General features: G+C 42.1%; 1 protein-coding gene across 3 annotated transcripts; it reads right to left on the bottom strand.

Annotated features, from left to right (window-relative positions):
• Positions 1-50210: 50210 nt before the first annotated feature.
• LOC147428763 (Metallo-hydrolase/oxidoreductase superfamily protein) lies at positions 50211-178926 on the bottom strand. 3 transcript variants are annotated; one of them, XM_086497727.1, is made up of 13 exons: positions 178673-178811; positions 178442-178576; positions 101081-101228; positions 100845-100996; positions 100203-100377; positions 99853-99933; positions 99277-99354; positions 98772-98857; positions 66911-66984; positions 51167-51212; positions 50971-51080; positions 50737-50911; positions 50211-50626 (listed from the first exon to the last, which is right to left on the bottom strand). In XM_086497727.1, the coding sequence occupies exons 3-13, from the start codon at positions 101193-101195 to the stop codon at positions 50438-50440; spliced, it is 1281 nt and encodes a 426-aa protein (XP_086353853.1). In that variant the 5' UTR covers positions 101196-101228; positions 178442-178576; positions 178673-178811; the 3' UTR covers positions 50211-50437. The 3 variants fall into 3 exon arrangements, with proteins under 3 accessions (XP_086353853.1, XP_086353851.1, XP_086353852.1); XM_086497725.1 differs by lacking the exon at positions 178442-178576 and having other exon boundaries at positions 178577-178925; XM_086497726.1 differs by lacking the exons at positions 51167-51212; positions 98772-98857; positions 178442-178576 and having other exon boundaries at positions 178577-178926.
• Positions 178927-288358: the final 109432 nt, after the last annotated feature.

The following is a 288358-nucleotide window of genomic DNA, read 5'->3' as shown; positions in this document are numbered from 1 at the left end:
ATATCCTTAGGCCTCGCTCCCCGAACGAAGAGAACCGAGCCACCATTTGTGTCTTTCTCAAGACCTAGAGGGGCGGCCTCCACTAGCTCAATAAATAAGGGAGATGGCAAGGGAGACCGCAACCACGTAGTAGGGAGCCGCCCAACATTTCACTCCAGAGCCCACCACCTCCATAGACTGAGTAGAAATGATCGCCATTGGCGACCAAAGGCCTTCCACCCTTTTGCAATGCCATCCTTGCGCACCTCCTATGTCATGGCCTTGCAGGCTGCAGATGGCCATCGTACCCTGTTCCCGCTAACCCTAATGCTATGTTGACCCTTAGGGTTGTATTATCTTAAAGAAGAATGTACATTAAGCCTTGAGCATGGCCTGTGTGCCTTGAGGAGCCAGAAGATATAGCTGGTACAAATTTCTCCCTTTTCTTAGTCGTGTAGTTTTTTGTGTTTTCTAACAGAGAGAATTCATTCCCTACGGTCCTGTATAATTTTTTGAAACTTGGATGTCACAAGGTTTCTTTCAAATACTAGAAAGGTGTGGGACGCGTGTCTAACCTCACTATCCTATCTTATTGTAGTTTTAGCGAGAGCCACGATTAAATTGTCAATCCGTGCGATGAAGCTGACTCGACTAGTGCGTAGAGGCTACAAGAGGTTGTCAAACTCTCAGAAAACAACAAACAACTCGCATCTAACTCAAGCTACACTCAAGTGACCGAAACCAACAAAAGTCAATCACTTATCGATAAACAAATCACATCCGTTACAGCATCAAATGACATCCAAATGTAGTGAAACTTCTAGGAAAAATTTATAAGACCTAAGCACACATGCTTATGGTTTCAAACCCCACTTTAGGTCAAGTGTCAAAATCGCAATTATTAACAACAATGGATTTTTTACCTAGTCGTTTTCGACGCAGAATGCATCTAAATGCTTAGCAATGCTGTCCCAATACCCCGCCTATGCTTAGTCTTTGATTTTGAAGTGTAAATTTCTACTTATGATGAAATTAGACCGCGGGTCGACGACGCCAAAAGCTACGAAATACTGTGATGTGGTTACGTCAATGCGTAGAGCTCTTACTTGCGACGGTTGCAATGCAACAAACGTGACTGCAATGTGACAACAAGGGAGGGAGTAGGAAGCGTGAGAAGGAGAGAAGTGAGCATTGTTAGCTCACGCTGTGTATTTCATTTTCCAAGGCTTTTTTAATAACTTACAAAAATTGGCTTTTATACCTTAGCTAAGGTTTTTGGTGGTCAAAACTAATAATTTGGGAGCTCTAACTAAAGATAGGTAATGACAGGTTGATACAATCTGGAAGCTTGTAGCCCCGGCTCATCAATTACAAGGTTTATCCGAAAAATAGGAGTTACAATATTCTCGATTTATAAAAAATAATAAGTGTTTTACAATGAGAGCTCCAAAAAATGGTATTCATGGTATCCGTGTTAGCTTTTTGCTAGCAAAAGGTTTCTTGATTTCCAAGTTTATTTGAAATAACAAAAGCGAATAATTTGTGTGTCTTTTGGTATCTAATTTTTCTTTCTTTATCTGGCACTTGCAAGAACTGCATAGTGACTTTGTTCTTCAGCTCCACTGCTCAGTAGCCTACAAAGCGAGATGTCAGGTTGCTGATCACTGGCCCAACTATTTTCGTTCGCCAAGTGAAGAACCCTGTGTAGAACGCTTCCTTTGCTTGCTTTTGCTGTTCTGCTGCCTCTTTCGCTTTTCTCGCTGCTTCTTGGGCTTCCTTAGCTTCAAAGCTTCTGCTCCTTGGTACATCTTTTCCAGTAATTTGGTAGGATCTTCAGCTTGTTTCCTGGTATGATGCTTTGTTCTTACACCATTAAGCTCAGTGGGTACCCACTTTGTCGGGTCTTTTCCTTGTGCTTGGTGGCTACGTTCGTAAGATTGCTTCTCTCTTTCAAATCTGGCTTGCTTTTGTACGGGTTTCCTCTAGTGTGCTGCCATGGCTTTTCTCTTCATCTCTTCGATCCGCGCTCTCCTTTCCTCGTTATCCGAGCTTTCTTGCTGTGCCGTTTTGGCGAGCTCTCAGCGGACTCTTCATCTGACTTGTATGATCTCTTGGCAGATCTTGTAGCTCAAGGAGAAGGTTGTGCTGACACTGTCCAAGTGTTCTGATCTGGGACAGGTGGCAAGTTGTCGGCCATGCCGATGGCATGGTAAGCAATCCTGGTTAAAACCTCTGGTGCATCCAGATATGTGATTTTTCCTTCTTTCTTTGTCCCTTTCAATGTGGACAAAACATATGGGTGGTCAATTGGTTACTTGGTCATTGATTTGAGGACTTGCGTAAAGGTTATGGCAACCGCATGATTGGGCATTGTATACCTTGGCGGCCTCTTAGCAAGGAAGTGGAAGTGCTGGTGGTACAACCTTGCGGGCTCTTCCACCTGTTTGTGAATGAGGTCTGCAAATGTGGCCGCGACGGTTTCTTTGGTGAAAGTTCCGGCCGTCTTCCTATCTCTTGCCCTCATTGTCATTCCTTCTGTTGGCAGTCTGAGTGCTTCTGCTACTATCTCCTTGGTAATCACAACTTCAACCTTGTTCCCTTGTGTATCAAAGATCTGAGCGGTTCCATCTTCTTTGATTGTGAACAAAAGCTCATAAGCTTTTTGGAAGTCCACTCCACAAGGCTCTTGTTCATAAAAATCTCAGAGTCCTAGCCTTCGGTTGGCCTCTTTGGTTTCGGGTTTTGCGGCGACATCATATACTTCTTTGGGTAGAAGTTGTAGCTCTACCTGATGTCCTTCCTCGCTCTTGAATCGGCCGGTAAACACTATGGTGTTATGATCTTCTAGCTGATCTCTTGAAAGATAGGTTGCCTTGGCGGTTTTGACTGAATCGGGGTCCAGTTGCTATACTGGTAGCTCTTGCAACTTCTCCTTTTGGTTGAGCTTCTTCTTGGCCCTCTTTGCTGCTTGCATGGCTCCTGTTCAGTGAATAGAGTGTCAAAGTTAGCAGATTTGACAGATTTTTCTCTGAAATGTCCTTCAGTCTGAAATACTCACAATTTTGGTCCAATTTGCTTCAAATAAATTTTTGAACAAGCATAGATGCATAAAAACATGTAAGGAACAAAATTATAAAGTCCAAACAAAAAATTGCAACAAAAATAAATAATCGTAATTATTTACAAATGAGTAAATTTTTCAACTTTTTGCAAATTTGGCATTACAGACTTGAAGTATATACCAAATAGATACTTTGAGTGAGATATGGGCTCATTTGGATGCATAGGATGAAAATGGTACCAGATTTTGGCTTTAGGTCTCTGAAACAATTGTAAAAAGGAAATTTAAGATTTTGAGCTCCAAATTTGTTCAAACTTGGCTAGTGGGCTTAGCACATCATGTATTTTAGATGTATGATGGCAAAATAGCAAAAATTTTTCATTTTTGGTATGAAAGCAAATAATCGTGATTATTAACTTTTCTACCAAAATCAACATTTTTGGGCACAACTTGGTTCTAAGCATTGTATAGAACTTGTGACGTGATTTGGATCAAGAAATGTAGTCCATAACTCAGAAATTGGCTTGCAAAGACTTCTTTGCGTTTTTTGACAAATTTTTAAGTTATATGTGATCATTTTGGCTCATACTTGAACTTTGGCATGTATTAGGTGTATACAAGTGATAGGTGATGTGATGATGCAACTTTCAAGCAACAATAGTGCAAAAGTAAATAATTGTAATTATTTACAGCATTCACATTTTTCTTGCAAAACTTAAATTTTTTGACATGAACACATTCTATACACCTAAAACAAACCCTAAATTGATATGGTAAAGTTTGGTCTTGCCGGTATTACTTTGTGCTTTGTCGACTCTGAAATCACCGATCTCTGTGACTACACTGCTTGTTGAGTTGGTTAGTCACCTCCTAGGCTATGGACTCGTCCGCAACATAGTTGTGAAGCAACTCATCCAATTTTGGTCCATTTGGAGTCAGTTTGACCTCGTATGTTGAATTTGACTCTTTGAAGCCTTTGAGCCGTTTTCTGCTTTTCGAGGGCTTTGATTGATTGATTTCACAAAACCAATCATACACATTGTGTATAGACCTCGTAGGTAAGCTGTCTGTGGAGTTAGAACCGAATTTTGGCATTTGTCAAAAAACTAGCTTTTCTACTTGGGACCCCCTCAACCCTTGCCGAATGGTCAACTGATGATATAGAAGGGTTCTATTATGTTAGGACATACTACAATTCAAATCCCATCTGATTTGGTTGAGCTGACATGCCGCTATGGTCAGTTTTTGGTTGTAAGTCTTCGTGCACTGCTCGGATTCTAGGGTTTTTTCTAGGGGTTTAGACTAGCTACCGGCTGTACAAAATGGATCATTAACGAGTAAAGAACTTACCCCCCATGTCTCGTGTGAGGCGGCGCTGAAAACAGGTGACTGTAGACTCCGAAAAAGACGCGCGAAAGAGGTCGAAAAGCTCTCTCTCCAAAGGTAACAAGTGGAAATGAGGTGGTTTTAACCTACCTGGCTTATCTATACCCGGACTTCTCGAACCATTTTTCCCCAGATTCCCCCGTTAGTCCTACTAGGCTATGAAATCTATGTTAGACTTAAAAATTTCCCCGATCGGATTCCTGTAGCTCATTCTGCAAGAATCTTGCAAAAGTAGGTCTGGTCGCCTAATTTAGGCTTCCCGCTTCCATCTTTCGATTTCATTGAAATTTTTTGTGCTTGTGGACGCCTTGTCTTTCTGATCACCACCGTGTCTTCAATTTTTCCATTTGAGCTCCCTTGCCATTTATTATTAATTTTTGACATGTTTATTGAGAAAAATAAAAGAAAATAACAAAATGCGCTAAAAAAGCAAAGTGAAAATCCAATAATTAAGAAAATCCATTGAAAAACACAGCTTTATTGTTTTTTATTGGATTTTTCTATTTTTAAATCTCAATATCAAGAAAAATGATGAAAAATAACCAAAAAGAACTATTTCTTGATATTTTTTGATAGTATATACACTATTTATACTCATCGGGAAGATTTTATTAGTGAATTTTCCCCTCTTGATGAATTATAAGGGTATTATTAGGTAATTGTGCAAAAAATCACACATTAACATCAAACTTTTTTCCTCCCTCTTCAGACATTGCCCTTAATTACTTAGTACTCTTTCACCCCTCCTAAATGGCGTACTCCGGGATGACTGCGTGCATCGGTTGAACAATAGTGTCTATGCATAGCCGTGGTTAGCTCTACCATGCTTTGAAGATCAATACAGTTCAAACCATTATGTTGTGCAAGAGGTGGGTCTTGAGTTATTAACTCAAGGGTTTCTGATGTTGAGGCTTGCTGTTGTTGTCTTCCAAAGAGCAAGTCCTGTAGCTTGTGTGCTCTTTGCTTGATCGTACCATCATGATGCTTTAGCATGCTGATTGCCTGAGATTTTGGTATCAGCAATGGTTGCTGTTGAGCTTTTTCTCGCCATTGGTAGCTTGGTTTGCTTGGTGCAGAATGGTGTGGTGGAGTCTTCGAGACTTAACTCTCCATTGCTTGATTGGTTTTACGGTTTGTGAAGAAGATAAGTGATCTTTTTTCTTCCAAATCCATTTCATGTTAGTTTCCTTTCTTGGAGAAGCTCGTCTCTGTGTTTTGAGCTTTGGAACCACCTTTGGTACTGTCGATGATGTTTTGGGCACCCAGATCTGAATCGGCTTATCCTTAAGCTGTGATTTTGGTACCCAAATTTGCGTGACTCCTTGCATGCTACTTGTAGCATTTGCTTGTTTAGAGGATGGAGAAGATTGATTGCTTCGTGGTTTTCTTTGCTGATAATTACCTTTCCATTCCTCCTTGCTTGTGGAACAATGAGTTGTCCGCCTTTAGGTGATAGACTGAGATGATTCGTATCCCAATCTGGTACTGCCTTGTATGTCCGCATCCAGGAAATTCCAAGAATCATCGTCTCATTCATGTGTTTATCTGGTAAGAATACAAATTGATGAGGACATGAACATCCATGTACTATCACGTTCAAGTTGACTACTCCCAATGTTGGTGTTGGGTTCTTGTTGCATCCTTTGATAGTCGCTATTCCTGCTGTCAATGCTTGACTTGTTGCTTTCTTGTACGTGGAATAATTGACTGCATTTACTCGAGCTCCTGTATCGACCATGCGTTTGTGCTATGATTGTTGAGTTGTACTTTGATGCGCACGTCCATTCCGTCTAACCATTCATCATCTGTTGATACGGAATCTTTTGGCAATTCCCATTGTCGGTCATCTATTTCCAATGTGTTGATGGGAATAGGTATTTGTTGATTCTTCAGAGCAGCTTTCCTTTTGAGCACCCGAATCCGAGCTTCGTCTTGGGCTTCATCAATAACCTGATGTCGTTTAATCTTGCTTTGCTTGGCTGCATGCATTCTTTGTAGCAATTCATTGGTTAGCGGCAAATTGTATTTCTTTAAACGACATCCACTAATCCAATTAGCCATTGGTTCACCATCTAGGTTGGACAACTTAACTGCTCCACTTGGAGATACATCTTTAATGATAAATGGTCCGTTTCCCTTTCTCTTAAACTTGGGAACGTGTTGCTTAAGGGAATAGACTAAACTAAGTCCCCTTTCTTGAAGATTTTTGTGATGAGATGGGAATCAAAAAACTATTTTTGTTTCCACTTTTGTGCATAGATGTGAGCTACAGCAGTTAGCCTTTGCTCATCTAGCTTCTCTAGATCTTCAAGTCTTTCTGACAATTCATGTCAAGTCCACTCAAGATTATTTGCTATCCTTAGTGTCGGTAATAGAAATTCTATTGGCATTATGGCATCCATACCATAAACAAGGTTAAAGGGTGTAGCATTTAAAACTGTTTTGAATGAAACTTGATAAGCCCATAGAGCAGCATGGAGATTCATTTCCCAATCTGTCCTTCCTGAACTGACCACCTTAGTCAATACCGAGCTAAGAATCTTATTCGTATGCTCAGCTTGTCCGTTTTCTTGTGGGTGATAGGGAGCTAACTTGTTATGGATGACCATGAATTCATTAAGCAGATACTTGATTACCTCATTGAGGAAATGAGTTCCCCGATCATTGATAATTTCTATTGGAAGTCCATATCTCGTGAACACATACTCATATAAGAATCAACAGTGGTTCTAGCATCATTCTTTTGAGTTGCTTTATCCTCGGTCCACTTAGTCAGATAATCCGTAGCTACAATAGTATATTGAGCTTGGGTTCTATAAGCAAATGGCTGTATTGGCCCAAAAAAGTCTATACCCCATTTTGCAAAAGCTCTAGCTCCCATCATTGGTCTTACAGGTATGCTATCTACTCGTGTTGGCATTTTTGCTTGTTGACAAGCAACACACCTTTGAATATATTCTTGGTATCTACAAAAAGTGTTGGCCACCATATGCCTATAATTAAGATTGCACTTGTGGTGGTCTCACTAGAAAAGTGACCTCCAACTAATTCGACATGTGCTTGTTCTATAATCGGGATATATTCGTCTTCATTTGCACAAAGACGCAAATGTTGATCTTTACCTCTCTGATACAATTGGTTTCAAATGAGAGCATAGTATCTTGCTTCAGTTTCAATTGCTCTTTGACGCCGTTTACTCATATCCTCAGGAAATGTTCGGCTCGATAAGTAAGTGACTAGACAGTTACTCCACTTAGGAATAGGTGACATTTGAAACAATGTTACGTGAGGTATGGGTATTTGTTTTTGACATTGAGGAAAATCCTTTACATAAGAGCAAACATCACTCCTCATAGTTGGTCAAAATACTCCAAGTCTCAAGTCCTTTACAGGTCTTCCGCAAAGTGAAGTCCTATTATGGTGATATGTGCTTGACTTAGGTATTATTTTTTCTCTTCAAGATTAATGCATAAAAGCAATATTCCATCTTTGTTTCTTTTGTATAGCTTACCAGCTAGTAATTGATACATAGCCGATTGCTCAATTAATCCGATTGTAATAGGAAGTGGTATTTGTGAATCCAATTGAGCTATGATCATCAATGACACCATATTTTCCGACCATCGAGGTATCATTTCCACGGAGAACAATTATGCATCTGGCAGATCATCATCTACTCCTTTAGGTGATTCCCCTGAAACAATCCTTGACAAATGATCTGCTCTTTAATAGTACCCTTTTTTACAACCACAGTGAAATCAAATTCCAGAAGAATGATGAACCATCTCAATTATTCCTGTGCTGCATGGCTTGTTGACCAGGTACAATAAGACTTGGTGGTCCATGAAGAACACAAATTTATTCGCTAATAGGTAATGTCTATACTTTTTTACAGCATAGATCATTCTTAATCCTTCCCTTTCGGTGGTGGTGTAATTCTTTTTTGCCATGTTCAACTGTTGGATAGCATAAGAAATAGGAAAATCGATTTTCTCGTCTCCTGGTTGAGCTAGTATACAACCTATGGCAAAATTGGAAGCATCTACATGTATGTGGAATATCATATTCCAATCTGGTGCTTTCAATACTGGAGCTGAGGTGAGAGCTTGCTTAAGCTTCATGAAGGATTCTTCACATGCCTCTGTCCACTCAAAGTGTGTAATCAAGCTATACATGGGTTTTGCAATTATAACATACATGTAAATAAACCATATGTAATATCCACAATGCTCCATGAAGGCTTGAACCCCCTTGACTGTTGTTGGTCTAGGAAAATCAGCAATAACATGAATTTTATCCATATCAATAGCTATGCCATTTTTAAACACTATATGTCCAAGAATTTTTTCTTGTCTACTGATGAATGTGCACTTCTTAGGATTTAAGCATATCCTATAAAGTCTACATTTTTCGGATACCTTTTTGAGGTGTTCAAAATGATCAACCCGGATTGATGAATATATGCAAGATATTCCATATTGCAAGAATTTCCTAAGATATTCTTTAAAAGCATGGCTCATTAATCTTTGAAAGGTGGCAAGAGCATTAGTTAACCCAAAGGGAATAACCCGATAGGCAAAAATACCCCATTTCGTTGCAAAAGCAGTTTTATGTTGATCTTTTGGGTCAACCCAAAGTTGATGGTATCCCGAAAATCCATCTAAGAAGCTGTAAGCTTCTTTATCTACAACTTGTTCTAACACATGCTCAGTGATTGGAAGAGGAAAGTTGTCTCTAATGGTAGCTGCATTCACTTTCTTGAGGTTGACACACACTCGTAATTTTCCATTCTTCTTGGGTACTACCACAATTGGAGACATCCAATCCGTGTGTTCAATTTCATAAATGAATTCGGCTTCCTTTAGTTTTTTAATTTCTTCTTTAATTTTCTTGGCAAATGTTTCATTATATGTGTATGGCCTTTGTCTACTCGGTTTCGCATCATCTCTCGTGGGTATGGTATGTTGACAAATTTTTGGATCAACACCCTTGAAATCCTTGTAAGACCAAGCAAAGATATCTCAATATTCTTTTGGCAAGATTAGTAAAAGCTCTTCTTCTTCTTTTGTTAGGTCGTTTGCAATGTAGGACGGCCTAGGTTCTCCTCCTGGTTCAACTAAATCTATTTTTTTCGCGTTTTCGGGCCCTTCGTAGGACTCGCCTTGTTTTCGTAGTTCTCTAACAGGTGGTTCGACAATGATTTTTCGATTTTGGAGAGTATGTTTTTTGTAATGGGATGGAACACTCATTACATCTTTACCATCCTCTTCTGTGGTTTCCATTTTGGTTGTATATATCTCCTTAGAGATTTTTTCAATTCTTTATACTTCTTTTTCCGCTCAACTCGTGTCATGGTTGACTTCCTTTTTGAGAAAAAAAGTGCATCCTTTGACCACTCTTACACATCTCTTACACACCCACCATTCTTGCACACATGGCATATACCTATTTGTCAAAATGTTTTTAATCACCTCCATAAGCTCATGGCAAATAAAGAGGCCCTCCTACACCCCATCCTCTTCCTAATGTTGTTGATCAAACACAGGTTGAGGTCTTTCCATACCCATTGGTGGTCTTTGAACTAGTGCGATGTTAGGATGTTATCTATACATGGATTGTTCTTTGTCAAAATGTTTTTAATCACCTCCATAAGCTCATGGCAAATAAAGAGGCCCTCCTACACCCCATCCTCTTCCTAATGTTGTTGATCAAACACAGGTTGAGGTCTTTCCATACCCATTGGTGGTCTTTGAACTGGTGCCATGTTAGGATGTTATCTATACATGGATTGTTCTTGTGGCCTCATGGGCACGTACTGAACATTCCCATCATACTTTGGTCGGAAATAGCACTCATTGGTCTCATGGTTGGTCCATTTACCCTTGATTGCACACCATTTCTACGATCTAATTGGTTGTCCCTATTGAGGTATCCCTTGTCCTGGTCCCCTCATAGGTGCTTTTTGCATTTTGTTCATCATGTCATTCATCCTTTTGAGCATGTCTTCTATGGCTGAAAGTGGTGCTGCAACAACTGTTCCCACTTGTGTTGATTTAGTGGATGCTGTTTTCTCATTTTGGTTATCGTTATGGACATCTTCTTTGTTGAAAATATCACAATTGTCTCCTAAGTCAATAGCATCTGACGCACACTCTTCTAGGGTTGTATTCTTCTTGTCATAGAGTATAGCATGAAGTTCTTTGTTTAGTAGTCCCTCTAGAAACAATGATACTGGTCGTTCTTCTGCAGGTATCTCTAGTCCTGGGCATTTGACAATATATTTCTTATTTGAGTTGCACAATCCCTAACAGACTCACCATGTTTCTGTTTAAAGCTGTAGATTTGAGCTATCGTATTGTGTTTGATCCCCGTTTTGAAATAAGCAGCTAAACAAGCAGCTACAAATCCTTGAGCTAATGTGTTCAAGTCCATGATTGACCTTGCTGGAATGTTTTAGAACCATGTCAATGCTTTTCCTTCTAATGTCATTCCAAACTCCTCGAATTGAGTATGGAAATCGAATATACATTCTGCTCTTAGCACTTGTTTAAAGCTTGCTAAGTGGTCGTATGGATCCCCTGATTCACTGTATTTTTTGATCCATTTCTGGAAATCAGCTGGTCTGACGCATCTATTTGATTCAACTCCCGGTGTTCTAGTGGTTGGTCCTGTTCTGAGTCCTTCAAACTAGTCTGTTGGAAATAGCGACTCATGTAGATCTGGACTGGCTTTCTGGTTTTTTAACATTACTCTTAGATGATCTCTCATGATGTTCATCTCTTGAAATTGTTTCCGGTCCTTGTCCCAATATCCAATCCCTTATGGAATACCCTTGGTATTTGGTTTGTTCTACCTCCTCAGGAGTCATCATAACAAAGTTGTTGTTATAAAAATCCCTAAACAGGTAGGTTGATAGATTTGCTGATCCCTTATCCTTGATCTTGAAGTTATACATGATCTTCATGGCGTTAGTTGTTCTGATTTAGTATGCGAAGTCGATAGGAGATCTTTGATATTTCTATCCTCCTAACAATAGACTCCGATCCTAGGATCATCCGTACTAAGCCGTTTCAAAGGCTTCAAATCTACTTGATCGTATCTCTCGAATTCTAAAGTTGGTGGTCCTTCTTTTGCGGCCATATCTGGAATTATGGTATTTACTTCTAAACCCCATTTGTCTATCACGTCAGGGTCTTCGACTTGTAAATACCGAGTTACGTTTCGATCCATGTACATTTTTCCTTGTTTGTTTGCCCTAATCTCTTCTTTGAACTCAATACCATGGTCATCAATGCGAATGTCATACTCTTCGTTAAGATCCACGTATACCTGAGCTCCATGGCGATTAGTCTTATAGAAAGAGAGTATATGCTTATAGCACATTGTCGTTCCGGATTTTGAGTGAGTCGAATAGGAAGAGATTTTGGACGTCGAATCAAAAAAAGTGTCTGAGACTTCTTCAGGGATAGTGTGCAAGGAATTGCTTTGATTCACACTTTCTTTCAGTGAATACTCTACTAGAGGTTTCTCCAAGTATGCCCTGATTTCCTAGTACATGACCAGATCTAAGGTTCATAAAGACTTATGAAGCCCTAGATAGAGTACTTACATTTGGATTGACTTGTCGTCAATTTCTGCTTGACTCGATTGCAATTTCTGTTAAGCTATCGATTCCTTGGCTGTAGCCTGATTCTTCTGTCAATTTGATAAAGTTACCTATTCTTTCACAAAGACGGTATAATTTTTGCTAGCTGTGGTTGGTCTGTGTGTATCACTTCAAATCGAGCTATGGGAGTCAGCAATTGACTTTTAGATTCGGGTTTGGTAAAAAATCAAAGGATTAATCTACAACCTAGAAACTGAGTGAACATGTATCAATTTGGATCCGATTGAACCCAAAATTGTTCGGTGGCTTTGTATTATGCTGGTCTAACACTGTACAAGTTCAAAAGTAAAAAAAGATGGCTCTGTGTAGCAGTAGTAAATAATCGCAATTATTTACTTTTGCCAGCTTTTTACACTTTCTGGCTTGGTTTTCCAAGTATACAACCTGTTAAGGTCCTTGGGACAAGTCCCAACAAGTTTGGACAAAATCTGTTCAAGTTTATCAACTGTTCGTATCCGCAGACTCTGATTTCAAGAATTTGGCTTAAGTCTCACTTTTGTGATCCAAATTTCACCAAAATTGATTCGTGTGGTCTACTTGATATGCTTGACCTTGTTGTATGCTAAAATATGCAAGATTACCAAATTTTGAAGCAGATGTAAATAATCGCCATTATTCACTCTGGCTATTTTTTTGCAAGTTTTTGTCCCAATCTTGACACATATCTGTTAAGCACTTCAACTTAAAGTCTCTAGCCAAGTTTCATCAAGTTTGGAATATTTTTGGTCAAATGGTCATCAATTTTCTGTCCGTAAACTGACTTTGCAAATTTGGTCACAATTTTCAATCCAATGATCCAAATCTTACCAAATTTGATTTGTGGGCTTATTACAACATGGTAAAACCAGTGGTATGCTAACTTAGTAAAAAAAGTTAAAAAATGAGGCAGATATAAATAATCGTGATTATTGACAACTGTCAACTTTTTGCATCTTTTTGGTCAACTGAGCATGTACACATGTTTATCACATCAATACAAGCCTATGAATCAATTTTCATCAAGTTTGGACTATTTTTTTTCCAATTTACACTCAAGTTTCAGAAACTTTGTACCGACTTTAGTTTTTTCCCAGTGTTTTTGCTAGCTTGGTGAATAAGATCCAATCAGCCTTTACAAAAGTTATTTGTACACATGAAATGAGTCACTGGTATCAACCATGGTCAATTTTGAGCTGAAAGTAAATAATCGTGATTATTTACTTTATGCCCAAAATGAACAATTTTTTGCACTTTTTTCATGGACAATGTTTTCATGAGTTGTTTAAAGCCTATAAATCAAGTCAAAACTTAATTTGGTCTAAAATGTCAAGCAAAAGTAAATAATTTGAGTTTTTGCAAACTCTTGGAATTTTTACCTCAAAGTGTCCTTGAACTTACCCACTGGTGCATACAACTTTTAAGCATACTCTCCAGTCGGATTGAGTGGTTTGGAGTCTTTTCGTGCTATTTCTAGCCGTAGACCTGAAATTCTGCAACTTCAAATACAACTCAACATGATTCTTTTGGAGAGAGCAATGTTCTGAAATCCACCTCGGATCCTACTTACCCTACTCCTAGGTTCTCATGCAATGCGGTTGTGAAAAGTGTTCATAAACACTCATTTTCTTGTTTTTTTATGGTTTCCTGAGCATTGATCTTAAGACTTGTCTCGTCTATCAACCATTCTCAAAATCCTAATCTAATTCTACAATCCTACAATCCTAAAGGAACTTGACAAGTACGATTACTGTTGAGCTACCTCTACACAACAAAAGACGACAACCTTAAGCTATGCGATTTCTAAAAGAAAGTTTTTACTCTAGGAGATCATAGAGGAAATTAAAGGATAACTTCAGAAGACGCTCGTGGTTTTCACTAGTTTAGGTCTCTTCGATCCCCGACAGCGGTGCCAAATGTGGGACGCGTGTCTAACCTCACTATCCTATCTTATTGCAGTTTTAGCAAGAACCACGATTAAATTGTCAATCCATGGGATGAAGCTGACTCGACTAGTACATAGAGGCTACAAGAGGTTGTCAATCTCACGAAAAACAACAAACAACTCGCATCTAACTCAAGCTACACTCAAGTGACTGAAATCACTAAAAGCCAATCGCTCATCGGCAAACAAGTCACATCCGTTACAACATCAAATGATATCCAAACGTAGTGAAACTTCTAGGACAAGTTTATAAGACCTAAGCACGCATGCTTATGGTCTCAAACCCCACTTTAGGTCAAGTGTCAAAAATTTTAGCTATGACCTAAACTCATTTTCTTAGCATCCGTTGTGTTTTTTGTTTGTGTAGATGTTTATGTTGCCATATGCATGTGCTTTCTCTTGCGCTAAAAGAAGTTGTTTTTTGACTTCCCACCTTCTCCTCTTCTTTTGAACAAGTACTTTGTATGTATGTGAACATTCCAAGTAAACTTCCTTGTCTTTGCTTGCATCCAATCTTAGCAAGTGTTTTCGGGCTTGACTACATTCCATGTCAAATCATTTCTTCTTGGTGCTACCCTTCTTAGACCTTTTGAAAGATATGTGTTTCACCGAAAGGCATTCCTTCACACAAGAGAAAATTACTTCTATGAAAACTTTCCACTTGCATTCTAATGTCGGACTCTCTTGATGCTCTATCATGCTTAACATTTGGTCCACCATATCAGCATATATAAGTGCTCGTTTGAAGTCTAGACATAGGTAAAAATGATTCATATCATGATTGGAGGCTACATGCTCGGGCCGTTTACCATACTTGAGGTCAATACATAACATCCTATGATCGGATTCTGGATTCCATTCACCAAGTGTAAAGCATTGTTTGCATTCTAGAGTGGCTTCCGAGAAGAACATATAGTCAATCACGCTATCACCATTGTGCTTTCTATATGTGAAGTCATTGGTGCCTTGCCATAGAGATACACCATTTCCAATGAGCATTCCGATACTATTGCACATATGCAGAAGTGACTTTCCATAGTGATCCACTTCTTTTGCATCATTAGAACTTCGGTTATACATGTATGAGTCATCCATTCTTCTTGAGACATGTGGCATGTTGTCTTGTTGTGTGTCGTGTTGTAACGTATTTGTGCGAGCATTCATGTCTCCAAAAACAATGACTTTACCTTGATCCTTGTAATGAGCAATGTCTTCCTCTAGTTCAACACTGATCTCTATCTACATCCAAGCGAGCATAAAAGTTGGAGTCATAGTGAGGAATGTAGCAACTAGCGACAAACATGACTTGACCATTTGGTGGGCTGATTTTCAGCCATAAGTAGCGTTTATACTTATCTTCTTTGACAATGGAAACATCTTTCAAACCCTTTTTGGTCATACATGCTACGCCTCCTTGGCCTCTTCGATGCTTTGCATTTTTGGCCCAGATCAAAGAATGTACATCGTATTTGTCAAATCCAAGAATTCGATGCGCATCATGCTCCCATGTTTCAACAAGAAGTATCACATTGGAGTCATTGGTAAGCTCATCAATGCCAATTCCCACATTCCATGGATACCCGTTACAATTCCAAAACTTATTCGCAAGCGTGAGTTGGTCTCATAGATCATGTGTCCCTATTTGTTGGGTGGACTTGCATCCTCCTCAAGTGGCTTTTCTTCTTGAGATGACACCTTAACCTTCTTGCTTCTTTCCTCATATGCTTTGCGACGTACATTTTGTTGCATAAGAGTGCGATCCTCATATACATTACAACCCATTCCTTTGAGGTAGATCCAACCATTGTCAAGGATGATCTTTCTCTTTACCTCATCAGCCATGGAACATACAATAGGTCTTTCTCCCGAACGAGGGACTCCTTGTTTTCCAACTTGATGTGCACCATAAGCCATGATTCCTGACATGCCAAAGTGTGGAGCAAAAAACTCTTCAATAGCAACCGCAAGAGATTGGGGTGTTTCCATGCTTTCCTCCTTGATTCCACGAATGACGATGTTCTTTAAGCATTTTTGTCGTTCTTGCAATTCTTGAGTGTCCACATTTTCTACATTCTTTGCTTGGACAAGGGCTTGCATGATAGAAGATGTAAAAACCACATTATCCTTCCATATATCAGCCCATTATTTGGATGCATTTCTCATGTTACATACATCATGTCGTATTGTATCTATCGTTTCCTCTTTCAATACAAGATCACTCTCAACTTTGTTCAAGTGCTCTTTCAATACATTCATGTCAACAAGAGAGCGTTTACATTCTTGAACTTCATTCTCAAGATGCATCAAACGTGTTGTTTGCATTTCAAGAACCTTCTTGAGGTGCTCATTCTCCACAACGAGAACTCTTAAAGTGCCATTCTCCACTGCAAGTGCGTGCAACTCTTCACCTTGCTTGTTGATGGTTTCTTGTAATGAGATCAAGTAAGCCATGGTCATTGCTTTCGTTGTTTTAGACGATGTGGTTGGATTAGCATCCAAATTCCTTGGAGATTTTGCATCATTCTCCATGGCGAGTGTGGATTTTCCACCCTTACGAGTTTTGTCTGACATTGCCTTCAAGTCGGCAAGAAAAATGAAAAGTTTTGACAGTTTTTTCTGTTCTGAGATGCTGAGAGAGAGAGAGAGAGAGAGAGAGAGAGAGAGAGAGAGAGAGAGAGAGAGAGAGAGAGAGAGAGAGAGAGGACCACAATTAAACTTCTTTATTACTGTCTTTTGATTTGTAATTCAAATTTAAGTCATCAAGATAGAGAGAGAGGAAAGGGCAAGGGAGAGAGAGGAAAGGGCAAGGGGGAAGAGAGAGTTATGAGGAGGGGGGGGGGGGGGGAGAGAGAGAGAGAGAGAGAGAGGGAGAGAGGGGGGGGGGGAGATGGAGGGAGGCAGAGCTAGGGAGACATGGAGAGAGGAGGAGGGAAGAGAAATGGGGAGAGAGGGAGGCACAGAATCTTGTGAATTGTAATTCAAGTTTCTCTTAGCAAAATGGAAAGAGAGAGAGAGAGAGAGAGAGAGAGAGAGAGAGAGAGAGAGAGAGAGAGAGAGAGAGAGAGAGAGAGAGAGAGAGAGAGATTTTATTATCGTCCTCGGAGGTCAAATATGACCAATGGGACCAAAGTTACATGTGATGTAGTATGTGTATTTCTGATGAGTGACTCTCGATGCTCCAAGATTGTGGTGATGAGAGTCGCAATGGAGAGCCCCAACTGTGTCTGGGAGAGGAAAGTGTGTAGGTCTAAGTCATGGCTAAAAATGTGAGAGAAGCACGTTCGGATGTGACCAAAAGCTGAGCACTCTAGTAGTGTGTGGTACTCAGACTCTCGAACTTGCAGTGAGCATAATGTGCACAATCAATTTGACTCTTCTTCATTGCCCCAACGCCCTGTCTCGCATCGAAGGGAATGGGAGCTAAGCCAAATGACTGCGATAGTGCGTATCATCGACAAGGGGATAGGCTCAAGCATGTAAGTGTGAGTATGGTTTCCTCTTTCAATGAAGAACATGGTTTTATTGTTGGTGGCAATATGGGTGGTGTAATGTATGAAGCGTGACCCACCACATTTCTCCCAAGCCGTAATACATTGGCGTTGTAGAACACACACACACACACACACACACACACACACACACACACACACACACACACACACACACACACACACACACACAGAGAGAGAGAGAGAGAGAGAGAGAGAGAGAGAGAGAGAGAGAGAGAGAGAGAGAGATTTGGGGAGCGGGGGGGCGGGGGGGGGGGGGGGGGGGGGGGGGGGGCTACTCTTCTGGAAGGAGAGGTGGCAATGGAATGTGGTGGTAGGAGTAGGGGTGGCACATGGTGGAAGCAAGCTAGAACCAACAACAACCAATTGTTGGATAGAGTGGTGGTGGTGATGGGTGCTAAGGGGCGGGATAGGGTGGCAATAGGCAGTAGTGGTGGTGGGATGGAAAAAAAAAAGTTCGCTCCATTGAGCTTGCTCCGTAACTACCCCCTATTAGCAAGGCTATGAGAAGGTCGTAGGCACTCGAGCAAGGCTTGGGATTCAATAGGACAAATTGACATGATCGGGAAATCATGTAGCGGCTTCGAATTCTATGGAGGGATCTTCAAAAGTTAATTTTTGATAAAAGCAAGGCCTATTATTAAATAGACTCCAAGGGAACGGCACAAAGGTAACTTACTTTATTTTGTTTAATCAGCTAATTACAATCATAATTGCTACAAGTTGGCAAGGTTTCCTAGCAATAAAGGCCAACCATTGATGGCCTGTGACTTGTATTATAAGGGAGCAACACTCCGTACAAGGGAGCTTATGGAAAATATAGCCAACGTCATGTGGTTGGGCTACAAAGTCAAGGGCTTATTCCACCCTTTTGACATGCAAAGACAAATGCAGGCAAGGCCTGTGACTTTTAAGGTCAAGAGTTTTGAATTTGGTAGGGCATGGCTCCCAAGCAACTTTAATGCAACCAAGGTAGTAAAAAATGGTCAGAATCAACCCATTGTCGACAAGCGTGATCGGACGAGTTTTCAAAGGTACTTAATAGCCAGTGCATGCAAGCAGTATTGCATATGTATGCTTTGTTTATGCAATTATTATCTATATTTTTATGCTTCTAGTATGGAATCCTACTCAACAAGGTCGACAATCATTGGGGTTGCTTTCCTTTTAGCTCTGTTTAATATGAAAATGTCATAAGATGTACCACAATACATCAGTTTTAACTAGGGAGCAAGCCTCTGTACAGGGATTCTCAAGAATTAGCTTGTCCATTATGTCAGCCAATATCTCTTTGATATGTCCTCTTTGTGCTATCAAGAGGAGGGGAAAATCAAGGCTTAGTGTGAGCAAAATAAGTATATGAAAAACATTAAAAGATTATTGCCATCCACAGCTGTGAGCTGATTCCAATGTTGACAATCACACGATAGGATGCTACGACTTCTGATGCCAAGGATGGCGGTCACAAAAAATCGATAAAGTACCTTAAATTTAAATTTCAATTTTGAACTTGACAAGCAAATGTTGCTTCGATCAAGTGGAGTTTGGCAGCTAGATGACATTTCATAGCTAAGCTTCAAGAGATATCTCTTGTAATATCAAGAAATCTTATGATTCCCAATAAGTTGCATGACTCGGCCGTTCCTTTATGAAAGATCAACATTATCTATTCTCTTTTACTTTGACATTTGTGTGTCAACAAGAGTAATTGTTAGCTATGAGCACTCACATTGTGTTTTGTCTCACCTTGTCAATGAACTTATGCAAAGCAAGGCTTCACTTTAGGGTATATTGCACGTAAGCTTCCAAAGTTTGGAATATGCTATTAGCATACGAATTTGGAAAAACTTGGCAATGCGTCTAGCTATTTTTTTTTGGAGGTCGGTATGAACCAAGCCATGAGGGCGTACATGTTGCTCCGAGCAAGCTCCAAACAAAGGCAAATATTCTCACTGGAGCGACAAGGTTAGCCAATTCCAAGTTTTTCTTGTTTTTTATGTTTAACCTTTATATTGTACATGAATTTTGGGTTGTGCAAAGCAAGTGCTTTGACAGTTTTAATGAGAAGTATGGCTTCCATTTGGTGCCAAGTACTATCCATTGAGTTAAGATCAAGGATAATATCACACAAATTTGGCAAATTGGCAATACCAGTATATAAGCTACAGTTATGTTTGGAAACACAATAAATTGTGATGTATCTTTGCCATTTTAAAGCATGCAAGGCATGTATGCTACAAGCTCCAACTGTTGAGACCGTCATTAAGGCCAAGGTTGTATCACACTATTTTTTTGATATGCATGCATGGCATGCTCGTATTGTTGAATTATTCCCCTAAAGAATGGTTTACACTTCTACTATAACATCAGCTACTCTGTTTAGAAAAGAGTTGAGACTGGTATATTTGCTTGTGATCGTTGTATATGACTACAACGGCGGGCAATTTCCGTGCACAAGGTGCTGGCAATATAGATTATGCTTTATGTGGATAGCAAGTAGCCATGGCCTTGCTATCAAGAAAATAATTCATGGGACGACATGAATAGACTAATAGAGCCTCAAAGTAGGTGATCTCCTGTTTGAACACCCAACAAACTTTAGTATGACTACCTTCTTTGGGGTGTTGACAAGTTTTCTCTTCTGTTCATGGAGAGATATGATTCCTTCCAAATTTAGTTGTGAATAAGATTCTAACTATGAGATGATCTATGCTTAGTTACAACACTGATTGTGTCTCTTGGAGTGATAATTGTAGGGGTATGACCCAACTAATATACAATCACTCCATAGGTGTTAAGGTTCACAATTTGGTCTCATCATAGTTGTACTTTCAAGTAAAAAAGTTCACATTCTACCAAGGGGTAGTGAAAAATTTCAACTTCCCAAATTGATTCCATGTACTATTAGAAATGGTAGAGTGTGTTGGTCATTGTTAGCTGCTAGTTTGAGCAATTTTCATATAGAGTCTAACCAAGGGATTTAACATTCCAAATATTAACCAAGGGGTTTGGATTGCAAAGACAACACCCAGGGTTACTATTACAATACTGCTTGATCTTCACTAATCTTTCAATTAGAGTTACCAGGCCTTTTGAGGTATGACATTTGGTCATGTGCATTTGACTACAAGTAAGTGAACACTACGTTCAACCTCTAGGTACGCATCTAATTTTTGGTTTATTTTCATTTTCCAATATGCTTTGGTTAATTTTTTAAAGTAGGATGTATAAGCTTCAATGCTTTCACCTACTTTGTGCCTCATAGACATGACAAGGTTATGTAGGAGAAAAGAATTTTGGGATGTAGTGTTCTAAATACATTTTTGCATTATGCAGTTAAGGACCTACATGGTAGAGTTTTGATAGGCAATGTTGTCATAAGAGGAGCAACATGGTCTAGGAACTCATGAAATTTGGTTTAGCCAGTGTGGAGCAAGGATAATGAGGGCCCCTCTCACTCATGTCGCAGAGTGTTATCTACACACACAAAAACATCATTGGTGTCTATTATGTGTCACAACAAAGTCCCCCAGTGCTAGTCAAATCTATTTATTAGACCATTTTGAGCATGTTGCATCAGGAACAATTTCAGTGGTTAAAAATTGTCAGATACCTAGTAAGACTTGTTAAGGTTATAAGTACAGCTAAACAACTTTAACGGATGGTTATTTATACACGTAGGAAAATTATGTTTTCTTAATGAATAAGGTCATTTGGTACCTAGATGTGATGGATTTTCAGATTTTATTATGGTCCAAATATGTTAGCACAGTTTTCACGTGAGAAAGTATTTAGTTCTTTCCCAATGAACTGTGAGCATAACATTAGCAATGATCATTTGCAAGTATGGCTATGGATATACAGGTTCAAAACTGTTTTTTGCTATATGCATGCACACTAGGTGTTATGGGCCCTAGTACTTAGCAAAGACTAATTTGGAGCAGCATGCACATTCATGACATTAGTAGCTTCTAAAGCATTTTGCACTATATGTGCAATATCTCTATGCAATTAATTGTAGATCTACCAATCACCAATAGAGGTCATGGCTCGGTTTGGGTGCTTGTAGATCAGTTCATTAAGTTAGCCAAGATGGTTATTCCTAACATTGTTGATTACTCTACAATTTTGCAAGAAATTGTGATCCATGTTTACCAGTCATTCTTGAGGACTCCCTGTAAATGATGGGGAAAGACACCTCAATATTATCAGTTATCCAGATAAGATAGACAGATTACAAGTGTTAATCTTATGCTAAAATATATGCTAAGGGCATACATTAGCACCAAGCAATCCAATTGGAAAGGATATCTCTCTAGTTGGAGTTTGTTTACCATAAGGCAAAGCATGTTTGCAACTAAGTTTAGTATCCTTATGTTTAAATCAGCTTCTCAACCTTGAACACCAGTTATGCTAGGGTTGTCTACTAACAAAGAATGATAACATGTCAATGACTTATCCTTTGCTGATGAGTTTTGTCAGATAGTTACTTTCATGGAAAGTGAGAAGAGATACTCTTTTAGATATGCCTTAGTTGTGATAACTCATTTAGCATATTCAAGTGAGTTCTAAATGGAGTCTATAGGCGAGGTTGGTTGGTTACACAAGACGGTTGCAAAGAGAACAATGCAAAAAGTCAAGATGCTCCTCTTGATTTCATTGAACCTCTTACTAAACCATGGTCCGATCGAATGGACTCAATTTGATGGCATTGCAAATTAGTTGAGTTATAGAAAGCTAGTAAGTTCTTAGGTAAATTCAAAGGCTACTAAGGTGGAGAGAGAGAGAGAGAGAGAGAGAGAGAGAGAGAGAGAGAGAGAGAGAGAGAGAGAGAGAGAGAGAGAGAGAGAGAGAGAGAGAGAGAGAGAGTGGTGGATGAGATCAAGGGAATCTTATAGAAGGCTTGCAAGAGGTGCACTCTAAGGAACAAAATTGTGAGTAGCTCCATCGGCTACATCATTTTTTGCAAGAGTCACAAATCTGATGGCATTCAATGTTGCCAAGGGTGTATGTCAAAAACCACTAAAGATTTGCAAAGTGGATGCCAACAATTTACTAAGTTTAAGTCACATGCATGTATGCTCAAGCTTAGAGTCGCACCCTAATGCATGCATACAACACAATGGGGCTTGCACTACATGCTCCTTGTCTTGGCTCAATCCTTTTTATCTCGCAAGATGTTACAAATGTGGGCATAAGGCACATGAAAGCATATTTTAAGGCTTTTTAATCTTTTTGAGCGGATAGCTAAACAATGCAATTGTAGCACAAATTGTGAAATTGCCTATTGATTGCTTGTACCAGGTGAGATTCTCTTGTGACCTGACAAATAAAGACGTTGCTCTCTAAAAATTGTGTTGAATAAGAATTTATAGTGCATAGCATGCATTGCCTCACACGCTGTATGTGTTGCAAGCATGGAGCTTCTGGTAGCATGACCCTATGATTCATTCATGCACCACATGCATTTTGGGTGCCTAGGGGGACTAAACACTTAGAGAGAGAGAGAGAGAGAGAGAGAGAGAGAGAGAGAGAGAGAGAGAGAGAGAGAGAGAGGGGGGGGGGGGTGTAGAAGAAGAAAAAGGAACAACAACATTAATGGTGGGAGAATTATCTTGTCCATAATAAAAATCTCACAAGCAAAGGCTACCCCACAAAAGCTCCCCAAAAGTAGAACAATAGTTGTGTAGCTATCCTTGCAAAAACAAATGCAAGAAGCTGATCGTTGAGAGCTCTCTTGGCAAGAAACTTCACGGTTGGGGAAAAAAAAAGCTATCCATCCGATTCTTGAAACCAACAAAAACCATTTTCCTCATGACTAAATAACACAATGTGGTTAGGGGACTACATGGACAAGATTGCATCACTCCTCCTAAATGGAGTGACTCGATGATCAAGGTACATGCATCAAAGAAATGCTTGATGAGTTGGAGCTTCAAACAGAATTAATTAGATAGGATATCAAGGCAACACATAGACAAAAAAGCTATGTTGAGCCAAAAAGATCTAAGGGTATCTTTAAAGAGGGTTATGGTTTTCCTCAAAGTAAAATATAACAAAGCTCAATTCCTATGGCTGAACTTGATGGAAAAGCGGGAAGAATAAAACACACATAAAAAAGCACAAAGCTAGTTCCCATTAATATGGTTGGAGACTATTGTGAAGACGAGGATGGAAACACGATCTTGTCAATTGAGTACAATGGTAGAAAAAATTGGCCAGACTTAGGAGAAGTGGGAAAACCTACTTTATGCAAGACATAAATCATAATGCAACTAGCCAATGGCTATGTGGAGACGTTGATAGGAGTCTTAGAACAAGTGGTTGTACCATCACTTGGCATAGAGTACGAAACATATCGTTCCAATAAAGGACTTTTGAAAGATAGATAATTAAAATGTCATTATTGGGAGATAGTAGAAAATGGTCCAAGATTGGGGATATGATTATATTTGATTGTGCCACTTAGAGACAGTCACAACATATAAATCTCAGGAATCATATAACTACCAAGATGTGAATAAGATGCAAGTAGAGGATGTTGATTTAGCAACCATGGTTGATTCCGAACTACATGCATGGTTACAATCCAAGGCCAAACTTTGGTTATGCAGTGCATTGATTACAATATGTTGAAAAAGGAGGATTGTGTTTTGGATAGACCAGTGATGATAGATGATGTTTACATTGCTGAACCCATCCTGATGGAATACCTATTTGAGTCTTTGGAGTGTTCTCAAGCTCTAAAAATAATGGATGTATGTATGAACAATGTGACTCGTACAAGGTTTTATGATGCAGCATGCTTGTGGAAGCACAAGTGGTGTGTGTAGCCTCTACTTCCATGCACTATCTAGTGGGTTGAGAGCTCCATGGGTTGACAATCTACTTGCCTCTAGTATGTGCAGCTTCCTTCTATGTTGGCGGTTGCACAAGGGTTTTGTTTTACTCTCTTTAACCTCATTCACTTTTTTGTCCTCTCCTCGTGCTCTCGTTTTTTATGTTAGTTTCCCACCATTGATCACGATAACTCATGAGCTGTCAAATTTTAATCAAGCTCTTCTTCTATTAGGGCTTAAGAGATAATCTTCAATTTCCCTATCCACCTTCTGAGCACAATTGGTAAGGTATTCAGTCTCAAATCACTTGGAATTATCCTCACTCTCATATTCTTTGCATGGTTCCTTCAATGACATGTAACTTATGGTAGATTCAAATGTAGATACTGATAGCTTTGCTATATCCCTATACTTTTGCATTATTAGCTTCACTCTCATGGTCAGATAGTTAGGCCTTACATAGAGATAAATGTAGTTAGAGTCATTTTCAAAATTGACTATCACAAAAGTGGGGCTATACTCTATGCCACAACTCCTTACATGGATGATTTCAAGCAATGTCTAGTTGGGCTCATTACTTTTCTACCGGCAAGCTCGTTCTTCCCCCTTTTTCCATATTTATGTAGTGGTTGTTATTCTTGGTTTTCTACTTCCATTATTTATTTTGGTTTGGAGTTAACGCTATTAGTTATTTGCTATTCTTTTGTTAGTTTTTGTTTATTATAAATTTGTTTATTCTCCTTTTTCCTTTTTAAATATGTGGTTTTATTTTGTCTTGTAATGTGTGCATGTGCCTTATTCATGTATTTGTGAATTTGGTTTATTTTGTTAATTATTTGCTTAGTTTCTAATTTCAAATCTTTCTAAACTTATGAACATCTATTTTGGTTTTTGCAAATCTACACTTCCTTTTTGCACATCTTGCTAGGTATGGTCGGTGGGAACATCCATTTGCACTAGTCACCAACTCAATGAGTTGATCGTGAATGTAAAAATTGGCTACCATTTTTGATTTTTGTTTTCAATGATTGCTATCATTGTCATTGTCTTGTGCACAATAAAACCACTAGCATGCAAACTAGCTATTTAAGCATAAAACTAACTAAACAAAAGCAAGAAATCACATTTGCAAGGAGTATGTGTGTGTTTTATGAGATGACATAGCTCTAAATATCTCCAAATTAAGACAAAAGACTAAAACCCTACACTAGTTACATCAATCTTGCAATCAATGAGAGTCTAACTAGGTGGCTAATTACACAAAATCGCACTTATGGGTGTATAAGCTCACTAGCCTAGACGGGCGCTCCCTTGGCAATGACGCCATAAAGTTTTTGTGGAGATAGGGCCATAAGTTTGTTGTGTAACACAATTATGTGTACACACACACACACACACACACACACACACACACACACACACACACACACACACACACACACACACACACACACACACACACACAGATAGACATAGGTAAATTTCATGGTTCACCCAATGTGGGTTACATCCATGGGGAAAACTTGTCGCAACAAAGTGCCAATTCTTCACCACACACACAAAATTGTGTCAAACTCTCATACCAATGTGCATACAAGTTCCTCAACCACATGATGTATATTGCCTTATTTTAATATATACAAAACCATATCTCAAAATGCATCTATTTTTGGCTCCCTTTGGATCTTTCGGCGATAGTAATAAAGAGAGGGGATCCAAAGAAGCAATGGTAAAAAAAGGATTAGACTCCACTCCACAACCTAACAAAATTGTGCAACCTTCAAAGCATAGGAAAAGCCAACTAAATTGTCGATGCATGTGCATGAAGATGGAATCTACCTACTTCATTCACAATCATGCTCAAGTCCTCATCTACAAGCCAGTATTCTTGCCATCACCTCAAAAATGTTTCTTGAGAAAACCCTTTAACTTTACATAAAAAAGGGACTGCACTTAGATAAAGTCATGAAAGAAAGCATTGCAACCATTAGGTCTAGATGTACACTAAGCTAGACTCTTGCAACAAAAGGATTTAACACAAGGTTAAAATGTAAACACATGAGAACCCAAGCCAAGACACTATTCAAAGACACAATAGCAAGAAGGTCCATTAGACTAGGGAGCATAGAAAAAGAAGTAGAATATAGAACATGATACAACATGTGTCATTGGGCTCATGCAAACAATCTCTACAAAGAGTTTCATTCATCATCAATAAATAAGTTACACATCGCAAACATGAACATTGAATCGTGTGTCTTGCAGCATTTATTTTTCCATTTCTTTAGCATACATCAATAACAAACTTCCAACAAAGAAAATAAATGTTAACTCATTGCGTTGAAATAAGAATAAGTTGAAAACTACCAAAAGTACAACAAGATTTAACATGAGTTATGCTAGTTAGAATGAGGATCCAAGAGGGACATTTCCACATAAGAGAAAAGTTATGTAATTTTCAAGCAAATGAATCAAAATAAACATCCATGTCAAAGCCAACTAGTCTTACTTGGTGGACGTTCCTATAGAACATCTGTAGAACATAACAAGACATTTAAGCATCTACATTGAGGTAAACAAGTACAAAGTGCATTGGCAATTTTTTTTTAAAAATTGCATGCGTATTTAATAAAAATATATGAAGATTGATTACCTTTATAGCTGTCTATAAAATGGTCTAATTTCATGACTTTCTGGACAACTGTTTGAGTACAGAGACGAAGGCACTACTCTTTGTTGTACATGTTTTGATAGATTTTGGAGCGCAATTGGCTACTTGGTTAGTTGGTTGTGATTGTTGTCACCTCAAATTTTGTTATGGAATTTTGCTTAAACCCTACTCCTTAACCTAATTTGGTAGTTTATTTGTAGATTTTCATTTAGCCTGGTAATATCGACCATTTAGTCAATTTTCTCTTATTTCTCATGGAACCACACACACACACACACACACACACACACACACACAGAGAGAGAGAGAGAGAGAGAGAGAGAGAGAGAGAGAGAGAGAGAGAGAGAGAGAGAGAGAGAGAGAGAGAGAGAGAGATTACGTGTTGTCATAGTCGGAGGGAGCAAGGAGTTTTGGATGTCGATAATTAAACCCAATGCAAAACATATCTGAGGAGGATATTAGGTTGTCATCTTGCTACAAAACAGATATGCGGAGGAGAACATTTGGTTGCAATATATAAGATACATTGCCAAACAAGGACATACGTAGATTGACATCAACCACCTAGGAATAAAGTAAACATGTACAAAGTGCATTGAGAACTATAAAACATAAGATGAATTGTCCAACTATGAGAAAAGAAGTGCGTGCCTATTTGATGTATATATATGATGATTGAGATTGAGCATGTACTAGTGATGAAAACATGTAGTATGACTAAACTTAAGGAAGCATTGACAAACTCAAAAAATGCAGAAAGAATCAATCAACTATGAAAATTAAATTGCACTATTGACCTGATAATGATGTATGGGTGTCATTCAAATGTGCAAGCCAGAGGTTTGTCTTTCAATGAAGTGTCACATAGTGAAAATTCTAAATATATAGTGCACATCATGTAAAAATTCCATACAAAAGTATGTGGAGAGTTGGCACTATGGTCTCTCCAAAAATTACAAGAAATGGAAGCAGTGCCTTGCCCCATAGGCTTGATGTGTTGACCAAGCAAATGCATAGGCATGGGGAATTGGACGCAGATAATGGACCCGGTAGTGCTGTCAAGCTAGAGTCATGGTTGTATAGTCAAAACATCCCATACACACAAAATAGGAGTTAACACATATACAAAAGATGTAGGAGATAGATTAACTTAAAGAGAAGCAGAGGTACCTTTATGTTCTACATCATAGACTGTGTAGGGTCTATTATAGCGATGAGTTCTTAATTCATAAGATCCAATGCAATCACTATAGTAGAATAGCCCAATCAATATAGGGTGCACGGTGCAAATACTAAGCTGGAGGGCACCTCATTTTGTTGTTTTTGACTCTATTGTATAAGTGTGTAAAAAATAGTCATAATAGTTGATGGGTAAATAGGATACTATGGAAATCTTACTCGATTAGGTTTCTCTAAACAAAGAGTATAAGTAAAAGTAAACATAGCAAATTTTATGAAACACACTTATGAAATCAAAACCTCATTTTCTTGTGAAGCATGCATGTAATCTCTCCATCAAGATAGAGCACTAACCTGATGAGTAATGTCTTCACTTGAAGATTGCATGACAAAAATATTGCCTTTGAGGAGCTATGAAAGAAGAAGAAAAACATAAGTTAAACTTTTTGTATCATGAAATTTTTAGAAAATGATAAAAAACGTTGATAGTGCACGGTCTAAGTCAGTGCTATACGGAAGTATGGTGGAGAATTGGCATTGTGTCTCTCCAAAATTTATAAGAAAGAAGAATGTGAGAGGGATGGTGGAATTTGTAGGTTTGAATGAGAGAGAGAGAGAGAGAGAGAGAGAGAGAGAGAGAGAGAGAGAGAGAGAGAGAGAGAGAGAGAGAGAGAGAGAGAGAGAGAGAATGGATGTGTGTGTGGAAGTGAAGAAGGAGGTGAGGAGAGTAGAGGATTTTGTCAAAGCATGAATAGCATAGGCTGGGATCCACCATAAATTTAGTAGAAATTTGTAGGTTTGAATGAGGGATGGAAGGATTGATTTTTGGCACTATTGAGTATTGTCGATACTAACCATGCAGAATCAATTCAAGTGAGTCACATAAACAAGTTATCATACACAGCCTTCATGGGAGCTACCTGTGAGGTATTGGCCTTCCCTTGTTTGTTTTCATCTTCTTCTTTTTTCTCAACTTGCTCCACTCCAGTATCTTCTAGAGTTTTTTCTTGTGTTGGGTCCTCCTGGCCTTGCTCCTCTTTGCTTTGATCTTCCTTGCTTCTATCTTCCAAGATTTCCCTATTACTTTGGGGATGTTTTGCCGAGATGGACTCCCTCTTGAGGATCTTGAGGATAGGTGATTGTGCTTTAGGTTGGGTTGCAAGGCTTGTTCTCTCTTAGCATCACCTCCCTGGGCTATTTCCCTCTCTTCCAATCCATACAAAAACTCCAATCTTGCTAGCATATCTTCTTCTTGATGGAACATTTGGTGCTCCATTTTGAGTTTCCTAGGGGAGGTTGCCATTGGAAATCCCTCTCTTTCAAATGCTTTCCATCCTTTTTTAAGTTGGACAGCTTGCTATGATGGACTCAACTTTGATAGGTGGCAGTATTTTGGCATGCTTGACACTGTCACCTACTTTTTGCTTTTCTTTGGCATCCCTTTTTTTGTCTTCCTCTGTGTCAAAGGGTCCTTGGGAACCTTCATCCGTTTCCACTAGAGCTTGATCCATGAATACCCTCCTCATCTTCATCTTCATCTTTAAAAGGTTCCATTAGCTTTTTTTTAGAGTGCATAGTAGGGGATGTAGCTATCTCAGCCTCTATCTTTTTTTCCTCCTCATTCTTGATACCAACTACTATGAGCCATGCATGTTGGTCGGGTGCCAACAATAGGTTCTTTGCCATGCCTACAACATGGTATGCAATCCTCGTCAAAATTTATTGGGCTCCAAGGTAGGAGAATCCATTTCTTTTCTTTGTGCTCTTTAGGGTGTTGAGCATGTATGAGGCGTGATCAATTTGCCCCGGTTGTTTAGTCTTAAGTGAGGTTGTAAAAGCTGATGCTACGGTGTGATCGGTGGAGGTGTACATTGGTGGCTGTTTTTCTACAAAGTGAAAATGACGATGGTATCAATATCAACAAAGGTGTCTACCATGGTGTTTTTGGTGAACACCCCTATTCTTTTCTTCTATTTAGATCTCATTGAGACACCTTTGGTAGGCAACTTGAAAACTTCTATCACTCTTTCTTTGGTAATACTTACTTTTGTGGCTTGCCTTGCAGAGTCTATGATCTTGGTACTACCATCTTTTTGGATGGTTCTCAAGAGTTCATAGAAACTTTGTAAATCTACCCATCATGGATCCATCTCATCAAATGTGAGTAGTCTGAGCATGTGGCTGGCTTCCCTCATCTCTGGTTCCTTGGCCACATCATATATCTCTTTGGACATAAGTTGTAGCTATTCTGTCTGGTTGTCAATACTTTTGAACCTACCGTGGAAGATAGCCACATGGTGCTCTCTTCGAGTTGTGGTTCGCTCACATAGGTCTTTTGTGCTACTCTGATAGATTTCTCTAGTTGTGTTGGTATGGTGGAAGTTCCTATAGTTTTTGTTTCATTTTTCTCTTCTTTTGAGCAGCCGTTGGTGATGATTGCATTGAGCCTCTTGGTATGGTGGAATTTTCTATAGTTTTTTCTTCATTGTTATTTATTGCTGTTGAGTAGTAGCAACAACTGGTGATGATTGCATCAAGGTACAATTTAACATTTATATATTTCCACTCCACCCTTTGAAGCTAGAAATTCCCAATTCAATGTGTGACTTAAAGATTATCACTAAAACCCATGAAAACATGATGCAACTCGAAAAACCACTTTTGGACGAAAATTTCATAGTAGGATAGTAATCGTGATTATTATCTAGGGCTTGGTCTTGACATGAAAACTAGTTTTTGAGTTTGCATAGGGGTTAACACTAGAATGTAACCTAACAGGACATAAAAGTGTCCTTTCAAGGTTTTGGGAAAAAAATCCAAAACCATAGTAGATCCACTCATTTTGAAAAATCCTTTCATGAGCTTATAGTTCAATAACTACTACATATGGAAAAAATGAGAAACTTGTAATTTTTCTCATCCCTTGGTCACTACAAGCCTCCAAAGTTGATGGACGAGTGCATTTTGCCCAAAACAACAATTTCTTATGGTTGATTGCATATAAATAAGAGTGGGGATTTTTGTAGGACATGAGATAAAATGCCCCATTAACTTCAGTGGCTTGGTGACCAAATCATATGGTTGCTTTTCCCTCACTAATGTTTTTTTGGGCAAAAAAAAAAAAGGTACAAAAAAGTTGCATTTTTGCAATTCTGCGGACCTATCATCAAAGTTTCTATAGTCACGCTCAATACAGATACTATATACATGTTTTCTTAGTTCCCTTTGGGACTTTGGATTCAAAAGGAGCCATGGATCATGTCAAAAGGATAATGGATCTCTTACAATTGGAAATTTGGGGGCAATGATAAAGTGCTAAATACAGCAAACATGAAAAAACTGGGTTTAGCATTATGACCTCTAGAAACCCATAGAAACTACTCAATATCTAGCCAAGTTTGTAGTCTATGATTAGATATGGTTACTACCTACAAAATACACACAATTGGCCTAACAAACTAGCAATATTGAGAAAGTTATACTTGCTACTCTAAAATGTATCGTATTCTTTAGCAATCAAAAAACTCAACCATCATCATATACTATGCTATATAGCATATTAGCTCCCCCAAAACTCAAGGAAGATTAGGTTTATGTTATACATTACACATTCACAATCAAAATTGAATTTGGATATCAAGAAAGCCACCAAAAAAATCATAAAAGTGCTAATTTTGGCCAAAAAAAGGATTATGCAATTCTTGTAAATTGGTCATAACTTTCAATTTTAACACTTAGCTCTCCCTACAAGCATCAAAACATGTTGAGAACTATGAAGGCTTAACCTCTAGCCATCTAAACCTCACAAACATGAAGTTTAGAGTGGTATAGTTGCCAAAAATTGAAAAAAAGCCAAAAACAGGACCCGTTTTTTCACACAGTTTAGGTTCAAAAATGTTGTGCAAGAGTAAGGTTAATGGTGAGATTGATACTCCAAAAAAAATGCTAAGTTTTTTTCAGCTCATAAGGCAACTTTGTGGATATATGGCACCTAGAAATTCATTTTCATACTCTTCAAATAATTCAAGCAAAATGGTCACTTAACACAAAAGTGGCCAAGGACATAAAAGTGTCCTGTTACCATTCTAGTGTTAAGGGTATAAAAAATAGGCAAATTTTGAATTTTAGAAAAAATTGGATGAATTGATGCCAGGATTGGGCCATTCTTTGAACAAAAGGCTTCTAGAAATGACTAATTGTGGAAGGGAGTGATGTGGAAGTCCAAACTCTCCCAAACTTGGTGTGTAGGCTTGTGATGACATGCTAAAGATGTAGGTGACAAGAAATTGTGAAACTGGGTCCATTCTGGCACAAAGGATATTGTGAAATTATTATCTCGTGTTACTTTTTGCAACTTTTTTGTAAGTTTGACCTTACACAGTGTTGGACCAAGATGTAATGAAGCTCTGAATAAGCTTTTGGTAAAATTTGGAAACTCCAAGTCTCCCTTAGGTCAAGTTTTGGAATTTTGATACCTTGGTACAGTTTTTGATACAGAGATAAAGTGAGAATGTATTTTTCTTAGCATATGGGGTCTATTCAACATGTATAAGCAAGGTGTGGTGGGGTTTTGCCAAAATGAATCTTTTTTTGGGCAAATAAATAATAATCACAATTATTATCTAGACTTGAAAATATTTGCAAAAATTGAATTTTTAAATTACAAACATGGTCACCTAGGTATATTACATCAACTTTAGCCCTTTTGAACTTGGTTATGGTGACTTGAGGTGGACTCCCCCACTTTGCTCTTTGATCTCAATGATTTTGTCCTTGACTCTTAATAATGACAACTTTTCCCACTTTGGAGTGCATGGGCTTGTCCCATATGTTGTATAGATCTGTTGTGTCATATTTGGACTTTGGAGTCGATTTGTGCTTGTATGTCAAAAATAATGCTTTGTACACCTCCGAGCAGTTTTCTCATGCCATAGACATGACTTGATGTTTCCACATGCTCCTAATAAGGTACATTGCCTATATAATCTATGTAAACTCCCTTTGTGAAGTCAAAACTCAATTATTACACTTTACAAAAAAATGAAAACTCAAGCACCATGGGCCTAATTTGGGCTTTCTGTCACCAACATTAAAATTCAACAAGATCGGACATGCTAGTCCCTCATATCTTCTCAATCACCATGAAGCCTTTCGTTTCTCAATCTTGCTATTTATTTTTTAATCTTTATCTTTTTATTAGAAAAATTAGAAGAAAATTATAAATCCAAATTAAAAAATAAAAATCCAAGCTAATAATTAACAGTTCACATATAAATAGCATACTTTGCTATATTTTTGTGTATTTGCTCCATTTTGGTTGGTTTTTTCACAAAAAAATAGTAAAAACTATAAAGTTTTTAACTTTTTGACGATATGTATACTATGTACACACATCTAGGGGTTATTATATTGCATGTTTCCTAGTTTCTATTTTTAGAATGGCATATTGAGCGGATTTTGCAAACAAATCGTGCGTTAATCTATAAACACTTGATTGGCTCTTCAAACATTGTCTATTCAATAGCAATTTTTATGTAGTTGGGTCTGTATTTAGAATGCGTCCCCCTAAACTAGTTGGATTTTTCCAAGATGATAATGTGTAGGCTGAGCAGTTCTATGCATGGATAGAAAATTGTGTCTATGCATAATAGCCCAAAGTAGCTCTACCATGCTCTTGATGTCAATGCATTATGAAAAACTATGCGGTGCAAGAGGAGGTTCATGAGAAATTTGCTCAAGGACTTTTGATATTGAGGCCTCTCACTTGTCATTTTTTGTAAACAGAAGATTCTGTAGCATTTGAATACGTTCTTTGATGTCAATTGCAAACAACTTTCTCCGTCTTGCCGATCAATCGATTGAGAAACTGATTGTTGTTTTGACTATGGAATTGGTGGTTGTTTAAGATTTGGCACCCACTTTTAGGTCGACTTGATTGGTGTCCATGCTTCAATTTTTTTTTTTGGCTTTCAGACCCATCTGGCCTTAGGTGGTTGCTCTCTCTGCTTTCTCTTTGAAGTAGGTGGTAGGATTTGAGGCTTATATGTAGCTTGGTTGCTATTGCGAATAAATCTTGGGTACCCAAATCTGCTTAGCGTTGGAATGAAGTTGAACTTTTGGCACCCAATATTGCATGGTTCCTTGGATGTATATTTGATTAAGGTAAATCTTGTGGCAAGCATTGAGATGAGGATAACCATTTGATATTAATGTGGTGTTTTGACATGGTTTTTCTGACTTAGAAACTCATAGTTCAGTCTTCCATTTCTCTTTAGTGTAGGCAAATGAGGTCTACCTTTGACAGAGAGTTTAAATACTTTAGTGTTCCAATCTTGAACTGCTTTGTACTTCTCATCCATGGAACTCCCAATATCATATCTTTGTTCATATGTTTCTCTAGGATGCATATAAAAGCGTGCGGATAGGAAAATCCATGCACGAGAAGGTTGAGGTTGACCATACCCAAATTTGGAGTGAATTCCTTGTGAGGTGCTTTTATTTTGTTGTGGCCTTCTTGTAAGTGGAATAGCTTACCCCATTTATCCTAGCACCTATATCTATAGGGCATTGACTTTAATTCCCTCTTTCAATGTCACCGTGATTTTTGTGTCAAGTCCATCCAACCATTCATTATTTGTTTCTACCTCATCCTCTATTAAGACTTGAGTAAAGTGTAGAGATTAAACTTGTCACATGTTCATTGGCGTAAGTTCTTGAGCCGATCGAATTGCTGCTTTTCTCTTCAATACTCAAATGCGAGCCTCTTCTTGAACTTTGTCATTGACATGTTGATGCTTGATGCTTTGTCAAACAATGACTTGTTGATGCTTGAGCTTGTGTTCTTTTGTTGCTTTTATTTATTCCAGCAATTCATTGGTTAGTGGTAGATTTTATTTGTGTATTCAACATCCACTTGTCCAGTCTCTATGACTTCTTTTTCTGAAGTGGCTTACTTAACAACAACGCTTTTTGGTGAAAACTTTCAACCACAAATGGACCATATCCTTTTTTCTTGAATTTTAGAATATTCTATTTCAAGGAATATACATACCAACACAAGATCTCCTTACTTGAAGATTTTGGTCAATAGATGAGAGTGAAAAAAAAACAAAAAAGACCCATCCACTTTAGTCCTTTTGGACCTCAAAGTGTTGAAAGTAGAAATTCCATGGATAGTATTGCATCAAATCCATGAGCAAATTGAAAGGTATAGCATTCAAAGTTATTTTTTACTAAACACTATAAGGTCAAAGACTTGAATGAAAATTCATTTCCCAAAGAGAGAATTTAAAGATCATAATGTCTATAAGCACTGAGCTAAGGATTTTGTTTGTAAGCTTTGCTTGGCCATTAGCTTGAGGGTGATATGGTGTAGATTTTTAATGGATAATCATAAACTTTGTCACCAAACGTTCTATCACCTCATGGAGAAAATGCGTACCACAATCACTCACCAACATATCTTGTGATTATTCATTCATAAAGCACTGCAACTGTGTTCCATGCATCGTTCTTCCTAGTGGCTCTTGCTTCAACCCACTTGGTCACATAGCTTGTGGCTACAAGAATATATTGTGCCTAAGATTTGTAGGCGGGTGGCTTTCTAGGACCAACAAAGTCAATTCTCCATTTTGAAAATTCCCTTGCTTCCATCATTGTTTGTAATGGCATGCTATCCTTCGTGGTCGGCATTTTAGCCCTTTGGTAAGCATCACAATGTTTTAAAAATTACTTGGTATTAGCAAACAGAGCAGGCAAACTAAATACTATCCACTAGTATTTCTCTATCCATGATTTCATGAAAAAATGACCTCTTGAGTGACCTGCATGAGCTTGTTCTGAGAAAGGAATATATTCATCTTCATTGGCATATAGTCTCAGATGTTGGTCTTTTCCTTGTCGCTATAATTGTAGTCCAATCATTATGTACTTTATTGCATCCATTTTATTGCCTCCATTTTAATTGCCTTTTGATGGTGTTTACTCATATCTTCAAGAAATCTCCGACTTGTCAAGAACTCTACCAAATATTTACTCCATTTTGGTACAATGGATATTTGGAATAAAGTAACATGAGGTATAGCTACCCTCTACACAAAAATGAACATCATGTTTCATAGTTGGCCAGTAAGCCCCCAACAATGTTAATCTCTTCAAGGTTTGGTCTTTCACAAAATGGATCACAACTACTATAATATGGGCCTGATTTAGGTAGTTGGCTTATTCTTCAAGGCTTATGCACAAGAGTAGAATTCCATCTTTTTTTTTGGCACAATCTTCCTTTTAACAGCTGATACATAGCAAATTTTTCAATCAGCTTTGGTGCTATAGGAAGTGGATTTTTGAATCTTCTTATGCTATGGTTGTTAAAGTAACCAAGTTCTCTAACCACCTTGATATGATTTCTATAGAGAACATATAGGCATCTACAAAATCATCATCCATTCCATTGAGAGGTTCCCATGAGGTGATCCTTTATAATTGATCAATTCTCTAATGTGTGGTTCCCTTTTTAACAACAATTGTAAAGTCAAACTCTAGTAGAATGATAACCAGCTCACTACTCTACCTATGTTACAAGGTTTATTGACTAGATACAGTAGTGATGCCTGGTGATCCACAAAGAACATAAACTTATTTGTCAATAAGTAATGCCTAAATTTTTGTGATGTTCTTGTGATTATCTTTGCTCACCCGCACCTACGACCTTCGGTGCAAACTGCATGGACAAGCGAATATGTAAGCTTGTGGTTGTGAAGTACATGGTGGATGAACATGTTTGTGATGTCATTGAGCACCATGGAAAGGAATAAAAAGAAGAAAAGAGGGAGAGAGAGAGGGGGGGGGGGGGGAAGGGAGGGAGAGGAGAGAAAGGGAGGAGAAGGGGGTAAAAGGAGGGAAGGGGGATGGAGGGCAGGGGGGTGAGAGGGAAGAAAGGAGGAGGAGAGAACAAAGGCTTTTTTTTTGGACAGGGTGGGGGAGGAATATTTAAAAAGCGGACTTTAAAGGAGTGTAAGTCAATTTTTTTTCTCCAAAAATGGATTTTTTGATATGCATATATGTTGGGGGGAAGTTTTAGGCAAAAAAATAAGTTTTTTTTAATAAAAAAATGTCATCTTTTGGCCCTTAGTTATGCATGTTTTAAATAATGTGTCAAGAGAAACAAAAAAAAGGGAGCAATTAATATCACACTCCCTTTCCCCCCTTCACTTCAAAAAGCTAGTGAGAGAAAGGGACCTCCTAGATCCAAATCTTACATGGGCCTTAAAAAAAGGCTAGAAAAGCCTATTAAAAACTAGCTTCTTGAACATTCTTGTTCCCTTAACCCTCCACAACCTTAGCTTTAATCCCTTAAAATTAAACTTTCTTACAAGACCCATTCAAAGTCCATATTTTTCCTAATGCAATAGGTTCTAGTTTTGTATTATGATATTCAGAGTGCCATTCCTTTGGCAAGCAATTCTATGTTTCACTCCAAATTGAAGCACATTGAGGTGAGATACCATCTCATTGGGAATGGATTGATGAATAAGCAAATGGAGATTGTCAAGGTTCACATTGATGACAACTTAATGTGGATGTACTTACAATGAGCATGGCTATTCAAAAATTTGCACATTGCATCGAGTTAATGGGTGTAGGGTGAGCATGATTGTACAAGACTAAAGTTGTCGTGCTTCATGGTTATACATACTAAATTTTAGTCATAGCAGCTTATGAACACATTAGCCTTTAAGTGAGAGATTATTGGGATAAGGGTTGTAGTGGTGTCCCATTGTATATGACTAGCCCTACTCACTCTCACTCACATTACTACTATGCTTCATATACTAATAAAGAAATGCACACACCCTTCTTCCCCTTCCCTCTACTCATGCACGCATCATGCACATCGTGCCCTTCATCCTTTGTTTTTTATTGGGAGGAGTACATATCTAAAGAGATCAATGTATTTTTAGTAGTGAGTTGTGGAATACCCCTCAGAAAAATGTCTTTGCATTGCGAAGATGGAAGGTCAAAAGCTTGATGGGAGTGTTCATCGTTATGAGGCTAGACTTAGGAAAGAAGAGCGTTGATTTTGAATGTTGTAAGACTACCATTCATAATATTTGTGCATTGACACCTCATGATGGTTGGAATGTACACCAAATTGGACATAACTAATTTGTTTTTGAATGCTGATTTTCATGAGGAAGTGTATGTAGTGCAGCCTCATGGATTTATTAAAAAATGGAAGGAACACAAGTTTTGTTGGCTTAAGAAGCATTTATATGTCTTGAAGAAAGTTAATGTGCTTGATATAAAAAGATTCATTCTTACTTGGTTGCACATGGTTTTTAGAATAGTCCAATTGAGAGCACTTTGCATGTCAAGTGTGTATATGATGTAGTTTTAATAAGTGTGTTCTAAGTTGATGATATGCTGCTCACCATACCAAATGATTTTAAGAATGACTTGATTGCCTCCTTTGAGCTATCAAAATTGGGGGTTTTGCATCATTATTTGGGCAGAGTGTAAGCACGTTGATGGAAGTATTTCATTGCGTCAGACAAAGTTATAGAGACATTGTTGCATAGAAATGGTCTTGAATACTGCAAGCCTATAACTACTCCTATGAAGACAAGTTTGAAGCTTAGACTTCATGATGTTGGAGACTACTTTGATGTCACTCTCTAAAAGCAAGCTCTTGGGTGTTTAATTTATGTCTAGCTGTTTAATTTATGTCTACCTTAGGGTAGATTTTTCATGTGGAGTCTTGCAAGTGAGCACATTTGTGTATAGCCCAGAATTTATGCATTCAAAGGCATTTTTCTACTTAAGTGGCACCATACATGTTGATAGTTTTATTCCAAGGGAGGATGATTGTGACCACATTTAATGGAGGGAATTCTCTACATCATTTTTTATTTTTTTTAAAAACCCATTCCTCTTTCAGGTTTCCACCAACTTCTAGCTCCTCCCACCATCACCATCGACCAAATTCTCCATTTGTCTCCTTCCTCCCTCTAAAACCTCTTATTGCCACCCCCTCTCCTCCCCCACCTTAATTCCCCCATAGGTGATCTTGAGCACCCTCTAGCCTCCAAAAACTTCTCTTCCTTAGTTGTCCCCCAATGATCCCCCACCAATTCAGTTACAATCTTCACTACTTCCTTATTTTGCACCCCCCATTTGATCAAACTCACTCCCCTTTTGTGCTACTCTCTCAACTAGGTCCCACTTTTCTCCCTCTCCTCATATACCCTCAAGCACCTCGTGTGTCCCCTCCACAATCCTCTAGGTGACTTTTTCCACCCCTCTACTCTCTTATTTTTCCTTTCATTTATAATTTTTCTCTCTCTCTCTCTCTCTCTCTCTCTCTCTCTCTCTCTCTCTCTCTCACACACACACACACACACACACACACACACACACACACACACACACACACACACACACACACACACACACACACACACACACACACACACACACACACACACACTACTAATACTTGTTGTGTTGTCTTCTCAGAGCTATTCTACCTTAAAAGCTTGGATTTTCCATTATCCAACACTTGCTATTCAATGGATTTCCTCTTTGGATATAATTAAAATAGCTATTGCATCCTCACTCTTAGTTTACTTGGAGGACTAATTTGACATAAAAGTCTTCGATCCTCTTTGTTCACATTGATGTCTACATCATTTTCCATTACCTGCTCCATAAAATTTTCATAAGGGTTACACGGACAATACCTTTGTTGGTACCCTCCTTGCCGTGGGGTTACCTTGTGAGCTACCTCCTACTACCCTTTTAAAAAAATACTTAAGGAGTTCCTAGATTAAGGTGTGTGTTGGGTTAAAGGCCCGTGTGCCCGGCTTCCCGTTGTTCAGCCGCCCATGTACAGCCATTCATTTACTCATTCATAATAACTATACTCACAACTACACATTGTAGTGTGAGTACCGCCCCGCCACACACTGTGTCTATCTCCTTCTTCGTGTTGGCTCTCTGTGTGTGTGCTCTCCGATCGCAACAAGTGGTATCAGAGCTTGGTAGTGAGAGCATTGAGAGCTTCATCATCATTGTTGAGTGTGTTGAAACTTGCTGCTGTTTCATTGCCGTTTTTCGGTTTCGCGCACGCGCGCATTTCTAAAGAGCAGAAGGTTTTTCTGAGCTTGGCATTGGAAGGTTCAACACTCCGCGAGTATTTTCAGTAGGTGTCCTGGGGTTTAACCCCCCTTTCGGAGCCATTCGTGCCATTAGAAATCCCATCCGAGCTACAGACTAGGAGCTGCCTTTTTCAGCTCTCTTTGGTAGTTTTCTGCTGCCAGAGCTTCCATAGCCATTACAGGTGCCATTGTTGTAGTGCCTTCCACTTACGTGAGCCCACAGCTCATTTGAGATTGTGTAGCCTCTTCTTGGAGTGGCCTCATACACACAGATAGAGTGGGAGTTTTGGCGACATTGTCTTCTTCGACTACAGGTACAGGTACAGGTACGGGTACAGGTTACAGGTTACAGGGAGCTTTGGATATAGGTTTCTTCTGTGGTTACAAAACATGTATTTTGACTGTGGGACAGCCATGCATATGGTTGTGGTTTGAGTGGGAGCTTCTACTCTTCTGGGCAGTCTGTTTATGCGTGTTCTTGAGCTACAGGTTTACATCATCTATGTATGTTGATGGATGTGGATATGGCAGTTTGACAGACACTCTTTATGCATGATATTGTGGAGATTTGGTTCACTTATACACAGAGCGGGTTTTCTCTATGTGGATATGGCAGTTTGACAGACACTCTTTATGCATGATATTGTGGAGATTTGGTTCACTTATACATAGAGCGGGTTTGCTCTTGCTTGCAGTGTTGCGGTTTGAGTATGGACAGGTACTTGGTTGACAGTAGAGATTGGACTTCGTTGAGCTTGTGCATTGGTTATATGCTCACTTGGATCCATTTATGCTCACGGATTTGTGTAAGCTTGGTCAGCTTATGTCTCTATTGTGGTTATTCAGACATGGAGTATGTTTATGCCTCTATGACAGCTCATTGTTGATGCATTTTGTGGCACAGTTGGCCTAGGCCGGTTGAGTTACAGGTGTCACGGGTTTATGCATTTGTTTGTGGATTTCTACGTACGTTTTTTGACCATATTATGGGCTGATTTATACTCTATGCGTTTGCTCTTTGATTGAGCAGCAGGTGTTGTCAGATTTGCAACACTACTTTGTTGTGGCAGTTTGTTGGTTGGTTACAGGTTTCTCATTGTTGCATTCTTGTTGTAATGGGCACTAAAGAGGACACAGTTTTCAATATTGAGAAATTGGATGGTGCTAATTTCTCATATTGGAAAGATCAGATTTGGGATGTCTTGGTGCAGAAGAAACAGATTCGACCTCTAAAGTTGCAGGGAGTTAAGCCAGAGAACATGGAGAGGGATGATTGGGAGGAGTTGGATGAGATGTGCAGGTCTACCATTAGGCTTTCCCTTTCAAAGTCTGTTTATTACAATGTGAAAGATGCACAGGGTGGAGCTTATGAGCTATGGCAGCGGATTTGCGATATGTATGATAAGCATTCGGCTGCTTCTATGGTGTATTGGATTAAAAAGCTTATTGATTTGCGAATGGAGGAAGGTGCTTCCATGAATGCGCATTTGAATGAGTTCAATACAATTTTCAGCCAACTTGCTACGCAAAAAATTACGTTTGAGGACAATGTAAAAGCTATGTTTTTACTTGTCACGTTGCCTGAGTCATGGGACACATTTAGGACAGCCATAAGTAACTCGGTTCCTGCGGATGAGTTGACAAGTACTAATGTGGAATCTAGTCTTCTCACGGAAGAGATTAATCGAAAGAATAATGCAGGTAGTAAGTCTTCTAGTGCAATGGTTGTCAGAGGCAGGACTATGGACAAGTATAAGTCCAACAGGGGTAAATCTAGAAGCAAGTCCCGTGCAAGCACAAGTAAAAAGGATGTGGAATGTTTTCATTGTGGTAGAAAAGGCCATTTCAAAAAGGATTGCTACAAGTGGAAAAGGGAAAATGGAGATGGTAAGAAGAAAGACCATGATGCTAAGGACAAGCCTAAATCCAATGTCAAGATTGAGGAGTTAAATGCAACACAGGGAGAGTGTAGCTCTCAAGATGACCATGTATGTGCTCCGACTAGTGCTACTAGTGAAGAGCTTGGTGATGTGTTGCTTGCATCCTATTTTGATGACGCTTTTCTTCTCACTCATGAGCGTAGTATGCCTATGGATTGGGTCATTGACAGTGGTGCTTCTTTTCACGTTACGCCTCATAGGTCGTGGTTTCATGACTATGATGCTTCGAGCACAGGTACTGTCAGGATTGCCGATGGGCGTTCTATGCAGATTCATGGCATTAGGGATATTCATTTGGCTATGCCAAACTCTACTACGTTTGTCTTGCAGTGTGTGCGTCATGTGCCGGCTCTTGCAAAAAGCTTGATTAGTGTGGGTCAGTTGGATTCACTTGGTTTCAATGTATCTTTTGGTGATGGAGGTTGGAAGATCACTAAGGGCATCCTTGTTTTGGTTAAAGGTGCTAAGAGGAATACGTTGTATTCCCTTTGTGTCACTAGTGTGGCTGATCACATTGTGGGGATCACTGAGCAACCTCCTGCTTCTTTATGGCATCAGCGTTTGGGGCATATGTCACTAAAAGGTTTGAAGTTGTTGGCACGTGCGGATTACATTCCCGTTTCAGATTTTGGTGGTTTTGAGTTTTGTGAGCATTGCCTTTATGGTCGACATGCTCGGTCTTCTCATAAGAAAAGTGTTCCACACAGATCTTTGGAAAAGCTAGCTTTGGTGCATAGTGATGTATGTGGGCCGATGCCCAATGCTTCTCTTGGAGGTGCTATGTACTTTGTTATGTTCATTGATGATGCTAGCAGGAAGGTATGGGCATACCCCATTCGTAAGAAGGATATGGTGTTTGATATATTTAAGCAATGGTTGGCTCTTGTCGAGAACCAATCAGGTTGTAAGTTGAAGTGCTTACGTACGGACAATGGGGGTGAATTTATGTCTCATGCTTTCACAACATTATGTGTTGAGAAGGGTATATGGCGCGAGCTTAGTGCTCCCTATACACCTCCTCAAAATGGTGTGGCAGAGCGCATGAACAGGACTATACAGGAAAAAATCCGTAGTATGCTTTCTATGGCTGGTTTGTCAAATGGATTTTGGGCTGAAGCTGTTGCCACTTCTGTGCATTTGATAAATCGTTCACCTAGTGTTCCTTTGGGCTTCAAAGTGCCTGAAGAGGTATGGACAGGTTTGCCACCTTCGTATGGTCACCTTCGTGTTTTTGGTTGTGAAGCTTATGTACATGTACCTAAGGCAAAACGCAGCAAATTGGATCCAAAGAGCAAGAGATGTATCTTCTTGGGTTATGGTAGCTCTGGTGAGATGGGTTATCGATTGTGGGATCCTATTGATAGGAAGATTGTGCGCAGCCATGATGTTGTTTTTCATGAGGACTCTATGTATAGAGCATCACCGCGAACGGTTGAGGTTCGGCGTGTGATATTTGAGGAGGATGATCATCGGTATGATGGTCCCATGGCTGCTCGTGGGCAGCCCATTGACCCTCAAGTGGGAGATCAGCCCTTGTTGGGAGATCATGTAGATGTGGGACAGCCAGATGCACCTCCTGCACAGTCTTTGAGGCGTTCAGAGCGGCGTGCAAGACAGCCTCAACGTTTTGTGCCTTCTATGGATTATGTATTGTTGCCTAATTGCGGGGAGCCATCATGTTATGATGAGGCCATGTCTAGTGTTGACAAGCTCAAGTGGGAGCAGGCTATGCAGTCAGAGATAGATTCGTTGATCCAAAATGAAACGTGGGAGCTTACTCCTTTGCCAAAGGGTAAGAAGGCACTACCATGCAAGTGGGTTTACAAGATAAAATTGTGTTCAATGGATGCAAAGCCTAGGTACAAAGCAAGGCTTGTGGCTAAAGGATTCAAGCAACAGAAGGGCATTGATTTTGACGAGATCTTCTCCCCAGTGGTGAAGATGTCTACTTTGCGTATGTTGTTTGCTTTGGTAGCTACAGAAGACATGGAGTTGAAGCAAATGGATGTAAAGACAGCTTTCTTACATCCGGACTTGCACGAGGATTTGTACATGGAGCAACCAAGTGGGTTTGTTATTCATGGTTCAAAGAAGATGGTATGCCGGCTTCTTAAGACCTTGTATGGGCTGAAGCAATCATCTCGTGAATGGTATCGTAAATTTGATGCATTCATGAGTTCATTGGGCTATGTACGCAGTTATGAGGACCCATGCCTCTATACTTGCAAGGCTGCAGATGGTAGTCTTATTGTTTTGGTTTTGTATGTGGATGACATGCTGATCGCAGGGAAGTGTATTTCTGATGTGGGTGCTGTGGGTGCCTTGAAACATAGGCTACATGAGACCTTTTCCATGAAGGATCTTGGGGATGCCAGTCATATTTTGGGTATGCGGATCACTCGTGATCGTTCTCGCAAGATGCTCTTTCTTAGTCAGAAAGAGTACATTGACAGGGTGCTTGAGCGTTTTCATATGGAAGGGGGCAAGGCCATTAGTACCCCGTTGCCTCCATATGTAAAACTCAGCCATGATGACTGCCCTCAGACAGATTTGGAGACTACAGAGATGTCTCAGATTCCCTATGCGTCAGCTGTTGGTTCCTTGATGTATGCCATGGTGGCTACACGTCCAAATCTTGCTGATGCAGTTGGTGTGGTTAGCAGGTACATGTCTAACCCGGGCAAGCGTCATTGGGATGCAGTGAGAGGTATTCTCAGATACTTGAGAGGGACTTCAGAGTTGTCCCTATGTTATGGTGAGAAGGATATGTCTGTTTGCGGATATACAGATTCAGACTATGCAGGGTCAGTGGACTCGAGGAAGTCTACTAGCGGCTATGTGTTCACAGTTGCAGGTGGACCGGTTTCGTGGGCATCACGTTTACAGCCATGCGTTGCTTTGAGCACTACAGAGGTTGAATATATGGCTACCACTGAGGCTGCCAAGGAGGCCGTATGGCTCTCACGACTAGTGGGAGATCTTGGTATGGCTTGTGATGCTCCTATTCTACATTGTGATAGCCAGAGTGCCATAGCGTTGGCACGGAATCCTGTCTTCCATGCGAAGACAAAGCACATTGAGGTGAGGTATCACTTCATACGAGAGGTGCTAGAGGACAAGCGCATAGAGCTTGTCAAGGTACACACTGACGATAACCCTGCTGATCTACTCACGAAGTCGTTAGCCTCACAGCGGTTTGCACACTGTAGATCGCTGATGGGTATGGCTTGACTTCTTTTGCTGTACTTTGGCCACTTTAAAGGTACACTGCCTTTAAGTGGGAGATCGTTGGGTTAAAGGTCCGTGTGCCCGGCTTCCCGTTGTTCAGCCGCCCATGTACAGCCATTCATTTACTCATTCATAATAACTATACTCACAACTACACATTGTAGTGTGAGTACCGCCCCGCCACACACTGTGTCTATCTCCTTCTTCGTGTTGGCTCTCTGTGTGTGTGCTCTCCGATCCCAACAGTGTGACCTTCCCTTTACAAGTCCTTCACCTAACTCTTATTGGGTTTGGTGCAAGGCACTTATTGTGGTTTCCCCCTTGGCCCTTGGTCATATATGTCCCTCTTTCCCATCTCTGTCAAATGCATAATGCAAGGACAATAGATAATCCTTCCCTTTCTTCACTTTGATAGAATTTTCCTTCAAGTCTCCCATGTATGCAGCCAATCATGTGCTCTCTCTTCTTAGTACTCTTGTAGTGTATGCTTCCTTCCTTATTTGATTCTTTCTTTAGAGAAGAATTTGAATCTATACATAAAGGATGATGGACATGTTCTCTCTTACCATGCCTCTTGTATTCTCCTATTGAACACTCTTGCCTTGTTCATCCGATACCCCATGGATGGTGATTGATTCTGGCACTTTGAATTTCTTGCCCTTGGAGCTGGTGTAGGTATACGAGCTTGGAGGATACAAGTGTAGAAGTGCCATAGAGGAAGTAGAAAGAGTAGGGGGTACTAGCTATAAAAAAAATAAAAAATTGAGGCATAAATCAGAGATACCAACTTGGTGATTAAAAATGGAAAGAAGAAAAGCGGGCATGCATGGCATGGATAGTGCACATAGGAGGAAGATGGCATGTGGTGAGGTGGTGGCAGGATACGTCGACAAAGGCACAGGCGGTTCACTTAGTGAAGGGGACCATGAGCAAAGCCATTATTTAAAAAAAAATTAAGGTGAGGTTGTTTGTGCAGCATGGGCATCTTGCTTGCATGGCTTAGTTTATCCCTCAAGATTTGTGTCCATGAATTGATCAAAGTTTGAATTCCAAAAAATAGAATTTTGATAAACTCTCCAGCAAAGCTCCACCAAAGGGGAAATTTTGGTGGATTCAACGTATTAAAGTCGAAAGCTGCCAGTAGGTTTGCATGAAAAAAAGAGACGAGTATTCATTAGGTCTTCATGAATCTTTTAGAGTCTCTTACAACAATATGTTCAAGCCCAAGTTGGGTTGACCCCAACAATCAACCCCTTCACGAAAACTTGGCATATTTTGTCATCTCCCCTTAAACTAGTTCACTGTGGTTTTTAACAACACCTAATCTGACGGACTTTTGATAGATCAAAATCATGGCTTCACTAAAAAGGACTAGGCTAGCATGAATTTCTTGATTGAAATTCTTACTTAAAAATAACTACATATTTCTACTGTAAATCAGGGCACTACTTTGATTGTTATCATTGGTTGTTGATGATTACATATGCTTTGTATATTCATCTATACTCACACAGCTTAGTGAAAAAATCAGAGTTCGCTTAAATAGAAACGTTGTGGTTAGGATACTATAGTGGACGTGTATATTATGGAGTGATGTCCATTTACTAGTCTAACTTTTTGCAAGGTTTTAAAGAAATAACTAGAAGCTTTGGCTTTTGCTACACTATGTGCTTGTGTTTCATTGAAAAGATTATGGTAGGAGTGATGTTTTGTATTCACTAAATATAGATCTCTTGGACTAGTAGACTACTTCCTATCATCCTGAATTTTGCTAAAATTTTGGTAGTCTTTGATCTGCCTTTTGATTCTATCACTATTTTTGGGCTAACTATTAGCATTTGAAGTTTCCCTCTCTTCTTGAACTTTTTGAAATTTCACATCTAGATACTTGCATTACCTTTTTATTTTTTTGATTCCTACTCTAAGCCATGCTATTTTACATCTGGGACTAGTTACCCTCAAGTGGGCTAACACATGGGTTGCCTTTTCCATAGTTTACATCTTTGAACCTCTGAAGGCCGTTCTCCACCTTTGCCTCGACTTCTTTTGATCTCAAAATAAGTAATGATTTTTGTATTTTGCATGCTACTTAGCTTTTTTTTTCCTAAACTTGGCCTCTTGCAGCAATATAGAGACATGCCCATCAAACTTTACATCCGCCGGTTTATTCTCTATCATCAGCCTACACGTGGAGGCAAAAGTCTAATATGAATTTGGAAAACCATCAAGCATTGTCTCCACAAGAGAATTAGCAAGAATGACCTCACCAATGGCAATTAGATGCTCATTCGTATCTTTAATCTCCACATCGTACCCCATGATCCTTTTATATTTGTGCTAGGAAAATGTGTAGAGTAATGGAATGCTTGGTAGAAAGCACAATCATCACATGATCCTTCCCGTCCTTAGTATCCCAACATGCATGTTTGGAAATAGGCAAGAAAACTCTATCAATAGAATTGCTAGAACGTGTATCATCATCCACATACAATGTATCCATAGATTACATGCACCTTTCTGGAGGAAAAATTGCACAAAATAGATGTGCAATCTAGCACAACCCACAAAAGACTATAAAGTTCCTATTTTGCAAAAATCTGCACCGTACAAAGACTTGCACAAAAGGATGAAATTGCCTACACAGTACTACAAGTAGTGGAAATAGATGCCAAAATGAGCCCAAATCAAAATATTATCACGTATCGAGCTTTATGAGTCGTCCAAAGATTATATTGCAATGTACACGCTCTCACCAAAATTCCCTCAATCTGAGATACTAAGCTAGAAAGGTTTTAGCAATGCTTCCTAGGATGCAAAAGACTACTCTAATGCCAATTTTTGGAAATACGGCTACAAGGGGATGCACACAAAGATGAAGAAGTTTTAGTGTGCTTACCACACACTTAATTTCTACTCAATTTCTTTCTCTCTCTTTGCAAAAGCATTTTGGAATAGCACTAATTTAACTTCTAATTGATTTTTGCTTGGACGCATTCATGGCTTATGCCTAGAGCCACTACCCTTACATAAGTAATTAGTACAAAATTATGTGTTTGATTAGTTCAAGCAATAGACTTCTATCAAATGTCTATCCTCACATCTTGATTATTGTAGGTTAATGTACTTTCCTTCAATTTATGGTAAAAAACCATTGATGTGAAGGATTAGTGTTAGCTAAAGCCAATTTTCAAGTCTTCTTTTAGTGCTTTTTGGGTGGTTTTCACTTGACTTATGCTCAAAACTAAATCCATCATTTAAAATATCTAATAGAATGTTTCAATAAAACTCTATACTAGTTTCCTAGTGTTCCTAAGATCTAAAAACAAAGGTATCAAGCATCCCTAATTACACCTCTATAATTAGGTTGTGTGTGTGTGTGTGTCAGTGTCTCTGTCTGTGTAGCTATTTTTACTCGAATAATAAGACATAAATGAACTTTAACATTCAAAAGACAATTGGCTTTAGAGAAAAGACAATAATTAGTACAAAAACAAATCAATCTCAGAAATATCTTTGTACATGGCTTATGAGAAGCCTCATTCAAGTATACAATGATAGTGATCCAATAAAAAAGTACTTTCCCAGTAGTAGGAGCAAGTGTAATCTTCCTACTAGTGTAATCATGGACAAACATTAGCTTTAAGTCAAAAAAAATCCAAGAAAGGATAGAATCCTCACCTTTTATAAGGTTCAACTCTTCAATCTTGCCCAAGGTGGTAGAAAGTCCCATGATCACAATACTTGGTGGTTGCAGGTTTCCAAGAAGCTACTATGGCCGCCCCTGCTTGGGTAGTGGGGGTTGCGAGGGAGAGAGAGTAAGACTTAGCGCCAGGTAGCCTTGAGAGCACGATGAGCTACAATAGGGACAAGGGACAAAAGAGAGAGAGAGAGAGAGAGGGTAAATATCAAGAGGCATAAATGCCACGATCATCCAACATTGTATTATGGGTGGCTACCCCATAGGGGGAAAGAAAAGGAGGAGGGTTCCCGTTCTTTTAAAGCCGATCAATATGATGGTCAGAGTTCGCCTAGGTGGTTTGATCATGGTTTATAGGTATCCCAGAGAAAAGTCAATTTTTTTGTACTGGGTTAAATGCTGGTTATATATGCACTTGTGTGTGTGTGCACGCGCATGTGCACTCACTTTGTGTGTGGGAGCCCACCCCATTCAAAATAAAGTAGTTTTTAGAGAGTCCATTGGATTTTTTGACTAAATTAGAGGATAATTGTGTGAGTCTAAACATGGGGTATGGGTGGACTCCAAGCTTTCAATTAACTAAGTTGAAAAGACTTGGTGGGTCTGATGACTTGATCGAGCAAGCGCTTCCCTTTGTTTGCTTATGGCCAACTGGCTAAGCCTATCATCGCTAATGCACGCGACAGTATTAGGATTCATTTTTGTCTATGATCCATTGCCTTAACAAAAGTGGTTTGCTTAACAAAACAATATTGGGCTAGCTTTTGTAAAATCTCTCCCTTTATTTAAAATAATCACTGACTTAGCTAGAAGTTTCACATTGTTTCCCAGCACCAAAACATTGTCCCTTGAGTGCTTGCTCCCAAGGTGAATGCTAAGCACAATGATTATCGACATCATTTTCCACCTTACAAAAAAAAAGGAGCATCCACAACTCTTGACAACTAGAGGAGGTAGAGAATTTGTTGTAAGAGCATGAGAAATTCATTTGTTGTGAATACCATATAAATAGGGTGTTGTTTCATTTTATTGACTCCCATATCCTGGCATGAAACAACTTGCTGCCATGGTCCTAGAAAAGAGACCAAGAGTGATTTCGCATCTTTTTGAGAAGTATCCCATACCTACTCACATTACAAGGATTAACCATTGCTTGAAATATAGTTATTTACAAATTGGATTAGTTATGTCTATATATTGTGTAAACTAGGATTTGTGGCAAATCATCTTATCCACAAAAACCACACATCCAAGCACTGCAATAGCTATTGGCACTTTCCAGACACCATGGTGGCTTTGAGGCACAGCCTTCAGCATTCTGAAGGAAGAATAGCTCAAGCAGCGCAAGAAAAATCCCACTCCACAGCTTTTTTGGAATAAGGCCTTTGAGAAATCCTGCTACCCAGACACCCACCCACCCATGTGCATGCAAATATACCAAGGCAAACATTTCAGATTGTCATCACAAATGGCTGAAAAAAAAAACTTAGCTCACAAGCAGTTACCAGTGGCAGTTGTTGAAGCTGATTCAAATGGTCCACATGGAGCTTTGCATTGGAAAGGGCAGCTATCCACAAGGCAGGAGGGGTATCAGAGTAAGCTTGAGAAACTACTTGGAACGCCGTGCGAGCTCCCTGGTTAATAGAACTCAGAATCTTTGCCTCTCGTGCTTCCCGATACCTGAGAAGATTGACACTCTTAGCTGTGGCTTGGCAGCAGGATTCCAGGCTGAGTCGTACCTTATGTAACCCCTTAGCATTTGTAGGGGCCAAAGATTTATTTGACCGTGCATGGGTACAATCACACGGGGAGCCAATCCTATGAAGTTTCTGGTTGTTGAAAGATAATCCTGAAGAAAACTTATTCCTGTTCAGTGACAAATTCGTGAAGAAACGTCAACAACAGCAGCCACTTTGTGGCGGCTTTGATTCTTGCCTGCATATTTCCACCACCAGCAGCATCAAGTCGCGAACTTCCTTGTCTACAACAAAAATATTGAGGTCATCAATTCAGTAAACAGAAGCAAGAAAAAAAGTCAACTGCGAGACAGTTGAGAGAGAGATATTCTCTTGTAACATTCTTTAGCAGCTGCAAAAGACTTTGAATGTCAAACCAGCTCCAGGAGTCAAGAAGCAGCCTTTGACAAGAGCACTGAACCTTCAACATCAAACATAGGGCGAGTGCTTTTCCAACCACTACTCTAATGAAAGCTTGATTCATGCTCTCTTGTCTTGACAAAAAACATCTCATTATATACACAACTATGCACAAAAGACGCCTTGGTCCAGAGAGAGCCTCTATGATTAAATTCAGACTGCAGACGCCACATGAGTTCTCCTGGACGGAGGAGACTGTATGTTATATGCCTTGGCAAAGCTGGTCAAAGAGATCTTCATCTTAGTACCTTCCCTTGGCCTTTGTAGTAGTCCATGGAGAACAAATGGATTCCTCCCTCTCATTCAATTTGGTTGTGCAAGAGATCTGAATCCTACTTTGGAATTCCCCATAGAGAGATGATGGAGTGGATGCAGATGATTTTGGTGTGACGGGTTTTAGGGTTAGGGTTTCTATGTCGAGGTCATAAGCGCATCTGATCAACGCATCCATCTGCCTTTCAGAAATTCACTCTCCCTAGAAGGTGGTCCATGCTAATCTCTATGTCAAAGCCAAAATCCTCTGAGCTGTGACAGTTTCTTTGAGTGGTATTTGCACCTGTGTGTGGCACTGGGACATCCGAGCGACCTTCGGGTCTTGGTCTAACGAAGAAGGAACATAAGAAATCCCAAACTTTTGAAGTCTTAACGAGTGGACCAAATTATAAATTGGGTTAGGATTCATATTCCTAACCCCCAACAACTTATAAAGTTTGCCAAGGGGCCCAAATCATTAAAGGACACAGACACACACACACACACACACACACACACACACACACACAAACCTTTGCAAAAGGCTGATGATGTGGCAGTTGTAAGGACGCCCGTGCTTTGTGCTCCACTGATGACGTGGCAATAGGTACGGACCAGCCCTATGGGCGTTTTTGACCAGATGCTTTCAAGACATGATGCTTTTCATGATCAGCTTTTGAATTTGAGGCCAAAGGCCTTAAAATATGTAATACGGGCTCTCTCGAGATTTTCTACATAAAGAACAAAGGAGAGCTGCCAAACTTTGTACCTAAGGAAAACCAAAAGGAGCGCCGCTCTTTAAGGCCAGTGCCATCTAAGGGTGCAACTCTGCCACTCCATGTCTCGCGTGGATTCTCTCTCTCTCTTTCTCTTTTGAAGTTATTTTGAAGTACTAAAAGTGTTGCTAAGTATGTAGATTGCAGGTATCACCGTGTTTCCGTCCAATCACGCTCGCCGGAAGTGATTACAATGATATCTCTACTTTCTTGCCCTTAGCAAACTGAAGCACGATCCTATCAACATGGATGGAGGCCCCGGAGATCACACTGTAGAAGGCAGGAACCCGCACAATCCTTCCACACAAAGGCAACCAGAAGAGACACACGCTCAGTATGTTCTACGACAATTGGTGCAGCTAGCATAGCAACAAAAACGGAATCCAATCGATGATTGAATTGACTTGGAGGCCTCGTATATCTACTTGGGATCTTTGAAGCCTCCTATTGCGCCCGTTGTACCGCAACCACCCCCTCATATCCATGTTTCACTCCCTCCAAATTCTAACGTGGCCTCCTCACATCAGAGTTACAGGGATGTCTCTCAATTTTCGGGGGGCATCTTCAAACAAATGGCCTCAGGAGAACATTCTCGTGCGGTAACGGATTCTTCACCTCCGTTACCCTTAACTACCCCACCCTCCACTCCGGCCCCACCACCGACTGCTCCCCCTCCGGTTGCTTACACTACGGATGGGTAGCACCATCATTATTACTATTACTCCACATCCCCCGACGGCGGAATCCGGGCCAATACCATTCAAGGATGGTGGAGCCACAGTAAAATTTTTCACCTTCTCCGGCATGCAAGATTCTCATAAAGCCCTCAAACTCCTCCAACAGTTTGACGTCATGTTTAGCATGGGAATTTCACGGAAGAATCCAAGTTTTTTAGAGTCACCTCTTTCCTTGAAAATACTGCTTTGACATGGTAGGCTGCCCTCATGAAGAAGCTTGAGAGTCCTAAAACTTGGGTTGATTTTAAACTGGCTTTCTATCCGAGTTTTCTTGATGATACATTTGAAGTCGACATACTTGCAACTTGGTCGGGCGTATCCATCCGACACTCTCGCAACTTATCACCAAAGATTTTGAGACGCATATCTACTGGTATCTACTTTCAAAGACATCACTTTTGCATAACACATTGAGAAGTACACAATGGGCTTGCCTTTTCCATTGAAGGATTACTACATAGGCAAAGTGGTCTCCAATATGAGGCAATTAATGTCCCATGCCAAAGTTGATTATCACATCATGAGAAAGGAATTAGTCTTCCAAACTACACGACCATCACAGAATGCCACTTCCCGCAGTAACACGTCTTCCACTCAACAACAACCTCCTTCAGGCTCTTCCCACTTCCCACACCCCAGACCACCGTTTCAACTAACTCCTCAACAGATGGAACAACAACAAGAGGCCTCGCCCTTCAGTAGGATTGATTCCAGATCTCCTCAAAGAGCCTGGACACGATCCATCCGGGGAACCTTGCAGAGCATGGGGACGAGTTCGAGACAAAGACGGACTTATTTTCTTCGACCCTGGATCAACCAAAACTTCATTTCCACCGACATGGCCGTCCACCTTGGCATTGATAAATACGCGAAGGGAAAATCAATTGAAGCCCAGATAGTGAACGGCACTTATGGTTCAACGACACCTCTGGTGGGCTCTCTCTGAGTCCACGTCCAAGGATTTCTTTTGATAGGTTGCAGGTCTATGGAGGATGCAGTCGATGGGGGTTCATGGCGAGATACAGCAGATTCAGCAGAACGAGAGAGAGAGAGAGAGAGAGAGAGAGAGAGAGAGAGAGAGAGAGAGAGAGAGAGAGAGAGAGAGAGAGAGAGAGAGAGAGAGAGAGAATTTGGTACAGTAAAAACAACAAAAGGACACGCTATGTTGTATTACCATAAAACCTTACATATATATGTAGAGACTTACCATGCAAACTCCACTTTGCACTAATGTTATCTGCATGCCACAAAGCCATATTCCCATGGGCATGACATGCGAGCTGAACCTGGGCTTGAATACCCAACATGTTTATCATGGACTTATCGGGTTGTGATGTTTTGTTAGGGATGCCTTGGTTCCACAAGTATGATGCTCTCCTTCGTGCTCACAATCGAGAGATTCTCTTCACCCATAGAGATAGACAAATAAAACTGTTTTGTTAGGGACGCCCTGGTTCCACAAGTATGATGCCCTCCTTCGTGCTCGCGATCGAGAGGTTCTCTTCACCCATAGAGACAGACAAATAAAACTGGATGTAAAATTTTGGGGCGAGTATGTACCCATAGTATCTGCTTGTTCTATCAAGAAATTAATCAAGAGACCTCTTTTTACTTACATGATCTATGCAAACTCTAACTCTACTCATGAATTTGTTTCTTTATCCTCTCAAGATCAAAGTCATTTACACTTCTTACAGCATTACCCTGATTGTTTTTAAGAACCCCCGCCTGGGGTATTGCCCTCAGTACACCCTGAAGATCATGAAATTTCACTTCTTCCTGAGTCTGGCCCTCCCACTCGCGCACCTTACGGCCATAGTAAAGCACAACAAGATGAAATTTTCAGCCAGATCACTAAGTTATTGAACAAGGGATATGTTCAACCAAGCTCTTCGCCCTTTGTTCCCCAATTCTCGTAGTACAGACAAAGGATGGTTCTTGGCGCATGTGTATTGATTACCGTGCCTTGAACAAGCTCACCATTAAAACCCGTTTCTATATTCCATGCATCAATGATATTTTGATCAACTTTAGGGATCATCTTACTTCAATTGTATAGATATGAAGAGTAGCTACAATCAGATTTGCATCAAGCCAACCAATGCGTACCAAAGACACCTTTCTATATCACTTTCGAGCTCTACGAATTTTTGGTCATGCTTTTTGGATTCACAAATGCCCCCACCACCTTCAATCGCATCATAAAGCGTATTTTCAGGAAGCACCGTGATTTTGTTGGCACTTTCTTCGGCGATTATCTTCTCCAAGAATGAGGACAGCCATCGCAGACATCTCGCTATGGTATTTGAAGAACTCCGCAACCGATTATCAACGGGAAGAAAAGTGATTTCTTTAACACGCAGATCCACTACCTCGACACATCATATCGGCAGAAGGAGTTCGAATGGATCTTGAGAAAGTAAAGGCGCAGATCCACTACCTCAGACACATCATATCAGCAAAAGGAGTTTGAATGGTCCCACCTCACCTCCATTCATGACGTTCGCAGTTTCTTGCACCTTGCCTCTTATTATCAGCAATTTATTGCACACTTTGCCACACCCCTGCTTGACTGAACCAAGAAAAGAGCTATCTTCACATACACTCCTACGGAAATTACGGCTTTCGACACATTGAAGGACAAACTCCGCACTGATCCCGTATTGGTCTTCCAGATTTACAGAAATCTTTCGTAGTAAAATGCGACGCCTGTAGTACTAGTTTGGGAGCAGTACTTGAACAAGATGGGCATGTTGTTCCCTACAAGAGTCGTCGCCTCCGAACTGAGGAGCGGTCCGATAACATCTATAAGAAGGAATTACTTGTTGTTTTGCATGCCCTAGTATCTTGGAAGCATTACCTCATTGGAACAGAATTTGTTGTGGAAACAAACCATCAGAGCCTCCATTATTTTATGGATCTAACCGAGATCTCCGAGAAGCAAATGAGATGGGCAAATTTCTTATCACTCTTCCACTTCATATCAACTTTGTCGAAGGCAAAAATAACAAAGTAGTAGATGCACTTTCACGATGACCCTATGCCGCTTCCGTTAATATCGTTGCTCGCAGAGCTTGATGCCCTAAAGAATTTGTATTCCACGGGTCCCCAATTTGCCCATACCTTTGAAAGACTTATGTCTGGATTCTCTGTCCCAAGCTACAAAGTGAAGGATGGATATCTTCTATACCATGGAAAGCTTTGCATTGCGCGTGCTCTTCAACCCAAGATCTTGTTCGAATCTCATGCCCCACTATAGGCAGGGCATCGCGGTATTCACCCCACAAACCTCACTATTGACGACTTCCTTTATTGGCCTGCTCTCCTCAAAGATGTTGAGAAGTATGTTTTTGAATGCCTCACCTGCCAAAAAGTCAAGTACAACCATCAGATAGCCTTTAGATTGTTACATCCTCTCCCCATTCCTACTCAGCCATGGGAAAGTATTGCAATGGACTTCATTTTCGACTTGCCACTACATTGTCTGGTTGTAATGGCATCTGGACCATTATTGACCGATTCATTATTGATGTTTTTGGCCAATCGAAAAATTATTTCGCTTATGCATAAATGTCATCATTGCACCAGTACGCATATTTGTCTTATGTATGAATGCAAGTTGTTCCTCTTTTACTTTTCGTGCAATCGAGGATGATTGCTTTGATTTTAGAAGGCAATATGTAACCGGTTTTAGGGCTAGGGTTTTTGTGTCGAGGTGATGAACACATCTAATCATCAATGCATCTGTATGGCCAGTCACAAATTCACTCTCCCTAGAAAGGTGGTCCATGCCAATCTCTATGTCAAAGCCAGAATCCTCTGTGTCGTGACAGTTTCTCTACGTGGTATTTGAACCTGTGTGTGGCACTAGGAACAGTTAAGTGACCTTCGGGTCTTGGTCTAACCGCTGAGTTTTGCAGGTTCCGACCGGGGGCCTAAACCCAAGAAGAAGAAGAAGAAGAAGGAACATAAGAAATCCCAAACTTCTGAAGTCTCAACGAGTGGCCCAAATTATAAATTGGGTTAGGAATAAAATTCCTAACCCCAACAACTTATAAAGTTTGCCGAGGGGCCTAAATTATTAAAGGGGACATACACAAAAAAAACTAAAAAAACTAAAAAAAAACTGTGTAAAAGGCTGATGACATGGCAGATGTATGGATGCCCACGATTTGCGCTCGACTGGTGACATGGCAACACGTACGGACCAGCCCTATGGGCCCTTAATTTTGACCAGATTCTTTCAAGACTTGATGCTTTTCATGATCAGCTTTTGAGTTTGAGGCCAAGGGCCTTTAAATATGTAATACGGGCTCTCTCTGGATTTTCTACAAAGGAGAGCTCTCGAACTAAGTACCTTTGCAACATAAGAATAAAGAAATATCAAAAGGGGCAGCTTTTGAGTTTGAGGCCAAGGGCCTTTAAATATGTAATACGGGCTCTCTCTCTGGATTTTCTACAAAGGAGAGCTCTCGAACTAAGTACATTTGCAACATAAGAATAAAGAAATACCGAAAGGGGCGTCAGTCTTTGGGGCCAGTGCCATCTAGGGGTGGAACCCTGCCACTCCGTGTCTTGCGTGGATTCTCTCTCTCTCTCTATCTTTCTCTTTTGAAGTTGTTTTGAAGTACTAAGTGTTACTAAGTGTGTAGATTGCAGTTATCTCTGTGTTTCCGTCCGATCACTCGCCAAAAGTGATTACATTTGGAGTCACACCATAGGGTTTCCAGTACCATGGCGTTTATGAGCTGTTACAGGAGGATTCTTACAGCTAATATCATTTGGTTACTAGCATTGGACCACATGGTTTCGCTGCACCGCTAGAGATGGATATTTCATTTATTGTATCATTTGAGGTCTCATGCGGTTGTATATTAACCTATGGTCGAGTTTTAAGTAATGCAAAAGGTCAAAGCCCCACTTTTGCTAAAAAACACACACACACGCTCACATAGCTTTATTCATCTTTTAGAGGCCAAATTCCACCTATGAGACATATACATGTGTGTGTCCTACGAGTATCTAGAAAACAGGACAAAATTGCAGAAAATAAACCTACTACAAAACAAATCAGACTGACATAGGGCTGTGAGGGATGAGGGGGATGGAGCTCTAACTCTAATGGATGAGGAACTATATGCATAGCGGAGTACAACCATGAAATTCAAAGGGCTAGTTAGCTCCATCCGGTACCAAACAGAGGGTGTAGTACGGCATGCATAGATGTGTAGAACAGTGAAGAGTCCCCGCAGTATAGAGGCAGGGTCTGAGAAGGCCCACTCTATCTCCCTATGTTTGGTTTGTTCATGTCATGGTTTGATCTCTCGGATGCCCTATGATGTCCTCTTTGTGCTTGGTATCCTAGTGCCTAGGGTTGTATATGAGCTCGAACAATCTTTGCCTGTTGTAGTGTGGCCCTTCTCTGAGTGTCGGTGGGTGGAACTGGGGAAACTCTCTGAAAGAAGTCCCTAAGTTGTGATTGTTGCCCTCCACTAGTGTGTGTAGGAAAGTCTCCTATGTCTATGAATCCCTAGTAAGAGGAGACCCAGCTGTCTCTAGTGTCTAGACTCCAACAAGGTGTGGGTGGTCCTATGGAAAGGACTACATATTGGGTTCGTATGCTCTCATATGCTAGACATTTGCATCCATAGTGCTCCTTGTTCTGCATCCCACCTCCACATACCTTGCATGTCCTTCGATCTCTATTCATCTGTATTGTCTGCCCAACCTCAATCTTTAGCTTGTGAGATGAGACCGTTATCAAGAAGTTCGCGAAACAAGTGGGAAGGTGTCGGGCCTCTGGCTGTGAGAGTTCGTAGCTTGACAAATGACAAACACACTTATTTGAAGAAGAAAAACAAAGAGAAATACTCAAACCAGCCATGGAAGCTCTTCTCTCAAACAAACACAAGATCAACAAAAAACTCAATTTTCTTTCATCGAACTAGGTAGCCTTGGATCCAATAGCACAAGTACAGTGCCAATTTGCCAAGCCAAAAACCATAGAGGATTCCTTCGATTCACCATCAACACATAGCCATGGAAGCTTAAGGACTTCCACACACAGTTTAACTCACCTTTTTGAGGAGATTAAACTCTGATTAGGAGCCTCACACGCTCGAAAACAGGAGGGAAGCAAGACGGGACTGCACTAGACCACCATAGAAGAACCCTCTATGTATGATTGATTAGTACACTAAACGTGCAAGTATTTTTTCATGTAAGCTCACCCCCAGCTTTAGCAAAAACTGCACCATCGTTAATGTGGCATTTTGAGCCATTTTCAACCCATTTTTGTGCATTTTTTTGTTAATTTTGACCCAAACTATCTGTTTTTTACATTAAAAATGCCAAATAAGCTTGGAAAATTTCCTAAAATTGTGGGAAAATCCCCCAAAGCCCAATTTTCATTTTAAACTTCATTTTGTTGATGTTTATGAAGTCTGGGCACATTCCCACAGTCACGCATGCCACCTACTATTCCTAAACATTTTCACCTGCATCAAACTTTTTAGATGAGACGAGTGCTCAAGCACGTTGCATTAGGTCCATCAACATTCCCAAAGCATATTAGGAATCATTTACATTAGAAAAGCACTTATAGCATTGCATCCAAGGCCATAACTCCCCGTTATAGTATGCATAAAGCAGCAACCGTTCCCACACATAGCACACTATGTACATGATGGCAATTTTTCCCACTAATCCAAAAGGCATAGAAGTGAGTTTTTAATACATTTTCACATTATCTGCGTGCCACGGCACGACATCATGAGCTGAGAGAGAGAGAGAGAGAGAGAGAGAGACGAGTACAAATCATCAATTGTCGCTTCACCACCTCAATGTATTTTTCATTCTCCTCAACATTGACCTTAGTCTGTTTAGCTACCTCAACAAGATTCTTGATGTCTTTCTCTACAAGAGACTTCCATTGCGTTAATTCATCTTGGAGTCCAAGCATCACAGAGGCTGTGCCTTGCTCCTTACCGTTGGTCTCCAATTTCTCTTTAGATGCTGCTGATTCCTATCTTTCATATGGTTCTTTTTTTTTCCCAAGAAAAAGATCCTTCTATTAGTTAATGAAGCTGCCTATAGGGCTACATCCACCTCTCCGAGAGAGGGCTACAACAACCATGATGGGGAGACTCTCCCAATGACAAAACAGCATATGTACAATGAAACTAAATCAAGAAATGGGAGGAGGGAAAAGCCACACAGGTGGACGGTAGTGCCATTTGAGTACACCCTGGACCATGGCGAAAAAAGGCCAGGACGCCAAAGTCGGAGGAACGCCTCTCTGCGCTCCCTCATGCGGTCGGAGCTGCCCTGAAGTCTCTCAAGTTGTTCTCTGAGAGTGTGGATCAGCTCTAGCCAAATATCACGAGCAGTCTCTGCCGGTGATACAGGGCGAGCCTCAAAGATGCGGAAGCAACGGGCCTGCCAGATGAACCAGAGTGTCAAGCCACTGATGAGCTCCCAGCACTCCTCTCACTGCACCACTCCTGTGGAGTAAGCTCTGTGGCAGGCTGGAGTGTAGGTCGCTCCCCCTACATCACTATCATCCTGCTGGTGGAAGATAGCTCAAGCTGTAGTGCCGGGCCGGTGAGAGTGGACAAGCAGCTACCCCCCAAGTGTACTGCCAAGCCGTGGAGAGAGTAGGCATCAGCCGAAGAACACCAAGCCACACTTGCTGTGCCAAGGGACAGTCCCAAAGACAGTGGCGCTGACTCTGCACAAGATGGTCACAAGCTGCGCATGTGGCCGAGAGACCACTATGCACAAGCGAGCTCCCAACTGCTGTAGCTCTGTGTGCGACTAGCCACTGAAACAAAGTGACTCGCCTCGACTGCCTGGAGTCCCACGACCTCTCCCAGAATGTGACGTCCCAATCGAACAGTGTACTGAAAGAAAGGGACAACTGGGTGGCCTGTAGAAGAGAAAGGGTCCCTCCATAGCCACTCTCCAGGATCCCACTGTACTCGTGCTAGTGGACAGCATTCCCAAGCCCACAGTCTCCAATGTCCAGTCTCAAGAGCAGTTGGGTCAAGATCGATGACACAGGTCCTCCCATAGATGCCCACCACTCGGATCCTCTGAAAACATCACTCAGCCACCTGCGGGGCCTCTACTACAACTCGCTGTAAGTGTCCCTCACCCTATAACTCGAAAAACAGGGATGGAACAGTCTCTGAACAAGCCCGTATTGAGATGAGAACCTCCAGTCGCATGAAGGCTCCCATCCATCTGGGTGCTGCTGACTCGAGAGGTGTGAGCCACTCAACTGGTACTGCCTCTGAGATGTCCAGGCACATGCTCTGCACCCCTCTCATGCCCTGCAACTGAAAGCCTTGCAGCTCCTCTGACAAGCCTGAAAACTGTAGCCAGTCACCTAAAGAGCGTGCTGGACCCGCTGCCATGGGACCCCAGGAAACATGAGGCCGGCTACCAACCACGTGGCCTCTCTGAGTGCTAACCATGGGGTTCCAAACAAGGGGCTGTCAAAGGCGTTCCTCCGTGCAAGTAGGTTGACGCTGCTCCAAGCCTCGCCGCAAGTGCTCCCAAGATCGAAGCAAACCCACAACGAAGCGGTCCTCCAGTCTCCTGCTCAAGCCAACTCTGCGCGTCTGTGTGAAGATCCATCTAGTCGAAGGTTTCCAAGGGCCTCCTGCCTGAGGCACCCTAGCACGAAGCCCCTGCAGCAAGAACTCCTTCCAGGGCTCCTCACCTGGAAGAAGTCCTCGGACGATGAACTTCCCAAGAAGGACTCTGCTCTGCTGTGCTGGGTCTATGATCCCAAGCCCTCCCTGTGAACAAGGAAGAGTGATGACCTGCCAGCCACATTGGCCCGGGCTGTCTGAGTGTCACGCCCTGACCAAAGGAAGTTCCTGATCAGCCTCTCTACCTGGCTGATACAAGAACTTGAGAAGATCCAGCAAGAAGTGATGTACCACATAGTAACCAACAACACCTGGTTGGCCACTACAATTCTGCCAGCCAAAGAAAGTCGTGCGGAGCTCCAATGTAGCAACTTCCTCCTGATAGACAGGAGGAGGGGAGCAATCTGTTGCTCGGGAGACAAGTCTAAACCAACGTGACAGCCCAGGTACTGAACTGTTGTCCCTGGGGGGATCACCTGAAACCCTCCCCTGACATCCAATCGGGTACAGGAGCACTACCAACCAAGAAAGCCCAGTTAGTGTTTTCTCCAGTTGATCAGTGCGCCAGATGCACAACAGGTCTCAAGAGCCTGCTCACAATTGTGAAGGTTGGCCTCCTGGCCATCCAAGTACAAGGCTGAGTCGTCAACAAACTAAGCGTCCAATAGCTCATCTCCGCGAATAGGAAGTGCTAAGCCCCGTAAACCAACCTGCTACGACACCAAAAACCTGCTCATCGCCTCAGCATAGAACAGAAAGAGGAAAGGGGCAAGAGAACAGCCTTGTCTGACCGAACATGTGGGCATGAAATGATCACCTCTACCTCTTGACAAAAGTACTTGACTTTGTGTCTGTCTGTACAAAGCTGACACCCCTCTGATCCAAGCATCTAAGAAGCCTATCCTACGTAGAGTGCCCTCTAGAAAGTCCCAGTCAACTCTGTCGTAAGCCTTCTCAAAATCGAGAAGCCCATCCTACGTAGAGTGCCCTCTAGAAAGTCCCAGTCAACTCTGTCGTAAGCCTTCTCAAAATCGAGAAGAAGAACCACCAGATCCTCACCACGGAGCCGCACTAGGGCAGAGGCCTCCCAAAAAGTAAAGATGTTGTCAAGGATACTGGTTCCTTGACAAAACCTGTCTGAGTCCCATGTATAAGGCTCTCTAGAAGTGGCTGGATCCTCAAACTCAGAGCCTTGGCAAGAATTTTGTAGGCTGAGTTGAGGATGGTGATGGGGCGCCATTGTCGAATCTCATCCAAGGAGCCACCCTCCTTGGGAATGAGGTAGATGAGAACGTCAGTCATGCTGTCGAGCATCTCTCCTGTGTGCAAAATGTACTGAAAAGCACTACAGAGATCTGGGCCAAGCAAGTCCCAGTACTCCAAGAAAAAACTGGGAGTCAAGCCATCCTCACCTAGACAGCTACCACGGGGGAGTGCACTAAGAGCCGTGTGCAACTCCTCAAGCTGAAGTGGAAGCTCAAGCCTTTGACGCATCTCCTCAGTCACAAGGCAAGGCATCTGTGCCCACACCTGCTCCCTGCATGCATCTTGACGCTCTGACTGAGGCTCTGCAGACAATAATTCACGGTAAAAGTCAGTAGCAACTCCACGCATGTCCTCTGGCTCAGAAGCAACTGACCCGTCGGGCCTCCTCAACTGACTGACCTTGGCATGCGTATGTCGAGGTCCCACGGCCTCGAAGAAAGTACCAGTCACTCTGTCACCCACCTGTGTCCACTGAGATGTCCATCGATGGAAAGCAAACTCATGGCGCCGCTCCTCTGTGCTAACAAGCTCCTAGCGAGCCCGCTGTAACTGCTCCTCCAACCAAGGACTGTCTGGATGCTGCTCCTGCATCCTCTGCAAGGAAGCAACGCCCCGTCTGAGACGCTGCTCCTCCTCTCTCACTGCAGCCAGGCGAGCCAAAGACTCTTGGAGAAAAAAGCGACTAAGCTGAGCTAGTCCTGAGGCCACTCTGTCAGCAGGAGAATCCTGCATGTCCAAGCTCTCTGTCCAAAGAGCCTCTACTCGCTCACCGAGTGCAGAGTCTAGCAAGACCCTCTCAGGGATGCGAAGCATCATGCTCCCCCTCCTCTGTCTATCTGCCATTGTGAGGATCACTGGTGCATGGTCCGAGAAGGAAGTCCCTGCCAAAATGCCAACTGTCCCATCCAAGTCACAGAAATGGTCACTAGTGTAGAAGCGATCTATCCGCGATAGATTCACTCCTCCCACTCTGCGGTCCGAACGAGAGAAGGCTAGGCTGTCTGGGCGCCTCACAAAGCTAGAGTTGGATTGGGAGTAATCCGCATCCGAGCATCTTCTAGATAGGTGTGACTGCAGAGAGTGTCTGGCCCAAGCCCAAGTAGCCCGAGCCGTACGTAAAGCAACCTCCTCTATCCAGGAGTCCTTATGTATACATAGCATGGCGAGCACTAAGTATCAACAAAGAAGTGAATCATAATGTGTCTACATATTGCTACATCTGGAGGAGTAACCGCAAACTTGGCCAATGGCCACAGAGTAAAAAGCATGTTTGTAACTCCTAGGTCTCCCATGTGATGAGAGAACTCTAGGGTCTGTGTATGCAGCCACTCCAACACTGAGTCGAGGGTCCACTCAGTCTGGTCCCTGCCGCAAAGGGGAAAAGAGAAGCCAACTGTTGAGTCCAAGGCCTCTAACCCCCTGGCTGCAAGGAACAGAACACGAACCCTGAAGCAAGCTGCCTCAAGGTCTGAAGAGGAGTCGCCGAGAAAGTGTGTAAAGTCGTAGGCAAAGAAGTCCTATCGACGCCGAATGTCAAAGCTCGTCAGACCTCGGGGGACTGCTGCAAAGGGAGACGTCTGTACCTGTAAAGGGGGTCGCAAGAAAGGTTGTCCCTCTCTCGCCAAGGGACTCGTGGCAAAGGCGCTGCCAAGAGATCTCCTAGCAGCTGGAGATGGCCCTGCACCCTGAGTCGACTATGGAACTGGAGCGGGAGGGGGGCTGAAGGAGCAGGGGGAGGAGGGGAGAAGAGGGGCGGGGGGGATCGGCAAAAGTAGAGTGGGGAGGGGGAGAGGCGGCGGGAAAAAGAGGCGGGGAACTCGGGGGGAGGAGGGGCTGTCGAGGTGAAGCTGAGGTGGGGGCTAGAGCAGGGACCTCGTCATGCTCAAGAGGACCGAATCAGTTCCCCGTGGGAACCCATTGCTGTTGGAAGGGCACCTGAGGACCACTCTGGGTGCCAGGCTGTCGTTGTGGTCCCTGTCGACGTCGACCAGGAACCTGCTGCCATCCCTCCTCCGCTAGAGCCCCGGGCTCGAAGGGTGGCTCTGCATGTGTGCTCTGTGTCACTCCCTGTGGCTGCTGGCCAGCCCTTGCAGCCTGGGGCTGAGTCTGTGGTGTAGGTCGGGGCCTCCTCCGTGGACAGGCCTTCGCAAGATGTCCCATCTGTCGACAAATGAAGCACTGGTTCGGGAGGCCCGAATACTTCACGCGCTGTCTAAACCAACCCCCACTCACCCGAGGAAGGAGGATGACCTTCGGGAGAGTGTGAGTATCCCTAACCAGAACGCGAAATGAGGGAATGCCGGCCGCCTTGGCAGCTACCAAGGCTTCCGTGCGAGGTGTCTCCAAGACAGTCCCAATCGCTGAGCCTATCTTGGACAAAAGTGATAGGTACTCCCCTCCGCAAACCAGGAAAGCAGACGGAGATGGGAATGTTTGCCTCCTCTACCAACACATTTGAAGCAAGGTCAAAACCATGTCTCCACTGTCGAAAGTGGGCTCGAACTGCTCGAATGGTCAAAGGACTCATGGCGATGATCTTGGACGCCATCTCGGAGGTCTGAAACTCGATCTGATAGTAGCCTCGTCCGAGGATCTGAACGTCCAAGATCTTGCCAACCTCTGCAAGAAGGTGGGCCTGAGGAAGGTCAAGCAGCTCTCCTCTGCTAGCTTTGGTGCCGAGAATCTTGCAGAGGACAGAAGTTGCCTGCAAGCGCTTTCCTCTGCGGCTAGGCTCACTTGCCCTGTCGGTGAGAGAGCAAGTCGAATGGTGGGCTCAGCGGGGTTGGACGAGGGGGCTTCAGTGGAGTCCCTCTGCAGTGGAGCATGAGCCGCCATCCGTGTCTGCTGCTGTGAAGAAGAAGCGGAGGAACATCGACGAAAGGGGGGAATCCTGCTGGACTGAGCATGTCGATGGTGCTGGCGAAGCCCGTCAAGCAAGAAGGGAGAGAGAGAGGGCTAAAGGCAAAATGCAGGCGAGGGGCGGACAGCGGGAAGGGGTGGACGGGCGGGATGGACAGCGGGCAGTTGGCTGCGGGCTATCTGGGAAGAGGGCAGCGGCGGGGGCAGCGTGATGGGGCGGGGAGATAGCAGGCAAGGCGGGGCAGCCAGCTGTTTTCAGCGCACTGCACAGCAGGGGTGGAGGGGGGCACGCTGAGGGTCAGCGCGCTGTGCAGGGGGGGGGGGGGGGGGGGGGGGGGGGGGGGGGTGGATGATGAGGCGACGGGAGAGAGGGGGGGATTTTCAGCAGCAGCGAGCTCTCCACCGTGGAAAAGCTTTCTTTCATATGGTTCTCCTCAGCCATGCCCTTGTTTAGCTCTACTTGCATTTCTTTACACAGTAGCTCATTGTTCAGATGCACAGATGTTACATCTTCACAAAAGCAGGGCAGTCTTACAACCCCTCTCAACACTATCAGCTTTCTGGATTGAGCTGAATAACACAATGCAACATCTCAAGGCCACATGCAAGCATCTCTAAGGGTGATATTTCACATATATAAAAGCTCTAAGGTCAGCCCCAATTCGCCCCCTCTGGTTGATTGGTTGCTTTTGTATTCAGTTCATTGTATTTCAGCATAATTATTATAAGGCAAGAAGCTTGCTCTTGCACGGTTGTACAAAAATCTCACAGAGATCATGTGGCAAAAAACGCATAAAATGCCTTCTTAATGTGATCTATGCAGCAAAATTTTCACTAAAAGGGTAAAACACAGGCATGGCATCGTTGAGAAACTTTGTCAACAATCGCCCACAAGGACCACCAAAAGAAGACTATCAAGGAAATCAAAACTAGATTATTATCCTGCAACCAAAGGAAAACATAAGCTCTCGATTACCCAACACAATGATCTCCCACTATAAGGGTGTGGCTTGGCACGTGGAGTAAGGCCATGTGTCCATCTGTATGACCCTGTGGCAAAAGAAAATAAGAGCTCTTCATCATGCCAAGCACCAAGCTATTCAAATAAACAATGTTTAAAAGTTTGACCTTTTTCAACAAACGTCTCTAGCCAAGTGTATTTAATCAAGGGAAAATTACCAAAATACCCCTGAAATTTAAGGAAATTCCCAAGATACCCCTCAAATTAATTCAAATATACCCTTGTATCATTTTTGGATGGATTACCATAATCTTTTGCGAAGTCTAATAATTTGACAATAGAGATCTATCTTTTAAGTGGCTTAGATAAAACTATCCACTTGTGAGCTCACAAATAGAGGTATCTACGTATAAAATAATGAACAATTTCATCCTGAGAGCCCAAAATACCATCTTAAATCCTAACTCTATCATCTTCAATTGAGGGAGAACCAATCTTCCCATGAAGATCTGCAAAAAAAAATCACCTTTGGAGATGTTAAAGAGATTATGAGGAACATTTTGGGAATTTTTGGCCAAATATGAGGGGTATAATGGGAATTTCCACAAAGTCCAAGGGTATTTTGGTAACTTTCCCTTAAATCAATGTAGTTACCTTCCCACTTAATACAGGGTGGTGACTCTACAGGGGTACAATTGCTTCATTACAAGTAGTCCTTTTACAGACCATTGCACACCTCAATGTCATGCTTGCACCACTACTGCAGAAAAATTCTTACTCAAGCTATTGCAATTGCCTCCAGTTTGAATGCAAATATGATCACATAGCTCTTAAGGAGTCAGGACGCCCCTCTACACAGAAACACTGGTACTTCAAAACTTGTTAGAAGGAAGGGAGTAGCAACAATAGAAAGTCTTCCGTATTTTCTTTTGTTTTTCTAGTGTCGCTTTTTTCATTTTCATGTTGGAAGAGTGATGCATTGTCCAATGGTGTATACACCCCCGTACCCTTATATTGATTTTTCACCCCTCTCTTGAAGAATCCTCCTAAATTAATCTCTCCTACCATACATGGAGAAGGAGAGACACAGCAGAGAGTTTTTTTCATCAGTTTATCATCGAATAATTTTGTATGTGGCAAAGCGGGTCATATGGTAGTTGGATGCACAAGGAGGATAGAGCCTCCAGAGCAGATACAACTGACACTGCCTCAGAAGAGACGAGGTTTCATTAGGTCTAGAAGATCAAAGGCAAAGAGAGCTAGGAGAAGAGAAGCAATGTCACAAGTTGTTGACGTGGCGTGCCCAACTTGAGGAATTGACTGAGATGACAAGGAGTTCGAAGAACTGATGGAGCCAAAAGATGTGGCTGAGGGGCTTGGGGGGTTAGGGTTTTAAAAAACCTAACCGTACCAACTTATGGACACCGGCCAAGGGGCCTAAACCCTAAAAGACCAGAACGCATAAGAGCTGGCTGAATTCCGTGATTTGCACTGGCTGCTGCCACATGGCAATGTGTGTGGATTTTCACAATTTGCACTAGCTGATTTGCGCCATCCTTTTAGGAGAGCAGATGCTTTTGGTTGGAAGTGCTTCGAATGAGCACTTTTGGGGCTTTGCTTTTGGCAACCCTTGTACTGTTTATAAGTGTCATGAGGCCACTCTTGAGAGAGCATTTGAACAAAGTCTTGGAGAGCTGAACCCTCCAGGAGTTGTGCCTTTGCGAAGCAATAATAAAGAAATACCTAAAGGGGCGCCGATCTCTGGGGCCAGTGCATTTGGGGATGGAACTCCTCCATTTCGTGTCGACTCTCTCTCTCTCTCTCTCTCTCTCTCTCTCTCTCTCTCTCTCCCCAAGAGCCATAACTTTGTCCTAGGTTCTTGGAACTGAACCTGTGAACACATCCTCTCCATTCCTCCCAGAGCCGCACCAGCTCTAGTTAGTCTAGTCTCTGCTGCTCTTCTCAAGGAAAATCTCGGCCCAGTAAAGACTACCCCCAAGTAAGTGTATGCATCTGTATACTCCACAATCTCCTGACCATATTTGAAAGTGGGTACTGATCTCCTGACCCATTGCGGTGTGGTGTTAAACACCATAACCTTGGTTTTACCTAGGTTTACACACAATCCACTATCCTCTGCAAAATTGCGTAGTGCATCCAACTATCGTTGCATACCTTCTGGTGAGTCAGATATCAGCACAATATCATCAGCATATAGCAACAATGGGATCCACGTCCCTGCAAGCTGTGCACCTTTGTCACCCTCTCTATCGATGTAATCAGACACCTCATCAACATACATACCAAATAGAGTAGGAGACAATGGGCATCCCTGTTTCACTCCAATGGTAGAGTGAACTAAATCAGATACCCCTTCCGGAGTGCGTACCCGTCCCATCACTGATCTGTACAAAGCCATAATCCCCCAAATCACCTCTATGGGCACCCCCATCTCCTGTAGTCTGCGCATCAATCGAGCTCTTGGCACCATGTCAAATGCTTTACGAAAGTCCACAAAGCTACAATATATTCGTCTCCCATGTGCTCTGCCCTCCTCAATGATGGCTCTAAGTGTCAGAATATGATCAAGAGTGGAGAAACCCCTCCTGAAGCCGGCTTGACCCTTTGCTCGTACCCCCTCGCCCTCTGCCCAATTACTCAAGTGTTGCTCCAGGATGGATGCATACAACCGTGCCAATGTGTGTCCAACCATGATAGTGCGGTAGTTCCCAGGCTCTGTAGGGTCACCAGCCTTGAAGATGGGCACAATATTAGACAATCTCCAAGTCTCAGGTAATCCCTCACACATGGCACGATTGAACAACACTGCGAGAACCTCCATCAGCATATCCCTGGCATGTATAAAGTGCTCCAATACTAGCCCGTCATGATCATATGCCTTCCCGGTCTTCATTATGTCGATGGCCCTTTGTACCATCTCAGGTGTAAAGAAAGTGCTCGTAGTTGGGCAAGGCTTGGTAGGGTTTGGAAGGGGTTCCTGTCCAGGAACCGTATATAATGATGTCGCATATTGGCCCCACACCTCAGGTGAAGTAATCATTGGGGGAGGGGAGTGCTCATGGAAGAGACGCCATGCCTCTCCTGATTCCCTACTCAAGAACATCTGATACAAGTCTCGCTCCATTTGGGCTAGGTAAGCTCGCTTCTTCTGTCGCACAAGGCGTCGGAAAGCAATCCGAGACTGTCTGTAGGTGGTGATTCCTAAAAGAAGATCCCTCTGAAGCTGGTCTCTCATCTCTCTACACTCTTCATCATACCAACTATTCTGGGGCATGCTCCCAGAATGTCGTCTCTTGCCCGGCTGGGTGTGTGGGTATGCCACTGATGCAGCCCCGTGCAATGTCTCAGTCAGTAGCGTGGTGCACTCCTCCACTGAGAGGCCTGTACCATTTGTGCAAGCTATGCCTTCCAATAGACGGTCCCAGATCTCCTCTGAATAAACGAAATCAGTCTTTGGAGTAAATGTATAGCGGGTGTGTGACCTGCCTCCTGATATCTGGGTTGTACTATACTGAAATTTAACAGATAGTGTCAAGAGAGCATGGTCTACTGCTATGCCCACTGGTCTGGCTCCCACTGTGAAATCTTGAATGCAAGGGATAAAGCTCGATTGTGTCATAACATAATCCACTGTACTGGCCCCATGTCTATGTGGAAAGCATGTGAAACCGGCTGCTCCAGGAAATCGCTGTAAGCCATTAAGTATAGCTAATCCATGTGTAGTCGTCATTTCCATGAGGTATCTCCCATACTCCGTTTGCTCTCTGTCATCTGAGCATCTGTCAAGCCCCAACTCACCCACATTCAGCTCTCTAAGCATCTCATCTGAAGTGTCGTAAAAGACTGTCTGCGAGTTGCCCGTTCGGGCATTGAAGTCCCCCAGGAGAATGATATCACCATCCCTAGAAAACTCCCAAATGTCATCATCTAGGATAGAGAAAGGTGCCTGCCCTCTGGATGCGGCATATATTGATGTACTGGGAGGAAAGTAACATATGGCAATATATAGGAATCGACCTGTGTCAGGTCTCAGTCTCACCCACATATATCTAGCATGATCATCTCTTCGTACAATATGCAGTACTGGTTGTAGTTCCTCTCTGAATAGCACTGCTACTCCTCCTGAACCTCTACTCCCGTGCTTAGATCTCACATTTGTCCTGTGAGCTGTTTCCCATCTGTATCCCACCACATGTGGCATGGGGTGCAAGTTTGGGGACCTTCTATTGGCCAGGATGGGTGGAGGCGTATGGAGAAGCCCCTGGTATCTATGATCTCTCGGCTGATTAGAGCCAAGGTTTCTGTACCGCATGATATCATTCGAGCAGAATTAGCTGCCCCCCCTATGGAGATTGAGGCGCTCACAAGATCAGTCTCCTTTGTACACAGTCTGTGGGATACTACCAGAGACAGATATGCCAGGGTGGCTCTAGAGTCCTCCAGACAATTAGCTCTTAACGGGGATACATCATGCTGGTATGCTCAAATGACATCATGGTTTCAAACACATGGTTTCACCATGGACAGTTTGCCTCCTTTTCAATACTCTCTTCACGCACCCTTGAGGTCTCTGACACAGGTAGAGATTAATAGACTCATCCGTCAGGATTTGATCCAGTTGGACACGAGGAGGACATGGATAGAGCCGGTGCAAGAGTTGGGCACAAAGATGGCTTTCTATAGAGAGCATCTTCTCCACCTCACGGGGGATGGGTTTGTAATTCGACCTAGCTATATGGACACGCATCTTTCGCATGGTTTGCGTTGTACCATTGGCCAGATACGCACGTCCTCACATCAGCTCGAGATTGAGACTGGCAGATTCAGAGGGACACCAGCAAATAACAGAATATGCCGCTTATGCCATCTAGAGCCAGAGACAGAAGTACATTACATATGTCATTGCACAGTGTACTATGAGATACGAGGTCGTTTTCACTGTCTATTCAGAGAAGGTTTTGGGCCTCTATCTAGGGTCATGAGTTATGAGGATCAAAGATGTCTTGGGCTTTATCTACTTGAGTTACACGAGCTAGAGAAACCTTACTGAGGAGAGGTGAAGAGAGACATCCCCAGAGACAGATCACAGATTTCTTTACACTAGATACTGTTCACCCAGAAGGACAGACAGAGGAGCAACCAGCGACGGTGGAGAGGTCTACCCGCACTACTGGCATTCTCATAGACCGAGCATTGGAGCTAGGGAGATCTAGACGACCCCGAGGGAGGAGAGGAGCTACACAATTTCGAAGGAGGCTATGGCAAAAGATTCAAGCCATACTCTTTCGTCGTCCAGAGTGCAGATGAAGATGGATCTCTACTCCCCTCCCATATTGTCTTCACATTGTACTGCTTAGTTTAGGATCCCACAGTATTTATATTTTGTTATCCTAGTTTAATTTATTTTGTTAATCTGACTTCGTATCAGATACACCGCATTGTAACTTTTTGGTCTCATAGGTCACTTTGGCCTTTTGAAGACGTTAATATAACATTTCATTTCATTTCATTTCTCCAAGTTCAGTTCAGTTATTTGCAGTTTATGTTCGTGTGTTGTTGTTTATTTCTCGCTTGGAGTGTCCAAGCTTGTAACAGCGGTATGGGAGCTCAAACGATTCTTCTTCTACGGAGAATCCGATCCTTTTTGCATCACACATGGGTTCTCGCGGAGAATCCGACAAAGACGACACCCCTCTCACTGTTACTCTATGGGGAGATAAGAAAAGCAAAATCCCAACAGCGGAACGGAGAAAACCAACAGAAATTCCAACGGGAACAAACCTTTTTCCGAGGATTTGAGAGATTCATGTAAATTTCCAGTGGAAAATCTCAATAAAGCAGAGTACAAACATCGACTGCAAGTTGAAAAAGATTGATCAAGTACTCCAAGGACCCGAAATATGTGATCACTTGAAGAATTACCCACTTGAGGAGGTTCACTCCAGATGGCAAGAGGGTGTCCATTCTCTTCTCAAGTCGGTAATGACGTAGGAAGCAAAACCGAGCGTGGAAAAGAAGAGATTGTGCTCACAGAAAGAGTTTGATGAAGCTCTTGAAATGAAGACAAACCAATTGATGAAAAGCCTAAAGCACTCTCAGAAGAAGAGCAAAGCAACAGATTTCCCCGAGTATTTGGGTCGGAAATCAACTTTCGAGGTGGCTAGCAGATCCAAGAAGTGTGATCATTTCGAGGATGACCCAAATTTTTCTTCGTCTTCAGAGAGTTCCTACGATTCGCCATCCTCTAATTCCAGTGAGGATGAGAAATAGTGAAAGAAGTGGAGAAAAACCAAGAAAAAGAAGAAAAGCAAGCAAAGTAGATCTAACGAAAAGTTTGCTCTCGCGGTATCGCCGTGGCGGAGGGATCAACGGCAACAAAACGGCCTTTCTTGGCCGCTTCCGCGACCTCTTACACCGCGAGCTTCTCAAGAAGCTCCAACCTCTTCTCGGGAGTAATGCGTGGGCAAAACTTCACCTCGTGGCCGGGTTCATGAAGAAGATGGGCTCACACTTTGTTTGCACCACCCGTTCTCTTGTACGGGCATAGCTTGCATGTCCATGGTCTTGCACCGCCACCTTGACCACGCGCAGTGTCGACTTCATCCCACCACAACCATGTTTGCACAGCGGGCCTCCTTCGAGAAGAGGCGGCTTGAGAAGTGGAGTTAGCTTGAGATGACATGATGGTGGAGAGACAGTAGAGGAGAGCTTGTGTGGAGAGAGAGTAGAGGAGGGAGAGAGTGGGTAGAGAGGAGACTCAAGGGTAGAGGAGGGAGAGAGTGCCAAGTGGGTAGAGAGGAGACTCAAAGGTAGAGCGCCGAGCCTCGAGAAGAGACCGCCACCTTGACCACGCGCGGTAGAGTCGACTTCATCCCACCACGACCATGTTTGCAAGGCGGGCCTCCTTCGAGAAGAGCTAGCTTGAGAAGTGGAGTTAGCTTGATATGACATGATGGTGGAGAGAGAGTAGAGGAGAACTTGTGTGGAGAGAGAGTAGAGGAGAGCTTGAAAGTTGAGATGGTAGAGGAGGGAGAGAGTGCCAAGTGGGTAGAGAGGAGACTCAAAAGTAGAGCTCCGAGCCTCGAGGAGAGGGTAGACCGTAGAGGCAAAGTGCCGAAGGTAGAGAGGAGAGGCTTGAGCAATGAGAACTTGAGGACCGTTGAGGTGGAGAGCTTGAGCCTTGAGACATATGTCAAAGTGACCCAAAGGATTGCTTTTATAGCCACCGGGTTGCTTCAAACTTTCAACATCCAAAAAAAGAGCTATTGGGCTGCCAATTGGCTGTTTGAAACGGCCCAAAGTTCAAATCTTTTTTTTTAAAAGTCCGTTGACCTGCTGGCCGTCCCCGGGAGGTCTGTGTGCGTTCTTGCCTGGACTCACCCATTCGTCTGTTCTCTGCCGTCCGAGCCCCTAGGCCACGTCCCCTGTGACTATGACGAAAGGCCCAAAAAGAACGGGAAGCAATCTAGCATTTCAGAAAAAGAGATCTCGTCCTCTTCTTACAGTTCAAACGGTGAAAAAAAGAGCAAGAAGACCAAGGAGTTCAAGGATGGGGGTCAAGCAAGCAAGTTTGACGTTTTCAAACTCCAAGGACACCCATTGAGCCCTTGAATTCATACAACAGTTTGACATCGCCTTTTCGGGAGGTCGTTTGTCAGAATGCTCCAATAAAACCAAGGGTGGCATCTTATTTGAAAGGAAACGCACAAACATGGTGGTCTACTCTGTTGTTGCACAAAGAAGCACCTAAGAAGTGAGTAAAATTAAAGAGAATTTTCACTTCAGCATGGTTGACGGAAGAATATGAAGAAGATGTCATCACGGCTTGGCATCGTCTCAGAATGAAGAAAGAAGACGCTTTGGATGACTATTGTCAGAGGTTTTGGAATACCTTTCTGCCAATGTCCTCGTTTCAGAGGATCGCTTTGAAGGACCGTATTGAGTGGTTTTGTTGAGGTCTACCAAAAGAGATACGGTGATTTTGCCTGCAAAAGAAGTCTGACTCCATTCAGAGACTGCGCCAAGGAAGGCTTTGAGATGCATGCCCGTTCATTGACCTATCCTATGGACAAGCCAATGTCCACCTCAACGAGGGCGCAAGTCTTCCAAGGAAAAGAAAGAACCAAGGGAACCAGCTGATAGTTTATCAGAGAGTTCCAAAGAGCCAGCTGATAGTTTATCAAAGAGTTCCGAAGAAGCAAGGGGATCAGCTGATAGTTCATCAGAGAATTCCGAAGATTCAGATTGATTCAGGGGAGCAATAAAAGCTAAGCTGGGTCCACCGCAAATTTGATCAAGGACATGATTTTATTTTCTGACTCTCGACGCAAAGTGGATGGGGGAAGAGAACCTCACAGATTCTCTTCATTTTTGAGTTGTACCTTGAGGCTTTGGATTATCCACAGTGTCTATTCCGAAAGTTACCGCTGAATCAGCAGGTTGAATCTAGTGCAGTGCGGACTGCACAAAAGGGGAGCCACAAATTGCCTAGTGTAAGGTGTAGCGGAAGTGAATGAGTGCTCCGAACTGTGCTCAAGGGTTCCTTTTACTTACAAGAGGGAGAGCCTTCCGTTCCTTTTTCGAGTGTTTCATTTGTGACAGTTTCTTGTATTTTCGTCACTGTCATTATGTTTTCTCTTTCCACAGGAATGTCGTATTGTACAATGCACATGATTCACTCATGAATGAGAATGGATGTATGCGGATTACTGTCGAAAAGAAGAAATATTTGCATTCACGGAATTCACATGTAAGGTGCAGCAGAATGAATGTTGTATTTTCTCAAGATTAGTGATCTTTATTGCTCAAGGTTCCTTTTAGTTCTTAGGGAAAGAGAGAGCTTTCCGTCTTATGGAGAGTGCTATGATCACGAACAAAGTGAGTGGATTTGTGCGTGCAAGTGAATGAGTGCTATGGAGAGTGCTATGATCACGAACAAAGTGAGTGGATATTGTGCTTTCCGTCTTATGGAGAGTGCTATGATCACGAACAAAGTGAGTGGATATTGTGCGTGCAAGTGAATGAGACTGAGAGAAGGAGAGAGAAGAGATACGACACCCGAGAGGTTGTAAAACCCTCCTCCGAAGGCCCCACTCTTGTCGGCGAGAGTGGTCTACTTTGATTGCACAAAGGTGTACAATGCGAATGCAATGGGACTATGCCGATGGCGACGACGGTGATGACGACGACGACTTGATGGCTGACATCTGTGGTCTTCTAACTGCTGTTTTTCGGGACTGTTTCGGTGGCTGAAAATGACTGTTTTGGCTGCGTTTTTATGGCTGAAAATGGGGGAGCATCTGCAACCATCTTGGGGCTGATCTTCTACTGTCATAGGCTGAAAACTGCGAGTATTTGCTGCTGGTTTGGGCTGAGAATTAAAAACGCTGATGCTGCCTTTCTCTTGCCAAAAACGCTACTGCTGATCTGCTGCAAAAACGCCACCAAGGCTGATGGCTGCTAGCGTTAGTGCTGGGCTGAAAACGCTGGACAGGGCAGCATTGTCTGGCGTTGGTAAAAACGCTCAGGCTGAGGTTGTGGATCGTGGGAAAAACGCCAGAGAAGGACACTGCTGGCGAGGACTTGCTGTGGAGGATAAAACGCCAGAGAAGTGGAGTGGGTGGCGATGCTAAGGCTTGGAAACGCTAGGGATGTTGTGGGGGGGTACTGCTGAGAAGTTGCCTGTTGAGCGGGAAGCTCTTGCTGCCTCTTCTGCCAGAAAGTGCTAACTTGGGTTTGCTTATATATTAACTTAGCAAAATTGCCCTACCTACTTTTGTTGGAAAGTCACTTAAAAATAATAAGTGAAAATAACCAAAAATAGGAAAATAGGCTGAATGCACTGAAAAATTCCCTTAACTGATACTAATGGATTCTGATGGGAATTTCGATGATCATGCTGTGTGCAACCGGATGATATGCATCTATGCTAAGTGACTGGGCATGCACGGTCTACGAATAGACTCACAAAAGTGCCAGATCACTGCTAATCTAAACTGACTGGACTGACTGAACCCTGCTGTGGTGTAGCTTGTCCACGGACACATAGGGCTGGGATGTGTCACGTAACATCACATTCCATGTCTCTTCCTTGGCATGATGCAGTCTTAGAAAGAGCAGAAGAAAGATTGTCCATCAAGCGTCGGCATTTTCATTGTGATTTGCCACTGATCAGAAAGACAAGTTTTGATTCCATTTTTTGTGTGTGTTTGGTGAACGGTTTGGCACTCCGTCACTTGGTTCATCTCAATTGCATGCACAGTCAATAGGAAGCATACTATTTTTCCAATCACTCTACAACGAATGGGTATGTTCATGATTTTATGTTGGAAGTGGTTTCAGGAATTTTCCTCCTCGGAGATTCTTGAAGAAGATGGACCTACGTCCATAGACGCAGTTGGACCATTGAAGCAGCCACAGATCTCTTTGTGTCGCTTTCAGCGCGGCTCAAAGAAGCAAGCGTTGCAGACCTTTATGAAGTTCGAGTATCCCACGACCCACGCATCAGAGTGGGCCGGCAAAGACAATGCGTGTTGACTAATCATGCGAACACATAATACTTCCTAAGAGATTTCTTTGGACCTCGACTCAAGAGCCAAGATCGGTTCTGCGTGATTGATCGTATCTGCAATGAGGTTAGCTTCACTACACAAATCATCATCTACACCATTATCCTTGTGAACAATCACATCTTTATCATGCAAAACATGTGTGTCGTGCTTTGGAGAAGAAAAGACTGAGAGAGTCTCCTTCTCCTGTTTCTTTTCAAACTTCGTCTGCACATTAGAAATGAGAGTTGAAGAATGAACAACTTCCTCCCCACGAATGACAATGGGAGAGTCACTTTTGGCATTGAAAGTGAGAGTATTATCCGCATAATCAATGAGAGGTTTATGCTCACGAAACCATCGAATGCCTAGAATCAAATCACATCCTGAAAGAGGAGACACTACAAATTTTCTACGGAAGCACGCTTGTTGAACAGTGAATAACACATCAAGGCACTCTCGTGTAATGAGAGAGTCTATATCGGGAGCGAAGCCAGACACCTCGAGAGGAGATGTCTTGCTAACCTCACAAGAGTGTCACCAATCACATCATGCATACACTACCAGAATCAAACAAGACCACGATGTGTTGGCCATTCACATGACCATAACACTTCATAAGAGACTCATCAATGAGAGGATCATGAGAAACTTGGGACACAGTAGTGTGCTCATTTATGGCATTAATAGAGGATGTGGGTTCTATGGGTTCTTTAGATTCGTTCGATTCAATCTTAGGACATGTTTTCTTTATATGACCCTTGACGTGACAGTGATAACATCGACCTTCCTTAGAATAAATGACTTGTTCTTTTGGTGTGATGTATCCTCCTGTAATTCCTTGTGCGGATTTTTCATCTGGGGTGAGCTTAGGTTTAGCAAGTGTGTTAGCTTTACCCTTAGATTCATTTTGAGTGTTCTTTTCCGAAAGACTATTTGACCGTCCTTACCATTCTTAGGGTTTTGAGGAGTCTGAGAGGTACTTTGAGACGACGTGTTCTCGTTAGGCTTTCCCTTGTTGTGCTTCATCTCTTGGGAGAGAGCAATTACTACCACCTTGTTGAAATCCACGGGGTCGAAGACTTCTCATCAAACTTGATATATTCGTCCAACCCAAAAAGGATATGCCTCTTTGCGCTCATCATCCGGTTTGCGTATTTGGGTGCCGAGCTGCAAAACACGGTTAGAAAAAGACATGACTAGCATACCACTTTGCTTGATATTGCGCCAATCTTCTTTCAACCGCGCTAGGTACTGAGGAGGCATAAACCGTGCCTTGAGCTTGTCTTGGAAGTCGGCCCAATTGAAGGAAAGGGGCGCGCCTTCTTCGGCTTCCTCTAGGTGCACGGTCAACTGTGCGTCTTGCCATGCGTGGTACCAATTAATGGCATCACCGGCAAGGTACATGGCTGCCTTCAAAACCTTGCTATTCCCTGTCTTCTTAGTTGTCGCAAAATAAGCATTAAATTGATGCAACCAAGAATGAATAACACTAGCATCCATCTTACCATCATACTTACTGAATGTCAACTTCTCTGTGACGGGGTTGTTGGAGTCCGAATCTCTACTTGTGTTACTGGATGAACTACCAACATCTTTGACCGGCTCGGGCTTCGAGGTAAGTACCTGTAGGACTACCTCTTGCATGCATTGGTCTCTTTGTGCCTCATGCTCTAACTCCAAGGCCGCTCGTTTGTCTTCGGCCGCCAAGCGCGCTTGCTCACGCTCACGCTCCAAGGCTACCCTTCCGCCAAGCGCACTTGCTCGCGCTCATGCTCCAAGGCTAACTGTCTTTCTTCGCGCTCGCGATCCAAAATTGCCTTTCTTTCCTCGGCCGCCAAGCACGCTTGCTCATGCTCGCAATCCAAGGTTGCCTTTCTTTCCTCGGCCACCAAGCACGCTTGCTCACGCTTGCGATTCAAGGTTGCCTTTCTTTCTTCGCGCTCGCGCTCCAAGGTGGCGTGTTGTGCTTCTTGTTATAACATCATGTCCATCATTGTCTTGACCAAAGCCTCCATAGGATTTGGTACAACCCTTAGCGTAGATGGGGAAGGGGGAGGGTCGGAAAAACCTCCTGGTGGGGAAAATTCTTCTTTGCCACCTTCATGCTCATCACCTTCATGCGAAGTATCCATTCCGCTTCGGGTGATGACCATACACTAAGATCTTGAGTACTTAAGTTCACGAGGAACTTGGGGTCTTGTGGTTCTTGGGTTCTTGAGGTTCTTGAGTCCTTGAGGTTCTTGAGTTCTTGAGGTTCTTGAGGTCTTTCTTTAGCTTGCAATCTGTGTTAAAGAAGGATTTTCTCTTACCCGAGCTCGACTCTTCCCTGCAGGTGCACCCCTTGGCGGCCTTGTGCTCACACCAAGGTTGCTTTTTCTCACCTCACGTAGATTGGCCGGCCGCTAAGTGCACGGTCCGCTCTCAATGAGTGAAAAGAGAAACAAGGGGAGGCAAGACAAGCCCTTCTTTCTTGGGTTACCTGTCACTCTTCAAAAACACCAATTGGAATCGACATGCCCAGGTGGACTTCGGTTACGTTCCGCAACAAGCAAAATTTTTTATGTGGTTCTTTCCTTGAGTGATACAGAAACACTGCTAAAGCTTTCATACCAATATAAGGTGCTGCGGAAGTGAATGTTGAAGCTCAAGATGAGTGCTCCAAACTGTGCTCGAGGGTTCCTTTTTACTTACGGAAGGGAGAGCCTTCCGTTCCTTTAGTGAGAGAGTGCAAATGATCACAAACAAAGTGAATAACACTATGAATGAAGGTGCTGAGACTGAGAGAAAGATAGAGAGAACAATACGACACCAGAATGCTGTCAAACCCTCCTCCAAGGGCCCCACTCTCTATGGCGATAGAGGTCTATGCTATTGATTGCACAAATCTGGTACAATGGTCTAGATGCAATGGACTTGCCGACGATGTCAACGACAATGAAGACGGCGACGAGACAAGGGCTAAAATCTGAAAATGCTAGGGACTGAAATCTGCTATCTGTTGAATTCTGACACTGTGTCAGCGAGGACGGTGATAGCACGACGCGACGACGATGCGCTGAAAACGCAGATGCTGAAATCTGCGAACAACAGCTGAAACTGAAAACGCTTGCTGATCTAACCGTGTGGCGAGGATTTGCTGCGGGAAGGTGAAATCTACGAGTTTTGGGACTGTACTTGCGGAGTCTAAGTGCTGAAAATAGAAAACGCTGATGCTAGGGGCTGATCTGACGCCAGGAATCTGCAAAACGCCAAGGCTGATCTGCAACCAAAAACGCCAAGGGATCTGTGTGGCAAAACGCTAGTCCTGTTCTGGAAACTGCAAAAACGCTAGGACTGAATTCTAGAATCTGCTAACGCTAGGGCTGGAATCTGAAAAACGTTGGTTGATCTAGGAAGTACCAAAAACGCCACGCTGTCTTGTGGCTGAAAACGCTGAGTCTCCTGTCGGTTCTTGCTGAGAAGGTGCACTGCTAGTTGCTGGAACTCTGCTGCCTCTCCTGCCAAAAAGTGCTAGCGCTTGCTTCCTTATATATTAACTTACCAAAACTGCCCTACCCCGTTTCCCAACAAAGTCACTTATTAATAATAAGTGAAAAATGGCTATATAGGGAAAATGGGTTTTGTGCCTTGTAAAATGCTCATGATGGCTACTGATTGTACTGCTGATGATCATGTTGTGTGCAACCAGAGGATATGTAACTACTCTAAGTGCCTGGACATGCACGGCATGCACACAGGCTCACAAAGGTGCTAGAACACTTCCTAAGCTGACTTGAAACCTGGACCTGAAGTAGCTTGTCCACATGCACATAGGGTTAGATGTGCATGTGACACCTAGATTGGATAAAATCATGATTTCTTTCGGATTTTAGGGATACTGACAAGCTGATAGTATTTTGCAGAATGAATTTATGAAAAAATGTACATTGAATTGGAAATTTCCTAGATTGAGCATTCTCTTTCATGTGTGTATTGTTAGAGTATGTATTGGAAAGATGAAATGTCTGCAGCATTTTGTCTGATGTATGATGAATGAACGTAGTGCATCGAGACATCTATTGATCAACAAGATCTGCATGTGATGGCTAAGTGAATGTGAATTGAATGTGATTCTTCTACATTAAAATTTCTATGACTGGATAATGTGTGAGTGCACCAAGAGTTCCGGAAGGATGAGATGGCCACATAGGGATCTAGGTACATCAAGAGTTCTTGACTAGATGAGATGGCTAGATTGAACGATATTCAGTGTGAACTAAGTGTGTGCTTTGTGAAATGCATGCTCTATGAAATGTACTATCTTGTGGGGATGGTTATGGGCATGGTTTGTTTGAAATATGAAAAGAAAGGCTATGAATCTCATAGTAACGAGATTTAGTGGATCAAGGCTTTAATGAATAGATCAGCATGGTCTAGATGTGACTGCTTAATTTGTTACAATGATCATGATTTGTATCTAAGACCCTCGACAAAAATGTGATTTGATCAGTGACTGATGTCTTTGTGAAAGTGTTGGATTTGTGGAGTCTCGTATCTGAGTACATAGAGTCAGTGTCTACTAAAGAAACTTTTTGTTCTTTGGCTGTTTTGCAAGCATAATCGAGGGCTATTACAATTCTTTCAAGAGGGGGTTATGTCACAAGTTGCTGACGTGGCATCCCCAACTTGAGGAACTAGCCGAGAGGACAAGGAGTTAGAAGAATTGATGGAACCCAAAAGATGTGGCCGAGGGGCCTAGGGGGTTTAGCGTTTTTAAAAACCTAACCCCTACCAACTTATGGACACCGGCCAAGGGGCCTAAACCCTAAAAAGACCAAAAAGCATAAGGATTGGCTGAAATTCCGTGATTTTCCTGGCTGCTGCCACATGGCACTGTACGGATTTCCACAATTTGCACTAGCTGATTTGGCTGATTTGCGCCATGCTTTTTGAAGAGTAGATGCTTTTCGTTGGAAGTGCTTTTGGATGAGAGCTTTTGGGGCTCTGCTTTTGGCAACCCTTGTACTGTTTATAAGTGTCCTGAGGACCACTCTTTAGAGAGCATCTAGGCGTAGAGTCTCAGAGAGCTGGATGCTCAGGGAGTTGTACCTTTGAGAAGCAATAATAAAGAAAGACCAGAAGGGGCGCCAATCTTTGGGGCCAGTGCATCTGGGGACAAAACTCCGTCGTTCCATGTCGACTCTCTCTCTCTCTCTCTCTCTCTCTCTCTCTCTCTCTCTCTCTCTCTCTCTCCAAGTTCAGCTCAATTATTTTCGTGTGTTGCTATTGATGTCTCACTTGGAGTGTCAAAGCCTCTAACAAGCAAAGAAGACAGAGGCCAAAACGTGATCGCCATATTTTGTACATTTATCTTGAAGAATGTGTCCTTGAGATTTTTGTTTTAATAGAAGATTGAGAAAGCCGACAAAGGAGCAGGAGAGGCAAGAGGCTCTGGTTGAGTCTCCTACTTCTAAAGTTAGATCAGAGGTAGAGAGATCTAGAAGAAGAGAGGCAAAGGAGACGCAGGAATCATAGGCACTCGAAGGTGCCTCCAGCTACAATGGTTTACAAGCGTCGGGATTACACCCCTGGGATTCCACCTCCTCTTCAGGCCTTGTTGAGCCTAGTCACTCTACATGGATACTACCTTTCACCTCCCCTATGGATAGTTATGAGAACAATCAGATTCCTCTTTCAACATGCCCTCTAGATAGTCAACTATCAATCCAATATCATTTTCATGCAATAAAAGAAGAATCGATGTCACTGGACAAGAAGAGTTCTTATTCAAATTAACAAGACTTATTAATTTTCAGATTTTCACATAAAAGAGAGAATGCTTATGAAATCTTGACAACACATTGGGGACCAGAAGATGGGCTGGTCCCCCCCCCCCCTAAAGAGAATCTTTATTAATGGGGAAATCTGTTCATTACAAGCAGATAAACCGGAAAATCTCTCCCCCGTTCTTGATCTTTAATTCTCTCTCTTTCTGAGAGGAAGCACAAGGCTTGCCTCTTGCTTCATTTTATTAGCTGTTGGACCGTAGTCCCTACCGCTCTAAGGGTTTCACAAACCCAGCGGGCTAATCATGCTTAATGAAACCTGAAAATAAAGATTTACTTGCTGTAATTTTCTTACATTCAGCCTATTAGGCTGAAGTGAGAGTTTTTCTGCACTCTTGGTTGATGGAGACTCCTCCCACCTTGTAGTGCATCCACAAATGGGCGATTTAAGGAGGCTTGGTGGCTGAAATTTGCTGATTTAAGATCTTCGATGGACTGTGTTTTCTTGGACAGCAGCTTCTCTTCTCCTCAGCTTCCTCCTTGTGTAAAATAAACGCTCGTTCAAGTCCTTCCTTGCTTCATTGGCGGAAATGGGCTCTCACACAATGCTCTCAATAGGGCAAAAGAGCATGAGAGAGAAAATTATGCACACACACAACGAAGAAGTCTACGTGTGTGAGAGAGAGAGACTCACCACCTTCTTCCTTACCTGTGTGTGTGTGTGCACACAATACTCAAGAAAAGTCTGGTGTGTGAGAGTGGGAGGGGCGGGAGGGGCTCTCACCACTTTCTTGCTTGGGGGTGTGTGTGTGAGAGAAAGTGAGAGAGTGTGCTGAAAATTTCAGCCTGTTTGGGCTTTCTGCTCTGAAAATCGTATATTTCCTGTTGCTCAAAACCGTGAATCTTTAAAGGCTAGAAGAGGGGCGATTTATACTTGCATGAGAAGAGCAGCTCGACTTGGGTCTTTTGCCAGGTGGAAGAAGGCTGGCATTTTCCATAAAAGGCTCCACGTTGGGGCTCGAAATCAGCCCACGCTGGCTGGAAGAAGTGGATCACGTTTTTTGCTTAATTTCTACACTTAAAAGGCCTTAGGCTTGTTCACACTGAAGTGATCATTTATTAAAAATGGTCACTTAAGGCCATTTGACCCCTCCCCCCCCGCATTAAATAGACATTAAACAGGCATTTGAATACTTAAAAATTAACAAATTTTGCAGGGACTTTACGTTCAAAATTCCTGCATAAAATGACGGGAACATGGACAATTAAAACACTAAAAATTTATTACTCAAGCGTCCCCGATAATTAATTAACTGATCTGTTTTCTAACCGAAAATACTTTCGATGCTTAAGAAAACCCATCTTCATTTATGTGCTTGGTCATTCTAACCGAAAATATTTTCGGTGCTTACGAAAACTTATCTTCATTTATGTGCTTGGTCATTCTTGCGCGGTCTTTATTGTGTCCGGTTGTTTACACTGCCCGGACAACGGGAAAATTCTTAACAGTCTTAAATACCGTGGTTCATACCCGTTTTTAAATACAGTGGATCCACAAAATCATACTTGCACATCTTATTCATAAATCATTTTCATAATTCATAAATAGCAATTCTATGCTAGACTAAGTAGTTACATCCCTCTGGCTTCGATACAATTGTCCTCAACTGTAAGGCTTCTAAATAACTAGTAAGGATGTCAGGAAAAGACTGTAAATCCTTTTCAGTCATCCACTGAGCATCAAGAGGGGAATAATTCTTAAACTTAACTAGATACTTTCGATGAATTACTCCATACTTGAGTTGGCGTTCCTGATGATGAATGATTTGCTCTGGGAGGAGAATTTCTTCTTTATCCTCTACTTCAGGAGGTTCTTGAGTAACAGGTTCAACAAGACGTGGAGTAAGCTGACATGGAAAGCATTATGGATATTCCAGTTAACAGGAAGATGTAGTCGAAAAGTCACTTCATTGATCTATTCAGTGATCTTAAATGGACCGTAATAACGATTTAAAGGCTTGACAGCTTTCCCTTTATTTCCTCGTTGCTTCTTTAAGCGAGCTTTCTCAAATTTGAGAAGAACATACTGGCCGACAGACAACTCAAACCGTCGTCGATGCTTATCTGCAGCTCTTTTATGCTTTTCTTGAGAGCATGTAATAGCTCTTTTGACTTGAGCATAAGCTGAATCGAGATCACGGACAAATTCATTTGCAGCAAAAATATTCTCCCTAGTGTGAAGAATAGGTGGAAGATGAGGTTTGCCATAAATAATTCGAAGGGAGCTTTTCCAGTAGAAGAGTGTACCGTATTATTATAGGCAAACTCAAGTAAAGGAAGAAACTTCTCCCAATTTGTCTGGCGATCAGAAACATAGGATTTGAGAAGGTCCAGTACTGTAGAGTTAGCTATTTCACTCTGGCCATCAATCTGGGGATGATAAGCCGAAGAAAAATCCAGCTTAGTCCCCAAATTTTCAAATAAGGCTCACCTGAAAAGGCTAGTTATTTTGGGATCTCTATCGCTAATAATTGTTCGTGGCATTCCATGATGCTTGAGGATTTGAGCAAGGAAAACTTTTGCCATATGATCATCTTTGATAGTTTTTCTTACTGGAAGGAAATGTGCTTGCTTACTGAATCTGTCTATAATAGTCCAGATTGCATCATTTCCTGTCTGAGTTTGTGGGAGATCCATAATAAAATCCATAGTGATACTGGAAGAGGGGTGACTAAACCAAGAATTTTATGGCGATCATACTTAACTTTTTGACAAGTATCACACTCTCTGAAATATTTTTCAATATCAGATCTAAGAGTGGGCCAAAAGAAATATCATTCTAATGCTTGGGTGGTAGGAGTAATACCCCTATCGCCAGCATAAGGTGAAGCATGTGCTTCGTCCATAACTTTTTGTCTAAGGGGCTGTGCCACACAGATCATCTGATGATAATATAAATTTCCATCTTTAATGGAATATGGAAACACAAAATTTCCAGTTTGAAGCTGTTGCCACACGTCTCCAAAATCTGAATCATGAGAGTAGAGTTCGGGAAGAGACTCTAACTCTTGATGATATATTGTAGTAATGGCATTTACTTTGGCTCTTCAGGAAAGAGCATTAGCTACTACGTTTTTACTACCAGATGTATGCAAAATCTGGAAGTGAAACATAGAGATAAAGTTAGCCCAGCGCATTTGTTTCTCAGACAACTTGCGTTGTGAGAGAAAATATCTAAGACTTGGATGATCGAGGACATAGTGTTTCCAGACGGAAAGAGCGTGGATTACAGCCATTAACTCTTTTTCATAGATGGAAGCATGAAGCTCAGCATCTTTAAGTCGTCTACTTTCATAAGCAATTGCATGCCCTTCTTGATTTAATACAGAGCGGATGCATTCGCCAGATGCATCACAATAAACCTCAAAGGGTTTTCGTAAGTCAGGTACAATGAGTACTGGACCATGACTTAAAAGGTACTTAAGCTTCTCAAAAGCTTCCTTTGTCTGAGTCCCGAAGATCTTTTTCTTAGTTAAATCATGAATGGGAGCAGCTACATGGGCAAAATGCCAGATATAGCGCCTGTAATATGAACAAAGGCCTAAAAAACTTCGTACATCATGTACAGAAGGTGGTTGCGGACATTCTTGAATTGCTTGGATTTTAGCTAGATCCATTCTCACTTTATTGTGAGAGACTATAGGGCCTAGATAGTGAATCTCAGTAAGAAAAAATTCACTTTTCTTACAGTTCACTTGCAATTTATGCTTTCGCAATTCTTCAAAGACAGTTTGTAAATGTCTTTCATGCTCATCTTCATTCTGAGAAAACACAAGATGTCCTCAAAGAAGACACCTGTAAATTTTCTATGAGGATGGAAAATTCTATCCATCATGCGATTGAATGTAGCAGGTGCATTTGTCAGACCAAATGGCATGACTAAAAATTCATACAATTCGAAGGTTGTTCGGAATGCAGTCTTATGCACATCTTCAGGAGTAATACGCACCTGATGATAGCCGTTTTTTAGATCTATGCAGCTGAAAATTCGTGCTCCTTGTAACTTATCAAGAATGTCATCAATCCGAGGGATTGGAAAATTCTTGATGGTGATCTTATTCAAAGATCGATAATCTATGTACATTCGAAAAGTGCCATCTTTCTTCTGAACAAGAAGTACTGCGAACAATATGGAAAGGTACTTGGCTGAATCAGCCCTTTCTCCAAAAGTTTGTTGACTTGTTTCATAATCTCTTCTTGCTGCGATAGACTAACCCGATAAGGAGGCTGATTTGGGGGTGAGCTTCCAGGAATGAGTTCTATGTGATGATCTTCAGGTCTTTCAGGTGGAAGCTCATCGGGGAGTGTATCTGTGAAACAATCTTGATATTGTTCCAAGAAAGTTAATCGTTGCTTATCAACTTTGGTTAAAGAATCATCACACACATCTCTCTCTCTTGCAAAAATCAAGTAAGAAGAAACACACTTTTTCATTTCTCTTTTAGCAGTAATATGACTGACCATAGGTTTTGGCCAGTCACCTGCATCTGCAATTACATCATAAAGTTGATCTTTATACTGCAAGGTCAACTTCTTATTTACATAATCTGGTTGTGGATGTATGCGGTAATGCCAAGGCATTCCCAAGATAACATCACAACCTTGTATAGGAGCTAAAAGGAATGACTCCTTATCCATATACTTTTCAATTCTTAAGTTCAGTTCTCCCTGTATCGGAGTAGAGTTCGTCGTTAAGCCTTCAAAGGCTGATCCTGCGTTGATTGGAGTTCCAAGGCGATCAAGGGTGAGATTCAGCCTTTCTGCAGTGTGTAGGGAGATGAAGTTATCAATGGATCCTGGATCATAGAGAATGAGTACTCGCTGTCCATCAGGCTTCCCCATCCTTTCAGAAGCTGCCTCTTTCCTTTGTCTTCACAAGTATTGCCTTGAACATCTGGAACCGAGTTTGATGATGGAGGAGGTTCTTTCTTTAGTTGAGAGCAATCTGGCTTTCTATGGCCTTTTTCACCACAATAAAAGCATTTTCTCTCTTCCATATAAGCCTTTATCTGAGAAGGAGAGAGAAATTTACTTTTCTTAACTCCCTCTGACTTCTTTTCATTCTTACCAGTTGGCTGTTGAGGCCTCTTTCGAGAGAAAGCCTCACCCTGATTGGAGTTGGCTTTCTGCTTTGCATCATAGGTGCTATACTCCTCTTTTCGAGGAGTACCTTTAGAGTGGAGTCCCTCAGCAATCAACGCTCACTCCATCATAATTTGCAGGGTGTCATGTGGGTACACTTTCATGCTTCTCTTGAGAGGAGTCTGGAGACCGGCTTCAAATTCCGCATCTTCTCCTCATCAGAGATTTTCATAAAGGGAGTCACTTTCAAAAGGACTTCCCAGAACTTATCAACATAGGTACTTACAAAATCATGCTCTTTTTGAGAGAGTCAGTCCCATTCCTTCATCACGTCCTTCTGGAAGTCTGGAGGGAGGAATTGGTGATAGAACTGCGTTTTGAATTCCTCCCATGTCTTCAATTGCCATCCTTCTAGGATCATGGTCAGCCACCAATTGCTTGTTGTATCTTTCAAGTACATGCTGACATGACGTAACTTAGATCGTTCTTTGAAGTTACCTTGTGCAAAGGGAACGAAGAATTGCCGAACAAAGGTTCTTAAGAGCTTTGGGGATGTCACGTCGGCGTAGTATTCGAACTTGATGTCCTCATCCCCCGCCTTGAAGGACTTCTGCTTCTTCTTCTTTGAGTGATGGTGCGAGCTCTTTGACTTGGATATTGCATGCGAGTCTTTGCGAAGAGGAATGGCTGGTTTCTCTTTGCGTTGTGAAGATGACTCCTTCGAATGGTGGTTCTTCCTCCTTTCTACTTCTAATCGAATAGTTAGGAGAGGAGAGGTATGGGCCTTCTTGATCGCACATAAAAGAGAACTCTCGATTTTGGGATGTTCCAGTCTGAGTCTCTTTTTCTGGCTCAGGCACATACCGTTCAGGCTCTGTGACCTTCTCCTTTCCCTTTACCAGGGTGGGGAGAAGTTGCTTGACTTCAGGCAATGCAAGTGTTGCTTGCATTTCCGCCATCTGTTTCTTGAGGAGAGCAAGCTCGTCTCTTTGTCTTGCCATGAGGACCTGCCAAGAGTCGTCTCTTTTCTTAAGAGAAAAAAGAGAGGACCTTGCTCTGATACCACTGTCACAGGACAGGAAGCGTTCATATTCAAATTAACAAGACTTATTAATTTTCAGATTTTCACATAAAAGAGAGAATGCTTATGAAATCTTGACAACACATTGGGGACCAAAAGATGGGCTGGTCCCCCCCCCTAAAGAGAATCTGTATTAATGGGGAAATATGTTCATTACAAGCACATAAACAGGAAAATCTCTCCCGTTCTTGATCTTTAAAGTGAGTGAGAGAATCCATTCTCTCTCTTTCTGAGAGAAAGCACAAGGCTTGCCTCTTGCTTCATTTTCTTAGCTGTTGGACCGTAGTTCACAAACCCAGCGGGCTAATCATGATTAATGAAATCTGAAAATAAAGATTTACTTGCTGTAATTTTCTTACATTCAGCCTATTAGGCTGAAGTGAGAGTTTTTCTGCACTCTTGGTTGATGGAGACTCCTCCCACCTTGTAGTGCATCCACAAATGGGCGATTTAAGGAGGCTTGGTGGCTGAAATTTGCTGATTTAAGATCTTCGATGGACTGTGTTTTCTTGGACAGCAGCTTCTCTTCTCCTCAGCTTCCTCCTTGTGTAAAATAAACGCTCGTTCAAGTCCTTCCTTGCTTCATTGGCGGAAATGGGCTCTCACACAATGCTCTCAATAGGGCAAAAGAGCATGAGAGAGAAAATTATGCACACACACAACGAAGAAGTCTACGTGTGTGAGAGAGAGAGACTCACCACCTTCTTCCTTACCTGTGTGTGTGTGTGCACACAATACTCAAGAAAAGTCTGGTGTGTGAGAGTGGGAGGGGCGGGAGGGGCTCTCACCACTTTCTTGCTTGGGGGTGTGTGTGTGAGAGAAAGTGAGAGAGTGTGCTGAAAATTTCAGCCTGTTTGGGCTTTCTGCTCTGAAAATCGTATATTTCCTGTTGCTCAAAACCGTGAATCTTTAAAGGCTAGAAGAGGGGCGATTTATATTTGCATGAGAAGAGCAGCTCGACTTGGGTCTTTTGCCAGGTGGAAGAAGGCTGGCATTTTCCATAAAAGGCTCCACGTTGGGGCTCGAAATCAGCCCACGCTGGCTGGAAGAAGTGGATCACGTTTTTTGCTTAATTTCTACACTTAAAAGGCCTTAGGCCAGTTCACCTGAAGTGGTCACATCAGGCCATTTGAACCCCCCTGCATTAAATGGACATTAAACAAGCATTTGAACACTTATAAATTAACAAATTTTGTAAGAACTTTACCTTCAAAATTCTTGCATAAAATGACGGTGACATGGACACTTAAAACACTATAAATTTATTACTCAGGCGTCCCCGAGAATTAATTAACTGATCTGTTTTCTAACCGAAAATACTTTCGGTGCTTACGAAAACCCATTTTCATTTATGTGCTTGGTCATTCTAATCGAAAATAATTTTGGTGCTTACAAAAACTTATCTTCATTTATATGCTTGATCATTCTTGCGCGCTGTTTACTGTGTTCGACTGTTTACACTGCCCGGACAATGGGAAAATTCTTAACGGTCTTAAATACCGTGGTTCATACCAGTTTTAAAATACAGTGGATCCACAAATTCATACGTCCACATCTTATTCATAAAATCATTTTCAAAATTCATAAATAGCAATTCTGTGCTAGACTAATTAGTTACACCATATGTGTGTGAGGATTCTAAGTACTTATCCTTTATTAAGTACTTAAACTCATGATTAAGACTTAAGAAACTTGAACTGAACTCAGAAACAAGACTTAGAAGACTCTGTGTTTGATTGATTGAATGTGTGATACAAGGGCTCCTTATATAGGAGACGAAGAGGTATAAATGAAACGGCACGTCTCCGGGTGAAGAGACGTGACTTTAGACGTAAAGACACATCCTTTCGGCGAAGAGCTACAACCATTGGGCGAAGAGTCACACCCGTAGAGCGAAGGGGTGTGACCAGTCGTCGAAGGAGTGTGGCTTTTGGTGAAGAGACGTGTCTCTTGTGCGAAGAGGTGTGACCATCCAAGCGCAGGGGTCCTCCTTGGCATGGCACTTCGCGTATCTGCAACTAGGAGTAGATGTATTGCTGTTATTACATAGTCACAATCGGGGTCCTCCTTGGCATGGCACTTCGCGTATCTACAACTAGGAGTAGATGTATTACTGTTAACATAGTCACAATCATGACATTCCCTCCCATTTAAAATGAGAGCCCGTGTCAAAGAAATGACTTTTGATGTTGATAGAACCCTGGAAAAGCATTGAATCTTCGAAAATCTTCAATCTTTAAGTTATCCGAGACCTTTGTCTTGAACCTTTGCCTCTTGCAAAACCTTTTTGCTTTGATTGCTAAATCCCATGTCATTGCATTATTCAAAGACCTTTTAGAGGAATCTGGCATAATCAGGTTGACTGCAACAAGAGGTTGATCTTCAAAATCCTTTATGCGATGTAAGATTTCTAGGTCAAAATCTTTCAGTAACTGCGAAATATTTGGGGAAGAGGAAATCTTCTCAAGGTATTCTTCAGATTGGGTAACTTCAACTTTAGTGATCACTGGAGAGGATTTTGGCTTGAGACTGTAATCATCTTCCAATAATAAACCCCAAAATTCTTCAGAATCATCTTCAAGAACTGTCACTTTATGACTTGCAATCGGCATGTCGTCATCGAGCAAAGAATCAAAGAAAGCATAGTCGTCTTCACACTCACAATCTGCAACTATCTCCTTATCTTTGTCTTCAGCAATTGATTCAAGAGAAGTTAATGAATTCAAAACTTCATCATTAATAATATCGGCATTTGCATCGGAAATCATATTTGCTTCATAATCCACTATATCATGCCGTTTGACGCGTACACGTGAGGCTCGAATCACTCTTTCCGCATGAGAAAGCCCGTGTAAAGTCAACTCACATCCATCTTTGAACAAATTGATAGTATGTCCTCGAAAGTTAATTATATTGGAATAACCAATGCTGACCAAGAAGGCTCAAAACTTGCTTTGAAAGAGGCGCCAAAACTGAAGAATTACACTGAGCATGCTTCATAAGAATAGTCGCATCCTCTGAGCAACGAATTGTATTAACCACTGATTTTCCTTTTTCCTTAGCAGAATTTGGTTGTTCAGCATTCGATTATGTTTCCGCATTGGAATTTCTTTTCGAATTAGACGGACTTGGTTTCTTTGGACATTGATACCATCTATGGTCACCACTGCAAATTGTACATAATCCTTCCTTCTTTGAAGTCAAAGATACATTTGAAGAAAAGCCTTGCTGAGTATTGGAATGCCGATCTTGAGAAAAATCACGTCCTTTACCACGATCAAGTGGAGCATTTGAAGAAGATCTCCTTTGAGATTGTCTATCTTGAGAATAGAACCTTGAAGTTGAATAAGGTTGCGTTGCTTGCTGTCTGAATTGAGACTGATGTTGTTGACTTTGGCTATAGCTGTCTCTGTGATCGCGCTGTGAAAAGTGAGCGCCACTTGAAGATCTGTCACCGGGGAGAAAATTCCGTGTAGGGTGCCGATTATCGCCAAGACGCTCCACATAGGCAATTGCAACATCCAAGGTGGTAGGGTTTATTTGTGCACATCGTCCTTCAGGTTGGATATGAGTCCCTCAATAAAGCTGTGAAGTTTATCAAAGGGACTAAGAGTCTCTATCTCCAGAGTTAGCCTTTCGAACTCTGTGATGTACGCGGCCAAGGAACCTGTCTAGCTCAGGCGGCGAAGAGAGGACCGGGCATGAAAATCCGCATTGGCAGGTTCGAACGCCTTGCGAATAGCACGCCGGAATTTATCCCAAGAAGGTGTGTGTTTACCATCAGCAACCCGTCGTTGCCACCAAAGAAATGCTGTGTCCTTGAGCAGAGAACTAGCAAGTGCAACTTTTTTACTCTCGATCAAGTCTGTGTTCGACAAGTAGACCTCCATTTTAAATAGCCATTAGTCCAGCACGCGCTTGTCGCGGAAACCAATGTATGGTTCCGGTAGTTTAACATCAAGCTTCTTCTTCTATGCGGCATTAAAAATTTTATAAAGTAATTGAAGTTCGCAATTGTCTACCTCTTCAGTTGGATCTTGTTCGTTTGGTTCGTCCACTGAAGCTTTGGATTGAAGATGCTACATTAGTAGTCCGAGAAACAGCAGGATGACTTCGAGAAGTGTTTTGCATCTGCATCTCATCCAAGCGAGTGTGAAGTGATGCAAGGCTAATGGAAAGTGTGGCCATCTGCTCCTTGATGAGAGTAAGGGCGTCGTCAGATTGACCACCTCCGTCTTGAGAATTTGGCATGGTTACGTCTCAATAGGAACTCGAATAGGTGCAAGTTCTGGGTCAGGAACAGGTTCTGGGACGACCTCTGGAATTGGTTTTGGTGCCGGCAAGTCGGAAATAATGATAATTTCGGGTTCGGGAGTGTCCCGTATCACGATCACCTTGCGCGGGGGAGGATTTTCGGGTAAGAGTTCCTCCGGGATTGCGTCCTTGTACGAGATAAAAGGAATAGGCACATAATCCCCGTCGGCCATCGCAGAGAGGGCTGAATTCTGCCAGCGCTGGAGGATGGTAGAGAGATCGCAGCATTGGGAAAATGAAAGCCCTGAGTGCTCGTCATACTTGTTACGCAAGGTTTTGTAGGTTTTGTTTATTTGTTTATGTATTGAAAGGGCACTTTCACACTACCCTTTAATTAATGGTTTGGCCGGCCACTTAGGACATTAAAAGGAATAATTTAAAAACCTTGCGTTGCTATCATTCAGCCAGCGAAAGGGCAGCCAGCAGAGCATGCGCCTAAGAGCAGCAAGCGAAGAGGTGCGCAAAGGAAGGGACACGGTGCTGGGAAGGGGTGCGAGCATGCACACACACATCTAGTTCTGGTACGCATTCATTCACGTTGGTGACTCCATAATCTCTTATCTGTTCTATGTATATATTGCACATAGTGTAGGATAAGAGTTACCTCATAGGTCGTTGAAATAAGGACGCCATCGTTCTTCTGATTCCATACAACGTCGGGAGAGGGGTAGAGTGTGCAGCAAGGGTGAGAGGCTCACAACCGTAGGGTCTCAGGAAAAAATTATGCTCTGATACCACTATGAGGATTCTAGGTACTAATCCTTTATTAAGTACTTAAACTCATGATTAAAACTTAAGAAACTTGAACTGAACTCAGAAACAAGACTTAGAAGACTCTGTGTTTGATTGATTGAATGTGTGATACAAGGGCTCTTTATATAGGAGACGAAGAGACATAAATGAAAAGGCACGTCTCCTGGTGAAGAGACATGACTTTAGAGTAAAGACACATCCTTTCGGCAAAGAGCTACAACCATTGGGCAAAGAGTCGCACCCATAGAGCGAAGGGGTGTGACCAGTCGTCGAAGGAGTGTGGCTTTTGGCAAAGAGGCACGTCTCTTGGGCGAAGGGGTGTGACCATCCAAGCGTAGGGATCCTCCTTGGCATGGCACTTCGCGTATCTGCAACTAAGAGTAGATGTATTGCTGTTAACATACTCACAATCGGGGTCCTCCTTGGCATGGCCCTTTGCGTATCTGCAACTAGGAGTAGATGTATTGCTGTTAACATAGTCACAATCGTGACAATGTACCTAGATGAATCCAAGATAAGCCCAGATTCACCCTTGAAGGAAAGTGCAAGGTATAGACCCATGGTAGTCACCCACAAGACAATATAACCATCAGTTTCATCATGCATAGTATTGACTAAATACCACGACATCCCCACTAACGTCATCAGTGCCCAATAGTGGGTGTAGAACTAGGTACTAACATATGCTCCCCAACACAACATACACCACACACACACACACACACACACATGAGCATACATCAACACAAAGTTCAGCATACTGAGTTTCTGTCATGACTCCGGAGATCAAGGGCAGACTCAGCCATAATGCCTAGCACTAAAAGAAGCATTAAATCGGAAAAATTAGCACAAAAATGAGGTAGTTGATAGGGCATACGCACCACAAAAGATGGAAATAAGTAGCACAATATCAACTGGTCGTAACTTGGACGAAAACTTCACAATGTGAAGTCTGCGTGTCCGCAATACGACTAAAAAATATACCTAGATGAATCCAGGATAAGCCCAGATTCACCCTTGAAGGAAAGTGCAAGGTATAGACCCATGGTAGTCACCCACAAGACAATATAACCATCAGTTCCATCATGCATAGTATTGACTAAATACCACGACATCCCCACTAGCGTCACCAGTGCCCAATAGTGGGTGTAGAACTAGGTACTAACATATGCTCCCCAACAATCTTGACAATGTGCCTAATTGTGCTCTTCTATCTCCTCCTTTACCACAATAATCTGAAAACTCATCAATGTATAGACCAAACACAGCTGGGGATAACTACAATCCCTGTTTCACCCCTACAATGGAGTGAACCGGTGTAGATAAACCCTCAAAAGTCCTCACTCTGCCAATCACCACCTGATATGATGCAGCCCAACCTAGTTTGGGCGAGATTCCAATCCAAAAGCTGGGAATCCGCAAGTAATGGAAACATTGGAGAAACACCAGCAAGCAACTGCTGAATTGGCTGCCAACAAATGGTCCTAGCTCATAGCAAAGAGCGGCAATAGAAAATGAGAGAACTTGCCCTGAGTCATCCACCACTTGATCAACCTGGCATACCCTTGTTGCGAAAGAATGTATGCCTGTCGAGGAGAGCGCTGAGCCAAAGTGAGAGAGAATGCTTTACTCCAGTGAATGCTCTCCAACCGGAGGGAGTTACCTTGAGGGGACTGGCGACCATGCCAAGACAAATGCAAGGTAAAAGCCTTCCAATCAGCAAAAAGGGACGAAATAAAGGGACATCCCAGAATATGGCCATCAATCTGCCCAGAGATGACATCCCAATACAAGGGATGCCAGTGACCAAAAGAAGGCGCGACAATGCCACCAATGTGAAACCATAAGCGTCCAGGGTTGTTGCTGCTCCACCAAAACAAGCAAGAGCATGGCTTTCCTGGCTAGAATAGTCGACTATATCCAAAATATTAATCCCTCCCAATCGCTTAAATGTGCATAACTTATCCATGGATGAAAATCACAATCCCTTCTTTTGGGAGGATGTGCGCCAAAAATGCTCCAGCATTGCAAGACATAAGAAACCCAAGGCATTGCTAAGACCAGGATAAAAGCGATAAATAGAGTTGCACATAAGCCATCATAATGCATTGTACAATTTTGAGATGCACATGCAATGGCCAGGTTGATAATTTCAAATAGCTTAGCTTGAATTGCAATCTGTGGAGAACCCAGTCTAATTTATGTGCCATGGACACAGTCAAGCCGATCCGATATCCCACATGATGGACTATGACCTGGGGAGGAACAATCTCCCCTAGCCAGAGAAGCTTGTGCCAATCAAGTTCATTCAGAGGTAGTAACTTGAATTTATGAAAATTGACTTGCAATGCCAAATCAAATAAGTACAGAGCATGCATAATCTGTTGTGCATCCTCCTTATGGTTCCTTGGCATAAACAAAGAGTCATTAGCACAAACCTGTCCTATAAATTGTTTCCCGGAAGGTAGAGTCCGACCATGCAAACGGCCAAAGGAAGTCAAGGCCTCAAGATGCAACAGCAAGGGGTGAGAAGCGATTGCATAAAGTAAAGCACTAAGGGGACACCCTTGTCTGACTCAATGTCCCAGAGCCACCCAGTAAACCTGCAGAAGTGCTATGAGCATACAAGAGAAAGACCACCTATAAAATTTTCGGCACAAATCCTAGCCTTTGCATAGTTTCCGCAATGTAATCCCCAAACACAGTATCAAAGGCCTTATCAATGTCAACTTGCATGACCAATACATCTTGTTGAGTGTATTTTGCATATTCCATGCCAATGATGACATTCGCCAGATTTTTGGTAAGGTGATGGCGAGGTATGAAACGGTAAACCATACTGGGATTGATGAAGTCCTTGATGCCTGTAATCTTCGATACGATTGACTATCATTCTGGCCATCAATTTGTAGACCACCAACATAAGAGTGATGGGCCGCCAGTGAGAAAACTACTCACAGAAAGCGTGCTTTGGCAATAGCTTGAGCAGCCCTTCTTTCCAAGAGAGGGGGACACGTGCGTGAGCGCACACACACATAGAGGAAAGAGTATATTAACATCTCTAAAAGGCCAATGTGGCCAATAAAATCAAAACAATGATCACGATATATTATAGGATATCTTGATTCATAATAGATTTTTTAGGTATTCTATGCTTTATACAATGCTCTATTCAACTGCCATTGTTTTCTTCTTGTTTCTCTCTTGGATAGAGCTCAGTACTTGACTCACAAGCAATAAAGCTACACAAGTTTCTGTTTATGGCTTATAGCTATCAGGGTGATGACTTTGGCTACTGCTTTCGCTCCACTATGTGTGGCTTATTGTGTTTCTGGGGCTATTTAATGTGTTTTAAGTGTGTAGGTGCCATAGTAACATGGAACGGGCGGAACAGGGGGTAATCGTACCAAAACGGCGTTCCGACCGGTTCTGTGCGCCGAAACGGTGTCGGGAACAAAAAAGCGTTCCGGATCTGGAATGTAACAAGGGAACGGGCGGAACGGGCATCCGGAACGGCCGGGCGGAACGGGCAGCAAAATTGGAAAAAAAAAATAGAGAAACAGAGAGAGAGAGTGAGAGAGGTGGCAGTTTGGGGGAGATTTTAAACCTCTCAAGACTAACACAAGGGAGGGGCGGGGGGTCCTTTTTTCTTTAAAAGCTATCAATATGGCTCAAGCGGAACGGGCAACCATCAATATGGCTCAAGCCTCAAGGCTCAAGCGCCATCAATATGGCACAACTTACAAGCTTCATTGGGGGGGAAGGTGGGTATCCTTCCCATCCTCTCCTAGATAATCCATCTCGAGTCAAAAACAGGCCCCCCCATGGCATATTTTAGGTTCACCGTTCCGGCCCACGTTCCCGTTCTGCTGTTCCGGGCCCCCCCGCCCCCCCGTTTCGGAAACGTTCCGGAGGCCCCCGTTCCCATTCTGTGTAACTATGGTAGGTGCCCATGTTTTTGCACTTTTTGCTTTAAGTGATTATGGCTTCGTGCTCTCAGGGTAATGACTTTGGCAGCTGGCTACTGCTTTCGCTCCACTATGTGTGGCTTCTTGTGTTTTTGGGGCTGTGTAATGAGTTTTAAGTGTGTAGGTGCCCATGGTTGTGTAGCAAACCCCCCACAAATGCTCCTCAAGGCTCAAGCAGCTTTAGGCTTGCTTGCTTTATTTTTCCTCAGATAGACACACATTTCATTGAATGCAGACACAAGCGCAATATTTTACAAGCAAACATACACAAGTGCTACTTACAGGTGCAGCAATCACTCGAAGTTCTTCATTTCCTATAAGAACCGATGCACCATCGACAACTGGCAGACACTTTAGCTTTCCTTGAACTGAACAAGTCACAAGATAATTAACTCAAGTCTGTCTGCCAAATCATATGAATAGCTGCTTGAGAGAATAAAGGGGTCAAACAAGGACTAATATTGTGAAGCCCATGAATCTCAACTAAAAGACTCTCATACGTGCAGCCAACTAAAAAGAAAACAGTCATTGCAGCATCACTACATAATCTTTCTGCAAACTTCAACTCTTAAAACGATCATTGACATAGACTTACAGCAGAAGAATATTAGTAACATGGAAAAAGCATAAAAATTATGCTTTAATAAGCACTGACTCAAATGTAATAACAGTTACACTCCATTTCATGGTCCTCCCTTTCGTCTCTTGCCACACTGTGGCTTCAAAACACCACAAATTCATTTTTGTTCCTACCTAATTAGGCATTTAAATATAGAAAAGGCCTGACCTTTTCCCAGTCTACGAATAGTCAGCTCATGTGCAAGTACCAGTGCCTCTGGGTTCTCCTTGTAAACGGTTGGCAGTCCTGTAAACAGAGAAGTTTATGGGAAATTTTGTGAAACAATGTTGTGTATATCAGACAGATAGCTTCTATGTAACAAAAAACCACTTGCACTGATAAGAGAAGTTTCAATCATCAAATGTTAACGAAACAATATGAGGGATCCACCTACAGTATTGAAATAATTCCTGCCCTATCGAAAGTTATATCAGTGATGCCTTAGACTGGCTTGCTACTTGCAAGTATCAGTCATCTGTTTGTTGGAATATGCTTGCACATGTAACGTTGCTGCTTACTTGGCACACACCAATATATTTAGCTCAAACAACTATTTGCATTAGCTCAATTGCACAAGGAAAGAATTCTAAAAAGCAGCACTACACAAAAGGTATGCACATTAGAAAACCCACGATCTCAAATACAAAAGACTATTGCTGATTTCAGCAGGATTAGAAAACCTTATACCAAGACTAAAAATAATAACAAAATCCATTCTTACATACGAAGCTTTTGAGTGCATACCTTCTGTATGATCCAAGTGATGGTGAGTCAGAAACACGAACAATTTCTTGGGCAAAGACTTCACAATTTTGGACAAGAGCTCTGTATGAGAAAAGTGAACCAGAAAAAAGCAGTTAGGAAACCACATTCACATTGTGAACTTACAGCTTTGAAGGCAGACCTACAAGCATCACATATTTATACATGAAAAGGTTTTGATCTTCACACCTTCAGAAATTCTTTCAAAACAGAGGCCAATGTGACAACCACCTCATACAGATTTACTATGAAAAAGAAGCATGATCTTAAAACAAAAAGTAGCTAAAAGCTTTAGAAAAAATTAACAAGCGCAGCGACCCTCAACAACACACCTTGTGCCTCACTTGGGTGACAACCTGGATCAACTATGAGGGCTTCTCCCTGCAAACGAGAGAGTGCATCCTGCTCAACTGGAACCTTTGATGAAAACACTACAAGATTGGTCTTTGAGAAAGGTTTTAGGGTTGAGCTTGTCAGCGGTAACAGCAAGACACCAGGGGGATACTCCTGCAAGACATTAATTACCGCGAACTGGTCTTAATTATTCAGCTATGCAAATTAGATTTCACAAACAGTCCGCATAAAATACATGATACTACCAGAACTCCCATCCTAAAACTTAAACAAAAAACGTGACGGAATATTTCATCACAAAACATGGGGGCAACATCATAAAAACTTTTTGCAACTATAGAAAACTCTGCTGGTTTTATACTATCCAAAATCAATGTTTTAGGTTTCCTTACGTCCCAAGTCTCTTGTACATTCATGATGCCATGTAGCCTTGAGAGCATGAAAGCTTACAATTTTAATAATGACCAGGAATGACAGGCCATCCTCACTAATCATTCAAGATAAGAAAATCACCAAAGATTAACTGGTATCGAAGCTAAAGGCATTTCTTGCGGAGAAAGGTTCGCCGACTTCAAATAGTCTTTTCTTGACATGAAATAACCAAGAGCACACGTTTTTACCTGAGCTTTTACGTCAAGCTTGAGCCGGTGCTGTAATCCTGGGGAGAAATGGGGAGAAAAAGCATATGTAGCCAGCGGTCCAACACGAAAATCTGTTTGGTTTCCTCCTGCCATAAGTGTTTTCCAGGCATCCTCAGAGTTGAACCACTTTCCTGCAAATAGCAGAAATTAGAGCACCAGCCAGTAGCACAGTTATTGTAAGTAAAAGAAATTGGACTCTTTGTTAATAAACCAACCTAGTGTTGAAACACTCTCCACGTTCAAGTCAGTCATAAATAAAATGGTGTGGACTGATGGTCCAGGTCCAAAATCAGGCTGTTCCAAAAATTTCCAGTAAACCCAAGGCTGCATAAGCTCCCAAATTGGAAACAGCTGTAGTTTCAACTGCAGAGCAACACACACAGATTCGCGATAATCAGAACTGACATACTTGTATATACTTTCAAGTGGCATAATGAAGTTACATTTTTTAATTTATTGTAAGAACCCCTCAGGTTTCGTACTGAGCCCTTACAATGCTGACACAATAACTATTCTAGAAAATTGAGAGTGAATGGCCATCCCTGTCATTCATTTGAAGCTGCTCCGAGCAAGCAAATACTCTGGAGTCTAAGCAACTCACAATGGTAGAGTTTCCATGCTCTCCATCTTCAGTGATCTTCCATGCAGTCTATGATCTAAGCTAGCCCACCCACAGAGATACACAATCCTGCTTGGAACGGCAACAGCCCACTACAGGCACAGCCTGAAGAATTGGAGCATGTGACGGAGGGGGGAAACATACTCCTATTGACAGAGACACATAGACCAAAGAGAGGGGTATCTCGGGTGGAGGGATATCAGAGGAAGTCTGCATACAAAGTTACAGTGCTTTTCCCACAAGAGCTACAGGGACAACTTAGGGTCGTAGCTCATGACACAGCCAAATACATGTGGATCAGCTTGCAGCTTCCTAGGATAAAGTAATATACAAAGCTTTCTTTCACCATCAGAATCCTCATATGTTATCATGGAGGGGGGGCCTAGGAGGATGAGGATATGGGGCCATCACAATATGCAGGAGATGATGTACAATTATACCTTGGATATCGTTTTCCTCATGGGAGATTTCATGCTCATTGCCCATACACATAGACAACAGCTGAGATATATGACTATGGAGACACGGCAATGTTCCGCACACTAGAGGAATTGAAACCGGCTATCTCTGTTCAGGTGTTTTTATTTGGAGGTTAACTACTTGCACAAAGTCTATGGTAAGATCTTCTGGTACTTGAGGAGGAAGCTTGCCCGGAAGACTCGGAAAAACAATCTTGATATGCATTCTCACACGTCAACTTCCCCAAGAGTAAGGCATAGCCATTCGCAGCATGGACCATCATCCCTTGTATGTTGAAAGTTTATAGCTTTAGGTAACACCTCTTCAACTCAAGAGGCAACCTGCAACATTGCCTCTCCATTTGCTCATCCAAGTTTACCATCTGAAAAGAAGCCACTAAAGAGCATCGTTCTTCTTGAATCTGAGGTGATTCTAGGCAGTCGAGATATCTACCTCATACATTGGCGTCAGCCATAAAGAAGCAAACAACTACTCGGATTTCACCCATGTCTATGGTACACCTTGGAAACAGTAAAGTTGACCACCATTGCAAAGCATTCTCCTCAAGAAAACACAGGATGCTTTTCTGACATTAGAGTCTTCGATGAAGTTGCTCCCAAAAAACCAGTATCAGACTACTGAATAAAAGCAAGTGCTTTCTCTTCATCACGATGCCCTGAAAAAGTGTCGAGAACTTGCCATCCAAGCCTCCTTCCTTGTAATCCTTTTGACCCTCCACCCGAGTCAGCTTATCATAGGTATTCACTTGCAAAATTGTGTTTGTCTCGTTGCCAAAGCCCGTACCGATAGTCAATGGTATACCTCCTCCATTGTCAAGTGCAACGGAAGTGTTTATGGATTTAGCTTGGATCTAGTACTCCGCACAAACACAAGGGACACTTTACTTCACTTGAAAGAACTGAATTGAAAAAAAGAGAGAGACACGAGAGAGAGAGAGAGAGAGAGAGAGAGAGAGAGAGAGAGAGAGAGAGAGAAGAGACGACACAAGATGTCGGGTCCCAAACCCTCAAGAGCCCCCTTGCTCCGTTGCCAGAGCAAGTACTTTCTTTGTTCTTGCACAATGCTCATACAATGATGCCAAATGCGGAGGTGTTGATGCTAATGGGTACTGATGCTACTGATGTTGGGTACTGATGGTACTACGGGGTACTAGGGTGCTGAAGGGTCTATGTCAACGACGAGGTACTGATGGGTCTATGTCGGCGACGAGGATGTCGACAACGAGGTACTGATGGAGTCTATGTTGACTATGATGATGTCGACAACGAGGTTCTTGATGGGTCTGTGGATCTATGTCGATGACGATGACAATGATGACGACGAGGTTCTTGACGAGTCTGTGGATCCTTCTGCCGAGCCAAGGCACAAGGGGTACTAGGTGTTGGGTATTGTGCCAACGAAGTTGACGATTACGACGATCAGGTTGAATGCCGAACTCTGCTAGCGGTGTCAATGGTAAGGGGACTGCAACCAATGACGAGGCTAGGGCTGGAATCTGCAAGCGCTTCACACTGAAAACGCTGGCTGTCTTGGGCTGAAAATGCTGATCATGATGGCTGAAAGAAGCTGAAAAATGCTGGTGCTCTTGCCTGAAAATGCTGGGTCTGCAGGTGCTCTGCTGGTGCTGCCTCTTTTGCTCCTTCTTGCACCCAAAGGGCCACATATATAGGCACAAACTGCTGGGTCGAGCAGGGCTGAATAAGACCCTACGATCTCCTTAAAAATGGACTGAAAACCAATTATTAATGAGTGCCATGCTAGGGGTGGTTCACACGCGAAAGGTGCATATGCTAAACTGCCTGTGCAACAGAGGGTATGCAACTATGACCGGCCTGGACATGCACGTCCTGCTAGAGGCTCACAAAGGTGCCAGGCTCAATCCTAAGCTAAGACGCATGCTAGACTGTAGCAAAAGCATGTCCACGTAGTGCAAGTAAAGTGCGCACGTGACATCCATACATGCGTTTGACCCCACACGAGTTGAATCCATAATGGTATCCTTGCATGTCAACGTCATACATCCCTCCCATATAGCTAGGCATCTCAGCTCCATAGGGTCCATAGCCACCTGCTCCATCAGGACCAAATCCCCTTGGAGACATCCAAAACTTGCCCTTTGTTGAAGATCAAGCTCAACGTGTGGTACATTTGGATGACTTCATGCCTACATTAATCATTGGCACAAGGTAGCAGATACAAGGATCATCGCCTAAGGTACTACAATTGGACTTCACTAGCATGGTTGTAGTGCGGATAGTGTGTTGTGCTCTCTACTCACAGGTACAATGGGTGTCGAGGCTCAAATGTGCAGGGAAGGTGAAGAAGTGCTATGTGTATAGACTCTATCCTCTAGACGACGACGCTGGACCAGATATCAAGAAGCTGATCCTGACCCAACAGCTACTACTCCCATGTACCACCATAAAGAGCCACCAACGGCTCATAAATGTCAACCATCTAAGTTTATCTCCAGACTCAGTGGAGGTGGTGACCTGCCCACGATGTCCACTAGACCAGTCCGTATCTCTGCTGCCACGTGTTACTGCCCAGCCCAGAGAGTCCGTCCAGGGTGAACTAGCCTAGACCAACTGTACTAACTGTGTCCTGTGAAAGTGACACTGTTGCCCGCTACAGGTTGCCCGCCACAAGACCGCTCACCGTCTCGATGAGAGGAATAGTGAAAACACTGTGAAAGAAAACCACTAGGTACTGCATCCGTACATCTCTCCTAGAGCAGGTGCTAGGCCCAACCATGACCTTACAAGCCCCAAAAGTGGGGTTAAAAACACTGCACTGCTTGCAAACGCCTTAAGCCATTGAATAGGCAGGAACCGAGTATGATTGCATAGTCCAAGAATCCCAATTGGCAAAAAAAAATGAAGCTTCACAACAAAGAGATATGCTTGGTTTGGATCCATCACATCTTTATCCTCCATAACCATAGTGAGAGGAAAATGAATTGGTGAATCTTGCAACACTTTTTTGCAACAACACTATTCTCGAAAGGAGGGATGACCGTAAGCCCGAGTAACACCGCAATTAAGGTTAAGCTCCATCATGATGTCAGAACGAGCTGCCTTCACAGTAACAGGATGGCAACCAGTTGCATGCTTGAGAGCCACATGCTAAAAGGCTGATCATGTGGGTGGGGAAAACCGGCTGAGGCTGAGAGGGGTGGGGAGGGCTAGATAGGGGCGAGGGGGAAGGGGGGACTAGAAGGGGTGAGGGAGAATTGGGTGGGTAGGGGCGAGGGGGTCTAGATAGGGGCGAGCGGAAGGGAGGGGGTGGCTAGGGGCGAGGGGTGGCTGGGTAGGGGCGAGGGCTAGGTAGGGGGGACGAGGGCTAGGTGGGGTGGGTAGGTAGGGGGTGGGTAGGGGCGAGGGCTAGGTGGGGGGTGGGTAGGGGCGAGATGGCAGAGAGGGGAAGGGGCGAATTGGGCAGGGGGGCGAGTTGGGAGAGAGGGGGAGGGACGAATTTGGGAGGGGGAAAGGGGGGCGAATTGGCGAGAGAGAGGGAAGGGGGGGGCGGGGGGTCCGGTTGGGAAAGGGGGAGGGAGGGACGAATTGGGGAGAGAAAGGGGGGGGGGGGGGGGGGGGGGGGGGGGGGGGGGGGGGGGGAGGACGATTTGGGGAGGGACTAAGGGCGAGGGGGTGTGAGGGGAAACTAGAGGCGGGAAGGGGGGCGAGGGGTGGGTGGGGTTGGGTAGGGTCGAAGGGGAACAAGTAGGGCGAGTGAATGTGAGGGGCTGGGTATAGGTACTGTAAAGGTTCATCATAGAGCATAGAGCAGTGTCGAGAAGCAAAAACCAGACTGAGCAGAAGAAATATTGAGTAAAAGAAAAAGATAGCCGTACACGCACTGATCTTCTTCGAAGTTTGACACCCCGCGCTTTCAAAACCATCTGCTAATGAGTCTAATCTTACCTGCTATGACACAGACCGTAGCAAATTTGATTTATCACTCTGGATATGGTCTAGCAGTTTAGGTGGGGCTTCACAAACTACAAAGTTTGGTCCCTTTATGGGGTCTTGAGCGGGCACTGCTGAAGATTGCACTCTAGGTGAAGAATTTGCAGTGTCTAGTCGTAGAAAAGAGATGCCATTAACTGGAGTGACATCCACTTTGAAAGCGACATCTTCCTCGCCTTGAAGAAGCTTGGTGGGGGGTAGTATAGCAGACAAAGAGGATAACTTTGGTTTGGTCGGAGAGTCAGACATAGACATAGATGGGGTTGAGTTTGAGGTGTGTCGGAATCCTGTAGATTTTCTACATTGGCTGCTGGCTCCGGCGGCTCGTTGGGCTCTTCTTCATCTGAAAATGAAAATGTGGAGGAGTTTGTATTCTCGGGCAAAGGCAAAGGTTCAATAGAGACTCCATAACAAGGCATAGACTTTGTAGCTTCCAACCACTCTAGCAAATCTTCGTCTGACCCTTCAGGTGTAGTAGGCTGTTCTTGTTCAGGGTTGGTTTCCATTGACAAAGAAACTTGCTGCACCACGGGATCCATACCTCCTTCTAAGAGAATGGGTTGCATCGGGGAGCCAGAAGTACGTATCCACATGGCATCATTTCCCCAATCATGAAGTGCTTTAGTGTGTCGAAGCCATGGTCTTCCAATGAGCAAGGGAAATCCGCTCTCAACCTGGGGAAGAAGAACCACAACAAAATCCAAGTTAAAAGTAAGGTCTTGTCCCTGCAGAGGTACATTGTCCACTATGCCCACTGGGTAGACTGTCCTCTGGTTGGCCAATGTAACCGTGAAGGGAGCAGGGCGAGTAGGCTGTAGACCTAGAGCTAACATAGTGAACTCGGGCATCAGGTTGATGCCAGATCCACCATCCACTATCACTCCTGAGAATTGCCGACCCAAAACGGACACTGTCAGGTGAGGGCTTCCATAATCACTGAGTGGAGGGACTAGACCAGGGACGAGGAAGGACTAGACCTGGACGAGAGCTGATTGGACCAGGCTAGAGAGACCACACCAATTGGACCAGGGCAAGAGAGGACCAGAGACGAGATGGACCAGGGCGAGAGAGGACCAGACCAACAGGCTACACAGTGCAACGCAAAGTAGACGAAGCTAGATAAACCCAACTAGCTTCAAGATTTGTACCTCACAGAGAGTGAGACTTCAGTCGAGGTCCCACCGTGATCGCCAAAATGAGAGCACCTGTAACGCGGATAGTGTGTCGTGCTCTCTATAGTGGGTGCTCCACAATGCAATGTGCGTGACAATCTCACGCAAAACAGACTCGAAACAAAGAAACAATAGATAACAACTGAGCTCACAGAGACACAACAGCAGCAGACCACAACATATGACTCGACTATCTCAAAGAACTGATAGACTTTGGCGTGGCAGCACACTCAGCTCCAGCCCAGGGCTCACAGGTACAATGGGGTGTCGAGGCTCAAATGTGCAAGGATGGTGAAGAAGTGCTATGTGTATAGACTCTATCCTCTAGACGACGACGCTAGACCAGATATCGAGAAGCTGATCCTGACCCAACGGCTACTACTCCCATGTACCACCATAAAGAGCCACCAACGGCTCATAAATGTCACCCATCTAAGTCTATCTCTAGATAGAGTGGAGGTGGTGACCTGGCCATGATGTCCACTAGACCAGTCCGTATCTCTGCTGCCACGTCACTGCCCAGCCCAGAGAGTCTGTCCAGTGTGAACCAACCTAGACCAACTGTACTAACTGTGTCCTGTGAAAGTGACATTGTAGCCTGCTACAATGGTCCACCTATCGAGAGTGATGGCCACTAAGCCCCTTATCTTGCAACTCACTCACTAGCAGTTTCAAATTGATCGTTGTATATAGTTCTTATTATTTTATAATGGCCACTTATATTCTAAAAGGGCAGTGGTAATGCGTGTGCTTGTCTCCACCCAACCGTGCTATATCTTATAGCCTCCCCCTAGCGTACACATTGTCCGGCCGTGCCGGTGGCCTTGCCCATAGGACCCATGTCCTTACATTATCCCCCCCCCTTGGAGAATCGTTTTCGTCCTCAAAAACGAACGTAGAAAAACGTTTCTTAAGTGCGGAGACATTCTCCCATGTAGAACCTTCTTCAGGTCTATCTAGCCATTTTACCAACACCTGTCGTCTGACATGATGTCTGGTGCGAAGCTCATGAGAATCCAAAATCTTTTCGGGCTCATGAGGAATGCTTGGCAGTGCGATAAGGTCAACCAACACACCCGTGTCAATGACATTATCACTCTCTCCTAGCTGTTTTCGTAAACGGCTAACATAAAAAACAGGATGAACTCGTGAGTGCTCTGGAAGAGCTAACTTATAGGCCACTTGACCATAGTAACAGGGAATGGCCGTTTTCAGGTCTCCGTTCCCCGTTCCCATTCCAAGTTCCCGTTCCAAATCCCCGTTCCGTGTTTCAAACGTGAGCACCCGTAACAGGGAATGGCATTTTGTTCCTCGTTCCCGTTCCGTTTTCCCGTTCCTGGTAACCATGTACTTGACCTATACGTTTGAGAATGGTAAATGGTCCACAACGTGGTGAAAGTTTAGCAACTTTTCCCGTCTTTAGACTTTTTGAATGCTCCGGAACTTTGAGGAAAACCTTGTCTCCTTCTTCGAAAGTAGCAAGACGTCGATGCTCATCTGTGTACTTCTTATATCGATCTTGAGCTTGCTTAACATTCTGTCGAGCAACTCGAAGCATGTCAAAATCGCACTATTCACTTGCGTTGATCAGTAGTCTTGCCACTCGTAGCGGGTTCTATGCTGCCACCTCTTACATTGTTTTGTTAGCTTCACACCCTCCCCAAAGGAACCCCACCGTAACGGGTGATCTAGGTTGAAATCCATACAAAAGCATAAATGGACTAAACCCTATAGTCACGTGCTTTGAACTATTATAAGCAAATTCCAATATAGGTAAGTAGTCTTCCCAATTGGTTTGCTTCTTGCTAATGTACAGTCGTAGCATATCCTCTAGCACTTGATTTACTCTTTCTGTTTGACCATCCGTTTCTGGATGATCAGCCGTACTTAGATTAAGTTTAGTTTTTAACTTTTGGAACACAACTCTCCATAAGTGATTATCAACTTTCGATCTCTGTCACTAATGAAAGTAGCTGGAAGACCGTAGAGTTTATATATATGCTCTACAAATAGCCGTGCTAATTCTGGTGTCTTAACCGTAGTCTTAGTGGGAATGAATGGACCCATCTTTGTGAGACGGTCTACAATTACCCAAATGGCATCATGGCCACGATTTGTAGTAGGTAGTCCTACTACAAAATCCATAGAGATACTCTCCTATTTACCTTGTGGAATCTCTAAAGGATGTAAAAGGCCACCTACCTTGAGGCGCTTTGCCTTATTAACTTGACACTGTTGGCAGTTTAGTACGTACTCTTCAACATCATGATGTAAGCCTGGCCAATAAAATTGCCGTCGAACTAAGACATACGTCTTACGGATACCTAGATGGCCAACACTTGGACTATCGTGACACTCAAATAAGATTTGGCGCTTAGTGTCTGAGTTCTTTGGCACACATACTCTACCTTTGTGGAGTAAGTAGCTATCATCAATGGAAAAATTCTTCCATCGCTTAAGCTCTTCCTGAGTAGGGGTGGAGCTCTGTGTGTTTGAGTTTCTATTTGCACGTGCAGAGACATGTTGATCTGGCTGTTCAGAGACATGTGAGTGTGAGGGATCCCTTTTTAAAACTGCACTCCACACTTTAGCATATGATTGATCTTGTGCACACTTGCCACGTATGACTCCAAAAATCCACTCTTTAGTTCCGTAAAAGCAAGTGAATTAATCTGAAGCATCCGGCTTAGTGCATCCGCTACTAAATTATATCGCCCCTTGCGATATCGTAGCTTACAATCATAATCTTGAAGGATTTCTGCCCATCTAGCTTTACGGCCCTTCAAGTTTGTTTGAGTAGTAAACCATTTGATACTCTCATGGTCAAAAACTACTTCAAACTCGGCAACATATAAATAGTGTCGCCACTTTCATAAAGCGTGAATTATGGCATAGAGCTCTCTCTCATAGACAGAATAATTATGTTGAACCCAATCTAACTTTTTACTTTTAAAGGCTATAGGTCTTCCCTCCTGGAGAAGTACCGCACCAATGGCTTTATCACTAGCATCAGTCTCTACCACAAACGGCTTAAGTGGGTCGACAATTGCTAAGATGGGAGCAGTGGCTATAGCTACCTGGAGTTGTTCGAAACTACGTTTTTGGGCTTCTTCCCAAGAAAAGGTCTTACCTTTTGCTTTAAGTTGATCCGTCATAGGAACAGTGATTTTGGCATAGTCATGGATATACTGTCGATAAAATCCAGCCATGCCTAAAAATATTTGAAGCTCCTCAACCGTGTTGGGATGTGGCCATCGAAGAATGACAGCGACCTTGTCAGTGTCCATCTTGATGCCAGAATAAGAGATCACATGACCGAGGTAATGTATCTCTGTTTTAAAGAAATCCCACTTGCTTTGCTTAACATACAATGCATGAGCTCGTGGCTGTTCAAACACTAATCGTAAGTGTTCTATGTGTTCATCTTCAGTCTTACTGTAAATGAGAATGTCATCAAGGAAAACCACAATAAATTTTCCAAGATAGGGACGTAAGACACTATCCATGAGTTTCAGAAATGTAGCTGGAGCATTGGTTAGATTAAAAGGCATAACCAAAAATTCAAAATGCCCGAACCGTGTTCTAAAGGCAGTTTTGGAGATATCTTGCAGTAGGATACGTACCTAGTGGTATCCTGAACGAAGATCTATCTTTGTATAGTATCTTGCCCCATGGAGTTGATCAAACAACTCATCCACTCGAGGTAGAGGATACTTGCTCTTGATGGTTATCGCATTTAATCCGCGATAATCTACGCACATGCGCATAGTACCATCTTTCTTTTTTACCAATAAAATTGGTGATTCCCAAGGCGAAGTGCTAGGACTATGAAACCACGAGCGATGTAGTCAGCCAACTGATTCTCAACCTCCTTGGCTTCTTTAGCACTCATACGATAAGGTGGTTTACTCACCGGTTTAGTGCCTGGTAAGACATCTATGCCATGCTGCACATCACGTGTAGGGGGTAAACTCGATGGTAAATCACTTGAGAACACATCACTATACTCCGTGAGTAAGTGAGTCAGCTTTTGCCGTGCATAAGGAGACAGTAAACTAGAGTTATGCTGGGATGAAGAATCTTGTAATTCCTATAATGTTTGTTTTACAACAGTTGCACGTTGCTCTATAGAATTAAAATTAAGAGCACTTTGCTCATTAGATTTGTTAACACTTTGTTTATCAGTAGAATTCATTACACTTTGCATACCATTACTAGAATTCACCGCACTTTGCTCTTGAGAATTCACAAGACTTGGAGACAAGCAGTAACACAAAGAGACTTCATCTATTAAATTTGCTTTCTGCAAAATAGAAAGCTCGGCTGTTGTACATATAAGAGGTGCAGATGGTATATTTTTCTCACCAAGCAAAAGCACATGTTTACCATTGGCCATAAAGGATAAGAAGTTGTGTTCATAACTAGTGTGCAATGTGTTTCCTAAACCATGCAGCCACTCCCGTCCTAAAACTACATCAGCATTGTCCATGTTCATAACTTAGAAGTCAAGGGTCATCGTATGATCTTGAACAATAAGCTCAACCCTTGAACTACCGTGTCCCATACTTCTTTATCATTCCCAGACATCTGCTCCACCACATACTTGTGAGAGCAAGGAGTCTGTGTAAGCTTCAATTTCTTGACTAGCTTAAAGTTCAAGAAGTTATGAGTTGCACCATCATCCACTAAAATACGAACACGTTATCCGTTAATAGTGCCATGCATGCGAATCAAATCATGGGGGCAAAAGGTGGGCTGCCACATTGAAGCAGGCACACAACATTTGTGTTTTTCTTCCATATGAAGAACCTCTACAGCACAATATTTAGGAGATGAATCTAATGTGAGGCGTGCACCGTGTGCATGGCCTTTTCTTTGCCTTGCAAAAGAGGACAATCTTTCTTGTTATGTTGGTCCGAAAGACATCTAAAACACAAATTGTGTTTCTTTACACGCTCAAAATCAGCAAGAGACCCACGCGGAGTATCTCGTGATTGCTTAGGCTTCTTAGCCTCTTGTGGGCGTGGAGAGGTAGATTGTGTCTTATTCCTCTTGGAACGTGTGGGAGATCTACCTCGCCATTGGCTCTTAGCCACATTGCTCTTAGCAAAAGTATTCTTAGAGTAGGGAACATTTCCTTTCCTCTCTTGGTCATCATCATATCTTTGCGCATGACTGATGGCTTCTTCAAAAGTTTTTGGATGTTGGGTCTTGACATGAAGACGATAGTCTTTGTCAAGACCCCTATTAAAACCCTGTATCTTTTGGAATTCATATAGACCTTTTAGTTTTAATATGATTTTCCGATACTTCGAAAGGTACTGTGTGAGAGAGACGCCAGACATGCGGCATGCATTCCATCCTAACCAATTCTTATCTTCTTCATTGGAGTCCAAAAACTCTTTGGAGAAAGAAGCTTGAAACGTAGCCGAAGACGGAGGACGAGCATCTATTGGAAATGTCATCCACCACTTATAGGCCTTGCCTTTAAGAGATAGACTTGTTTCCACAGCCGTCTTTATATCCGGGGTGTGTCTCAATCTATGAATATCACTCCATTTGTGTAAGAACGTATTGACCGCATCCTTGTTGCGATCACGCTCTTCCCCGTGAAACTCAGGAATGGTGATATTCTTAAGTAATGCATTGCTACCTTCTGCATCTTCTACAGCACTTGTCTCTTGGACTCCTTGAGTCGTGCGAGCTTGGTTCCCTTGAACCGTGCCACTTGTGGCTCCTTGAGTCGTCTGTGAATTCATAAATTTCACAAGTAACTCCATAAGATTGGTAACATTTGCATTGAGTGCAGAGAGATTGCTTTCAAGTACGCTTTGGTGATGTTCCAAAGTCTTGAAAGAAGCCATATCTACAAGCCCATGATCTCCTAGATCATCATCATCATGCAAATTAGTGTCAGCTGCACCCGTGGTGCCCTGATTTTGATCTACGTGCTCAAAATCAAACGTGTGTGTAAGTGGTATATCCTCACTGGCCATGGTAAACACACACTAATGCAAAGAGAGAAAAAAAAAACGACAACTTGTACCTTGAGAAATTGAAGTCTTTGTGTTTTGTATACTCCGCGATTTGCATTGTATGCGAACCTCACCTTGCAGGAATTTGAGCGCTTGACTTGTCGTTCGTTGTAAGAACACCTTTGATGATTCTTCACAAAAACTCATCGTTTTTGTGAAGGCTTTTCTTCACTTTGAAGCTACCTCCTTGAGGAAAAAAGAATTTTTGGAGGAAAACTTGCCTTCCTCCAAGAAGTGAAAAGAAAGGGTGAAGCTACTTCCTTGAAGTTTGAAGCTTTCCCTTTCCTTCTAGTTTTTCCTTGAACACAAGTAGACTATCTTTCCTTGTTATACACAACAAGGGTCAATAGCTTGATGGTAAAGTGTTGGCCTCTTACCCTCATGGGGTGGATTCAACCCTCCTTCATGCAAGGGTTAAGCGGGCCTTCCTACGCGCGGAGCCAATGGCACCAACGGAAGCCTTCGGAGCCTCGGTGTCGTCGAGTTGCTGATCGAGTTTGCCTTGGTCACCCACCTTAGTCACTGTCTGTCCACGTGCTGCTCGCACAGAAAACTGTATCTGCCTTCTTTTTGCTGCACAGCGGAGGCATCGCTGTCTGCGGAACGTGGGAGAGAAGCAACATGCACATGCAACCCGCTTTTCGCCTCCTCCCAAAAATAGCTCAAATACCAGTGAAAGGGCGGTGGTAATGCGTGTGCTAGTCTCCACCCAACTGTACTGTCTTATAGCCTCCCCCTAGCGTACACACTGTTCGGCCGTGCTGGTGGCCTTGCCCATAGGACCCATGTCCTTACATGTTCGGTAGACCTTATCATCATTTTGTATAGTGAAGAGAAAGAAACAATTTTTAGTCTCCTCCTCCATTGTGTGCTCTCTTGGTTGTGTGTTTGTGTTTTCAAGACCTCAAGCTCTCGCCTTTGCAATCTCTTTGCATGGTACCATAGTTTTGTGACTAAAGAGCTATGAGCCGCAAGCAAGAGCCAAGGTTGTATCCGGACGTACGTACTGATCCGTATGGTACCGTATGTCTGTACAATGTGGATCCGTACTGTACAGTATTTTTTTTAACTTGAAAAAACGCCAACAAGTCCGTATTATCACTTTCGCCCTAAATCTGGTTATCCGAGCGCCTAATTTTGGAGAGCTTTCTATGCAACAGTGATAAGAACTTTCACCTGCAAAGCCTTGCACAGGGAAACGCCTCCAATTTTGCTCGCGTAAGTGATCCCGTCTCGAATCTCTCCCACCTATCTCTCTCTCCCTCTCACATGCCTTGTGTTGTATATGTCAAAGGTATTCTCTTGTGGAAGCATGAGCGTTTTTTGTCGCTGCTTTCCAATGTGTAGGTCCACCATGCCTCGCAAACCCAACCCAATTTGAAGAGCACACACCAATGTCATTGTGGTGGTGAATACAAGAGGGCAAGCATGATCAAGAACACACACTTAGACTTGCAACTATTGTGGAAAGCAAAAGACAAGTACCGTGACACGTATGTTGAGGCACCTTACTAGCATCGATATTGGGCAATGCGGAGGATGCAAACTTATTCCACCAGAGATTAAGGATGCTTTGATTCTGGAGCCTCACCCAAAAGCGATTACATGAAAAGCAACACTTCAAAAAGCTCTAGGTCAAAAGCATCATGTGCAAAAAGCATGTGTCGCCCAAAGGGCTGGCTAGATTCCCACATGTTTAGAGCTGTCTGCCACATGATCATTTCCACAGAAATTAGTGTCTGCTGGTCTTTTTAAGGGTTTTAGGCTTCTCGGCCCTTGAATGTAAGTTGGTTGGGTTAGGATTATTAATCCTAACCCTAACCCCTTTTTATATTTAGGCCACTAGGCCGAGATCTGGAAGTTGGAAAGTCTTATTCTTCTTCTTCTTTTGCTAGGGTTCAGGTCCCTCGGCCGGGATATGCAAGTTGGCCAAGATCTGGAAATTGGAAAGTCTTATTCTTCTTTTCTTTTGCTAGGGTTCAAGCCCCTCGGCTGGGATCTGCAAGTTGGCCAAGGTTAGGATTAGGGAGTCTCAAACCCCCTTCGTCTTCAATGGTCACCACGTCAAGGATTTGTGACAGTCAAGACAAAATATCCGTGAGAGATCCTGCCAATGCAAGTTAGAGAGACACACTACATAGGAAAACATCCCACCACAACATTATTGAAAGGCCACGAGGTAAAGGAACGACTGAGAGGATGCATCGGGAAGAATGACCGTAAACGTATGAGTCATAGTCTCAGAGTAAAACATATTGCCACAATCTGCAAGTGTAAGCAATCATGTGCAAGTGCGAAGGAAGAAGCTACCTCCAAGATGGATACAAAAGCCATCACCAAAGCAAGAATCATCCATGACGTCTTCATCGGGACAAGGTTGCATACGTACATCCAAACTAAAGAAAAGAAGCAACAAGCCGAACATGAAGCACCACCAAAGAAAGGCATGAACCACCAGGGATCAATACGTAGGAGAGTACCAAGCAGGCATCCACATGCCGTAGGATACTCGACTTGAAAGGAACGTGTAATGGAAATGGCCTGTGAACTTTGAGAGTAGCTGAATTAGAAAATTAAATAAAGCACTTTTGTGAGATTAATTTGTCAGCATAGAGGGTGAACTTAATTGATGGTAGCAACATAAACATGGTACTTAGTTAACTTGGCATGAACAATACCTTTGCAAGAGAGAGAGTTTAGAGAACATGACAACAGTTGAGAACCGGATTTATGTGGAGCCGGTCCCCCCTCCAATACGCATTTGTATTATAGATTCTCCCATCAAGAGAGACTTGGTACAATAATACAATCTTTGTGTTCCTTGTGACCTAGGTGATGCAATGAAGATGGAAAGCTTCATGCATCACGAGCATAACATAAACTTTGCAAAAAGCACTAACTATCCCAAGGCCTCAAACACCTTCGAAGGTGGAGAGAGCTAGCGGGGAATGACGGTAGGGAAGAGGAAGAAGAAACATTCCACAGGAGAAAGAAATAGTTCCTCACTTATCATCACTCTTCTTGCTAGCATACATAATAGCATAGTAATGAAGATGGAGAAGATGGCAAGCTTAAGCATTGAAGCATGGCTCTTGGTTGAATTTGAATTCCATAGCCAAGGGTGTTGGTGTAGGCTCTCAACTTCTCTATTTGCTTGGAAAAGGAGATGGAGCTCTTGCACTTTGCACTTCACGCAATGAGTTTGTGTGTGAGTGTGTGTGGGAGAGTATACTCCCCAAGCTAGCCCCCTTCTTGCTTTGGTCGACCCCCCTCCTTGTAGCTCAAGCTCGAAGCTCATTGGACCCTTGCAAGACTGGCCAATCACATGCAGGATGCATTACAAGCAACAAGGGTAGTCTCGGGACAAGTGTTCCCCTTTCCCCTTTGAGAAAGAGGACTTGATAAATTCAAAAACAATCAATTAAATCCACTAAATTATCATTGGACCCCTTGGGAGGCTAACCAATAGGCTTTAGGCACACAATGAGGGCAACATGAGGAGGAACTTGACAAGTGTCCTATATGCTTTCTTTGTACCAAGCTTGCCTTGTCTGAGGGTGTGTGTGTTCTCTCTCTAGCCCCCTCTTGTAGGGCTCGCCCCCTTCTTTAAGGGATAGTTGTTGACTTTGTGCACACCTTACCCTCAAGCACCTTAGTCAGCAAGCATGACAAAGCATCTCAAGTTTGGGTAATGTTCTATAAGGTGCAGCGAAATGAATGTTTGAACGTTGCTCAAGATGAGTGCTCCGAACTGTGCTCAAGGTTCTTTTTGTTCTTATGGAAGGGAGAGCCTTCCGTTCTTAATGAGAGAGTGCAATGAACACAAACAAAGTGAATGGACACTGTGCATGAAAGTGCATGAGACTGAGAGATAGAGAGAGAAGAGAATACGACACCAGAATATTGTCAAACCCTCCTCCGAAGGCCCCACTCTCTATGGCGAGAGCGGTCTACTATTGATTGCACAAATCTCTACAATGCTTTGGACTTGCCAACGATGTCGACGACGATGAGGAGGACGACAAGATGAGTTGAAAACTGAAAACGCTGAGGGCTGAAATCTGCAAATCTCTATCTGCTGAATTCTCACTCTATGTCGGTGACGATGTCGATGGCGACGATGCGACGACGACGCGCTGAAAACGCAGATGCTGAAATCTGCGTTTTTCGGACTCAATCTGCAAACTATGCGGAATCTGACTGTGCGGCGAGGATCTGCTTCGGGAAGGTGAGATCTGCGAGGTTTGGGATTCTACTGCGGAGACTGACTGCTGAAAACTGAAAACGCTGAGTCTAGGGCTGATTTCGTTGCGAAGATCTGCAAAAATGCTGAGGTTGATTTGCAAACCAAAAACGCTAGGGCTGAATTCTACGCTTCTGCAAAAACGCTAGGCTTCTGCTGTGTCTTGATGTCGCCGGGTTGGTCTGCAATGCAAAACGTTGGGGCTGATCTGCAATGGAGAAAAACGTTGGCTATCCTTGGCTGAAAACGCTAAGTCTCCTGCACGGGGGGGGAGGGGTCTTGCCGAGAAGGTGCACTGTTGGATGTCAGGTCCTTGCTGCCTCTTCTGCCAGAAAGTGCTAGCGCTAGGTTTCTATTTATACAAACTTACTCAATTTGCCCTACCTACTTTCCAACAAAAGTCACTTAAAAATAATAAGTGAAAAATGTCAAATATAAGGAAAATAGGTCTATGCACTGTAAAAATGCTCCTGATGGATTCTGATGGAAATCTGATGATCATGTTGTGTGCAAGCAAAGGATCTGCATCTAATCTAAGTGTCTGGACATGCACGGTCTGCGAACAGACTCACAAAAGTACCAGATCACTTCATATTCTAGACTGACTTGACTAAACTGAACCCTCGTCATGCTGTAGCTTGTCGGCAAGCACGACAAGCACCTCAAGCACCTTAGTCATCAAGCACGACAAGCACCTTAAGCTTGGGCCAAGTTCCCACCTCAAGCTCAGCCCTAGCTTACCTAAGGTCAAAGGACTTTTTAACACTAACCTTTGGAGGTCTTCAATGAAGCTAACCCTAAGGTCTTTTAAGCTCCATTGGGTAGCCTTGCTTTATGACAGACCATCTCTCATTTGGACCTCTTTACCATTGGCCCCATGGTGAGATAGATCTGGATTCTAAAGCACACGTCTATATTCTAACCCTTGTTCCCGTTTATTCTCCCACATTAAATGATCAATTTAATATGAGAAAATCATTTGGGTTGGTTAGATATTAGAATTTTATGACAGTACCTCTCTCTTGAAATCATAGTCGTCCTCGACTATGAGGTAGAAGAGACAAAGCCTTACTCGTTAGTCAATCTTGCTTAGCGGATGGTGGAGAATTCCTTTTTACCCTACTACATCTTTCCAAGATAAATAACTAATCCATTTGGTGCTTGGGAGACGTAACTGCCGCAAGCATGTCTGCTCTTTAGTCCATTTCATTCTCCCAAGTAGAGTGACAAGTTCTACTTGCTGTGTGAGAGACGTCGTCATCACAAACATGATTCTCTAAGTATGCATACTACTTAACTTTGTGCACAATAAAAAGAGAGAACTAGTCATATAAGACAAAAACATTGATCATTCAAAAGAAATTTGTACATTTGTTTACTCTAATGTAGCATTGTAAGAATTGACAAGGTTCATACTATCCTTAAGCTGTATTCCTTGCATCCATCTAGTATCTTCAAAAGGATAATTTTTGAACTTAATAAGATACCGTCGGATAATCTTACCATGTCGTAGTACCTTGTCTTCATGCCGAAGGATAGCTTCAGGTTGTAGCACCTCTTCTTGGTCTTCAATTTCGAGAGGGTCTTCAATAATTGGTTTACTTGGTGGCTCTCCTCTGTAGATCTTAAGTAGACTCATATAAAAAGCATTGTGTATTAGCCAATGGTTGGGCAACTTGAGTTGATAAGCCATCTCATTGATGGGCTTCAAGAGCTAGAAAGGAGCATAGTATCTTTTTGCTAGCTTAGCATAATACTTTTGATGCCTCGTAGGATTTTTGCCCGTCGTTTGCCTCAATCGAGCCTTGGGAAACTTAAGTAAGATCCAAACATTTTAATGTTAAGGCCCTTCTCTACTTGTCAGCAACAGCTTTTTGCCTTTGTTAAGAGATGGATATAGCCTCCTTAATCTTTTAAAAAGATTCTTGTAGGTTAGGGCTATACTCATCGGCAGCGAAGATCTTACCATGTACTTTGAGTAGCAAGGGACTTTTAGGTCTTCCCTCAATGATTTCGAAAGGTGCTTTTCCCGTGGATATATGTACAGTATTATTGTACGCATACTCTACAAGAGATAAGTACTTTTCCCATTGTGAGCGTTGATCTACTTCGGTAACATAAGTCTTTAGTAGATCGAGTATCGTAAGATTGGCTATCTCACTTTGGCCATCCGTTTGTGGGTGATAGGCCGAAGGGAAATTCAATCTTGTTCCTAGATTTTTAAAGAGACCTTTCCAAAAATTACTAGTCATTCTAAGATCTCTATCTGACATGATGGATGTTGGTAATCCATGGTGTTTGAAAATTTGTGATATGAAGAAAGATGCCATTTGGTGTGCCTTAATAGTCTTCTTTACAGGAATAAAGTGTGCTTGCTTGCTAAACCTAACGACTATTATTCATATTCTCGTATTCCCATGGATAGACTTGGGTAATCCGAAGATAAAATCCATGGATATACTCTCCCATGGTGAATTTGGGATAGGCAATGCCTGGAGTAATCCAGGTTGTTTCCGTCTATCATACTTGGTCTTTTGATATACTACACATTTTGAAACATACTCTTGTATGTCCACTTTCATGGTAGGCCAATAGAAGTACGTTTCTACTCCTCGGAGAGTAGGTTGAATTCCTCTATACCCCGCATAGGGAGGAGCATGGGATTCATACATGGCTTTCTCACGAAGGGAGTAGGTAACACATAACCTATTGCCGTGGAGAAGATAACCATCCTGCAAGGTGAACGGTTCCTCTTTCTTCCCCAAAGCAAGGGCTGACATTATGTCTCTAAAATCAGGGTCAATAGCATACTCATCTATCATAGAAGATAGATCATTGAGAGTTGCTATAGACACGGCATTTACTTTTGGTCCTTGTGAAAGTGCATCCGCTACTTGATTATGCTTACTAGCAATGTGAGCAATATGGAAATTAAATTGCGAAAGAAAATTTGCCCACCTCATTTGTTTGTCGGAAAGCTTGGTTTGCGTCATGAAGTACTTGAGACTTTGATGGTCTGTTCGTAAAATGAATGCAGTCCCCAATAAGTAGTATTTCCATGTGTCTAGGGTATGTAGAACAGCTAAAACCTCTTTCTCATAAATGCCTAAGACACGTTCATCCGTATTGAGCCTTCAGCTCTCATATGCTATGGCATGCCCTTCTTGAAGCAAGACTGCTCCAAGGCAATCACCACAAGCATTACATTGGACCTCAAATGGCTTTGAGAGATCCAGAAGTATGAGGACTTGTTGGGAGGTAAGCTTATCTTTGAGCTTGCCAAAAGCATTTTCTCCTTAGCAATCCATGAATACTTAGCGTTCTTCTTTGTTAAGTCATGTAATGGTCCAGCTATTCGAGAAAATTTAGCTGTGAAGCGTCTATAATATGCACACATACCAATAAAGCTTCTTAGCTCATGTAGAGTCCTTGGATTAGGCCATGCTTTTACTACCTCTAACTTTGATGGATCCATACGGATACCATCTTGAGAGATAATATGACCTAAGTATTGAATCTCTTGAAGGAAAAATTCTCTTGTCTTTTTTGGTTGAGAAAAAGCTTGTTCTCCCTCAATGCTTGAAAAATCACTTAAGATGTTGCTTGTGTTCCTCCAAGGACTTAGAGTAATGATAATATCATCAAAGAATTTGCGGTAGGATATAAAGATTTTCTCCATTAATCGATTGAACGTAGCCGGTGCATTAGTCAAGCCAAAAGGCATGACTAGATATTCATAAAGACCAAACGTTGTGCGAAACGTGGTCTTTACAATATCTTCATCCACTATCCTTATTTGATGATAGCCACTTTTAAGCATAGTTACAAGGAATGGCCATTTTCAGGTCTTCGTTCCCCGTTCCCATCTCAATTTTCCGTTCCGAATCCCCGTTCCGTGTTTCACACGTGAGTATCCGAAACAGGGAATGGCATTTCATGCATGTTGCCGTTCCCCGTTCCGATTTCCCGTTCCGGGTAATATGCTTTTAAGGTCAATCCAATTGAAGTAGGTAGAGCCTTGTTGCTTATCAAACATGCCTTCAACCCAAGGCATGGGAAATCTGTTTGTTAGGTGCAGCGGAATGACTGTTGTATTTTCTCAAGATTAGTGATCTTTATTGCTCAAGGTTCCTTTTAGTTCTTTAGGGAAAGAGAGCTTTCCGTCTTATGGAGAATGCTATGATCACGGACAAAGTGGGTGGATATTGTGCGTGCAAGTGAATGAGACTGAGAGAAGGAGAGAGAAGAGATACGACACCCGAGAGGTTGTAAAACCCTCCTCCGAAGGCCCCACTCTCGTCGGCGAGAGTGGTCTATTCTTTGATTGCACAAAGGTGTACAATGCGTATGCAATGGACTATGCAACTTGGTCTATGCCGATGACGACGACGACGACGACGATGGCTGAAATCTGAGATCTTCTAATCACTGAATTTCGGGACTGTTTCGGTGGCTGAAAATGACTGTTTTGGCTGCGTTTTCTTGGCTGAAAATTGAGGTTTCTTAGGGCTGAAAACTGATGGTCTTTACGGGCTGAATCTGCTACACTTTAGGTGAATAATGCCGGTCTTAATTTGCTGCTGAAATCCAAAAATGCCAGGGGCAGAAATTGGTCCTTCTGTCGCCGGGGTTCTGCAAATGCAAAAACGCTAGGCTAATCTGCTGTGTCGTCATGACGCTGGGGCTGATCTGATGTGCACAAATCGCCAAGGCTGATCTGATGCAAAAACGCTAGGTCTTCTGTGGAGAAAACGCCAGAGTAGTCGCGGGGGTTGGTCTTGCTAAGAAGTTGCCTGTTGAGCAAGGTTCCTGCTGCCTCTTCTGCCAGAAAGTGCTAACTTGGGTTTGCTTATATATTAACTTAGCAAAATTGCCCTACCTACTTTTGTTGGAAAGTCACTTAAAAATAATAAGTGAAAATACCAATAAATACGAAAATAGGCTAAATGCATTGAAAATTCCCCTAACTGATGCTAATGGATTCTGATGGGAATTCCGATGATCATGCTGTGTGCAATCGGAGGATATGCATCTATGCTAAGTGATTGGGCATGCACGGTCTACGAATAGACTCACAAAAGTGCCAGATCACTGCTAATCTAGACTTGACTGAACTGACTGAACCCTGCTGAGGTGTAGCTTGTTCACGGACACATAGGGTTGAGATGTGTCACGTGACATCCCCTCCTTTTCAAAGTGAGGTACTGGTACCGAACTGTATGGCGTCGAGGGAGATCGCCAACAGCATCCGGAATCCTAGAAGGGACTCTTCGTCGGCCCACTCTGATGTGTGGGTCGTGCGGTACTTGAACTTCATAAAGATCTGCAACGCTTGCTTCTTTGGGCCGCGCCGAAAGCGACACAAAGTCTTCTAAATCTCCTTTCTTGCTTCAACTTCGTCGAGTATCCTGCTTCTTCCGTCTTCAAGAATCTCCATGGCTGAAAATTCCTGAAACCATCTCCAACACAAAACCATGAACATACCCATTCCATGTAAAGTAAAGAAAAAAAATCTTGTCTTCTCTAAAGACTGTGTATGCAATGTAGATGAACATATAGACGGAGTGACAACCCGTTCATCAAACACATGCAAACAATGAGGTCGAATATTTTCTGTTTGATCGAAATCAATCAACTGTGGTAAATCACAATGGAAATGCCCATGCTTGGTACTCATACTATCATGTGCTCTTTCGGAAACTGTGTCATGCCACGGAAGAAACATGGAATGTGACTTCCTGACATACAAACTTTTCAACTTTTCATGAACAATCCGCATACATTCGTGTTCATCCATGATAGAAACGTGCTCAACATACAATATGTCATGCCTAGGAAATGGGATCACATAATGATGCTAAATAAAATACAGGAAACCTTCACGAATGAAACACTCGAACAATGCGTGCGTATCAATCATGCGAACACATAATACTTCCTGTGAGGGTTCTTTGGACCAAGGCTCGAGAGCCAAGATCGCTTCTTCGGAATCTATCGAATCTTCTTGTGGGGGATCCGTGGACCTCGACTCGAAAGCCAAGATCGATTCTTCTTGAATGATCGAATCGTCCTGTGGGGGTTCATTAGACCTCGACTCGAAAGCCAAGATCGGATCTTCGTGATTGATCGAATCTACAACGAGGTTAGTTTCGCTAGGAAAAGCATCCACTAACACATCTTCCTTGTGAACAATCACATCCTCTTCATGCAATTCATCATGTTTGTCTTATCATCCAAATCATCATGCACATCATGGTCAATCAATTCATCATCATGCTTCTCATAATCATGCAAATCCTGTGTATCATGCTGTGGAGAAAAAGAGATTGAGAGTCTCCTTATCTTGAATCCGTTCAACCTTGTCCTGCATATTAGCAATGAGAGATGGAGAAGGAACAATGTCCTCTCCATGAAAGACATTAGGAGAATCACTTTTGGCATTGATAGTTAAAGTGCTAGCCTCCCAATCAACGAGAGGGTTGATTTGACGAAACCATTTCATGCCTAAAATCATATCACATCCTGAGAGAGGAGAAACAACAAATCTTCTAGTGAAGGCAGTCTGTTGAATTGCAAACAACACATCAAGGCACTCCTTCGTGATGAGAGCGTCCATACCAGGACGAAAGCCAGAGACCTCGATAGGAGATCTCGGACTAACTTCGAGGCGGGCTCTCTCAACAAGAGAGGGGCTGATCACATCATGCATACTACCTAGGTCAAACAATATGACAAAACGGTGCCCCGACGTACGACCATAACATTTAATGAGAGAATCATCAATGGGAGGGTCCTGAGAAACTGTGGGCACAATCGTATTATCATTTATTGCATTGACAGATGTAGTGGGTGCTGTGGGTTCTTTAGATTCATTCGATTCAAGCTTAGGACATGTTCGTTTTATGTGACCCTTAATGTGACAATGAAAACAACAATCTTCCTTAGAATACGTGCTTTTTTCTTCCGAAGTGATGTAACCTCCTACAATTCCTTGTGCTACCTTTTCATCTGGAGTAAGCTTAGGTTTAGCAATTTTGTTAGCCTTACCCTTAGATTCATTGGAAGAATTCTTTGATGAGAGATTGTTGGAAGATTGGTTAGAAGAGTTATCATTCTTACCATTCTTACCGTTCTTACCATTCTGTGTATTCTGAGAATTCTGCGGGGTTGCTTGAGAAGTCTTGTTTTCCTTAGGCTTTCCTTTGTTGTGTTTCATATCGTGGACGAGAGCAATTGCTACCGCTTTGTTGAGATCGATTGGATCGAGTACCTCGACATCATACTTGATATACTCGTCCAATCCATAAAGAAATGCCTCCTTGCGCTTCTTATCCGATTTGCGTAATTGAGTGCCGAGCTGCAAAACCCGATTAGAGAGAGACATAACCGGCGTACCGTTTTGCTTGAGAGCTCGCCAATCGTCCTTTAGTCGTGCAAGGTACTGAGGTGGCATAAACCGCGCCTTGAGCTTGTCTCGGAAATCAACACAACTAAAAGAGGGGCGTGAGATCGTCAGCTGCCTCTAGGTGCGTGGCTAGCTGTGCCTCTTGCCACGCCTGATACCAATTTATGGCATCACCGGCAAGGTACATAGCTGCCGTCAAAACTTTGCTATTGCCTGTTTTCTTAGTTGTCGCAAAATAAGCATTAAATTGATGCAACCAAGAATGAATAACAGTAGCATCCATCTTACCGTCATACTTACTGAAAGTCAACTTCTCTGTGACTGGATTGTGTGAATCCACCTCGTGGCTTGCGCCACTCGACGAACTCCCACGATCTTTGGGTGATTCGGTCTTCGAGGCTAGGACTTGGGAAATAAATTCTTGTTGACGAATCTCCCTTTGAGCTTCTCGCTCGACATCCCTTTCTGCTTTGCGTTCTTTGCGTTCAATGCGCTTGCGTTCGAGGGCAAGTCGCTGGTCTTCTTGTCTTGCGGCAACTGCAATGCGCTCACGTTCCTGAGCAAGTCGATGTTCTTCTGGTTGTGCAACAAGTTTGTCGTCTCTGGCATCGCGATCGCGGTCCTTGGCTTCTTGTGCACGGTCCTTTACCGCTTGTTCATCTGCTTTGCTTGCGAGTTGTGCCAAAGGCAACTCGATTCGTTTCTTGTTGTTGTGTCATCATGTCCAACATTGACTTGACCATCATCTCCATAGGAGTGAGGACAATTCGTGGCGTAGATGGCGAAAGGGGAGGGTCGGAAAAATCTCCTGGTGGGGAAAATCCTTCGTCGCCTCTCTCATGCTCATCACCTAAATGCGTAGTATCCATGCCGCTTCGGGTGACGACCATGCACTGGGATCTTTGGTTCTTAAGTTCACGAGGAACTTGGGTCTTGAGTTCTTGAGATGCTCGAGGTTACCCTTTTCTGCGGGCGCACCCCTTGGTGGCCTTGCGCTCACACCAAGGTTGCTTTTTCCCACCTCACGTCGATTGGCCGGCCGCTAAGTGCACGGTCCGCTCTCAATGAGTGAAAGGGGATGCCGGACAAGCCCTTCTTTCTTGGGATTCCTATCACTCTTCAACAAAACACGATTAGGAATCGCCACGCCCAAGTAAACTTGGGTTCGTGCGATCGCAACAAGCAAATAAATTCTTGTGGTTCTTGTGGTTCTTTCCTTGAGTAATGCAGAACACTTCCAAAGCTCTGATACCAATGTTAGGTGCCGCAGAATGACTGTTGTATTTTCTCAAGATTAGTGATCTTTATTGCTCAAGGTTCCTTTTAGTTCTTTAGGGAAAGAGAGAGCTTTCCGTTTTATGGAGAATGCTATGATCACGGACAAAGTGGGTGGATATTGTGCGTGCAAGTGAATGAGACTGAGAGAAGGAGAGAGAAGAGATACGACACCCGAGAGGTTGTAAAACCCTCCTCCGAAGGCCCCAATCTCGTCGGCGAGAGTGATCTATTCTTTGATTGCACAAAGGTGTACAATGCGTATGCAATGGACTATGAAACTTTGTCTATGCCGATGACGACGACGACGACGATGATGGCTGAAATCTGAGATCTTCTGATCACTGAATTTCGGGACTGTTTCGGTGGCTGAAAATGACTGTTTTGGCTGCGTTTTCTTGGCTGAAAAATGAGGTTTCTTAGGGCTGAAAACTGATGGTCTTTACGGGCTGAATCTGCTACACCTTAGGTGAATAATGCCGGTCTTAATTTGCTGCTGAAATCCAAAAACGCCAAGGGCTGAAATTGGTCCTTCTGTCGCCAGGGTTCTACAAATGCAAAAACGCTAGGCTGATCTGCTGTGTCGTGATGACGCCGGGGCTGATCTGCTGTGCACAAATCGCCAAGGCTGATCTGATGCAAAAACGCTAGGTCTTCTGTGGAGAAAACGCCAGAGTAGTCGCGGGGGTTGGTCTTGCTAAGAAGTTGCCTGTTGAGCAAGGTGCTCCTGCTGCCTCTTCTACCAGAAAGTGCTAATTTGGGTTTGCTTATATATTAACTTAGCAAAATTGCCCTACCTACTGTTGTTGGAAAGTCACTTAAAAATAATAAGTGAAAATACCAATAAATAGGAAAATAGGCTAAATGCACTGGAAAATTCCCCTAACTGATGCTAATGGATTCTGATGGGAATTCCGATGATCATGCTGTGTGCAATCAGAGGATATGCATCTATGCTAAGTGACTGGGCATGCACGGTCTACGAATAGACTCACAAAAGTGCCAGATCACTGCTAATCTAGACTTGACTGAACTGACTGAACCCTGCTGTGGTGTAGCTTGTCCACGGACACATAGGGTTGGGATGTGTCACGTGACACTGTTTTTGATAGTGATATGGTTTAGTGCTCGATAGTCCACACACATACGGTATGTGCCGTCTTTCTTTTGCACTAAAAGGACTGGAGAACAAAAGGGTGAGGAGCTAGGCCTCACCATCCCTTTGTCTATCAATTCTTGTACTTGCCTCATGATCTCCTCTTGTTGAGCTTGGGAAACTCGATAAGGAGGCTTGTTAGGCAGTGAGTTTCCTGATAGGAGTTCAATTCGATGGTCATCATCCCCTCGTTTTGGAGGTAAGTCCATAGTGTTAGGTGCAGCGGAATTAAAATGGTGAAGATCAAGTCTTACACTTCCACAAAATCCTTTCCTTCTTTCCTTGCGTTAGTGAATACTTTGGGCTTCAATGAATGTTCCTTTTATGTTCCCCTGAAAAGAGGGGTTGAGAGAATGCAATAGAGATGTGTAGAGGGAGAGAGAAAAAGAGAGAAGAAGAGAGCGACACCCGATGGGGTCCCAACCAACCCTCTCAAGGGCCCCCCACACGGTTACCGATGTGGTATTTGCTTTAGATTGCATAAATGGAATGTATACACAATGCAATACCTCAATGCAGACTCTACTGACTTGACGACGACAAATCACCGCCGTAACTCCTCGGGAAGAGGCACCTCCGGGGCTGATTTGATGCACCTTGGATCCTTCTCGATGTGGGAATTGCGGATGACCACCAGATGCTGATCTGCACTTCCGATGTGAGAAGAATGATGGGCTGAAAACGCAGACCTCGACGAGGCCGATGATGGACAGCAATGGAGCACTCGATGTCGGTGAGGGAATGGCCGAGGGGAGGCTCGATGGGCTGCCTAAGTACCAGACCGCAACGTGTATACAAACCATTTATGCAAGCGGGTTCCAAATTGGAAAACCTAACCTGATGGACTCGTCCGGATATGCAGGTCCTGCAAAAAGGCTCACAAAATTGCCGGTACTAATCTTCCTAGGATTCTAGACATCCCTATCTAGGAAGAAGGAAAAAACTGACTCTGGAAGTTGATGAAGTATGTCCATGTCGCACACAGAGCCATGTGCACGTGACACATAGGGATAGCATCGATGAACACATCTTGGAATCCTTTTAGAAAATTAGACAAGTCTATCTCTTCTTGATTCCTACCATTTACATTTGATGAAACATTAGGATCTTTTAGGGACTCTTTGACAAAAATCATGTACGCAAAAACTGAGCTCTTCATCGATTTATCAAAAGCAGGAGGATTTACAAGTGGTATAGTACGACTAGACTCACTAGCATCTATATACATGCTCTTTTCCCTGTAGGTGAAGTAGATTCTCCTTTCAAGGAACTTCACGTTGGCAGCCATGCGGTTGAACCTTGGTGCCCTAGGATAGCATCCTCATGTTGGAGAAGAGAGATGAAAAAGTCTTCTTTGTCGACATAGCTTTGGACATGAAGCCTCAATTTCCCAATCAAGGGAGTAACGGAGGCTTGCGGTCCCTTGAAAGCAGTGTCGGCCGTTACATCATCTCCCATCTCGAAAGCTTGAACACTCAACTTGGTGGCCAACTCCGTTGATATGAAGTTGTGAGTAGAGCCACGGTCAAACAAGATGAAGGCATCATGCTCCCTTACCTTTCCCCAAGTATAGGAGAGAGGTGATCCTTTGCAATGAGCATCCTCTTTTGGAGCTTCGATGGTGGAAGCTCTAGGAGTCTCAATGCGAGCATTTCTCTTGAGGCAAGAACGATAGCCATGTCCTTGCTCCCACACTTAAAACACTTATAATCCTTGCGAAGACCTTCAAGCTCTTCAGGAGAGAGTTTGTTTTTATCTTTGTAAACTCCCTTCTCCTTGGACCGATTATTGTTGTTGTTGTTGTTGTTTTTGGAATTGCCTTGGGAAGAATTTTGGGCATTGGTCTTCCCCTTTGCATCATTTTTCTCTTTGTTTTCTATGGGCTTGACATTCCGTCTAGTCCCTTGTTGGAAATTGATGCGCGAAGCAACCTTGGTGTGGTGGATTACTTCGGTGATAGAACCAGACTGTTGGGAGTTGACATACTCGGCCATCTCTTCAGGTAATCCCACACAAAACTGTTGCTTTTGCTTGGTAAAGTCTATCTTTTGGAAAGCAGTAGCCTTGAGATGTAAGTCCCAAAACTTGTCCACACATTTGTGAATAGACTCGTGGGAGAGAAGCTTTAAACTGCACCATTCAGTAAGCACTTTGTCCTTTGCATCGCTTGCAAGGAATTGCTTCATGATGGAAACTCATAGAGTTTTCTATGTCTTTGGGGCTTCTCCGTTGCCACGAAGGCTAGCCCACCATTGACGAGCCGATTTCTGGAAGCGCATAGCTACATGGCGTAGCTTGGAGGACTCTGTGAAGCCCTCGTCTGCAAAGGCCGCATCAAATTGCTAGAAGAAGGCCAATACTTTGTCGGTGGCACCAAAGGTGCCATCATAGGTGAGAAAAGAGATACTCTTTGCTCCCTCTTTGAACTTTTTGAGCTTTTATGACCTTCGCCATGAAGGGTATGATTTACGATGTCCTCCCCTCTTGTATTCTCTAGGAGAATAGCCATAGCTTTTGTCGGAAGAGGAGGAAGGTGAAGAAGAAGGAGAAGAGGGTGACCTCTTTCTTGCCCTTTTCTTCCTTTGTTTCCTCTCTTCCCTTTCGAGGTGACGAGGAGAAGGACTGTGGGTTGATCATTTCCTCTTGGGAGGAGTTGGCGATCGTTTAGACAGCCTTCTTCGTGGAGCCACATCTTTAGAGGAACTTAAAGATTCATTAATTTCTTGCTCTTTGGATTCCTCCTCTCATATGGGAGAGAGTCTTCTTTTGGGGGTCTCATCAAGAGGCCTCCTAAGCTCTCTCTCCTCTTGGAGAGGAAGGGAAATCCCATAAGCACGAAGTTGTGGAGTAACTTCGGCTTGCAAAGCAGGGTTGCCCATAGCTTGCTGTAACCTAGTAACAAGATAATTGACAAACATGGGGACACCATCATTAGCACCTTCATGTGCAAAATAAAAGTTATCAATGTTCATTCTACTCCCTTGGTTATTGTCAGCCATGTTAACAAAATTTTGAGTACTTACTTAGTGTATGCTTTGGCAATTCAAACCTTAGTTGCTACTCTTCTTAGCCTTTGAAAATCGGCACTTAAGTATCTACACCCACACCTCGAATTGGTTAATTATAGAGAGTAGTGGAGTGGGTCTAATATTGCAGAGTTGTCGAGGGCTAGCTCCTTTCGGACTTCTTATAGCTCAATAATGGTAAAGCCGTAGGCAAGTTTAAAAAGACCCCATTATTAGACCAAAGCTTCCGAGGTGTGCACCATATCCCACATAGTGGGCTCAACAAAACCAATAATAGATCCCAGTCCCACTTACCCTAATATAACTAACAAACTCAACCATTAATAGGCTACTTAAGGACCTCTTCTTAAGCAAGAAAAGAGAAACCAAATGCTCTGATACCAATGTAATGGAAATGGCCTATGAACTTTGAGAGTAGCGAAATTAGGAAATTAGATAAAGCACTTTTGTGAGATTACTTTGTGAGCATAGAGGGTGAACTTAATTGTCACGTGCACATGGCTCTGTGTGCCACGTGGACCTACTTCATCGACTTCAAGAGCCAGTTTTCCCCTTCTTCCTAGATAGGGATATCTAGAATCCTAGGAGGATTAGTACCGGCAATTTGTGAGCCTGTTCGTAGGACCTGCATGTCCGAACAAGTCCATTAGATTAGGTTTTCCAGTTTGGAACTCTCTTGCATAAATGGTTTGTATACACGTTTTGACAGATGTTATTACACTACGGTGGGCATCTGGCATGACGAGCATGTAGTTCTAGGTTAGAGGAATCCGACGTGCCAGACCGCGCGTCGATCGGATTCCCAAGTGGACAGATGTGCGACAATTTCACCCAGTTTCGGATCCTCTAGACCAGTTTTTAATAAATCATTTTATGATTTATTTGTTGGAAAAACTGGTTGACACTTGCCCTACCTAGGCCTTAATAACTACCTAAGGCCCATTCGTCACCTATAAAGGGAACCCAAGAGCTAGTGCTTTCTATCATTCTCAGAGGACTGCAGATCAACCCAGCGTTTTGGTAAAGGAGCAGCCAACGTTTTCAGTAGCCCTTGGCGTTTCCTACAGGACTTCACCAAATCAGCCTAGCGCCAGCAAATTGCAGCAGATACAGCCAGCGTTTTCAATTTTCAGCCCTTCGCTGTCGCGGTGCAGGTGAGATTTGCAAACACTAACCTTAACAGCTGCGGTCCGGTACTTTGGCAGCCCAACGAGCCTCCCCTCGGCCATTCCCTCACCAACATCGAGTGCTCCATTGCTGTCCATCATCGGCCTCGTCGATTTCTGCGTTCAGCCCATCATTCTTCTCGCATCAGAAGTGCAAATCAGCCCGTGGTGGTCATCCACAATTCCTACATCGAGAAGGATCCAAGGTGCATCGAATCAGCCCCGGAGGTGCCTCTTCCCGAGGAGTTACCACGGTGATTTGTCGTCGTCAAGTTAGTAGAGTCTGCATTGAGGTATTGCATTGTGTATACATTCCATTTACGCAATCTAAAGCAAATACCACATCGACGACGGTGTGGGGGCCCTTGGGAGGGTTGGTTGGGACCCATCGGGTGTCTCTCTCTTCTTCTCTCTCTTTCTCTCTCCCTCTGCACATCTCTACTGCATTCTCTCAACCCCTAACTTCAGGGGAACATAAAAGGAACATTCATTGAAGCATAAAGTATTCACTAACGCAAGGAAAGAAGGAAAGGCTTTTGTGGAAGTGTAAAACTAAATCTTCACCATTTTAATTCCGCTGCACTTGAGCTTTGAAGATTTTGCACTAATCTGCTAATCCCCAAAAGTTTTATTTCTCTCTTGTGTTTTTGGTTGTGTTGGCAGCACTTCGGTGTATACTCCTCCCACTCTTGGAACAGCAGGCCTGCCATTGCATGTAGAGCCGTGCACCTTGAGCAACGAAAAATAGCAACCAATTGTATACCGGGTGTTGCATGTGAGGTGCGCCGACGACGGGGTAGATAGTCTCCCAAAGATTAGTCTGCGACCTTTCTTGAACCAAGAGGAGAAGTCCTTGCATGGTCAAGACTCGTAGCGGTATGAATACCTCCACCAATCAAGAAGGCGAGCAAGTGCCACCTATGCATCCTCCTAGCCCTCCCCCCACCCCTTCTCCTTCGCCATCAAATCCCATGGATGCGATGGTGCGCATGATGATGGAGATGATGATGTGGCAAGACGAAGCTCGACGACAAGAGCGCTTGGAAGCAGAGGAGGCACGTCGATTAGAGCGTGTGGAAGCGGCGGAGCGTGAGGAGCGTCGATTGGCGGCCGAAGCCGAGGCTCATAGGCTGGAAAGGGATTCCATGCATGATCTCATCACCACCTTGGCGGTGCAACCGGATCCCCCATCTTCGGAGCCCGATTATGAAAAGCTTGCCAAGACCATCGCGGAGGCAACCATTGCTACACGGACGACCAATGATCCCATTCTTGAGAAAATCACGTTCAATAAGTATGACGGTAAGATGGATGCTATTGTCATTTACTCGTGGTTGCATCAATTTACATCCTATTTTGTGGTTGTTAGAAAGTTTGAAAATAACAAGGTTCTCTTGGCTTCCATGCATCTTACGGGTGATGCCATCACTTGGAAGGATGAATGGATGGAGAAGCAAGAGGCGACCCATACGGCTGCCCATGCCGAGTCCTACCTCGTTCCCCCTCTCGATCTTAGTTGGGAGGAGTTCGCGGAGGATCTCAAGACTCGCTTCCTCCCTCCACAGTACTTGAAGCATTTGAAGAAGGATTTTCGGGCTTTGTCTCAACAAGGTAAACCGGTGATGTCGTATGCTAACCGTGTGTCACGAGGTTAGAGGCTTTTCTCTTTGGATTGGACCACTCGGTCAAGTTTGACGTGGAGGCCGGTGATCCAAAGACATTGCAAGAAGCGATACGCTTGGCTCAACTCCAAGAGATGAAGCACAACAAGGGTAAGCTTAAGCCGGCCTCAGGTAATGGTACTTCTTCTTCTCCTGACTTGTCTAAGGAAAAGGACAAGAATTCTAATGGGAATGGCAACAATAAAAAGAACTCTCCAAATTTTTTTCAATCTACTTCTACCTCTCAATCTCAAAGTAAGGGTGATAAATCTAAGGATAAGGATAAAGGAAAATCTGATAAGCCTCAACTCACACCTGATGAAAAGATTGCCCAAGGGGTTTTAGGTGGTTCATTAAATAGAGAGGAACAAGCATTGTATGCAAAAGAACGTCGGTGTTTCCATTGTTCAGTCGTAGGTCACATGAAACAAGAGTGTCCTAAGAAAGAGTCTAAAAAGGAAATCTCTACTGCGTCCACTTTTGACACTACCCCTCGGGTGAATGCCATGAGTGTGGTAGAGAAAGAAGCTAAGCAGGAGGGGACTTTCGAAGAGGATGAACTCATAAAATGTTATGGGCATGTTAATGGTCAAAGGGTCATTGTGTTGTTTGATTCTGGAAGTTCTCGGGATGTCATAAGTGAATCTCTTGTGAAACATGCACGTCTTCAGACAAATCCGATACCCACCATCCTGGTGCAAGGATTATCTGAAGGCAAGGACGCTTCTCTCTCTCACGAAGTTAATGATGTCAATTTAATTGTCCAACAAACTCAATTTACTCGTTGATTTGTAGTCTCTAAACTTGCATGATGTGATATCATTTTGGGCATTGAGTGGTTTCGCATGTTTAAGCCCATTGTTAATTGGGAGAAGTACACACTCCTCATCAATCACAATGTGTCGCAACCAGTCCTAATTCGAGGCGAGAGTGGCATTCCCTCTCCCTCTAATTTCTCATGTCCAGGTTAAAAGAGAGCTACGTCGAGGAGCCTAAGCGGCGGTCAGCTATGTCAACTAGGAACTTGGGTATTCCCGACAGGTATGGTGAGTTATTTGAAAAGTTTGAGCATTTATTTCTCCAGGATGATCTTCCCCCTACACTCCCTCCCGAGCGACCTGAGGATCATGTCATCGACCTAATGGATGGAGCACAACCTGTAAGTAAGTTTCCATATCGTATGAACAAGGCTAATGAAGAGGAGCTAGAGTGCCAACTAGGTGAGTTGTTGGATAGGGGTTTTATACGTCCCAGTGTAAGTCCTTTTGCTGTTCCTATTCTTTTTGTTCGTAAGAAAGATGGCTCATCACGGTTATGTGTGGATTACAGGGCACTCAACAAGATAACGGTCAAGAACAAATTTCCTATGCCTCGCATCGAGTACATTTTGGAGCGTCTCAATGGGGGGTGGTGTTTTCAAAAATCGATTTGAAGAGCGGCTACCACCAGGTAAGAATCGCAAAAGCAAGACATCTACAAGACCGCCTTTCAAACCGAACGCGGGCACTACGAGTTCATTGTTATGCCGTTTGGTCTAACGGGCACACCAACAAAGAAGTCGGAATTTTTTTGACTATTGTGTGCTATTTGGGCTCCATTATCTCTCCCGAGGGCATTCGACTTGATCCCGGAAGGGTGATCCTCCAAGGAGAGTTCCTGACGAGGACCAAGCGGAGATTGTTGATGAAGCTGAGGTGATGGAGCCCGAGCAGATCCTTTTGCATCGATTCAAGCACGGCACGAAGAAACAAGCAGGACAATATTTCCTCAAATTCAAGGATCGAGGGACACATGAAGCGGCGTGGGTGGACGAGGAATTCTTCACCGACTACCCGGATTTGCTAGCCTCACACAAGGAGGCCATGCAGATCGGTACTCGTACCTCATCTTAAGCAGGAGGGGATGTCACGTGCACATGGCTCTGTGTGCCACGTGGACATACTTCATCGACTTCCAGAGCCAGTTTTCCCCTTCTTCCTAGATAGGGATGTCTAGAATCCTAAGACGATTAGTACTGGCAATATTGTGAGCCTGTTCGCAGGACCTGCATGTCCGGACAAGTCCATTAGATTAGGTTTTCCAGTTTGGAACCCTCTTGCATAAATGGTTTGTATACACGTTTTGACGAATGTTATTACACTACGATGGGCATCTGGCATGACGAGCATGTAGTTCTAGGTTAGAGGAATCCGACGTGCCAGACCGCGCGTCGATCGGATTCCTAGGATTTCACCCAATTTTGGATCCTCTGGACCAATTTTTTAATAAATCATTTTATGATTTATTTGTTGAAAAAACTTGTGGACAGTTGCCCTACCTAGGCCTTAATAACTACTTAAGGCCCATTCCTCACCTATAAAGGGAACCCAAGAGCTAGCGCTTTCTATCATTCTCATAGGACTGCAGATCAGCCTAGCGTTTTTGTAGAGGAGCAGCCAGCGTTTTCAGCAGCCCTTGGCGTTTCCTACAGGACTTCGCCAAATCAGCCTAGCGCCAGCAAACTGCAGACAGCAGATACAGCCAACGTTTTCAGTTTTCAGCCCTTCGCCGTCGCGGTGCGATTGAGATTTGCAAACGCTAACCTTCACGGCTGCGGTCCGGTTCTTCGACAGCCCATCGAGCCTCCCCTCGGCCATTCCCTCGCCGACATCGAGTGCTCCATTGCTGTCCATCATCGGCCTCGTCGAGATCTACGATTTCAGCCCATCATTCTTCTCACATCGGAAGTGCAAATCAGCCCATGGTGGTCATCCGCAATTCCTACATTGAGAAGGATCCAAGGTGCATCAAATCAGCCCTGGAGGTGCCTTTTCGCGAGGAGTTACGGCGGTGATTTGTCGTCATCAAGTCAGTAGAGTCTGCATTGAGGTATTGCATTGTGTATACATTCCATTTACGCAATCTATAGCAAATACCACATCGGTAACGGTGTGAGGAGCCCTTGAGAGGGTTGGTTGGGACCCCATCGGGTGTCGCTCTCTTCTTTTCTCTCTTTCTCTCTCCCTCTACACATCTCTATTGCATTCTCTCAACCCCTCTCTTCAAGGAAACATAAAAGGAACATTCATTGAAGCACAAAGTATTCACTAACGCGAGGAAAGAAGGAAAGGCTTTTGTGGAAGTGTAAAACTACATCTTCACCATTTTAATTCCGTTGCACCTGACATTAATTGATGGTAGCAACATAAACATGGTACTTAGTTAACTTGGCATGAACAATACTTTTGCAAGAGAGAGTGTTTAGAGAACATAACAACAGTTGAGGACCGGATTTATGCGGAGCCGGTCCCCCCTCCAATACGCATTTGTATTATAGATTCTCCCATCAAGAGAGACTTGGTACAATAATACAATCTTTGTGTTCCTTGTGACCTAGGTGATGCAATGAAGATGGAAAGCTTCATGCATCACAAGCATAACATAAACTTTGCAAAAAGCATTAACTAGAGAGAGAGAGAGAGTCGCACGAAACGGTGGAGCTCTGTTCCCATTTGCACAGGCCCCAAAGTCTGGCTCCTTTCGACACTTCTTTCTTTATTGCTTCACAAAGGTTACAAGTGCCGGGTGCAACTTTGCTTCCTACACATTAGAATGCCAGAAGGAGACCCCCCTTTACATATTTAAAGGCTCTTGGCCTTCATTGTTAAAGAATATGATGTTATATAACATGATCGTTGTGTTATGGGCGGCCGAACACTGACTATACTATGTTGTAAATATACTTTGGATACTAGTTCAAATAGAAGAAGAGTGAGAGCAGAATGTTGAATGGCTGTTACAGGGTAACGATCGTGTGTGTGTGTGTGTGTGTGTGTGTGTGTGTGTGTCTCGATGTGTGTTAGTGTGTGTGTGTAGTCTCTTTCCTACCTTCTCCATCCCTTACGCGCTCTACAAAGTGGTATCAGAGCTCAATTTAAGGAGCTACAGTCAACACACAGATTTCCGCAGCTCTGGAAAACAGCCAAAAAGAGAGGTTTTTTTGTCATAACTCCCTCACCCGAACTCGGAATATAATGATCCAGGAGTCTATCTTTATGTTTTTGGGCATTCCAGACGCATTGGCATACTCAGATTTGCCAAAATCTGCAACAGAAATTTTCTGCACCAAACAACCAACTCACACAGGCATAGGAGATTTCCAGTTTTGCACTCGGCAGTAGATTTACAGGTTACAGGTGAAGAATTCAGCATTTACACAGGTTTTGGAGAGCGACATAGAGCTTTTGCATCATGATATTGTGTTATCGAAGATTATGTTTGGTTGTTGTTGGTCCGTTATGGACAGCCGCCTATGTAAGAAAGGTTGTGGAAAGAAGTTGAGGCGGTTATATTGTCAAATTGATTACCTTGTGGTTATGTATGGATATGCGGTTAATGTATTTTGGAAAATTGCAGCCTTTGTGAGGGTCGAGTGAGGTTTTTTGAAGCCTTGCCTTGGGAGCTTTGGTACCTTGGCAAGGTGGATTAGGTACTAGAGCGAACCCCCGACTGGCCCCGCTAAAGACCTCATATGTTGTTTACGACTATGGGATGAAGGTGGATGTATGGATATGTGGTACAGGACAGCGTATGGATTGCATTTGCATACAGGTCCATGTGGACATTGCTTTAGAGTTTTTATGCATAGTATTGAGTCAGTCTGTGGCAAAGTGAGTCAGTGGATTTTCCCTTGGCAGTGAGAGATTTTTTGTCAGTGTTTATGAGTACTTTGGTTGAGATTGTCACTTGAGATATTGTCCAAATACAAACGGAACTCTGCCGAAATTTTGTCAAAATCCTTTAGAAGCAATTGAGAGAGTGAAGATTATAGAAAGTTCAACTCAAGTCACACAGATTGTTGGAGAGAAGCTAACCAAAGAGAACTACAGCATATGGTCTTACAAAATGGAGAACTTTATCATGGGCAAAGGTTTATGGGACTACATTACAGGTGAACAAGAGTGTCCTGAGGTTGGTTTGGAACCAAACAGAGAGAATGTTGAAGCACATAGAACATGGCAAGCAGGAGTAGAAGCTTACAAGAAGTGGATCGAGAATTCAAGGAAAGTTATGCATTGGATTTCACTATGCATTAGTAACTTCTTTATACCACATGTGAAGAAGGCTCAATCTCCAAAGGAAGCATGGGAGATACTGGCAAGGATGAACAGTTCCAATACAGAACCACGAAAAGTTCACTTGAAGCAAAGGTTACATTGTGTATGACGAGAAAATAGATCCATATCAGATTATGTGACAAAGATAAAGCAAATAAAGGAAGATCTTGCGAGCATTAATGTTGAAGTTCCAGATGATGACTTAGTTTCAGTGACATTGAATGGTTTGGGAACAGAATACAAGTCATTGGATACATCTATATCTGTTCGAGGACACATGCCTGATTTTGAAGAGTTAGTAAACCTTTGTTTGAAAGAAGAGGTGAAGTTAGGCAAGTCAGGTCCTTCTACATCAAAAAACAATTCCAGAGATTAGGTTTTTTACTCTAGAGGTCGTGGAAACAATAGAGGTGGAAGAGGAAACTATGGTCGTGAAAACAATGCTGGAAGAGGTCAATGGCAAAACCAACAAAGTCAAAGTTACAATGATTACAGCCATAGAGGCAGAGGGAGAGCCCAACCTCGTGGACGTGGAGGTGGACGATTTGTACATCCTCAAAGAGATGGATACTGTAACAGATGTGGCATTTATAATCACTTTGAAAGAGAATGTTACACAAGGCTAAATCAAAATTGTGATCGTGGTGGAAGAGGCCGAGGTTATGGCAGACATGGAGGAAACTTTGCTCGATACAATCCTCATGATCAAAATATATATGACAATAGATCGAGTGGACATTTATTTCCTATGGAGCATGTTGTTGGAAGCATGGTGGAGCCACATCATACAGATGATTGGTATTTAGATAGTGGTGTCACAAATCATATGACATATCATGGTGAATGGTTTGACAGAAAAGAGAAGTTAGAAGAGGATGAGTTTGTCGCTACAGGTGATGATACTATGCATAGGATTACGCATGTTGGTTCAGTTCCATTGCTAGAAAAAGACGGGACATACAACACGTTGGGAGATGTTCTATATGTGCCTTCAATCACAAAGAATTTAGTATCAGTTGGACAAATGACAGATCAAGGGTTGCAAGTCCGATTTAATCGTTATGGCTGCTTCATAGAGGAGTTTCACAAAGGCAAACCAGGCAAAGATATTGGCACGTGGAAGAAAGAAAGGTCGGTTGTTCTCATTGGAAGCTGGAGATCCATGTTTACACAGCGTTATGTATGCAAACAAATCAGCCACTCAAGATGATTGGCCAAAGTTATGGCATAAGAGGATTGGTCATGTCAATTTTAGAAGACTAAAGCATATGCAATCAAATCAAATTATACGTGAATTACCAAAGTTTGGCAGATTGAATTTTGATCTTTGTGAAGCTTGTCAATTTGGAAAGCAATCTCGTTTACCATTTCCAAAGAGGGGGAGTGTCACGGGGACGTGGCAGCTGTTAACTATGTCACGAGGACGTGGCAACTGCTAACTTTAGTTGTTGGTTTCTTTCCAATGGGTTTTGTTTTATTTTTGAGACCCTCTTCTTGAAGTAGCAAACAATCGGACATTGTATGGCCAATGTGAACGATAGTTTCACCTGCAGACGGGAAGTGGTCGGCACTGGAATTCGTATGGTAAGAGGATGTCTAGGCTCAGAGCAAAGATCATATAGGTCCCCCCATCGCACTTAGCAAGTTGGTGGATACTAGGGAGTGAACTCAATAAAGGCCTAAAGTCAAGGTGTGACTACCAACGGAAAGTATCCGACAGTTGGGCCACATTGCATTTTTGGATGCGGTCCCAATGAGGATAGATAGTCAAATGACCACCACAAGGAGCCCAACAGAATCATTTCCTAAAATTTAGGGAACTGCTATTTTGGGCCGTGAAATGTGTTCGCGTCTTTACCTCCGGTATGACTAGGGGAACATTTTACAACTCTGCCGCGAAGTCAACTGAGCAACTAGTCGGGAGATTTTTAAGCGGCAAACCCGAAACGGGAAAATGCTTGTAAATGCGCCAAGTGGCAGTTTTTCATGAACTTGCCTCATGCAGAAAAATGGGTGCTGAATTTTATGCTTGGAGAGGCATTTTGTCACAGGTTAAGAGCTATGGAGTGCTTCCTTTCCCTCTTATGTACAGTACGGTGCCAGGAGTGATGCCCTGCACGCTACGCACTGCTCTCTCTCTCCCCCATGAGCAGTATGTTATGCCCCTCTAGTGGGCTTTTCATTTGACCAATGTACAATTATGTAGGTTCATGCACGATTGCCGAGGCAAGAGCCTCTTGCACAGGTACTGGATTAGCTAGCGGCTAATCCCCCGCAGGTATAGGTGAATTTGGAGAGGTTTCACGTGAGAAATCTCGTCTGATTCAAAGGGCAAGTAGCCCTACAGGTGCGGGAGCTCGAGGTCTTGCTACAGATGCGCCTGGAACGCGAAACGGAGCCCAAAACAGGGAATTACAGCCTGCTGTGTATTTTTACAGGTTTAGGGTTTCGGCCCTAAACGGACCCTAATACCTCCAGGAGGTTCGAGGACGCGAGGGGACCGCTGTACAGGTGATCTAAAGCATTTTCGGGGCAGAAAACAGAGAATTCAGCGTGCTGCAGATTCTCACCAGGTTTTGCAAAGTGTCCGTATGCGTCGGGAAAGTCATCTATTGCGTGGGGATACTGACTGTGAAGCGTCCTAGTACAGTTATGCTGCCGAAATCGGGCCAGAACAGGTGTTTCTTAGCCTAGATTGTGCGGGGCAGCTCGTAGGAGATCACAGGTTTTATTCCCTTTGTTAAAGAATAAAGAAATACCAAAAGGGGCGCCAATTTTGGGGCCTACAGGTTGTCGGTGTTTGCTCGGGGCATTCTAGCTTCCAAGCCGTGTGTGTACTTAGGTGTTAATCCCCATTACAGGTTACCTTTGCAAAGTACTCTGTGTTTGTGTAAAGTAAAGAATTTCGGGTGAAAGCCAATGCCTACCGCCCCACGGGCCGGTTTCAAGGTTCCGTTGCCGGGGCATCAATCACTTTTTCCTGAAAGAGTGAGCCTCGGTTGTTTTGGGTAAAGACACAGAGTGCAGGAACGCGGGATTACACTATGGCCGACAAGGAGAAGGGAATTATGTAAGAGGGTTCCTCTTCAAAGGATAGGCAGGAGATCCCTATGGTTTTTGAGATTGGCAAGAGCTCACGGCCACGTCAGTTTGTACCTCCTGTCAATGTGAATGTCCCTCCAATAGTACAGGTCTTTATGACTGGGCAACTTGAGGATGATGCGTTCGAGACTCAGTTAGTTGCCGCGGTGAATGTCTTTTTGCAGCTGGTGCAGAATCCAAGGTTTATGGAGTTCTTGCAAGCGCCACCAGTGCAACAGCAAAATAGGCAACCTACGCCGCGTACGGAGCTTGTTGAGGCTCAAGCCCAGGTACTTCGTGCGGCTCAGGAGAATAGGGAACACTCGCATGTTGCGGAGTCAAGAGCTCCAAAACAGATTCCTCCCGTCCTTGAACAGGTGGCTAGAATGCCTATTCCACAGGTTATGCCAGTTCAGCCCGCCACCTTTAAGAGCCAGCATGCTGTCTTGAATGGACAGGGAACTGGATACCAGGCTATGCACCCAGTTTTTCACCACCCACGGTACATCCTGGGTATTTCGGGGGTGGATCAATGTTCCAAAGTATGGCTGGTTATGTTGTACATGCCAGGAACAGTGTTCGCGGGTATGCAAGGCATCATGCCAAACCCCATGTATGGTAGTATCGGCATGTAGCAAGGTTTTCACTACAACCAGGGCCAGTTTGGGGTGCCACAGGGTCATTTTGGCATGGCTGGTTTTTCTGGACAGCAGCTAGATATCGCACCTCTAATGCAAAATGTCAATGGCCAAGATGTGCCGATCATGCCTACTACAGTGCCCATGTTGCAGACCATCCCTTATGACAACTTGGGGACACTAGAGAAGCCGAAGGTTACAAAGAAGGTGGTGCAGCTGTAAAGTTCATTACCTTCAGTGGTTTCAAGGATAAGACAAAGGCTCTTACCTTCCTCCAACAGTTTGATACAGCATATGTAGGAGGGAATTTTACAGAGGCCTCGAAAGTCAGGAAAGCTGCCACTTTCTTAAAGGACAATGCGCTCACATGGTGGACGACTGTTAATGCAAGGACAGGCACCCGCCACTTGGGTTTACTTCAAGCAAATGTTTGCATCTGCTTGGCTGTCAAATGAATTTGAAGCCGACGTCATGACAGATTGACACCAGCTTACTTCAGCTTCGTGCAAGAGCTTGTTGGAGTACAATAGGAGGTTTTGTAAAGCGTTACTCTCAGTAACCTGCTACAGATTTGTGCCATTGACAGAGCAGATAGAGAAGTACTGTTGTGGGTTGCCTAAACGGCTTCGCGATTACTGTACAAAGAACAAAGTGGCTACCCTCAATCAGCTTATGGAAGTTGCGAACACTGGTCTTGCTTTGTTGAAAGGAGAGGACAGTGGATTTCCGAGCAACGACAAAGGAGAGCAGCAAAAGAAAAATTCAACGAAGAAGCCCTTTGTGAAAACGGCTCCTGATGCGTCACAGGGGTCAGAAAAGGCCACCAAAGACAAGGATTCAGCCGGGACTTCTGGAGCGCAGGCAAAGAAACAGAAAAGGAAGCCTTTTGTGCGCAAGTCGCTCGAGGAAAAGAAGGTCCTAATGGCTGAGAACAAATGCTTTATATGCCAGCAGCCTGGTCACTTTGCTATCAATTGTCCACAAAGGAAAAGACCAGCTGACTCAGAGGATAAAGAAGACCAGAAAGACAAGAAGCCTAAACCCACGGCAGGTTTAGTGCCAGATACGGTGGGTGACAAGCCCAGCACAGATGCCAGTGAGTTATGCACGGCATGGGGTAAAGTTAGGGATCATATGGCACTCATCTTCTTTGATCCAGGTGCCAAAGCAAACTTTATCTCACTAGAGTTAGCTATGAAGCTGGGCATCAGAGCTGAAGAGATGGGGTACACAGCAGGGGCAGGGTTGGCATGTCCTGGCCACTCAGAGTGTGTTACTCCCATCATTGGAAAGCTGCGTCTGCATATTCAGTCGTATGTGGACATAGAAGAGTTCTACATCATGCCGCTAGAAGGATGTGACGCCTTGTTGGGGATCCCGTGGATGTTCCGAGTGCATGGAGTCTTGGATGCCTACAACAAAAAGATCACTGTACAGCATAGGGGCAAAACTCACATCTTGGATGTAAAGCTTAGAGGAGAGTCGGTCCCTATTGTATCTGCTTTTGCTATCACTTCTGTAATAAAGAATCATCTTTCTGTGTACTTGATTTTTGCACATGATGTCTCAGATAGTGATCAGTCAAATTTATATGTGTTAGATAGAGAAAGGTCAGCATTTTTGCAAAAGTTTAGTGTCTGTTTTTCTTATTCATTACCGCCGCAATTGCCGCCAAAGAGACCTGAAGGACCATCGGATAGATTTGGTGCCAGGGTGTAGCCCACCAAATAGACCTCCCTAGAGGGTTAGTGCGGCGCAAGAGAAAGAGATTATGGGCCAGGTTGAGGAGTTATTAGAGAAGGGGTTGATTCAGCCTAGTTCTTCACCCTTTTGCTCCCCAGTGCTCCTAGTGCAGAAGAAGGATGGCTCATGGCGCATGTGTATTGATTACCGTGCGTTGAATAAGAATACCATCAAGAATAGGTTTCCTATTCCTAGAATTGATGATATTCTCGATCGTTTAGAGGGTGCTGCAATTTTCAGCAGGATAGACCTTAAGAGTGGGTACCATCACATTCGTATAAGGCCAGAGGATGTGCACAAGACTGCGTTTAGAACGACATTTGGTCTTTATGAGTTTCTAGTGATGCCGTTTGGGCTAACAAATGCTCCTGCCACGTTCAACAGAATGATGGACCGGATTTTCCGCTCACATCAATAGTTTGTTGGGACGTTCTTCGATGACATGATAGTGTATTCGAAGAATGAAGAGGAGCATAGGCGTCACTCGACCATTGTGTTCGAAGAGCTGCGCAGTCATAGGTTACTTGTCAATCCTAAGAAAAGTGAATTCTTCCTCAAAGAGATCCACTTTCTTGGCCACATAGTCTCAAAGGATGGTGTTAGAATGGATCCCACAAAGGTCGAAGCTATCAAGACATGGCCAGACTTGAAGACTGTGCACGATGTCAGAAGCTTCTTGGGATTGTGTTCCTACTATAGAAGGTTTATCAGAAATTTTGCAGAGACAGCATCGCTTCTTCACGCTTTGCAAAAGAAAGAGGTCACTTTCAGATGGACCCAAAAAGAGATTTCAGCTTTTAGTCTTGTAAAGGAAAAGTTGACTTCAGATCCAGTTATTGTTTTGCCAGATCTCAGGAAGTCATTTGTGGTCCAGTGTGACGCATGTGGCAGTAGCATCGGAGCAGTGCTAATGCAAGATGGACGAGTAGTAGCTTATGAAAGCCGAATTTTGCAAGGGCCAGAGAGGACTATGCAAGTCTATGAGAAAAAGCTCTTGGCCGTGATTCATGCGATTTCTAGCTGGAAGCACTACCTCTTAGGTGCTGATTTTGTTGTCCAAGCAGATCATCAGACCTTGCGATACTTCTTGACATAGTCAAAGTTATCCGAAAAGCATATGCGATGGGCAAACATTCTTTCCATGTTCCACTTCCAGATTATGCATGTGGAAGGCAAGAAGAATGTTGTGGCTGATGCGTTATCAAGAAAGCCACAAATTTCAGCTGTGTCAATTCTTTATCATCATGAGCTAGATGACATGAAGGAACAGTATACTGCTAATGAAGATTTTGCAAGGATCTTTGAACAGTTACAAGAGGGGCAACATCACGAGCACTACCTCCTCAGAAATGGTTTTATGATGATGCATAGCAGACTTTGTGTCACTAGGCCACTGCGACATAAGGTCATGGAAGAGAGTCATGTCCCACGGTATGCAGGGCATCGTGGCATTGATGCAACAGTTAAAGCGGTAGAGACATTCTTCTATTGGCCTACCTTGAGGAGAGATGTGGATGCCTTTGTGCGAGCATACATAGTTTGCCAAAAGGTCAAGTTTGACAAGCAAAAGGCACCAGGGTTGTTACAACCACTGCCGATTCCGGATAAGCCATGGGAAAGCATTGCTATGGACTTTATCTTTGATCTTCCAAGAACACCAACAAGGAATGATGGTATATGGACCATTATCTGCAGGTTCAGCAAGCAGGCCCATTTTATCCCTGTCAGGAAGAAGATAAAATCTGATCAGATGGCACGCTTGTTCATGTACAATGTGTTTAAGTACCACGGTATGCCACAATCGATTATCAGTGATTGTGATCCTTGCATGACCAGTTTGTTCAGGAGAGGATTGTTTGAGAACATGGGCACTACGCTCAAGTTCTCGTCTTCGTTTCATCCACAAACTGATGGACAGTCAGAAGAGGCTTATTCTACTGTCTTAGATCTACTGAAATGCTATGTGTCAGATAATAAGGGCAAGTGGGAACAGTATTTGCCTATGCTTGAGTCTGCGTACAATAATACGGTGCATTCGTCTACTGGCAAAGCACCTTTTGAGATTGTTGAAGGCGGCAAAAAGGTTCCTCGCATTCTGCATACAAAGGACAAGACCTTTGAGGCAGATCAATATGTTGAGAACATGGATGAGATGTATAAGAAAATTAAACTTGCCTTGGAGAAGACTCGGGCAAAGCAGAAAAAGGCTGCTGATCGTCACTGTCGTGAATTGCTGTTATCACCTGGTGATTGGATTCTGTTAAGGTTCGAAAAGGCAAGGTTAAAGAAGATGAAGGGCAACGAACGGCTATTTCGTAAGCTCAACATGCGTTACTACGGGCCTTTTCAAGTGCTTGACAAGATCAGCGATGTGGCTTACAGGCTGAAATTGCCTGATGCATGGAAGATTCATAATGCGTTTCACGTGAGTCTTCTCAGACCCTTCGTGGGTGATGTGCCAGAAGATATGCCAGATGAGGATCAGCCAGAAGTTGAGGAACTTGATGAGATCCTGATACCTGAGTAAGTTTTGGCACATAAGAACAGAAAAGTTAAAGGACAAGTTGCAAGACGCTATTTGGTGAAGTTCAAGAACTATCCGCCTATGGATGCAAAGTGGATGGAAGAGCATGAACTGTCAGAGTCACCAAATGTATTGCAGCTTTACCTTGAAGCCTTTGGGTTACATCCTACTTATGCCCCAACCCAACCTGTGCAAAGGAGGGGTAATGATAGACCTAGTACATCAAATGTACATATGAATTCAGTGTAATAGATGGAAATGACAGAAGTATGAAGGTCTCATTAAGTCATTTGTATCTATGTGTTATGACCTTTCTTGCGGATACATGCGATGATAAAAGAGTGTTAATAGCACAAGATCATCAGTGGTGTGTATTTATGGTATGCAATCGAGGATGTTTGCGATTTCAAGAGGGAGGTATGTCACGGGGACGTGGCAACTGTTAACTATGTCACGAGGACGTGGCAACTGCTAACTTTAGTTGTTGGTTTCTTTCCAATGGGTTTTGTTTTATTTTTGAGACCCTCTTCTTGAAGTAGCAAACAATCGGACATTGTATGGCCAATGTGAACGATAGTTTCACCTGCAGACGGGAAGTGGTCGGCACTGGAATTCGTATGGTAAGAGGATGTCTAGGCTCATAGCAAAGATCATATAGGTCCCCCCATCGCACTTAGCAAGTTGGTGGATACTAGGGAGTGAACTCAATAAAGGCCTAAAGTCAAGGTGTGACTACCAACGGAAAGTATCCGACAGTTGGGCCACATTGCATTTTTGGATGCGGTCCCAATGAGGATAGATAGTCAAATGACCACCACAAGGAGCCCAACAGAATCATTTCCTAAAATTTAGGGAACTGCTATTTTGGGCCATGAAATGTGTTCGCGTCTTTACCTCCGGTATGACTAGAGGAACATTTTACAACTCTGCCGCGAAGTCAACTGAGCAACCAGTCGGGAGATTTTTAAGCGGCAAACCCGAAACGGAAAAATGCTTGTAAATGCGCCAAGTGGCAGTTTTTCATGAACTTGCCTCATGCAGAAAAACGGGCGCTGAATTTTATGCTTGGAGAGGCCTCCTTTTGCATTTTGTTACAGGTTAAGAGCTATGGAGTGCTTCCTTTCCCTCTTATGTACAGTGCGGTGCCAGGAGTGATGCCCTGCACGCTACGCATTGCTCTCTCTCTCCTCTATGAGCAGTATGTTATGCCCCTCTAGTGGGCTTTTCATTTGACCAATGTACAGTTATGTGGGTTCATGCGCGATTGCCGAGGCAAGAGCCTCTTGCACAGGTACTGGATTAGCTAGCGGCTAATCCCCCGCAGGTACAGGTGAATTCGGAGAGGTTTCACGTGAAAAATCTCGTCCGATCAAAGGGCAAGTAGCCCTACAGGTGCGGGAGCTCGAGGTCTTGCTACAGATGCGACCGGTACGCAAAACGGAGCCCAAAACAGGGAATTACAGCCTGCTGTGTATTTTTGCAGGTTTAGGGTTTCGGCCCTAAACGGACCCTAATACCCCCAGGACGTTCACGGACACGAGGGGACCGCTGTACAGGTGATCTAAAGCATTTTCGGGGCAGAAAACACAGAATTCAGCGTGCTGCAGATTCTCGCCAGGTTTTGCAAAGTGTCTGTATGCGTCGGGAAAGTCATCTATTGCGTGGGGATACTGACTGTGAAGCATCCTAGTAAAGTTATGCTGCCGAAATCGGGCCAGAACAAGTGTTTCTTAGCCGAGGCAGCTCGTAGGAGATCACAGGTTTTATTCCCTCTATTAAAGAATAAAGAAATACCGAAAGGGGCGCCAATTTTGGGGCCTATAGGTTGTCGGCGTTTGGTCGGGGCATTCTAGCTTCCGAGCCGTGTGTGTACTTAGGTGTTAATCCCCATTACAGGTTACCTTTGCAAAGTACTATGTGTTTGTCTAAAGTAAAGAATTTCGGATGAAAGCCAACGCCTACCGCCCCACGGGCCGGTTTCAGGGAGAATTAGCCAAAGTCCTTTGGAAATTGTTCATTCAGATATTTGGGGACCTTGTGATCATGCTACGCCGAATGGTTGTCGATATTTTCACATCCACAGATGATTACAGCAGAATGATATGGGTTTACTTTCTAAAGGCAAAGTTAGAGGCATTGGAGGTATTCTTGGAGTTCAAAGTTATGGTTGAGAAAGAGAATGGTTGTCAAATTAAATGCCTACGTACAGATGGAGGGGGAGAGTACATGTCACACAGTTTTGATGATTACTTGCGTGAACAAGTCATAAGAAGACAGATTACTTGCAGATACACACCACAACAAAATGGAGTTGCTGAGAGAAAGAATAGAGTCATAGCAGAGATTGCTAGAGCCATGATGAATGAGATGAATATGCCATTAACATATTGGGCTGAAGCAGTTCATACAGTAGTACACATTATGAATCAAACACCAATAGCTGCCATTCATGAAATTTCACCTTATAAGAGACTTTATAAGATCAAACCAACAGTTTCCTACATGAAAGTTTTTGGATATGTTTGCTATGTTCATGTGCCAAATGAGCAAGAAAGAAGATGGAGCCAAAAGCAGTGAAGTGTTTATTCTTGAGCTATCCAGTTGAAAAGAAAGGTTACAAGTGCTATGATCCTACGACAAGACAAGTTTATGTCAGTAGAGATGTCAGATTTTGTGAGCATGAACCATGGTATAAACCAAAGCCAGTGATGATAGAAGATGAGTATGAAGAGCAAGAGAAGCGTCATGTTGTTGATAAGCCAGGACCGTCAACAAGAACTATTCCATGACCACATATGGCAGAGGAGAGTACAGGAAGTGTCAACCTATGGAGCGATCGTTTGGGAGATAAGAAGCAAGACGAGAAAGGCAAGAAGAAAGTGATTGAGGAGAGTTTTGGAGATGAAAGCTTTGATGAAGAGCATGGTTTACCACATTTGAGGACACCTGGCAGTAAGCATGCTGAGAAATATGTACCCCCATATGCAAGAGTTGAAGAGAAAAGTGCACCATAGTTGAGAAGATCAAAGAGTGTGCGTTATCCAGTTGATAGATTGACATACAACGGTAACATGTGTACACATTATACATACATGGTTTCACATGTGCAACATAAAGAGCCTACATGTTTTCAAGAGGCAATCGGAAAATCAGAATGGGAGTCAGTTATGGATAATGAGATGGATGCTCTTGTGAAGAATGACACTTGGGATTTGGTTTGCTTGCCAAGTGGAAAGAAAGCAATTGGTTCAAAATGGGTATACAAAGTCAAGTGCAAGTCAGATGGTAGTGTGGAAAGATACAAAGCGAGGCTTGTTGCTAAAGGTTATGCACAAACAAAAGGTCTTGATTATGATGAGACATTTAGTCCAGTTGCAAAGATGACAACAGTCAAATTGGTGATAGCAATGGCAAGTATGTTCGGTTGGAAGTTACGGCAAATGGATGTCGATAATGCATTCTTGAATGGTGACTTGGAAGAAGAAGTTTATATGATAGAGCCAGAGGGTTATAAACATCCAGAGTTTCCATATTATGTGTGTAAGTTGAAGAAAGCATTGTATGGTTTGAAGCAAGCATCTAAAGCTTGGTGTGAAAAGATAACCAGATTCTTGAAGAAGATTGGATTTAAACAGTCTACTATTGATCACTCATTGTTTTTGAAGCATGTTGATGGAGAGATCGTCGTTATTGTTATCTATGTTAATGACTTGATTCTCACTGGAAGTCATGATGAGCAAATTTTGCATGTCAAGAAGAGTTTGTTGAGAGAATTCAACATGAAGGACCTTGGTGAGTTGAGATATTTTTGGAAATTGAAATTGTTGACACTTTTTCAGGAATTTGTATGATACAAAGATAATACGCATTGGATATGCTTGCGAAAAATGGAATGACAGCGTGCAAACCGATTGATACACCTCTTGATCAAAATGTGAAGTTGATTGATGATGGACATTACATTGAGGATGTCACTATGTATTGCAAGATGGTTGGAAGTCTTATTTACTTGACAATAACAAGGCCAGATTTGAGTTATGCAGTGGGTGTTGTGAGTCAATTCATGCAAAAGCCATGTAAAAGTCATCTTGATGCAGTGAGACGGATTATGAGATATGTGAAAGCCACTGTCAGTTTTATGGAATGTTTTATGAAAAGAATGGGAAGCTTTGTCTTTATAGTTACACAGATGCAGATTGGGCAGGAGATTTTATGGATAAAAGATCTACAAGTGGTTAAGTATTTTCCATTGGCAATGGTATGATAAGTTGGAGTAGCAAGAAGCAATTAACTGTAGCATTATCAAGTACAGAAGCTGAATATCGTGGAGCAGCTTTGGCAACATGTGAAGAGTCATGGTTGAGAGTACTTATGGTAGACTTTAGTTTTGATAATCTTGACAGTGTCATTATATATTGTGACAATATTAGCAGCATCATGTTGGCAAAGAATCCAGTTTACCATGCTCACACCAAACACATTGAAGTACATTATCACTTCATTAGAGAAAAAAATTTGGCAGGTGAGATTGATTTGGTGTATGTGAAGACAAATGATCAAGTTGCGGATATATTTACAAAAACTCTTGGAAAGGAGAAGTTTTGCTACTTTCATGAAGCATTGGGAATCCATCATATGCAAGCTCATTCTGAGCTTGAGAGAGAGTGTTAAAGAATATGGCCGTTGTGCTATGGGCGGTCGGACACTGATTGTACTATGTTGTAAATATACTTTGGATAATAGTTCAAATAGAAGAAGAGTGAGAGCAGCACGTTCAATGGTTGCTGCACGGTAACGATTCTGTGTGTGTGTGTGTCTCGATGTGTGTTAGTGTGTGTGCGTAGTCTTCTTTCCTACCTTCTCCATCACCTGCGCACTCTACATTCACTACTATAAAAAGCCCTACTTCCATAAGCTTATTCCCTAAAAGTTGACGCCATCTAGCTTCCCCAGGTTTGCGGAAATCCATACACGTACCATGTCAGTAATTTTGCATTTTGTGGGCCAAGTCGTACAGACGTGCTACGTCAGCAAGGAATTCACGATTGCTTTAATTTGGAGGATTTAGGCCCCTCGGCCATAATCTTTAAGTTGGAGGATTAGGTTTTAAAAACCCTAACCCTCTAATGTGCCACGTCACCAACTTGTGCATATCCCCCTCTTGGAAAAAGATTAATCGCCCTAGATTACGCCTGCAAAACAGATAGATACATGGTGTGCCGCAAGGAGCATCACTGTGCCTCAGTTGATTCGGCATGTATGGTGGAAATACTTGAATGGATATGGTGCAACAAACTTGGACACCCCAAGTCAAGATTCTACCACGACACAACAGAGATTCAATTCAAAACAGTTCACAAAGATGATACACCCCGGCGTAGTTCTGTGTCCAGAGGTATTGGCCCCAAAGACTGGCATCCCTTTCGGTATTTCTTTTTATATTAATCTATGTTCAAAGTACAAAGAGAGTCGGCGGGTGCTCACTCTCAGACTCTGTGTCTTGGATGTCCTTAGTATTGAGGCCCAACCACAGAGTATTGGTACAAGGGATGCCCAAAAGTAGAGCCCCAAAAGCAATCGGTCTTCCAAAAGCTGCTAAAAACAGCCAGTGCAATTTTCGAAAATCCGTACGGCTGTCAAAGCAAAAAGCGGGACTTCCATAGAACTGTCCGTACGGCTTGCCACGTCAACCCGTCGACGCATTTCACGTGTCCTTACAAGACCTACCACGTCACCAATTTGTGACATAACCCCCTCTTGAAAGAATTGTAATCGCCCTCGATTACGCTTGCAAAACAGACATAGGCCATAAACTGTCTTAGTAGACACTGACTGTTAGTACCGACGCACTAGACACAACACATCTAGCACTTGTACAAATCGACAGTCACATCATCGGACATCACATGACAAAACACATTCAAATTCATTCCAAATCTCAGACTATAATTAATCGGCAATGTATTTAGTAATCGCATCGAGATCCAGTCGGGACCTCACAGATACCCGATTAACTAATCCTTATTACAATCATGTCTATAGAGATTTATGAGACCGAAATGTTGCAGTCGTTTCGTCTTCCAGTTCCTGCACTCAAACAAGTCAAGTACAGATCAATCATTTTCATTTTCAGGAATTCCAATTCATAAAGTCATACAACAGAATACTGTCAGCAAATCAGTATCCCCAAAATCCAAAGGGACATCAGTGACTCTATCCAAAATCGGGGTAATCCGTTGACAAAGAAGCAGAGTGACTCCCCTCTTGTGCAAGCCTGCTGCACTAGATTCACCCATGCTGAAATCGGGATTCTATCGGAGTAGACTATACTAAACCGAATGCTTCAAGGTAAAGTTCCAAAATTTGAGGAGTATCTGCTAGGTCCTCCTCCTCCATCTACTTCGCATCCATTGCAAGAGAGTTCTTGAATTTAACCAAGAACCGCCTAATCACGTTACCTTTAATCTTTCTATCCTTGTATGCCAATATCTGTTCTGGAACGAGTATCTCCTCGCTTTCCTCCACTTCGGGTTGCTCATCTGGCTCCCCATCATCGGGCACATCGCCTTTAAAAGGCTTCAAGAGACTCACATGAAAAGCATTGTAAATCTTCCAAGTATCGGGCAACTTTAGTCTAAAGGAGACATCATTTATCTTTTCTTTTATTTGGAAAGGTCCATAGTATCTCATGCTAAGCTTTGGAAAAAGCCACTCCTTCCCCTTTTTCTTTCTTAAGCGTGCCTTCTCAAAATGTAAGAGCATCCAATCGTCTTCCTTTAATTTCAAATCGTGACGGTGTTGATCTGCTGGCTTCTTGTGTCTTTCTTGAGATTTCGCTAAAGCCTCCTGGAGCTTGGCAAAAGCAGTGTCCAAGTCCCTCATGTACTGGTCGGCTTCAAAAATCTTATCTTTCGTGCTAAGGAAGAGTGGAACCTTCGTAGCACCTTCAATAATCTCAAATGGCGCCTTCCCTGTCAAAGAGTGGATCGTGTATTGTAGGCAAATTCCACCAAGGGAAAAAAAATTTCCCATTGAGTCTTCTGATCAGAAATGTAAGACTTCAATAAATCCAGTACGACTGAATTTGCAATCTCAGATTGCCCATCTGTCTCCGGGTGGAAAGATGACGAGAACTGCAATCATGTGCCAATGTTCTCCCAAATAGCCTTCCAAAACAAACTCGTAAATCGGGGATCTCTATCAGAGACTATTGTCTCAGGCATGCCATGTAATCTGAAAATCTGTGAAATGAACAGTCTCGCTAAATGATCCGGCTTGACTGTTTTCTTCACTGAAACGAAGTGAGCTTGCTTGCTAAATCTATCGATGACAGTCCAAATGCCATCATGCCCACTCTGTGTCTTCGGGGGATCAAAAATGAAATCCATAGCAATACTTTCCCAGATGCGGGTGGAAATGGGTAAAGGCTGTAACAATCTATGTGCTTTATGCCTGTCAAACTTGACCTTTTGGCATACCAAGCAAAGCATACAAAATCATTCACATCCTTCTTGAGTCTCAGCCAAAAGAAGTAACGCTCCACACCTTTCAAGGTGGTGTCAATGCCACGGTGACCCGTAAAAGGTGGACAATGGCATTCAGTTAGAACCTTTTCCCTCAACGGCTGTGTAACGCACGTCGTCGTTTTCTTCATCAAGTAGCCATCCCGAATGGAATATCCCGCTACTACCTCCCCATTCTATATTCAAGTGAATACATCAAAAAAATCTGGATCTATGGCGTACTAATCGACCATGTCCTCGAAGCTTCTATGATGAATCGCAGAAATAGCCAAGACTAACGGCTTCCAGGACAAAGCATCTATCACCAAGTTCTTCTGTCCCTAAACATGGACAATCTGGAAGTGAAACTGTGACAAGATGTTAGCCCACCGCATTTGCTTTTCCAAAAGCTGCTTCTGTGACAAGAAGTAATGTAAACTCTGATGATCAGTGAAGACCGTAAAATCGGCTCCGAGTAGGTAATGTCGCCACTGAGTAAGAGCATGAATAACCGCCAAAAGCTCTTTCTCATAAATTTGTGCTGTCAATTCCGACCTTGAAACTAATCGGCTCTCATAGGCAATGACATGGCCTTCTTGCATTAAGACCACACCCAGACTACGACCACAAGCATCACAATATACTTCGAATGACTTTTGCAAATCCGGCAAAGTCAATACTAGTCTCGTAGTCAATTTCTCTTTCAAAGTCTGAAGGGCAGTCACCTCTGTGGGTCCCCACAAGAACTTCCCTAATGAAGTGATATTTCACATCAATATGCTTAGTCTTCGAATGGAACACTGGATTCTTTGCCAATTGTATAGCACTTTGACTATCACAATATAACTCTGGCATATCTACTTTGATTCCCAAGTCTGCTACCAATCTCCCAAGCCAAATAGCTTCTTTGTATGCCTCATTTGCTGCAACATACTCAGCTTCTGTAGTAGACTGCGTAACACAATCTTGTAATCGAGATCGCCATGATATGGCACCTCCAGCCAATGTAAAGACATAGCCTGATGTAGATCTCCTCTTATCCAAGTCTCTTGCATAATCTGAGTCAGTGTATCCTCTGACACTCAAATCCCGACTACCATAGCATATGCGCATACTCTTTGTATGTTTTAAGTATCTCATGATACCTTTCACTGCCTCCCAATGTTTCTTGCTGGGATTTGACATATATCTGCTAACCACTCCCACTGCAAATGCAATATCCGGACGTGTAGCAATCATTGCATACATCAAACTACCCACTGCAGACGCATATGGAATCTTATCCATTTCAGCCTTTTCTTCCTCAGACACAGGACAATCTTGTTTGCTAAGTTTCACATATGGTGGCAATGGAACACTCAATGCCTTTCCCTTCTCCATATTGAAACGTTGCAAAACCTTGTCAATATACTCTATTTGAGATAACCAAATCAACTTCTTTGATATGTCTCTCTCAATGCGCATACCAAGTATGTGACTTGCCTCACCCATGTCTTTCATATCAAACGATTTTGCCATCTTTGACTTCAAAGCTGAAATTTCTTCCAAGTGTTTGCCAGCAATCAACATGTCATCCACATACAAAATAAGGATCAGCCAACTGCCATCCTTAGCCTGCTTTGTATATAGACAGTGATCGTACTCACTACGTTTGTAGCCTTGAGAAAGCATAAACTGGTGGAACTTATGGTACCATGCCCTCGGTGATTGTTTTAAGCCATAAAGACTTTTTAACAACTGGCATACCAAATCTTCCTTGCCTTTCTCAACAAACCCTTCTGGCTGCTGCATGTAAATTTCCACTTCTAAATCACCATGCAAGAACGCTGTCTTGACATCCATTTGGTGCAACACCAAATCCAATATAGCAACCAATGCAAGAAAGCATCTCAATGTAGTCATCTTGACCACGGGAGAGAGGACTTCATCAAAGTCGATGCTTTGTTCTTGCTTAAAGCCCTTGGCAACAAGCCTTGCTTTGTACTTTGGCTGACTATCATGAACGGTGATCTTATACCTGTAAACCCATTTACAAGGTAGAGGCTTTTTACCCTGTGGTAATTTAACCAACTTCCATGCCTGGTTTTTATGCAGAGCTGTCATCTCTGACTGCATGGCCAACTGTCATTTTCCCGAGTCAACCACTTGTAATGCTTCCTTGTAACAAGATGGTTCTCCGCAATCTATGAGCATGACATAATTTAGAGATGGCACATAATGATCAGGTGGTTTGGAGACACGCTCAGAACGTCTCACCACAACTGATTCTGCCTCTCTAGCCACTATAGGCTGTTCCTGAGCCTGACCATGCTGTCTTTATGTGCTAGCACGAGGTCCATCTTCCCTGAAGACAACTCTTCTGATCTCCTCTATCTTCTCTGGCTTAGCGTGAAACTTGGCTTCATTGAAATGCACATCATTGCTACGAATAAGCTTTCTGGACTCAGGATCCCAAAGCCGGTAACCCATCTCGCCCGATTCTCCGTAGCCAAGAAATATACACTTCTTGCTCTTTGGTTCTAACTTATTCCTGAACTCCTTAGGAATATGACTATAAGCTTCACAACCAAAGACTTTGAGATGCTTATACGAAGGTGCCTTGTCTGTCCATAGCATCTCGACCACTGCACTCTTATCCAGAACCCTACTAGGAGACCTATTGATCAAATGGACTGCTGTAGCCACTGCTTCCGCCCAAAATCCATCAGGCAACTCAGCATTTGACAACATGCTTCTGACCTTCTCTTGTATGGTCCTATTCATACGTTCTGCAACCCCATTCTGTGAAGGATTATATGGTGCAATAAGTTCCCGCTTTATCCCTTTTGCTTCACAAAAGTCTTGAAAAGCTTTGGAAACGTACTCTCCACCATTGTCAGTTCTCAAGCACTTCAGCTTCTGACCACTTTGATTCTCCACAAGCTGCAAGAATGTCTTAAAAACCTTGAGCACCTCATCCTTGTGCTTCAAGAAGTAAACCCATACTTTGCGAGAATAGTCATCTATGAATATACAAAAGTACGCTGCTCCCCCTAGTGACAAACTAGGCATTGGTCCGCATAGATCACTGTGCACAAGAGCTAACCGTTCGTCTCTACGATTCCTCTTTGATCTGTGCGGTTCCTGTGTTTGCTTACCATAAACACAATGCTCACAAAACTCAAAATCTTGAAATGAAAAGCCAGGCAAATAACCATAATGAGAAAGTATTTCCATTCCTCTTTTTGACATATGTCCCAGCCTACGATGCCACAGTGACACTTGGTTGCTCAATCACATTGATTACATGGTTTTTAACCTCTGAAACATGTAAAGTGTACAGAGTTCCTGACTTGCTGCCATGTGCTACAGTCATCGAACCTTTGGAGATCTTCCAAGCGTTGTTCCCAAAGACTGTCAGATAACCCGCATCATCCAACTTCCCTGTACTGATCAAGCTCTTTCGGATTGCTGGAACATGTCTGACATTCTTGAGCCATAAAGAAGAGCCATTCTGAAACTTCAACTGCACATCTCCCACTCCAAGTATGTCACAAACCTGCTCATTGCCAAGTCTGACATAATCTTTAGTAGTCACATATGATGTAAACCACTCTTTGTGCGGAGAAACATGTAAAGATGCCCCTGAGTCGATAATCCAATCACTCATAGCATGTCCATCTTCTGCAGTCAAGAAAACAGAATCAAGATTGCTTGTGAGGAAGATGTCACCAGCTGCTATACCAGAATCACTGTCTGATCCAGATCCTGTGACATTCACCTCTTCAATCTTCACTGAACTCTTCTTTTCATCTTGCTCAGAACTCTTTGTTTTGCCTTTTTCTTGTTTCCACTTCGTACAGTCTCTCTTCATGTGACCCTTCTTGCCACAATGGTAGCATTCTATGTCATCCTTTGACTTCGAGTCACGAGACTTACTTCGGTTTTGTGCCTTCTTACCCTTCTTCTCTTTAGACTGTTGTCTCCCTCGAACGACCAAAGCACTATTGCCTTTGCCTTTGTCAATGTTCTTCCTGTTCACTTCCTCTGTGAGCAAGCTGCCTTCTACATTGGCACTTGTAAGACCTTCTGGCGCGACAGAATTACTTAACGCTGTACGAAAAGTATCCCAACTGTCTGGCAAAGTGATTAAGAGAAACATGGCCTTGACTAAATCTGGAAAGACTATCTCTTGTGCTGTTAACTGGCTCAAAATTGTGTGAAATTCATTGAGATGATTTGACATGGCTGTCCCTTCCTTCATCTTCAAATCCACCAATTTCTTGAGCCAGTAAATCTGAGAAGCAGCACTTTGTTTCTCGTACATACCACATAGCTTTTGCCATACGTCATACGTTGTAGTCTCTTCTGCTACGTTGAAGTAAACATTTTCTACCAGTGTCAGCATGATTGTGGAACAAGCTAACTCGTCAAGCTCTTCCCACTCATCTTCAGCCATACCTTCTGGTCTCTCCCCTTTGAGCTTCAGTGGCTTCACTTGTTTTTTCTGCACCAAAACCTGCCAAATCTGCTTCTTCCAGAATGGAAAGTTTGTGCCATCCAGCTTCTTTATGTTGTAAAGAGTCTCACTTTGAGAAGATGCCATATCTGCCAAACTGTTTACTTCTAGAAAAAATCCGGCAGAGTTTCCCCTGTAAACTGGCCTCTATACACAGTAAACAAACTGTAAACAACAAGCTGAACACCTCTCCTCAGGAACTGTCAGTATTTTGAAAAATTTTGACAGAGTCTCTCCTGTAAACTGAGCTCTGAGAACCAAAAGATAGCTCAAAAACAATCAAAATAGCTGACCAGTGACAAATCTGAAACTCTCTGTAATATGCTGTCCTGTAAGCATACACTGTCTCCTGTCTGGGCGACGACAGAACCTGTATCTGTCTCAAGACTGAACCCTGAACAATGCCTCAACGGCCTGACGCATAAGATGCAATCCAGTGTCTACACAAAGTCATACATCCTATGGGGCAAAAGTCGCCGAAGAGGATGCGTGTAGAGGGGAACTCCAACAACCTAATCCACCTCACACTGGGTAACCCAGCCCCCAATGCTTGGCTTCAAAAAACCTCACACACGACCCTCACAGATGGCTCAGCAAACTGTCCAGAAATAGCATACATCCTACAATAGACCAATCACTGTCCTATGACCGCTGCGGCGGTCTGTCTGCTAGCGTGACTCACAACTAGCAGACCCACAATCACAGTACATAAATCTGCAATACATGCCAGTGGTGTCAAGCCGTCGTATGGCCACACCTCCCCTGGAACCTGGCAAGCACAAGAAGTAGCAATGCAGACTGCAATATATATATCTGATGATATATATGTGTACCTGGTCTATAGATGATGCTTTGAAAACGAATAAGTGATGTATGTCGACGCCGATATCGATGCCGACCACCTCCTGCTTGCCAATCTACACAAGACGGATTTCTTTGCGGCTGAAATCTATCTTCTGCTGTAGTGCTCAGAACGAAATTCTGAGGCCATAAACGGCTTCGAAAGGGGGGTAAAACCCCAGGACATCTACTGGAAACGCTCTCGGAACGCCGAGTGTAAATTTCCAAGCTCCGTCTCCAGAATCTGTCTGAAAAGTGCGCGCGCGCGCGATTACGCAAATATGCACTGCACCTCGCTCTGATACCAATTGAAGTCGCGGAGCGGAGCGTGGGTCGACTCTCACACACACACACAGAGATACACAGTACACAGTACGCAGAGAACTCTGTTTGAAGGGTTATCTCCCAAAACCTTATTATCCACAAAAGTATAAGTGAGTATATACAAAGAGTTAGAGGTAAGTGAGTTAGGCGGGCGGGCGGCCATATCCGTATAAGAGGCCACTTGGGCTTTCATCCCAACAAACCCAAGAAGCTTCTAGCTTCATGAACATTCTTCAAATCGGGCCAATCACGTATAGTCTCAATCTTGGCCAGGTCCATCTATACTCCTGCTGCTGAGACGATGTGTCCCAAAAAGTGTATCTCCGAGAAGAAAAATTCACTCTTCTTGGCAATGATAACTAGCTTGTGATCTCGCAATGCCTGAAAGACCTGAAGCAAATGGTGTCTATGTTCTGCCTCATCCTTGGAGAAGACTATAATGTCATCAAAGAAAGTGCCGACAAACGATCTGTACTCTCTAAAAATCCTATCCATCATTCGGTCGAAAGTCGTTGGAGCATTGGTAACGCCAAAAGGCATCACCAAAAATTCATATAACCTGAAGCTCATCCGAAAAGCTGTCTTATAGACTTCTCCTGGCGCGATTCTGATCTGATGATATCCGCTTTTCAAATCAATCCTGCTAAAACAGGAGGATTCCTGTAGTCGGTCAAGAATATCATCAATCCTCGGAATCGAAAATCTGTTCTTGATGGTGATTTTATTGAGAGATCTGTAATCAATGCACGTTCTCCAAGATCTGTCTTTCTTTAAAACCAACAACACTGGAGAGCAGTAGGGTGAAGTACTCGGCTGGATAAGACCCTTTATCAAAAGGTCTTTCACTTGGTTCATAATCTCTTCATTTTGGGCTCAACTAACACGGTAAGGTGGCCGGTTCACTGTTGTGCTTCTAGGTATCAGATCAATAGTGTGATCCTTAGGACGAGATGGTGGCAACTCGCCTGGCAAGCCCTCAAAAAAGCAATCGGCATGAGTGTGGAGAAAATCTTGGCGTTCTTTATCAAGTTCAGACATATTCGTTCTGTGTTTCATCATTTTAACCCTACTAAGCGCGCAGCACTATTGCATTTTTGCAGCCAGATCTGCGTTTTTGCTGCCAGCTGTCAGCCCTTCATTCCTCACATCAGAAGCACAATTCAACCCCAGATCCACACCCTTGGTGGCATCTGCAACCCCACATCGAGACGGATTCAAAGGTGTATGAAGTAATCCCCGGACGTGCTTCATTTTGAAAAGTTACATCGACGAGATATTCAAATCAGTAGAGTTTGCATTTCAGGTATTGCATGTACATTCCATTTATGCAATCAAAAGCAAATACCACATCGGCAACCATGTGGAGGGCCCTTGAGAGGGTTGGTTGGGACCCATCAGGTCGTTCTCTTTCTCTCTCTCTCCCTCTGCACATCTCTACCTCTCTCTTATTCTTTAAAAGGAACCATCATTCGTGCTAAGTAGCACACATTCTGAAACCGGCCCGTACGGCAGGTAGGCTTTGGCTTTCACCCGAAATTCTTTACTTTACTTTAGACACAGAAAAAGAGAGAGAGAGAGAGAGAGAGAGAGAGAGAGAGAGAGAGAGAGAGTACTTTGCAAAAGGAAGAACTTGTAGATAATGGTCCATATACCATCATTCCCTGTTGGCGTTCTTGGAAGATCAAAGATAGAGTTGCTTTCCCATGGCTTATCCAGAATTGGCAGTGGTTGTAACAACCCTTGTGCCTTTTGCCTGTCAAACTTGACCTTTTGGCAAATCAGGTATGGTCGCACAAAGGCATCCACATCTCTCCTCAAGGTAGACCAATAGAAGAATGTCTCTACTGCTTTAACTGTCGCATCCATACCATGATTCCCTGCATACGGTGGGACATGACTCTCTTCCATGACCTTATGTCGCAATGGCCTAGTGACACAAAGTCTGCCATGCATCATCATAAAACCATCTCTGAGGAGGTAGTGCTCATGATGTTGCCCCTCTTGCAACTGTACAAAGATCCTTGCAAAATCTTCATCAGTAGCATATTGTTCCTTCATGTCATCTAACTCATGATGATAAGGAATTGACACAGCTGAAATTTGTGGCTTCCTTGATAACGCATCAGCCACAACATTCTTTTTGCCTTTCACATGCATAATCTGGAAGTGGAACATAGAAAGAATGTTTGCCCATCACATATGCTTTTCGGATAACTTTGACTGTGTCAAGAAGTAGCGCAAGGTATGATGGTCTATCTGGACAACAAAATCAGCACCTAAAAGGTAGTGCTTCCAGCTAGAAAGCGCATGAATCACGGCCAAGAGCTCTTTCTCATAGACTTGCATAGTCCTCTCTGGCCCTTGCAAAACTCGGCTTTCGTAAGCTACTACCCGTCCATCTTGCATTAGCACTGCTCCGATGCTACTGCCACACGCGTCACACTGGACCACAAATGACTTCCTGAGATCTGGCAAAACAATTACTCAATCTGAAGTCAACTTTTCCTTTAAGAGACTAAAAGCTAAAATCTCTTTTTGGGTCCATCTGAAGGTGACCTCTTTCTTTTGCAAAGCGTGAAGAGGTGATGCTATCTCTGCAAAATTCCTGATAAACCTTCTATAGTAGGAACACAATCCCAAGAAGCTTCTGACATCGTGCACAGTCTTCAAGTCTGGCCATGTTTTGATAGCTTTGACCTTTGCGGGATCCATTCTAACACCATCCTTTTAGACTATGTAGCATCGGCATGCAGCAAGGTTTTCAGAGCAACCAGGGCCAATTTGGGGTGCCATAGGGTCATTTTGGCATGGCTGGTTTTTCTGGACAGCAGTCAGATATGGCACCTCTGACGCAAAATGTTAATGGCCAAGATGTGCCGATGATGCCTACTACAGTGCCCATGTTGCAAACTATTCCTTATGACAATTTGGGGGCACTGGAAAAGCCGAAAGCTTACAAAGAAGGTAGGGCAGCTGTAAAGTTTAGCACTTTCAGTGGCTTCGAGGATAAAGCAAAGGCTCTCACTTTCCTCTAGCAGTTTGATACAGCTTATGCAAGAGGGAATTTTACAAAGGCCTCTAAAGTAAGGAAAGTTGTCACTTTCTTGAAGGACAATGCGCTTATATGGTGGACGACATTGTTAATGCAAGGACAAGCACCCGCCACTTGCGTCTACTTCAAGCAAATTTTTGCATCTGCTTAGCTGTCAAATGAATTTGAAGCCGGCGTCATGATAGATTGGCACCAGCTTACTTCGGCCACATGCAAGAGCTTGCTAGAGTACAATCGGAGGTTTTGTAAAGTGCTACTCTCAGTGACCTCCTACAAATTTGTGCCATTGACAGAGCAGATAGAGAAGTACTGTTGTGGGCTGCCTAAAGGGCTTCGGGACTATTGTACCAAGAACAGAGTGGCTACCGTCACCCAGCTCATAGAAGTTACTAACATTGGTCTTGCCTTGTTGAAAGGAGAGGACAGTGGGTTTCCGAGCAGTGAGAAAGGAGGGCAGCAAAAGAAAAATTCAGCGAAGAAGCCCTTTGTGAAAACGGGCTCCTAAAGCGTCACAGGGGTCAGAAAAGGCTACCAAAGACAAGGATTCAACCAGGACTTCTAGAGCGCAGGCAAAGAAACAAAAAGGAAGCCTTTTGTGTGCAAGTCACTCGAGAAAAAGAAGGTCCTATGGCTGAAAATAAATGCTTTATATGCGAGCAGCCTAGTCACTTTGCTACCAATTGTCCACAAAAGAAAAGACCAGCTGACTCAGATGATAAAGAGGACCAGAAAGACAAGAAGCCTAAACCCACGACAGGTTTGGTGCCATATATGTTGGGTGATAGGCCCAGTAGAGATGCCAGTGAGTTATGCGGGGCATGGGGTAAAGTTAGGGATCAGACGGCACTCATCTTCTTTGATCCAAGTGCCAAAGCAAACTTTAGCTGACCAGAGCTAGCTATGAAGCTGGGCATCAGAGCTAAAGAAATGGGATTCACAACACAGGCAAGGTTGGCATTACCTGCCCACTCAGAGTGTGTTACTCCCATTATTGGAAAGCTGCGTCTGCATATCCAGTCGTATGTAGACACAGAAGAATTTTATATCATGCCATTGGAAGGGTGTGATGCGCTACTTGGAATTCGTGGATGTTCAGAGTGCATGGCGTGCTGGATGTCTTTGGCAAGACGATCACCCTTCAGCATAGGGGCAAAACTAATGTTTTGGATGTAACGCTCAAAGGGGAATCTGTCCCTATTGTATCTACTTCTGCTATCACTTCTGTAATAAAGAATCATCTTTCTATGTACTTGATTTTTGCACGTGATGTCTCAGATAATGATCAGTCAAATTTATCTATGTTAGTTAAAGAAAGATCATCATTTTTTTCAAAAGTTTAGTGACTGTTTTTCTGATTCATTACCGTCGCAATTGCTGCCAGAGAGACCTAAGGACCATCGGATAGATTTGGTGCCAGGGTGTAGCCCACCAAATAGACCTCCCTACAGGCTCAGTGCGGCGCAGCAGAAATAGATTATGGGCCAGGTCGAGGAGTTATTAGAGAAGGGCTGATTCAGCCTAGTTCTTCACCCTTTTGCTCCCCAGTGCTCCTAGTACAGAAAAAGGATGGCTCATGGGGCATGTGTATTGATTACCGTGCGTTGAATAAGAATACCATCAAGAATAGGTTTCCTATTCCTAGAATTGATGATATTCTCGACCGTTTAGAGGGTGCTGCAATTTTCAGTAGGATAGACCTTAAGAGTGGGTACCATCATAATCGTATAAGGCCAGAGGATGTACACAAGACTGCGTTCAGAACGATATTTGGTCTTTATGAGTTTCTAGTGATGCCGTTTGGGCTAACAAATGCTCCTGCCACGTTCAACAGAATGATGGACCGGATTTTCCGCTTGCATCAACAGTTTGTTGAAACATTCTTCGATGACGTGATAGTCTATTCAAAGAATGAAGAGGAGCAACGATGAAACCGGCCCGTAGGGCGGTAGGCTTTGGCTTTCACCCGAAATTCTTTACTTACAGAGAGAGAGAGAGAGAGAGAGAGAGAGAGAGAGAGAGAGAGAGAGAGAGAGTACTTTGCAAAAAGGAACGTGCGACGGGAATTAACACTTAAGTACACACACGGCTCGGAAGCTAGAATGCTCCAAGCAGACGCCAACAACCTGTAGGCCCCAAAATTGGCACCCCTTTCGGTATTTCTTTATACTTTAACAGAGGGAATAAAACCTGTGATTTCCTACGAGCTGTCCCGCATAATCCGGGCTGAAATCCACCTGTTCTGGCCCGATTTCGGCAACATAAATGTGCTAGGACGCTTCACAGACAATATCCCCACGCAATAGATGGCTTTCCCGACGCATATAGACACTTTGCAAAACCTGGCGAGAATCTGCAGCACGCTGAATTCTCTGTTTTCTGCCCCGAAAATGCGCCAGATCACCTCTACAACGGTACCCTCGTGTCCCCAGACCTCTTGGGGGTATTAGGGACCGTTTAGGGCCGAAACCCTAAACCTGCAAAAATACACAGCAGGCTATAATTCCCTGTTTTGGGCTCCGTTTCACGAGCCGGTCGCATCTGTAGAAGGTCCTCGAGCTTCCGCACCTGTAGGGGTACTTGCCCTTTGAATCGGACAAGATTTCTCACGTGAAACCTCTCCCAATTCACTTGTACTTGCGGGGGATTAGCAACTAGCTAATCCAGTACCTATACCTGTGCAAGAGCTCTTGCCTCGGCAATCGCGCATGAACTCACACAACTATACATTAGTCAAATGAAGAGCACTCTTGTGGGGCATCACATAACTGCACATAGGGGAGAGAGAGAGAGCAGTGTATAGCGTGCAGGGCATCACTCCTAGCACCACAATGTACATAGAGTGGAAAGAAAGCACTCCATAGCTCTTAACCTATGACAGTTCTTGCAAAATGAGCCTCCCAGCTTAAAAATCAGCGCCAGCTCTTCATGCATGAGGAAAGTGCATTAAAATGCGCCACTTGGCACGATTACACGCATTTTTCCGTTTCGGGGTTGCCGCCTAAAAATCTCCCGACCGGTTGCCCAGTTGACTTCGCGGCAGAGTTGTAAAATGTTCCCCTTGTCATTCCGAAGGTAATGACGCGAACACATTTCACGGCCCAAAATAGCAGTTTCCTAATTTTTAGGAGATGCTTCCGTTGGGCTCCCACTGGTCTTCGGAATGACGCGAACACATTTCACGGCCCAAAATAGCAGTTTCCTAATTTTTAGGAGATGCTTCCGTTGGGCTCCCACTGGTCTTCTGACCATCTATCCTCATTGGGACAACATCCAAAAGTGCAATGTGGCCCAACTGTCGGATACTTTCTGTTGGTGATCCCATCTTGACTTTATGCCTTTATTGAGTTCACTTCCTAGTATCCACCAAATTGCTAAGTGCGACAAGGGGACCTACATGACCTTGGACTCAGCCTAGACATTCTCTTATTATACGAATTCCAGTGCCGACCAACTTCCCATCTACGGGTGAAACTACCGTTCACATTGGCCATACAATGTCCAACCATTTGCAACTAGAAAAAGAGGATCTCAAAAATAAAACAAAAATCATTGGAAAGAAACCAACAGCTAAGGTTAGCAGTTGCCATGTCCTTGTGACATAGTTAACAGCTGCCACGTCCTCGTGACACATTCAAGCAAGGAAAGAAGTAAAGATTTGTAGAAGTGTAAATTTTAAAGCTTGTCAACCATTTCAATTCCGCTACACCTAACATTGGTATCAAAGCTTTGAATATTTTGTATTATTCCATTAATCCCCAAAAAAAAATTCTCTCTCTTATGTTTGAGATCGTGTTTTGCAGTGTTTCGGGACACTCCTCCCACTCTTGGAACAACAGGCTTGCCATTGCACGTCGGACCGTGCGCCTTGAGCGTCCGAAAATAGCAACCGAGTGTATACCGGGTTTTGCATGCAGGGTGCGCCGACAAGGGGGTAGATAGTTGTCTCAAAGATAAGTTTGCCACCTTCCTTGAGCAAAAAGGCGGAAATCCTTGCGTGGTCAAGACTCGTAGCAATATGGAGACCTCTCACAATCCAGAAGGTGAGCAAATTAGGCAAGCAAATTCGTCCTTTAGATCTTCTAAGAAACCCGCCCCATACTCCACCTATCCCTCCACCCTTGCCACCCAATCCCATGGAGATGATGATGCAGCAAGATGAGCCACCACGACAAGAATGTGCGGAAGCAGTGAAGCGAGGGGGATATCGATCGGCCGCCGAAGCCGAGGCTCATAGACAGGAGCGCAAGATAGACCACATGCTAGACAAGAAGAGAGGGCAATCATGCGTGATCTAATCACCTCCCTTGCCATTTGATCCGATTCCTCCTCATCACAGCCTGATTATGACAAGCTTTCCAAGACCATCGCCGAGGAGATCAATGTTGCACGAACCATCGACGAATCAATTCCCGAGAAGATTACCTTCAATGAGTATGACAATAAGATGGATGCAATTGTCATCTATTCTTGGTTGCATCAATTTACATCTTACTTTGTTGTCGTTAGAAAATCTAATAGTAATAAAGTTCTCTTGGCTTCTATGCATCTCACGGTTGATGCTACCACCTCGAAGGATGAGTGAATGGAGCAGGAGGATGATGCACACAAGGCGGCCCATGGCGAGTCTCTCCGCATTCCCCTCTTGAGCTTAGTTGGGAGAAGTACGTGGAGGATCTAAGGACTCGCTTCTTGCCTCCACAATACCTGAAGAGATTGAAGGAGGATTTTCGGGCTGTCTTAACAAGGTAAACCTGTGATGTCATTTGCTAACCGTGCGTCCTAGTTAGGTCGAAAATTGAGGACATTGGATGGGTCTTTGGATTGGACCACTCAATCAAGTTTGACGTGGAAGCCGGTGATTCAAAGACCTTACAAGAGGCGATACGCTTGGCTCAACTTCAAGAAATAAAGCACAATAAGGGTAAACTCAAGATGGCCTACGGTAATAGTAACTCTTTCTCAATTGACTTCTCTATAGGCAAGGACAAAAATTCTAATGAGAATGGTAACAATAAAAAGAACTCTCCAAATTCTTCTTCTCAATTTAATTCTCAATCTACAGCTCAATCTAAGAATGACAAAGATAAGGATAAGGTGAAGGAAAATATGATAAAACGATCGTACTCCATACGAGGCAGCTTTTGACTGACCATATCAGTCTTTGTTGACTAGGTCTATTTTCAAAGTTCATGATGCTAATCTTGTAGTCAATCCTATGCGGAGGTACTCGAGTGTTAAGCTTCGCCTTAGCAAGCTCAAGAGTCCTAGTCAAGGCATGCTAATTAGCATCGACAGGATGTCGACATCATTCAAGGCGGGTGATTGGGTGTTTTTAAGGATTATGAAGCAACGTCTCAAGCAAGTTGATAAGAAGTGTCCTAAACTTTCCTTCCATATGTATGGTTCGTTTCTGTCACGTGACACATCCAACCCTATGTGTCCGTGGACAAGCTACAGCATGATCAGGGTTCAGTCCGTCCAGTCAAGTCTAGATTAGCAGTGATCTGGCACTTTTGTGAGTCTATTCGTAGACCGTGCATGCCCAGTCACTTAGCATAGATGCATATCCTCTGGTTGCACACAGCATGATCATCAGTATTCCCTTCAGAATCCATCAGATTCAATCAGGGGAATTTTCCAGTGCATTTAGCCTATTTTCCCTATTTTTGGTTATTTTCACTTATTATTTTAAGTAACTTTCCAACAAAAGTAGGTAGGGCAATTTTGCTAAGTTAATATATAAGCAAACCCAAGTTAGCACTTTCTGGCAGAAGAGGCAGCAGGAGCTCCCCGCTCAAAAGGCAACTTCTCAACAGAACCACAGAACCCCCCCCAACCTTGGCGCTACCTTCTCCATTGGCTAGCGTTTTTGGTTCCAACAGTGACCCTCCAAGATCTGGCGTTTTCAGCATTGCATGGATCGTCATCCTCACCAGCAATACCTAGCGACTGCAGATCCCCCATATTGTCATCAGATTCACTAACGCTAGCAGAAGGCACTTCAGCGTTTTTGGATTTCAGGCCCCGATCAGCCTAGCGTTTTTGGCTAAGCGACAGAGCAACATCAGCGTTTTGTTTTCAGCCTGCTCTGCAGCCGAGTACTCAGCGTTTTCAGCATATACAGAAGGTAGCAGATACATCCCAATTGGTTGCAGCAGTTCCCCCATTTTCAGCCCATGAAAACGCAGCCAAAACAGTCATTTTCAGCCACCGAAACAGTCCCAAAAATCAGCAGATAGAAGACCACAGATTTCAGCCATCAAGTCGTCGTCATCGTCATCCGCATAGTCCAAGTTGCATCAGTCCATTGCATACGCATTGTACCACTTTGTGCAATCAAAAAGTAGACCACTCTCGCCGACGATTCGGCGAGAGTGGGGCCTTCGGAGGAGGGTTTTACATCGTCTCTGGTGTCGTATCTCTCTTCTCTCTCTATCTCTCAGTCTTATACACTTGCACGCACAGTGTCCATTCACTTTGTTTGTGATCATAGCACTTTCCATTAAGAACGGAAGGCTCTCCCTTCCATAAGAACTAAAAGGAACCTTGAGCACAGTTCGGAGCACTCATCTTGAGCAAAGCGCAAACAATCATTCCGCTGCACCTAACAGTTTCCTATAGTCAAAAAGGTAAATGATGTAATTACGCTTATCACCTTCTTGGACAATGCACAATGTTTTTCATGTTTCTTGGCTTAAAATTTTTCAGGGTGATCCTCCAAGGAGCATTCCAGACGAGAAGCACTCAGAGATAGTTGACAAAGCCGATGTTATGGAGTTGGAACAGATCCTTTTGTATCGATTCAAGCATGAAACAAAGAAACAAGCGAGACAAGGATCGAGGAAAACATGAAGCTGCTTGGGTGGACGAGGAATTTTTTATCAACTATCCAGATTTGCTAGCCTCATACAAGGAGACCTGCAGGTCGCAGGAGTGGATGTCACGTGCACATGGCTGAAGGCTCTATGTGCCACATGGACATGCTTCATCGACTTCCAGAGCCATTCTATACATATCTCTAGATAGGAGTGTTTAGAATCCTAAGAGGATTAATACCGGCAACTTTGTGAGCCTGCTTGCAAGACCTTCATGTCCGAACAAGCCCATTAGATCTGGTTTTCCAGCTTTGGAACCCTCTTGCATAAATGGTTTTTACGTGCATTTTGGCATATGTTATTACACTTTGATAGGCATTTGACATGACGTGCATGTAGATCTAGGCTAGAGAAACGTATCGGTCCAGCTCTTTTATCAAATGGTTGATCAATGAGTTATGGCCATTCTATCGCCTGAAACTCACAAGTGCGCACATTTGCACATTTTTCCGACCTTGGCACATTTTCTCGACTTGCCACCCAAAAAATCAATATAAAAGAAGCAGCAAGGCCAGTGTTTTTTCATAAGCTTTGGAGTGCCAATTGCACACCTGCCTAGCGTTTCTCTCTCCTGCAGTCCCTTCGCGTTTTGCTCCACAGCGCAACCATCAGCTGGATCAACCAGCATTTTGAAGTTTGGCCCCGTTTCCTCACATCTCCTAACGATATGTCCCTACTGCAGCCCCGACCTTTCGGCAATCCATCGAGACTCTTCTTCGTCATTCCCTCACCGCATCAAGTGCTCCCATTGCTGTCTATCATCTGTTCCATCATCAACTGCGTTTTCAGCCCTGCTAAGCGTGTCAAATCTGCTACGTTTTTGCAGCCAGATCTATGTTTTTGGAGATAGCCATCGGCCCTTCATTCCTCTTACATTGGAAGCGCAATTCAGCCCCCTTGGTGGCCATTTGCAACCCCACATCGAGACGGATCCAAAGGTGCATCAAATCAACCCGGAGGTGCTTCATTTTGAAGAGTTTCCGCGGCAAGATTCCCCCTTCGAGTCGGTAGAGTCTAAAAGTCGGGTATTGCACGTGTGTACATTCCATTTACGCAATCAAAAGCAAATACCACATTGACAATGATGTGGAGGGCCCTATAAAGGGTCAGTTGGAACCCTATCAGGTCTCTCTCTCTCTCTCTCTCTCTCTCTCTCTCTCTCTCTCTCTCAAAGGAACCATTATTCGTGCTAAGTAGCATACATTCAAGCAAGGAAAGAAACAAAGATTTGTGAAAGTGTGAAGTTTAGATCTTGTCAACCATTTCAATTACGTTGCACCTGACACTCTAGAACCACTGCATCTGGGAACGGAACTCTGCTATTCTGTATCGACTCTCTCTCTCTCTCTCTCTCTCTCTCTCTCTCTCTCTCTCTCTCTCTCTCTCTCTCTCTCTCTCTCTCTCTCTCTCTCTCTCTCTCTCTCTCTCTCTCTCTCTCTCTCTCTCAACCCTAGCGGTACATCTCTCCATCGTCCTCAGCCTCCCCCTGGGCGAGGGGCTGCCCTATGGGGGGGCGTCAACATAGAGCCCTGCCTTGCCAGCGTGCAAGTTCTTTGCCCCTGCAGCTCACGCCCTCGACTGGGCTCTGTACACGATTGGTGACACGCAGTGAGTCTCTGCCAGACCTCGTCCTCGAGTCTGTCCACGAGTCTCTGTCTAACCTCGTCCTCAAGTCTGCCCGCGAGTCTCTGCCCGACCTCGTCCTTGAGTCTGCCCGCGAGTCTGCCGACTAAACTCCATGAACGCTGGCAGTGCTGCTGAAGCCACTTGAGGCAGCCCACCACTAGGCCCTAAGTATCACTAACCATCTTCCACTAAAGGAGTTCACACATCTTTGCTACCCTCCAAGTAATCACCATGGCAACTCGGGCCTCATCTCGAGGTAAACCCACCTTTGTCGGGGTCATGGCAACACCGCCAAAGATGGACAACATCAATCGTCTTCAAAATGAAGTCGAAAGACTTCACAAAGAGAATAAGGAGTTGAAGCAAAGACTTGTCACCATCGAAGCTCGGCTCACCACAATGAAAGACTGCAAGAAAGAGAAGATGGAACATATGGAAATCAAGATCAATAGAACAAAGGCAGGAGTAGAGACCATCCTCACAAAGGAGGTCAAGACTCAAGTGTAGGATGTCATCTCCCACAAGGTGGAAGATCGTGTGGCGTCCACGCTACGCAAACGACAACGCCGAGAGGATATCGCCCTCAATGTTCGCATTGGTGGGCTTCCAAGTGATTGGAAAGGGGAAGGGGACCTCAAATTCAACGAGTCCTTTGCTCGCATCCAAACAACAATCCACATGGTACAATCGGGGCCATCAACAATCACCTCCCTTACACACGAACATCGCACCAACCATGCAATCCTCACTTTCAAGACCAAGGCGGATCGAATCAAACTCCTTGAGCAATCGAGGCTTCTCAAGGATACTAAAATTTGGTTTGCAAAAGATCTTACACCAGCCCAACTCAAACAGAAGAAGGCAGAACTCCAAAAGATGCGAGAAGCGCGCACGGTAGGGAAATAGGCAGTTTATCGAAGAGGCAAATCCATTATCCAAGAGTTCCGAACTCCCAAACCGGCTCCCCCCTCACCTACCCCTCCTTAGGTTTTGTTCATTTTATCTTATCTTCTCTTTTCCACCACTCGTTGGACCCTCAGTCCTTGACAATTGAGATGTATCTATCAACCCTTCACTCATAAAGAACTCTCTGTAATGTTTTGTTTCGGTCCCATAGGTCATATCTGACCTCCGTGGACGATAATTCAATCTCTCTCTCTCTCTCTCTCTCTCTCTCTCTCTCTCTCTCTCTCTCTCTCTCTCTCTCTCTCTCTCAGCCGTTTTTACCTAGTAGACAACAGTTCACTCTTTTGATCATAACTTCTTTATCCAAACTCCGATCTCGGTGATCTATAGCCTCAATCGAAGAGCACGACACCCTCTACGCATTGATATAAAAACAGAAAATTTCAACGTTATGGAAGGATTTTTTGCAGCAGCATTTTAGAAGTGAACAAGTTCGGGGCATTTGACTCTCGTCTCTTATTTTACATACAATGTCTTCCGGCACTCGCGAGGGTTCTTCTTCTTCAACAAGGTCCACAACCATTGTTGAAAATGATCCAAAATCTCGGAAGTGTGGAGATAGCAACACAACCACTCAACCACAACATCGGAAACCATGATCATGGCATACTTGGTATCGTTGCAAGAGACCATAAACAAGCAAGAAGAAGATTTACCGGCACTTGCAATGAAGAATGGCATGCAAAGGGTTCTTGTGGTTGAGAATGAGAATCTCAAAAGCACACTTGAGATATGCAAACAACATGTTTGATGCAACTTCAAGAGCAAGTCAAGGAATGTAAACGCTCTCTTGTGAAATTGAATGCTTTCAAGGAGCGAAAGAGCAAAGTGTAGCATGACCATGTATTGAAAGAGGAGATATTTGACACCATGAGCCGGGATGTATGCGACATGAAAAATGTATGCACAAACAAGTCATGGGTTGATGTATGTAATAACAATGTGGTTCTTAACTCCTCCCTTATGCAAGCTATGCCTCAAACAAAGCATATTGAGAATGTGGACGTAGAGAAGTTGAAGGAACGGGAGCGACGTTCTAAGAACATTGTAATTCGTGGATTTCCCGAAGAGAAGTAGAGACACCTCATTCTCTTGCCATTGTTATCGAAGATTTCTTCAAAAACCTTTTTGGAATGTCAAGAGTTGGTTTACGGAGCACATAGAGTGAATAAGCAAGGAGCTCCTCACTCTGAAGAACAGCTAATTGTATGAACCATGTCAAATGAGACCAAACAAAAGATTATCCTTGATAATAGTTGGATTTATTTGAGGGATACAAAATGTTTTGTATATGAAGATCGCACTATCAGGCAACAAAATATGCGTCGCAAGGCATATGAGGAGAGAAATAAGAAAAACAAGATCTCTCATGAAGAAAATGTGCCCAAGGAGAAGGCAAGTCCCTCAAGCAAACAGGAATGTGCGACCTATGAGGTCGAGTTCCAATTGAAAGTATACTTTTGGAATTGCAATGGATACCCATAGAATGGGGGGGGGGTGACATAGATGAATTAACACACAAAGCCAATGTTGTACTTCTTGTTGAAACTTGGAAGCATGATACACAGAGGATTACTGGGTTGGAGGATCACAATGTACATTCATTGATGTAGTCAAGGATCTCAAGCAATAAAAAGAGCACGAAGGGGTAGCATGCATGGTTAAGAAAAGATTGGAAGATTTTGTATCAATTGTGAAAGATAACAGGCATAAAAGTTATGTATGGCGGAAAATTATTACACTTAAAAGAGGACCCATTTTTGTAGCCGGTTGCTACATTCCTCATCATGGTTCCCCCTTTTATGCTTGCATGGATAGAGATCAGTCATTTTTTAATTTAGAGAAGAACATTGCTTATTTTAAAGGCAAAGGTGATGTTATTGTCTTTGGAAATATGAATGCTCGCACAAAAACATTGCAACATGATACTCAACAATTTGATATGCCATATATTTCAAGAGAGTTGGAGGAATTTCACTTGTATGATCGTACTTCAATGGATAAGAAAGAGTCGGATCGCTATAGAAAGTTACTTTACATATGTGCAATAGCACGAATACACTCATTGCCAATGGTGCATCTTTATGAGAGGAACTTGATAGATTTACATGTAGAAAACACAATGGGGATAGTGTGATTGACTATATGCTACTCTCCGAAGCCATCGCGCATCGCATAAAGAGTTTTATTGGCCAATGGACTCCCGAATCAGAACATCGAACCTTATATATTGACCTTGCATGTGGAGAAACAACTAATCATGATAATCTCAGCCAAAGGGAAGAGAAATTGTCACTTTGTATAAATTTCAAATGGGTATCAATGTATATTGAAATGGTTGAGCAAAAGTTATGGATGACAAAGCTTTAATATGACATACCATTGAAAACTAAATGGGAAGTTTTCATAAAAAGTTATTTATTCTTGTGTTAAAGAATGCTTTGCCATTAAGCATATCCGTGGTATCAACAAAGATAGATCACGCAAAAGATAGTTTAATAAAGAATGTCAAGATGCTTGAAAGTCCTTGACAAAGCTTGATGCAACTATAGGCAAAGACAACTATCAAATTTATTTGCATACATACAAGGCATTGATTCAAGAGAAGAGAAGAAGATGAAAAGTCAAGCATCAAATTTTTCAACTCCAAGAAAAGGCATGTGTATGTGGAAGATTTTAGAGAAACTTCAAAGGCAAGCGAATTGAGAGTTTTGGTAACTTGAGTCTTGTAGATATGTACACACATTCTAGGCAACTATACGAGCAACCAAATGTTAGAAGATGCCATTTTATGATTCACTTCCATGTATACCCTCTTTTTTTACTATTGAGGGCGTTAAAGTTTTGGCATCTCAAGTGAACTGCCCAATGTGATCCCATTATTTAGTTTGGCTTTCAGGTACTTATTTTACTTATTTGTCAAAGTCTTCGGTAGGGCAATTTACTGAGGTTGCTATATAAGCAACCCCTTGCCTCCATTGTGTACACATTTAGTTATTCATTGCCAAGGTTCATTGGTTCAGGAGACTCTCTCTCTCTCTCTCTCTCTCTCTCTCTCTCTCTCTCTCTCTCTCTCTCTCTCTCTCTCTCTCGTGCTCACTCCCCTTAGTCTCTACGCTTCCGCATCGTCGACTTTGACATGGTATCAGAGCTTTGTCGCTGTTGAAGGCCTTGATGAAGGAACTGTCCCAAAGGAGCAAAGAAGAAGAGGAGGCGCCCATCGCCCCCCACCCCGCTGGTCCAACTTGTCGCCAAAAAACCCCTCTCTACCCCAACGTTTTCAAAAACGCTAGGCGTTTTCCAGCCTTACGGCCTCCTGCCCACTCCAGCCTTACAGGCGTTGCCCCAGCCAGTCTCGCCGGCACCATCAGATGGCAGCGCTTTGAAACGCTGCTTGCTACCCCTGCCTGTGCGAAAATTGCACCTACGTTTTGAAACGCTCTTGCTGACGCCACTGCTGTCCCCCAGCCCAACAGCGTCCTAACCCTACCCTTCAACCCCCTGCGTTTTAAAACGCATGTCTTGGCAGCAATGCGGCACCCTCTTTCAGCAAGTGAACCCAACGTTTTGAAACGCCGTAGGCTGTGAGTTAGCCCTCTGCTATAGTGACCCGAAGCCCAAGAGGGCCATCGAACAAGCTAGGCTTGGAAGACGAAGAAGGTGGACTTTGGAGTTGAAGAGAGGATGCGCATCAGTTTGCCTCAGTGTCTTGTTCGATAGAGTAAAGGAGAAGCTTGGACGAGAAGACGGGGAATCTGGAGCTCAACTTAGGGTTTTCGAGCCCAGATTTGGAGCGGCTTGGGAGATGCAAAGAAATTAGAGCTAAAGAGAGGGAAACTTTGGAGATTTGTGAGGCTTGTTTTGTGCGGCCACTTTGGAGTGCGAGAAGGTACCAGATTACCAAATCTTGAAACTTCAGCATGGCCCCCCCCTTGCTTGAGCGCCTGCGACAACAGCGACCAAAACCAACAAGTGGCTATGCATCGTCGACTTTGACATGCAGCGGGCTTGAAAAGTTGGTCACTCACAAAGCAAAAGATCTTTAAGGTATCAAGCCGAAAATGATTAAATGGACAAAAGATCTTACACATGAGTGGATATGTGATATGTTCAACCTTGCACTTCAACATGGTATGCCTTGTGATTGGAGCACTAATTGGGTCAAGTCTTTGCATAAGGAGAGGATGTAAAGAATGTAAATAGCTACCAGATTATAATGATTGGGTCTCTTATGGCAAAGTTGTTTTTATACATAATGGAGATAAAATTGAGTCGTTGGGCTAAAGAAAATGGAAAGCGTGCAAAAAGGCAAGCGGGTTTTCGTCGACGCCATAGTACCATTGATCATCTTGTCACTCTTCGTGTTCTCAAGGAGGAAAGTCGATTAAAAGACAAGCGATTATATTGTGGCTTTGTAGACTTTAAGAAAGCCTTTATATGATTCCACGTAACAATTTATGGAGAAGGATGCAAGAACTCCAAGTGCCAAGTGAAGAAACACAGACTGACTCACAACAAACTGGGTCACAAAGAAAGGAAAGTTCATCAAAACCTACTGAGGACAAAGGCAAAGGCAAAGAGTTGGTAGGGGAGAAGCGCCCATCCACTGACACGGATACTGGTTCTGTTGCTAAAAAGCCAAGATCACTAGATTTAGTGAAGAACCCTGCTTTTAGAAGATTGTCGATCCCCTCGTTTACCTTCTAGACATAATTGAGTTTCATTCTATACCTTTGCAGGCTCACTAGTGTAGCATTTGGTTTCATCGTATCCCGGTGTTGACACTATTCTGGATTGACTCCTTTCAAATCAATGTGTTTCCATGCACAGACATCTTTGTATTTATGAAATAAAGCCTTAGATTTTTCCTGAATCTCTCACTTCAAATGTTTGCTGATCTTCACCATTCTGGGGCTTTCATTTGTGTTGAGATTCCATTCTTTGATCTCCTGATTATGCTTACGGTTTCTCGGATATATGAGAAGGTAATGTGTCAATTGCGCATGGGAAGAGGAATTTCAAAAAAATTTGCAAGCACTATTGGGGTTAAACAAGGATGTCCGTTGACACAAACTCTCTTTGATCTATGCATCAATCAATTAGAAGAAATGGTACTTGAGTTTATGCAAGAAGAAGGCATTAAAGAGGTCGATATTTGCAATGCGGTAATGATGATTTTGTCGTATATGAATGATGTGGTCCTTCTAGCACACTTTAGAGGATACACAAAAGCTTATGGTTGTCCTTGAGAACTTTTGCTTGCATAGTGGATTGATTGTGAATGAATTCAAAACAAAGGTTATCCTTGTGAAAACCAATCTTAAGGAGAAGCCATGCATTGTGTACAACAACGAGACACTTGAAGTTGAGAGCTTTAAGTACCTTTAGCCTTGAGGTTCCAACCAATCACAAGTGGCACGAATGTTTGGAAGGCGAAAACAGAGCGTACTATGATTTGAAAACATGTGTGATGCGGAAAACATCTAGTATTGGATTCTCAAGAAGTATGGTTTTGACACATTGGTGACACCGGTTCTTCTTTATGGAATTGAAGTGTGGGATGGGAGCATCTCAAAGTCTACTTAAAAAGAGTTTGAGAATGTCCAAAAGCGTTTCTTAGAAACTTTCTCCAAGTTAAGACACAAACAACATATATACTCCTACTTCTGGAGTCGGGATCTCTTTCAATTGAGGTTATGGGCATGGAAAGGGTTGTGCAGTACATGATAAAGATGCATCAAAACGACTTCCTACAATTGCCTGGGAAGCATGCAAAAAAGTTCAAAGGACGCATAAAAGTAAGATCTTGAGCACGGGATGGATGCAAGACATAACTCCCAAGACTGACGCCCGTTTCAGTCTCTCTTTCATGATTGATCACACAAAAGTACCATAGCCAAGGGTCCTCTCTCTCCGCAGTGCTCCCAAGCTAATCTAATGGAAGCTTTGTTTATAAACCTTGTACAAGCCCCTAAACTGGGCGCCAAAAGCTGTGTTTTTCATCTGCAAACGCTTGAGCCGAAAACTCATGCAAAAAAGCCTTGGATATGGATTGCCACACGGCAGCTCGTTTTACATTGAGCAGCCGCATGCCATGCGTATTGTGGCCCACATTAGTATTTGGTCCTTCCTTTTATGTTCAGTGGCCATTGTATAGCCATCGGCCACCATATGGCCATGCCACATCATCTCACTTGTGACATTTACAAAGGGCATGAACTCTTCTCTAGCACGCAACTGTCGTAATGCTTGACATTCAACGCATTGAGTTTGATTGTGACTCAGTATTTGTGATGTGATTCTGAACATCAAATGATTTTGCAATGATTCTGAACATCAAATGGTGGATTGGCGTAAGAATGGCCTCTACATTTCTAAGGATTCTTTGCAAATGAAAGTTTCTATTGTGATTCACGACATAAGATCTCATAACATCTCTGTAGCCCAATAAAAGAGCTCTCTCTCTCTCTCTCTCTCTCTCTCTCTCTCTCTCTCTCTCTCTCTCTCTCTCTCTCTGTGTGTGTGTGTGTGTGTGTGTGTGTGTGTGTGTGTGTGTGTTGTGCTATTCTATCAACATTGTGCGATCTTGGTCAAGAGAAGGTTACGTGGAGAAGGCATCAGTGAAGTCTCAGAAATTGGCAAATAATTGGCAAGCGAGATGCGGCAAAGGAGCTGAAGCCTGAAAGTACACCCCCGTCTGGCAAGCAACTTACTTACGCGTCCCCAAAGCAATAGCGTACCTGGGAGACAGCGTTCGCAGCATCAGGGCAGGAAAGGCCAATGTTGCACAAAGTTGTTTGAACGAAAGAGGCAAAAGGGCAGGTGCTGTCGGGCACCTGCGTGTGATGGGGGGCTGCAGAGAACAGGGCCGAGGGCAGGTCCCAGAGACCCGTGTCTTCATTGCCATCTTCTGATGGTCGAGCGCAAGCGTGAAGGAGTAATGTGAAACGAGGTGCTGTGCTGTTCTTCACTATCAGCGCCAGGCGATACATCGTGATTCGTCACAGACTTGCCATGGATGATGGAGGCTGGAGCATACGCAACCCTGGTCCTCGGTCCTTCAGGCAGCAGCCAGCAGCTACTTCGCATTTCAAACTTTAAAGGGAAAATTACCAAAATACCCCTCTAATTTGTGGAAATTCCCAAAATACCCTTCAAATTTCAAAAATTCCCAATATACCCCTCATATTTTGTCAAAAAATCCCAAAATGCCCTTCAAATTTTCCAAAATTCCCAAAATACCCCTGGTTGTGAGAGTAAATTTATACAAAAATTAAAAAAATTGTAGCTTTTCATAAGAAGACTGATTGTCTATGAATACAGGATACTAAAACTAGAATTTGAGCTGGTTATGTAGGCTTTGGAGATGAATTGCTTCATTATTTTTAGACATAATTGTTTTTTTTTGGATTTGTGACAAATTACATGCTAAGCACTAAAAAACGGATATACATTGTCAAAAGAGAATAAAGATTAGGAAATCGTGAACAATCCAGCTAAAATAGATACAAGGGTATTTTGGGAATTTCCACAAATTAGAGGGGTATTTTGGTAATTTTCCCAACTTTAAACAACCTTTGAGATTCCAAAAGGGATACTAGGTTAAGGCGTGTGTCACACACGTCTGCCTGGACGTGTGAGTTTGAAGTGGCAAAAAACTTATGGTTTACGGAGCACATAGAGTGGGTAAGCAAGACGCACCTCATCAATTCTCGACAATGATCCAGGGCAAGGTCATGTAATCCTACTTTATTGCTATCCAGCTTATCTCACTGCTTTGGAATCCGCGATGTTTTTCCTCCATCGTCAAGGTTAGTAGTAGGTCAGGTTATTAACATGTCGAGCATATGAAAGAACAACTGTCTCTTGTGGGTGCCGTGTAAAGCATCGCTTGTTGGGGCGTGCTTAGAAAAATGAAGAGAGAGAGAGAGAGAGAGAGAGAGAGAGAGAGAAGGGGGGGGGGGGGGGGGGAGATTAAACAATTGTGGTATCCTACAATTGGTAAGCTCAACTACCAAGAAAGGACAACCACAATGAATAAAAGTTTATACAAAAGAGCTATAAAGAAAAGGAAATATCCACCTGCTCAAAAAAAATAGACAAGTTCGTATATCTCTCTCACAGTACATGGACATGTTACTTGCGAATAAACAAAACACATCTCTTTGTTCACAAGAATGTTTGAAGCATCTATCTACAACGGTTAACAAAAAAGATCATTGTCTACACAGTACAAGGTCTTCTTTTGAAAATCTACTCTAAGAAATGGGATGGTGGATCCAACTCCACAATGTATGGATGCGTATCTACAAGAGATGTTGCCTTCAAGGAACGCTCTACCTCATTTGCATGACTCTTGTCTTGCTCATGTATCTCTCTCAATCGATGGGCTTGCATCTCCAAAACACTGCGTAGTTTGGTAGAGAAGTCCTCGTTGCTTGTTGGGGTAAAGGTGCTACGCCTTTTGCCCAAGCCGAACGTCCAGTGTCTTGCCACCCACCCACATGTGTACATGCCCTTATTCATTATACATATATGAATAAAGAACACCTCACTCCACAATGTTTGGAAGCATCTCTACAAGAGATGTTGCCTTCAAGGAACGCTCTACCTCATCTGCATGTCTCTTGTTTTGCTCCTGTATCTCTCTCAGTCGACGGGCTTGCATCTCCAAAACACTGCGTAGTTTGGTAGAGAAGTCCTCGTTGCTTGTTGGGGTAAAGGCGCTACGCCTTTTGCCCGGGCCGAACGTCCAATGGCCTGCACCCACCCACATGTGTACATGCCCTTAATCATTTACGACATACAGTCGCTGAAAGCGTTCCAGATCAGAGATAAGATCATCATCCTCCAGATACCGCCTGGTTATGGGAGCCTGCTGCTGATGTCTCAATCTCTTGTTTAGCGTGATGAGCTGTAATGAATGTTGCTCATCACCTGTTGGTTCCTCAGTCACAGCTTTGCCTTTCCCTTTAACATCCCTGCTGTGTTGTGACTGGTGTGCCGGTGGATTCCCAGTGTTGTTGGGTTGTTGCTCTTCTAGCTGCTGATTGCGCGATTGCTGTCCTTCATGCTAGTCTGGCTGATCTGCCTGTGGGACTGATTTCCTCCAGTTGGCCCTGTACCACCAGTATCAAGTCCTAGAGGTGGAGATGGAGGAGAGGCATCATCATCATCATCATTACACCCTTCGTTTGGTTCATCCTCCTCCTTCTCTGCTTCTTCTTCCTTATCCTCATCTTCTTCAATGGTAGTCTGTTGTTCAATGTAATCAAGGATAGCTTGATTTGTCAGAGCACTGCTATATTCAGTAACTTTATCCTGCAAATCACTCTGCATCGTCTCCATAAGAGACTTCAAGTTATCCATATCAAAAACAACATTGCCTGTTGGATTCAAGATCTCGGCCAGATTATTATAGATATATCTTTCTGTTAAGGTGGTCTTCAGAGCATTGTGGCAGATCAGTAAAGAGTTGAACTCAACTCGCTTCATTCTTAACAAGGTTTCGAACCTATCAGCAGCTCGTTGTGCTTCAGCCTTTTCTTCCCGCACGGTCTGCATCTCAGACTCTACCTTGGCTAGCTTACTTTGTAACTGTTGAATGGTCCTATCTGAGTGAGCTTCAAGGAGAGAGTGGTGCAAGTTCTGGGCTGCTCTTCCTTGCTCCAGCTTTTCAATCTGCTCCTCAACCTCCCTCAATTCAGCTTTTACCTTAATTATTTCATCTTCTGACCCTGCAGCATCCAGCATTTGTCCCATACAATTGACAATAGTATTCCATGATGACTGAATGAGTATTGAACAATCATCATTAACTGTTGCTGGGTCAGATTCAGTTGGCTCATAGAGTATGATAGGAGCCATATAAGGTAATGCAGTATAATCAGATTTCTGCAATAGGAGACGTCCCTTGAGTGGATGAGTTTGCAGCTGTTGTAACCTATCTTTCTTGGTCAAGTGCAGGGCTTCTTCACTGTATGGGATGGAGACTCGGCCCAGTGGATTTGGGGAAGTTGGGCCTTTGCCCTTGTCAACCTGGTCTGCTGATTGCTCAGGACTAGGCTTTTCTGTCTGATCTTGGCCAGTACTGGTGGTTACTGAAATCGGGCCTCCTGACTGGTTGATTCCACCAGTGATCTGGTCAGTCTGTTGTTCAGTCTGGCTAACTGGAGTCTTTTCAGTAGACACTGTTTTGACTTGACTTTCCAACTACTTCAAGAGAGCACTGTTCTTAGTCAGTGTCGTCCTTGGCTTCTTTGAACTACCAAGTTCATCTTGTTTAGCCTTCCTTTTCAATCCAGTAGGAGTTGTCTGGCTTTCTGGCTCTTCGTTATCCGATGACAAGTCGATATTTTTTTATAGTGGAAACGGCTTCTTACTCCAAGCCATTCTCACCTGATCATGGGTGTCTGGAGCAGTTGCCCAGTACAAAAACTGTCAAACATACCAAGCCTTGAATACACGTTGAGATTTCAGCTTGGCAGTTTGCTGAAGCACATTCTGAGACAGTATCTGGCAAAGGTTGATAGAGACTTTGGAATCCAGTCTTTTTGCTAAAAGCATGGTAAACAGTTTCTCAGACACGTATGTCAGGTTATTCTTCAGACTCACAGCTTCAGCCACAAACCTATAAGCAGCGGGAGCTTCCAGTCCTGCAACTGGAATCCCTTGCGCACTGGTTTTCCTTTTCCTCTTAGCAGCATCGTCCTCCTTCAAAATTGCATTGATCTGCTATTTGCAGTTGCCACAGACGGTTTGGGCCCGTTTGGCATACGAAATGCAAAAGCAATGCTTTCTGGTGTGACAGACACCTTCTGGCCATAAATCACAGCATTGCCATCTTCAACATTGAAAGAGTCCAAGAATTGCCTTATGATGGCTGTGTCGAACTCAATCCTTGTGGCTTGCAGAACCACCCGCAAGTCCCATAGTTGGAGTAGAGCCATAGCTTGCTCAGTAAACACATAACGCTGAATTTTGTTGTACGGGATGAGTGGAAGAGTTGCCTTTGTAGCAGTATTAAGAGCTTGGGTTTTGTTGATAGTGTCCTGCATCTTTTCTGACAGTTTCCTCCTACCCATGCACCATGAAGATGATGAAGCAGGTGAACATGAAGATGACTTACTTGAGTCTTCGAAACCGTACCCAGGTGTGGATGGCAAAGTCAGACGACAATCCACGGTCTCCTCAGAGGATGAGGTTTACAATTGCAATGAAGATACTTCAGAGCTTGGCGATGGCGAGTGGACAACAGGAGGTAATCGTCGCGCAGGGGATTTTCAAGGAAAAATGCCTACTCGCCTTACTGTTATACGCGTTCGCGCCATAAAAGCTCCACCACTTACTGTTCCTAGACTTCTGTGCACCGCAACTGATGTGGCAAACATGCATTGGACAATACTTTCACCCGTCATTGAAATGATTACCACGATATTCCATCTGACCGTTGGTCGCCTAAAAACTGATAACTGTGTCCCCACTGTTCTGAGCCCTGGTATCAGCCTGGCTTGATCGCGTTGGTCTGAAACTGGTTCTGAAACTGGAACTGGCTGCACATCCCAAGATAGCTGATTCTGGAATTTCTTGGTCTTCAGCGCCCAGATCCTCAGTATCATGTTCCTGGCAAGGCTCTCTAACTTCTGAATAGTAGAGCTTGAATTTAGCTTCATTATACACCCCTGGCAGCAGTAATCCAGATAGGTCTTTCAGTCTTACCATGCCATTGGAAAAAACCCACTCCACTTCAAATGGTCCTGCCCAGGCTATCTTTAGATTCGGCTTCTTAGGACCCAATATGGACTGATATAGGAGTACCAGATCCCCTTTTTGAAACTCCGAGACCTTAATCCTTCGGTCATGCTAGTGTTTCCTTCTTTGCTGAACTATCTATAGGAGTACCAGATCCCCTTTCTGAAACTCCCGCCTTAATCCTTTGGTCATGCCAGTGTTTCCTTCTTTGCTGAACAATCTCCTGTTCCAGCAAAGCCTGTTGTCTGAGTTCATCTAACTGGGTAAGCTCCTCCAGTCGCTTCTTAAGATTGTGATTAAAATCTAACCCATATTCTACAGCCATTCTGAGACTTGGAATAACAAACTCCATAGGGACAACAACTTCAGTGCCATATACCATTCTAAATGGTGTTAATCCCGTAGTGACCTTATAAGATGTCCTGTATGCCCATAAAGCAGTCTGAAGCTTCAAATCCCACTGGTCTGGATTTTTCTGCACAATCTGAGTGAGAATAGTCTTAATGGTCTTGTTACTGCTTTCGGCATGTCCATTGCATCTAGGATAATAAGATGTGGATTTCCGATGCTTGACTGAAAGCATACCCAGAAGGATCTCCATAGTGTCATTGATGAAGTGTGTCCCTTGGTCCGACACAATCTCCACAGGACATCCATAGCGACAGACAATATTCTCAAATAAAAATCTTGCAGTGGATTTGGTTGTGTTGTCAGGAAGAGCCTTAGCTTCTACCCACTTGGTTACATAGCAGGTGGCCATCACTATATACCTATTCTTCCTGGGAGTAACCTTGTTGAAAGGTCCCATAAAATCCAAACCCCATTTCATGAAAACACCCAGTGGTTGTACTGGTGTTAAGGGAGTCATGTCTGTAGCTATGGGTCTACCCATTCTTTGGCATATGTCACAAGTTTTACAAAAGCTTCTGACATCAGATATCAATGTTTGCCACCATAAACTAGCATGCAGAATCTTCTTGTAAGTAACATCAGTAGAAAAGTGTCCACCAGATTCTCCATTATGCGCCTCTGAGATAACTTTCATTCTCCCCTCCATAGGCACACATTGGCGAAGAATACCATCAACACGTAATCGGTAGAGTGAGCCCCCGATGATGGTGAGCTTTAGGCTTTTGATGCCCAGAGCCTTCTTCTGGTGTTGCTTCCAGTCATTTGGGAAACCACCCTGAGAAAGAAACTGATATACTTCATATAATTCAGGATCAACTGCTTCTGCCGCTTCCAACTGAAATAATTCAGCATCCACTGGTTCGTCTCTTAAAGACACTTCAGAATAGCCCTTCATACTCCTAGAGAGAAAATCAGCGCCACAGTGGTTCTTGCCAAGTTTATGGAAAATCCGAAATTCAAATTCCTTAAGGAACATCATCCACCATATTAGTCTGCCTTGAATAATGACTTTATCAATCAAGAATAGGAGAGCCTGATGATCCACATAGAAATGAAACAATTTGTCTAGCAAATAATGCCTGAATTTTGTAGCATTGAAAACCATCCCTAGAGCTTCTCGTTCAGTGGTTGTATAACCTTGTTCAGCCTGACTGAATCTGCGACTGGCGAAGTAGACAGGAAAGGCAGTCCTTCCATCTGGCTGGGCTAGTATCGCCCCCATCACCAATCCCGAAGCATCCACATGTACATGGAAGATAACATCCCAATTTGGTTGCCGAAGGACTGGTTTACTGATAATGGCACTTTTTAAGTTCTGGAAACTTAAAAAGTGATAATGGCACTTTTTATGTTCTGGAAACTAAAAAGTGATAATGACACTTTTTACTGATAATAGTACTTTTGAAGTTTTGAAAACTTTCCTTACACTCAGCGGTCCGATTGAACTTGCTGGTTTTCTTTGTGAGATCATACAGTGGTAAAGCTTGGGAGGCAAATTTATGCACAAACCTTCTGTAAAAGTTAATATATCCCAAGAAAGAACTTAACTCAGATGCATTTCTGGGCGCCTTGGCCTGCTGAACACACTGGATCTTGTCATTGGCCATTTCTAATCCATTGCGAGATACTACATGTCCTAGTAGCTATCCTTTCCAGACTAGGAAAATAGATTTAAATGGATTCAGACAAATCCTCTTCTCTTGACAGCGCTTAAAAACCATTTCCAGGAATAGTAGATGCTGTTCCTCAGCTGAATATACAGTGAAATCGTGCATGAATATGGTGAGGAACTGATAAAGAAACTCATTGAATATCTCCATTATACACCGCTAGAAAGTGGCTGGTGCATTGCATAGGCCAAATGGCATTACCAAATACATAAATGCTCCCCACTCTGTAATGAGAGTGGTCTTTCCCTGGTCCTCAAGAGCAATTTGTAATTGGTTGTAGCCACTATATCCATCCATAAAACTGTACATCTCATACCCTGCAATCTCATCAAGCAACATATCTGTGAAAGGCAATGGAAATGGATCCTTGACGGTTTGAGCATTAAGTTTCCTATAATCCACACATACTCTCAACTTCCCATTCTTTTTGGGAACAACTACTGGCTACTTCAGTGATGAACCCAGCTTTGAGAAGGTTGTCAATCTCTTTCTTGACCTTCTTAGCATAATTGGGATTCATTCGGTATCGTTGCAGTTTTACTGGCCTGGCATCTGGCTTCAGTGGTATCCTGTGCTGACAGACCTATGGAACCAGCCCTTTCAGATCAGTGTGTTCCCAGGCAAAAACATTTTTGTAATGCTTGAACATTTTGCGTGCTTTCTCTTGCATTGTTGGGTTGAGATGTTTGTTAACTTTGATCATTCTAGGGTTGTCTTCAGAGCCTAGATTCCATTCCTTGATCTCTTGGTCATCTGGGAGTAACCAGTTAGGCCCGCCGCCTTTTCTCTTGGTTGACTCTTCAGCGTAATCCCAAGACGGCCCTTTGAATTCCAAGTCACTGTTTTGATTTGCCGTGTCCTCCCTAGAATGTGCTGGCTCATCTGGCGTAATTGATTCAATTGATCCTTCCGGCTGTCCAGTTAACTAAACTGATCGTTCTCCTAAATTGAGTTCAATAAACTGGTCTGGAAACTGCTTCTTCTGTTTGTCAGCTTGCTGCTTGGTCAAGAGATGTGCATTGAGATCAATTTCAGCCAAGGGAAAAATATTTAGAGCTGCTAACATCCTTTCGATCTTCTTGATCTTATACTTCTGGCATAGTTCTTTAGGTCTCATCTCCTTTCTCTAGCTTCTAGTATTGTTTGTCTGAATTTGGATTCTGTCACTGGCCCCTTGTAGAGTCAGAGTTTGATTAGCATAGTTGTGAATAGCTTGTGCCGTTCGCAACCATGGGTGCCCTAGTAGCATTCCATATGCTCCTTGCACATCGAGAACTAGAAAACTGGTCTTGAAATTCTCCTTGCCCACTCGTATCGGCATATTTTCGATCATACCAGTAGCTTGCACTACTTGATGATCTGCCATCTGCACTTTGAAAGGCGCTGGCTTCAAATTTGTAATGCCCATCCTCTGCTGAAGATGTACTCCCATGATATTTACTCCTGCTCCTCCATCCAAGATGACACCCAAAAAGTTTAGCTAGTAGGACCTACTTATCGATACATTCACTTTTGAGTGGGAGTTTGTTGGGGTAAAGGCGCTATGCCTTTTGCCCGAGCCGGACGTCTAGTGTCTGGCCGCCCGTCCACATGTGTACATGCCCTTATTCATAATACATATATGAATAAGGAGCACCTCACTTATTAGTTCAAAAGGTCGCTCCACCCATATCGGTCTCGTGCTCTTTCCCTTCCACGCACACACCGCACCATGCATGCACGCACGCACGCATCCACGTACACGTGCACTCATATTGCTCTCAAATATTGTCATGATATGGCCCATCTGGCTACCCAACAAAGCCAAGGCACCACAATCACCTCCGTACTGAACGACGACAACATTCTCATTTGTGTATTGTACGAGCAACTAAACGGAACCAATGCCCACGTTTCATACCCCCTGCACAATAATTATATGTCAAAGAATGTAAAAGGATATAGAAAAATGATACGTAAAAAATCTATTTAGAGATAGTGGTTGGCAAATTGTACCCCGCATAGGTGTCCCATCCTCCTCTCACGTCCATCATCCTCCTGCAGCGAATTGAACCAGGCATCGTCTGATGGTATGTCAATGGCCTTTGATGCTCAAGTGTGTTCTTTTCACATTGCGGACACCAACAATGTGCGTACAGTTCTACTTTTTGTCTTGAATACTGGTGTCTTACAGTCAATCATGTTCAGATGGTCTTCTTGCCACCCAATAGATGCTGCCATATCATGCACCATTCCATAATTATCTGACGGACAGACAACCATGAACACACCTTTGTCATCGGCTGTTTCCAGTGCAAGTCAAGCGAGTTGTCTAGAATGGCATGCTTCCATCTTGTTCCAATCAGGGACATCTGAATCAGATAGCCCATATATAGGGATATTGGATGGCAAGAAAAGAATAGAAGCGTTCACTAAGGAATCAAGTGCGACCTGTCATGAAATGGTTGTAGGCACTTCTCCACAATGTGTGGCCCGACCTTGCTCAACAAAGCATTCTTTAAGTCATTTTATGTCTTGTCCAACCAAGACGCACAATCTGAATTTGGTCGCCATTCGCTATCTGCAAAAAAGCCTCGAACTGATCAAACAAGATCTTGAAACACACCTGAAATGCCATTCAGCAAGGCCTAGCCACTTACCAGTTGATGGATAAGTAACCAATGAAAGGTCTAAGACATGCGATATTTCCATTTCTAGACTCGTGGCAAAGTCAATCACCTCCTTTGCAGACATCCCACTTCTTTTTCCTGAATAGCACTAGCATATAAATAAAAGAGATATCCAAGCTTCTCAATCTCATGAACATCAATAGCACTCATGTTTTTCTTTCATACAAGCTGCTTGTTGTGAGTCGGATGCTTCACCGAAATGCTCCATTTGTATAACAAAATCAAATTGCTTATCAAAAATTAAATAGTACAAAGGTGTAGGCAAAAGGCCCCATTGAAACTACCAACTTTGATACCTGTGAAGTTGTATCAAATTCCTCTCCCTGAGGCATTTGCACACTGGATTCTGCTGCTATGGACATTTGTATACCTCCACGTTCTTGAATCACCCCTCATCATACTCCAAGAACTAGGAAAAATCCTAGTAAACTCTTCCCTTGAAGTTGCGGGCTGTCTGCTTAGGGTTAAAAACTTCTCTGGTTTATCAATTTTGAGCATTAGCTGTAAGCTTTTAACACTTATGATGTTGAACTTGCGCTTTCACAACCATCTAACACAAGCAATAGCATTGTAAGCAAAAAATTCAAATTGTGTTTTCGCGATGAAAACATCTAGTGCTCATACCCGCAAAGACATCTTTTGCTTGCATCCACCAATGCTTTTTCCACCTCTGATTGTGATCCTTTTTTCATTAGAGCCAGCTCATAAGCGAAGGTCTTTCCTCTATGTGTTAGCTTGGCATCCTCAAGGAACGAATCAAGGTCAAGACCAGGCATTGATTTCAAACGTATACTCCGGATACTGTTGTGCACGTTCTCTGCCTCTTTTACAACTGACGACCAGAAAACCTCGACCCGCAACCACTCTCAAAAGACAGTTGATTCTCCTGTATCAAGAAAACATTAGATATGTCAATTAAATTCCCCTTCAATCTAGAGAGATTGACAATACCGAGAGTAAATGTACTCACCAGTCTGAGGGATGTCCAAACTCTTAACATCTGCCTGATCAGTAAAAGCCATCGCACGGAGAATGAATGTTTTTTTGACAAAGGAAGATCCGCACACACCAACCCGTACAACCATTTTGGATGGTTGATCCACTCAATTGTGTGTAAAGTCCTACATTGATGCCCACAGGGATCAATTTCAAATTCTACCACAAACATATGTTTCTATATCACATGGGAGGCTGAAATAATATACGTCCACCAATCATCCCCCAGGGGGTTGGATCAACAATGGCCAATCCGTGTTTTGTGATTTTTTTGGATGGTGACATGTGCAAAATGAAGGAAGAAGACACACAAGCGCAGATCATGTTTTGAGAAATGATGAATTCAGTGTTGTTGGAAAGTGAACACCGTCCAACTAATTTTAGAGGATTCATGGCAGATGAAGCTAGGGAAAATTAGAAAGCTATTTGAACTGTATTCAATGGAGGACCTAACAATATTATGGAAGGAATAGAATGCTCATGCTTATTTCATTGGGATCAAAGCTTGCACATTCACACCATGGAATACGTGCATATTAATTTTTAGGATGAGCACAAGCGTATGTGTGAACTATGGCGTTGTGCAAGGATGAGCACAAGCGTATGCGTGAACTATGATGTTGTGCAAGGAGCGAGGAGGAGGCAACAAGCTTGTATAGGACTATTCGAGCTTGGTGGGCTTTTGGAAAAGTGTTCAGCTTTAACTTGCCGCAAATGGATTGTTGGCTCAATTGGTGGCACATGCGGTACCCTCGCTAGAGAAAGCACTTCATTGGGGTAAAACATTGCAAGGAACTTTTTGAGTGGAGTTCTATATTTTATTGCTTGAATGCAGTCCCTTGATTTCAATATGTTGCAAGAAGTGGATTATCTGTCATACATTCTGACTACAAACCTTGCCAAAACAAAGCTCGAAGCTGGCTTGCCGGCAAGGAAAACAAATATTGAGCTTGTATGATGCATGCATTTTTTATCTGTTAAACGCTTTGCTGCAAAGTGTGAAGACGCTTGCTTTTGTCAAAAGGTGAAATATCACGAAGCAAGACCTCAATTGAAAAACTTGGTCGTTTTGAGGACAACAAGGCCGAGCATCGGGTCCAACTGTTATTGATAGAGAGATTGAGCATGGGTTAGGAGGTACACCACTCTATCAGAAACCAACAATGGAGGGAGATAAAATTACAATAGCCAAAAAGCAAAAACATGCTCCAACAGTAAGCTGTGTGGAGGAGAATGTGTTGCATCGACATGAATATCTTACACTAAACATCCCGCGAAATCATAGAGGTCTCCAAGTAACATCCGAAGGGGCAAGTCATGTAGTCAAAGAACATGGGGATGGGATGGTGGGTGAGGAGACATATATTCATAAGACAATGTGGGCAATCCGTTGTATACCGAAGGAAAGCAGGTTCAATGTCAGGGGTGGTTAGGATCTAGAATTGGTAAATGCAAAAAAATATCAAGAACACGGGTGCAGGTGCAGTTACACCATCCTTTTGAGGTATTCCCACATGGGATAGAGGAGATGACATTGGTCAAGGTAACGGTCCAAAGGCACAATTCATGTGGTTCTACAATGATAGTGTGGATCACACATGGAGGATCTATAACACAATCACTCAATGTCCTGCAAGAGTCCTCAGTACTTGGCTAGTGGAAATGGGAACAAACATGAATGCTTCAGAGCTGTTGGAATTGGAGACAAGAGGCTTCACAGTAAAGAAGATTGAAGTAAGGAAACCAACAATGTGCGTTATCAACCAATAATATCAGTTCAAGCCTCAAAGAGAATCGAATCAGCCATAACCATTGAGGCACAAATTGTTCAACACACTATTGTGAAGGCAGGCATGCATAAACTATTATGGTGGAGACATTTTCTTCACAAATCCGGGGAGAGAGCTATGAAGTTCATGGTGCCAGCAGCCCGATGTGTACATGTGGAGACTTTGCAGAATGAGTGGCGCAAGCAAACCATATATGGCATGAAGCATATTTACTACATCTTCCTTCGCTATTTTTGGCTTGGATTTGAACCACAATATGTTTATCCATCAGAACAAGCTGACAAATGAGGATCTTCTATGTGTGTTTAATTGTCATTGTATGAAATAAAACATAATTTTAATTAAATTATTTTGATCAGATTCCCTGGTGCACATACAAATTTGTATGGCATGCAATGTAGCTACTAATTTAATCTTGTAATTCTTTTTGTGGGAATTAACGATTCGAAATTATGTCTTCTGGCTTGCTGTCCGCCTGTTACGTGCGTAGCATATTTTTTGGTTAGTGGATGTTAGATGTTGAAAAAAATTGTTCTTCTGTTTGGAGATTGGCATGGTCTAATAGGGTGGCTTGTATCTTCTTGTCCTTCCACTATGTTTGAAGGTTGGAATGGATTGTGAAATAACACAAAAATCTCCCTCCAAAATGCTCTCTCCTACCACACGTGGAGATCTTTATTCGTGAAAACACTACCCTAGTAAAAGGATTGGAAAAGCTTCCTCAAAAGCTCCCTCCAAAAATCTCTCTACATTTCCATTCCCATCCCCATATCACATAAAGAGTTTAATGCTTGGATCATACCATCAAACCTTATGTATTGACCTTACATGTGGAGAAACAACTAAGCATGATAATGGCAGCTAAAGGGAAGAGAATTTATCTCTTTGTATGGATTTTAAATTGGCACCAATGTATATTGAAATGGTTGAGCAGTTACAAATGACAAAGCTTCAATATGAAACATCATTCGAAACTAAATGGGAAAATTTCAAGAAAGTTATTTGTTCTTGTGTCGAAGAATGTATTTCCATAGAGCATGTCCATGATATCAACAAAGAGAGATCAGGCAAAAGGTGGTTTGATAAAGAATGCCAAGATGCTCAAAATTCCTTGATAAAGCCAGATGCAACTATGGACAAAGACAAATATCAAAGTCATTTGCATACATACAAGGCATTGATTCAATGTTGGGAGAAGAGGGGGAGATCGACCGCTTAAACTATTCAACACAAGCTTCCAAGCAATCACCATCAACCTGTCCACCTCTTCTTCCAATTTCCAAGCACACACACTCACACCTATACTATGACACACACACACACACACACACACACACACACACACACACACACACACACACACACACACACACACAGTAAACATAAAATTGACATAGACATGCTTGTAAGAGAGTGTAAGAGATGGAGACTAGATTAAAGAGTACACAACAAATAACCATAGCCTAAGAGAGTAGAGAAGAGAATCTGCAAGAGAAAGGCCTAAATCTAGCCCCAAATTCCACGGCACCTCTCTTGTGGAGTTGGTATTTAATATATTATTTTTGAGTTTAAGGTGCCAAAAATTGAGGCCCCTTCTTTTTACAACCATGTCACTTTTGTAAATGAGTGAAGCTCATCAGTTCTTGCATGACCCATAAGGGGAGTTCCCACTACAACTATTTACAGAGCCATAGTGGCTTATTGAAATGATATTCTAAGATACTGTGCAAATCTAAAATGGCCAAGAGTAATTGCCGTCACCTCTTCATCAACTCCCCGCATTCCACTCTACAAAATCATCATCAACTCAATTAATAAAATAAATAGACGACACATAATTAACCATTACTCCAGCTATCCCAATTGAAGCTAACCACCACAACTGGAGGGTGCCTAGTCTCGTAACATCCCTCCCACCAGGGATAGCAACTGTCCTCAGTTGCTCAATAGAGAAATCAACTGGACCGTGAGTGATGAAAAGTGTGGAGAAGGTCGGGAAAGTTGCGAAAAAACTTTTCAGGCATCCATTTGGCATCCTCTCTAGGGTGGCCCTTGAAAGTCAAAAGGTAACGGTGATAAACCATTCCAGTGAGTGTAGTGGTGGTCTCATGGTCAACTATTTTATCAGGGATGAGTTGCTCTTCTTGGTCTACAAGTGAAGGTGGGTCTTTATAAATGTGGTGTGCAGGTAGGGGTCCTCGGAATGGGCGTAAAAGACTAATGTGAAAGGCATTGTGAATGTGCCAATGTGCAGGTAGGTCTAAACGGAAAGAAACATCATTAATGACAGCTGAAATTTTGAAAGGTCCATAAAAACGAGGAGCAAGCTTAACAAAGACATTAGTATCAACACTTTTGATCCTTCGTTTTTCGATGCGAAGCAAAACATGATCACCTTCTTTGAATTGGTGTGCCTTGCGGTGCTTGTTAGCATGCTTGGTGTAAAGTTCTTGTGAGTGTTTAATGGCAGAATGCACACTTGCATAAATATCATGAAAGTCAGTAGTGAAATCATCAGCGACAAGCACAACATTAGATAGACGTGAAGCAGGAGTAGGAAGAGAGTGACCATATACAATTTCAAATGGAGACTTACCCGTGGCAGTGTGAGTGGTGGTGTTGTATGCAAATTGCAAAATATGTAGGTAATCATCCCATTTCTTAGGTTGAGAAGAAACATAAGCCTTTAACAAGTCAATAATAGTGCGGTTGGTGACTTCGGTTTGACCATTAGATTCAGGATGAAATGCAGAAGTGAAGTTAAGTGTAGTGCCAAGATTTTCAAACACAGTAGTCCAAAAAGCACTACAAAATTTTGAATCTTGATAAAAAATAATCACTTTAGGCAAACCATGATGTGGGAAAACAGTCTTAAGAAACAAAAGTGCAGCTTGATGTGCTGTGAGTGTTTTCTTACACGGAACAAAATACACTTGTTTAGAGAAACGGTCAATAATAGTCCATATCATGTCATGTTTGTGCATTGTGGGAAACCACTAACAAAGTCCATGGAAATATGTTCCCAAGGTCTTTCAAGAATGGGGAGAGGGTGTAAAAGTCCCAATTTCTTACCTGTAGCTGCTTTGATTTTTTGACAAATCAAATAAGTTGAAACATACTGTTTAACATCCATTCTCATAGTAGGCCAATAGAAATCATGAAATAAATTTTGAAAAGTTGTAGCAAATCCTCTATGTCCAGCAAGGTGGTTTGTGCAATTCTTCAATAATTAATGTACGGAAAGGTTTAGTCACACACAATTTTTGTTTGAAATAAAGGAAGTTTTCTTGAATAGTGTATTCAAGAAATGTGTGTACAGAATTATCAAGCATGTGCAACCATGTCGTTTTGAAGTCATCATCATCTGCATAAGTGTCAGACATAGTGTCAAATGAAGTTCCCGTAATGGTTGATAGATGATTAAGTGAGGGTCTTCTACTCAAAGCATCAGCTACAATGTTTTCTTTACCAGGTTGGTATTGAATGTTGGACTAAAAACTTTGAATAAAAGCGGCCCACTGAATATGTCTATCATCTATTAAGGGCTGAGAAAGTAAATATTTGATACTTTGTTGATTAGTTTTAATGATCAAGTCAGTACCCATTACATAGTGTTTCCAAATTTTCAATGCATGTACCACAACAGTCAACTCTTTATCATAAGTACTGAACTTTGCTTCAGACGGTTTGAATTTATGACTTTCAAAAGCAATTGGATGGTTATCTTGCATAAGGACTGCACCGATACCTTTTCCACTAGCATCAATGATACCTTTTCCACTAGCATCAATGACTACCACAAAGAATGGTCTTTCAAAATCAGGCAATTGCAATACATGTGCATTAGTCAAAGCATGTTTAAGTGCATTAAATGAGCTTTCTTGCAAATCAATCCATTCATAAGGTGTGTTTTTCTTCAACAAGAGAGTCAAATAATGTGATTTATAAGCAAAATTATGAACAAATTTCCTGTAATAGCTGCAAAGACCAATAAAAGATCGTAGCTCATGCAAGTTTTTGGGTCTAGGCCCTGATTGAATGGCTTCAATTTTCTTTGGATCGACATGTATTCCCTTACCCGATACAATGTGTCCCAAATATTCAATTTATGATTGGAAAAATGAACTCTTTTCAGGATTCAAATACAAGTGATTTTGTGCGAGCAGATGGAATACACGTGTTAAATGTTGTTTATGCTCTTCTTCAGATTTACTGAATACCAAAATGTCATCAAAAAATACAATCACAAAATCTTGATGGTGAATGAAAATTCGATTCATCATCCGTGTGAATGTGGTTGGTGCATTTGTCAAACCAAATGGCATGACAAGAAATTCATAATGTCCAGTTTGTGTTCTGAAAGCAGTCTTGTAGACATCATGCTCAAACATTTTGACTTGGTGATACCGTGATTTAATTTCAATTTTGCTAAAGATGTTTGCCCCTTTCAGTTTGTCTAATAGATCATCCACTCTACGAATAGGAAACCTATTCTTAATGGTGATCTTGTTTAAAACCCTGTAGTCGATACACATACGAAAGGTTCCATTTTTCAGCTCATTAGTTCTTGCATGACCCATAAGGGGAGTTCCCACTACAACTATTTACAGAGCCATAGTGGCTTATTGAAATGATATTCTAAGATACTGTGCAAATATAAAATGGCCAAGAGTAATTGCCGTCGCCTCTTCATCAACTCCCCGCATTCCACTCTACAAAATCATCATCAACTCAATTAGTAAAATAAATAGACAATACATAATTAACCATTACGCCAACTATCCTAATTGCAGCTAACCACTACAACAAGAGGGTGCCCAGTCTCGTAACATTCAAAAGAAGAGAAATATATGGGAAGTCAAGCATCAATTTTTTTAAAGTCCAGAAAAAGGCGCGCACATGTGGAAGATTTTGTTGAAGGGCAAGCGGGTTAAGAGTTTTGGTGACTTGAGTCTTATGCGGATATGTACACACATTGTCGGCCGCTATATGAGCAACCAAATGCTAGGAAGATGCCAATTTTTTGTTTTACTCCCATGTATGCCTTCTTTTTTTACTATTGAGGATGTGTGTGACAGGCTCAAAAAGTTGGCCACTCGCAATGCAAGAGATCTTCAAGGTATCAAGCCGGAAATGATTAAATGGACATAAGATTTTACACATGATTGGATGTGTGATATGTTGTCAGGCCAAGGGCGAAAGGGGTCTGAACGACTCGGTACAGCTAGGAGCTGAGGACAAGGGCATTTGGTTAAGGGGTCCTACTTGCAAGAGCCAAGGGTTATAAGTAGGGAGGTCACGAGGATATCAAAATGCCTATCCACCCCTAGGTCTCACATTGATATCAGAGCTCAAGGGAGAGTAGCCATGGAGGAGGGGAAGGACTTTTGATCTGTTTTTCAATCTCTCTCTCTCTCTCTCTCTCTCTCTCTCTCTCTCTCTCTCTCTCTCGTTCAAGGGGAGAGGATCGTGGATGGCATGCTGCATGCTACAAAGGCACCATGCTTATGCTCATGCAAAGCATGCAAAGACGCCAAAATCATGGACAAGGCCAACATTATTGGCCGTGGGAGCGGCAACTTGCAAGGACGTGCGAGGCTTGAGGTCATTCGGCCATGTGCAAGACCTCTATCACACAACATGTCTAGTCTCAACCTGCACAAAATTGACAAAGCATGGGCTCATTCGATGCACACCAAGCTGAGGGGAACTTTACATTTCTGTGCCACGCTTGTCAGAGCACCACACAAAGATGCTTGGCATCGTGTTGCTTCACCCAAGGTCGTTCGCCATTGCCACTACACGTTTTTTTTGAATTAAATGGGTGCCCTAAGGTCACCCTAGGGGATTTTCCCACTGCGATCAAAGGCCATGGATGGTATACAATGGCCATGAAGGGTATACTAGGCCATGGACTGCAAGAAAGGGCTAATGCAAAAGCATGCAAGGCATGCAAAGTGCAGAAGTACAGAAAAGCATCCGGCTTGTAGCAAGCAAAGAGCTTGGGCAAGGCTATCTCAACATGACGTAAAATTGGCAAAGACAAGGCCAAAGTCAAAAAAGGTAGGTCTTTGGACTTGATAAAATTGTGTCGGAAAGGTTGGGTCAGCATGATTTTCGGCAAGGCCGTCAAAATCCTAGTTCATGGATTCGAAAATCCAAAAAGTACGACCATGAGCCATGAGAGTTCATCGCCTTCAAGCAAGACACAAGTGCTTGTGTCCGACATGGTCTAACTGTCATGAGATTTTTTGGGGGTTATAAGTTTTGCTTGCTTTATGTTTCTAATGGCCTATAAAGGCCATTGTTTGAGCTCTTTTGTAGGCCATGCAAGCCAATAAGGTCATGTAATGCAAGCGAACTCTCCCAGCAAGGGTTGCAATGGGTATTGTGTTATGGCTTGCTTTAAAGAACACTACGAGCCAAGCCAAAGGCCCTAGAGATCAAATTCTGTGGGTGCGACTCTCAAGGAGGGTGAAGGCCCTTGAAGTTAATTTAGGAAGTTACTTTCCCCTACATAACGGGTATTGGTGCATCAGACAAGCTACCTGGTACTCATTTTCAAGTTATAGTTACAATTTCACTCTGATTATGCAATCAATTGCATTTCATTTTTGTTTGTGAATTCACCTTATTGTGAATTTGAATGCAAGCTTGAGCATTGCTTACCGCCCAAGGGGTGTGTCTAAGCTTGTCATGCATGGTTTGATTGTCATTATAGCAAGGTTGTTATTTGACATGGCAGCCTCCATTAATTTACATGAATTTATGAGCATGCATGATTGTTCAATTTCCGATTGTACATGCATATCAATTAGCCACTTGAGATATGCTTGAAATTTGCAAACTTTATTTCATAAATGTAAAAGCCTATTCTTCGGATGGAGGAAGAGCTAAAAGAGTTGGACCTAGTGTTTGACTTTGTGAATGATTGTACCCAAGGGGTAATTCCCAGTGACAAGCCAATTATCAAAGACAAGAATGTTTTCCTATGGAAGTCCAAAAAAGTACATATGTGAAACAAAGTTTCATAGGGCAAAGCGCAAACTCTGCTTCAATTGCTTGGGACCACATGAGTGAAAGCCTTATCCATAGGAAAGGTATAACAATGATTCAAGCAAGGTAGTAGCCAAGTTAAGCATAATTTTGCAACCTTTAAATCTTGCAAAATTTTCTACACAAACAGCCTAACAAGCAAATGTTGTTTCGGTCAAGCGAAGTTTGGCAGTTTGATGACATTTGATAGCTAAGTTTCAGGTGCTAGCTCTTGAGTATCTCTTTCAATATTGGGCAGTCTCATGATTTGCAAGGCCGATTCTTTATGAAACCTTAATAAGTAAGGCTTCAATTAGGGCATATTGCATAGAAGTTTCCAAAGTTTGGATAATGATGGTATCACACGAACTTTGGGAAACTTTGCGACATGTCTCAATGTTTATTCCCTAGAGGTTGGAATGACCAAGCCATGAGGACATGCAGGGTACAACCTAAAACTCTAATTTTCTCAGCATACATGGCTATGAGCCAGATTCAAGCGAAGGCAATCGCTGTAAGAGGGGCAAAAAGATTAGATAGTTCCAAGTTCTACTTGATTTTCTTTCTTGAAATTTTCATTTGGAAATGATTTCTTTGCTGTGCAAAGCAAAGTGCTTGGACAAACTTAGCCCAAATCAAGGCTTCTATTATGTGCCACAATACTATCCATTGACTAAGGATTAAGGATAATGCACACATGTTTAGCAAATTGGCAACAACAGGATATAAGCTCACATTTATGTTTAGCAGTGTTGATGTATCCATGCCAGTGCAATTGTGCAAGGCACGTATGACATCGGCTCAAGCTGTTGAGACCGTGGCTTATCACATTATTTTTTTGATAAGCATGCATGGCATTCTACTACAATGGAATTCATTCCATTGCATCCTTGTTTATGTTTCCACTATCACATCAGCTACTCTGTTAAAAAAGAGTTGAGGCTGGTATGTTTTCTTTTGATCATTGTATATGTTTATAGCGGCGAGAACTTTACATCTTTGGTTTTATACACATGGTGGGGCCAATACATATAACATGTTTTAGGGGTAGCAAGTAGGCATGGCCTAGCTATCCATCAAAAAGTTCATGGGATGACATGAACAGAATAAGAGAGGCTTCAAACCAGGGGATCTCTTATTTGTACACCTACAAAAACTAGTATGAGTACCTTCTTCGAATGTTGAGAATCTTTCTCTTCTATTCATAGAGTGATATGATTATTTCAAGTGCCAATTATGAATGATATTCCAAATGGAGATTATCTGTTGTTTGATTTATAACATTGATTACGTCTTCAGGAGTGGTATTTTCAAGGGTAGGACCCACCTAATACACACTCACTCCATAGGTGTTGAGAATCGCGATTTGATCTCATTAAAGTTGTACTTACAAGGAAAGAAGTCTGCAATCAGCCAAGGGATAGTGGACAAGTTCAACTTTCCAAGTTGATTTCAATCACTATTAGATATGGTGGACTCTACTGGTTGTCATTGACTGCTCATTTGAGCAGTTTCTATGAAGAGTCTAGCTAAGGGGGTTTGACTTTGTAGATTTTAACCAAGGGGTTTGGATTGCAAAGGCAACACCCAAGATTACCAATTTATACTGCTTGACCTTCACTAATCTTTCATTTAGTGTTTGTCATACTAGCTCTTTGAGGCTAGATTTTTGGTAAGACACCTTTCGAGTTGTATTTTTTAGGTCACTACGGGTAAGCGAACGCTATGTTCAACCTTGAGGTACACATACGATTTGGTTTATTTTCATTTTTGAATATGCTTTGCTTGATTTTTCTAAGTAGGATGTATCAACTTGACTGCTTTCATCCATTATGCTCTAATAGACATGACAAGGTCATGCAAGAGCCAAGAATTCTGGACCGTAGTGTCCGAAATACATTTCAGCATTATGCAATTATGGACCTACATTTAGGCATTTGTTTGGCACATGTTGTCACATGGGATACAACATGGTCTAGGAACCATGGAGTTTGATTTAGCCAGTATAGAGCAAAGGTTACGAGGGCCCCTCTCACTCATGTTACATAGTGTTTATAGTTACCTCCACACAAGAGTACATCTCGTACTTGTAGAACGTTCTTTTTTTGGACATCTTTATCTGAGACATATTCCACATGTGGAGAAAATGAGTCTCTGGGACTAACAAAAGCGTCCATTATTTGAATCATGTGCCGCAAAAAGTCCCCATGTGCTGGTCAAATCAGTTTATTAGACCATTTTGAGCACATTATATCAGGATCAATTTCAATAGCTAAAAATTATCGGATACTTAGTAATAATTGTTAAGGTTACAAGTATTGTTAAACAACTTTAACGGATGGTTGTTTATACACGTAGCAGAATTATGTTTTGCTAATGAACTAGTTTATTTGGTACCTATATGTGATGGATTTTCACACTCTATTATGGTCCAACTAAGTTAGCACGGCTTTCATGTAATTGCAAGGGATAGTATTTAGTTCTTTATGAGTGGGGTGTGAGAATAATATTAGCCCCATAAGCATTGGCAAGTACAATTATGGATATTGCACATTTGGATCGGGTTTGGCTAAATGCATGCACATTAGGTGTAGTGTTTAGCAGAGGCTGATTTGGAGCGGCATGCACATTCATGACATTAGTAGCTTAGCATTTCACACTATATGTGCAATATCTCTACGAGATTAATTATAGATCAACCAATCACCAATAGAGGTCATGGCTCAGTTTGGGTGCTTCTAGATCAACCCACTTAAGTTAACTAAGATGATTGTTCCTAACATTGTCGATTACTCAACAATGTAGCAAGGAGCTGTGATCCTTGTTTACCAGTCATTTTGAAGGACTGTCTGTAAACGGTGGGCATACACATATTAGTACTACCAGTCATCCAGATAGGATAGAACAATTACAAGTTTACTCTTGTGCTAAAGGATATGCTAAGCGCATACGTTAGCACCAAGAAATCCGATCGAAAATGATATCTCTCTACCTGGAGTTTTCTTACCATAAGGCAACACATGTTTGCGACTAAGTTTATCTCCTCATGTTTAAGTTAGCTTCTCAACCTTGAACACTAGTTATGGTGGGGTTGTCTACTGATGAAGAATGATAACAAGTCAAGGACGTATCCTTTGCCGATGAATTATGTCAGCTCGTTACTTTCAGGGAAAGTGAGAAGAGGTATTCTTTTAGATACATCTTAGTTATAATAACTCATTCTAGAATGCCTACCCACCCTTGGTCTCACATATGTTCAACCTTGCACTTCAACATAGTATGCCTTGTGATTGGAATTCAAGCATTTGCATAAAGGAGGGGATGTAAAGAATGTAAATAACTACCGAACTATAATGATTGTGTCTCATTTGGAAAAGTGATTTGGGTACATAATGGAGATAGAATTGACCGATTGGGTAGAAAAGAATAGCAAATGTGCAAAAGGACCACTAGGTTTCCATCGACGCCATAACATCATTGACCATCTTGTCACTCTGTGGACTCATGGAGGAAAATCGATTGAAAGGAAAGCAATTTTATTGTTGCTTTGTGGACTTCAAGAAAGCCATTGATATGATTCCATGAAAACAAATTTTTGGAGAATGATGAAAGAACTACAAGTTCCAAGTGAGTTTATGCTTGCGGTTTTTCAAATCTATTAGAAGGTGATATCACTGGTATGACAATTGCGCGTGGGAAAAGGAATTTCAAGTTTTTTGCAAAAACTATTGGGGTTAAACAAGGATGTCAGTTGTCACCAACTCTCTTTGGTCTATGTATTGATCAATTCCAACAAATGATACTTGACTAGAGGTCACTATTTGTAATGCAATAATCATGCCTTTGTTGTGATTTCATGTTATGGTCTGATTGTGAATGAATCCCAAACAAAGGTTATGCTTGTGAAAACCAACCATAAGGAGAAGCCGTGCACTGTGTACAACAATGAGACACTTGAAGCTGTTGAGAGCTTTAAGTACCTTGGCCTCGAGGTTCCGGCCAATCACAAGTGGCATGAATGTGCTATGCATTGTTTGGAAGTCAAAAAGAGAGCGTCCTAAGCATTTTAGAACATGTATAATGCAAAAAATGTCAAATGTTGGGTTCTCAAGAAATACCTTTTTGGCACATTGGTGACACCGATTCTTATTTATGGAGTTGAAGTGTGGTGCAGGAGCATCTCAAAGTTTACTTGGAAAGAGTTTGAGAATATTTAAAAGCGTTTTCTTATCAACTTTCTCCAAGTTAAGACACAAACACCATATATGCTTCTACTTCTCGAGTCAAGATCTCTTTTATTTGAGGTTATGGGCATGGAAAGGATTGTGGAGTACATGATAAAGATTCGTCAAAACCCCTCACATCGACCTCCTACAATTGCATGGGAAGGGAGCAAAACATTTCCAAAGATGCATAAAACCAAGATCTCTTTTATTTGAGGAGTATAGGATGGATGCAAGACATAGAGAAGTGGTTTGGGAGACAGGATGCATCACACTTGCTACATGATACCTCAATAGAGTCCTAAGTGAATGAAGCTTTTCTTCAACACCAACATATTAGGGCTTGGGAGGAATCCGATGGGTCACACTTTTCTTCTTCAACACCAACATATTAGGGTTTGGGAGGAATCCGATGGGTCACGCTTATACAGTACACCATCCATATTATGCCCAACTACAAAAGCATGTTCTTTGTTGAAAGAGGAAAACATACTCACCCTTATTTGCTTGAGCCTATCCCCTTGTCAGCGATATGCACTATCACAACAATTCGGCTTAGCTCTCCCTCCCTTTGATGCAAGATAGGGTGTTGGGGCAATGGAGAAGAATCAAATTGATTGTGTACATTATGCTCACTGCAAGTTCGAGATTCTAAGTACCACACACTAGTAGAAAGCTAAACTTTTGGTCACATTCGAACTTGCTTGCCTCACACTTTTAGCTATGACTTAGACCTACACACTTTCCTCTCCCAACTACACTATGGACTCTCCATTGCAACTCTCATCACCACAATTTTGGAGCATCAAGAATCACTAATGAGCCCCATGCATACTACCTCACATGTAATTTTGGTCTCATAGGTCAAATTTTGACCTCTAAGCAAGTGGGTGCGAGAGAGAGAGAGAGAGAGAGAGAGAGAGAGAGAGAGAGAGAGAGAGAGAGAGAGATACAAAAACAAATACAAAACAAAGGCTCAATCTCTCTCTCTCTCTCTCTCTCTCTCTCTATATATATATATATATATATATATATATATATATATATATATATATATATATATATATATATATATATATATATATATATATATATATATATATATATATATATATATATATATATATATATATACACACACACATATATATATTTCCCTCTCTTCCCCCTCCGTATCTCACATAGAGAGAGAGAGAGAGAGATTGAAGAGAGAGAGAGAAGGGGAGGAAAAGAGGGAGATTGAAGAAGAGCAAGAGAGAGGGGAGAGGGAGAAAATGGAAAAAAAGCTCGCTCTAAAATCTTTTGGAGCGAGCTATGAAATCGAGCAAAAGGAGGGAAAAAGCTCACTACAAAGCTCGCTCCGTTTCAATCCTTTTATCTCTCTCAAAGCTGTACCTCATGGGAATACAATCACTTGTGCCAACAATGCTTTTTATTAGTCAAGGGAGTTAAAAATATTGTGCTAACTATTGCTACAAGTGGTAGTTCCTTCACATTCATTGATGCGTCTATATACCAGGGATTAAAAAGAACCTTTTGTCTATATCTACACTTGTAAGACTTGGTTTTGTTGTCAAATTTGTGGATGATAGATGTAGATCACACAATGTATGGTCAAGAGCAAGCTTTACCACATTCATTTTGCCTTGAAGCTATCATGTGAGCTACTTATGTACTTCATAGGTGTCCTATCAAAGCCTTGCAGTCTATGAATCCTTATGGAGCATGGCATGATAAGAAGCCATCGCCTTTTTTGATGTATAGATTATGCTTTGGTGCCACAAATGCAACACTAAAAATTGGATGATAAGGCTGTCAAATGCATTTTTGTTGATTATAGTCCTTAAATTAAAGGTTACATGTTATACCATTCACAATTAAAATGTATCTTGGTTTCACGAGATATTGTATTTGTGGAAGATTCTATTTAGCCTTTGCTATCATGTATTAGGGACAATAAGGCAAGCTCAGATGACATTATAAAACTTTGTTACCTCTTTTTAATGGTAGAAACTTGAATGTAAGTTCTAATGAGGGACATGTATAGCCTACGGGGGTTTCTAAAAATGTTACAGATTAGCCTTTAACTGATGCAGATATACATGATGTACTTGATGTGGAAGGGGCTGAGAATGAAGATGATAGGGATATGCCAAAATGAATGGTGTATATTATGCATGACAATAATTTGTATGCATCTATTTCTAGTCGTACTTGTTTACGTTGTAGCCATGCATCATATGCATCAGATTCTTATGCTTTGGCTATTTCTTGTTTATGTGATGAGGAGGAACCTCTTTCTTTTGATGAAGCATACAATTCAAAAAAATGGATGACTATGCAAACATTTCTTTTGATGAAGCACATAATTCAAAAAAATGGATGACTATGCAAACAAAATATGATGGACTTATAGAAAGTGAAACATGGACCTTATGTGATTTACCTCCAAAGGCCATTGGTATCAAGTGAGACCGATCGCTACAAGGCTAGACTTGTTGCAAAAGGTATTGCACAATAGAAATTGACTATGAAAGGACTTTTGCTTCCACTTGTCCTATGACAACAATTTGTTTTCTATGTGCATTGGTAGCTCATTTTGGATGGAATTCACATCAATTAGACATTGTTACTGCTTTCTTCAATGGTGATATATATGAGGAAGTACATGTAACGTAGCCTCACGATTTTGTCAAGAAAGGACAAGAAACAAAAGTGTGCAAAGAAAGCTTTGCACGGGTTGAAGCACTCTCCACGTGTTTGGTATGAGGAAGCTGACACTCATTTGGTTAAACAAGGTTTTCATAACATTCCAACTGAAAGCACTTTGTATGTCAAAGGTGATGTATATCTCATTGTCAATTTGTATATGTAGATGATTTGCTAATTATTGATCCAAATGCGATGCACATTGTTGGATTCAAGACTGAATTGAATGCTAATTTCAAGATGAAGACATGGGGTTTTTGCATCATTACTTGGGCATACGGTTTAAGCAGTGTGATGGAGGTATTGCCTGGTGTCAAGCAAGATACATAGAGACATCTATATGTAGGTTTAGACTTGAACCTATTGCTACTTCAATGGAAATAGGTTTAAAAGTTTTTATGATCCTGGATATCTTGTTGATTTCACTAGAGAGAGAGAGAGAGAGAGAGAGAGAGAGAGAGAGAGAGAGAGAGAGAGAGAGAGAGAGAGAGAGAGATTGAATCATCATCCACAGGGGTCATATATGACCCATGGGACCGAAAACAAAGCATTACAACAAATGCCTTCAAATAAAGCATAGGTGCATATCAGTTAAGGGCTGAGGGCCAATCAAAAGTGTGATATAAAAGAAAAGGGACAAAAACCTAAGGGAGGTCAAGTGAGAGGGAAGCTAGTTTGGGAGTTTGGAACTCTTGAATGATGGATTTACCACCTTGATAGACTGCCCACTTACCTTGTTTGTGAGCTTCATGTATCTTCTTGAGCTCACTTGATTTGATCTTGAGTTGATTTGGGGTCAATTCTTTGGCGATCCAAAGTTGCTTTCCTTTGAGGAGACAAGACTGGCGTAATAGCTTCCACCGCTCTTCTTTGTCCTTGAATGAGAATACAATGCTCTATTGGTACATTTCTATGTGTGTCATTGATCCAAGAGACAATTTCTAGCTTGATATTTACTTGTGGAAGAATATCATTGAGCTTAGAGATCGCTTCTTCAAGAGTATCCTCATCTGCGCACCATGGCGCATGGAGTCCCCCAATCCTAACCTTAAGGCTAAGAGATTCTTGTAGCTAGTTCTCTTGTAATGCTGCTTGAATTTTGACGTCGATCTTTTTATGTGTTTCCTTGTGGACTTCTTTTCGGGCTGCCTTGACAGTCTCTGTGAGAGAGATTTTGACATCATGTGCTTTTGCAAGTAGAGCTTTGCTGTCTACTTCCCTATTATCCTCAAGCTTGCGTAGGTGTTGCTTAAGTTGAGCAATCTCCTTGATGAGATCTTGAATTTGCCCCCAATAGTGTTCCAACAATTGCATGGGAACAAGCTCACAAATGCATATCAAGATACAGACGATAATGAATACCAACAGGTTCATGACCTTGTACAAAGCCCCTATGGATGTTAAACTCGAAGTTAAAGACTATCTGAAGATGATGCAAAGCCTCAAGTTATCAGAATAGGTGATAGATAGGTCAAAGTCAGTGGAAGCTAAAGTCCAGAAAGCTACACAAAGGTCACCACCAAAATCTCCTTCGAAGAGACAGATTCTACCAGAAAGTACAATGGATCTTCTAAGATCAAAGGTCACTCAGATGCAGGTAGACAATACTCAACAATTGCAAGCAAAAAGTGTAATTTTATGGCCAGTGGAGTCAACATCAATTGAAGAAAATGATCAAAGCAAAGAAGTTGAAGAAAAAGTTCAATTCAAGGACACTGCCACATCAAAAGCAGTCAATTCAAACACAAATCATGAGACGTTCAAGTGCAACATTGTTGGTGAAAACGAAGAAAAGCGAGAGTGAAGTAAAGCTAGATTTTTAGTTAGACAAAAACCTCATGTCTTTTCGCACTTGGAAAAAATGTGGCCAGCCACAACTGGAAGATGCTCCTAAATTCATGAGAATATCTAGAAACAACGAGCAGAATGCTGGGGAATCATCTCCACCGCCATTCAAGTAGGTCCACAGATCATCATCGCCCAATTCCACGTGATCACAACAAATGATATACCAGACGATATCATAGTGGGAATGCCAATAGCCCAGAAAATGTTAGAGATACATAGTTCAAACATGACGGAGTCATCACAGACAACAAAGAATGAAGACCAAGATGGTCACTCGTGGACAACAACACAAATTCCTCAAGCACAATCAAAATGGAGCCCGATGCCAAAGCAAAGCTTATTGAAGATGATTCATCTCCATTGGACATAATCTCAGAAGAGCTTAAAGCAGATCAAGTGTCAAGAAGTGCAGACCAAACATAGCAAAGAGAAGCCACAAAATCTATTGAGCAAAGAATGCCACCAAGACAAGAAGTAAAGAAGATCAAAATTGCAGACACCCAAGAAGCAATAGGAAGTCCAAAGATCCAGACATTGCCAGCAAAATTAGTTGATGAAACTCAGATTGGAAAACAGAGTCTCAGGCCACCCTCCATAGAGACACATTTAGATCAAGATGAGACTCAGACAAAAGCAGGATAGAAATCTTCAATAGAACCTCCAATGAGGATAGCTGTAGTTCTTAGCAGTACAAAAAAAGCAAGTGTCAGATGTAGTGATCTACTGGATAAAGAAGCAAAGTGCAATATAGTTGTAGATAGCATCCAAAGAATACTTGAGATCACTCAAGGAAAATAGAATAGTAAAGCAATGCTAGGTAAGGTTGCGAGCGAAGAAGAAATGGTTGTTACAATATAGCATCCAGAAGCATGAAGAGCAGGTAAAGTTTCAAGTGAAGTCTTCAAAACACATGCATGAAAATGTCATCCTTGGCAATCAATGGCTAGAACAACACAAGGCCTACAAAGAAGATACAATGTTGATACTCTCTTTCCCAAGTGTTAGCAAACAACAAATACAAATACCATTAATTCTAGATTCATAGCTGCAAAAGTCACAAGAATCAATGACAAATCTTGCAGACAAAAAAGCCAAAGTGGACCTTCCACCGATTAGCACAAAAGCTGTGATAACATATGCCTCTACATCAAAGAATCCCCGTGGATCAGATACCTCTAGCAAGTCAGGTTTTCAAAACTTCAAGTCAATTGTTGACCCAACTGAAACCTCTAAGGAGACACTCAGGAAAGAAAATATATATCAAGCCAAGTACTCAAGAAATCAAAAGAAAGTAAAGTAAGTGTTTGTTTAGAGCAATTTAGTCAAAGCCAATGATCCGGTTTGGATTAAAGACATGAAATCAACACAAAAAAACAAACACATGGGATGGATAGCATCGCAATGGAGCTTAAAGGAACAATAGTACTATAGAGGTAATAGATAGATATGGATACCAAAACCTCAGGGAAGGGCATATAAAGTAACATCAAGACCCTCCCAAGAAAGAAGGGTCACAAGCTATCAACCTCGACCATATCCTAGGATACCTAAGAAGTATGTATACAACAAAACAACATCAAAACATGCTAAAATATACCACAACTCTCAAGAGGATACAAAACAAAGACATATCTCAAAGAATCTTCCTCTTGGACAAAGATTCTACACAGGTTATACAAAGGTTTGGCTACCAATCAACCAATCAACCACAAGCCAACTGCAACTACACCAGCCCTGCATGAAGATCTCAAGAACTCAACAAGACCTAGAGCAAAGCAAAGTCAACAAAGGAGATCAAGAGATTTGGATTCTTAAGTCTTCTAATGTCCCGAGTCAAAATCCAGATGCCAACAGCCAACAGAGGCCTAAAACAACCTCAAAGACTCCTTACAACAAGCCCAATTGGAGAATCACACGAACAATGGAGTCTTCACAGTCAAGAAGGACAACCCAACCAACAAAGCTCTTAATTCAAAGATGATAAAACATGTATGGAAAAAGAAACCTTCAATGCCAACTTAGTCCTTCACTAATCCTCTTTTTGAGGATTCAAGCTTACTTTTACCTGAAGAAATGTTTGCAGTAAGCACAAGAATGTCAAAAATCAAGTCGCCAGGGTACAAAAAACACTCTTCGGCATAGTCAGAGATGGGTTGCTGAGCCATAAAATGAACAAAGCGTTAGTCCCAAAGCTTCTAGTTGTAATAAACTATGTGCTAAGAGTCATAGTTATTAGGCTTACACTCAAGCTGGAAGAGTTCAGCATATCTAAGTCATGTCGCTCATGTTAGATGAGCTGAGCATAAGAGTCGAAGTCTACTAACTTACAAGTTGGTGGAGTGTCGTAGAGTCCAACACTCACGCATAGTGCACAGTAAGATGAGAGCACATATCTTTGACAAAACGAAAACCATTCTTAAAGGGAAGCCAGCTTGCAAAGCCATGTCATGTGCTTTTATAGCTACACCATCTTTCTGAAGAACCCCTCAAAATCTTTCTTGCACAACATATTGTTTCCCATGCATTTCTATGAATGCATATAGGATATCCCACCATTGGACATATGCACTAGACACTCTTTTTTGCTTCCACATATGCACCTTGAGTGGACTACATCAGGCAAACCAATGTTCCATCATGCTACCTTCATATATTTGTTGCTCTCTTATTTTAATATCTATCAACAAAAAATCCCTTTAGTACTTTATTAATATTTTCCATGCTATCAGTACTTCATAATGTGCTTATCCCAAAGACACTTTTTTCCTACTGATTTTCTTCCTTTTGTCATCAAGGTATTAGACCCTAATTTAGATCCTCATCATTCTACTTCTCTTGTGCATATTCATAATAAATAAAAATCAGCCTCGTCATAATGCTGCTACAATGGACAAATGTGACTTCATCTCTCACATCAATGAAGATGCTGCAGCAAATTGAACCTTAGCAACAAATTTAATGACAAATGAAGAAGATCAGTTCATCAACAACCAATCAAAAACTCCCATTGCCTCCATGAACACTTCTCAACAGTGCCCGAGAACGGGCACTAAAATCGGAAGGGGGAATGTTAACTGAGACGACGTCAGTTGACATGAGCTGCTAAAGATGCAAACCCATATGAATGCACATCAAAGATGAATATGAAGAAGCAGTGAAGATTGGAGTTACACACTTTTCACATTTTTCCAAAATGGCCATGTATTGTAATTTCTCGATTTATTTAGCCATTGTGATGATTGTAACGTGTTACGGGCTCAATAAGAGTTCCAAGATGTAAAAAATAGGTTAGCTAATGTACCTAGGTTGTAGATACAATAAGTTGTGGAGCCTCAAAGGTCTTAGACGCTAGGACATTACACATTTTAAACCTTAGCTAAAGTATATAAGTCACTTTTTGTAACTTTGGACCTAAGTTTTGGATAAGAAATACACAGCGTGAGCTAACGACGCTCACTTCTCTCCTTCTCATGCTTCCTTCTTCCTTGTCAGTTGTCACATTGTAGTGCCGTCTGTTGCGTTGCAACCGCAGGTAAGAGCTCTACGTATTGAAGTAAACATATCATGGTAAATAATAGCTTTTGGCGTCGCCAACCCATGGCCTACTTTCATCATAAGTAGGAATTAAGGCTGTCAGAAACGACTAGGTCAAAATCTCACTGCTGTTAATAATCATGTTTTTTACATTTAATCAGAAGTGAGATTTGAGACCATGAGCATGTGCGCTTAGGTCTTATATACTTGTCCTAAAAGTTTTGTAATATTTGGATGTCATTTGATGCTGTAACGGTCATGTTTTGTTTGTCGATTAGTGACTAGTTTTTGATGACTTGGGTCATTTGAGTGTAGCTTGTGTTAGATGAGTTGTCTGTTGTTTTCCAAGAGATTGTCAGCCTCTTGTAGCCTCCATGCACTAGTCGAGTCAGCTTTGTCCCATGGATTGACAATCATGTTCATGGTTCTGCTATGTCTGCAATAAGATAAGAGTGAGGTTAGGAAACCCATCCACACAAGTCTAGCTACGACTCTCGGCTCCTTGAATCCTCAAGGAGGTGTTCCAAGACTCCACTAGCCTGCCAAGGTGACGAATAACCCCTATCAGCCCAGGGCATCGGTTTAGGGCCTTGACCAAGCGAGCCAAGGTAGTCCCCCTCGCCTACCAAGTGCCAATAAGGTGCTAGGCCTCACATGGACACAACATAACATAGAAATTTGATTTTCATGTGTCTAGTAGCATTTTTGCTACTTTTTATTAACACTTTTTTTACTTCGTTGTTTCATTTTTTAGCACTTTTTTTAATTGCTTCCATCATGAGATTGCTTATGGCAATTGGACTAAGGGACTAAAGCCTAATCATAGCCCTAGGTCATGTTAGAAATGAGTGGAGCATTAAATCAATCACTAAGAGTCTAGGACTAATGAGCAATGATCCTACATTAACTTAAGGTCAAGGCCAATTACCTATGATTAGCACACATAAAACCAAATTTCTAATGAGTGTAATATTCACAAAGAAAAAGTGTTAAAACTTTCATGTGTGCTTAGCTTTTGAAAATGAAAGGAACCATAGCTTAGAAGCAAAACCATTTAATCCAAGCATAGAGAATGGCGAGATGAACAAAAGACCAATATCATGGAAGGATTTCACCTATTTGTGATCTTTAAGCATCCTTGAGCAGAAAATTCACTCTTTTGTGGAAGGCTCTTTATTTGCAAGCCAAAATTCTTGAAGCATAAGCTCCAAAATCCATTTATTGAAAGCAAAAAAAAAAACATTATTGAAAACCTAAAGTTAGGGCCTCAAATACCCAAATATGCCAAAGGGAAAAAACCCTAGAGGAAAAAATGCATTTGGTTATGCACATGGTGCTCTTTAGTAGCAAGTGTATGCATACACATCAAAAGTGAGAGAGATAATGCTTCTACATAAGCACATATTACAATCTTCAAACCTCTCATGCATGATAAAAAGTTGATTAATTTTTAGCTCAAATGAAATGTGCAATTTAGATCAAGCTATGAGTTAGAAACAAATACAGCCTTTTATGGAAGTAAGTGGCTCTTGAAAGCCAAATTTAAAGCTCTCAAAAATTTGACTAAACACTAGCTCAAGTGAAACTTAGCATTTTTAGTGCAAAGAGGTGAGCTAGTGAATTTACAACTCTAATCAATTGAAATGTATTGGCTTTCAATAGCCACATATATTTCAATTGAATGCAATGCCGATTTCCCACATGGATCAATGAAAGCTCTTACTTTCCCACAACCCTCCAGAATAATCTCAATCATTAGTGTTCTAAGAATATAAACATCCAATACAAGCACTAAAATTCATGCTCAATCACAACTTAGATTTTAATGCTTTCTCTTGGCCAAAGCAAGCTCAACTTTTTAGTGCTATGCAAGGATTTTGCATTCAAATCAAGCACTAATAATGCTTCAAGCAAGCTTAAGTTTAAATGCAAACTCTCAAGCAATCATGAATGTATCAAAGTAACTCTCAAGTAGATCTCACATTGCATATCATTGAGAAGAATCACCCAATTTTCCAATTAAGGTGGCGCTAGCCCAATGCATAAGGCCAAAATAGGTATAATGAGGTTCATTTATGCATAGAATTGGTCACAATCATCATACAAAATCGATGCTTTGCCTTCTTTCTTCATATAGCGAGTGTGGCATACACAACAAAGAGAAAAAAAATAATGATGAAGAGAATGTTAAGCTCTCTCTATCATAGTGGTCAATGAAATTTTGATTTAGTTTCAAATGCCAATTCCTCTTCAAAATAATGCTCGAATTAAGTGTTAAAAAGGGATTGATGCATTATCATTAGGCACCAAATGTCATGCTTAGCCCGCAAACCTCAACACTTTCAATGCAATCCATGCAAAACTTGTCAAGGTGAATTGCAGAAAAGTAATTTAGCCTACTCTCATTAGCAGAATTGACCATCACTTATCCTTGATGACCTATGCAACTTAACTTTCACTTCTTCATTGAAAGTGCAATCATTACGATATGAATGCATTTTGCATACATAGTATGGATGAAAAACTTTCATTTCCATCAAATACAACAACTCCAATAAACCATAATATACACCAAATGATGCTCTTACAAATTCCTAAATCATGGTTCATGGTTGAGTTGAGTCTCTTTTTTCTTTTTCTTCTTCTTCTCCTTCTTCTTCATGTGGCTCAAGGTGAAGTTTATTCATGATAATGTGAGCTCGATGTGACGAGAGGGTGGGAATGCTTTATTCCCAAAAGAGTCACATATATTTTTATTTTTTTTCTAAGCTGGCATCGATTGTGGCATAGCCTATAGGGCGTGAGAGGGGGGGGGGGGGGGGGGGGAGAGAGAGAGAGAGAGAGAGAGAGAGAGAGAGAGAGAGAGAGAGAGAGAGAGAGAGAGAGAGAGAGAGGGTGTGATGGTGGGGTCTGAATATATAATGAGGAGGGAGGTTTGTGAACCGCGACACGTGCGAGCGAGGCATATGCATGACAATAGGTGAGCATTTACTGGCAACAAAATCAGGTGCAAGTGGGGTGAGGTCACCATGAGCATTGTAGGCCAGCACCTACAAGCAGGCCACGGGAGAGAAGTGTATGGACTGTTGAAGGCCAAGGCGGGACCAGTTACTAAGGGTAGCATCATCGAGTGTGTGAATGCACGGCTTGGGAGAGGTGTGTGTGTATTTGTTAGTCCAATGGGGCCATTGGCGCATTAGAGGCGGTGAAAAAAGGGATGGCGAAAGAGGCGCCATAAGCCGCCATTGGTCGAGCCTATAGAGCCGGCAAGTGGCATGCGTGCACCAACTTCAAGGTAGAAATGTTAGACTCATGTGTGCCTTTTTCACTCTTTAAAAAAAGAAAAAAATATCACTTAGAGTGTGTTCCCCGTAGCATTGAACATGTAAAATGCAAGATATTTGTATGGAATGCATCTTTTAAAGACCATGTAAATAGACGAATACCAATGCATTGTGTCAAGAGCAAGAATGAACATATTTAATCAATGATCTTAATGAAAATAAAAAAGCATATCTACAATCAAATGTGAAATATTTTTTATTTTTATTGATCAAGAGCTGCTTAATTCATTTAGCATTGCATGTCCAGTTCTTTTAATCATGCCCCAAGACATACCAAGATTCAACTTGAGATAGCTTGAATTTTAACAATTTGGAGTTATAGCACCTCTTGGTTTTTAATGCCATTGTATCATGATCATTTTCACTAGTGCACATGCATAGTGTAGCACTCCCTCCTACCAGATGACCTTCACAAAATCATGCCAATCAGTCATGTGATTCAATGATACACACCTTAAACAACAGGTCAAAGTTCATACACATTATCACTCAAACTCTTAACCATATTTCTTCAATCTGATGATTTTCTTATAAATACATGCATTGGAAATCCTTATATGCGTAAAGCCCAATTCAAAACTGAATCAATCTACAATCAAATGGGCTACTCACACATGCTCAAAAAATGCACAAATATCTCATCGACCTGAATCAAATTTGTAATCATTTAAATATTTTATTGCTCATTTTCAAATCTCAATCACTCAAATCCCAGTGGATTTATCATTTTGGTTTGTGAGGCTACACATGAATGAATTTTGATCACAATCACACACACATGAATGCAACATTGCCATGTTCATCACATTGATCAATCATTACCATGGCAATACATTAAATTTTTCCACAATTGAGCATCAATTGAGTGATCTATTTCAATCTCTCAAAGGCATTTTGTGTTACACACATTAACTATTTGTCCATATCATCATCATCATTGGTAAAAATTACCAATTATTTATTCACATATTGGCTTGCACATGCCATTAATTGGCATACACACCCAAATTAGGCCAAAATTATATGCAAATAATCCATCAATTTCTCATTGCAATGCTAAAATTTCACACTTCACAATCATTAAACAAGTGCATGCATGCTCAATTTCTCAAAAATTGATCCTAATTAGACCCAATCAAGCAATGCACACACTCCAAAATGAAGAACAAAAACTCAAATTTAGCTCAATTGGCAATGCACTTAGGCCTATCCCTAATGCTTGCACTCACATTTCATGCACAATTCATAATCAAAAATCATTTCAGTGTCCCAATTGACCATCAATCATTGAATCAAGTGGTCTTTAATTGGGCACACACACACTCAAATTTTGCCCAATTTCTTGGCAAATAGGCATATCCAATGATTGAATTTGCCTAACATAAACATCAATTACATGATTTACACTCACATATAATCAATTTCCTCAATTTTTTATGCATGCACATACTCAAGATTAGGTGCGCACACACTTGAAATTTATGGCAGTTTTTTCCTCTTTGGTGCATTACACACACAATGATTTTTATACACACACATGAATTCTTGTTGCAAATCAAGATTAATCTTGACACACACATCATTCATTAGTCGAAATTGACCATCAATTTCATTCCAAGTGAATCAAATTAGGTGCAAAGTGTAGGTCAATTGATTTACACACCTAATTTTAGAAAGTGATTAGCACACATTGGAGTAACATTAAGCAATCAAGAATTGAAATGAGCAAGTGAGTGCACTTACATCGAAATGACACTCCAAGCTATTCCTTTGCTCCACGCGAAGACACATCATTGCACACACAAGTGTGTGCACCACCAAATCAGTTCCAACATTGACCATTGCAGGTCAAAAATCAAACACTCAAATCATCAAATTAGGCATAAATTATCACAATTAACTTGATTAGAGTGATTATTCCACCTCTTTATAAGGGGATTAATCATACATTACACATCAAATGTTAGTGGTTAGGATTGAGCTATTCATAACTCAAAAATTAGCTTCAATTACTTGCACAAACATCATCAAATCATACTAATTTGAGTTACAGACACTCAAAAAATCGACGAAATTAGTAGTGGAAATTACTCTATTCTAAACATCCTCTACTTCTGAGTCTTACAAGATGGCAAGCGAGTTTTTTCGGGCGATGAAAAAAACGAGCGAGTCTCTCAATAAAGCTATTTGTGAATTAAAGATGTTTTTGAATGTGATAAGGGAAAAGAGACATAATAAGTGTGACAATTGTGATAAGATGTGGAGTAGTGACAAGGGATTGAAGTATTAGGAAAAGAGGGGAGAAGGGCTAAAGTGGTCAGTGAAGATCCACAAGAAGCCACCAATTTCTTATTACTTTGCTTGCAAGCCACTATGAAATTGTACTTAAGTCATCACTATTCATTAATGACTCATGTCATTCTGAATATGTAACCCTATTCTTTGAGGTAGAGAGCCTTAGGATATGGTCAATAAGCTTGGTGATCTTTCTTTTAAATATGATTGTCATAGTGCTCAAAACTAGGTGTAGGGACTTTTTTTTGGTAGAGAGCCTTAGCATGTGGTCAAGAAGCTTGGTGATTTCTTTTTATAATTATATGATGCTCACAGGGCTCAAAACTAGGTGTGGGGACTATGGTGAACCAACTCTGGCTAGTTAAGTGCAAACTCTAGTTTTTTAAGATTATTATAAATAACCACTTTTATCAAATTTTGAGGGTTCCAAAGCTGAGGAGCTAGTCACATCAACCTTACAAGAATTGAGAACACTAAGAAACTCCATAGCTTTCATATAATGTTTTGTGTCCACTACTTTGTGCATGTGTATTTTAAATTTTCTAATCAACCTTGCTTGCTTTTTCGATGCCTAATCCGTGTGTAGTCCTCTTTGGTTAAGTGGCTATGCTCTAGGTTGTGCTTTAAAGTAGGAATACAATAAGTAGCACACAAGTTAACAACATGCACACATTTCCTCCTTGGTGCATGCACGGGGTGGCCTCATCATTCCATACTACATTGGGTGAGAGTCTATGAAGCATTTGAGTAATTGAGCATTGCGCAAGGAGGAAAGTGTAGCCATTGTGTTCCAACAAGTAGGTCAAAGAGTACGAATTGTAGACCATGCAATACATTTTCTTTGCACTTCTCTCGCCCACCAATGGAGTAGTGAGTGTAGATAGCTTTTGTGCCCTAGGTTAGAGTTATCTTCTTAAATAGAGTGGGGTCAGTGTGATGCTATATTGTTATGGATACACATGCAAAAGACATTGCTATCTTATAAAAGACCCTCAACTAGCATTGACTAGAAATAGCAAAGAAATTATATTGTCCCATGTCTTTGTTGGCCACTCACCATATAAGGCATCTTAAGAGTCAATGTTTTCTTTAAATGTGAGTAGAAGTAGATTGTGCAAAATTACTTTGCAATTCCATAAGAGGTGAAAGCATTTTGAGAAGAATTTCTTATTTATCAACTTTCCCATTTGATATCACTTAGCATATATAGCTCTTGATGAGAGATTTCTACTAGCGATGCCATCTCTTTGATTGTATTAACTAGACGATATGCCATATTTCTATTAGCGATGTCATCTCTTTGATTGTATTGACTAGCTAGCTGGATTCTCCAACATGCCCGAGGAATTTTCTTTTCATATAAATGTGATCAAATTTAACCAAGAAGGAGATTTTATGAAAAACGCAAAAAATCTGCCACATCATCGCCCAGATCTGCTGCCACCAGTGGTGGAGTGTCGAGCATCATGGAACCAGTTTGGGCCAGTGGAGATTGGTTTGGACTAGTTTAACCATGGCCATTAAGGGGTACCAGCTGGAGTTTATTGAAAAAAAGGTGAATCAAGTAAGACACGACAAGGTGAGTCTGAGATGTGACACTAGTAGCAAGAGGTGCACCGACGCTAGAGCTTGCGGGTAACCCATGGCAAGGGGCGCAATGCTTGTGATGTAACCGTGCAACTTGCAGTTGAGCTTGTAGAGATTTTTGCTGAACTTTAAGTATCATTGATTTCACAACTCGATGTGTGAGGGACGGGATTCCAAGGAATCAAGTGAAGAAACCAATATGATAAACGACAAGCTAGTAGGAATATCCAAATGGAGATTATTTAGCTTTCTTTACGTAGCTCGAGCTGAATCAAGAAAATAAAAAAACAAAAAACTATTTACATAGAGCCTGCTTGGACCAGTCCGCGCTGGTGCGGACTGGTTTCAACAGGTTCACAAGGTCTTGAGAGTCCCCTTGCTTTTAATAGGGGAAAAATCTGCATAACGAGCTAGTAGGGTGGTTAACATGCTCAAACCAGTCCGCACCGGCACGAATTGGTTTCAAGAGGTTCACAAAGGTTTCTACATCATAGGCAAAACAAGCTGCTATCGGCGAAAAAAGCCATCGGATGAGCAAGACGAGCTTCTGCAACAAGAAGTCATCATTAGATATGAGCTTCTCATACTCGATGATGGAAGTGGAGGATGATTCAGTGTCGACAACCTCAGCTGCATACTAGGCTACCTTGGCGCTCGTAGCAAGAGAGAGCAAACATGCTAACAGCTTCGGGGTTGAGAGAGAGAGAGAGAGAGAGAGAGAGAGAGAGAGAGAGAGAGAGAGAGAGAGAGAGAGAGAGAGAGAGAGAGAGAGAGAGAGAGAGAGAGAGAGAGAGAGAGAGAGAGAGAGAGAGAGAGAGAGAGAGAGAGAGAGAGAGAACCCTGCTCTCGTATGTGAGAGAGCACACAGATCTAGGGCTGACAGATAAGGAGAACAAAACCTCAATGCATAAACACAACTCCTGTGTCATAGGTAACCAACGATTTTGTGTGCATATATATGCAGGTTGAAATCAACATTTAGCACAGCAATTAATTAAACTCGCTAGTAGCACAAGCATGCCCTTACAAATGTTGCTATTGAAACATGAGCATGAATTCACGCCATGTAGAGAAAGAAGTGGCAGTAGCAGGAGTTCAAGGAGCCTACAGAGTTGGGACCAGAGGCATTGAGTTTCAAATCGCCTTACTGCATGGGCATACAAACCTTGTGAAAGCACCCTATCTTTTGTTCACATGCACAATAAGAAGTGAGATTGGAAAGAAGCTCTTCCGCTTCTTGTAAAAGTAACTTATTACTTTATTAAGTGTAGACTTCTTTCCACCTACCTCTATTCCCAAAGTCCTTACACCTAATTCCCACATGGACCCCTTTTACCTATGTAAAGTCTCAACATGTGTCTATTCCCACCAACCTAATTCACATGCGATGGATAATCCTCACTCCCTCAACTTGTATATAAATCTCATTAGCTGCCCTCATTTGTAACAATGTGTTCTTTCTCCATTCAAGTGCAATCTATTGTCATTGCTCTATTTCTATCTTGCACTCTCTTATGTCTTGACATTAGCATACTAATTAATAGTGATATTAATCACATCTAAGTTAATCTCTAAGTTCTCACATGGTATCAGAGCGATAGAACTTAAGGTTAGTTTTTCTAATTAGTGCTAAGAGTATTCCATCTCTCTAGCCCACACTCGAAGCCTTACTCTCCATTCTTTTCAAGGAATCCGGAACCTCGAAAGATGGCCGAGTTAGCTTCTTCATCTTCCGCATCCACCTACAAGCCCCGCTACATTATCGACAAGCTTAATGGCACAAACTACCAAGTGTGGAAGATTCGGATGGAACTCTACCTCACGCAGCTGCAACTTTGGGACGTCACGTCAGGAGTTGAAGAGCAATCTGACCACCCCGAAGATTCGGAAGACAAAGATTCAACATACTTCATCGACACCTATAATACTTGGCATAGTAGAAACAATAGTGCCAAGATGGAGCTCATTCTCCATTGCCAAGATTGGCAAGTCCAAATGGTGAAAAAGCTAACTACTGCTAGCGCCATTTGGAAGTTCTTTCGAGAAGAACTATGAGCACACTGACCTCGTCTACCAAGTTTCCCTGATCAAGAAATTGGTAAACACTACCATGCAAGAGGGTCATTCATCCTCCAAGTTTTTGGAGACGTGGCCAATTCCTTCTAGATGAAGTACTTATCTCAGGGCTTGCCATCCCTGAAGAGATTCAAAGTATGCTCTTATAGGCTTCTCTACGTGCATCATGGAGAGCCTTTATCTCTACACAAGCCATCACGGCTAACTTGTAGCTACAAAATCTTGTAGCCAAGATCCATCAGGAGGAAACACTTCGCGAACACACTAGCAGCTCGCAGAAGTCCACAACACTTGTCACTATGACAAGAAACTCACGTCCTCACAACGGCAAGAAGCCTCAACATTCGGGCCCTCTTCGACAACACAATAATTTCGGAAGAAAGTCACAATTTCAAAGTCACCACAATCACCAAAATACAAAGAAATGCGCCAACTGTCATCGCTTTGGACACCTCACTAAGGACTGTAAGCAACCATGCAATCAAGGTAATCGTCAAGGGGGGACACGCCATGGCCAGCCATCTCCTTTCATTTATGGTCAAGCTCATTATGCTGACATATCTACTTATGATAGCCCATCTTATCCTTTGCAACTATATGCCACCACTATAGCTACTTCATATCCCAATATCTGGCTACTTGATACGGGCGCCATCATATGGCATATCACCTACACTGGCTATCCAACATCACTTATCTAGAACACCCTCTAGAAGTATGCCTCGGTGATAACAACATCCAGCTCACCAAAGCCTATGGAGATGCTGTCATTAACCTACCTAATGGCCTACACACCACTATTTCTCACGTATATTATGTCCCTAGTCTCAAGAAAAATCTCATCTCTATCAGCGAGCTAACCGACAACGGCATCATCATCAAATTCATGCGAGAAGGCTGCCACATTTTGGCACTAAACAAAGATGGTCAGTATGTCACACTTTTGGTCCCCAAAATTGGGCGTCTTTATCCATTGGGTGACTCATCGCCTGCACATGCATCTGCATCATCCATAAAAACACAAGAAAACACACTCAAATGGCATTATAGACTAGGAAATATTTCTCAACATGTTTTGCACCAACTCACTCATCGCCAACTTGCACTAGGTCTTCCCAAGCACCTCATTCACATCACACTTTGTGAGGACTGCATTCTTGCTAAAGCACATCATGTCCCATTCCCCACTTCATCATCACGAGCCACTGCACCTCTCGACCTCATCCACTCTAATGTTTGTGGCCCATTGCCCGTCAACTCCCTTACTGGCAATAAGTATATGCTTACTTTTATAGACGATTTCTCAAAATACACAACTACTTACTACATGACCAAGAAATCCTCAACCTTCTCTCATTTTTGCATGTTCAAGGCATTAATTGAGACTAAACATGGTTGCCACATTAAAACTCTCCGCACAGATCATGGTGGGGAATACACTTCTCATGCATTCAAAGATCTATGTCTTTCTGCTGGTATTCGACATGAATTCTCCATCACCGACCACCCACAACAAAACGGTCATGCCGAGCGCAAGAATCGCACACTGTTTGAAGCTGCTCGTGCCATGCTTCTTCAAGCTAGCCTCCAAGACACCTATTGGGAAGAAGGTACCGCCAGTGTGTGCTGCTACATTCAAAACCGCATTCCATCCACCCGCAATCCTACTACTACACCCTACACCCTCTGGCACGGTCACCCACCTCATCTTGGCCACCTTCACATCTTTGGAAGCATTGCATACCCACTTGTGACGCAACCTTTATCAAAACTATCACCACGTGCTCAACGCACAACTTTTGTCGGCTATGGTGATCTCTTTGGCATCAAGGCATACAACCTCTGTATCCCAGAACATCACAAGTTTATCTTTGCCCACACCATCATCTTTGATGAAGAATTCATCATCTCAGGTAAAATTTTCTCCACCATTGCACCCTACATTCTCATCACCAGTCCACTCTTCTCATGAATCTTTGTTGACGGCCTCACCCACACACACACCCATGCAAATTTCCCACCCTTCTAGGCACAATATTGAGCCTCTCTTCACCATCCAAAGGCCTTTCCTCATTGCCCATCCACCTCCTCGTGTCTCGCATTCTCACGCACAGCCAATCGGCAACACTCCTGCACCACCTCTTGCACCCATCTCCTCACAGTTGACACCATCACCAACACCGTCCGTCTCGACTGCCGCTACTTCCATCACACCGCAGAGACTCGGTGCTCCACCTCGTCAGCTCCCATCACGTTCGCTACCGGTCTCACCTTCACAATGGCCATTTTTTTTCCGCAACTCCCACGAAGCCTTGCCAGTTACTGCCATCCCAGCAGACATCGACGAAGTCGAGCCCCATAGCTCTACTTCTGCCACCTCGCCATCGCAACACACTTTGGCTATTGTTAGAAGCTGGACACACCCTACGGAAATTGACTGCTCGGCAGATCATCATTTTTTGTAATTATTCATTTATTGAGAAAACCCGACATTTCACCTTGTAAATATTGGGGCTTACAGAAGTTTCCAGATTGTATCCCAGTTTTGACATTTAGATTGAGTAGATGGTTAATTTGGAACTTTAGGGTTTGAGAATTGTAAGGTATTTATACCACTTTTTGACCTTAATGAAAAAAACCTTTTGTCATTTTAAAAAGTTGGAAGTCTGTGAGCGTACTGTGTACGAGAGAGAGTGTGAGCTTCATCTTAACGCTACGTGTGCACAGGTGGTCGGAATCGAGTGTGGAGAAGTGCAGCGTGTTGCCCTCGACGAGAGCTCCGCGCCGATACCTACATTGCGTGCGTACGGTCCGATTTTGCGAGCTCCATCTACGAGCTTCATCTGGTGATTCGGTGAGCATACATTGTCCGATTTTGCATTGTAGCATATCCACGCGTTCACATTAAGTAGAGCTACACATTCGGCACTTTAGATTTCAGAAACGAAGACCTGCAAATTTTGGCCAAACATCCTACGTGATTTTGCACCGGGTGTTTTGGGTTGGGGTTTTGGGTCATAGAACTTAGGGAGAGCAACCTATTGGTGTTAGTAGGGTCTCCTTCAAGTTCTGTGGTGTTTCGAGATTGTTTGATGGGTGTTCGGCTCTAGAAAGCGTTGTAGGGAGTTTCCTCTTATGCACTCTTGAAGGCTGTGACTTAGACATTGGGTAGAGACCTTTGTAGGAATTAGTTAGGAGTCGGTCGAGTGTAGGTTGACACCCTATGCTTGCTTCCACGCGCCTGCGGGTTGAGATTCGTCCTTAGCTAACAAATCTTGTTAGGTGAGTTCTCGCTGTGCTGACGTCCGTCGCGGCGTATCCGTCCAACATTGGCGCCGCTGCCAGGGGACGAAAACCTTAGGTAGGTGACCGAAACTAGTCCTTGAGGATAGGGATTCTTTGGCTTGCCAAGAGTCTCGTTTTACATTTAGATAGGACCAGAGGGTGGAGGACTCTCTAGGTCTTAGAGGGAGTCTAGGAAGTGAGTGTCTGGCCCATAGCCTTCGACTTAGGTAGATTTAGGTAGACTAAGATAGTTTAGGTATTAGAAGAGTAGGAGTTGGAGTGGTAGAAGCGGTGAGAGGAGAGCTTGAGAGTCCGGAGAGGCCAGGAAGCAAGCAAAACACCATTATCACCATTTCACATGATGAGTAGGAGTAGAGTAAGTAGGACATCATGATTCAGGATCTAGAGCATTTCATGCATGTACACTTGCTTGGTAGATTCATCACAAGGTTGTAAAATACGCAAAAAGATGCAAAAGTGTGTTTGAAAGCTGAAGTGAAGTCCAAATGTTACTGTGAGTGTTTCTGATAGAGCTGCAGAGCATCAGGAGCATTTCTGTCAGGAAAAGATTCAAATTTTAAGCCAGGAGACATCCTATGTGTAGGATGCCTACATGCTAATTTGGTGGGAATTTTGGAATTTTGAGTAGACCAGTGTGTTCAGAAGGTGGGGTTTACCCTATTTTCACATGGAAAGTAGAAATTTGACCATATCTTGATAGGATAAGGCCAGATAGACTGAAATTGCCAGACATCCTATCCAAATTGTGCCAAAGCATTATTTTAAGACCAAAACCAAAGGATGGCTGCATGAGCATGATCTGCATGATATATTGAGTGACTGAGAGAGGTTTCATCTCATTTGGGTGAGAAAATTGGGTTCTAAGCAGACTTAGCACTTTTGACTGAAAAAGGCTAGAACAGCTAAAATTGGGGACTTTTGAAATCCAAACCAAAATCTAAGCATACCACTGGGTTGCTGACATCAAGGGGAAGCTGTGGGTCAAGTATGGGGTCAAACATGCCAAAAAGACATCCTACGCGTAGGATGTCATCTGTGTGATTTTGCACTCCAAACCTAATTTTGAGCATACCAAAGTGATCAGCACCTCAAGGGGAGCCTGTGCTTTGAATTTGAAGCCATTCTGGGCAAAAAGACATCCTACGTATAGGATGTATAAAGCAAAAAATTGAAGCCAGATACTGACTGTGGGCATAGCAAGGTGTTGTATAGCTTGAGACAAGCCTCCTAGTCAATTTTGGTCCAAATTGGGATTGATTTGACTGATCAAGACCAGCAGCAGGCTGTCAGAACAGATTTTTGATCCATTGACCAGCTTATAGGTGTCCAAATCAAAAAGTAAAAACAGCTGTGGACTTAGCACATCAAGGAGAATTCATAGTGCAAGAATCCAGGCAAAACAGAGCAGGAGACATCCTACGTGTAGGATGTCTACTGGGGCTTAGTAAAGAGAAAATTTGACTGGGCTTAGACAGTGAGGTTCCATTTGGCTTAAGGGTTCCAGAACTTCTTTCAGAAGTGAATTTGGACCTTTTTTGTCCATTTGACGGAGCAAAGACTGAATTCAGACTTTTTTACGTAAATTGACCAGCATTTGAGGGAAGTACAGTTCCAGATTAGCAGACCTAATCCAAAACATCAGTAATGTATAAAATACAGTAGTTGTTGAGATTAACTCTCCAGTTATACCAATCATTACTAAGATAACCTCTAGCAGCTAGATGCTTTGATTCGATTGCCGAAATTAAACGCTTGTGTACAGGTATATTCAGCAGCAGAGCAAGAAGTTGTGCGGAGACTAATCCTTTGCCAAGTGAGTGGTTGGATTTGTGATAAATTGCATTGATAAGTTTGGTGAATTTAAGGTTAGGAAGATACATTTTTAGAGACCAAAAGGTGGCAGGTGACCAAGGTAGCTTAGTGTCCACCGAGGAGAGTGTAACTCAGGCAAGGCTAGATCCACTAGCACCAATTATTGAGGAAGGTAGTGATACTGACACTTCATCAGACAAATCCTTCTTCATGATGGGTAGTCAACAGCTAGGAGGTTTCACCTATGACGGACCCATGCCAGGAGGAAGCACCTCCCTAAATCCTTTGAATGATTCCAATTTCACTGTGATCTTCTTAGAAGGAACAAACTCAAGGGGAGCCCTAGTCTATTCTGATTATCGAGGACGCAAGTGTATTTGTATTGAAGAAAGGCCGGCTCAAAGACTGGAGATACTTTGAGTCTATGATGATGGAGATAGATTCCGAGATGAAAAGGGGAATCACTATCTGATAGTTAGTAACCCTGAAGCTTACAACAGATATGGAGATAACGTGCCGAAAGGGAAAATGTTTTCAGAAACTCAAGAACTGCCACCAAACATTGATCGACCTGGAGCAATTTTTATGTATGATAAGAAAACAACCAGGGTTTCAACTTATAATGAGAATGTGGGAATCTACAAGCATGAGAGCGAGGGAATAGTCTCTTACTTTTGCTGCAAAGAACCATACCCAAACGAGTTAAGCAAAGACAAGGTTCTTTACTTATTCTCTTATGAAACTGCAATGGGGAAGGATATTGTTTTTGTTGATAGGTACGGGTGGGAGTACCAACGTATTCTCCTAGAGGAGGTAGAAAAGGCAACAGTTCCAGGAGGATCAACATATGCCCCCGACGAAGTGCCAAGAGCCACCTACACCCCTAGCAAGTCTACAAATCCCTTTTCAGAGGAATATGATGCGACCTCACATTCTACCCGATCGCAGACATTCAACAACCAAAATCAACCAGCAACTCAACCATCATTGCAAGCATGGCTTTGACAGGGTGCAACATTAGAGCAAGACCAAAATCGAGATGGTTATCAAGCCGCACGAGGACTAAGGGATTTACAAGAACCACCACTCTATTCAAGGTATCAAGGAGAGAGTAATCCAAAGACTCAAGGGTCAACAGTTCCTAGAAGACCACCCATAGAACGAGTTCGAAGAGATGAACCATCTCTTGCAAGAACTGTTAGAAATTATGGCTTAGGAGCACCATTGGGAGAGGAACTAGTCTACTATAGAAGACCAGAGGAGGTATATCGATTGGGACGTGGAGATCCAATGATGAGATTTGTAGACCATCATAGAATTAGACCTTCTCAAGTGCAAAAATGGGTAAACAAGAAATACATAGGAAACATAGATCCAAGAGATCATGTAGAAGCCTCTGTGCGTGTAATTAGAGCTGAAGAGGTGTTAGACTTCCCTACCCAATTTGCAGGGTTTGGACTAACCTTAGAGGATGATGCTGCTACTTGGTTTGACTCTGTGGAGCGTAGAGACTTTGAGTCTATGGAGGAGGTGTTTGACGAGTTTATCAAGGAATTCACAAAGGGGGATAGCTCATAATACCGTCTGACAAATCCATAAATTCAAACAGAAAGACGGGGAATCTGTGCGAAAGGCAGCCCTATGACTAAAAAGATATGTTAAGTTCTACCCTGTGGAAGAACTGCCAACTCAGTCTAGACTTATGCTTATATTTATCCAAGGACTAAGGAATACAGATCTCCAAAAGGACTTACATATGCAGAGGAGCACGACGTTGAATGAGTTAACCAAGGAGGCTCTTTACCTTGTAGACAATTGTGCAGTCTACAAAGAGGGCGAGTTCAAGTATCTTGACGACGATTCATCTTCACAACAAAGTGGAAGCAAGTCTTCTAAGACAGCACCGAAAGGAAAAGTAGCTGTAAACCAAGATCAGCTTGTAGAGGAAGTGCTAAAAAAGATTAACGTGTACGCCAAACCCCAAGCTAAACAGCCCAAGTGGTGTGCTATTGAACAAAAATGGACAAACCATGGGATGGAGGAATGTTATTATAACAAGGGATATGTGAGAGAAAGACCTTACGCTCCCCAAGCTCAGGTAGCTTCTCCCCAAGCTCCACCAATGCCTAGGTATCAAGCAGGCAACCTACCAGGACCTGTAGGTGTAGAAAGACCACAACCAGTGTTGGGGCAACAACCACCCCTACTAGGATTACGACTAGTCGGCATAAGATACACACCAACTGTAACCAAATTAGAAGAGAAGGCTTTGGTGCCTATGCATGCATATTATGAAGATCCCAATGGATATGCGGCAAATCCTATCTATTATCCACCGGAAGAACCCTCGACACCAGAACCATGGAGCATGATAGGAAATACAGGACCACCAACAACTGCACATGCAGTATGAGAAGGAAGATGTAGCTTAGATGAACGAACATTGTTGTTCATAGCCAACGGAGGCATGGGTGGACAGAGACATGCATACCAACAAAGAGGAGCTCAAGGAGCACCTTAACAACCCAAGGGACCCTGCTACAAGTGTGGTGGAGACCATTGGCTAAGAGACTATCCTCATGATGAAATCATTAGAGTCAATGCATATTGCACCGAGTGTGGAGTTACTCATTTGATTCCTGATTGCCCTAAGAACCCAAGCAAAGGAGCAAAAACTACCTTGAACATGCTGGAAACAGGGTCAGAAAATGGAACAATCATACCTATTCAGGTGGTGACACGAGCCCAAGCTCAAAGAATGACGACTGAACCCATAATTGAAGAGCCAAAAATCGATGTCCCAAGTTCAGAAACGAAAAATCAGAGAAGCACTTTGAAAGCTAGAAAGGCACGGATGAAAGCCAGGAAAGAACGAGAGCAAATTGCTCTCTCCGAGGAGTTAAAACACACAAAGGATAGATTAGAGCGGTTAGAGGATCTTGCTAGCCTAAGCTCACACACCACGGCAACCATAGCACCCAAGGAAATAGCAGAACCCAAAAGTTCAGGATCAGGAGGATCAGTACTGGCAGACAAGGTAAATGGGCAGTTGGATGCACTTCTAAAAGCTTACAAAAAGAACCAAACCCAAGAGCAAAGATGGATGACTTATCCATATGTTGAAATAGAAAAACAGACGTTGGAAATGTGTAGAAAGATGATTGAAACAGCTCAATCTTTGATAGAAAACCCGCTTGGTAAACCTGCAAATTGGCATGAAGTACCAGCTCCAATCCCTATCCAGCCAGCTTTAGAGGAACAAGTAGAAACGAAGGAAAGACTCAAGAATTCCTATGAGTCTAGGGGAGAACCTATCATAGTGCCAAATACAACAGATGAGGCAAGTGACGGGTCTCAACCTAAAACATTGGCACAAATGGGTAAGGATTGTAACGGTCTAGATGATCCGTGGAAGCAAATCCGTGAGGCCAACGAAGCTAACAGGGTGAGTAACCACATGAACAGCACGAGAAAAGAGAAAAACAAGATCTTACCGTCTATTGAAGAATTTGAGGCAAGGTCACAAATGAACTTTGATATACATTCACAAGGGGGAGACCAGGGATCAATTAGTTCGGGGCACAGCCAACCAGACTCGCTGAAAACTCTACCCTCTTACTTAGGAGAGTATGAAGCCAAGTCTGAGGTGAGAGCAATCCCATCTCAAAAACTTTCTTCTAACAAAGTGATGGATTGACAAGGGTTGATTGAGTTATTGTCCACCCCGGTAGCATGCACAATCACAATAGCTGAACTCTTAAGGTTACGACCAAACATGTGGACCACAGTAGGCAAATGCCTAGAAAAATTTGGAGTGAAAGACCCCACCTCGAAGCTTCAGGAAGGGATCAGAGAATTGGACAGGCCTCAACTAAACACTATGCCAGTACCATTAAACAAAGTTGGAGAGTATTGTGAGGGAGAAGATGGAAACACCATGCTACCAGTAGAATTCCAAGGAGTAGTTTCCAAAGCTATTCTTGACAGTGGAGCGGGAGTTGCTATCGCCACCAAGGAAATCTGGAAAAAATGGGGAAAACCCACTTTGAGAGCTACTAGAATGAAATTGTAATTGGCAGATGGGTTCATGGAGAAGCCTCTAGGACTCTTAGAAAAAGTGATTGTCACTTCGGGCGGAATTGAGTATGAGCATACATTTGCAATAGTCGATTTCGACAAAAGAACAATTACGAGATTATCTTGGGAAGACCATTCATGAGACAATTGAAGATGGTCCAGGATTGGGGTTACGACCACATATACCTTAGACATGGCGAGACAACAACCAAAATACACCTGAAAGACCATAGTTACAAGGATGTGAACCAGACACCAGTAGAAGAGTTTGATTCAGCTACATCGCAAGATTGGAACTCCCAGCATGGTTAGGACAACAAAAAGAGCTATGGATGTGCAGAGCTTCACCTTGTGGAAGCCTAAAAAGAGAGGAATGTGTCTTAGAAAGAGAGATTGAGGACAAGGAGTATATTCCAGAACTTTTTCCTGAAGATGCCTTGGAACCTCTAGAATGGAAACACATACTAGCAACATTGGATGTCTGTACCATTACAGATAGTCTAACAATAAAATTTTGCGATAAGGATGGCTATGATGTGCTACCCTACTACATGGTAAGCCTTATATTAGGAGGAGATGAGATGGTAGAACCACCAGAACAAGAAGAGTTTTATAACTCCTCTGAGCATCTGGAGGTCAATAACGATGCAGATAATGAGTGTTCAGACAACTCAAGTGAGCGTGGGGAGAAAACAGAGAATATCAAGTTTTATGATTTTGCTAATCAGCACCCTAGATGCTAGGAACGCTATAGGAGAAAACGAGCAGGAAACAAAGCGAGAGAGAACCTAATGCCCAGGATGAAAGATAAAACCCACTATCTGATGCTTGTAAAAGCAGGGGATTGTGTAAAAGATCAAATATCAAGAATATTCTCAAAAGTTCGAGGAGAAGGAACGCGAGAGGAAATAAGACAAGTACGAAAATCTAAAACAGAAACAAAATCACAAAAATTTCAAAAATCAAAGAAAGAAACAACGAAAGGCCAAGAGTGGACCAAACTGGAGCGTAAACAGAAATACCAAGAACTGAAACGGTCTTTACGAGAGGTATGGACTACTGAGGGAGATAGTGATGGTAAAGGGGAGTCAGAAAAGGAAAACATGAATGTATCATCACACTATCAGAAATTCACCATCCAGAACAGAAAAATCATAATGACACCACCAGTCAGGGAAAGAACCAACCACGAATCTTATGATGGGCCAGAAAATGCAAAAAGGATAGACCTTGCAGAACCAGGTGAGAAGCCTCAGCCGGTCTATATCGCAACCGATTTAGAGCCTGAAGAAGAAGAACGGCTAACACAACTTCTCAAGAAGTATAAAGATGTGTTTGCATGGTCCTATAAAGACCTCAAAGGACTTGATCCATCGATATGCCAACATACAATTCCTTTGAAATCAGATGCAAAACCTAGCAAACAGCGTCCGTAAACATATAATGACACATTTGCTAAACGAATCAAAGAGGAGATTGACAAGCTGATGGATGTTGAATTCATCTATGAAATCGAACATACAGATTGGGTGTCACCCATTGTGGTAGTCCCCAAAAACAACGAAAAACTGCGAGTGTGTGTAAACCTCAAAAAGGTAAATACAGCCACCATAAGAAGACCATATTAGGTATTTTGGTAAAAATCTCACATTATGGGAATCTGCAAATCGACTAAATTCATGTAATTTGAAAATTTTCCACTTAAAGTGGGAAAAATTGAGGTGTGTGGTTAGTAAATAAAGTGAAAATCTCATAGGATTGTGGTGTTGATAAACACCAAAAGTCAAGAGGATGTACAAACACATGGATTTGAATAATAACTATAAATTACATAAAACAAAGGAAGATACAAAAAAGATTTTGTTTACAAATTGACTAGTATAGTCACAATAGAAGCTCCACATAATTCTACTCCACATTTGATACCATATCTGAACTTTGATCCAAGTGTGGTTGATGTGCACGAGCGAGGCCTTCTTTGGCTTTTAGAGCATGCCTTTCTGGAATCTTTATTCTAGAAAATGGTCCTTCTTTGTTGGGTCTCCAGGACCAAACAATTGCATCTACAGTTTCCCACACTTGTGGGTCCTTATAGTTGACATCCCAATAACCCTTCCAACAATTACTGTAAGCTTGAGTATCTGTGTTAAGGCGGTTACGCCGCTAGCGGAAGCTAAATAGCGAGAACTCAACCAACAACAGAATTTGTCAGACGAGGACGAAGCTTGACCCGCAGGCGCATGGAAACAACTAGGTGGGTGTCAAATCACCTACTCGACCTTCTAATGACAATCACTACTAAGGAAATCAAATCTAAGTTCTAAAATACGCAAGTGGCTGAAATCCGTACTACGAACGAATGCTATACGAAATAGGATCTAGAATCATTGAATCGATCTTAAAATCAAGGGGAAGTCTATACACTAGGTAAGAACAACACCCTTAAGACTTGAACTGCAAAATCAACCTATAATCACTCCGTGCGGTAAACGCGTATGAAGACAGGCCGAAAAATACAGGTGACCGAAACTTGACCCCGATGGTACTAATGTGTAGCTCTACTCGTTGTGGTTCTATAGATATGCTGCACGCTCACACCGAAGCTCGTAGGAACTTACCACGCATAGAAGCCGATAGCGCGCACTCTTGGTATCAGTGCGTAGCTCTCGCCGTTGCTAACACAATGGCGGTGTCGCTTCTCCAATGGCGGCTCCATAGCTCGCGTAGCAAGTAGATAAGACTCTCTCTCTCTCTCTCTCACTCTCTCTCAGACACAGTCACGGCGCTCAAAAACTCACTTTTGATTAATAATCTGAATCCCCTTAGGTTACAAAACTTTGGCTTATATACCTCAGCCTTGGAGGTGAGAACATCTCTAACTAATTACATCAGTAAGTGAAATTACTTCGGGATTACAAGCTGGAAACTCAATTGAGTCCCGTTACTTAATGAATGGCTCAATTCAAAATCAATGTCGGAAAGACATTTATTACAATCAATGGTTACAAAAATGATGAGTGTGAGCAAAATTGTGGGTGTGATCCTCTGTTGGCTCAACACTCCCCCCCTCCGTGTTCATGTCGTCCCTGACATGACCTTTATGCTTGGTCAATAAAGTCCTGTCGTCTTGAGCATCTGCAAATGTGATTCGTATCGCAGGTTGCCGATGGTCAAGGTTGGGCCGAATATTTTGCTTTCGTGGGTGAAAAAGCCGGTGTAGAAAGCTTCTTCGAATGTTTGCATGTGGAAGCTAGGCAAAAACATAATCCTCTGGTATAGGAGGTGCAACACTTTTGGAGAAGGATGCAATGAAAGATCATACATCATATCAGTCACTGTGTCGGCCGTCGATAGTAGACTCGAGGTCGTGGCTTTATCTGGCGCGAACACTTCAATGCAAGCTAAGAGAGTCCTGCAAATTTTCTTGAGCATCTGACACGAAAGGTCAGGAGAGCCAGTAAAGAGCTTGATGGTGCCCGTTAGGGTTTTCACCATGTAGGATTTACCTATTCTCTCTCCTGCCTTTGGTCCTGGCATCCTGGGGTAATTAAGCCAATTTGGCTTCTTTTCTACAATCCTGCCATGCTCTTTCCAGCTTCTGACTCTTGGCACCGGGCAGAAGGTTGCATTCTCCCAAATCTCCTTTGGTGCCTCCACCAAGTAGATGAGATAGGCTGGGTATTTGTTCAGCCAACCTTTCCTCCATCTAGGCTGCGAATCTACAATCTTCTTTGATTGTTCCTCTTTTGTGATGTCGCCTTCGTAAAGAGCGACATACTGCTCCTCCTCTATTCTCTTTTTCGTTTTTATCACTTCAAACTTCATCAAAGGGAAAGGCAGGCTGGGTTGCATCCACTCTTCATGGAGCACTTTTGTGTCTAATCCCTGAAGTCTAATGGAGATTAGGAGTCTCCTCTCCCATTCCATTTCCGCATTGGCACTCTCCTCTGCCGACTTTTCTATTTGGTCATGGAGCCTTTGTTCTTCTTCTTCAGAGATTCCTGAAGTTGAGGTCACCTCGTGAACTGGGGCTGGATCTTCAATTGTGGTTGCCTCTCCAGTTTCTGGTAGTTCTATGGCTGCTCCACCTGATTCTTCTTGTGGTGTCTCTGTCTCTCTACTTTGTTGCTCTTGTAGAGCTTGGAGCTGTTTGCGGAGGGTCTCATTCTCTGTTCTTAGTGTTTGATTTTCTAAAGTGAGCCTCTCCTCTGCTGCCAATGATCCCTCCGCAATGTGCAACCTTTGCGCTTGCTCTAATCTTAGCTCTCTTTGTAAGCTTCGGACCTGGTCTTTCAGAGCTGGTACAAGAGCTCCCTCTTGTTCGGTTCCTGCTCTGGTAGCTCTAGGGGTAGTCCTGAGTCTAGTGATTGTTCTTTCTTGGAGCTCGACTCTTTCCCTTAGCTCAATGAGCTCATCTTTAGCCGCGTCCAAGTCGTCTTCCATCCGCTCCTTTGCTTCCTGTGCACTTGTTACTTCTCTTGAGGCCTCAGCTAGCTGGAGTATCAAGCCATCTCTCTTGTTTTCCGCATCATAGAGTGATGCTTTATGACTTTCAGATTCAGTCATAGCATCCTCTAATTTTCTCTGCAGCTCGGCTTCCCTTTGTTTGGCTGTCTCAATCTCCACTTCCTTTGCCTTGGATCTTTCTTTGATCTTGTTGAGCAGTTCATGCACCATGTGCATGTCTTTTTCATCTTCATCTGTCAACTCTAAAGCTTTTTTGGCCACCACCTCCACTGGCTTCGGCTCTTCTAGTACGTTCTGCTCGTCTAGTTTTTCATCACTTTCTTTTGTACTCTTTGTATTTTCCTCTGTCCCTCTCCGATCATCTCGTTTTTGTAGGGTGATCCCATAAACCGCCTCAAGGGCCTCTTCTTCAGTGTACCCTATCGCTACCAGATCCTCATAATCGTTTTTCTTTTGCTGAATTGGATCTATCTCCTTTTCCTTGGTCCCGGTCTCTTCCACAATGATTTCCGTCTTCTTCGGGCTGGGTACATCAGTAAAGGAGGGCTGATTGTCCTCAGTCATCTTGGCTTTCCCTTTGTTTGCTTGCCCATCTTTCTCTTGAGGTTCAGTAGACTCATCTACTTTCTTCTTCCCCTTGTCGTCCTTTTGCAGCTCAGCTTTTAAAAGCTGTACTTCCTCTTCAGTGTATGGCTCGACAGGTTGCTGCTCCAGTATTGCCTCTGACTCCTCATAAGCTCTAATATATTGATCATATTGATCAACATGTGGCCTGGCTGAGCTAGTTCCGACTTAAGAGGGGTCTGGAACCCACTTTTCTTCAAAGTCCCCCTTTAGAGCTCTTTCCGCTCTAAACTGCTCCACTAGTCTTTCCATTCGTGCCGCTTTCTGACTTTTGGTTTGCTTGGGAGCAACCTTCTTCTTTGCTTTCTTCATAATCGGCTCATCCACATTCTCTTCAGGTTCTGAAACTATTTCTAGTTTCCTGCGTGCTCTTGTGGACGCCCTCTTGGATACTTCAGGTTGTTCTTCCTCCTCATCGGCTTCTCTAAGCCACTCATTCTGGGAGGGAACCTTTGGCCATTGATCTCTGGCTCCAATAGCTTCATAAGCTATTCTTGTCAGAACTTCAGCTCCTCCTATATACTTTGGCTTCTCGTTGTGCATGGCAATTACTTGCTCGTGGATGTGTTGAGCGTAATTCACCTCTTTTGGCATATTGCTCTTCAATGCCCATGTGATGGTAGTTGCAATGGCATGGGGCGGTGTCGTATACTTTTGCGGTCTTTTACTGCAAATATGGAGAAATTGGTTGTACAGTCGGCAAAGGGTTGCCGCTCTTTGGTCTGCCATATCTCCATAAGTTGCATTCTGTTTCTTGGACCCATAAACCTCTATAGCCTCCCTTCTTTCCCTGACAGAGCTCCCTTTGTTGTTCAGCTTCAATGCATCTGCAATGAGCTGTGGAGTGATCTGTACCTCTACTTTCTCCCCATCTATTGCTGTCAATGTGGCTTTCCCATCCTTTTGAATGGATGTTGCCAACTCGTACACTCTTCTTGTATCCACACCTGATGGTCTCGAGGGGAAGAAACTGTGCAAGTCTGCCCTTTCCAAGTACCTGCTGATGTTCTCTGACCTGCTATAATCCACCAATTCTTGTGGGATCATCGGTATATCCACTGCTTGCCCTTGAGGATCTCTGAAAGTCCCCTGGTAGATCTTTATTCCCTCTTGTTCCAGTACTGCTTCCTCCACCCAAGTTTTGGTTGGCTTGAGGGTTTCTGCTGGAATGTCAAAGGGTTCTGTTTCTGCAAGAGCATCTTTGATTGTCGGTCTTTTTCTCTTTGTTGCTGATAACTTGGCGGAATCCATGGATCCTGTAACTCCAATTTCAGAAGTTAGCGTCTTTTTAGTACTGAAAGCCGAAATGAAGCTTTTAACTATTCAAATGACTTGAAAATTGAAACATGAGCTATTCAGGGCCTAAGGATGCAGGGTAGGTGAAAAAAATATGCAAACTGGGCTCAGAATCATGCTGGAGACATCATACGCGTATGATGTCTTTTGTGTCAAAATGACTTCATATTGGTTGTGCTTGTAGCTGATAGTGTATACATGAGTATCATATGCTTGGATTTGAGTTTGGATACCATTTGGTCAAGTTTTGGCCAGTTTAGTCCAGTTCAGGCTCTTGGCAAAATTTTGAAAGGGAAATGGATTTTATGATCCAAATTGGATAAAACTTGGTGGTTCACCTTCAAATGGCATGTAGATCACTTCTGTTTGGTGGTTGAAGCCATGAGGTGCCAAAATCACATAAAGAGACATCATACGCGTATGATGTCTTTTAGTGTATTTTTGGACCAAATTTCTCTATAAGCTTGGATATGGCTTTAGATAGGCTTATTCAGTGGATTTATGAATTTTGGATAGATTTTGGGCTAAAAATGGCTCTGGAGACATCATACGCGTATGATGTCTTTTTCATCAATTTTTCATGGGATTGATTCTGTGGACTCCCCATGTACTAGTGAAGGACTGTCTCTACTCAAATCTTGGTTTGGACTTGAGTATGTTGGATTTGGGTTAAAATAGGCTTTGGATGAAGGATTTTCCCTCAATTGGGCTAATGGGGTGATCCACTTGACCAAATGGTTCCAAACTTCATATGTAGTATGTATTAGATATATATAATGGATGTATGATGACAAATGAGCCATTTTGGCTCTGTAAGTGCAAATAGACATCATACGCGTATGATGTCTTTTGTGTCAAAATGGTGCTTTTTGGCTCCAGATAGCTTGTAGATGTGTTAATCAACAATCCTACAAAGTTTCAATGAGTTTGGAGTTATTTTGACAAAATTAGGACCAAAAATCAATTTTATGGCCTAATTTGCGTCTTTTTGGTTTTCCTTGGGTTTTCTAACTCCAATTCTCATGATACTTGGTTCATAGGATGTGATTAACATGTGGAATGAGGCTATGCACTCAAATGTTGAAATGGATGTGAAAATCATGCTGTGAGACATCATACGCGTATGATGTCTTTTCTTGAAATGTTGGTTTTTTTGTGCAAAGAATGCTTTGTGCTAGTGCCCTAAGCCCTGCTAACTAGTTTTCAACTTAAAAAGTCATTAGTTTAGCTAAAAAGCCCCCTTATAGGCATTTCAGTCTCCGAAGTCGTCTTTTTGCCTTGGAGTTGAATTTCTTCAACTTTTCTTCTCGAGAGTTGCATTTCCTGCTCATTGGATATGTTGTGAAGCCACCTATTTGGTTGAACTTGACTTTGGCTCCCCGTTCTCCATCTTTCTCCATTTGGTTTCCCGAAAGCGTCTTTTTCACCATCGGTAAGTGAATCAGCTTTCTTTTGGGTTTTGCTTGCAAACATAAGTCATCCATGTATATTTGAAGCTGCTTGTGAAGTTTCATGTCATTTCGTCGTCAATTTTAGCCGTTATGCCAAAATGACGCTTTGTGTGTCCGCAGCCGAATCGGTTGTTCCGACCTACTTTTGGTGATCCAAACCCGGAGATACTCCATGGTTGCATTGCCCTCGATGTTGTTAAGCTTCCTGAGAAGTTTTGTGTCGTTTCGACAACTTTTTCCTGTTTGCCTCTTGCAGGCTCTGTTGACCTAGGGTTTTTCCAGTCGTTCTTTCTCGAGCTTTGAGTGTTAGCAACCCATCTTCTATACTAGGGTAACCCACCTATAAGTTCTTGCAAGGTTTGGTTAGGCGGTTGTGCCCCTACCTAGCGTTCTTCCCCATTCCCCGTCTGCTCTTGTTTCTTGGTTTTGGTCAGTTTTCGCGACAAAAGTTAACGATAAGCATCAAAAGCTTATGGCAACGAGTCTACCTCTCATGTCTGGTGTCCTCTGAGCTCTCGTAGCAGTCGTAGAAGGCGGTAGAAGGTCGGATGCTCCTGTGTGCTCTTTGCTCTCTCCAAGAAGGTAATAGTGGAAATGAGCTTGAAAGTGATGTGAAAAATACTTAACTTCGGACTTCCCGGATCACTTGTTACCAAATTTGACATGTGCTCCTATCTCGTCGTGAAATGCACTTTAGGATTTGAAATTTCTCAATTTGGACTCCGTTTGACCTGTTTCTGAGAAATCTATCCACTTTGCCAAAATTCTGTCATTTCGGGCTTTCCGCAACTTTTTCAGAATTGTACCCAATTTTTACCATGGGTTGCCCTTGTCATTAGGACCATCACCGTCTATTCTTTTCTTTTTTCCGATCTCGTTTCACCTGCTTTTTCATTTTTCTTTTACTTTTATCAAGAAAATCATAAAAAATAAAAGAAAATAGCAAATTGAAGCCAAAAAATTCCAAACATACACAATAAATAGCTGGTAACCCTGTGTATATGAATATACACTTATTTGTGATTTCTGGACTTGAATTACCACTTTTTTTCACTTTTTTGCTCCAAAAACACTCTTATTTAGTGATATTTACACGTCTAGAGACCCAAATTCATCATTTGATCTCTTCTTGTTGCAAAACAAGGTATATAAGGGCATAAATATTATCAATATCCGCAATCAAACATAAAAATTGCAAAAGCATGTAAGACACTGCCCTTGTAATATAATTTTTGTTTTTCTTTGTTTTTGGTGCTTGTAGCTGCTTTGTAACTCCTGTATACCTGTATACCTCCCCCCCTCCTAGTCTGAGTCCTCCTGGACGACTATGAAGTGTCTGTGGGCGAAGCATTGTAGTTGTTTTGGTCATAAGTTCCCAATGCAAGTGTAGAGCGATGATACAACAGTCTTTCCAATAAAGCTGCTCTTTGTTTGATTGAAGGATTGGTGGTCGGGTTTTGGGTTGGTTTTGGCACTTTGGTAGTAGAATCAGTCGATGGATTCTTCTTTACCCTGTTGTTCTTTTTCACAATCCAAATCTGCTTCCGCTTTGCTTGTGCTTGCCACAAACTCTTTGCGATCCAAACCTGCTTTGTCCTTTGTGTTGATTTCCTCGCCTTGAAATACCTAGGAGTGTCCGTTGATTGTACTGAAGGGAGTTCTTGTTTACAAATCTTTGGGATCCAAATTTGCTTGCTATAGCTTTGTGCCGTCATGAACTTCTTTGGAATCCAGATCTGTTTCACTGTCCTTGATTGTCTGGAATCACTCTGTTGTCTAGTATTGAAGACTCTGCTTTCCACCTTTGTGTTCTCTGGCACAACCTTTTTTGGTCTCCATACCAACTTTGACTCCGTTTTTTCCCAAGGTTGAGCTGTTATATTATTGCTTGTCTTCCTTATCCACTGTTGAGAATTCCTCGTCGAAGAGTAATCCGGTTGTATAGAAACTTTTGGTTGCCATTGCTTCTTGTTTTTCTCTGGTTGTTGTTTACCTTTGTTCTTGGATTCTTCCTTTGGAGTTGTCTCTGATCCTTTGGTGAACTTAACTGATTGACTTTCACCTTCGTATTTGATAAGCACTGATTTAGAACTCCAGTCAATCATTGCATTGTATTGCTTCTGCCATGGTTGTCCTAGCAATAATGGATGTTGTGTAGCTTGGTCTTCAACCACGTAAAACATATGAGGATACACATAATGGTTAATCTGTAAAACATATGAGGATACACATAATGGTCTTCAACCACGTAAAACATATGAGGATACACATAATGGTTAATCTGTATATGTAAAACTGTGCATCCGACAGTTTTGATTGAATTCTCAGAGTTACTCTTTAACTCTTGCTTGGCAGTTTGTAGTTTAGTGTCATTTGTCAATTGTCTATACAAACTGAGTGACAGTAGGTTAACTTGAGCTCCTGAATCCAATAGTGCTCTGGCTTTGATTTGGTTTGTTCCTACTTTGCATTCAATGATGGGTTCTTCTTTGTCATTATCCATTTCTGTTATACTGACTGCGTTTATTCGTATTGCTCCTTCATTGCGCTGTTTCTGACGCAGTAGTCTTATTTTCTCCATTCTTTCCTTCGCCTCGGCTTGCGCTTCCTCCTCAATCTTTTTCTTTTTCTGGACACGCAGCTTTTCTTGATGTATTTTGAGAAGCATGTCTTGGGTTAGCGGCAAAAGATACTTTTTCACTCTGCATCCACTAATCCAATTGGGCATTTCTTCTCCGTCTAATGTAGCAAGCTTGACGGCTCCACTTGGTGATAGATCTTTAATCACCAGAGGTCCCATCCCTTGCTTTTTAAGCTTCTTAGCATGCTGTTTCAGAGTGTAAACTAGGACATAGTCTCCAACCTTAAACTCTTTAGTCCGCACATGCTTATAAAAATTCCTTTTGTCGCCTTTTTTGAGCGTAGATAGAAGCTACTGCTTTTAGGCGAAGCTCGTCTAGCTTTTCCAGGTCATCTATTCTATTAGTTTCTTTTTCGAGTACAGTTCTCAACATGAAGTACGGAACCACGTCGTACCCATCCTTGTCGCAAAATTTCATTGTGGGACCATCCGGAATTGCACAAACATCTAGGGTTGCTAGAATGTGTGTCCATTCTAATGGTTCAAGCGTGTCCTCTGGAAAGGGTTCTCCTATATAAGTTTCGTCTTCGATAGCCCTTTCTAAAACATATTATTCTCGTTTCAGACTTCCACATTTCGAGGCTCCACACATCCATAACTCCTTGGGTTTACCTAACCAAGCTGGAAATTCGGATCCCGCCAAAGTAGCTGAATCAAACTCCTCTACCGGTGTTCGGTTCACATCTTTGTAGCTATGGTCTTTTAGGTTCACACGTGTAGTGGTTTCCATATTTCTCAGGTATATGTGATCGTAGCCCCAATCCTGGACCATTTTCAACTGTCTCATGAATGGTCTTCCCAATATGATATCATAGTTATTCTCCTTGCCAAAATCGACAATAGCAAAAGTATGTTCGTATTCAATGCCGCAAGAAGTCACTACAACTTTCTCTAATAACCCCATAGGTTTCTCCATGTGTCCATCTGCTAATTGGAGTTTCAACCTAGTCTTCCTTATTGCTGGTTTCCCCCATTTTTTCCAGATTTCTTTTGTAGCAATGGCTACCCCAGCTCCGCTGTCTAGTATTGCCATCGTGTTTACTCCTTGGAATTCAACTGGTAAGGTTGTATTCCCCTCTTCACCTTCGCAATATTCTCCGACCTTGTTTAAGGGTACAGGCTTAGCGTTCTTTTGTGGTTTACTCAGCTCTTGTATACCCTCTTTCAGTCTCGATGTTGGGTCTTTTACCCCAAATTTCTCCAAGCATTTTCCTACAGTGGTCCACATATGTGGTCTTAACCTCAAAAGCTCAGCTAGAGAGATAGTGCATGTCACTGGTGTTGACAAGATCTCTATCAATCCTTGCGAGTCCATGACTTTTTCTGATGAAATTATTCGTGAGGGAAGTGCTCTAATCTCGGATTTTGCTTCATACTCTCCTAAGTATGAAGGTAAGGTATTCAGTGAGTGAGGTTTGCTTTCCATTGTTCTAACAGAGCCCCCATCTCCACAGTAAGATTGCAGATCCAAGTCCACTTGAGATCCTGCCTCAAATTCCACTATGGGAGGATTCCTGATGTCCTTTTCCCAATTTGTCTGATTAGCTTGGCAACTTAGCTCGTTTGCAAAGTTTGCCTCTCTCACTTGTTTCCAAAATTCATTGTAATCCTCATCTCTTCCGTAAGACCTCTGTATGACTAGATGAAAACTCTCTATCTCCTGATCGGTTGTGTTCAACACTATGCGGTCATCCTTGGGTGTATTTTCAGGCTTTTGTGCACTGGGAGTCTTTTCAGCTACCCGAGAAACGATAGTCTCTTGCTGAATTGGGTTTTCCGTTCCACAATTCATTGTTTCTTTTGGTGGTTCTAATAAGGCTTGTGCAGTCTCGATCATTCTCTGGCACATTTCAAGTCTCTGCTTTTCCAATTCCGCGTTTGGGTATGTCATCCACCTCTGTTCTTGTGTTTGGTTGTTCTTTAACCTAACTTCGTAAGCTCTCATCAGTGCGTCCAATGGTTCGTGTACTTTGTCGACTAGCACTGATCCCCCTGAGCTTAAGCTCGTTGTTTCTTTGATACTCTTTTGTTTCGTTCTTTTCGGGCTCATCTCTCGTTTCCCGTTTTGACTCTCAAGTTTTTCTAATCTATCTTTAGTTCGCTTTAGTTCCTCAGCTAGAATAGCGTCTTCACGTTCTTTTCTCAACTTCATGCGTGCTTTTCTAGCTTTCCATGTGTTTTTCTGACTCCGCGGTCCTGGACTAACCATTTCAGTCGCTAACTTTCCATTCTCAGGTTCTCTAGTGGTTTTCTTAGCTTGAGCTCTAGTAACAACTTGCGTTGGTATCAGAGTTTCATTTTCAGACCCACTGCTGGTAGGAATAGTTTCTAGCATATTCAATGTCGTCTTTTGCACTTTGTTTGGATTCTTTGAACAATCCTCAATGAAGTGAGTAACCCCACACTCAGTGCAATAAGTGTTAATTCTAAAGATTTCCGTATGTGGACAAACATTCATCAGATGGTCACCTCCACACTTGTAACAGGGTCCTAGTGCTGGTCTTGGTCCCATTTGATTAGTCCTTTGTGGATAGGATGGTCTTTGTCCTGTTAACCCTCCATGAGCTATGAACATCAATGTTCTTGCGTCCAAATTGTATCTCTCTTCATCAGAAGCACTTGTAATTGTTGGTATTCCAACATTCCCAATCATGCCCCATGGTTCTGGTTGTTTGGGTTCTTCTGGTGGGTAATACACAGTTGGAGACATGTGTGCACCAGATTCTTCATAATAGGCTTGAACAGGCACTAGGGCTTGTTCTTCCTGATTCTCTAAGGTTGGTGCATATCTAATGCCTACTGGTCTTGCTCCTGGTAAAGGTGGTTGTTGTCCCAATACCGGTTGCGGTCTTTCTATCCCCATAGGTCCTGGTACATTTCCCATTGGGTATCGAGGTACGGGATGTACTTGAGGTGGTGCTAATTGAGCAGGAGGTGCATACTGATGCTCCCTTACATACCCTTTGTTGTAATAGCACTCCTCTGTTGGATGGTTTGTCCATTTTTGTTCAATAGCACACCATTTCAGTGTTTTTGGCAATGGTTTTTGGTATGGTGCCATCCTTTTTAGAGCATCTTCTATCATTTGCTCTACATTTGGCATGGTTGTTGTTTGAACATTCTTTTTAGTGGTAGTCTCGCTCGCTACGGAGGAGGAGCTACTGGATGCAAAATCTGTATCCGCTGACACCTCTCCATAAACCGTACAGTTATCCACTAAGTACAATGCTTCTCTTGTCACTTGCTCGAAACTTGTACAAGCTTTCAAGTGCAAGTCCTTCTTGAGAGTGTCGTTCCTCAGTCCCTCAATAAAGAGAACAGATAGTCTGTCATCTTGTGGTCGTTCACGTATTGGACATCCCTCAATGTATTGTTTGAAGCGAAGTGAAGCTTCCTTCACTTTTTCGTGTTCTCTCTGTTTAAAAGCATATATTTGTGAGACTGTATTGTGCTTAATCCCTTGTTTTGAGAATTCCTCAGCAAACTCTCTTAGCAAATGGTCAATGTCATGGAATCCCCCTATGTTCAGTGGTTGAAACCATGTCAATGCCGTACCTTCTAGAGTAAGACCAAATCCCTCGTATTGTGTATGGAAATCTGTTATCTGCTCAGCTCTTAAGACTTGCTTAAAGAGTGACACATGTGCATACGGATCTCCCGAACCACCATACTTCTTTGGCATACACTTCGCTACTTGAGATGGTCTCATACGTCTATGGTCTGCTACCAATCTCATTGCTCCTGTGTCCTGGCTAAAGCTTTCTCTAGCATCATGGACTTCATGGGTTACCCTTGTCGGTTCCCCCGCCCTGAATCTACTACTAGGAGGTAAATGTGATGGTTCCGCTTCGAACCTTGGACCTGGAGTGGTATACGTGGGGATTGGAACTGCACTACCTCGATTCGTATCCATTGACTCTCTGGAATGTAATGATCCCATTGGTCCGGGCTTCGAGTACTGAGGTTGACTGAAAGAGTCAGCAGCTTGAGTTCTTTGTCCTCCTGTCGTCATTGGGTTTTGCCCTCCATTTGTTGGTGCTGGTCTTTGTGAGCTAGAAGTAACATAATACTGATGTAGTGGTCCCCCAAAGTATGTATATCCTTCTAATTCTTTCTTGCCCATTGTTGAGTATTGCCTGCCATACTTGTCGTAAGCGGCAATTTTCACTTCCGATCCCTCTGTGTAGGTAAAGACATAAAGTCTTTTTTGGTCTGTCAACTCCCCAGTGTAGGGTTCTTCACATCTATAATAGAGATCCTGCTCCCCATTATTATATTTGTATAGCCCCACATAGATGTTATCAGTGTTGATCCTTGTAGTTTCATTCTCTCTTCTTAACCTCGCATCAGGGAAGTTCATTATTGGTGCTTTCTCCTCAAGTTCTTCATCTACTTTGGCTTTGGTGCCCATCAATCCCCACTTGTCCACAATGTTAGGGTTTAGGACTACCAAGTACATGGTACCCTCGTCATCTAGATATCTATCTCCGCTATAGCTCACAGGCACTAAGTCCTTGAACTCACTAGGTCTCTCCTCTATCTTTACACAATAGCGGTCCATTCCATCTTTGTAGATCTTGGCACCTTGCTCATTGTCGTACTGGTATTTTATGAACAATAGCTTCATTGTGGCAGAAGGGTTTGATGATCCTGCTGCCATATTTTCTCTGTTGTTCAGGTTCAAGTGTTTCAAGTGTTCGGTGAAAATCTCGTAAGATCTCTCCGAAGAAGTATCAGAGACACTTTCTTCAAAGATCGGCTCTAATGGTTGCACCCAACTTTGGTTTACACTTCCCTCGGTTGATATGACACTTGCTGGTTCCCCTTGTTTTGGTCGGTTATTCTGGAGGTTCCTGCCCGATCTCAAATTCATCAATTCCCCTAAAGGACTTTAACTTTTCCGTCTCGACAATTTGTTTTCCTCAAGTTTTTGTGTTCAGAATTGATCCAAACTGATTGATACTTGGTCAATTGTTTAATCTTGTCAGTTGGACAACTTCTGTTTCATCAAGTGAGAATTTTGTTGCAGTTATGCTGAAAAAGACATTATACGCGTATGATGTCTTTTTTCACAGATTTAGACTATTTTGGTTATGCTCACTCTCAGTAGCCCCCTTATGGTCTTTCCACTCACAAAATTCAGTTTGAACTCTGTTTGAGCAAGTTATGGCTAATTTAGGCTTTTTTTGGCAATTTTCCGCTTTTGACTTGTTTTGGGTCAATTGTGATCCAAATGGGATGAAACTTGAAATATAACCTCTAGATAGCTATTACAATGGATCTGTGTTGGCAAAGTATCAAAATATGCCCAAAATTAGGTCAAAGACATCATACGCGTATGATGTCTTTTTCATCAATTTGGGTCAAAACTTGATATTTATGCTTCCTACAGTGCTTGTAACAATCTTGTCAGGTCAGATATAAAAAATAAGCAGTGGATGTGCCAAAAGACATTATACGCGTATGATGTCTTTTGTCCCAGATTTTGACTATTCTTGGTTTTAAGCCTTCTCCAATGTTTACAATTGAGTTTAAAGTGTTTTTGTCAGGTTTAAATGTAAAAACAAGATCTGAATCCAAACTTTCCTCTTCTTTGCGTTTCTTGGACTCCGACTTGTCTTTTTGGGTTTCTTTGAGTGTTAATGCTCTTGTTTTAAGTTGAAATTAGGGTATAACTCCCCTTTTGAACACTCTGGTAAAGTCAAAATTTCTGTTTTGGTCTCTGTTTGGTCATTTAGACATCATACGCGTATGATGTCTAAAGTTGCAGATTTTCAGTTTTTTGGCACAGAATCCTTCCTAAAGCTTTCTCTAGTGCTTAGCAACTCACAGATACACAGAAACTGTCTCTAACTTTTGTTTATTGCAAGTTTCACTACTAACTCGACGGTTTAGTGATCTAACATGCAATCAACCATATCAAGCAAATACTCCAATGATTATTAGCTCTAGATCAGGATCAAATGAAGTCCTACCTAAGCTATTCCTAATCATAAAATGGGTTTGGTAATTGTGATTTTAAAGAGATCCACTGCCACTCACGGACTAGCAAATTCTTCTTCTATCAACTACTCCACACCAACAAAACAACAAACAAATCTAAGCTAAACTAGAAATACTGTCAACACGGAAGACCCAGGAATACCCCACTTCCTAGTATCTCTCGAGATCTTCGGAGTCCACCACTCCTAGATCTTTTCTAACTAAAGTATACAAAGTAGTTTATACGACTCACCTCGTAGGATTAGTCTAAGGTCACCTACTTAGGGCTCTCGTCCCCGGCAGCGACGCCAAATGTTAAGGCGGTTACGCCGCTAGCGGAAGCTAAATAGCGAGAACTCAACCAACAACAGAATTTGTCAGACGAAGACGAAGCTTGACCCGCAGGCGCATGGAAACAACTAGGTGGGTGTCAAATCACCTACTCGACCTTCTAATGACAATCACTACTAAGGAAATCAAATCTAAGTTCTAAAATACGCAAGTGGCTGAAATCCGTACTACGAACGAATGCTATACGAAATAGGATCTAGAATCATTGAATCGATCTCAAACTCAAGGGGAAGTCTATACACTAGGTAAGAACAACACCCTTAAGACTTGAACTGCAAAATCAACTTATAATCACTCCGTGCGGTAAACGCGTATGAAGACAGGCCGAAAAATACAGGTGACCGAAACTTGACCCCGATGGTACTAATGTGTAGCTCTACTCGTTGTGGTTCTATAGATATGCTGCACGCTCTATTCCGACACACGAGTTGGAAGAAAACTCACACCGAAGCTCGTAGGAACTTACCACACATAGAAGCCGATAGCGCGCACTCTTGGTATCAGTGCGTAGCTCTCGCCGTTGCTAACACAATGGCGGTGTCGCTTCTCCAATGGCGGCTCCATAGCTCGCGTAGCAAGTAGATAAGACTCTCTCTCTCTCTCACTCTCTCTCAGACACAGTCACGGCGCTCAAAAACTCACTTTTGATTAATAATCTGAATCCCCTTAGGTTACAAAACTTTGGCTTATATACCTCAGCCTTGGAGGTGAGAACATCTCTAACTAATTACATCAGCAAGTGAAATTACTTCGGGATTACAAGCTGGAAACTCAATTGAGTTCCGTTACTTAATGAATGGCTCAATTCAAAATCAATGTCGGAAAGACATTTATTACAATCAATGGTTACAAAAATGATGAGTGTGAGCAAAAATGTGGGTGTGATCCTCTGCTGGCTCAACAATCTGTCATCCCACTTTTTCTCGCACAAGGTGCCCAATATTGAATCGAGAGTTTTCTGTAGTTTGGTGATGTAGGCTCATTATCAATGTCAGATAAAGCCATTGCAAGCCACACTGGATAGATTTCTGTGTCACTCGGAACAAGCATAAGAAAGTCACCTTGGTGCACATCAGACATAGGGTCAAACTCTTCCCTTGGCCTATCTCGTTGAGGCCCACAAAAATGATCGTTCAACTCTTCAAGGCCTAGGAATCTTTCTGCTCCTTGTTGCAAATTCATTGTAGTGCTTTGTAGGTGAGAATATTCTTGAGTTTTTGGCCAAAACATTTCATACAATACTCCCTCTGACATGATTTCTTTTCCAATCTCTTCAATTACCTTACTCCGATAATCTATCACGGGTCTATAATATCGCGGAATACTTGAACCATTCCCTAAATTTTTCCAAAATTTTATATAGTTCTTTAGCCCCAAAATGACTTCTTCATGGGCCTTGACATACTCTGCCATTTGTACTAGAGGTGGATCTCCATGTGGTAACATTGGCTTGCCTTCTGTGTCTGTTTTCCAAAGGAGAATACTTCCACTCCAACTTGATACACCTACATGTGCCTTATATTGCATCATTGGTGTCTCATCCTGCATAAAGAACCTGAACTGAAGCGGTTTGGAATGTCCAACAAGTATGTCTTGTCCATCACAAAGATAGCCATCACAATATTGCTTGAAATCGGGGATCTTTGTGAGAAAAAATGGATCTGGAGATGAAGATGAGCTGTTTCGTAATGTATCCATCAAATGTGGCAAAGTATAGGTTTGTGTAACTCTCAACTTCTCTGAAAACCTACTAAACATGGCGTGTATGTCCTCATGTGTATGTCCAACCATTAAAAATCCCAGCTGGATGGTTTTGAAAACACCCCTTGCAACAAGCATTGACAAATAGGCAAATGAGTATCGATTTTTGTTTTCCCCTGCACAATTATCCAATTGTAGCAACAAGTTCTCTGGCAATTTGCGAAATGTTGACCCCAATTCCTCTTCTGCAATTTCTGACGACTGCACAATGGGCTCTTTTCCATCACTCAAGTTATGGTAGTCCAAAGCATCCCTTGAGTTCAAAGCATGTAGTAGTGAAATATTGCTCCTTGGAAGTCCATTTGTTACTAGATCACCAAGAGGATGCTTATCTATCCTCTCTAGGTTATGTAAACAATTAGCAATTGAGCCAATTGTAAGATTTGGATCAGCTGGCCACAAACCATTAAAAAAAAAGTGTCTGTAATGACCTTCTCCATGTCCATGAGTGATCATGCCAATCAATGCCACCTGCAAATTATATCCTGAATCCACACCCTTGGGAACAATGCGTAATCTAGGAATGGCAGTCTTCTTTTGATCCATCTTATCATGGATTATGCATACATATTTTTGTGGTTGAGTTTTTGAATACGTGCACCATGCATAATATAGGCTTCTGCAACTCTTTTGTTGTGCCATGTGAACTTCTCTCTCCCTCAAGAGAAGAGCTCTCTCTTCAAGAGAAGGTTTAGCTTCTAACCTTGCCTTGATTAAGCTACAAATATTGCACTTAGAGAACTCACTCGTCTTTGTTAAAGTGACATGTGGGTACTCTTTGTTCCAAATTATACCAAAAGAAGATTGGGATAGCTTCTTCTCATAGCTCATTTGGTCAAGTGTTGTGTTGATTTCACATAAAATATCCACTTGTTTGTATGTTGATGGAATCACCAATTGAGTCTCTCTTGAGCCATCTAGCAGTGTTCTACTTCTATGTGGCATCTTCTCAGAGTTGTTTTCCACAAACTCATTTAGTAGTGCTCTTGCTAAACTAGTATGTTGAAGTCCCCTTCTCAATGTACATGTGTTCCCATGTATATATTGGCGCACACCATTTTCAAAGTTCTCCTTGTATCGATAAAATGATGTCTTTGGTATTCCATGTAGCTCATACCATGCTCTACAACAAACAATAGATCCATTTAGCTTGAATTGCTATCGTGACTTCTCATCTTTCTGATAACATATAGAAACAACATCATAAACATAATTAGTGAGTGATTTTTGAGACTCTCCCCAAAACTGTTGTCGTAACCTTGTCACCATATCACGATCTGCAAATTGGCAGCATTTTTGTGCACAACAATCAATGCATGATACCCTTTGAATTGATTTTTTTGAAAGGTAAAAAGTCGAAGCTGGTGCTGCTTTTGATTTTTGAGTCCTGTTCATGAAAGTGTATCGTCTCTTCCTTGACAACTGGACAACATTACTCCCATCAAGTTTTTTTCCAACATTGTCATCGTTGGATACAGCCTCATATGTAGCATGCATGCCATCAACATGAACAAAGCGTTGTAATGGGCTCCCATTCAACATTGTTGTCTACTTGATGGGCCACTTTAGCAAAGTGATGCTACCCACTTCAACCACATCATCAATGCTTGCATTTTCTCTTTCAATACCCACACCCACACAATCAGGACCAAGTTCCTGAAAATTGACATAATCATGTGGAAATACATATAAGATGGTCCCTTCATTCATGGTTTGCATCATTGTGTCATCTTTTAAAAGGACCCTCTGATTTCTCCAAGACTCTTGAATCATTGCTTCAAATTCTAGGCTTGTCATAGGTATTGCATCTGTAACTAGAGGATCAGAATGATCATGTTCTTCATCACCATTGTAGCTTTCCTGTGGATCAATTAAGTTCCCATTTAATACAAAAGATTGCAAAAGAAGCTTTGACCATCGAACAACACTCCATAATGAGCCTTGGAGAGATGAAGTATCCATTGTAGGAAAAGGTAGGACCACATCCTTCAAGCATTCCTCCACTAGTATGGAGACATTTCCTTGCCCTATCTTTGTACCACCACAAGTGGAATCTAGATCTGTTCTACACACACAACCAATACCAACAATTTCATTGTCAAGTATCATATGTACTTTCTCCCCAGATTCGAAGTCCATCCTGTAAGTGAAAAAGATTACATTGTTAAATCCATAGTTATAGAAAAATACTCTTCAAACAAAAAATCATGCTACAACATGAAAAAGGTTTGCATAGGTTGGACAAGTGGTGAACCTTGAGACCAAATCCTCCTTGCTATATTAATGGAAGCAAGGTTGGAAATTATGGTGGATCTTGAAACCAAAGCATCCTTGCTATATTAGAGCATAGGTTGGACAAGTGGTGGACCTAGTTGTAATACCCACTGCCACCTATCAACTACTATAGGACTATGCTTTCCAATGTCCAAGTATCCCTTGAGTCTTTCAAGGTTGAACACGTGGTGTACCTTGAAACGAAAATCCCCTTTCTATATCAAAGCATAGCTTGGACAAGTGGTGGACCTAGTTATAATGCCCAATATCCAAGGTGAAACACCTTAGGACCTTGCTACCTTGCTTGCCAATGTTTACGTAGCCCCTCATTTCTTTAATGGAAGCAAGGTTGGACAAGTGGTGGACCTTGAAACCAAAGCCTCTTTGCTATATTAGAGCATAGGTTGGACCTAGTTGTAATACCCACTGCTACTTATCAACTACTATAGGACTATGCTTTCCAATGTCCAAGTATCCCTTGAGTCTTTCAAGGTTGAACACGTGGTGGACCTTGAAACGAAAATCCCCTTTCTATATCAGAGCATAGCTTGGACAAGTGGTGGACCTAGTTATAATGCCCAATATCCAAGGTGAAATACCTTAGGACCTTGCTACCTTGCTTGCCAATGTTTACGTAGCCCCTCATTTCTTTAATGGAAGCAAGGTTGGACAAGTGGTGGACCTTGAAACCAAAGCCTCTTTGCTATATGAGAGCATAGGTTGGACCTAGTTGTAATACCCACTTCCACCTATCAACTACTATAGGACTATGCTTTCCAATGTCCAAGTATCCCTTGAGTCTTGCAAGGTTGAACACGTGGTGGACCTTGAAACGAAAATCCCCTTTCTATATCAGAGCATAGCTTGGACAAGTGGTGGACCTAGTTATAATGCCCAATATCCAAGGTGAAACACCTTAGGACCTTGCTACCTTGCTTGCCAATGTTTACGTAGCCCCTCATTTCTTTAATGGAAGCAAGGTTGGACAAGTGGTGGACCTTGAAACCAAAGCCTCTTTGCTATATGAGAGCATAGGTTGGACCTAGTTGTAATACCCACTGCCACCTATCAACTACTATAAGACTATGCTTTCCAATGTCCAAGTATCCCTTGAGTCTTGCAAGGTTGAACACGTGGTGGATTATTGAAACCAAAATCCCCTTTCTATATCAGAGCATATCTTGGACAAGTGGTGGACCTAGTTATAATGCCCCTCCTTTCTTTAATGGAAGAAAGGTTGGAAAAGTGGTGAATCTTAAAACCCAAACCCTTTGGCTATATATAGAGGATAGCTTGGACAAGTGGTGCGCTTAGTTGTAGTATCCAATGTCCAAGGTCCAAGGTGAACTATGTAAAACAAAGTCCAAAAACAAAAACAAAGTCGTACAAGTGGTTCTCCTTGAAACCAAAACCTCCTTAGTGTATTAGAACATAGCTTGGAGAAGTGGTGGACCTTACTTCCAAAAACAAAGTCGTACAAGTGGTTCTCCTTGAAACCAAAACCTCCTTAGTGTATTAGAACATAGCTTGGAGAAGTGGTGGACTTAGTTGTAATGGTGAATGTCCAAAGCAAACTATTATAGGACCTTGCCTCCCAAATCAAGTTTGGACAAGTGGTGGATCTTGAAACCAAAACCCCCTTACTCTATTAGAGCATAGCTTAGATAAGTGGTGGACCTAGCTGCCATGGAAAATGTTCAATGTGAACTGCTACAGGACCTTGCTATTAAATTTCTAAGTAGAGCTAGCTTCTTTAATGGAATCAAGGTTGGGAAAGTGGTGCATCTTGAAACCAAAAGCACTTTATTGTATTAGAGCATAGCTTGGACAAGTGAGGGACCTAGTTTTAATGTGTGATGTCCAAAGAAAAGTATTACAAGACCTTGCTTTCCAATATTTGAATTGGTCAAGTGGTTAAAACTAATTATAAAACTTTGACCATTTTCTTCTCGAATTGCCAAAAAGCTAGTTTTAGACACCCCTAAATGAAAATGGTTTAGGGTGGCCTTAAACAACGTTTTTTCAAAGACTTGAACAAAAGGGTTGCCGAAGAGTAATGCAAATTTATTATGGCTTGAAGTGCCTGAGTATGTGAAAACAAGCTTAGGTTTTCCACGAGGCAAAAGGTGACATAATAAGAACATTGGAAACTTAGGATTGACCATGTGGCCTAAACTTTGGCAAGTGAAGTGGTGGCCAAGTTTTGTGGCACATTGTGCACTTGGTCCTATATGTGTTGACCACTTGGCTAAATCTAGGACCATAAGGCCAAACCTTTGGCACCTTAAATATAGTATGGGACATAATCTAGAACTGCTATAGTAAATTAGTAGTATAGTTAATATGTTAATATTTGTATTATATTTAAGTATATGCTAATATAATTTATGTTCAAAATTTCACTAATGAAGAATGTTCCCATTTAGCACTCCAGGTGCGGGGTCTTAGGGCAATGCCACAATGGGGTGACAAGGCAGCGCTTCCACGTGAGGTTTGGGGGTAGCGCTCTTGATGGGGATGTGGAATATAGCGCTCTCGATGGTGGGGCTTGGGATACTGATTTTGGGATATTGTTCCGGGCGGGGTCAAGGGGCGGCATATTCCTAGTATTTTTAAGTGAATTCCTAGTATAGAGTTACGTATGTTTTGCATATTTTCAACCATGATTTCTTTAATTTTGGCCGTGTGAATTGGTTAATGTTTTATATTGCTTTTTTTTTTTTAATCCTATGATAAAACATGGACTTGTAGCATACATGGCATTCTAATAAACCCTATCAAGGTTAGGCACACAGAGAGCGCACGAGCAACGCACACAGAGAAAGCAGGCGAGCAGCAAACACACAGAAAGCACACACGGATCGCACACAGTTGGAGTATACGCGCGTGTAGAGGAGCAAGCCCGGCATCGCACACAACACACAGGTGGAGCACACAGGATTGAAATTTCGCGCACAAGATAAAGAAACAGCAGTGTACGCAACGCTTTCCAGAAGGGCAGGATCGGGCATAGCTTCTTCTCAGGAGACATTGCACACCTCACGAATAGAGAAAAAACAGGTATTTCTCTCTCTCTCTCTCTCACTCTCTGTCTTTCTCGATATTGAAGATGGTTCTCTGTAACTCTTCTTGCACACACTCTCTCTCGTCAAAAGACAGAGATACATAGTTTAAAAGTATCCCCGCACACATACACATATTCCCACACATCGTCTTCCTCTCTTCCACATACATAACCACAGTGAAATCTGTTATCTTGCTGTCTCTCTTTTGAAAATACATGCACATATTCCCACATATCGTCTTCCTCACTTCCACATACATAACCACAGTGAAATCTGTTATCTTGTTGTCTCTCTCTTGAAAATACGTGCACCTATTCCCATACATCGTCTTCCTCTCTTTCACATACATAAACACAGTGAAATCTGTTATCTTTCTCTCTCTCCTCTCTCTAGAAAACAGGTATTTATCTCTCTCTCTATCTCTCTCTCTATCTCTCTGTATCTTGCTATCTCTCTCTTGAAAATACATGCTCATGTATGTGTGCGTCTGTGTTATCTATGTGTATGTATGTATATTTGTGTTATTTCATTGTAATACTCATACATAATGCAGATACACACTTACACTTAATTATGATATGCACACATAGTATATAAACATACATAAATATCACAAATAACTAACACATTGTAATACTAGTAAACTTGAATGGAAGAATTACTTGCATGATCTGTTAAAGTCGATTCTTGTAGCGAGTTCTGGATGTATGCTGAGCTGATTTTCCTCTAATCCATTTGTAGATATGATTGTAACTTCTGTTTCTCAAAAAAAGTAGTGTTGTTTAGTGATACACCTAATGGACATAAATGGTTGAAACTAGGACATGTAGACCAAAACTACGTGTATTTTTTTGGATGAATATATACACTTTTTGGTGACCCTTACCACAAGTGCTGGACCTTGAGACCAGTGGACTATAAGGACCTCCAAACAATACCTTGTACACTCAATCCTTCTTGGTATCTAGGTTGGACAAGTGGTGGACCTTGTTCAAATTCTCTAACCACTCTCTCTAACATGGTGACATAATTTAGGTGTGATAAATTCATATCTATGTAAACTAACATCAGTTTAAACTTGTTAATTTGAATTTGTTTGAATTTATATACAATATAATGATTTGAGGTTTGCATATTTGAATTTAGGTGGTATAATGATATCTTTTTGTGGTAAACTTGAATTTAAAATCAATTTTGCGTGGAATATTTTAAATTTAAGTGGTAAAATTTAAATTTTATAAAAAAGTTTGAATTTTAAAATTTAGGCGGGATATTTAAAATTTGGGAGGGATATTTTAAATTTAGGCGATAAGATTTTGAATTTTAAATTTAGGCGGGAAGGTTTTGAATTTATAGCGAGATCTCCGTTACATAAGAGAGTATAGGTTGGACAAGTGGTGGACCTTAAAGCTAGAGCATTCATGCTACTGGACATGATAGGTAGGGAATCTAGTTGAATATTGTATGTATAATATATATGTAATAGATCTAGCTTGGACAAGTGGTGGACCTTGGGACAAAACCCCATGTAAAACATATCATGCACATTCCAAGTGGTGAGAAAAAATATCATTTAAGATATAGCCTTATAGGTTGGACAAGTGGTGGACCTTAACACCCAGATATTCTTAATATAATGACATAGAGTGGAAAACTGGTGAATCTTGAGACCAAACCATGCTACTAGCGATAATAGCTTGGACAAGTGGTGGCCCTTGAATGTAAACCCCCCATGTACAAAATATCGTGGGTTTAAGGTATTTCGATGGAGCCTAGCATCTTGGAGACATGGTGCATCTTGTTTCTCTTCATTTTTCGATGGAGCCTATCTTGGACAAATGGTGGAGCATCCTTCTCTCCATGTTTCAATGGACCCTAGCTTGGACAAGTGGTGGACCTTTGCTTCTCTCGATGATTCAATAGAGTTAGCTTGGACAAGTGGTGGACCTTGGAACCAAACCCCCATGTAAAACCTATCATGGTCACTCCAAGTGGTGAGAAAGAATAACCTTTAAGATATAGCCTTATAGGTTGGACAAGTGGTGGACCTTAACACCCAAATATTCTTAATATAATGACATAGAATGAAAAAGTGGTGAATCTTGAGACAAAACCACTCATGCTACTAGCGATAATAGCTTGGACAAGTGGTGGACCTTGAACGTAAACCCCCCATGTTTCAATAGACTTAGCTTCAACAAATGGTGGAGCATCGTTCTCTCCATGTTTCAATGGAGCCTAGCTTGGACAAGTGGTGGACCTTTGTTTCTCTCTATGTTTCAATAGAGTTAGCTTGGACAAGTGGTGGACCTTGGAACCAAACCCCCATGTAAAACCTATCATGGTCACTCCAAGTGGTAAGAAAGAACAACCTTTAAGATATAGCCTTATAGGTTGGACAAGTGGTGGACCTTAACACCCATATATTCTTAATATAATGACATAGAGTGAAAAAGTGGTGAAACTTGAAACAAAACCACTCATGCTACTAGTGATAATAGCTTGGACAAGTGGTGGACCTTGAACGTAAACCCCCCATGTTTCAATAGAGTTAGCTTCGACAAATGGTGGAGCATCCTTCTCTCCATGTTTAAATGGAGCCTAGGTTGGACAACTCGTGGACCTTTGCTTCTCTCTATGAGAAGAATAGAGTTAGCTTTGATAAGTGGTGGACCTTGGAACCAAACCCCCATGTAAAACATATCATGGTCATTCCAAGTGGTGCAAAAGAATACCCTTTAAGATATACCCTTATAGGTTGGACAAGTGGTCGACCTTAACACCCAGATCTTCTTAATATAATGACATAGAGTGGAAAAGTGGTGAATCTTGAGACCAAACCACTCATGCTACTAGGGATAATAGCTTGGACAAGTGGCTGACCTTGAATTTAAACCCCACATGTAGAAGATATCGTGGGTTTAAGGTATTTCAATGGATCCTAGCATCTTGGAGACATGGTGCAACTTGCTTCTTTTCATGTTTCAATGAAGCCTATCTTCGACAAATGGTGAGTTATCCTTCTCTCCATGTTTCAATGGAGCCTAGCTTGGACAAGTGGTGGACCTTTTCTTCTCTCTATGTTTCCATAGAGTTAGCTTGGACAAGTTGTGGACCTTGGAACCAAACCCCCATGTAAAACATATCATGGTCATTCCAAGTGGTGAGAAAGAATACCCTTTAAGATATAGCCTTATAGGTTGGACAAGTGGTCGACCTTAAAACCCAGATCTTCTTAATTTAATGACATAGAGTGGAAAAGTGGTGAATCTTGAGACCAAATCACTCATGCTACTAAGGATAATAGGTTGGACAAGCGGTGGACCGTGAATGTAAACCCCCCATGTAAGAAATATCATGGGTTTAAGGTATTTCAATGGAGCCTAGCATCTTGGAGAAATGGTGCAGCTTCCTTCTCTTCATGTTTCAATGGAGCCTATCTTGGACAAATGGTGGAGCATCCTTCTCTACATGTTTCAATGGAGCCTAGCTTGGACAAGTGGTGGACCTTTGCTTCTCTCTATGTTTCAATAGAGTTAGCTTGGACAAGTGGTGGGCCTTGGAACCAAACTCCCATGTAAAACCTATCATGGTAACTCCAAGTGGTGAGAAAGAATAAAGTTTAAGATATAGCCTTATAGGTTGGACAAGTGGTGGACCGTAGCACCCATATATTCTTAATATAATGACATAGAGTGGAAAAGTGGTGAATCTTGAGACCAAACCACTCATGCTACTAGAGATAATAGGTTGGACAAGTGGTGGACCTTGAATGTAAACCCCCCATGTACAAAATATCATGGGTTTAAGGTATTTCAATGGAGCCTAGCATCTTGGAGACATGGTGTAGCTTGCTTCTCTTCATGTTTCAATGGAGCGTATCTTGGACAAATGGTGGAGCATCCTTCTCTCCATGTTTCAATGGACCCTAGCTTGGACAAGTGGTGGACCTTTTCTTCTCTCTATGTTTCAATAGAGTTAGCTTGGACAAGTGGTGGACCTTGGAACCAAACCCCCATGTAAAACCTATCATGGTCACTCCAAGTGGTGAGAAAGAATAACCCTTAAGATATAGCCTTATAGGTTGGACAAGTGGTGGACCTTAACACCCAGATATTCTTAATATAATGACATAGAGTAAAAAAGTGGTGAATCTTGAGACCAAACCACTCATGCTACTAGCGTTAATAGGTTAGACAAGTGGTGGACCTTGAATGTAAAACCCCCATGTTTCAATAGAGTTAACTTCGACAAATGGTAGAGCATCCTTCTCTCCATGTTTCAATGGAGCCTAGCTTGGACAAGTGGTGGACCTTTGCTTCTCTCTATGAGAAGAATAAAGTTAGCTTGGATAAGTGGTGGACCTTGGAACCAAACCCCCATGTAAAAAATATCATGGACATTTCAAGTGGTGAGAAAGAATACCCTTTAAGATATACCCTTATATGTTGGACAAGTGGTCGACCTTAACACCCAGATCTTCTTAATATAATGACATAGAGTGGAAAAGTGGTGAATCTTGAGACCAAACCACTCATGCTACTAGGGATAATAGCTTGGAAAAGTGGCTGACCTTGACGTTAAACCCCACATATAAATGACATCGTGGGTTTAAGGTATTTCAATGGATCCTAGCATCTTGGAGACATGGTGTAACTTGCTTCTTTTCATGTTTCAATGAAGCCTATCTTCCACCAATGGGGGATCATTCTTCTCTAAATGTCTCAATGGAGCCTAGCTTGGACAAGTGGTGGACCTTTGCTTCTCTCTATGTTTCCATAGAGTTAGCTTGGACAAGTGGTGGAGCTTGGAACCAAACCCCCATGTAAAACATATCATGGTCATTCCAAGTGGTGAGAAATAATACCCTTTAAGATCTAGCCTTATAGGTTGGACAAGTGGTCGACCTTAAAACCTAGATCTTCTTAATATAACGACATAGAGTGGAAAAGTGGTGAATGTTGAAACCAAACCACTCATGCTACTAAGGATAATAGGTTGGACAAGTGGTGGACCTTGAATGTAAACCCCCCATGTACAAAATATCATGGGTTTAAGGTATTTCAATGGAGCCTAGCATCTTGGAGACATGGTGCAGCTTGCTTCTCTTTATGTTTCAATGGAGCCTATCTTGGACAAATGGTGGAGCATCCTTCTCTCCATGTTTCAATGGAGCCTAGCTTGGACAAGTGGTGGACCTTTGCTTCTCTCTATGTTTCAATAGAGTTAGCTTGGACAAGTGGTGGGCCTTGGAACCAAACTCCCATGTAAAACCTATCATGGTAACTCCAAGTGGTGAGAAAGAATAAAGTTTAAGATATAGCCTTATAGGTTGGACAAGTGGTGGACCGTAGCACCCATATATTCTTAACGTAATGACATAGAGTGGAAAAGTGGTGAATCTTGAGACCAAACCACTCATGCTACTAGAGATAATAGGTTGGACAAGTGGTAGACCTTGAATGTAAACTCCCCATGTACAAAATATCGTGGGTTTAAGGTATTTCAATGGATCTTAGCATCTTGGAGACATGGTGCAGCTTGCTTCTCTTCATGTTTCAATGGAGCCTATCTTGGACAAATGGTGGAGCATCCTTCTCTCCATGTTTCAATGGACCCTAGCTTGGACAAGTGGTGGACCTTTTCTTCTCTCTATGTTTCAATAGAGTTAGCTTGGACAAGTGGTGGACCTTGGAACCAAACCCCCATGTAAAACCTATCATGGTCACTCCAAGTGGTGAGAAAGAATAACCCTTAAGATATAGCCTTATAGGTTGGACAAGTGGTGGACCTTAACACCCAGATATTCTTAATATAATGACATAGAGTGAAAAAGTGGTGAATCTTGAGACCAAACCACTCATGCTACTAGCGTTAATAGGTTAGACAAGTGGTGGACCTTGAATGTAAAACCCCCATGTTTCAATAGAGTTAGCTTCGACAAATGGTAGAGCATCCTTCTCTCCATGTTTCAATGGAGCCTAGCTTGGACAAGTGGTGGACCTTTGTTTCTCTCTATGTTTCAATAGAGTTAGCTTGGACAAGTGGTGGACCTTGGAACCAAACCCCCATGTAAAACATATCATGGACATTTCAAGTGGTGAGAAAGAATACCCTTTAGATATACCCTTATAGGTTGGACAAGTGGTCGACCTTAACATCTAGATCTTCTTAACGTAATGACATAGAGTGGAAAAGTGGTGAATCTTGAGACCAAACCACTCATGCTACTAGAGATAATAGGTTGTACAAGTGGTAGACCTTGAATGTAAACTCCCCATGTACAAAATATCGTGGGTTTAAGGTATTTCAATGGATCTTAGCATCTTGGAGACATGGTGCAGCTTGCTTCTCTTCATGTTTCAATGGAGCCTATCTTGGACAAATGGTGGAGCATCCTTCTCTCCATGTTTCAATGGACCCTAGCTTGGACAAGTGGTGGACCTTTGCTTCTCTCTATGTTTCAATAGAGTTAGCTTGGACAAGTGGTGGACCTTAGAACCAAACCCCCATGTAAAACCTATCATGGTCATTCCAAGTGGTGAGAAAGAATACCCTTTAAGATATAGCCTTATAGGTTGGACAAGTGGTGGACCTTAACACCCAGATCTTCTTAATATAATGACATAGAGTGGAAAACTGGTGAATCTTGAGACCAAACCACTCATGCTACTAGTGATAATAGGTTGGACAAGTGGTGGACCTTGAATGTAAATCCCCCATGTACGAAATATCACGGGTTTAAGATATTTCAATGGAGCCTAGCATTTTGGAGACATGGTGCAGCTTGCTTCTCTTCATGTTTCAATCGAACCTGGCTTGGACAAATGGTGGAGCATCCTTCTCTCCATGTTTCAATGGAGCCTAGCTTGGACAAGTGGTGGACCTTTGATTCTCTCTATGTTTCAATAGAGTTAGCTTGGACAAGTGGTGGACCTTGGAACCAGACCCCTATGTAAAACCTATCATGTGCATTCCAAGTGGTGGTAAATAATACCATTTAAGATATAGCCTTATAGGTTGGACAAGTGGTGGACCTTAACACCCAGATCTTCTTAATATAATGACATAGAGTGGGAAAGTGGTGAATCTTGAGACCAAACCACTCATGCTACTAGGGATAATAGGTTGGACAAGTGGTGGACCTTGAATTTAAACCCCACATATACAAAATATCGTGGGTTTAAGGTATTTCAATGGAGCCTAGCATCTCGAGGACATGGTGCATCTTGCTTCTCTTCATGTTTCAATGGAGCCTATTTTGGACAAATGGTGGAGCATCCTTCTCTCCATGTTTCAATGGACCCTAGATTGGACAAGTGGTGGACCTTTGCTTCTCTCTATGTTTCAATATAGTTAGCCTATATTAGACAATTAGTAGACCTCGAATCTCTCCATGTTTTCTAGAGCTGAGCTTGGACAAGTGGTGGACCTTACTTCTCCCTTCCCTTAGTTTACTAGCTTAAAAGATCACTATGTATACTTGCTTAGATCTAGCTTGAACAAGTGGTGGACCTTGTATTCACACAAACTTAATCCATTACAAAAAAGTATATGTTAAAATAACATTTGGTTTTTTTTGTTTTAGGAAAGATGGCTCCAAAAAAACAGGTTGCAAGGGTTGCTGTCTCAGTTGGCTATACTTGCATTGATCTTAGGAAATGGTATTTGGACATACATGGTATAGAGGGTGCACAATTTCATAAGGTGCATCTATTTATTGCCAAAAAGGAGAATGACAGCTTGTTTGAAGATGTTGGACAAGTTGTGGAAGCATCTGTCTCTGTAGTTGATAGTCATCCGGAGGTGGAATGCATTGACATTCTAGTTCCAATGAATCTAGAATTTCAACTATCTCCAGGAGCATATGCATTGGAGCGCATGTCTAGAAACAAAGAAGAGACAATGTTTTCTCGAGGATGGAAGTTTGCAGAATCAAATCCAAATATCACAGCAGATCAAATTCAAAGCTCCATCATTGCCACACTACAACGAAAAAAGGTGAAAGCTTCACAACCACCATCCACAAAGAAGCAAGCAAAAGTGCAGAAAGTAGCAGCTAAGCAAACTAGTTCCATTTTGGATGTAGACAAGGCATCTTTGGCATCCTCATCAACAGAGGGTTCAATGTCAAAGATGAGAATTGTGGATCCAGATGTTTTAGAAGCCGAGGCCATGAAAGGACAAGAAAAATATACAGGTGGAATGAATAAGTACATAAATTATTTTCCTTTCCAATATAGGGAATTTGATATCCCTATTCAAAATTGCTGGCTTGCTCCTTATCACTATAATAAAAAACACGCTGAAAGTGTGTTATTTGGATTTTCACGGAGTACGACCAAGCCTGCAGCATGTGCATATTTGATGCCTGTTCGAAATACAAAATCAAAGAAGGGGACTCCTTTGGCAGTAGAAGAGGTAGAGGAGCACAAAATTAAAGATTATCATTATTGGATTCTTGATGGGCAGCATTCAATCTATGCTGCAAAAGTTTTGCTTCACAATGAACAAAACAACAAAGAGATATTTGAAAGACTGGTTAGCGTGTATAGATTTAGAAAGGCTCACATTGTTGTGAATGCTCCTCCATTTGTTGCAACTGCTATATCTACCATTGCAAATGAGGAGGCTCAGGCATTGTATGTCAAGCAACCTTACAACCAAATATTCAGACATTTACGGAGTCAATGGATCTTTTTAGGACGACCACCAAAGGCAGCAAGTGGAATTGCAGAGGGACATGCATCTCGTGCCGGATGGGATGTAAGTTATTTTCTTTGTCTTTTTGATAGTGTTTAATTAACGAATCTTGCTCAATAGTTTAATTATTTCTCTATTTCTTTTTAAGCTTTTCTTCGATTGGCAAGAATGAGTGTAGCAGCAAGTTGGATTGCTAAACAGGCACACATGGTCACATACTCTGATTTAATTTATGATTGTTGGATAGAAATCATTGAAATCCTAGAAGAGGAGAATAAGAAACCCCCAACAACTGTATTTAGATACCTTTGTGGCCTTGAGGAATCAGAGGTAAAGACTATTCAAGAAGAGATTAGAGATGAGAAGATTTTACTGTCAAAGAGTGCAAAGGATGGCGATGCAACTGACATGTATGATCGAATCAAGCAGTTGAAGCAAGACAAATTGATTCAAGATGCACTTCTTGAAGGCTTCGACAATTTGAATGAGTCTTCACCATGTAAAGACTGGGAGGAGGTGGTCAAAATGTATAACATCAATGATGTTGTTTATAAAACAATTTTAATGCTATGCGAGGAATGGATCAGATTTAGTTTGACGCGTGGAACAAAGAAAATGGCTTTTCCAGATGGAGCAATAAAATACATGCAATGGGAAATTCACCTTCAAAAGGAAAAAACTGAGCCTAGAGATTTGCCATGGTCAATCTATGTGGTGAGCCTACAAATGGAAGGCAATCTCTACTTGATGCGCCACTTCAATAATAAAGTGCCTATTGGCTTATGTGTTTTAGATATGACAAAAAACGTTGGAGGCAATTTGAAGTGGAGTGAGGAGACATTTAACAATGCTTTGGATGGGATCTTGGCTATTGCTGGAGGGTCAACAGATCCTGGATTTGTCTTTCTTGCATTTGTGGATTTCACTAACTTCACAAAATTGCAATGTGCCTTTCACGCCATGGGAGATAATCTGAGCTACCATTGTTGTGGTGCATTGCATCACTTTCCATCAGCTCCTTGCAAAGGAGCAATTCAATTCCTAACAGTTATTGCCTTCTTGGGACAAGGCAATGCATTTGAAGACCTGAGAAGAAGATCAGAGGAACATCCCATGCCAATTGATTGTTCTCTTCTTCAAGTAGCAGATAACGATATGTCAGATTTGCAATATTTGGAGGCCAAAAAAAGAGCTTTGGTCAAGCACTACATTCGTACATATTGTTTTGAAGACCGCAAGCTTGTTGATGTTTTTGGTGATGGCTCCTTGGTTGCACAAGAAGGAATACAACAGAAAAAAGAAGTTATATGCTTAATTGATAGTGTGGAGGAGGCAAAAAACGTGGAGACCATGCTGCTAGACTTTGTTAAGTCTCATGAAGATATAGAAAAATGGGCTGGACTTCAACAATCCACTTCGCAATCAGCGACATTGTGCCTGTTACAGAGGAGTGCTCTCCACAAAGAGAAGAAGAAGAAAAACAACAACATCCTCTGTCAATGGAGGACTTTTTGGAAATGGAGACACGTATGTTTTGAGTTTCTTGTGCATGTTAGTGTTTCTTGTTACTGATTTGATACTCTTAATGTTAGATTTTGCTTTATATAGTATTGATTGAGTTTGTATTTTTTATCTCAAGCATTCAAGGTTTGAATGTAAATAGTAAATTACTTGAGTTTTTGAATGGTGGATCTTTAGACTAAAACTATAACATTTAATACTCACAAAGACTTAATTACTTAAGAGCTTGAACTCAATAAGTTTTGGACCTTTTATCAATACCCCCTTGATATGATACATTAGATCGTAGCATGGTTAAATGGTGATGCTTCATAAATTGAACCTAGCTTAGACAGGTGCTGGAGCCTAAATTTAAACTAACCTTGCTAGAAGGGAGCTTATGTTTGGACTTTGAGAACTAGCATAAGTAATCAATTAGAGCATAGATTAGACATGTGGTGGTGGCCTTAGAGACCAAAATCTTAATGAGCTTGGAAAGGTATTTAAGTACTGCAATTTACTTAGTTTTAGTACTCATTAAAGGCATAGCTTGACAAAAGGTGGACCTTACATGGATCCTAATTTCAAGAGGTGTGGTAGACCTTCAAACCAAGCTCATATAGCTTGGACATGTGGTGGACCTTGCATGAAGACTAGTTTAGACAAGTGTGGTACACCTTGTAACCAACACCCATTTGTTATATTAGCTTGGACAAGTGGTGGACCTTGCTTTTATGTTTCAATGGAGCATATTTTGGACAGGTGGTAGACCTTGTTTCTCTCCATGCTTCAATGGAGAGAAACATTAGCTTGGACAAGTGGTGGACCTTGTTTTTATGTTTTAAAGGAGCATATTTCGGACAAGTGGTAGACATTGTTTCTCTCCATGGTTCAATGGAACCCACCTTAGACAAGTGAAGTACCTTGAAACCAAACCCCCATAATACAACCTACTAAATAGGTTGGAAAATTGGTGGGATATGAAACCATCCATGATAGAGCATAGTATAGGTGAAAACGTAGTGGTCCTTATATCAATTACCCATGCATAGCTTGGACAAGTGGTGGACCTTGATTCTCTCTATGTTTCAATGGATCCTATCTTGGACTAGAGATATATCTTACTTATTTCCATGCTTCAATGGATTGTAGCTTGGATAAGGAGTGGAACTTCAAACAAAACTCCACAGCATAGCATATATTAACAATTCATGGGTTTTATAGAGATTTTCTTGCCTATTTTGGAGAGTTGGTACACCTTTATTCTCCATTCTTCAATGGATCTGAGGTTGGACAAGCGGAGCTGGAGAAGTGGTCAACCTTAAAATGAAACCTCCCATGCTACAACCCATCATAGATCGTATATGTAGTGGACCTTGAAACTCTTTTATGTCCCTAGCTTAGAGAAGCATTGCACTCTTGATTATCTCCATACATGAAGGCAAGGTTGGACAAGTGGTGGACCTTCAAACCAGAATCTCTATGCAATAATAGGCAAGTGGTGGAGCTTGTTTTCTCCATGTTCCAATGGAGCCTAGCTTAGACAAACAATGGAGCTTGCTTCTCTCCATGTTTCAATGGATCCTAGCTTAGAAAAGTGGTGGAGCTTTGCTTCTCTCCATGTTCCAATGGACCATAGCTTAGACAAGTGGTAGACCTTGAAAAACACCCCCCGTATACAACATATTATGGGGTTTTCATGTTTCAATGGCACCTAGCTTGGACAAATGGTAGAGCTTGCTTCTCTTTATGTTTCAATGGATCCAATCTTAGCCAAGTGGTGGACCTTGAAACAAGAATCCCCCCCCCCCCATGTACAACGTATTATGGGTTTTGAAAGCACTGGGAGAAAATAATAGCTTTGATAAGTGGTGGACCTTGCTTCTCTCCATGCTTCAATGGAGCCGAGGTTGGACACATGTTGGAGAGAAGATGGTTGCCCATGAAATAAGACCATGCATGCTATAATCAATCATATGTTGTACACATGGTGGACCTTGCAATTGTTTTATATGCCTAACTTGGACAAGTGGAGGACCCTTGATTACCTCCAGATATCAACAACAAGCCAAGTTTGGACAAGTGTAGTACCACCAAACCAGAATCTCTATGCTACAATAGAGTATAGGTAGGACACGCGATGAACCTTGATATCAAACCATCCATGCTACTAGAGATGATAGGTTTCACATGTGGTGGAACCTTGTATCAATGTTCTATGTGTAGTTTTTGACTAGTGATAGACCTTGAAACTAATCCCTCTAGGCTACAAGAAAAAAGAGATGGATGAGGAGGCTAGACTACTTTTGTTGCATCAATGCATCCCATGTTACCACATATACTATAGGGTTCTTGGATAAGTGTTGGATCTTGTGTCAATGCTCCATGTCTAGCTTGGACAAGTGGTGGACCTTGGTTCTCTCTATGCTTCAAATGGGCAATAGATTGGAGACACAGTGGCCTTTTTTTTCCAATGATTTTATTTTTTGGAAACCTTGGAGGCACCATGTAAGAGGCACTCTAAGTCTTCCATACAATGGACCTATTGGACTATAAAATAATGATATCTTTCTTTGATATTGTCATTATTTTATGCATAATATTTTCTTCTTTTTGCAGACACAAAGGAGTTAAGTGATATAAAAACTAGATGTATTTCACACTATGATTGGCATGAAGATCCTTTTGGGACACCAACTTTTCCTATTCCCAAAGATGTAATTTTCCATATTAACGGTGTGGATTTTGAAGTGCGACTTTCATGTATTGAAGGAGCTGGTTATGGGCTATTTGTGCATACTACCCTGGAAAGTGGTTTGACTATTCTAAACTATGGAGGGCATAAGTATAGATTTCAAGACTGGAAAAAGATATGCAAAATATTTCCAAGAGCTTATAAATATTCTCTTCTAGAGGATCCAAACATAGAAGAAGAGGAAGATCAATCATACATTATTGGTTGTGTAGAAGAAGGAAACGTGTCGGGCTATATAAATAGTTCTCACAGTACAAATGTCTGTCCCAACGTACGCTATACATTTGATCCAAATTTCCACCTTGGCATAAATGCACCTCTTCACACATCAAGTCAGAAGAATATGGCCATGTATGCATTGAGACTATTTGTCAAGTTGAAGCAGGAGAAGAGTTGTTTGCTGACTATAACTTTACTTGACATTGTAAAGTATTGTACATGGATGGAAATCTCAAGTACATGCATCATTTTCATTTTTCATGGATGAAATCTCAAGTGAATATAACATTTGATTATTGTTTAGTTTATGCTCAACGAGAATCTAGAGTGCTCTTATGCTTTGTGTGTTGTCTAACTTATTTGACTACCTTGGCCATAGAATCTTGATTCTACTCTAGATTTGTGATAAATCTTACCAAAATTTAATCAATGTCTAGGTTGGACAAGTGGTGGGGCTTCAAACATTACTGTCTTAAACAAGTGGAGTTATCTTACTTGAATAAGTGGTGGCCTTTGAATCCAAATCTAAGCCAAATCTCTAATTTTTCTTGTAGTCTAGGTTGGACATTTGGTGGACCTTGTATCCATGTTTCCTCAACAAGGGTGGCTTTTAGTTTTCACTTTAAGTACTCATCTTTAATAAAGTGTAGGATGGAAAATGTTGAGTTAGTAGATTGTATTTTAGACAAGTGGTGTTTGGTGTACGAATGCTGAAAATGGTTGCAAGGATTCTAACAACGACTTTACCTTAAATAAATTTCTTACTAGGAGTTCTACATATAAATATGGTGAATAAAATTCTAGTGGTTTTGAGATACCATTTGTGTGTGTGTTTTCTTAGATTCACAAACTGGGATGGATAATGCTCCTATGGTTCAGTCAACAACTATAGAATCCATAGATTCTATGGTTTCTAAAGTGCCCAAGATGGATGATATTTCTATACTAGAGTCTAGTGTTGTGCAACTTGAGCAAGCTTCCAATAATGAGAACCAAGAAATCGATGCTTCAAAAATGCAACATACATCAAAAGAGACTGAAAAGTCCACTCACGAGCTATTGCCAATTGGTACTACGTCATGTAGTGTAGATGTTGAGAAATCCATGCTTACAATTATATTGGATTTAAATGGTCTATTGTTGAAACGTTCCCCTCAACCATCCTCACACCAAAACTCAGTGCAAATGGATTCAAAAAGATATATTATACTCAGGCCAGGTTGCATCCAATTCTTGAAGACTATTTTACAGAGGTTTAATGTTGCAATTTGGTCGATAGCTACTAGGAATAATGTGTATCAAATCCTTGTAGCACTAAACAACTTAGCTGAGGATACATTGCCTTTCTTTGCAATTTGGTCGCAAAATGTTTGCTACACCGCTCAAACTCAAAAATTGTTTAGACCCGACAATCCAAACGTTGAGGCCAAAATTGCCATGGGGTTTGAATGTGATCCACAAAGAACAGTTCTTATTGATGACTCTCCTTACAAGGGATGTATTTCACCAGCAAAAAATTGCATTTTTCCACCACAATTTGATGCTGAGAAGATGGTTGACAATATTCTCTTGGAGGAGCTACTGCCATACTTGATTCAGCTTGATGAGAGAAGGGATGTGCGTGATTTAATTGCTTCTAATCGTTATGGACAACCTATAGTGACAAATGATAGTGAATACAAACAAATCATGGAGTATTGGAAGCAAAAAAATGATGTTTGGTCAGCTAAGGTGTTCTTTACAAGAAGAATACCACCTGCAAAAGGTGACAGAGATGAAACTATCATTGAAGATGCAAGTGACACAAGCCACCGCAATGAAATGAGAAGAGCCCAAATACAAGAGATCTTGGCAAAGGAGCGTACACCCATTGAAAGCATGAAGGCATCACAATTGACCACTTTGGCTAGGCAATTGGGTTGTAACACAAAAGGAGTTTTGAAGGCAACCATAGAAAAGGCTTATATAAATAAGGTGAAAGCTGAGAACAATCTTCTAAGGCTGGATAGAAAGCAACCCTAAGGTACTAGTGACATGTCATATATTCTTGATACACATGCTTGAACACTCATGTGCATGGTATCTAACAAATCTTTCTTTTTATTCCTTCCTGCAGGATCTTACAAAGGATACTACTAGATGGAGCTCAATCAATAGAGATTTTGATATTTTTGCTCAAAATAATGAAGCAGTCACCTACATTTTTTGTTTATCAATTTCTTGAGAGACTTTATTTTAGTTTGTAATCATCAAATGAAATGAAAAGTATCCTTCTTATTAAGATTGCTGATCTTTTTCTTGTTCAAAACTTTCAATTGTGATTTATAGTTTTGTTAGCATGAGATTGTGCTTTTTTAGTTTGAAAAAAACTGTCAAAGATCCAAGTCTTTTTGGCTTTACTTAAGTTATTAATTGTGAAAGATCCAAGTCTTTTTGCTTTACTTAAGTTATTGATTGTCTATGTAATAGTCCTTAAAACAATATCGGATGGCTTTCTTGCTCCCATGTCTCACATTGGTCTTTAGGTAAGACAAGTGGTGACCTTGAAAGTATGGTCTCATATCTCGATCAAGTGAAGAGACATGAAGCTTAAATATCACTACTATGTATCTAGTGTTAAACTCCATTGAGACAAAGATACTAGAGTGCCAAATTGTAGTCTAGTTTAAGTGAAAATCCATTTGAGCTAAGGTAAAACTTATAGTGCCTCATTTTTCTAGGATTCTACCCCATCAAGGAAGTTAGAATCTAGCACAAACCAATTAAGACTCTTTTGGAGCCTAGATAGGACAATTCGTGGAACTTATGAAACTTATTATTGAGTTAGAGTCTAGTTTAGATAAGCAAAAGATCTTCAAACCAGCACTTGACTTTCTTACTATTCAATATTCAAAGTCCCTTGAGGCTAACAAATTACATACCTACTTGTAACCTAACTAATGAGTAATTATATAGATCTAAGCAAGTATATATAATGAGTCTTCAAACTAATAAACCAAGGGAAGAGAGTAGCAAGGTCCACTACTTGTCCAAGCTCAGCTTTAAACAACATAGAAAGATGCTAGCTCTACTAATTGTCTAATTATAGGCATGGAGAAATGATAGAAGGTTGACCACTTGTCCAACCTATCATCTCTAGTAAGATGGGAGGTTTGGCCTTAAGATTCACCATGTAACCAACTTATACATCATTGTATTATGAAGAGTAGAAAAGAAAAGCTCCACCACTTGTCTAAGCTAGTTCTAAAATCCACATGGAGATAAGCAAGCTCCACCATTTGTCGAATCTCTCTTCCATTAAAACATGAAAAAACTCAGCCATGTTGTACAGGGGGGACATTTTTCCAAGGTCCACCACTTGTCCAAGCTAGGATCCATTGAAACATGGAAATAAACAAAGCTCCACCACTCGTCCAACCTTTAGAGTTGCAAAGTGTATGGGTTGTCTAAAATAGGTATGGGAAAATAATTGAAGGTCCACCACTTGAAACATGGAGCGAAGCAAGCTCCACCATGTCTCCAATATGCTAGACTCCATTGAAACACCCTAAACCCATGATATTTTGTACATAGGGGATGTACATTCAAGATCCACCATTTGTCCAACCTAGTATCCCTAGTAGCTTGATAGGTTTGGTCTCAAGATTCACCACTTGTCCACTCTATGTCATTGTATTAAAAAGGATTGGGTGTTAAGGTCCACCACTTGTCCAACCTATAAAGTTATATTTTAAATGGTCTTTTTTCTCACAACTTGAACTACCCATGATATGTTTTACATGGGAGTTTTGTTTCAATGTCCGCTACTTGTCCAAGCTAACTCTATTGAAACATAGAGAGAACCAAAGGTCCACCACTTGTCCAAGCTAGGCTATATTGAAACATGGAGAGAAGGATGCTCCACCATTTCTCCAAGATAGGCTTCATTGAAACATGGAGAGAAGAAAGCTCCACCATGTCTCCAAGCTAGGATCCATTTAAATACCCTAAACCCATTTTATTTTGTACATGGGGGGTTTTATTTCAAGGCTCACCTCTTGTCTCACCTATTATCCCTAGTAGCACGAGTGGTTTGGTCTCAAGATACACCACTTGTACACTCTATGTCATTATATTAAGAAGAACTATGTATTAAGGTCCACCACTTGTCCAACCTATAAGGTTATATCTTAAATGGTATCCTTTCTCACCACTTGAAATGCCCATGATATGTTTTACATGGGGGTTTCATTCCAAGGTCCACCACTTGTCCAAGCTAACTCTATTCAAACATAGAGAGAAGCAAAGGTCCACCACTTGTCCAAGCTAACTCTATTCAAACATAGAGAGAAGCAAAGGTTCACTACTTGTCAAAGCTAGGCTCCGTTGAAGCATGGAGAGAAGTAACCTCCATCATTTTTCCAAGATAGGTGCCATTCAAACATGGAAAGAATCGAGATCTACCATGTCTCCAAGATGCTAGGCTCCATTGAAACACCCTAAAACCATGATATTTTGTACATGGGGTGTTTACATTCAAGGTCTACCACTTCTCTAACGTATTATACCTAGTAGCATGAGTGGTTTGGTCTTAAGATTCACCACTTATCCACTCTATGTCATTATATTAAGAATAACTGGGTGTTAAGGTCCACCACTTGTCCAACCTATAAGGGTATATCTTAAATGGTATCCTTCACCACTTGGCAAGGTCCATCACCACTTTTCCAACCTATAAGGTTATATCTTGAATGATATTTTTCCTCATCACTTGTAATGTCCATGCTATGTTTTACAAAGGGGTTTTGTTCCAAGACCCACCACTTGTCCAAGCTAACTCTATTGAAACATAGAGAGAAGCAAAGGTCCACCACTTGTCCAAGATAGGCTCCATTGAAACATGGAGAGAAGGATGATCCACCAAGGATGATCCACCATTTCTCTAAGATAGGTTCCATTGAAACATTGAGAGAAGCAATCTCCACCATGTCTCCAAGCTAGGCTCCATTGAAATACCCTAAACCCATAATTTTGTACATGAGGGGTTTACATTCAAGGTCCACCACTTGTCCAACCTATTATCCCTAGTAGCAAGAGTGGTTTGGTCTCAAGATTCACCACTTGTACACTCTATGTCATTATATTAAGAAGAAATATGTGTTAAGGTCTACCACTTGTCCAACCTATAAGGTTATATTTTAAATGGTATCCTTTCTCACCACTTGAAATGCCCATGATATGTTTTACATGGGGGTTTCATTCCAAGGTCCACCACTTGTCCAAGCTAACTCTATTAAAACATATAGAGAAAGAAAGGTCCACCACTTGTCCAAGCTAGGCTCATTGAAACATGGAGAGAAGGAACCTCCACTGTTTCTCCTAGATAGGCTCCATTGAAACATGGAGAGAAATAAGCTCCACCATGTCTCCAAGTTGCTAGGCTCCATTGAAATACCCAATACCCATAATATTTTGTACATGGGGGGTTTACATTCAAGGTTCACCACTTGTCCAACCTATTATCCCTAGTAGGTTTGGTCTCATGATTCACCACTTGTCCACTCTATGTCATTATATTAAGAGGAATTGGGTGTTAAGGTCCACCACTTGTCCAACCTATAATGTTATAGCTTGAATGGTATTTTTTCTCACCACTTGTAATGCCCATGACATGATTTACATGGGGGTTTTGTTCCAAGGTCCACCACTTGTCCAAGCTAAATCTATTGAAACATAGAGAGAAACAAAGGTCCACCACTTTTCCAAGCTAGGCTGCATTGAAACATGGACCTTAATACCAAATTATTTCTAGTAGCATGAGTGATATTTTGTACATGGGGGGTTTACATTCAAGGTCCACCACTTGTCCAACCTATTTCCCTAGTAGGTTTGGTCCCAAGTTCACCACTTATCCACTCTATGTCATTATATTAAGAATAATTGGGTGTTAAGGTCCACCACTTGTCCAACCTATAAGGTTATATATTGAATGGTATTTTTTCTCACCACTTGTAATGCCCATGATATGTTTTACATTGGGGGTTTTGTTCCAAGGTCCACCACTTTTCCAAGATAACTCTATTCAAACATAGAGAGAAACAAAGGTCCACCACTTGTCCAAGCTAGGCTCCATTGAAACATGGAGAGAATGATGCTCCACCATTTATCCAAGATAGGCTGCATTGAAACATGGAGAGAAGCAAGCTTTACCATGTTTCCAAGCTAAGCTCCATTGAAACACTCTAGGGGGTTTTATTTCAAGGCCCACCACTTGTTTAACCTATTATCCCTAGTAGTATGAGTGGTTTGGTTTCAAGATTCACCACTTGTACACTCTATGTCATTATATTGTGTTAAGGTCCACCACTTGTCCAACCTATAAGGTTATATCTTAAATGGTATCCTTTCTCTCCACTTGAAATGCCCATAATATGTTTTACATGGGAGTTTCATTCCAAGATCCACCACTTGTCCAAGCTAACCATATTCAAACATAGAGAGAAACAAAGGTCCACGACTTGTCCAAGCTAGGCTCCATTAAAACATGGAGAGAAGTAAGTTCCACCATGTCTCCAAGATGCTAGGCTCCATTGAAATACGCAAAACCCATGATATTTTGTACATGGGTGATTTACATTCAAGGTCAACCATTTGTCCAACCTATTATCCCTAGTAGGTTTGGTCTCACAATTCACCACTTTTCCACTCTATGTCATTATAATAAGAGGAATTGGGTGCTAAGGTCCACCACTTGTCCAGCCTATAAGGTTATACCTTGAATGGTATTTTTTCTCACCACTTGTAATGCCCATGACATGCTTTACATGGGGGTTTTGTTCCAAGGTTCACCACTTGTCCAAGCTAATTCTATTGAAACATAGAGAGAAACAAAGGTCCACCACTTTTCCAAGCTAGGCTCCATTGAAACATGGACCTTAATACCAAATTATTCCTAGTAGCATGAGTGATATTTTGTACATGGGGGGTTTGCATTCAAGGTCCACCACTTGTCCAACCTACTTTTCCTAGTAGGTTTGGTCGCAAGATTCACCACTTGTCCACTCTATGTCATTATATTAATAATAATTGGGTGTTAAGGTCCACCACTTGTCCAACCTATAAGGTTATATATTGAATGGTATTTTTTCTCACCACTTGTAATGTCCATGATATGTTTTACATGGGGATTTTGTTCCAAGGTCCACCACTTGTCCAAGCTAAATCTGTTCAAACATAGAGAGAAACAAACGTCCACCACTTGTCCAAGCTAGGCTCCATTGAAACATGGAGAGAATGATGCTCCACCATTTATCCAAGATAGACTCCATTGAAACATGGAGAGAAGTAAGCTCCACCATGTCTCCAAGATGCTAGAGTCCATTGAAATACCCAAAACCCTGATACTTTGTACATGGGGGGTTTACATTCAAGGTCCACCACTTGTCCAACCTATTATCCCTAGTAGCATGAGTGGTTTGGTCTCAGGATTCACCACTTGTCCACTCTATATCATTATATTAAGAAAAATTGGGTTTCCATATCTAAATGGATCTTTGCTTGGATAAGTGGTAGACCTTGAGACCTAAATACCCATTCTACACTAGAGCATTGGTTAAGCCTTATGCACTTCAAGCATACCTTTAACAACAAGTAGTAGTTATTAGTTGACTTAAGTCTAGTTGAACTCCATGGTATTGAGACTAAGAGAGAGTGTAGCATAAAAAAGAGTCAGGATTTTAATTTGACTTTCTTTCTATTAATGAGTAGATCATAGATGGATTTTGGTATCTAATAAAACCTTAGGGTAGACAATGTAAAACTCATGTCTATTGTTGTGTTTGCATTAAGTGTTCTTGTTCTTTAATTTCAGAACCATTACAGAAAAATGGATTGGCTATATGCTGGCATAAATTGAAGAAAACTATTGAATTACCCATCCAACCTCCTCCAAGACCTTGTCCAAGGAATGAATCACCTCCTTATCACCTACCACTTACTTTCAAGGACATCAAAAGAGTACTTATCTTGGATCTAGAGGGGTTACTTCTCAAAACAATTGAAATGAAACATGGAGATTCTATGCCATCTTGGGCTCAACACATGCGACTTGTGGAGGACAAAGATGAAGTTTATCATGTGGTGAGACCAGACGCACAAAGTTTTTTGGATTTTTGTGTTGAATACTTTGAGCTATGGATATGGAGTTGCTATAACTTAACAAGGGTGCAACGCATCACACAAAAATGTTTTCCTGAGCAGTATACCAAGTTCAAGGTGTTTATGAGTAACAAAAATTGCCAAAATCCAAATATCATGTTAGGATTTACAAGGGTTTATCACAAAAATTTGAGTGATATTTGGAAGATATTTGAGGATTTGGATGCAAACAATATCTTAATTTTTGATGACACTCCATATAGGGTGATGTGGAACATGCCAGGGACATATCTTATATTTCCAAAGATGTGGAGGCAAACTTCAGAGCAACTTCAAAACTTCTTGCAGAGAACCATAATTCCATGGTTGGTAGGATGGTTGTATGCAAGAGATAAGAGAGTCTATACATACAACACAATTGTAAATCAGTATAGTGATTCTGAGACAAATTATGTCCTTGGTGTGTACTTGTCAACACGAAAGCATTGAATAAATATGGCCATAAGATGCTTTTTTTATTCTAGTGTGTATCTTTCAACATTTGTATAATATGATATAGTCTAAAGAAAAAAAAACAAAGGTGTGTCAATTTTATGAACACTTGAATGGAGTGCACCCTACTCTAAGGGGACTTCAATGTACTATTGTAAGGGGACTGTGATGTATTGCTAGAGTGCACCCAAATTTTTGGGGACTCATTTTTTATTTGATTGGGGCCTATGTTGGGTCATATAGTAAAAGAAATTCATTTTTTGTCAATTCATATCGAGGTTGCATTTATTTGTAACTATGAGAGAATTGATGTTTGATGTCAAAATAAAACTTGTAAGTGTGTATCAGAGAATTCATGGACTTTAAATATGTGAGAGGGATCTTTTTCTTGGGCACAAATGTTTGCTTCAAGAATTTTGTCATTACATACTTTATGTGAAAGAGTTTTAGAACCTAAAAGACTTTGAAAACAAAACTATGGAATCTAAGTGCATGTATTCTTGAATGGCTTGAAAGTTGATGTATACATGCATGTCGCCTTGATGAAGATTTAGATATGACAAGATGCAAAGCTAGAATTCTTGGACGTTACCTTTGTCAATTTGGTAATAACATATTTAACTTTCTTTTATTATGGGTGGAAAATATATTATTATTTGCATTTGGAACCTAATTGCTTGACCTTCAAACCAAGATTCCTATGTTATTTTTTCATATACTTTTTTGTAATGAATTAAGATTGTGGATACAAAGTCCACCACTTGTTCAAGCTAGATCTAAGAAAGTATATATACTGAGTCTTCAAACTAGTAAACCAAGGGAAGAGAGAAGCAGGGTCCATCACTTGTCCAAGCTCATCTCTAGACAACATAGAGAGATGTTAGGTCTACTAATTGTCCAATATAGTCATGGAGAAATGATAGAAGGTTGATCCACTTGTCCAACCTATCATCTCTAGTAAAATGGGAGGTTTGGCCTTAAGATTCACCATGTAACCAACCTATACTTCATTGTATTATGAAGAGTAGAAAAGCAAAGCTCCACCACTTGTCTACGGTAGTTCCAAAATCAACATGGAGAGAAGCAAGCTTCACCATTTGTCCAAGATAGGTTCCATTAAAACATGGAAAACCTCATATATGTTGTACATGGAAGCTTTTTTCCAAGGTCCACCACTTGTCCAAGCTAGGATCCATTAAAACATGGATAGAAACAAGGCTCCACAACTCGTCCAACCTTTATAGCTGCAAAGTGTACCGGTTGTCTAAACTAGGCATGGGAAAATAATAGAAGGTCCACCACTTATCCAATATATTATCTCTAATAGCATGGGAGGTTTGGTCTCAAGATTTAGGAATTGGCTGACCTGTATTTCATTGTATTATGATGAATTTGGTTTTAAAGTCAACTACTTATCCAAGCTATAAGTTTATATCTTGAATGGTATTCCTTCCCATCACTTAGAAAACCAATGATATGTTGTACATGGGGGGGTTTTTTACAAGGTCCACCACTTGTTCAAGCTAGTTTCATTGAAACATGGATGAAGACAAGCTCCACCATTTGTTAAAGCTAGACTCCATTGAAATCTAGAAAATCCATTCTATGTTGTACATGGGGTTTTTGTGTTGAGGTCCAACACTTGTCCAAGCTAAGATCCATTGAAACATGGAGTAGAGAAACACTCCACCACTTGTCCAAGCTAGGCAACATTGATAGTAGTTGGTTTAGTTTGAAGATCCACCACGTGTCTAAGCTAACTCTATTGAAACATAGAGAGAAGCAAAGGTCCACCAACTGTTCAAGCTAGGTTCCATTGAAACATGGACAGAAGCAAGCTCCACCGTTTCTCCAAGATAGGCTCCATTGAAACATGGAGAGAATCAAAGGTCCACCATTTCTTCAAGCCAAGCTCCAGTTGTTCAACCTATAAGATTATATCTTAAATGGTAATCTTTCTAATCACTTGGAATACCCATGATATGTTTTACATGGGGGTTTTGTTCCAAGATCACCACTTGTCCAAGCTAACTCTATTGAAACATAGAGAGAAGCAAAGGTCCACCACTTGTCCAAGCTAGTCTCCATTGAAACAAGGAGAGAAGCAAGCTCCATCATTTCTCCAAGATAGGCTAGCATGGATAAGTGCACCTTGAAACCAACCTTCCTATGAGGCAATAGAGCATATGCTACATATTTTATGTATGCCCTATGCCTCAAATTAAGAAGTTATAGATTAGAAGTGGACCTTGCTTGAATGTCAAGTGGATTGTATTCCTCAATGGATCCTTGCTTTCACAAGTTGTGAACCTTGAGTCACTTTTACATTAACTTGGACAAGTGCTGGACCTAGAAACCAAGCTCTCCATGTTGAGATAAGTTGTAGGTAGGACAGTAGAACATAGACAACGATAATGGATGCAATATACTCCTCTCTTAATAATCCAATTGATTGAAACCATGGTATTTTAGTTGTTTTATTGTGTATTGTATGTGCATAAAGTGGAATGAGACCTTAAGAAAACTCAAATTTTTGACAAAATCTCTATATTTTGTACATGATATATTGAAAGTTGTTCAACTTGGGAAGTGGGATTTTCCCACTTTACCTAATATGGTCTTTAAGGGATAATTATCCATTGCCGATCACTGAACATGTACTTGAGAGAGTGGCCAGAAAACGGGCTTATTCCTTTCTAGATGGGTTTTCAGGATACAACCAACTGGCAATTGCAATGGAGGATCAACACAAAATAGCGTTTGCCACAGAATGGGAAATATATGCGTATCAAGTTATGCCTTTCGGCTTAACTAATGCCCCAACGACCTTTCAAAGGTTAATGACACACACGTTCAAAGAATACCTGAGAATATTTTTAGAAATATACATGGATGATCTTTGTGTACACTCTCTTCTATGAGAGGAACATATTGACCATTTGCAAAAGGTATTTGAAAAATGCAGTACATATCGAATCTGTCTTAACCTGAAAAAGTGCATTTTTATGGTTAGGCAAGGCCGCATCTTAGGACACATTGTCTCAAGAAATGGCATAACCACTGACCTAGACAAAGTCAAAGTCATAGTAGACCTACCCAGGCCTAGTAATGCGAAACAAGTGCAATCTTTCATGGGACACTGTGGGTATTATTGAAGACTGATATATATGTATGCAGTCATCGCACAGCCTCTGTATCGTTTGCTGGTCAAATTCAACTGGACTGAGGAGTGTGAAACTTCATTCCAAAAGCTGAAGGAAAACCTTGTACCAACACCTGTACTTAAAGCACCGAATTGGGAAAAGATATTCCATGTTCACATTGATGCTTCTGCATATGCAATCGAGAGTATTCTTGCTCAACCTGGAGACGGAACAATGGATTTTCCAGTTTGTTATGCAAGCCAACAGTTAAACAATGCGGAAAATAATTACACAACCACTGAAAGAGAGGGGTTAGGAATGATTTATGCTGTAAAGAAATTTCGGCATTATTTGCTCGCAAACAAATTTGTGTTCTTCACAGGTCCTGTATCTGGTGAATAAACCATGCAATACAGGGAGAATTGTACGCTGGTTTATTATATTGCTAGAGTTTGATTTCACAGTGGTGGTCAAAAAGGGTAAAACCCATCTACGGGCAGATCATCTTTCAAGGCTACACAACGGGGAAGCTCCTGAAGGAGTAGATGATGACATACCAGATGCTTATCTTTTCAATATTGAAATGATACCCAAATGGTCCCAGGAAATTGTTAGCATTCTTTCCTTTGGAAGTAGGTTTGATAACACGGTATATAGATCTAAACAACAAACAATTCGACAAACAAAAAACTTCCAGTTGATTGCGGGACGGCTGTATCATCTAGGATCGGACCAAATTCTACAATTATGTATAAATCCGGAGGAATTCGAGTGTTACCTAGAAGAAGCGCATGTCCAGGATTGTGCATTTCATTGTTCAACGGTGAAAACGCACTAGAGGCTGAAACAGTTAGGGGTTTATTGGCCAACTATGTACGCGGACACACATGCTTATGTTAACAATTGTACTATATGTAGTGCCAAACGACCAGTGGATCACACGACATTGTTTCAGGTAAACATTGCACCTGCATGGAGTCAATATATCATTGATTTCTTAACCACAAGGATGTTTCTTGAAAACACAACAAAAGCACGGAAAAGGGCTATAGAGCTGGAGGCTCGTGACTTTCAGTTAATTGGGAACCAACTCTATAAGCGAGGAAAGGACAATCAACTTAGAATCTGTGCAAGTGAAAGTGAATACCTGCTGATTCTAGAACACGCACATGGAGGTATAAGTGGAGGCCATTTTTCAGGCGATAAGATGACAAAAATTGTCTTAACCGCAGGAATATGGTGGCCTACATTGCATATGGATGTTGAAGAGTTTGTAAAGCGTTGTGACACATGTCAGCACACCAAGGTGCCGATAAAGAGAGATGAGATGCCACTACGGCCAATGATAGGAGCAAGGGCATTTTCAAAATGGGGCATTGATTTTGTGGGACCTATTTCACCCCCTGCATATCGTACCCATACCCTTTTGAATGAGCTATGGAAGCCATCTCTAGAAGCAATGTCGGGATCACCCCGAAGGGTGCACAGAGGCAGATTCGAAGACTATATTAAGAATTTTGAGATTCTGGATGCCACAACGGAAAATATCCCACATGTACCATTTACAGAAGCAGAAGTGGAGCAAGTCCGACGGCAACTGCCAGAGGAGTAGGAAGGCCAAGAGAGAAAAAGGAAGACAAAGGCGGACAGGGAGTTCAAGAAAAAACCGACAACTCCATCGTCCAGCCCTGATTCAAGCCCACCGCCCTCACCACCTCCTCGTAGCCCTCCACAGACTCAAGAGAAAGAGGAGCAAGACAAACCTGAAGATCAAGAAGAGTCAAAGCAAGAACAAAGCCAAGAGCAAGAACCAAAAGAAGAGGCTAAGCCTAAAAATGAGCAGCCAGAGCCAAATGAAGCAAGGTATAACACATTTCTAGACCTACTAGCTGCCGGATATTCAAAGAAAGTGGCTACCACAGTTGCATTTGACTTGGTAAGCACGGGACCCAAAGAGCAAATGCAGAGCCTACGGTTAGTGGAGCTAAAGGAGATGGCCACTGATATAGTGGACCTGCACCCACCCACCAATGATTGGGATGTGGTGATGACCAAGCTAACCGGGCTAAGAGCACAATCAATGGACTCATAAAGTGAAATGAAAACTCTCAAAGCCACTGAAGTGCAGATAAAGCTTGAAGTTGACATGCTACAAAAACAAAGCCGAAGGCAGATAGAGAGAGAGACATAGCTACAAGCGAGTCTGGCAAAGGCATTGCAAAGATGCCAAGAAATGGAAAGAGAAAATCAGGAAGCAGCTCAAAGACTGCAAGGAGCCGAAGAGGAATATAGACAACTCATCAAGTCATTGACAGATGCAGAGAGGGAAATGGATAACCTAACCCTACAGCTTGCTGAGGAGTCCAAGGAAGTTGAGGCCATGAAAAATGCCAAAGAGAAGGCAGAAATAGAGTAAGAGGCTAGCCAGGATGAGGTCCTTGAGCTCAAGGACCAGCTTAAAGTTAAAGGTCAAACCATCCAGCGGCTACGTGCATCTCCTGCCAGAGTCAGAGCTACTAGATCGACTCACACCACTTCAGAGAGCCAGATCTATGAAGAACAAATGAAAGAGCTCCAGAAAGAGTTTACCTTAGAGAAGAAGCAAAGGTTGATGATGCCAAAAGGGTCGATGGTTATGCAAACATGCATGGAAGAAGAGCAGAAGGCAATGCAAGATGAGCTAGAAAATTTCAAGAGAAAGCTCGAGGAGGCGGAGAAGATAAATGCCGATTTGAACGACCTCCTAGTGAACATGGGAGAACAAGCTGAAGTAGAGAAACAGACATTCCAAAAGCAGATAGAAGAGATGAGAGGCCAGCAGGCAGAAGAGTAGGCAAGCACATGGCCAACATCCATGGAAGGCATAGACCTAGAGAATGTGTCAGATCCTGTGGACACACCCATGCAAGAGGAAATCCTTGTAGGACCCTCTCAAGAGCCACAAGATCTGACACAAGAAGAGGAAGAGAAGCTGCGCAAGGCCATAGAAGCAGAAATCAGAGAAACGGCCAAGGAAGCCTTGGAATGGGAGCATAGGGTTTTTAAATCCATGACCATTCAGAAGATAGACGCCAACAACCTTCTGCTTGAATGGCTACAACCCTCTCTTCCATATCCTTTGCTAAAGTATGAAGCCGCCACAATCAACAAGAGAATCAGAGAAGAGCCAACAATGCCACTCTACATAGTAGATATCTCCAAGCCTGAAGGGGCAAAGTTGATAGTCGACTCCCAGCCCAGGTGGAGAAAGGCATGACTGATGAAGTATGCACAGTACCTAATCCATTTGGCAGAGGCACCCAAAATCATCAGAGATAACCTAAGCTTCTGCCCTCTACCAAGGATGCGGACGTGGAAGGCCTAGGAGCTACTACAAAGAAGCCAACCCACTTGGCTAAACTATCCGAAGCTGCCAGGCTTGAGGACAAGCGAGAGAATAAGTGTTCAATACATGGTGAAAACCCTAACGGGCGCCATCAAATTGTTCACTGGTTCTCCTGACCTTTCTTGCATTATGATGAGGAAGATTTGCAAAACCCTTTTGGCAGTCTTCGAGACGTTCAAACCGGGCCAGGCGACAGACAATATCTTCTTCTTTCAAGATACTTACAGATGTGCATATGATCTGTCTGGTCAGCCTTCCAAGGAGGTGATACATGCATTGTATCAAAGGATCATGTTTTTGCCATCCTATCACCTCCAGGCCTTTGAAGAAGCACTTCTTCACCATCAACACTGATATATTTGGCCCAACACTACTGGATTTACATGCAAGATACGAGTCGCTACTCAAGATGCGAGAAACCATAAGATGAAGAAGCAGTTCAACAGCCATGTCAGGGACGACATGAGCAAGGAGGGGGGGAGTGTTAGAAGCTAGACACACCCTACGGAAATTGACTACTCGGCAGATCATCATTTTTTGTAATTATTCATTTATTGAGAAAACCCGACATTTCACCTTGTAAATATTGGAGCTTACAGAAGTTTCCAGATTGTATCCCAGTTTTGACATTTAGATTGAGTAGATGGTTAATTTGGAACTTTAGGGTTTGAGAATTGTAAGGTATTTATACCACTTTTTGACATTAATGAAAAAAACCTTTTGTCATTTTAAAAAGTTGGAAGTCTGTGAGTGAGCGTACTGTGTACGAGAGAGAGTGTGAGCTTCATCTTGACGCTACGTTTGCACCGATGGTCAAAATCGAGTGCGGAAAAGTGCAACGTGTTGCCCCCGACGAGAGCTACACGCCGATACCTACATTGCATGTGTACGGTCCGGTTTTGCGAGCTCCATCTACGAGCTTCGTCTGGTGATTCAGTGAGCATACGTTGTTCGATTTTGCATTGCAGCATATCCATGCATTCACATTGAGTAGAGCTACACATTAGTCACTTTAGATTTGAGAAACGAAGACCTGAGAATTTTGGCCAGACATCCTATGTGATTTTGCACCGGGTGTTTTGGGTTGGGGTTTTGGTTCATAGACCTTAGGGAGAGCGACCTATTGGTGTTAGTAGGGTCTCCTTCAAGTTCTGTGGTGTTTCGAGATTGTTTGATGGGTTTTCGGCTCTAGAAAGCGTTGTAGAAAGTTTCCTCTTATGCATGTGACTTAGACATTGGGTAGAGACCTCTATAGGAATTAGTTAGGAGTCGGTCGAGTATAGGTTGACACCCTATGCTTGCTTCCACGCGCCTGCGGGTCGAGCTTCGTCCTTAGCTGACAAATCTTGTTAGGTGAGTTCTTGCTGTGCTGATGTCCGTCGTGGCGTATTCGTCCAACAGCTATACACTTGGACCAAGCTGCCTCTAGCTCGCACGGCCGCACCCGCTCTCTTCGCGAGATCTATGAAGCCACCAATTTATCTGCTGTCCTCAATGATGAAATGATTCTTGAACATCCACCAGAGCCTCTTGAAGATGCCCTTCCCCTCTTTGTTCTCTATGCCCTCGCTTCTAGCGAGAGCAAGGAGTGGCATGCCTCCATATTGGATGAACTCCAAGCCCTCAAAGAAGCTAACACTTGGGAGCTTGTGCCATCTCCTAAGAATCATAACATAGTCTCTTGCAAATAGCTATTAAAGGAGAAATACCACCCCAATGGCTCAGTTGATCGCTACAAGGCACGCCTTGTCGCTCGCGGCTTCACTCAACAACAAGGTGTGGATTAATTCGACACCTATTCGCCAGTACTGGGTATGACTGCATTTCGGCTTCTTATTGCACTTGCTGCTAAGTTTAAACTTATTTTACATCATCTTGATATAAAAACCGCCTTCTTACATGGCTTGCTCCAAGAGCTCATCTATATGCTACAACCTCCTCATTTTGAAGACCCTCACCACCCTGATTATGTATGTAAATTGCATAAGCCCATTTATGGCTTAAAACAATCTGCATGAGAGTGGTACATCCGCATGCACCACTACTTGCTCAAATGTGGCTGGGAACGTCTTATGGCAGAATACAATATCTACATATGGCAGACCTCTAAAGGCATGGCTATCTTAGGCCTCTTTGTGGATGACATTCCTCTTCTTGGCACATTAGAGTACATGTTGCTACAAGCAATTGATTGCATCTCTCATGAATTCCGAGTAACCGACAAAGGGCCTATGACTTATTTTCTCGGCATTGAAGTCATAAGAGATCTAGCAGGTAAATTTATCCAATTATCCCAATCCAAATACATTGAAGAACTCCTCCTCTTCTATGGTATGTCTGCTTCAACCCCTGAGTTTACCCCTTTGCCTGTTAAGCACAAGCTTGCTCCTGAATTTCATGATTACACTCACACTGATGCACTCTACTGCCCATCCTTCCATTTCCCAAAATTTTGCGGGCAATTACGTTATCTTATCTCTTGCCCCCGTTTTGATCTTTGCTACACAAGCCATATCCTCTCTCGCTCTATGTCAAAGCCATGTAAAGTGCACAAGCAAGCTGCAAAGCGCACCCTTCGCTACTTAGGTACCACTCAACACTATGCCCTCACTTACTTTTACGACCCCTCTAGCCCCATCTCTATTTTAGGATATGTTGATGCCAACTGAGCTGGCGACGACCCTCGATATTTTTCTACAGGGGGCTATGTATTCACTTTGGCTGGTGGTCCTATCTCTTGGCAAACCAAAAGACAATCTTCTATTGCAAGTTCTTCTACTGAAGCGGAATACGTTGCTGCTGCTCTTGCCTCATGCGAGGCTCTCTGGATCTCTGAATTGATCAACGAATTGAAGCTACCCTTCAATATCTCTACTGATCCAATCACTCTTTTTTGTGATAATCAGTCTACCATCGCACTTACAGAATCACCTTCCTTCTCATCCAAGCTCAAACACATTAAGATAAGCTTTCATCTCTTGAAAGAATTAGTCGTAAATGACTTCATCAAGCTAGTGTATGTTCCATCTGTAGAAAATTGGGCAAACTTTCTCACCAAGTCTGTGCCCGCCACTAAACAAACAGCCTCATCTCGTAATTTGAGTTTGATCCCTACTGCATGAACTTCTCATTGAGGGGGGATAGCATGTATCTACGACATGGATACTTCACAAAGCTTTTTGTTCATCAATCTCAATGCGTTACAACGAGAAGTCCACCCTTAAGGGGGGATGTAAAAGTAACTTATTACTTTATTAAGTGTGGACTTCTTTCCACCTACCTCTATTCCCAAAGTCCTTACACCTAATTCCCACATGGACCCCTTTTACCTATGTAAAGTCTCAACATGTGTCTATTCCCACCAACTTATAATTCCCATGTGATGGATAATCCTCACTCCCTTAACTTGTATATAAATCCCATTAGCTGCCCTCATTTGTAACAAGGTGTTCTTTCTCCATTCAAGTGCAATCTATTGTCATTGCTCTATTTCTATCTTGCACTCTTATGTCTCGACTTTAGCATATTAATTAATAGTGGTATTAATCACATTTAAGTTAATCTCTAAGTTCTCACACTTCTAGCCATCGCAATATTATATTGGCTATGGTGTCAAGGGTGGCTACAAAAAGCGTGAAGAGATAGCTAATGGAGAGGAAGACAAAGTGAGACCCCGTAGCAAGTCCTCTTATGAAGTGTGGTGGGTGATACTAAGGGCCTTGAGCTCCACACAACCTTATAAGAGATGGGGACCTCTTGATGCTTGATACATGAGCACAATAACTAAACTTGAAGATTGGTTTTCTCAAGCATGCATCAGGAGCATCTCTTCCGATGACATATGGCTCATACATCTAAGAGCTTGGAGGCATGTAGGCTGCTTCACCAATAGGGGTATTGGGAGTAGCAAGAGCATGACATGATAAGTAGGTAGCACCTAAAAGGGGTAGGGCCTGTGAAAATAGTTATGTTTTGCAACAACCAAGCTCCCAAGGAAGACCTCGATGAGGGTTGCATCACCATCAACATCAGTATCTACAACATGGCATGTTGAGGAGGGTCGATAAAATCTACATGCAAGAACTCCCAAGGAAGACCTCGATGAGGGTTGCATCACCATCAACATCAGTATCTACAACATGGCATGTTGAGGAGGGTCGATAAAATCTACATGCAAGAAGGATCTCCACCTTAACAGAAGAGCAAGGCATGGTTTGAGCATCCGTGGGACCAGTGTCCTTGAAATTGGGATACCTTACCACAGTAAAGCATCCACTTAACAGAAGAGCAAGGCATGGTTTGAGCATTCGTGGGACCAGTGGCCTTGAAATTGGGATACCTTACCACAGTAGAGCATCCACTTAACTGAAGAGCAAGGCATGGTTTGAGCATCCGTGGGACCAGTGGCCTTGAAATTGGGATACCTTACCACAGTAGAGCATCCATAGAAGGCTTGGCACGCTCGTTGCAGAGCAGCAGGGAGAACCACCAATTACTCTCATTGTGATAAAAAGGTAATATTGTTTGCAGAAAGGTATGGTGGGATCACTCCTCTTGCAGGTGTGCCAGGATAATTGTAGGTTATTATTGTGATGATACCATCATAGACTGAAAAAGAAGAATGAGAGAAGAGAGAGATGGTGCAAGAGCAAACATGCAAAGGCCCATCCACATTATGGATACCTTTATGCCCATACCTTTTTTGGTGTTTTTGATGTATCCATAATTAATCACTTTGCATATACTTCTGTGAGTTAGGATTTTGTTAGGGCCTCAACATGTAAAGAGGTTTGAGATTTTGAAGCCTTCGCTGTTTTGTGTTGAGATGCTAGTTTAATATAGTATGACATGATTATTTTCTTCAATATACCTTGCTTCGGCAGCAATTTGTCAAGGGTGTTGCTCATATTTGCTCGAAGAGTGGCTTGGCTCGATTTTATTTGCTCGTTGATTGGAAAGCCCCTCTACTCCTAGCTTAAGTTATCAATCCTCGACAGTGGCGCCAAATGTTGGGAGTCATCATAGCATCACCTAATCACAACCCAAAACCAACAAAATTATCAATCCGTGGATCGGCAACCCGGCTAGAGCTTGGAGGCATGAGCATCATTGAATGTATTGAATGAGAGGATTCAAGAGAATTCTCTTCCAATGCAATAGAGATTAGCCATGAATCACTATCTCTAATCACACCATAATCATCAATCAAGCATCACCTACACACATTAAGCCCACCAAGTCCAACTTGCCATAGACTTGAATCTCAAAGCACTCTTTTGACAAACACACACTAATTGCATTGGTGTTGGCCTCTCTAATCACCACATGCCAATCAAGGTACTTAAGCAGCACACACAAGGGTGAATGGTGAGAGTCTCATTAAACCAATACACACATGAGCAAACAATAGGGCACATACTCTAATCACAAGATTAAGAACCCACTTAATCAACCTAATCAGATATGTTAAATATCACAAATTGAGTACTCATAGAATGATAGGAGTGGTCAATAAGCAAGAAGTCATCACTACATACTCAGATCTACAATAATGTGAAGGTGAAACTACTTCATGACGTAATGGAATATAGAAGAATTAAGACTAATGAATAAAGTAGAGATTAGATTAATCAAGAAGTGCTTCTCTAATTATAAAGGATTAGCACTAGCCTTCTAAGCATGGGCTTTAAGCTCAAGGCTAGACCATCCATCGAGTGAGCTCTCAAGAATGGATCCTCAAGAATGAAGCCTCTTTGCATAAAAAGATTTCTTATAAAAGCATGCACCACAAGCCTTTCTTCTATGGGATTGAGTTGAGCCCTCTAGCATATACAATTTGGAACTCCAAATGAGCCCAAGACCTTATACAATGTGAATAGGAAATATTGTGCACATCCATGGCACATCCCTAGCTTGGTGCATAATCAGTGTAACATGTGTTAGCCGCTCCTAACACATTTGAGGACATGTGCATAAGATTGTTGTTCACACAACTTGTGGACTAATAATTTTTTGTCATGCTTTTTGACCTAATCAATGCTCTTGCAATATTCAACCAAATGATGGATCATATCTTTAGTCCATACCAGGTCTTTATAGGAGTATTCTTTGATGACATACTGTCTTCTTTCAATCAGAAGAGGAACATCGAAAGCATGTGGACATAGTGTTTCAAGAATTGCATATCAATGCAAAGAAAAGTGAGTTCTTTCTCACAAAGTTTTTTACCTTGGCCATAGAGTCTTGTACAATAAAGTGAGCATGGATCCAGCAAAGATCCAAGTTGTTCAAGATTGGCTCTCTCATTAATGTACGTGATGTATGTAGTTTTTTGGGGTTATGTTCATATCATTAGAGATTCATCCAAGGCTTTGCTAATGTAGCAAGGCCACTCCATGATCTAACAAAGAAAGAGATCTATTTCACATGGGGAATGAGAAAAAAGGTCGCCTTTGATGGCTTATATACCATGGTCCTATTCTGATAGGACCAGTCTTAAGGAATTTGAGATACATTGTAATGCTTCACTTGACTACATTGGTGTAGTACTTAACCAAGAAGCCAATACAATGGTGTTTGATAGGCTTATGTATCTATTGAGCCATGGTGCTATTTTGATAGGACCAGACTTAAGGAAAACATGTCAAGTACACTATGATGCTATAGGTGACTGCATCAGTGTAGTATTTAACCAAGAAGCCCATGCAGTGGATTTTTACAATAGAAGGCTCAAGGATGTAGAATTGTATCCCTCAATCTATGAGAAGTATCCATGCCTTATCTATGTGGAAGCATTATCTTCTAGGAGCCAAATTTGTGATCAAGACAGATCAACAGAGTCTGAGATATTTCCTTACACAACGAGAGTCGTCCAAGAAACAAAAAAGATGGGCCAACTTCTATGTTTTATTTCCAGATTCTCCATACAGCTGGAAGTAAAACTATGGAGCTTGTAGATGTGATGTCTAGACAGACGAGGGTGAATGCAATTACTTATGTATATCACCAAGAACTAGATTCTCTTGTTGACATGTATCCAAATGACCCTGGCTACTCCTCTATTTGGAGAAAGCTACAAAATGGTGAGAATGAGTATCCCTATTCTATTCTGGATGGTTACCTTTACATCAAACTAAAACATGAT

Source organism: Adiantum capillus-veneris, chromosome 23, assembly GCF_014529385.1.
Source record: "Adiantum capillus-veneris isolate H3 chromosome 23, ASM1452938v2, whole genome shotgun sequence".
Taxonomy (NCBI): domain Eukaryota; kingdom Viridiplantae; phylum Streptophyta; class Polypodiopsida; order Polypodiales; family Pteridaceae; genus Adiantum; species Adiantum capillus-veneris.
The sequence above is the reverse complement of the archived record's forward strand: the minus strand, read 5'-3'. Positions and strand labels throughout refer to the sequence as shown.

Bases quoted from the DNA above. Each gene is read 5' to 3' on its own strand.
- LOC147428763 (XM_086497725.1), bottom strand. From the start codon at position 178,828: ATGTATCGCCTGGCGCTGATAGTGAAGAACAGCACAGCACCTCGTTTC. The intron at 101,229-178,576 runs GTACGCTATTGC...GTTGCTCTGCAG, and splicing joins CTGCGAACGCTGTCTCCCAG to TTGAAACTACAGCTGTTTCC. The intron at 99,934-100,202 runs GTGTGTTGTTGA...TTTCTCATACAG, and splicing joins TCACCCAAGTGAGGCACAAG to AGCTCTTGTCCAAAATTGTG.